This window comes from Vicugna pacos, chromosome 13, assembly GCF_048564905.1.
Source record: "Vicugna pacos chromosome 13, VicPac4, whole genome shotgun sequence".
Taxonomy (NCBI): domain Eukaryota; kingdom Metazoa; phylum Chordata; class Mammalia; order Artiodactyla; family Camelidae; genus Vicugna; species Vicugna pacos.
In genome coordinates, this window is record NC_132999.1 from 36862646 (window position 1) to 37126252 (window position 263607).

General features: G+C 40.7%; 6 protein-coding genes, 2 long non-coding RNA genes and 1 other non-coding gene across 18 annotated transcripts; 3 read left to right on the top strand and 6 right to left on the bottom strand.

Annotated features, from left to right (window-relative positions):
- Positions 1–11546: 11546 nt before the first annotated feature.
- YBX1 (Y-box binding protein 1) lies at positions 11547–32067 on the bottom strand. 2 transcript variants are annotated; one of them, XM_072974641.1, is made up of 8 exons: positions 31751–32067; positions 31009–31072; positions 20609–20642; positions 17812–17901; positions 17208–17510; positions 16840–16922; positions 12913–13178; positions 11547–11936 (listed from the first exon to the last, which is right to left on the bottom strand). In XM_072974641.1, exons 1-7 carry the CDS (start codon positions 31914–31916, stop codon positions 12944–12946), a joined length of 975 nt encoding a protein of 324 aa, XP_072830742.1. In that variant the 5' UTR covers positions 31917–32067; the 3' UTR covers positions 11547–11936; positions 12913–12943. The 2 variants fall into 2 exon arrangements, with proteins under 2 accessions (XP_072830742.1, XP_072830741.1); XM_072974640.1 differs by lacking the exon at positions 17812–17901 and having other exon boundaries at positions 11743–11936; positions 31751–32049.
- A 4453-nt stretch (positions 32068–36520) lies between these two features.
- On the bottom strand, positions 36521–53082 carry PPIH (peptidylprolyl isomerase H). Of its 3 annotated transcripts, none has more exons than XM_006215833.4 (10): positions 52945–53082; positions 52530–52594; positions 52201–52224; positions 51889–51933; positions 51605–51647; positions 48090–48182; positions 44722–44809; positions 44216–44256; positions 43363–43452; positions 36521–36723 (listed from the first exon to the last, which is right to left on the bottom strand). In XM_006215833.4, the coding sequence occupies exons 1-9, from the start codon at positions 53008–53010 to the stop codon at positions 43384–43386; spliced, it is 534 nt and encodes a 177-aa protein (XP_006215895.1). In that variant the 5' UTR covers positions 53011–53082; the 3' UTR covers positions 36521–36723; positions 43363–43383. The 3 variants fall into 3 exon arrangements, with proteins under 3 accessions (XP_006215895.1, XP_031539957.1, XP_072830743.1); XM_072974642.1 differs by lacking the exon at positions 36521–36723 and adding an exon at positions 39882–40120; XM_031684097.2 differs by lacking the exon at positions 48090–48182.
- Positions 53083–56952: 3870 nt separating this feature from the next.
- CCDC30 (coiled-coil domain containing 30) lies at positions 56953–161723 on the bottom strand. The gene is made up of 18 exons (XM_072974643.1): positions 160842–161723; positions 150102–150222; positions 146287–146480; positions 139638–139727; positions 138129–138282; positions 134562–134633; positions 129514–129629; positions 127255–127353; positions 96346–96516; positions 92588–92797; positions 89535–89689; positions 83054–83216; positions 77356–77468; positions 68655–68796; positions 64422–64558; positions 63282–63396; positions 57669–57736; positions 56953–57312 (listed from the first exon to the last, which is right to left on the bottom strand). The coding sequence occupies exons 1-18, from the start codon at positions 160971–160973 to the stop codon at positions 57135–57137; spliced, it is 2430 nt and encodes an 809-aa protein (XP_072830744.1). The 5' UTR covers positions 160974–161723; the 3' UTR covers positions 56953–57134.
- LOC140700690 (uncharacterized) lies at positions 74838–84324 on the top strand. Its single transcript, XR_012079219.1, has 2 exons — positions 74838–74925; positions 84052–84324. It is a non-coding gene; the product is annotated as an uncharacterized lncRNA (long non-coding RNA).
- Positions 161724–164041: 2318 nt separating the features above from the next.
- PPCS (phosphopantothenoylcysteine synthetase) lies at positions 164042–167575 on the bottom strand. 2 transcript variants are annotated; one of them, XM_031684096.2, is made up of 3 exons: positions 167527–167575; positions 166629–166732; positions 164042–164899 (listed from the first exon to the last, which is right to left on the bottom strand). In XM_031684096.2, the coding sequence occupies exons 2-3, from the start codon at positions 166719–166721 to the stop codon at positions 164576–164578; spliced, it is 417 nt and encodes a 138-aa protein (XP_031539956.1). In that variant the 5' UTR covers positions 166722–166732; positions 167527–167575; the 3' UTR covers positions 164042–164575. The 2 variants fall into 2 exon arrangements, with proteins under 2 accessions (XP_031539956.1, XP_006215896.2); XM_006215834.3 differs by lacking the exon at positions 167527–167575 and adding an exon at positions 166906–167501.
- Positions 167576–167781: 206 nt separating this feature from the next.
- On the top strand, positions 167782–193032 carry ZMYND12 (zinc finger MYND-type containing 12). Of its 6 annotated transcripts, none has more exons than XM_006215835.4 (8): positions 167782–168090; positions 176844–176985; positions 178232–178403; positions 184712–184881; positions 187920–188042; positions 189080–189191; positions 190491–190636; positions 192615–193032. In XM_006215835.4, exons 1-8 carry the CDS (start codon positions 167981–167983, stop codon positions 192738–192740), a joined length of 1101 nt encoding a protein of 366 aa, XP_006215897.1. In that variant the 5' UTR covers positions 167782–167980; the 3' UTR covers positions 192741–193032. The 6 variants fall into 6 exon arrangements, with proteins under 6 accessions (XP_006215897.1, XP_031539955.1, XP_072830747.1 ...); XM_031684095.2 differs by having other exon boundaries at positions 167795–168034; XM_072974646.1 differs by lacking the exon at positions 178232–178403 and adding an exon at positions 176482–176731 and having other exon boundaries at positions 167797–168034.
- Positions 193033–196903: 3871 nt separating this feature from the next.
- Positions 196904–197010, bottom strand: LOC116282990 (U6 spliceosomal RNA). Its single transcript, XR_004192537.2, has one exon. It is a non-coding gene; the product is annotated as a U6 spliceosomal RNA (small nuclear RNA).
- An 8939-nt stretch (positions 197011–205949) lies between these two features.
- Positions 205950–233425, bottom strand: RIMKLA (ribosomal modification protein rimK like family member A). Its single transcript, XM_072975808.1, has 5 exons — positions 233128–233425; positions 217918–218148; positions 214665–214751; positions 209205–209408; positions 205950–206648 (listed from the first exon to the last, which is right to left on the bottom strand). The coding sequence occupies exons 1-5, from the start codon at positions 233288–233290 to the stop codon at positions 206158–206160; spliced, it is 1176 nt and encodes a 391-aa protein (XP_072831909.1). The 5' UTR covers positions 233291–233425; the 3' UTR covers positions 205950–206157.
- Positions 233426–234368: 943 nt separating this feature from the next.
- On the top strand, positions 234369–250916 carry LOC140700692 (uncharacterized). The gene is made up of 3 exons (XR_012079225.1): positions 234369–234435; positions 236820–236944; positions 250524–250916. It is a non-coding gene; the product is annotated as an uncharacterized lncRNA (long non-coding RNA).
- The last annotated feature ends 12691 nt before the right edge of the window (positions 250917–263607 follow it).

Consider the following 263607-nt stretch of genomic DNA (forward strand, 5'->3'; position numbering starts at 1 on the left):
AGTAAGTACAAAATATTTAACTTTGCCATGATGAAACACAGTAGACGTATTTTGATCAAGTTGGTAAGAGTTAACACCACCAGAAGTGGGACAAGGCAAAATTGTGTCCCCTTGATACAACGCACTGAGAAGAAAACAGCATCATTTATATGGTATTCCTGCTAAAGGTGAATAAACTGAATCCACTTACGATATGACAGACAAATGCAAATCGAGTTATTCAACAAAATAACTGCCAGTACCCTTGAAAACCGTCAAAGTTATAAAAGACAGGAAAGACTGAGGAGCTGTTCCAGACTGAGGAGATTGGCGAGAGATTACCACTACCTGCAGTAAGTGAGGGCGGACTGGATCTGGACCCATAAAAGACACCTTGGGATAACCAATGACATTTGAATGGTGTCTGTAGTTGAGATGATGGTACTATATCAAAATTAGTTTCCCACAGACAGGTATTTTTGTAGGACAGTATCCTTGGATTTTAGGAAATTACACACTGAAGTACTAGAAGGATAATGAGGTGTCAGGAAAAATATGCATAAATACACCTGAAGAAAGAGTTACAAGGCAAAGAGTTGCAAGATAATATTAATTGGGCAATCTAAGTAAAGGGCATGCAGGAATTCTTTAAACTATTCTTGCAATTTCTCTCTAAAGTTTGAAATTATTTTGAGACAGAAAGTGGAAAAAAAAAAGTCTAAGGGAAAGTTAAAATACTGGGAAACTGCTCTTCTCAGAGGGCACTTAAAAATCCAGGCAAGTATAGACGCCTCCCATGATGGAGATGGAAAGGAAATCTTTGTGTTCACCTACAATGAAGACAACAATAAAAAATCTTTATTTCACCTTCATTTTCGAAAGATGTATTTGCTGTGTATGGAACTCTGGGTTGACCCCTCCCTCCTTTCAAGAATTTATAGTTTAGTGTTTTCTAGTTTACATAGCTTTGAAATGGAAAGTCTGCTGTAGTTCTTATTCTCGCTCCTTTTTCTCTCACAAGTGGCCAACTTGTCCGATTTCCCCCATTTTGGGTTTTCAGGAGTTTGACTCTGCAGTGCATGGATCTGTTTTCCCCTTTGTGTTCATTTTGCTTGGGGTTTTCTGAGCTTCTGGGATCTGTGGTTTGTGATCTTCCATTGATTTTGGAAAATTTTCAGCCATTAGTTTTTCAAATATTTCTTCTGCCTCATTTTTCATCTTCACCTGCTGTTTTAGTCACATGCTTGGTATTGTGCCACAGCTCTTCTGTTCTGTTTTATGTCTTCCATGTTTTTCTCTGTTTTGGTTTGGATCATTTCTACTGACGTATCACCAAATTCATGAATTTTTCTTCTGCTGTGTCATCATGTGATAAGCACATCTAAGCAATCCCTCATTTCTGATAACGGGCTGCTGATACCTTGTGATTAGTTTGAAATCTGGATTCCAGAGTTTTTCTCAGTGCTCCTGAGCCTCAGTATTCAACACTCCCTGCACACCTGCACCACAGAGACTCCCCCTCCTTGCTCTTGCCTCTTCCCCAGCAGCAGCCTCCCATTGATTGCTTTGTGACCCAAGGTTCATACTGGTGGCAGGGAGTTTTCTTAGCTCTGCTCCAGCCTCAGTTGGAGACAGGCCCTGTGCACCTGAGCCTCAGGGGTGGGGCTCTCTCCTCCCCACAGAGCATCTGAACTCTGCATCGTAATGGTAGTGGGTCCTGGGTAGGAGGGAGTTTCCTGCCCTCCCATCAGGCAGCAGACTTCTGTTTTATATCAGTTCAGGATCCTAGTAACGAGTTTCTTACTTTTCCCTAGGGTCAGGTAGCTTTTGCTTCTACCGCATCTCAGAGACAGGCAACCTTGGTTTGGGACTTCTTTCTTTGCTTTTCATTCCTTTTGTATCTCCTAATATTCCAAATGGGGTCATTATCTTCTACTTGTTAGTGCGGGTCTGCTGCTTGTGAGTGCTCTTCACTTTTATCTCAGAATGTCTTTTTTCACTTCATATTCTACTGTGTATAGAATCTGAAGCTGGCAATTATTTTCTTTCCTATCACTGAATATATTGCACTATTTTCTGGTCCATTGTTTCTGTTATGAAATCAAATATCAGCTTAAATGTCAATCCTCTGAAAGTAATCTTTTTTTTTTTAAGGTTTCTTGCAATATATCTTTTTGCCTTTTTTTTTTTTTTAAATTGTGGTACCATTATTGATGTGTTTAGATGTGGATTTCTTTCCATTTAACCTTTCTGGGATTCTCGATTCTTTCTTTTGGTGTTTCCCCTTCTCCCTACCTCAGTCTTTAGTCATTTCTGATTAAATCTCAGCCATTCTCTCTTCAATTTTCTCCTTTTTCCTTTCTTCTGTGGCTCTAACTATAGGCTGGTTGATTTTCTTACTATATTCTCTATCTCTTAGTTTTTGTCCTTTATTTTCTACATTTTCATTCTGTGTACTTCTTTACAAATGGTTTCCTTCAACTATCTCTCAGTTAGGGGGTAGGATATAGCTCAGTGGTAGAGCACATGCATAGCATATCATGCATGAGGTCCTGGGTTCAATCCCCAGTACCTCCATTAAAAATAAACCTAATTACCTACCCCTGAAAAAAAAAAAAAGAAAAAAGACAAAAAAGAAAAAGAAAAAGAAAAAAGAACAACAACAAAAAAACTGTCAGTTAACTCATTTTATTTTCAGCTGGGTTTAATCAGCTTCTAAACCTGTCCATTGATTTCTTTGGTGTATTGTATTTTTATGTTCTCAAATTTCCACATGGTTAATTTTTAAAACTCTGCTATGTTGATTTATATAGTTCCTGGTTCTCTTCTTTATTAGTTTGCTAGGGCTGCAATAACAAAGTATTATACACTGCGTGGCTTAAACAACAGAAATTTCCCCACGTTCCTGGAGGTTGAAAGTCCAAGATCTAGGTGTTGGCAGGGTTGGTTTCATTCTGACACCTCTCTCTTTAGGTTGTAGTTGTAGGTTGTGAGGGTTGGTGTAATTTATTACCATGATACAACCATTCAAAGTCCTCAGCTCCAAGTATGGGGTAGTACACAAGGCTTCCCACACTTGGTGGGCCTGGACTGTAACTTTTTCCCTCTAGCGCAGTACAACTGCTTCTTCCAGATCAGCAAACACATACACTTCCCGATCACCGCCCAGCCCCTCAGTTGTCTCTTCTAGATTTTCTTTTTTCGTTTTTTTTTTTTTTTTTTTTGCAGGGGGGTAGGTAATTAAGTTTATTTGTTTAGTTTTTTTTTTCGATAGAGGTACTGGGTATTGAACTCAGGACCTCATGCATGCTAAGCACACACTCTACCACTGAGCTATACCCTCCCGGCTCTCTTCTAGATTTTTCAAACGTATCCCGGGGAAAAGTAGCCCTGAGCATCGGACTTACTTTTCTACATTGCTATCCTTACCTGGACCTAGCCTGGGAATCTCTGTTATTTTGTTGCTTTTAGAAAAATTTTAAAGAATATTTTGCCTACTGTTCATAGCAGTCTTCAGAGGTTCAACATTACCAGAATTTGCAGTTTAGTTATCTTTTCAAAATGCCATATACAATTTTAAAATACATTTAAAACTTATTCCCCAAGTAGAACATTTATATTATTTCCTCTTCTGTGAAAGTGATTGTTCATGACAATCCAAATAAACAGAAGAATTTTTAAATATTAAAATACCAGAGTTGGTTTAAAATTATATCACCTATTTTTTAAATTTTAATTTTTAAATTTAAATATGAACTCCAAAAATTGTACAGTGAGCACATGAATCTCACTTTATGATATTTTTACAAAAATAGGAACGATGGTATACAAATGACAAAGCCATTAAAAATTGGTTGTTTCCACTAAAGACTCTCATCTTTAAGCAAGCACAGAGGCAGTGGCCATTGTTGCACCGACCCCCGTTGTTGCAAGCACTTCCCCTCCAACTGAAGTGACTTCCAGGCAGGTGCCCCCATCTCCTTTCCTTTATTTTAGTCTTTTTCCCCTTTTGAGGGCCAGACATTAAAGACTAGGACAATCAAAAGCAACCACGTAAGTGGGGGAAATTAGAAAGTCACCGCACATGCCCAGGGAAAGGTACGGACTCGGAAAAGATTTGGAAATACGACACATTTCCACCTCAGATGATCCATGGCTTTAACTTCTCTTTCTACAAAATCTGACAGTCACTACAAGATTCTAAAATCAGTTTTCTGTTTTAAGCCTTCTTTTCCCTATATCTTTTCTCAGCATCTTTACCATCATTTTTCAATTTTTTATTGCAGTACAGTACATATAACATAAAATATACCATCTTAACCATTTAAAAATGTACAGTCCGGTGCTATTAAGTACATTCCTATTGCCATGTAAACACCATTACCACCCATCTCCAGAATTCTTTCCACCTTGCAGAACTGAAACTCTGTACTCATTAACACAATAACTCCCTAATACCATCATTCTATTTTCTGTCTCTATGATTTTGCCTAACCTAAGTACCTCATATAAAGGGGATTGTATAGAATGTCTTTTTGTGATGTACTGGATATAGGACCCTTGGTTGACTTTTTTTCTTTCTTTTTTTTTTTAACTTTAAATATATCAGCCACTGCCTTCTGACCTCCAAAGTTTCTGATGAGAAATCTGCTGATAATCTTATTGAGAATCCTTGTATGTGATGAATTGCTTCTTTCTTACTGATTTCAAGATTCTTTGTCCTTGTCTTCTGACAGTTTAATTATGTCTTCATGTGTCTTTTTTAGTTAATGCCACCTGGAGTTTGTTGAGCTTCATGTATGGTTATATTCATATCTTTCATCAAATTTTAGACATTTTCAGCCATCATTTCTTCAAAATTTCTTTGCCCCTTTCTCTCGTCTTCTGGAACTCCCCAAATGTAAAGCCCCCTAGGCGCTTAACGTTTCTTCAAAAATTTTTTTCTGTTCCTCCGACTCAATAATTTCAATTTCCCTATCTTCAAGTTCACTGATTTTTTCTTCCATCTGCTCAGATCTGCCTTTGAATCCCCCTATTTTATTTTACATTTTAGCTATTGTAATTTTCAGCTGTAGAATTTTTTAAAATTTTTAAATTTTTTAGATTTTCTATTTTTTATTGATACTTCCATTTTGTTTATACATCGTTTTTTTTTTTTTGACATTCTCCATATCATCCCTTAGTTCTATGAGCATCTTCAAACACTTGTTCTAAAATCATTGTCTAGTAAATCTGCTTGCCAGGTCTTTCTCAGGGAGAGTTTCAGCTGGCTTATCTTCTTTCCTTTGATTGGGCCGTATTTTCCTTTTTCTTTGTATACCTTACATGTTGTTAAAAACTGGGTATTTGGATGTAATACTGTGGTAACCCTGGAGATCAGATTCTCTTTTCCAGGGTTTAGCTGTACTTTTTTTTTGTTCCTTTTGCTCTAGGCCCTCTCTGTGCCATGGATCACCTGAGGTGGATATTTGTTGTATTTCCAAATCTTTTCCAAGCCTGTACCTTTCCCTGGGCATGTGCGGTGACTTTCTAATTTCCCCCACTTACGTGGTTGCTTTTGATTGTCCTAGCCTTTAATGTCTGGCTCTCAAAAGGGGAAAAAGACTAAATTAAAGGAAAAGGGGTGGGGGCACCTGCCTGGAAGTCACTTCAGTTGGAGGGGAAGGGCTTGCAACAACGGGGGTAGGTGCAACAATGGTCATTGCCTCTGTGCTTGCACCTCCCTTATCGGGGTGGCAGACTGATTACAATTAGAACACAGAACCCCAATATTTGGGGGACAGGGTCACCCTGGATGCTGCAATCTACATGTACAGTGCTCCAGGAACACGTGCACAACTGCCTGTCATGGGGCTGGTGTGGGTGGGGGATGGGTAGCTGCTGCAGAACTAAGCTGAAATTTCCAAAATTAACCTCAATTTACCATCTAAGCCCTCCCTGGATGTTGCAAGCTTTCATGACCCCAGAATTCCAAAATAGTTACATCAGACTAATTCTACCAGTTTACTTGTCAAGGTTGGGGGACAGATTCCTGGTGTTTCACACTCAGCCATCTTCCCAGAATCCTTTCTCACTCCTTCCTTTTTATGAAGTTCATGATAGTCTGGGTCCTCCAAGCAGTAGTCCCCCAAATAGGATTAAACGTGCAAGGATTTTAACAGGGAAACACTTTTTAAAGAAAATGGGTAAGGAGCTGGGGGAGCCATCAGACAGTGCCTTACTGAAGGAGTACTGGGGAGAAGAATCAGACTGCCATGCGGTCTACTGGGTTTGGCAAGGCCATCAGGTGAGTCCTTGAGCCAAAGCTGGCTGGCAGAGGAGTTCCATGTCTTCCAAGAAGAGGACTGCTTTAGAATCTTTGCTGAGGTCACTCATTGGCTTGTAAGAACTTGAGAAGAACAGTCTCAAGGCAAACTTGGTAGTAGATTTCAGAACAAAGCATCTTGGGTCAATTTTGTTTCCTTTAGAGACTTGCAAGTCACACCCTCATAGGCCAACATATTTTCAGTTTACAATTATCAGAGCTATTACCTCAGTTAATCCTTACAATATTCCAGTAGTAATAACAGCCAACATTTACTAAGCACTAACAAAATGACCTAACAAGAAATTTAGGAAGTAGGTACTCTTTTTGTCTCTACATTAAAGATTTAAAATGCTGACTATGAGGCTCCTTCTTTGCTTTTGGATTAAGCAGTTTGATGTTGGGATCCAGGAATCTGTTGATTTTTCTTGTGCATGACCCACAGACCTTACTTTGAGAAATACTTCAATGTTCAGTACTGACTTTTATGTGGTAGCTCCACATTCAGGCTCTGGGAGGTGGTGAAGTTTCATTGGCAGGACTGGAACTCAAGTTTTCTGACTCGAAACCACTTTCTACCCTGGTGTCTCAAAATGATCTATGATAACTGAATTTTATGCACAGATTGAAATGAGGCATTTGGTTGCACCATAATCATAAAGCTGTTATTGGTTGGTTTCTCTTTAAAAAACCCTCCCCTCAAATTTACCTATCTCTGGAGTGACCACAATTCCCATGTTGCTCAGGGCAGTCCTTTCATCACAGTGTAATCAACAACCACCTCTTTCACCCTCAAGAGCATCCTATTTGGCTAAAACAAAAATTACATGGTCTAATGTAACTAGTTTATCTGCCCTTCCAGCAGCAACCCTCACTTCCTTCATCTCACTTCTTACCAACTTCAACATACTTAATAAGCTTTTATTCTGTACTCCTTGGCTGTAGGTCCTGGAAAATAGCAACAATAAACAGCCAAAAATCTCTGCCCTTAAGGAGATTGCCTTCTAGCAAAGACAGAATACACAATATTGATTAGCAGATGACACACTATGGAGAAAAGTCAAGCAGGGAAGGAGGATCAAGGGGATGGTCTTGAGATCTGGGCATGGGAGGGGCTGTAATTTTAAAGAGTGGTCAGGTCTTCTTAGTCCTTCCCTTCTGAAAGAACTGAGGGAGAAGCCATTTAGTTACCTGGGGAAGCATTCTTCCTGCAGAGGAAAAATAAAGGTCTTGAGGCGGGAATGTACTGGCACTGAAGGAAAAGGAGGCCTGTGAGGTTGAAGTGGAGTAAACCAGGGGGAGAGCAGCACAAAGTGAGAGTTGGACAGGTGGGCATCTTGCAAAGTCTCCCGTAGGATGCTGGCTTCTGTTCCTAAAGCAAGACTGGAAGCCTCTAGAGGGGTCTGAGCAGAGAAGTGACCCAAAGTCTGACAGCTTTTACGAGGACAGAGACCTTGTCTGCTATGTTGAGAACTGGAGAAGGGTAGAGTGTGAGAAAGAAGGTAGCAGAGAGCTCACCTAGCAGGTGAGATGGAGGCCTGGACCAATGCGGATGGAGGTGGTGAGAAGTGGTCACTCGATATATAAAAGGCAGAATCAATAGAATCTGCAGGATTTGGATGTGGACTGTTTTATTAAAAATTGAGAAGTTAGGAATGACTGGGGGCTTCAGCTGTGACCTATAAGGATGGACTGGCTATTGCTGAGATAGGAAAGGCAGTGGAGTACCAACCTATCACCCCTCAAGCTGCTGCAGTCTGGGACTCACACGTGCAAAGCACTGTTCCCACCCTTAGTCTCCTTGTTACTAAGCCCAATGGACACTTTCCAGTCTCCATCTTCTCTTTGACCTCTTGGCTGTGATGCCAACTGAACCATTATCCTTTGTTCTCCAGGATTGTGATGTCCCCCTTCCTGGATTTCCCACCTTTCTGGCCATCACTTTTATGTCCTTGGCCTTGTTCCAAAATTCTGGGCCTCCACAGATACTTCCTGAGTGATTTCCTCCATGACCACAGCTTTTGATAGCCACCTAATGATTGTCAAACATTCAACTTCGGCCTATACCTTACTCCTTAGCTCCAAATCTGCTTCCCACATACTCCTAATGGTGCCCCCGACACCTCTACTTATGTAAGGCCGAAGAGACCTCTCCTCTATTCCAGCAAGTGGCACCATCAGCACCACCACACTGCTATCACGCCAGATTCTCCCCTCTTCATTATCCCCACATGCACCTCGTCATCTACACCTGTCAACGTCTCAAGTTTGACCCTTTCCTACTACTGCCTATCATTGGTCTCATCTTACTGGGATTTCTACAATGTCCAAATTGACCACTTTGAGTAATCCAAAATGAAAATCATTTTAACACATTTTTCATTCTATTTAAAAACAATCCAGACTCCCTATCACCAGCTCCTCAGCCCAGACAGAAGGGCTGTACAGCTTACTGCCCCGAGTCAACAAGGTGCTAAAACATCACTTACATAGTTGTAAATATTCTGCAAGTTGACTCAATTCTTCTCATCCTTTACAGCCTTTATAAACAGGCAGCCAGACTGAAAGAATATAAACAGGCCCTCCAATAGCTGGGGTACCACTCAGAATAGAGAGAGGCAGAGTTCCTAATAAGGCTGCTCCTCCCCAGCCACAAGACAGCCTTATCAAAGTATCAGAGACTAACCCTTCCACTAGCAGAACCTCAGGACTAAGCCTGTCATGGGCTACACTTCCCTGTTCACCTAAGTCTCCACCAGATGCTCAAGCTTCCCCCATTCAGCTGCCACCACCTGAATTTCCACCAGCTCTCTCCGACTCCTAATCTCATCTAATACAGTCCCCTTCTCAAAGTCTCCCCTGTGAACTCTGGATTCAGTCACCAGCCTCTTCTCTGAACATTCTCACTCTTACTCTATTTCTAACCAGACTTGCACCTAGGACACTAATTCCTTGGAGCTCTTTCAGTGATGGGTTTTTCTTCTAAACTCTGAGTACCCTGGTGCCAGTGGTAGGCTAGGTTTCCACTTACACCACTGCCACTTCTAAATGCAAACTTCCTTTTGAGGTCCATGCCTTCACACTATATTCATTATCCATCAGCATTCCTTGACTTTAATTCCAGCATCTTCACACTCAGACAGGATCCTTTGAACATCATGGTCTATTTTTGACCTCTTCACTTCCAGCAATTTCTTCCTCCCATCTCCCACTCACTTGACCACAACCTGAACTATCACTACTACCAGTAGCTGCGTATCTCCAGGCTAAGCATGCTTGTCTAAGGCCACCATCTCACATTCTCTCAGCTCCCTTAAATCAGTACTCCTATACTCCCTCAGTCAACTTGAAACACTTGCCACCTCCCAGACCAATTCCAATCACCAGGGAACCCTATGTGCTCTTACTGTCTAATCAGGATTTGACTTGGATCTGGGAACCATAGTGTCAACCATACCTTGCATTCACTTTCGATGCCTTTGCTCTTTTTCTCCTGCTGGATTCAGCTGGCCAAGCTCTGGGTAAATCCAACCCTCATCTGCTGACAATTCTATTTCTTTGGTATTCATTCTCCAAGACCACAATCTTACATTTTTACCCCTCCCCAAACCTCCAACCTTTCTTCATTTTTCTGAGGCCCACCAAAAAATTCCTTTTGAAACTTTTACTGAACTGAATTTGAATAAAGAACTGATATTGTTCTCAACATTCATGAACATGAAAACTCCCACTCTACTTCCATGTCAATAGTTTTGCTTCTTCCCAGAGACTTAGATGTTACAGACCTCTCCTTGATGCCACCACAAAGTGTATCATTTCTATTATACAAAATAAATTTTAACCACAGGGAACAGATGACATGCCTGATTTGATACAGCACTCAAAGATTTCTTACCATTCTCTGTACTCACTCTGTCCCAGCCACACAGGTCTTATAAAGGAACATAAGGTATTCATTAACTGTTACAGCTAGAGAACCAGGCTCAAGGCTGAGTGTCAAGAACGAAGAGCCAGAAAGGAAATCACTGCCATTGCTGAAAAGCGTTCCTTCCACCCTCTCCTCCAGGAGACGGTACTGACTTACCCGAAGTCTCAGGCTGGTGCATCTGAATTGTGGACCAGGTTCTAAACCTGCAGACTAGCTGAAAGAATGCACTCTCCTGTTGCCTTAGCAACTCAGAGGCTATCTAATCCTTACATACAGTGAAGAGATTCATAAACTGCTGGGCAACACAAGACAAATACATATGAAAAAATGTAGTTTTGCTGGCAACATTGGCAACAGTAAAAAAAACTTTCCTCCTTGATATGGTTTTTAAAATCATTCTATTATTTGATATTTAAGCATTGTTGGCATCATTTCCACCACATATATCCTAATGTAGGCAACTATAAAAAACACTGCATTTGACATACCACCATCACTGTGCAAATGTCTGTTCCACTGCACTCTTGCCAACAGTATTTTCATAACCACCAGAGTTGGTCCTGAATTGAGAAAAGGAGCTTCTAAGTGTTGACTGATACTAACTAGCCTAGCATACTACCATATTTCCCCCACTTTATTCCCAGCCCCCTGAATTAAAATTATTAGTGCAATATAATAAATCTCAGTTGACTCGAGCCCACTCTAGAAAAAGGCACTACCACCTGGCCTTACAGAGCACTGCATGACTCCTGCATGGGCCACGTTAGCCTACTCTATATCCCCATCATCTTTCCCCTTGGACCTCAACAGGCTGGCCAGAATGACCCACAATTAGTCTCTGGATAGCAGTCACTGATTATTCCATAAAGGAAGCCAAAGGGCATCTAGATAACAAGACATGATAAAACAACAGCCAGAACACGCTTAGGTTACAAGGGTGTTTGAAAACAAAATTGACATCACTGACCTCTGTGTCCCTGAGCAGCCTTCTCACAAGCATCCATATCTCTAGTGCCCACTCCCACTGGGGGCTAAGTGAGTGGCTTCCCGGGGCTGGAGTCCCGTGAGTCTCTACTAGAGTGTGCCCTCTTCCCTCTACTACTGCCTTCCAGCAAAAATTAACTCATGGAAAGGTAAATGGCCAGATTATCACAGTAAGTACTTTCTAATGTTCAATATGAGCCCACAGGCATACCACTCAACAAAGGGTTGCACACACTAGGAAAACTTCTCTGACTAAACACCAGTAAGTACCACCTATCTGCAGCTAGGTCCTATTGCCAGCCAGCTCAGGACTTATAAACTAAAATGAAACAAGGCAGAAACATACACAAAGACAATTATTTAAGACCTTTATTAACAGGTGCTTGCAGTTTGTTGACTTTTTTTTTTTTGAAAAAATCAAGCTGTAAACTTTTATTACAAATTAAAAATGAGGTTCTTAAAAATCTCAACTTGACCAGATATGAAACAATTTAAAAACCTTTAAAGGTGTATTGAGAAAAACCAGGCTTTTTTTTTTTTTAAAAAACACGTTTGTCGTTACCAAAAAGAGACGTCTTTAGGTAAAAATAATAAAAACCCCATGCTGCATAGATAATGCAGATAGTTCTAGTTATCTGGTCAACAGGCAAAAAGCAAGCACTTAAGGTCTTCAGCTTCAATCTTTTGTTCATTTCTTATTGCTGGAATTTCATATTCATTTCTTCTTGTTGGATGACTAAACTGTAAAACAAACAAACAAATTATCTTGCACAACTCACCATAATTTTCTTTTAGTACACCAAACTGCTCCAGATCACATTAGCTAAGCAGAGAAGGCACTGACAAATCTCATAAATAAGTCTTAAGATAAATAGATGTATTGGGGTAGACATTGCTCTATGACAAGAATGGTTAATTGTAGGTTCTGGATGATCTTCTGCACCCAGAAAACAGTACAGAGGGGGAAAAAGTATAAATGGCTGAAAATGTAATTCTAGAGCCAGAGACAATTACATGCCTATCAAAATCAAGTAAAAAAGGAATTCCTTAATTTTTTGGACAGAAATGTTCTCTCTTTTTATTGTAATGATGGCAACACAAGTACATACATTTGCCAAAAATCCTAAAACCGCACATTTGAAATGAGAGCATTTTATCTTACGTAAATTGTACCTCGATAAAGTTGATTTTAAAAATTTCCTCTTGCCAAAAACATTTTCAGCTGTTTTCCCACACATGCTTGTCATTTTATCATGACTTTCCCCCCATTTTATTCTTTATCACTGTCTCATGTTTATTTACTTACTTTTTAAAAAGAAAACAGAGTATGACCAGTTTACACGTGCCAACTTCTGATGTACAGCATAGGAATCCCCTTAATTTTGGAATTGGTGATGTCAAAGTTGCCACTCTCCCCAGAGACCACAGTGGTCACCATCATCATCTAGGTTATCAATCCTAGCAGCTATCCCACTTCTTTTTGAAAATAAGTAATTATGCAATATAATTAACATTACTTCTTTTGGTAAGGTTAGAAAGACTTTTCTCAGCTTACTGATGGAATCACAGAATTCATTTTTTAAAAATTTGACAAATGGCTTCAATATTCAAGATATAATGTAAAGGTAAGCCTCCCAGGGTCAATCAGCCAAATATGGCTCTGATTCTTGCCATTACCAAAATGCAATATTTAGGAAGGCCATCTAGGCTTACTTACCCGGATGATGGTAGAGATGGTAAGCCGGCATTTACTCAGCCCCGCCCTGCTCAGCCTCGGGAGCGGACGAATTCTCAGCTGGTGGATCGGCTGCTTTTGTCTCTTTGCCATCTTGTGGTTTAGGGTTTTCTGGGCGTCTGCGTCGGTAATTGAAGTTGCGGCGGTACCGACGTTGAGGTGGCTGCTGACCCTGGGTCTCATCTCCTTGATTTTCCTTATCTTCTTCATTGCCATCCTCTCTGGGCTGTCTTTGGCGAGGAGGGCCCCTGGAATGAACGTTGTGCAAACTTACAATAAAATCTTTAATCCACCCACCAGTGTTAACATATCTGTCCTGTTTATTAAGTGGCCTGCAGGCAATTCAGCGAAGTCAAGAGAGCAAACTTGATTTTCATTTCACCAACTGAGTGCGACAGGATTTAGATGTGTAAACTGGGAGACGAACATTTAAAACTGGTTTTCATAGTCCAGCAAACTTTTACTCATAGCATAATTTATTCCAAAGTTTTACCCATAGCATAATTTATTCCAAAGTTAACCATGAAAGGACTAAAAGTGGCACAACACTTTGGTGTCATTTTAAAACATTTAAAAAATGGGCCTTACATTAGCCAAGTTTAGGAACAAGTGCTACTAACCTTTACAGGTGAACACCTGCTTTAAAAAGGCAGGAAATCAAAACCAAAGATACCCTCTTCATATAAATGAAAAGTACACAGCACCATCAGTCACTGGGAAAGGCAAGATAAAAAAAAAACCCCACAAGATACCACTTCATACCCACTAGGACAGTCATAATTAAAAGGTTGGAAAATAACTACAGCGGGGAAATGTGGAAAAACTGTAACCCTCAATACATTGCTGGTGGGAATATGAAATAGCGCAACAGCTTTAGAAAACAATTTGGCAACAAATGTTAAAGAGTTACTGTATGACCCGGCAGTTCTATTCCTGGGTCTTTTTCCAAAAGAATATCCATTATGTGCATTAACATTCACAACAAAAAAGTAAAAACAATCCAAATGCCCATCAATTAATGAAGAAAAAAATCTGATATCCATACAATGGAACCTGATTTGGCCACGAAAATAAATCAAGTACTGACACATGCTGCAACATGGATGACCTTAAAATACGCAAATTGAGAACCAGGCACAAAAAGCCATACTATGTTCCCATTGATATGAAATGCCTAAAACAGGCAAATTCAGAAACAGGGAAAACAGATTAGTGGTAGCCAGGGACGGGGTGGGTGGGGAATGGAGAAGTGACTGCTAATGAATACAGATTGTATGGGGGGGGGCGGGAATTCAAAATGTCTGGAATTAGACAGTGGTAATGGTTGCACAATTTTGTGAATATACTAAAAACTTAAGTGTTACATTCCAGCAGTATCTTCAATGGCTTGAAATTAAAGATATTGGAATCCAAAGTATCAGGACTTTCATTAAACTTTTGCTTGTGATTTATGTCAGAATCGTGAGGTTTCTCAGCTTCTCTATCTATAGTCACAGCATCCCAGAAATAGCTAAACTATTATCATGCCATTTACACCTACTGATCATCATAAAGTCTAATTTCCTTTTTAGATCTGTATATTCCATTTTTCACCTCTAACCTCTCCAATCTCCCATCTATCCCTCCCAACTCCCCTCCCCTTCCTCATAATCTGACTTTGGCAAAACTGCTCTAGCTCTTTCCCTACAACCTTCAACTGGTAGCTATCCCACCCCATCACTGTGGCTTCTCCCTGTTTCTTTCTAAAACCCCAAGCTTTAAAACCTTATGTTAGGTCATGTTCCACTTACAATCCTTTTCCTGTTGTTATTATGACAGTCCCAAATAACCTGGGCTTTTTAAGATTCTTTACACCTCCCATCTAGTTCTTGTTTGACGTGGGTTTTCTCAACTTCAAGCATGTCCCTCTCAAGCAAGTCTCTCTTCCTTGTCTTCCTGGTTTATTCCAGGAGTCCTGTTCTCCCATTCTTTATTTCCACTAGGACCCATAATCCAATGATCCTATCAACCTATTCTGTCCCTCACTCTTCCTTAATCCTTTTGTCCCCTCTTTCCCCAAGTTAAGTCTGCCATTAATCATTACAACCAATGACAACTCAAGTGTCTTCAGTTGGGTAGCCAAATGCTGAACAAATTCAGTTCTGCCTAATCTGAGCCTGCTTGCTCAAAATTGCTGGGAAAATATAAGCATGCTATGCTAGGCAGACCCATTTTAAAGTTGTGATCACTACTCTATTTGATTTGCCCTATTTCTCTTCTAGAAATTTCATTACCTTCATCCTAAACTCCCTGAATCTCTTACCCCTCTCCTTTGACCTCATTAACACATTGGTTCCTTTATATATTCCTCTGGCTTCTTACACATGAAATGCCCATGGTTTCTAGCAAAAGGTCAACTCACTACTTGTGGACCAAATCCTATCCTTATTGAAGACAGTTCTAGCAGTTACTTTCCTGACTGTCCTCTTTTACTGCATTTACCAGCCTACAAATATGCTCTTATTTCTCAAACAAAAATCCTTTCTTGATGACACTTTTCCCTTAACTGCCATCTCTCTCCTTTTCAACAAAACCCCTGCTATACTGCTCTGACATTTCTTGACAATTTGTTCTTGGGCCTACACCAATCGGAATTTCACCCCATGGATCATAGGTAGTATGTCCCATTTACTACTCATCTGAACAAAAAATTTCTAGCTAAATAGTTTGGAAAGCCCTACATTTGTTTACAGAATCATTATAATCTTTAAGGCAGACACATACATACATATGTATGCATATATGCTACCACAGCGATCATCAGGCACTCCTGAATTCATCTATTAATTCAAAAGAGAGCAGTAAGTCTTAGACCAAAAGGCAAATGGTAAAATGGAAGCATTAAACAACAAAAATTCATGTGCTGTTTTTAAGGACACCAGTGCAACTAGGCAGAAGTTTTAAGCAGCTCTACATCTAACAAAAAGTAAGCCAAGAATTCTGCCCTTAGAACTTAAATGGACAGACTGCCATGAGTCTATTTTAAAGCAACTCTAAAAACATTTATCACTGTTTAAAAACTGATATTGTGACAGTTTGCATTATTTCAACAAAGTATCTACGTCTAGGTTTAAAACAGTATACTATCCATTAGTTTTAGGGATCACATCTGGAGACTCAATGCTCTAAAGACCCTGCTACACCAGTCTGTCCTACCATCGTGGGACTGGGAACACTACCTGAGTCAGCATACTACATGTATGCACTAAACATGTCTGACTCATGGAGCTCTTCCCCAACTACTCTATACTGTAACAATTAAGTGTGTTCTGTTAAAAAGGATTCTCTAACCCAAGTAGGTAGGTCAGTTGTTTAATTTTAGTAATACCAGTCTGTAACTGCGTTTCTTTTCCCTAAAATGTAAATTCCTAGTGGAATGATTTCATTTTGCAAGTTTGAGGTGACACACAAAACACCTAAAATTAAGAAGCGATTAATGGAAAATTAGGCCATCTCAGAGGTAAACTGCTGATTCTTCATTTATGATATGGTACAGTTCAGACGCTTCTAATGCTTACCTTTACTCTTTATCCCACCCAACGAACCAGGTCTTAAAAGTTATAATATAATGCAGTTTAAACTATTTGCTTACCTGTTCAAGGACAGAAAATTTGAAATTCTATACCCTTATTAGAGAACAACAAAACTAGCTGTACAGAGTAGACCTCATCTATAAAGCTGTTTTTAACCAGTGCCAGAAAAGAAGATGCAAAGAATACATTCTCAAAGACAACTAACTTCACGTTTACCTCTTATGCATTTGATGAAACAAAGTGAAATGTTAACAGATAAATGACTCAGAAAGAAGCAGCATAATGCTGCTGCTAAGTCCTAACACATGCTTGAGAAATTTTTAAATACAAACCATACCTGCGGAATCGTGGTCTATAACCCCGATACATATTCTGCCTCACTGGTCTACCTTGTTCTCCCGCACCCTGGTTGTCAGCACCCTGGGAAAACAATGGAAATCAAGTCAACTTGATCAGTAAGATTAGAGTAAAAACCCAACTAGACAAAACACTAAATACAGTCGTTAAAAATAAATAAAACTACCCAGCAACTGTGATTATACTATGAATTATTAATCTTTTTGGTTCTTATTAGGAATCTGAAAGCATTTCCCAGTATGACTAACAGCTATTATAGGGGGAAATATCCAGAAAATGCTTCAAATGCAGTCCTATCAAAAATTATCCAACACTTCTACTGATCCTTTACCTTTTGGTAAAGCTTACCTCCATCACTTCTCCCTGCACAGGAGGGTTGGAATACTGTGGTCGACGCCCATAGGGCCTCCGCATGTAGTAAGGTGGGAACCTCCGCCTGCGGTAGGGCCGGCGCTGCTGGGCCTGGCCTTCGGGAGCGCTCTCCGATCCCTCATTCTTTTCCCCACTCTCACTATTCTGGTAGTTCTGCTGGTAATTGCGTGGAGGACCCCTGCGACGTGGATAGCGTCTATAATGGTTACGGTCTGCTGCGTATTTACTGCCTTGCACTGGAACTCCACCAGGGCCTGTAACATTTGCTGCCTCCGCACCCTACAAAAGCCATCATACATTTATAGTGACAACAAAATTAAGCACACAACAAAATTTACACAAAGCAAATAAAAAAGGGTCTACGTGGTCAGGGGTGCATAGAAATGATTAAACATTATTAGTTCCTAACTGTTCTGAAGAGATAGCCCTCTAACTGCAGCCAGCACGTTAGGCTTGATGCACCTGTGTTCATGTGGTCACCTGACCCAATCCATACACATTAGAGCCACCATCCTAATGGATGAGATCTCCAAAATATTTCCATACTAAAGTCAAACCTTTACACAAAAAGCATCCTCACCTTTTCTCCTTCAACAACATCAAACTCCACAGTCTCTCCATCTCCTACACTGCGAAGGTACTTCCTGGGGTTATTCTTCTTTATGGCAGTCTAGTAATATCACATTCCAAAAACAGATTAACAGGGGAGAATAATGTGCTTTTTTCATTTAAAATGTACCAGAGTCAACATTATTTTAGCTTGGATATACACTTAAAATTAGCTTTAAGACCAAACCGTCAATAACAGGGACCAATGCTACCCCCAACCTCAACCAAAATACTCCAATCTTACAAGGCCCCAGCATTTTACCACCATTTTCCAAACTAAAACAAGTAATTTAACACTCAAGATAGACACAACTATATATATATATATATTTTAAAATGCTCTTTGCAAAAGCATTATATGTAGCTTTGAACAAAATGAGGATATCCATCTATCCCCAAAGACTGCACTTAATAGTAGAAGCTAGCCCCACACAGGGCCAGTTTAGATGACAGGCGAGTTTAGTTTTGCATGCTTCAAAGCTGACCAAACCAACTTTGTCCCTGTATTACTATATCAAACTCAAATTACAAATGTCAACCAAAATCCCTTCCAACCTGTCTGTGGTTATATTTCAATGGAAATGCAATTCACATGTATTAACTATGCCACTTCTTATATTCTGACTGCCTGGGACAATTGGTTATTACCTCCCCAGAATACAGTGTATCTCACACATTGTTACTTGTTCTACAGACTGCTACAACAAATAAAAGGGGAAGAGTAACACCTCAGTGTTCATAATACTTCCACAGTATTTTCACACATTACCCATTCAATCTCATTATGACAGATGATGTGAAGTATTATTATTTCTCTTTTACAGATAATAAAACAGGCTTTAAAAAGTTAGTTGACTTGCCCAAGGTCACAGAGCTAATAAGTGGCAGTGTAGACTTTTCTAAATCCAGGTCTTGGGACTCCAAATCCCATGTTCATTCTACTACATCACAGCAGTATCTATTACAGGATCACTCATGCATTTCCATTCCAGAGGAGGCAGGACAACCAACAAATCTGAAGCCAATTAAGCTAAGTTGCCCAGAACTGCAGTCTCCTTGATAAACCACCAAGACCTGAGCAGCCAAAGTTCTAAGAAACAACTGAATGTTGAAACCACTTCCAAAATAAAGAGGAAAGCATATTGGTGACACTTTGTGGGTTGGAAAAAATGGGTGACAGGTATTCAGCCAAATAATTGATCTCATCTGTCATCTAAACTGTCACAAAGTTTTCATACCTTTCATATAACTCTCAATTACCTGCAGTCAAAAGGGATAGCAGAAGTATGGGTAATTAAAACCCCCAAACTCTCATTTTGGTCAGCATCTTCAGTGCCCTCCCCAATCTCCCCAAACCCTTTAGTGTTGCTGACAAGCAGCGAGTCTGGCAAGCCTTGTGGTCTCTTGTTCCTAAGTCTGCAAATTCCTTTGAACGTGCAGAAAGGAAGCAAGGAACAGGTTAAGCACTGGTATTCAATTTTACAAAACAAACACTCATTTTAATATAACATTTTGCCCAAGTAGTCCTGTATTTATGTTTAGAATTTAAGTGTTTCCATACTTATATCTGACCCTGTTGTCATTGCTGGACAGGGTTTTGGACATACTTAGAAACTGATTTGGCTTCCCCCTTGATTGCCATTGAATGCTGTATAGGACACTTCCAAGAGCTACAAAGCACCAAGCTAAGACATCCCTTCCTAGAAGTGCGCTGTCAGCCAAGCTCACACTTGCCTGAATAAAGATGTGAACACGGAAACTGCTTTTGTCTTTTGATGTCTACATTACAGTATTAAAAAGTGGCTGAAAAGTTCTTAGATTTTCAATACAAGCTGACAATATTTCAAGGCTTAGTGAAAAAACTGCAGAGCACTTAAGTACACATATATAAACATGTTTCCCATCCATTGCAAACCTGTGAGGAAAAATTAAGTCCAACAGAGCCTATGACATACTTAAGGTTGAGATATTAGCATTCATTTGGCAGCCGCTTACTTTAACAATAAATTCTTTAATGTTCAAACATTTTCCAAAATATTTTCCTTAAGTTGCACTTGACAAAGTTCAGCCATGTAGCACCTATCCTCGGTTAGTTTTTTCCTCTCAAAACACTGAAGCCAATCTAAAAATTATTTAATAAGTAATTACCAACTTCGACACATTGCCTTTTTCACTTAAACTTAAACTAGAGAGGATTTCTAAATTTCACAAGCTGGTCAGCTTTCTCCAAAGATAAAAACATATCTTACTCATTCAAGGTGCTTTAGAATAAACAAACAGAAGGGCCTGTATTATCTTTGTCAGTTTTCTAGCATTCATTTTCAAATCAATGTTTTGCAGCCTTGTCCTATTTCCTCATGATTATTATGATTTGTCCTTACCACAGAGGTAAACCTAATAGCATTTCAAAACATCTTGTCAAAGTTTCTGTGTATTTACAGCAACATTATTAGTTCAGGTTTAGATGGAGATTCTCAGTTCACTTGAAATTAGGTTTGAAAATCTAGTGTAATAAGTAGATTCAACATTTTATAAAGCTACACTATTAACAAAATACCAATCTGAAACACCGATTTTAATTAAGTGAACTGACAACACAATGTTTCAGTGTAGACATTTAAGCTGTGCTACCACTCTTCCTGTGAGAACTAAACTGTTGGTTGGTTGGACTTAATAACCTTTCTGCAAGGAACAACAGCTGAGAAGACATTCACCCTTTTCTTCTCAAGCCTTGAGCCAGAAGTGTAAACACCCACACAAGCACTCACCTGGTGTACAAATACATCTTCCTTGGTGTCATTCCTGCAAGACAGAACCAAGTTGAAGAAGTCAGGAAATGGAACATTTATTTCATGCTGCCAAAGATTAAGAATATGCTTCATCCTTTGTGCATTTCCCCCTCATTTTTGGAGACTTTCTGACTGCCAACCAGCCATGAGGAGGAAATTAAGAAATGAAAACAAAAACAAAACCAGTAAGCCACCATGATTTGTGCTTTGAAGACTAAGCAGTTGCTAACAACTGCCTCACCACGTACCTGCAGAAGGATAAAAAAAGTCTAAGAAATCAAAGCTTAATCTACTAAGCTATTAAAAGGATAGAAATGACTAGCAACATATATTCTGTCACTCCTCATCCTACTACTACACATACATAACAAGGTTTCAGCAAAACCCATTCGTAATTACCTCTAGAGCATGCTCACCAACTTAAGTAGAAACAACATATTACATTAACTACTAGTCTTCTTTCTTTGTCACTTCAACCTCAATCATTTCCTCTTCACCATTTCCAATCCCCAACTTTCCTTGAGGATCACAAGAAAGAGCACTAAAAACCCCTATAGTATGTACACCACCAGGAGTGAGCCCTAAATGTAAACTATGGACTTTGGAGTGATCATGATGTGTCACCGGAGATTTATCAATTGTAATAAATGTATCATTTTTGTGCAGTACAGTAAGTCATGGGTGCAATGTGCAGGCCAGCGGGTAAACTGAACATTTTCTACTCAATCTTAGGTTCATTTGCCATGAACCTAAAACTGCCCTTAAAAATTGATTATAAAAAAAAATTCCAACATACATAAATAGCTCATAAAACTCAACATCAAAACAACCCAAACAACCTGATTAAAAAATGGGCAGAAGTACTGAATAAACATTTTCCCAAACAGGAAATGCAGATGGCCAACAGGCATATGAGATGATACTTAAAAGAACAAAAAAAGTTACTCAACATTACTAATTACCAGGGAAATGCAAATCAAAACCACAATGAGCTATCACCACACACTTGTCACCAAAAGGAACACAAATAATAAATGTTGGAGATGATGTGGAGAAAAGGGAACCCTTGTACACTGTTAGTGGGAATATAAACTGGTACAGCCACTGTGGAAAGCAGTATGGAGGTTTCTCAAAAAGCTAAAAATAGAACTACCATATGACCCAGCAATTCCACTTGTGGGTGTACATCAGGGGAAAAAAAACACTGATTCAAAAAGATACATACACCCCAATATTCATAGCAGCATTATTTACAACCATCAAGATATGAAAGCAACCTAAGTGTCCATCAACAGATGAATGGATAAAGATGAGGAGTGTATATAGTACATATACATACAATGGAATGTTACCGAACCACAAAAAAGAATGAAATTTTGCCCTGTGAGGCAACATGGATGAACCTGGAGTGTGATATGCTAAGTGAATTAAGTCAGACAGAGAAAGACAAATACTGTATATCACTTATATGTATAATCCAAAAAGTACAACAACTTAGTGAATATAACCAAAAAGAAACAGACTCACAGATAAAGAGAACTAGCGGCTACCAGTGGGGGGAAGGGCAATATAGAGATGGGAGAGTGGGAGGTACCAACTACTGGGTGTAAGATAGGCTCAGGATGTATTGCACAGTATGGGGAATACAGCCAATATTGCATAATAACTATAAATGTAAAGTAACCTTTATAAATTGTATTAAAAAAAAGACAAGATCCAATTAAGTACAAATATGAACACCACCAATATCAACAACATCCACAGGGCAAGCATTAAGGAGGTGAAGACTGAAACTTTCTACTAGCACACAATCTCCTTTCATTTCATCTAAGATACCATTTCACGTCAATCATTAGTCTGTTGCTGAACAAACAGGGCTGAAATACTTGCTTCAGGATTTTAAAAGCAGTTGTTAAAGAAGGCATTTGCCCTAAGTCTTAAAGAAGTTTACTGAAAAATGGGAAAGATGTTCTAAGTAAGAGAGGTCATGGACACGGGTAAAATCAGCAACCAGCAAATTCAACGCAAGCCGAGTTCAGACTGGCTGGAGAATATAGCTGTGGCTGTGTGGGAGGATGAATATAGGTTAAACCATCATGTAGGCAGAGAAGTCAGCAAAGGCTTTTAAGTAGAGGGCATGTGACATGATAAATTATTATATGTTTAAAAGTGGCTGGTATTATGGAAAGTTTGAAGCCAAGAGGAGCCCAGTTAGTTATAAAAGCTTTCATGAACAGACCAGGACTGATGGAGGCCTGGACTAAGGGGCTGAGTATTAGAGAAGGTATCTGAGATATCTTTCTTGTGTTAATATGGAAAAAACTTTGTGGATAAATGGATGTTAGAAGTGAGGGGGCAGTGAAGAATGATTCGAGCTTTTAGCTTGGAGATTGGGGTTAAGGTGATGATACTATGAACAAAAAGAACCACTGGAGGACAGATTTCTAGACCTTTAGTGACTTAGCCCCACCCTATATTCATTCTGTCAGTAGGTCAGAGTTGAGAAAGGGCTCAGTAGTTCTAGTGTTTAATGACAATAAGAACAAAGGTTACAATGAACTAGACTGACTGGTTTACTGTCTCCTAGCAGATCCATGGAGCAATGTATGGACTAAAGAATCTATATAGCTTGGATTATCATAACATAAGGTCATCTAACTTATGGAAACAGGATAAAACACACACAAGCCCAGGAAAACCAAAAAAGGTCTCTAATGCATGTGAGTGAAACATGACCTTATTAAACTAGCTGAACATTAGGAACACCTAGGAATTCACAGTTGGTCACAATGTCCATCTGTCAAATATGTCCACATGCATCACAAACAGTTCCGTAGCCACCACTAATTAGTTTTCAACTCCAACGTGATTGAATTTCAAGCCCTAATGTTCTAAGGTTGTTCCAAAAACAGGGGGCACTGCTTCCATTAATGGGGGTAAGGCTTGCTGGGTGACTAGGTAAAGGATATTGGTATCTTACTGAACTTTCACGTAAGTAAATTTATTGAGTTTTAAATATAGTATTTACAGTTTTAATATGCATTAAATTTACTAACAATGCAACTTCCACGAGACGGATTTTTTCATTACTGATGATAATGGTGCCTGTGTATCCGGGTAGCCAATACACCACTCCTTCTAATGTAGTTGCAAATAGGTATTTACAGACTCAGAAACATTACACACAGCAATAAAAAGAAATAAAAGCAGTTATTCATGAATTTTACTTCAGGGCTGTAAAAGGAATATTAGGAAATTCACCAAAACTACTTCTCTAGCCAGGACTTAAAAATAGTGCAAGATGGACAATACACACAAGGTAATGTCACCTCCTGGGAAACAGCTTAGGGACATATTTTGTGGGTACATAGCTATGTGGAAACCAACATGTTCACTAAAGATGTCATGCCAGACAACATAATACTTTTATTCTGTTGACACTAAGCAAGCCTATAAGAGAATATATCATGGCCAAAGTGTATGCAGATTTGAGAGAAATTTGACAGATCAAAATACAGTTTTTGCCAAGATAGAAAAGTACATTATGGATGCATTAAATTGATCTGGTTCCAACAACTTGTTAAATGACTACTCAGAAGTTCAAGGCACTGCCAAGAGGAAACTCAATTTTTAGTCCTCATTCTACTATTAACAGCTGTGTAACCTTGGAAAGCTGCCCCCCCCATTGGATATTCTTCACCCACAATAAAAGGGAAAAACTTAACTAGACACACAGCAGCTTATACTGCTGAGGTCTTACATTCCAGATATTGTGCCAAGTGCTTTAACTATATCATACTGATCCTCACCATCCTGAGGTAGGTGCTATTATTATTAACCTCCATTCTACAAATGAGAACTATGTGGCAGTCAGCTGCTTACAGTGGTAGAATTTGACTCCACAGGCCCTAGTCTTTATCATGTTGAGAATTCAAAAGGACCAGTTTGGAAATCTTTACATTTCAGCTTTAGAAGTAGATTACAGCATATGGTTTCTTCAATTTCTGGAGAGGATAACCACAATGAACAAACATCCCTACACCCTCACCTGCAGTACACAAAGTTATTCCATGTAATTAGACCAGGGGTCTGCTACATGTCCTCCTCTACCACTTTAAAAAAATATGAAAACCATTCTTTGTTCACAACCAGATAAAAATGCATGCATGGCTGCTAGAGATCTTACTGAAGAGGGGAAAAGGAGCAATTAAAATAAGATGATCAAAATGACTCAAGAAGCACCTTTTAACCTTTAGCTATTTAGTAATGAGGAGAGAATGGAGACATCACCAGTCCTGCCCATTACTTTTTGTAGTATATCCTGAGAACGGAAGAGGGACATTTCTGCCTTTACCACTTTCCCAAGGGTGGAAGGTTCTAGACAAGGCAGACTAGTTTATGAGCTCCTATCCACTAGAGGCAAGTCATTGAGGACAGAGAAGGTCATTCTTTGTCTAGCACCCAACATGCTGTAGGAACAAGGTAGGTGCTCAACTTTTAAATATTTATTGAGTGCCTACTACTCACTTAATATTAGTCAGTTTTTCAAATTAAAATGTAATTACTGACATTTTTTACTTTTCCTAAATCTGTTCATTCATATTATTCCATCTTACTGGTTCTTCCTCTAATCTACAACCCACTGGGCTCATCATCCAAAGGCCTCATTTACTTGTGCTGGCTAGCTGGGCACTCTGCTAAGAACCAGAAATAAAAATAAGACATGGCTTATCCTCAAAGATTCCAGTGACCATCACCATTCAATCCAATGCAGTAGCTAAATTACCAAATACGGTTTTCTGCGTGTTATAATATGTATATCATACTAATCATCACTATATCATAGTGATCAGAGAGGGAGGAAGGGAGAGGGGGCAAGGCGGTATATAGAACACAATGGTTAAGAGCTCCTTACTAGAACCACTAGAGCCAAGGCTGGGATCCTGGCCACCGCATTACTAACTACATGATTCTAGGCAAGATGCCTTATTTGTAGAGCCATAACAAAAAGCAAAAACCAGTAAAAACTGATTTAATCATTTCAATATAAATGATTAACACAAAATATAAAGTAATTTTACATTCCTTTTTTCATACTAAGTCTTTATAATCTGACCTGCATTTTATACCTCGGAAAAAGCAGATTCATATACTAAAGCTGTTCAAAACAAGCACTAAACTGAGTATCAGTTTTAAAATGCAAATCAAAATTCAGTTTCTCAGATGCTCAATAGCCAAATTGTCTACTACTGTATTGGACAGCACAGATCTACAATATCCCAACAGTGTCATTCCACCTTATATTTAGCAAATGGCGCAGTAGTGATTTCAAAGGGAAAAAAAAAATCACACAGCTAGCAAGAGGCTGAAGAAAAAGGAGATACAGTTTTAAGAGAATGCCAAAGAAAAAGGAATCCTGCTGGAATTTAAAGAAAATGGAAGCCTCTTCAAAGTTCGTAATGTGGCATAATTAAACTAGCATGTAGCTTATATTACTGAATCTATCCAGATTCAAAAAGAGCTAAGATATCCTCAAATTTCTGCCAATCCATCGCACTGCCTTAAATGAGACCTACCATATATGCTTATCTATCCATAACTAAATGCTCTTAAGCTCTTATCTTAAGGTTACCACACCAAGGCATTAACGGTTTAACTTGCCCAACTGCATCAATTTATAATCCTATAGTTACAAAAACAAACTCCAAGATTTAGCATCTATATGCCCCATAACCCGAAGCATCCAGACATCAATTTTCGAGTCCCACGGATGGCTGGAAAGATCACAAACTCCACTTACTTTACTTGTTCTATTAAATGCTCCTCACACCCAGCAGACACTCCCATTTCACACTATTTTCTACCATTCTGCCTGTAGTGAGTTAGATCGTAGATGCTTCCAAAGGCTGAGACTGGAGAGTACGTAAATCAACAATTACAGCCCCAGTATCAGGGAAACAGAAGGTGAACAAACTAGTTCACTATACTAGATTCCAAGATGAAAAATTTTAATTGTCAGTGACTTGGTGAACAGGGATGACTTCTGGCCAACACAAGATCCATGGCTAACAACTAGCACATGAATTAATCCTAGTGTCCTGTATACAAGCCATTGCCTTAAGAATTCCAGTTCTGAAGAAACCAGACAAAATACAGTGCTCATTAAAAGACTGCCAATGACTTGTTAGACATGGGGACTGCTCAAGTATCTTTTTATGCCTCTCCCACCTACCCTCTTCCACCCCCCATCCTTAGCACACAACCAAATCTTCGAACCTTCCCTAAGTGCCACAGCATTTACTCATTTATGTTAAAGACTACCTATGATTTCTTGGCTCTTGGGCCAAGAGATAGATCTCTGTGATCAGGTTAAGATCAGTTTGACTTTAACAGCCCAAGAGACATGGCAATCTCTTTCCACAGGTCTACAAACTTTTAAAATTAAGAACCAGATAGTATTTTGGGTTTGCAGGGTCACACAGAGTTGTGTATTTTTTTTTAACACTTTAAAAAGGCAAAACCCATTCTTGGCTCACAGGCCATATAAAAATAGAAAAAAGAGTTTAAAGATAAAGGTCTAATATTCTCTCCTTAGTTCCCTAATTGCCTCCCAATATTCGATACAAAGCAAGTCCTTTAATTTTTAAAAACATGATAAACTAAAACTGTATTATAACAGTCCCTAACCACATAAAACAGGCAGTAAAAAGTAAAAAGCTTTTCAAATCTGCGGAACTGTAGTAGCATATGGGAGCTCTAGTGACATGCTAGAGATCACTTAAGAGTCTTTCAATGGCCAAGGACACCCCACCCCTCTTCCGCCATCTGTAAGCATGTGGACACAACCCAAGTGAAGAGTAGAGTCTGTTTTCAGAGACAGCACAACAGCAGTCAGTGCGCACAAACTCCAGAGTCTGAAAACTGAGCTCAAATCCTAGTTCTGCCACTTACTAGCTACACTTTCTGGGAAAGTTTACTCAACATCTCTGTGGCTGGCAATATTACCTATACCAAAGGTTTTGAGGATTAAACGAATTAGTTCATTTAAAGCATTTAACAGTGCTGGGCAAAAATACTTAACATTAGCTCTTTTATGACCACTATTATGAAGTAAGTCACCCTCTGCAGTTATATACACATGGAATCCCCAATAGGGAGGTTCCCCCTCCAAAGGGAGACCGAACCTGACAGCCATGACTAAGTATTTTTGTGAAGAGGGACAGCTAAGCCTTTCCCTGGCTTAGTTTATTATACTTCATCCTAGACTATGGGTAATAAGTAATAAACTCAAACGCACAGGCAGAGGCCAGGCAAAAACATAAGTCAACAACAGGAGAAAACTAAGCCTGACTGTGGTAAATAGAGAATGCATGCCCCATTTACAGGTGGTAATAACACTCATGGCCAGCTGATTTTTATTTACACAAGACAAAAGGCCCCAAAGCTAAAATGCAGCTTTTTAAAAAAAAGCTGATACTCTGAATAAGGCACGTCACCAGTTCGTAGTGGCTTCTCTACTTGATACTCTTTGCGCCAAATTCCTTGCCTACCCCCAATTTAGAGTGATTAATTTAGCATTGTAAGCACTCTGGATAATAGAAAACTATTTCTATTCTGGTCACTATAAAAGATGTATGCCCCATTGAAAAATAAATTGTTACTGATTCATGCCAATTTTCTTTGAGTTTGATGAGCATGGATTAATCCTCAACAGCTAGAAGAAACAGATAATTTGGGTTTCTAGATTCAAAAGCAGAGAAACCCTGAAACCACTGAACCCATGGCATCCTTCTAATGATACCTTCAATAGCTGAGTGAAGTTTTTCATCATAAAATGAAAAGTAATTTTGGGGGGGGTTAATAAACGCCACTAGTCACATAATCCAATTATCTTTTGTAGACAAAGCACACAAAAGAACAATGAATTCCTAGACTACACAGCCTAACACATGAAGACAAAATTTTAAAAGCTCTACACTTATTTAGCACCTTTTATACAATAAAACCATCAAGGAAAAAAAAACCCTTTAAAAATAATTCTAGTAGGGCTATAAGAATCATAGGCAATAATTTAGATTGAAATCTTTACAATGAAAATCCGTTTCTTTAAAGGAAAAGTTTGCATTTAAAATATTTTTTAATTACAAAAGCCTTAAGAACCTAGCATATATAATTCACAGAATTCCAAGGTTAAAATTAAGAGTCACACCAGTCACCCCCAACACTGGATCCTCTCCTTTACAGAGAAATAGCACATGTGTGTCATGTGACACACACTTTCCCCTCTCAGAGGAGAGCCAGATGCCTCCAGCCCTGAACTGCCAGCTTCCAGAACTATATAGTTCTTTAACACATACATTTTCCCTTAAGCAAGGCAAACCTCTCCTAGACTTAACTGCAGTTTGATTTTACAATGTCTTGTTCCAAAGTCTCAGAATCACTGAAATGACCAGTTCAGAGATATAAAACATATGAACCAGTTAATTTGATAAAAACTGAGGTTGAGACAGTCCAAAGGACCATCAAAAGCTAACTGACATTTAACTTGCCCTGTAGGATGACCAAGTGAGTTGATTGCTAATCAACATAGATACTTTAAAGGAATGGAATCTCACAGAATAAAAATTTAGAACATGTGAATAACTTTTATCTTGGGTATCAATTGTTCACTTCAAAAATATCACAATCTATGTCCATTTAACAAATACAGCAAAACAGAAGGCACATGTGACAATTTTTAAAGCACACACAAACTACAATCTAACCGTTTAAAGGACTAAATATTACAGTCCCTTCTAATGCGCACACCAGCAATACCCTTGGGTTATTACTTTGGGTCAAGAGTTAAAAAACAATGTTTTTTAAGATAAGGCCCACAAGCCATATCACCTGGAATTCTCTTTAAAAATGTACCTAAGATCCAATAAATCCAAGCTGGGAGGGAAGAACTCAGGAAAAGTGTTACTCTTCCAAGTAGAAACACTTCAATTCAAAAACCATTGGTTTAAATTAAGGGTTAGGCCAGTAATGACAATCAGAGTAAGATGGAAATACTAACCTAAAAAGTGATCCATCAAATAAAAGCATCAAAGAATTCCCTTCCTTCTTCACTAGTAACCCATTATCAAAAATACTGATGAAAAATGTGGCCTTGGCCTGTCACAAAGACAGTGTAAGAAAATTCCAAGGAAAATTCCAAGATTTTAGAAGAAACAAAATGTTTCCCCACAACTGCAAACATGGAAAACAGACCATCAAATGCTTACAACCTCTTTTGCTCTGAGCGTTTCCACAATACTTTATGGTTAACAAACGGTTTTTCACCACCCATTTATGTGTCTTTAAGCTTGCTCTTGCCCACCGGGTTTCCTCCAGTAGTGCCCATTTCAGACACATTTGGTATTACTTCTCACTCAAGTTCTTTTAAACATCTCGTTATTTAAAACGTTCTAAAGAAACGATGTAAGGAAGAGAACACCGAGATGACTGTTATCCTCCTGTAAGGCCAACACTGCTGTGGCGGGCACCGTGCTCTGCACCCTGTGGCTGCACCAGCCCTGGCAGCCATCTTGGAAATGATGCCCGCCGACAAGGGGGACCACGAGGAGCAAGTCCGGAGTAAACTGCCCGGGCCGGCACTGTTGCCGCGAACAGTGCTAAGGATTAATCCTAAGGATGCAGTTTGGAGCTAGGCCTTCAAATACGAAGAACCACCTTACTGTGGATTAAGGCCACTCTAATAAGCTACAACCAAAGCTTCAATAGGTACGACTTGAGGGCAGTAAGAAATAAAAATTGAACAAGGCAAAGGGCCACTTTCTTCCAGATGTTACAGCATGAGTACATAAAAACTGTCAAAACAGTCCTGATATGAAATTTATCAGAGGCATGAGACAGCATATAATGGAACAATAAACAAAGGCAACATAACTTCAGTCAAGATGACAAGACCTCATACAGTTGCATCGCCAAATCACGTTACCTCTAAAGGTTAAGTCGTAAATAATCTATATAATAATTAGTGGGTCACATTTTCAAACACGAATTTCAATAACGTATAAAAGGATAACAAGGATAAAAATGCGGTGGGCCTGAGCCTAAAAGAATTATGCCAGATCTTAGTTTTCTCATTTTGCCCTAACTGCTAAAGACGTCCCACTCACTCCGCTTGCCTCTTAAGTCGCTTTGTACCGTGAACATTTAGCTGCAAAACAAGGACAATCTCTAGATCCATTCAGTCACAAGGAAAACAAAACCCCACCAACAATACACCAGAGGTGGCAACTCACACACTCTCCAACAACTCCGAGCCCACAAAGCCTACAGACGGGGAAGAGCATGCAAGAGGTAGGACAAGGCTTCAGCGGCGGTCAGCTCACCTGTTGATGAAGCCATATCCGTTTCTTACATTGAACCATTTTACTGTTCCCAAAACCTTCGTTGCTGGAGAGGAAGGAAAAAAAAACAAAAAACCCCAAGATTACCAGACATCCTTTTTAAAACCCGCCACGCTTCAGCATCCGGTCGCTCACGCGCTCCCCAGCGGCGGCGGCGGCCACCTGACAGCCTTTCTCTCCGCGGCCCGCCGGCCGGCGGCGCGGTCCACGTGGGTGAGCCCGCGGCGGAGGCCCACGGGCAGGACCGGGGCGCGGGCCCGAGCCGGTGTGCGCGGGGACCGCGGGCCGGCGCGGCGGCGAGCACGTGAGGAGGGGGAAGCGGCCCGGCCCACTACGGCCTGCGTAGGCGGCGCGCCGCGCCCTCAGGGTACACGCGGAAGGGAGCGGGTGGGGGACGGAACAACGGCGGGCGGGAGCGGAGGGGAGGGACCCCGCTGCACACGCGGTCGGCGACGCGCGGCCGCCCAGGGGGAGGGGCGCGCGGCCGCGCGGGGTCCGCAGGGGGCGCGGGAGGCAGCGCGCGCGCGCGCGCCTCTACCGGGCACGCAGACCGGGCGGGCCGGCGTCCGCGAGGGCGCGAGTGGGGGTGCCTGGGGGAGGGGCGGCAGCGCGCCGCCGAGTCGGTACCACCCGGCCGCGCGCCCGCCGGCTCGCCCCGCTTCGGGTAACGGTTCCCCCGCCAGGGTTCCCTCCCGCCCCACCCCCAGGCCCGTCCGGCCCTCACCGATGACCTTCTTGTCCCCGCCGGCAGGCGCCGCCGATGTAAGGCCGCCCGGGCCGCCGCTCCCTGCGCCGCTGCCCGTCGTGCCGGGCTTGGTGTCGGCAGCGCTGAGGGCGGGGGCGGCGGGGGGGGCGGCGGGCGGCTGCTGGGTCTCGGCCTCGCTGCTCATGGTTGCGGTGATGGTGACTGGGGCCGGCTGCGGCAGCTGCGGCTCCTCCCGGGGTGTGATGGTAACTAGGCCGGCGGCGGCGGTGGGGCTGCTCAGGGCTCTCTGGGGTCCGCTCTCCGCTCCCGCTACCGATCGAACTAGCGAGAATGGCGGGACGGGCGGGATAAGCCTTGCGATAGACCCGCCCTCGACATTGTTCACTGGCCAGTAGTGCTGTCAATCTCGCCACCTGACCCCAATTCCTGGCTTCTGTTGGCTAAAAGACTATCACTCCTCCACTCTCATTGGCCCGTAGGCGGCTAATTCGGCCGACCTACAACCGTTCCTGCCTCCGCCGCCGCCATAGAGACCGGAACTAGAATTAGAGTAGAGTCACCACGAGAACCATAGAGTCCCCGAGAGGACGGGCAGAGGGAACGTGACTTTCACGAGGCGGCTGCCCTGGCGGGCGGGCCCAACGTCCGGAGCTGTGTCCTGGCCGAAGGAAAGGCACGATCGGACGGCTGAGCGAGGATTACCCGGCCTGACCCGGGGGCTTGGAACGGGGCCCGATGACACCTTAATTTCATGTGGAGAGAAGGCCTCCCTCCCTTCTCCAAATATGAGGTCCTTGTGACCTCAGACCATTACTGCGGATAGAGTCGTCTTTTCTACAATGGTTGTGTACTCGCGGCACAGCCGAGGGTTTCTGGAACAGACTTAAACGTATGCATTCAAAGAGCGTCCGTTTTCGCCAGAGCAGTCACCTTGGAGGGTCCACGCAAGCTCTCCGGCAGCCCCTGCTCGGCATATTGAGGGCGGAGGGCGGGGGTGTACTCCGTGGGGACCTGCCTTCCGATCTATCATACCAGGCATAGGGGGACTGCCTTTTTAAGTATTCACGTCTTTTTGTATTGGCCACAGATCAGATTTAATTTAAACTCACGTTTATTGAGGAGGCTAGGCATTTTTCTTGCATTTCTTACAATAGCCATGTGAAAAAGGGATTACTACCCATGTTTCACAAACGATTTATAATTAAGGCTGCCACATGGTGTAGCTGAAGTCCTCCACCTTCGTTCTTTATTAAGCGTCTCCTATCGGCTGGATGGACTAGTCAGTTGCTGCTTTCTTAAATTCAGTCTAGGTGGTGAAGGCAGGAATTTAAACATCCAATACTCCAAACACTCCGCCGCTTCAAATGCACAAAGCATTCTGGGAGTGGCAATGGGAATAAGGTGGAATGCAGACTCCAGGCACTCAACCTGCAAAGGCCTAGAGACAAGAAGCGATGGGGTCTGGAGGAAATGCAATAAGACTAGGCTGAAGACACTGGGTTGTAGAGGTAATCAAGGTCAAACTTGGAATATTTATTTGAAACTTGACCTAAGGGCAATAGTAAAAAGGGACTGTAAATAGGGAGTGGCATGAATTTTTTTTTAAATGGCTAGGGAGTACAGAATGGGTTGTAGAGTGACAAAAATGGAAGTAGGAAAACCATCTAAGAGGCTAGTGCAGTAGTCCTCACCCCATCAGTATCATCTAGGTCTGTCAATTCCACCTCCTTGAAACGTCCTAAAAAATCTCTAATTGCAATCCAGTGTGTCTTCATTCCTACTGCTGCTACTCTAGTGTAGTCCATCACCATCTATTGCTTAGGGCAGGAGTAGGCACATTTTGTCTATAAGGGCCAGACAGTAAATGTTTTACGTCTTGCAGGCCAGATGATTCTGTCTCAACTACTCAACTTTAGAGCCTGAAAGTAGCCATAGACAAACAAGTGAATCTTGTGTTCCAAAAAAACATAATTTATGGACACTGAAATTTGAATTTCATGTAATTTTTACATGTCACAAAATATTCTTTGATTTTCAACTATTTAAACACCACTCTTTTCCTTAGCTCATGAGACACTGAAAAACAGGGAGAGCTGGCCTGCCGGCCCCTGGCTTAGAGCACTGTTGTGGCCTCCTAGCCAGTGTCTCTACCTCTTTCTTACTCTAATACTCCCCACCATAATATCCACAGTGTTCTTTTGAAAACATCTGTTGGACCATGACACTGTCTTACTTAAAATCTTTCAGTGACTGACTACACCGCCCGTAGGTGTAGTTGGCAGATGCCTCTGTGTGGTTGGCAGAACTTGGCATGACTCCTGTAAGTTTACCTCCCACTCTTCTTTCACATTCCTGTCCTATGTTCCAGGTGATTTTTAGCGGTTGCTTCCTTTGGGTTATCCCATGCTATTCCCTCTATGTACAGCATCCTTCCTTTCTCCTTCTTCTTCCTTACCTGCTTAACTCTTCATCCTCTAGGTCTTGCCTCATATGATACTAGGTTAGGAGACCCTCCTCCCCTAACACACTGGATTGCACTCATTAAATCTTCCCCGCCAACTATGAGTTCCTGAGGCATCTAGCATAGTCCTTGACACACAGCATCTCAATAAATGTGTTTAATGAATCAGATATGGTATAGAAAATGGACTGGAAAAGAAGGTACTGGCCACAGCGCCAGTAATCCACGTGAAAAAGGCTTGCAGCAACAATGTGTGGAGAGAAGTAGATAAATCCTAGAGCTGCTATTCATCTTTGTCAGCTCCAGGTGACTTGACTGTTAAAAAGATGTTTCCTTAAAGGCAATTTGGCCAACACTCAGGACATTTAAAAGTGTGTCCTATAGGCTTGAGAGCTTTCTCCCAAAGTGGAGTTACAAAGACACACGGAATAAAGGCAGCAGCAATTCCAAATAAGCGAGCAACCTTCCCTATGTAACTGGTTTGAAGGGATGGCTTCTCAAGCAGAAATACAATTTCTGTAACATTTGTCTTTAAAAATGTTACTTAAAAGTATCATTACTTACTCATCCAATTACTTCACTAAGCTCTCTCTTCATGCTCAATGAGCATGAAGATGAGTGGTTTAAGAACCTAGTTTCCTTGTAGCCACCTCTCTTACCACTGCAGAGATGGTACCTAAGCACTGGAGGATCAACAGTTCATGTCAAAATTCATCTCCTGTTCCAAGGTGAGAGCTCTCCACTCCACAGTTCTGCGAGTCCCCCTGCCACCCAGAGAGCCCAATGTGCTCAAACTAATCCAGTGTCTACCTTTAAGTGATATGAAAGGCAAGGGCGTTCATTCCAAGAATCTTCTCTGCAAAACAACTCTCACCTCACCTCCATCGCTAAAAGACTCTGGCCCAAGAACATAGTTCCTTTTCCCTGGAAAGCCCTCCCCACCCTATCCCCTGGCTAATTCCAACCAATCTGTCAATACTTACCTCAAATGTTGCCCCTTGGTCTCACCCCCAGTCTCGCCACTCCGCTCGCATAGCATCTTACACATACCACTGTCACTCACACAACTGGGTACGAGATGCTTACCTCTTACAGATGCCGGAGATAGCAGTAAGAAAAACAAAAACAAAAACAAAGCCCCTCAAACTGAATTTCTTACCCTTATAAGGACTCACACTCTTAACACTCACCACACTGAATCCAAACGGTACCTATCCCCTGTGACAAGCATGGGCTACATCTTCCTTGTTTCTTCAGCTCTAGGGCCCAAGACAGCGGCATGGAATGCAGGTTGCCAAATGTAACTGAATTACACAGAATGGCCCATCACAAGGATGTCAGCTCAGGGTCCCAGCTGCTCATCCTCCTTCCTATCTCTTTATAATTCTATCCCATCTAGTTACTTTAAGAGTTCTCCACCACATCACCGTCCCTTCTTCTACGTGTCCCCTGAACCCTGTCTACTCCGCTATAGAGAGTTGCAAATATCTGTACTGTAGGGCCCTTGTAAATCTCCCTTGTCCCCCAATACACTGAAATAGCACTTTTAACCGAGTTCTACTGTGTCATAGAACTCAGCTCTCTGCCCCCTGCTGCTGCAGTAGCCTCCTGCTAGTAGTTATGAGTCATCCCTGTCCGTGAGCCAGGAGAAAGCAGGACTAGGATGACAGAAATTGCCTCATGAAAGGAGCACCAGGGAAAGGAACTCCCTTTGCCTCTTGAAGATTATTCTCAATGGGATCTTTTTATGTTGCGCTATTTCCTTTCAAAAACAAGCATTTTCCGATGGATGTTACTGACAACAAATTACCCTCATATCCATTCTCTTGTTGGACTCTTTCAGCAGTGCTATGTAGTAGACGGGTGTTATTATCCCCGCTTTACAAATGAGGAAACTGAGGCTCTGAAAGGGGAAGTGAGCTTCTCAGGACCTCAACTGTTTGAAAAATGACTTCAGATTCAAACCAAGATTTGTGACTAAATTATTCCGACCTCATCATGATCAACAAGACACATTCTGCCCAATGGTCTCCTGTCCAAAAATACCCCAAGTCAGTGACCCTTCTCCCACAGGCTCCAGAACCTACTGGGGACACCCCTGGAACAAGTAGCTCTCTATTTGCTCTAAGGCCCTAGGGCGTTGCCTTCTTTGCCAATCAGCTTGGAACTAAGAGGGGACTGCTACAACTGCTCAGAAATCTGAGGCATCAACTCTACATTCAAGCCTTGGCTCTGGTCCATGCTGGCATCTGGGGAGAGCCGGTCCTCCCAGCTGAAGCTAAGGCGTGAGGAGACAGACCTATCGTTAACAACCATTTAAAAATAACACACATACAAAAAAAAAAAACTTTATTTACAGTTGAAAACTTAAACACAAAATCTTGGGTTCTGAATCTGTGATACTTCCAAGGTTTCTTGATCAAATGGGGCAGCAGCAGGCAGGGAAGCAAACACAGGGACCAATCCAGATTAGCTTACTCAAGAGCATCACCCCGAGCAAGGGAAGGCCTACAACGGCCGAGGTGGAGGTCTGTGAGGGACGGAAGAGAGAGAAGCAGCTCAGAGGAACTGGGAGGGGACATGGCACAAGACGACACTCGCAGCCATCCTCTACACTCCTGCCCCTCCTTTCCCAAGAAAGCAGAACCAGTTTGATTCTCACCATAGGCCCGACCTTTGGGGCCCCAGAGCAAAGTTGAGAGGTATATTACACAAGAACCAAGAAGAAAGAAACTAACATTTATGGCCAACATACTATCTTATTTCTTATTTATCCTTCACAACTCTGTAGAGTATATATGATCTGTAATTAAGCATAGGGGAAACTAGGGTCCCAAGGGGTTTAATGGCATGACGGTGATGGGGCTTGCTGGTCTACTTGGCTCCAAAGTTGTGTGCTTTTTGCCAGACCTTGAGGGCTCTCTAGCTCTGAAACAAAGAGCAATCCCTTATCCTTGAAGGTTTTGGCCCCAGGGTCATAGAGAAAGGAAAGTCCACACCCTCTGTTTATGGCCTTGGAGTTAGCTATACTAAGAGAACAGGGTGAGTACACTCAGTTATTGCTGTCCCCTCCCCCCAGACGGCCACACCCCTCCTCCTGCAGAGGACAGAGCCGTGGTGTCACACCACAGGCTCAGACAGAAGTTTAACCCTGGGCTCTCAAGCAGAATGCACAGAACTGTATAAATGCACTTTATAAGTCGCATGGCACTCCGGGACCGCAGCTCTATCACAGACCAGGCACTGCGTTAGTCCCGGTGGTCTCTGCCTCAAGGAGGTCTCAGTCTAGAGAAAACCAGACCAACACATTGGTGACATACTATGTTAAATGCCGCAATAGAGAGATGAATCAAGTACTCAGGGAGCATGTGGGAGGGGACCAGGGAATGATTCACAGACTGATGTCAGCCACGTGCCCCGGGGAAGGGCTGGGAGGGACTAGGATTAGTTAAGCTACTTCTATACAGTATGTATTTCGATTATAAAATACATGCCCAATGTAGAAAATTCAAGCATATACAGGACAATATACACTGAAAAGAAATCTCTCTCTACTCTGCAGAAGTTAACCATTACTAACCGTCAGCTTTGTATCACTATAAGCAGTTTATGAAGTAGTCATTCAAAATAAATAGGATCATGTTCATGTAACGTACTACATCTTGACTTTGTTACTTAATTGACCTTAGAAATCTTGCCAACACATACAGATCTACCTCTTTCTTTTTAAGGTTATGTATATTCCACACACGCGAAGTATCTCAACGTGTGTGAGACCTGGTTACAGGGCTGGGATCTCTGCCTTTGTACTGGAGGGACTGGAATGGAGCCATTCTCCCCTCCCTGCCCTTTTCAGCTGGCAGGGCTTTTAGGGCAGGGAACAAATAGTGTCACACACCCAGCAGGCATGCAAATATTTGCTGCCAATTCTCTGGTGCTCCCTAGACCCGTATCTTCCTGTGGAACCTCCTTCCTCTGGCCTGGACTGCTGCAGTGGACACCTCACCGGCCTCTAGCCAATTCTCCACACTGCTGCCAGAAGCATCTTCTGAACAAGGACATTCCATTACAATGTTCTGCTCAAAATCCTTCAGTAGCTCCTACTGGCCTGGTTCTTTTTGGAGGCTCAGGCCCCCTTTTGGAATCTCAGGAGCACAAAGGACTGTTACCCTGGGGAAAAAGATGTACATACTGCCTGCAGTTTATCCCCACCCTCAGGCTAACACATGAACATCCCAGCCAGCCCTGGACTCACAACTGGCCCTGGCCTCCTCCGGCCTCACCTCTTACTGTTTGCTTTGGCGATATTGAATTATTTGCAGTTTCCCTTACACTTCCTGCTGTTTCCTGCTTTTGTGCTTTTAGGCAATTACCTCTGCCTGGAATACCCTCCCCAATTTTAGCTACCTGACAAGCTCCATTCTTTCACATACTCAGCTGCAACATCATCTCTTCTGAAGTCTTCCCAAACACTCCAGGCAGACATAGGCATCCACACTTTCTTCCTTTGTCCGAAAACCTCCAGTCCAGTGCTTTATTGTACTGTAACTGTCAGTTTCCCCAAGAGACTGTGAGTTCCTTGAAGGCAGGAACTGGGCTTTCCAAATCTGTAGCTTCATCTGCAGCGTGGGACCTATCGTAATTAATTAGTGCTGAGTTGGGAAATGAATGAAGGGCCAAGCCCACGTGCCACCATGTCTTTCATGATCTCCCTCTACAGGAATGTGTTACATCTACAGGAAATCCCAGACTGGGGGGACAGCATTTCCTAAACCTCAGTCATTCTAACAGCAGCTTCACTGCTGTTAGTATATCCACCATCCACAGGTACAATTAATTTTTAACCTACTGGCTATCTGAACTTGAAAAACACTGTTGTAAGCTATAATAGCTGTAAAATTATGTGTTGTGCTAATTACATTTTTCCTAAGAAGCAAATGTTAAAAAAATACTCATCCAGCACCATCTAAAGGCAGTGTTACCCACATTTCTCTGGTAAGAAGCATCTGAGATGCTTGTTACAAACATACCACCCTGGATCCTACCTCAAATTCACTCATTCAAATTCTTGAGAGCAGAGTGGGAGATAAGGGAACTAACAGGTTTAACAAATGCCCCTAAGCAATTCTTTTTGGGGGGGGGTGGGAGCAATTAGGTTTGTTTGTTTATTTATTTATTTTAATGGAGGTGCTGGGAATTGAACCCAGGACCTCGTGCATGCTAAGCTCTCTACCACTGAGCTATACCCTCCCCCTCCCCCAAAAGATTCTTATCTTCAGGGAAATTTGGGAAACAATGAACTAAAGAAAGATCTCTACTACATGATATTACCAGGTTTGAGCATCACAGGGAGGCCAGTAGCAATTCAGACTAGCAGGGCACAGCCACTCCCTTTTCCAAGAGACGCCTGGGCTTTCAAACAGAGGTTCCACCATCCTCCATGTGGTTGTAAGTAGCCAAGAACTCAATTCAGATAACAGTTGGAGAATCCTGAGGGCCAAGGTTCGTTTATGTATACTTAATCAGATTCATCATAAAAAAGCTTTCATGGGACCCACTGAGATAAAATCAAGATTTCTACATCTACAGTTGTCAGAAAACTTCAGTTTCACTATAACCAAAGTCAGGACCTAATGTAAAGCACGAAATAAGTTCTGGAAGGAAGTGCTCCATAGGGAGGTGCACCTGTCTTCTGTCTCCTTCCCACCTTCTTATACTTTCAGTGCCTAGGCACAAGGCCTCAGATGCATGACTGGGTGATATCTTGATTTGAAGGCAGTAGATCCCTGCTGGGTCAGTGCCACCAAGAGATGATGTCCTCCTGGGTCTTTTCTGATTGGAGTGTGGTGGGTGCTCAATGCAGAGACATATCGTTATTCCCCTGGAGCTTTATCACTCCAAGTCAGCATCAGCATCACCTGAGAGAGCTGGTTAGAAATGCAAAATCTCAGGTTCCATTCAGATCCACTGAAATCAGAACCAGCATCTTAAAAAGATCTCCTGGTGATTCATATGTGTATCAAAGTTTGAGAAATATTGCCCAGTGGGACTTAAAAACAGCATCTATGCTGACTGTGAACCATTATTCTGCCCCTCAAACAACCTCAGGATCTGAAATACTCCTTTAGGAATTAGAGCTGCTTGGGGGAAAGTATAGCTCAAGTGTTAAAGCGCATGCTTAGCATACATGAGGTTCTGGGTTCAATCCCCAGTACCTCCTCCAAATATAAATATGTAAACCTAAGTACCTTCCCCTCATAAAAAACAAGAAACAAACAACAAAAAAAGCGCAGAAATTAGAGATGCTTGTAACTTTACAGCTGGGAAGAAATATGATGGCATGATACTAATCACCTCTTTTCCTTACTCTCTCCCAAATCCATTACTAGAAACCCAAAGTGAGGAACCCATCTGTGGAATGCCTTAAGGTCAGACTGCCACCTGGATTCCCTAATACCTTTAAGTCTATGAGCTTTTAACTTGGTAAAGTTAAATGAGATAATTCAAGTAGAGTTCTTAGCTCAGAATTTGAGCACAGGAAGTATTCAAAAGTGATATAACTGCTTTTATTATATTGTCTCTAAATATAAACTATGAAAGATTCAATTCTGAGCAAGTCAAGGTTAGAAGACTAAATTGGAGGTACCACCTGTGGCTTTTAAATTTAATTAAAATTAAATACAATTTAAAATTCAGTCCTTCAGTCACACCAGCCACAAGTGCTCACCTTCCACATACTAGAAGCTACCAGAATGGACAGCAGAGATAAAGTACATTTCCACCATCACAGAAAGGAATGTCTACTGGACAGTTCGGGTCTAGAGGGCTTCTGGAACATCAAATGGCCCTGGTGGAATGTGCTCAGCTTGGTGTGGGACGCTGAAAAGAAGGGCTTTCATGGGGGCTGAAGTTTATGTGACCTTTGCTAATAGGTGAGGAGAGAAGGGTTGATGACTGCAACCCTCAGAAATCAAACCCCCAACATGGATTTCAAGTAACTTTCTGTAAGGGACTCAGAAAAATATGGAGAAGAGGCCCCAAATGTAAAAGAATTTCTAAACAAGGGGGGACAACCATCTGGCTGGGCAAGAGAGTCCACATGCAGCTCCCAGCACACACTTGTGCATTCCTGCCCTGGCATTTGCTCACACCAGTTCCCAGCCTAAAATGCCTGACATTCTCACTCTCTATTAACTGATGTAATAAATTTTTACTGAATGCCTATAAGTGCCAGATGCTGTGAACACAAAGTAAGTCACAGATTGAGGTATGTACAGTCATTAAGATGGTCTGGTATATCTGACTAGATCTCCATTTGGAAAAAAGGCAGAGTACAGAGAAAGAAATTCTAGATGATTCTGTAAGTATACAAATAAGACTGTAGAAATACTAGAAAAATTACAGAAGATATTATGATCTGAGGTAGTAAGGACCTTAAACAAGATAAAACACAACAGCCATAAGGGGAAAGATTAATAATTTTGATCTCACCAAAACTTAGAACTTCTGTTTAAGAAAGGATATCACCCAGGTTAAGATAAGCAACAACACATTGCCAATTTTTCTCAAAATATATTGTGGAGAAAATGGTCACAATATATAAAGTATTAAGACTCAGACTGTATAATTATTCAAATCATTAAGAGAAAGGTAAAATAAAATATATGCTACAAACACAGCATATAATATCAGGTTTGTTTTGTTTAAATACAAGGTAGTTTTATATGAATGAAAGAGGAAAGGTCTTCCAGACGTAATGTCAACTGGAAAGAAAATGAGGAACAGTATAGTATGATGCCGGTTAGGAAAAACAAGATGTCCCCAAATTAGATAGGCAAAGAAAAGGCCCTATGGACATGCATCAAACTGATAAAGAAGTTACCTCTGAGAGCAGTGGGACGGGGATCGGGGTAGGGGGGTGCTGTCAGGAGGGAGGGGTGTCTTTAACTGTTTTGTGTGAAATTTTTCACACCTCAGTTTACAAGATTATGTTACTTTTACAACGGAAAATAAACAACCAAATGAAACATGTGAAACTTGACTGGATTTCTCTTTTTAGAGCTATAACAGTTACTTTGTGGACAACTGGGGAAGTTTGAACATGTATACTGGACAATATTGTTATGGTTATGCAGGATGTTCTTATTTTTCGGAGTTGTTTGCTTAAATATTCAGGGGTAAAAGTGTCAAGAAGTCTTCAACTTCCAGATAGGAAAGAAATGAAGGAAAGGAAAGAAAGAGGAAGGATGGGGAGCAGGAGAGGAGGAGAGGGAAGAAGGGATAGAAACAAATGTCAAAGCAAAATGATAAAACAAGAATGGTAAACATTGGTGAATCTAGGTGAAAGGTATATGGATGTTCAGTGTACTATTCTTCCCACTTCTCTGCAGGTTTGAAAATTTTACAAAGAAAAGGAAGAAAGAAAGAAAAAGAAAGGCAAAATACTACCATCCTTTACCTAGCTCTTAAAACACTTAGCGACATCACTCATATTACTAGTGATCACCTCCGACAGTGCGTTTTATTCCCCATAAGCTCCTAAAAGGTGGAGGCATCTTTCAGTTCTTTACCCCCTCGCCAAGCTTAGCATGATGCCCAGCACAAAGTGGGCAGGGAGTGGCAAGTGTAGGTAGGAAGTGAGTCTATGGAGGCTGAGAAATGTGTCACATTTACCCATGAGGCTGGCACATACAAAGTCAGGGCCTGGAACTGCAGCATCAGTTCTGATGAGAGGGCATGACAGGTGTGTCTACTGGCTGCCCAGGTTGGTCCCAGCAGGGAGTCACCAGGGCTGGAGCCAGGTCTTTCTAGTGGGACTACTGAATGCAACTAGAATCTTAAGAGTGCTGTCAGAAAGAGTCTGATGGTTTTCAAGTTGACATTTTCTTTTCTTTTTTTAAAATTTTATTGACAGGTTGATACTTTCTAAGGCAATAGGAAAGTAAAGTGCCTCACCAACCCTTTCTCTTTTGATCCTTACATAACCCTAGGAGATAGGTATTACCCCCATTTGACAGATGAGAAAACAGGCTCAGAGAGGAAAGTGACTTCTCTCAGGTCACACAGAGAGGAAATCGGCTCAATCCTGTCTTTAAGTGTAAAGTTCTTTCCACTAGACCATGCTGCCTTCTCTGGAGTCCTGACTCCTTACCAGGAAAGAAGCACTTACCTGATTCAGTCTTAGTCTGGACTACATCTCCCCACACTGTGAGATCACCACAGGCAGCTTGGGCTTATTGTTGGGGCCGGTGGGAACATTCTAGGAGAGAAAGCAGTGGTAATTCCTCCACGCAGACACTCCCTCACTGCACATTTACTGCTGCCTGCCAGCCCCTGTGCTAAGGACGGAGGGTTCAGAGACTGATCTGACCACAGTCTACCTCCTAGCAGACAGGTGAAGAATATAAATCAAATAGAAAATGGATAACATTTAAAAAATATCAAACCTATGACATGTAACAGTGCAGTAAGTTGTAAGACAGTTGTGTGCAGGGTGAGTTGTAAACAGGGTTGTATAAACTGATGCTTACACAGGTCAGGGAAGGAGTCACAGAACTGGAGACATTTGAGCTGGGCCCAGAGGATGAATGGGATCCCATCAGGAGGAAAAGAAGGGAGTGCAAGAGGCAGAGACGTGCATGGCGTAGTACGGCGTATTCAGAGGAGAGCCAGTAGCCTGATGTGACTAGAACACAGAAGCCACAGTGGCAGAAGGGGTCGTGGAGAGGGAGGCAGGGACAGGGTCTTGAGGGGCCTTGAATACACTGCTGAGGAGGATTTTATCAAGTAGGTGAAGGAGCCGCCAGAGGCCAAACCTCAGTACGCACTAGAGAGGCTAGCTCAGGGCCCAGAACACTCGGGAGGTACATGGGCTGTCCCCCGTTTTCCAGAAGCAGTCCCTGAAACTGGAGGCAGGGAAGCCTGGGCCTCACAAGCTGGAGCCCACTCTCGGTTCTCAAATTCCTTAACCAGTCCTAGGCCAGAATGGCTGAGAAAGAGGCTGAGATCAAAACAGTACTCACCTCAATCTTTCTCATCACCAGAAGTCCATCGATGATTTTTCCTGTGGGAAGAGTATGCGCTGGACTTTACTATTCTCATCTGCACAGCTCTTTCCTGCTTCCAACGCCCATTCTCATCTGTCGTCTCATTTGATCCTCCGACTAACATCAGAAAGAAGTAAACTGTTCCCAGGGTCACAGGTAGCATGTAGCAGAGTTAGGGCTCAAACGCAGGACTGAGCATCGCAAAGCCCCACTGTACCGTGCAGCCTCTGTGTGGCACTTCTGAAGTGCTGACATATCCACTGCCCAGGTGGTTACTCACTACATCCGAGGGCCCCTTCGCCCTCCCCTCTAGCTCTCTAACCACACATCCTCTCCACCTCCACGGCCTCCACCTTCCCTACCACCACCCAGAGCCATTACACCTGTCGAGCACTCTTAGTACAAGAGTTGGGGGCCAGCTCCTTTGGAAGCTCCACTCCGGGGGAATGGGGCCTGGGCTATGGGACAGGACTAGGACTCACCAAACACCACGTGCTTCCCATCTAGCCAATCACACTTAGAGCAGGTGATGAAAAACTGGCAGCCGTTTGTACTGGGACCACTGTTTGCCTGATGGAAACCAAATACACTTGCAGTGAGTTTTCCTGGCCACACAAGCTGAAGGGCGAGACCCCCCAAAGAGCCTAAGCCCTGACTCCTCCCCGCTTTCTTTCAGCAAACCTGATTGAGTATCTACTACGAGCCCGGACAAGGGTACAGAGAAGAACAGAATACACAATCTCTGCCCTCAAGGGGCTAGATTTTTTAATAAATGTACATTTCTCCTACAGTGTAAATTTTTATAATGGGAACAATTGTTTATGGGGCCTGATGTGCTGTATTTAGTCCAGTACAGGTAATAACCAGATTACACTTACAAATTAGCTACTAGCTGAGAAGCCTGTCGCCTATGCTATAAGCTATTTTGTCTGAATGGCTTTGTACTATCCCTTAACAATGATCATAAAAACATTTAAGGAGCAAGAAGTTGCTATGCTAGAAAAAAAAGACTACATCTAATCAATGATGTTTGCTTTTTACAGCCACACCCCAAATCTTTTATTATAGAGTTTTACAGGAAAAAGTATTTTTTTGAATTGAGAATCTGAAACTGTCTGGTCATATCCCTTCCCTTTTCTTCCCTTGAAATGGTTTTCATATCACTGTATTTCACGATGCATTATAAAAGAACAGGCTATCATCACAACACGAAGCTATCAGCACACCCAAGCAATGTTTCAGCAGCACTGCCTTACAGTTACACAGTCCATCCACCTATGTGAATATTTCATTGCACACTTCCCTTACTTTGGGAAAAAAATGAGTAGAGTAGAGAGAAAACTGAAAATACTGGTACTATTAAAAGTACAGGTCTCAAAAAATTACTACTATGGAGGCAAAACTATAAATTATTAGGTAGGTCACTAGCCTTAACTGGTTGCTTTAATGGATTTAAATTAGTTGAATCTGTGTTAAACACTGAAGACAAAAATGTGTATGAAAATACATGAAAGACATTGTCTAGGGGTAAGCTCTAATTAGGGATTTCACATTATACTTTAGAAATTCCCCATTTGAGATGAGGCTATTTTTTGGTTTTTGTACAGGAACACAGGAACATTTCACATATGAAAATAAGAGGCTGCCTGCCTGAGCCAGTCGGAGCAGACCTACACTTTGAAACAAAGATAGACTCCCCAGTGGTCCCAATTCTCCCCACCCCTTCCCTTCCTCCTATCTGTCTGTCTGTCTGTCTGTCTATCTATCTATCTATCTATCTTGCTGCTCGATGTATAAACATTTATTAGCAAGCAGGCAGGAAAAGAGTCACAAAATACGTGTTTTTAGCACAGGGGACACTCTGCCCTTAGCAACTTTTATCCATTCTTCCAAGCAGGATAGCTTCGTGGTTCAGACAATCAGCTTGGAGCTCCGGAGCCAGATGACCTAGCTTACTTTATTCTTTTAGAGGAGGTACTAGAGATTGAACCCAGGACCTGGTGCATGCTAAGCGTGTATTCTACCACTTGAGCTATACCCTTCCCCTCAGATGACCTAGCTTACATCCCAGCTCCACCACTGTGATCTTAGTTTAGCCATATAACCTCTCTGTGCCTCAGTTTCTTCATCCATACCAATCTCAAAGAGATGTTGAGAGGATTAAAATGAATTAATGTAAATAAAGTGCTTGTTGAGTAAGCACTCAATGTTAGCCTTTATTCAGATTATCCTTCAGTCATTCATTAATGTCTGCTCAGCACCTTTCTTCATCAGGTAGTAAGGCTTGAAGATCAATGAGACTCAGTCCCTGCCCTTGAGGAACTCATGATTTAGTGGAGGATGAAAGCAAAAACAATCACACTACAAGATATGTGACAGCACAACTTAACCAGTATCAGCCCAAGGGGAGGAAAGACCAAGGCTTCCTTCCATTTTCCCGACTCCTCCACAGATGCTAACACAGTGGGGTGTACCGAGAGAGGTTCCAATCCTCATGGCGGAGATCCAAGCCCACCTAAGCCACTTCTGCACTCTTTCCCCACACTTGCCCAGCCTGACATTCCTAAAAGGAGGCTGTACGCTGTTTGCTATGCTGCGCTCACCCAGTTATTATGAAAGCCTCTTAATTGCCTTTTCTGCCCTGGTCTCTCCATTCCCACCTGCCACTCACACTGCAGCCAGGGTATTCCTTCTAAAACACAAAGCTGATCAACCCTGCTCAAAAAAAAAAAAGTGCACTGCTCTCCATAACCTATGAAGTAAAGTCCACCCTTATGTTGGCATTTAAAGCCCTCTAGGAGCCAGACCCACCCGCCTCTCCAGTAGTCTCTACCGGTCACTCCCTCCCCCACTCACACCCTGTGTTCTCACCATGTTCCTCACTTTCCGTCCCTCGCCCATGCCACCCTGCTCTTTCGTGGTTACACATGTGTTTACGCTGTTTGCTTGACTTGAAATGCCACCTGGTAGAGAACTTCTTTGGATCCTTGCAGCGATCAGTCTCATTCTTTGGTGTACTGACAGCACTTTTACATACACCGAGGTGCCCTCCCCTTGGTACACTGATGGCATGAATTATACTATACTGGACTCGTCATTTTGCATGTGTGATTCACCTACTAGATGTCAAGTGTCACAAAGGCAGGGATCAGGTCTGTATCCTCATGTCTGACCATGAGGCCTGAAATAGTGGCTGTCAACAAATCTTTACTTGATCAATGCCCGAGTTGAGGAGAGGAAGAGCAGGCAAGCAGGACAGAGAATGCACACATAAATATTGGGTCTGGGGCACTGAGAGGGAAATGGGTGATGACAGAACGGGATGGAGACAGTTGAGGAGTGAGAAGGAGTGAGGGGGAATAAGGGCAAGTGAAGAGGGAGTGAGCAGAGGTGCGGTGGATGAGGCGTGGAAGGAGGTGGGCAGGGGGAAGGTAAAAGGGGAGTGAGATGCGTAAGAGGGATTGGGTGGAGTGGGAGGGAGCCAGGAGGAAGGGTGGTGAGTGAGCCAGAGGGGGTCACCAGTCAGCAGGCAGTGAGAGTCACTGGCTCTTGAAAACACAACTGGCTGCATTTTAAGCAGCGAGGCTGAGTGCCCAGCCGCATGTCCTGGCTCAGACAAAGTAGGAAAACACAGCAGAGTTCAATTTTGGCTCCCCAGCCTGCTAGTGGGTCCAGCCCAATAAAATCAAACCAGATGAAGGAAGGAGGTGGGCGTGGCAGAGGTGAAAACCAGGTCAAGCAAGAGGAGAGCACTGGCTTCCATCCCAGGAGACAGCACTGGACCTCAACAGGGGCCCAGAACCCACCCGGCTATAAACCTAACCCAAAACCTTGACTGGTCCTCACTTACCATGGAAAGCAGGCCTGGAGCTGAGTGTCTAAGTTTAAAATTTTCATCTGCAAATGGCCCCCGGTAAATACTGGCAACTCCAGTACCATCTCCCTGAGCAGAGAGAAGGGAAGTGTTAGCAACTTGCAAGTGTTGGTCCCTGGAGCCCAGAGCAGGAACGCTGCTGCACCTGAAGCCTCGCTCCTTCAAAGTCGTCTTACTCCTGCGGGTTACTTTGGGAGTCACACCTCTTTGACCCTATCATGCTATCAAAGCAAGACCCATCCAAGGCACATGCAGCCCACAACCTGGCCATGGCATCTCACAGGCTTTAAAAAAAAAAATAACAGGTCACAGCTGGGCCCCTAGAAAGATAAGTTAACACACAACCAGGGGGTGGGGGGTATAGCTCAGTGGTAGAACATGTGCTTGGTGTACAGGAGGTCCTGGGTTCAAACTCTAGTGTGCCCATTAAGGGGAAAAACAAGACACAAGCAAAGTAGAGAACAGCAGTACAGCGATCACATCCATAATCATTGCCACTCCCAAAGACTCTCATGCCTGCAACTGTAACGTTAGAGGATCTATTTAACTAACGACTGCCCCACTCCCCCCAACTATGCAGGTGGATGGGCTCTTGGAAGTCTAGTCTGTACAACATGCTACCACCTTCCTGGCCAAAGTTGAGCTCAGGGAAGGTCCGGCGGAGAATGCCTAACTCATGCAGGGCCAACTAGAGTTCCGTCTCTGGGAATCATGAAGTAGAAGAGATGCTCTCTTTGGGGTTGAACTTGTATCATGTAAACCTGGAAGCTGGAGGTGACTATCTTCCGAAAGAAGGACTGGAGAAGAGAATGAAACACACGTGTAGTGAGCTCTTGAGAAACAGAGAGAAAGGACTGCTTGGCCTGTGGCTTTCCAGTTCCTAGTTCAATTTCTTCTTTGGGGTTCCATGAAACACCCTGTCATAAGTCTCCAACTTCTGTTTTAACTAGCTTTAGTTGCATTATCTCTTTGCTCTTCCAACAACTCTATGGAGTAAGCCTTATCATCTTCCTCATTTTCAGGTAAGCAAACTTAAGTCAGGGTAATAAAGCAACTTGATCAAGGCCATATTTGCAGTACCTTAGATAGGATCTTTGGGGCTTAAAGGTAATATGGAGAGAACGCCAAAAGGCCAATCTCTCCCAGCCAGCTGGTAAAGAAAAGAAAGCTGGGTACATGATAGAATGGAAAAATACTGACCTAATGCAGAATTGAGGGGCCCTTATTGGGGCAAAGATGATCAAAGGGGATTAACATAAGCCAGGGAAGAAAACTCTCAAATTCAAACCTTTATTTGATTAAAAATTTCAATAACACGAAGCTCTGTATAGTGGAAAGAGTAAATTTGAGTCCAGATCTATCATTTATGAACTGGGAAAGTCACCTCCTATCTCCAGTTCCCAGTTCCCTCAATTCTCAGGTGAAGATGAAATCACCTACTTTTTACAGCATGGCCTTGAAGATCCAATTAGACAGTGTTTGAGAGGAGTGCTCTGCAAGCCATATAGCACTATGTATATGTGAGCTATTATATCTTTAATGCCACATAAATATATACATACATACAGAAGGAAGAGAAAACAGTCATTTCCAATTTCCCAATAAACCGAGAACAAATCAGTTCCCACATCATTCTCTATAATCACACTATCTATTGTGCTTCAGAAGCTACAGAAGGGAAAATGTCAAAAATAATTTGCAGAGCAAAGAACAGAAAGCAACTTAAATCTTCAACAATAGTGGACTGGTCAAACAAATTCACTGTATATTCATAGTGGAATATTAGGTAGCTATTAAAAATGTTTTGCAAGAAGATTTAATGACGAAAGAAAATGCAGACAATTATCAAGCACAAAAAAATTAAAACATGTGTATGATCTTAAGTCTGTTAAAAATTATATCTGACAGACAAACATGCAATGATGAGACAGGCAGCTATAAACTAAAATGCCAAGGGTATATTCCTTGAGGGGTGAGATTCCTTGAGAGATGATTTATTTTCATTTTTGCACTCTTCCTTTGCAACCAGAAAAAAAAAAAAACCAAAGCAAATATTATTAAAACAAATAAATATTCTTGGTCCAACTTTAGAGGGTCTCAAATCTTGCTTCTTCTGCCTCTAGCTGATTCCATTTTTTCTGCCCTAAGGGTGGCTCTGAGCAATTGCTTCTTGCTGACACTCAGACTTCTGGCTGAACACTGTTGTCTAACCCTAGGGCTCTCAGCAAGTGAGGAGATGTGCCTGGCAATGACCTGTAAGAAGTTGGTCATGTCCTGCCAAGACAAGCTTGCAATACGGGAGCCTGTGGGAGGAAGGGAAAGAAGGCAGAGAATAGCTTCTCAGCCCTTCTAACCAGCTAACAGAAAAAGCATATGGTCACCCAAGCCCTACTACAATCAGATGCTTATGGGGGCAGATGACATAAATAAGGGAAGTAGGTGATGGGAACTGTGGAAGAGTAAGGACACATCCTGTCTAAAGGGAGCAGTGACCAGATTCCAACCAGTTGTTGCTGCAAGAGAAACACAGGCCCAGGGCACCTCTACTTCCCATTTGTTAGAGAGAAAAATAAAACTCCAGAATTTTCTGGTAAAATTTCCCAGTTTTACATCATACAGATGAAACAAAACATATCTGTTTTTGATTCAGCAAATCTGCCACTTGGTAAACTTATCCAAATGGGAAAGAGAGAGATCTTTAAAAACTCCTGAGTCAAACTAGATATACACATAGAGGAGAAAGAATGTCTCCCAGATCCAAGAAAACAGCAACATGACTAGCCACATGATATTAACAAGAAAGACCATGCACAGAATTGGGTGAGTGAGGACAAAAGTAGGTTTAAGAAAGTATAAATGTGGTTTATTTGCACCCTCAGAGGTCGAGGGGGCGGAGGAGGCTCGATATGGGGACACACACAGTGTAGCCACAAGAAAATCATGCTTAGCAGTGAAGGACTATTTCACTGGGCTCTCCCAGTGAAGAGAGGAACATCCTGCCAGAACTCTCATGCTCTGATTCCTTGCCCACTAACCAACTTCTGCTTAAAAAAAACAAAAACAAAAAACAAAAAAACCTCAGCTTTCCAGGATACCAGAAGTGGAAGGGAAAATGGGGCACAAGCATTTAGCTCACTGGAAAGGGACTTACCACTGTTTAGAAAAAACACATTGCATCTGATTTCTAGCAAATTCCATGTGATCAATTAATTGGGGTCTGTCATGGATCATCTACAGGTATGATGGAAAAGTTCAGTTTATGGCTCTAAAAAGCTGATTTGGAAGTTAGTGACTCAATCAAAGTGCTGGTATCTGTCATCAAGTGATGCAACGAGTAGTAGCCATCAACTTTCCCACCCCCACCCCCAACCCATTAAACTTGGCTGTGGTTCTCAAGCCTTAAGACCCCAACCCTGAACTAAAAATAGTAGGAGCAGCAATAACAACAAAAAACCCCCGTGAGCCCTCAACAGGAAAGGAATAATACTTACATTAACAAAATCTCCACCCTGAATCATGAAATCCTTTATGACCCTGAAACAGAGAACAAAGAATCCTGAGAGAATATACTGTAGTTTAGATTAACGTTGATTTCAAAATACACTGTTGATCGCTTTGGCTTTTAATAAACCTTCAACTCAATTGCTGAGTTCACAAAAACATCCCTTCTCAAGATCTAAGAATTATCCTACAATTTTGTTTTCCTCTAAAGAGCCTAATGCCCCCAAGGAAGTAATTCTAAAAGTCCCCCAGGATGACTCGCTGAAGGCCTTACCTGTGGAAGGTGCTCCCTTTGTATCCTATTGGAACCCCATCTTTTCTATAAACAAAAAGAAAGAGAATTAGAATGATGACAGGTAATCACAGGCCCTTCCAGTTAACCACACACTTGCGCCAAAGAGGCTCTCCTAAAGATGGTCGGGAGAAGAGAGATAAAAAAGGCAACTGAACTGAGGACAGACCCGTGGGGGATTACCTTCTATCACTGTCAATCATCCAAGGCCGGCTGGTGGTTCCCCAATACCCTCACTGCAGCCCCAAACCCCCTCAGGAGCAAGGAGAGAAGTCAACCACGTCTGAGACTGACCTGAATTCTCCCGTGCAGAATTGCCTGAAAGGGAAAAAAACGAAGGACTCAGTTACCATAGCATCGCAGCTGTGAGCGCCCCTAATCTCGGAGATGAGGGCACATACACTGGGGCCAGCAAGCCCACCAACGGGCTAACCAGATGTTCAGACACCTAGGCATACAGATTAACAACATAAATTGACACGGGATTAGTCAAAAAGGTGACTATTCAGAGCGATACCCAGAGGAATCAGATCTCAAGGACACTGAGTGGACGGACAGAGGCTGGCAGAAGATTCCGCAGACTGGGGTTTAGTTAATACAGCAAAGCTAGATCATCTTCTTACCTAAAATTCTCGGCCGTTTTAGGCACAACGTCTGCAAAGAGCTCGATCTTCATCCGGCCAACTTCCTGCAACCGGCGGGAGACGGTGAGAGGGCACAGTGCAAGCCCGTGAAGGCCTCACCGAGCAGGGAACCCTCCTTCCCCCATGCCGGTTGGTTTCTCCCACTTCCCGCCTCCAGTCAATCCCTCCGTTTCACCCAGTCCCTTCGCAAGTCTGGCGCTAGGATGGGCAAAACTCCTCCTCTTCCTCCCTTCTTCCCCCTCGCCCCTGCCCCCCGGCTCGCAGGTGGGTAGATTCTGGTCTAATTTCACGTTCAGGCTTCCCCAGTCCGCTACCCCTGGGTGGGTGAGATCAGCCTGCCAGATCCCGTGCACTTTCCCTTCGGCGCTGGGCTGCGCAGCTGTCTAGACCTCACCTGGCCGCCAATGCTGACATCAAAGAACACCACGGGATTGACAGGGCTTGAATTTGCCACCGCCATGGCTCCGACCCGGAAGTAGAAGTCGGGAACGCGGGGTTCCGGCGAACCCAGCCCCCACTATACGGGTTTCGTCTTCCGCGCAGGCGCAGAAATAGCCACACGAGGCCACGCCCCACCCCCGGAAGCTCTCCGCCTCCCGCGCCTAACTGAGCTCTGCGTGGGTGGCCAGGGCTTCCTTCCGTCCTGACCACGTGGATGTTTGCAAGCTGTTAGCTGAGTTGAGTTTCCCTAGGTGCAGCGCGGGGAGGAAAACCTAGGCGTTTTTTGCTAAGGTCCACGGGCAACTCACTCATTTGGCTACACCAACTGCAGTACAAACTACTCTCGCTCAGGCCAGGGGGCTTGGGCTAGGCAGTCTTCAGAGCCCTTTGCAGCTAAGAACTCTCTGAGCCATCATATGTGCGGTTTCTGACCCCTGCCCACTAGTCTGGCGCCCCACGAAGACAAGAACTCTGTTCATCCTCAGCGCTTAGAACAGCCTGGCATATCAGACTTGTTTAGTAACTACTCAGCACTTCCTTGAACTCAGGACACTAGAATTTTAATTCCAGTTCTACAAGCTTATGATTTTTTAATTGAAATATTGTTGATTAACAATGTGTTAATTTCTGATGTACAGCATAGTGATTGATTCATACATGCATATATTCCTTTTCATATGCTTTTTCATTATAGGCCATTATGAGGTATTGAATATAGTTCCCTGTGCTGTACAGTATGACCTTGTTCATCCATTTTATATATGGTAGGTAGTATCTACAAATCCCAAACCCCCATTTTATCCCTCCCCACCCCAAGGTTCTGCTTTTGTCACCTCAAAATTATTTCCTGCCAAGCAGCTAGAGCTTTTAAAATAAATCTGCTTATAAATCATTCCTGGTTTCCCATATTTAGAGTAAAATCCAATTCCTTACATACAGAGGCCTACGTTACATTATCTGGCTGCAACCTACCTGGCCTCGTCTTGGCATTACTCACCCTCTTTTCTGTTCCTTGAGGTAATGGAGATCCATACTCTCTTTAGGGCCTTGGTACTAGCTGTTAACTGTAATATTCTTCTAGATCTTCATGGGGGTGGAGAGTGCTTCTTGTAGTTCAGGTCTCAGCTCAGACGTCACTCAGATGGGAACATTGCACCAACCTAAAGAAGCCTTCCGTCACACTTTCAGATATATTACTGGTTTATATTCATCATGCCACTCACCATCCAAAATTATATGATGTTTCCCCACCTTACCATGCTGCCGCACACACATTTAACTCCATGAAAATGAGGCTGAGTCCCCCTGAAATGGAGTTCCTCTGCTGAGATTATGATTAACCTCTTTATCCAAAACTTTATTGCCTTTCTTGCCCACTTGTTCCCCTCAAGATTGAGGAGTATCAAAGAAGAATGAAGATTCAAACTGAGCAGGACCCTGTGGGACCCTTACAGATACAAAAGCCTTTCCATGCACTGTTTCTTGTTTGTAGACAAAGGTTTAGCCTCCTAGACATTCCCTAAGTTCCAAAGAGGAGATTCAAACGGTTACTAATTGGAGAAGTGAGGGAATGCAGAAACAAAGGAAAAGCAGTCAAAATATAATAGGTCAGTGATAAAACAAGAGTCCTAGTTCCTCGTTAAGGGATGTACATAACAGTCTGACACACATCTTTTGAGTTCTGCAGGAACTAGGGCCCTTACCCAGGTGGAGGATGGTAACTACCTTCTGAGACTCCAGATTGGTCAGAACTAGAAGGTTGATGATAGAGATTCTTGGAACCTCACCACCAACCAATCAAAAGAAAGTCATATATGCTACAGCTGTCACTACAAATACTGCCTTTAAAAACTCTTCCCTAGGGAGTGGGTATAGCTCAGGGGTAGACAGTATGCACAAGGTCCTGTATTCAATCCCCAGTAACAACATTAAAAACAAAACAAAACAAAACAAAAAAACTCTTCCCTGAAAGCCATTCAGGAGTTCAGGTCTTTTGAGCATAAGCCAGCTGTTCTCCTTGCTTGGTTGGCCCCAGACGTGGGTTCAACAACAAAAACTGAGACTATCCTTGTCTGTCTTCACAAATGTACATACAGTGACCACTACCAAATAGCACATAGTAAGGATTCAATAAACAGATTCAATGAATTGACCACATTGAGTGAATTAAGGTAAGGCTTGGAATAATATCACAGCTATTGTTTCCTTTATCTTTGACCATCCTTTCTAGTTCAGTGGTCTGAGGAAACAAGGGTTATAAAAACAAATTCAGTGTGTCTCAACTTGAGTTCTTTTAAAAATTCCTAGTTACTTTCCCACTTCCCTTGGTCTCCACCACCTTCAACTGAAGCTGAAGGAAGAGGAGGAAAATAAGGAGGGAAAGGGGGAGGAAGGGAAGGAGCAGTAGGAACCACCCTTCAGTATAGTTTTCTACCAACTATTTTAGAATAATTTTTAATTGATGTTGAAGCTATGGAAAAACTTATACACTTAAAACTGTAGTGAAAATAAATAATGATATCTAGCACTTATGAAGCTGCTACTAAGTGCTAAATACATGCTTCATTTCATTTGGTTCTCACCACTCTCTGGGATGGGAACTACTATCGCTCCTATTTTATGGATCAAGAAATTGATGCTCAAAGAGTTTGACTACAGAAACACTATGCTGACATACCATTTTTTTAAAGCAATGTGACAAGTCATGTACAAAAACTATGTAACATTTATATCAATTAACCCAATCATGTCAATCTTGTAAATGTGTTTTCTGGAGTAACTTAAGAGAAGAAAAGAGCTGTATTTACAAAGACTTTCACCACAGCATAACTTTAAATAGTAAAATAGAAACAGATGTCAAACAGGAGAATTTATAAAACATCAACATGATAGAATGCCATGTGGCTACTGAAACAGTAATTATGAAGACTTAAAATATGTAAACATGTTTTACGATATATTAAATTAAAAATCAGACTGTGAAGATGAATATACAATATAATAGCCATTTAAAATATACACATATGAATAAGAACCAGAACGGAATAAATGAAAATAGTTGTGTTAAGAATGAATTAATTTTTATTTTGTGGTTGGCTTTATTCCTTTAATAACTATGTAAGTTTAAAAAGCTAAAGCTCTAAACTAGAAACAATGAACAGTATATATATGTAAATTTAAAAGTGTATGTGCAGTGAAAAAAAATAAGCTATCAAGCCATAAAAGACATGGAAGAAACTTAAAAGACATATTACTAAATGAAGGAAGCCAGTCTGAAAAGGCGAGGAACTGTATGATTCCAACCAAATGACATTCTGGAAAAGGCACAGCTACAGAAACAATAAAAAGACTGTGGTTTCCTGGGGCTTGGGGAGAGGGAGGGAGGAACGGATGAATAGATGGAGCACAAGGGATTTTTAGAGCAATGAAATTATTCTGTATGATACTATAGTGGTGGCTACATGTCATTATGCATTTGTCAAAGCTCATAGAATGTACAACATCAAGAGTGAACCCTAATGTAAGCTATGGACTTTGGTTGATAATAATGTGCCCATGTTGGTTCATCGATTGTATCAAATATGCCACACTGATGAGGGATGTTTGGCGTAGGGGAGTATAAATGTGTGGGTGGGGAGGGCTATGTGGGAACTCTATATTTTCTGCTCAATTTTGCTGTAAAGCTGAAACTGATCTAAAAAAAATAGTCTATTAAGAATATGAAAAAAAAGAATGTGGTCTTTATAGCTTACTGTTTTCCTAAAATATACGCTTTAAGGTGATTACACTGTTTTTATGTTTAAAATATAAACAAGAAACTACCCTTGATAATAATAAGAGAGAGAATGCGGAATTAGTCGTATATACGCTCTGCTGAACAAAAACCTAATTAAACCGTTGGACTTAAGTCATGACATTGACCCATACAAGGCATTTGAAGATACGAAACAAACTTGAGAAATCCATTTTTAGAACACGTTTAATGAATTCATCAGCAATTCTGAAGACTCCTGGTTGCTGTCCAGTGAGGCTCTGTCATAACTTCTACAAGTCAGGCTCCACCTTCACGCCCCAGCTTTAAGTTAGCAGCTTCGGTCAGGTTAGTTTTAGACACCAGTGATTCTATAGTTCTGACTTCTGGTTTCATTCTTTGATGTGATGTGTCTTTTTCAGAGAAGCCACGTTTATGTAACCTGCTTCAGAAATCTGTGAACGCAAAAGGGATTCGAGGGACTTGGGGTTTGCCATTGCTTCTTCTGATTTATGTTCTTCAGCCTCCTGAAGACTTCCAGCCGACTCTACCAAATCTGTTCCTGAAAAACTAAGACAGGCCACATGTGAGGACTTTGTGGAGACAGGATCTCTTGGCAGTACTTTGAGGTTACAGCGTTGAGGTATCAATAGTATTTCAAGTTTTACAACAGTCAAACACAAAGAAAACCAAATAAAATTAACCTCAAAAGTATATTCATGGATTGTTTGTTTTCTACCTTAAGTCAGGATTCTATCAAGTGTGGGGTGAGGCAGAGCTGAGGGAAGAAGGAATTAGAAGAAGATTCAAAAACTAAACATAGAGAAAATTACCCCAAAATGCTATGCTTTCTCAAGCCAGCAACAAGAACTAGTTAGGCAGCCATGACTTTCAGGTATGCAGATAACTGTCTTCATTTTACTAACCTAGAGTTTGGTAAGGGCACGATTTTATTCAATGCTTCAGATCCAGGAATGTCACTAATTGTTGTTTCCTAAAAGAAAAGGAAAGGTGAATATTAAAAAAAGTACAGTGATAAACTGTTGATGATACGATCCTAGAACTTATGCTTTATGTAGATTTTTGGTTAAAACAGGTAATCCCCTCACCTCATACCTGTTCAAATAGCTATAATCAAAGAGACAAGAGATCATAAATACTGGAGAAGATGTGGAGAAAAGGGAACCCTTGTGCACTGTTGGTGGGAACGTAACTGGTGCAGTCATTATGGAAAACAGTGTTAACTCAAAAGAACTACTACTTGATCCAGCTATTCCCACCACTGGGTATTTACCTGAAGAAGATGAAAACAATAATTTGAAAAGATATATGCACCCTTATGGCATTATTTACAATAGCCAAAATACAGAAACAACCTAAGTGCCCATCAATGGATGAATGGGTAAAGATGATGTAAGATAGATAGATAGATAGATAGATATAAAAAGATGAAATTGTGACAACCTAGGTGGACCTTAAGGGTATTATGCCAAATGAAATAAGTCAGAGAAAGCTAAATACCACATGACTTAACTCATATGTGGAATAATAATAATAATAATAATAATAATAATAAAAGAACAAATCAAACCAAACAAGAACAAACACATAGACACAGAGAACAGAGTAGTGGTTACGAGAGGGGAAAGTGGGGGAGGGTGAAATGGGTAAAAGGGTTCTACTGTATGATGGATGGAAACTAAACTTTTGGTGGTAAGCACGCTGTGGTGTATACAGAAGTTGAGATATAACGTTATACACATGAAACTTACATAATGTTGTAAACCAGTGTTACTTCAACAAATGAAATTATTTAAAAAAATAAATGCCATATTTTTATATTAATGCTTTTCACTGCTAGCCTGCTTCTTATATCAAGTTTTCTATATGAATTACCTCGTATTAGCTGATATAATTATTCCATTCTATTTACTTCAGTAAGCTTTTACTTAATACTCTGGTAAACATTTTTTACCCTCTTAAATCACAAAAAAAAGTACCTGTTTTGAGCCCCAAGACTTTAAAAACCAAATATTCTTTCTCAGAAAAGTGTAAACCAACACAGACCAGGGGACTGATCATAAAGAATACAGAGAGCGTATCAGAAAATGTGGCTTTTATCTTGAAGGCTGTGGGAAGTCCTTGCACGGTTTTGAGTCATCTACTCAGACTAGATACACTTTCTAAAGACCCCTCTGGCTATAGACTCTGAGAACCATACAACTTCAAAAGACAAAAGCTGGGAAGATGGAAGAGGGGAGATGAGGTGTGTCTTTCCAAGCAAGGGAAATATATGATACAGAGGAGGAAACGTCCGAGATCTGGAGAAACAGAGAATAGACTAGTTTCATTCGATCATGTTTGTCAGAAAGGTATTTGGAATGTGGAAAGTTCTTCCGTGGCTTCAGTTCTTCTGCTTTAGACATCAGCAACTCTGGAAGCCTTCCCGAGCCACCATAGACGGGTTTCGACACCACTCCCCTGCTTTCCTCAGCATTCTGGGCCTGTGCTGTTGCAGAACTTGTCACAACACATGGCAGTTGCCAGTTAGAGGACTGTCACTGTCACTGGGCCTGACTTCTTCAGAGAGCAGATACTCTTGCTCATGATCATATATAAACCATATGGCACACTATGGTCCATAAATATTTGCTGAATGAAAAACTTCATCTTATAGGCAGAGGCAGTCTCTGAAACTCTTGATCTGAAGTACTATGCAATCAGTGTATGATGATGAGTCTAGTGGCCTCGGCAGGACAGATTAGAAGAGGAGGAAAGATTGAAAGGAGATGAGTTAAGGAGTTGTTGCCGTAACCTAAGTGCTAAGTATCTGGGGTATAGGGGGGTGACAAGATGGACAGAGTTCCTACTCTCTTGGAGTTTATAATCCAATTGAGAAGAAAGATGGAATTACAATACAGGTAGCAATATGGTCTATTACAAGGCTATGTCCCTGATCACTCTAGTGCCCCAGAAAGGGAAGAAGTAGGCATGGGTTATTATGAGATAGTGGCTAAGAGCAGGGACCAGAGAGAGCTGGATTCAGTCCTTATTTTTCTATTTATCAGCTATGTGACCTTGGGTAATGACGTCACTTCACCTCTCCAGATCTCAGTGTCTCCAATTGTGAAAATGGGAATGACAGACTTGTCACATAAGATTGTTTTGTGGATTGCATGTGATAATATACATAAAATGCTTAGCACGGTCCCAGGCACATAGTAAGCACCCAACAAGTATCAAGCTGTCACCATTTTGGCCCCAGGGAAGGAAGGGACCTAGGACATGTCTGATCTCAGGGATCTATATGCTGATATATTTGCACATGTGATAATCACTGAGGATCAAGAGATCTGGGAAATGTCAGCAGTAGCCATGTGCCCCCAGACATATCGTTTAACTTCTCTGGGTTTTATCTCCTTCCTGCGTAAAATGAGAGGACTGAATTGAAGGATCCTTAAGATTTCTAAGTTTAAGTGTTCTAATATTCTCATTATAGGGGTCCCAGAAAGAGAAGAGAGAGAGAAAGGACCTAAGAAAATTTTGGAGAGACAATAACCGAAAACTTCCCCAGCCTGGGAAAGGAAAACAGTCATCCAAGTCCTGGAAGCGTAGAGAGTTCCACACAGGATCAACCCAAACAGGAACACACCAAGGCACATAGTCATCAAACTGACAACAATTAAGCATAAGGAGAAAATATTAAAATTAGCAAGAGAAAAGCAACAAATGACATACAAGGGAACTCCCATAAGGTTATCAGCTGATTTTTCAGCAGAAACTCTACAGGCCAGAAGGGAGTGGCATGATATATTTACAGTGATGCAAGGGGGAAACTTACAACCAAGAATACTCTGTCCAGCAAGGCTTTCATTCAGACTCTATGGAGAAATCAAAAGTTTCACAGATAAACAAAAGCTAAAAGATTTCAGCACCACCAAACCAGCTTTACAACAAATTTTAAAGAACCTTCTCTAGTCATCAACCCATAAGAAAAGAGAACAAAAAGAAGAGGAAAAAAAAAGAGAGACCTACAAAAGATTGCTTTGGCTGTTCGGGGTCTTCTGTGGTTCCTTATAAATTTTGGAATTGTTTGTTCTAGTTCTGTGAGGAATGTCATGAGCATTCTGATGCAGGTTACGTTGGATCTGTGGATTGCTTTGGGAAGTGTGGCCATTTTGATAGTGTTGATTCTTCCAATCCAAGAGCACAAAAAAAATCTTTCAATTTCTTTGTGTCATTTCAGTTTGCAGAGTATAGGTAACCTCCTTGGTTAAGTTTATTTCAAGGTATTTTGTTGTTTTTGATGTAATGGAAATGTCTCTGCCAGTTATAAAACTCTGGTTTTTGAAGTGAAAAAAAAAGAAAGTGAATGAAGGGCCACAAATGGCAAAATAGCCTTCTTTTTTATGGGTGAGTGGTATTCCATTACATATATATATATACACACACTGCATCTTCATTATCTATTCAACTATTGTTGTGCACTTAGGATGCTTCCATATTTTGGCAATTGTAAATAATGTGCTGTTAATAGCAGGGTGTATGTATCTTTTTGAATTAATTCTTATTTTGTGGTTGGCTTTATTCCTTTGATAACTATGTAAGTTAAAAAAGCTAAAGTTCTAAACATTCTTAGAAACAATGAACAGTACACATATGTAAATTCAAAACTATATGTGTGGTTAAAAAAAATGATCTATCAAGCCATGAAAGACATGGAAGAAACTTAAAAGACATATTACTAAATGAAAGAAGCCAGTCTGAAAAGGCTACAAACTGTATAATTCCAACTAAATGACATTTTGGAAAAGGCACAGCTATAGAAACAATAAAAAGATCATGGTTTCCAGGGGTTTGGGGAGACGGAGGAAGGGAGAAATGAATAGATGGAGCACAAGGGGTTTTTACGGCAATGAAATTTTCTGTATGATACTATAGTGGTGGCTACATGTCATTACCCATTTGTCAAAACCCATAGAATGTACAGTATCAAGAGTGAACCCGAATGTAAACTATGGACTTTGGTTGATAATAATGTGCCCGTGTTGGTTCATCGATTGTACAAATATGCCACACTGATGAGGGATGTTTGGGGTAGGGGAGTATCTATGTGTGGGTGGGGAGGGCTATGTTGCAAACTCTGTATTTTCTGCTTAATTCTGTTATGAACCTGAAATTACTCTAAAAGAATAAAGTCTATTGAAAATTTAAAAAGAGATTCTAAGTTTAAAAACAAGTTTGGAGATGTTTATTCCAATAGGTGTCAAGATGTTACAACTCGGTACCTTTGTCACACATGAATACTGAGTTCTGACCCATGTGACACTTCTTATCTTGATTTGATGATAATATTGTGGATCTCAAAGCTACTGGTTCTAAATATATTCCATTAAGGCCAGTAACTCAGCACCTACAGTACTATACTATTTATTCAAGTACATGCCAGTCCTTCTTTACTGGACTGAAGGCCTCTGAAAACAGGAACTATCTTCCATATTCCTAGGACCCAGTACAGTTCTTGGAATTAATAGTTTGTTGAATGAATGATTAAGTAAAAGGGTAAACAAACAGACAATAAAAAACAGTTATAGCTCAAACAAAGACATTTCTAACTGTTGGAAATTAGGTCACATCATCTGGCAGTTCTACTTTTGATAAAATCCTCAAACAACTCAAAAATTTGCACCTGAGAGCAAACATGATACAGGTCTTATGCTCAGAGCAACAGTACCCCACGAGCAGGATCTGCTGTGATGGATCCTAGGAAGAAATGCCTTAGCAGGTGGTACAAGCCAGGGAGGAAGGCAAGCAGCCTCCACCCTGGATTCAGAATGCAGCTCTGCTTACTGAGGTCCGTCTGGCCAGCCAGACCCTGGACCGTGTCTGAACTTAGACTATCGGCCACATCTTTCTGGACTTGGCCACTTGTCTGCCTAGCTCTTTGTAACATAATTGCTTTTCTCAGACTCAGATGTTCTCCTTGGACTTGACTCCTTGCCAGCCCAGACTAGCTTCACTCTACCTTTGTGAGCCTCGGATGGGCTCATCTCTCAGATGCGGCTAGAACAATACGAGGCAAACACGGTAGTTGAGAACAAGGCATCCACATGGAGACATTTAACATTCATTCATCCTCAAATATTTATGGAGCTCCTGTCCATGGATACAGTGACATATGAGCTACAACCCTTGCCCTCCGGGATGTCACTGCTGAGCTGCTGAGACAGAGAAGTGAAAAGGCAATGACAATACAGTGTGTTAAGGAAGAAGTGAGAAAGCAGACACGAACTGCTCTGGGATCACATAGGAGGAGCGTGTTTAGCAAAAGCTGAACCAATGAAGAGCAAAGTTGGCAGAGAGCAGTCTCAAGCTCTGCTGCCCCAGAGTGAAGCCCGTGAGCCTCTCTGCCACAGTCCACCACGAGGCCAAGTGCAGGCCACAGCTGCACGCAGAACATGAGGGAAAAGAGAAGGCAGCGACCTTAGCAACCCAAGCTTCATACTGAGGACCTGGCAGGGAGCACACATGCCTCTTACCTCTCCTCTGCGGATGTGGATGCTCCTTATGATGCGCTCTAAGAGGCCGACCTGCTGCACAAGCTGGAGGCTGTTCTCCTGTAACTGCTTGTTTTCTTTATCCAGTAAAAGTACTCTAAGAATGGCATAAATCAGAGGCATAAGTAAAAATTTCTGTATCAGTCCTGAAAATTCTACCTTACTTCCCACTAGCGTTGGGTCTTAGCCCACAGCCAGATTTTGGAACCAAGTTTGCCGGAATAATTCCCACTGTGTTCCAAGACCAAGTGAAAATTAATGAACTTCTGGCTGGTATACAGTCATTAAATACATGCTGAGAATAGAGACACACAAGAGTGCAGGAACACAAAAGTCACAGGTCCAGCCCTGGGGAAACCTGAGGAGAGGTTCGATCCCGTTTAGGGGAGGGACTGGAGTGAGAGACTCTGTGTCCCTAACGCTGCAGCTGAGCAGCCTGCATCTGGTTCTGATTTCACACTGTCATCCCACGCTTCTGCTGCAGTAGTGGCGGTGGCGGTGGTAGTAGTAGCAGGAGGAGGAGGGATATAGTAGAAGTAAAAATAGTAGGAGCAGCAGCTACCATTCACCATGGTTACAAGCACTTACCAAGTACGTGGGCACTGCAACCTAGCCACACAGAAAGTACTTAACACTTCCCACGTATTAGGTACTTTAATCCTCACAACCACCCCATGAAATAGATACTGTTATGATGCCTATTCTGCAGATGAGGAAACTGAGGCTTGGAGTTGGGGAAGTAACTTGTGTAAAAAGATAAAACCAGAAAGTCATAGGGCCGGGCTGTCTGCTTGATTCTCTCTCAGTCTACCTGGATCCCATAGGTGTCAAGTGATAAAAATAAGTGTTGACACACACAAAGGGAGGGGCCGGAATGAGCAGAGCTGGGTTCTCAGGAGGCAATGCTGCTGTGAAGGCACCTGTGTGAACGGCCAGCCTACCTTCTCCATGACATTCTTCTCTCTAACTCTACAACTTCTGCCACTCATGTGAACTGCTAAAAACAGCAGATGGCAGAGAAAAAGTTATGAGATAGGCCACAACTCAAAGGACCATTTCTGAAACCATCCCTTTGTTGAGGGAGAAACATCCTCTTTGTGGAGATCATGGGCCTGCACCCACCTGCTCTGGACTGAAGATATGACCCCTTTGTTGCTGTGGATCAGTTCTTCTTGCTCGGTGAGTTGCTCCAGGAGTTTACTTTTTTCTAGGAGCAGGATATCATTCTGGGCAATGACCTGGTCCTGGAACACCTTCTCCTAGGAGTAATACAGCCCCGTAAGTACCACAGCAGGAGAAAGAATGACACGGTGAAGAGAATCATCCTGTTTCTAAGCAAATTTCCTTGTTAACTGTCTTCTCCCATCTTCTAATCTGCCTCCACCTGTTTGCTGACACTCTGCTAGATCATCCCTCTATTTATTTCAGTTATCTTATGTCATGCATTTTGTTTGGACAGTTACTTATTCTTCTGGGTTAACATTTTAAAATATTTGAGCACTCAACTTCCAATCAGGTCCCAGTGCTCCCAACTGTATGCTAATTCCGTAGGGATCAAATCATTCTTCTCTCTAACTCTACAACTTCCGCCACTCGTGTGAGCTATCTGAAGCTCCATATTGAAAAAAATTTCCATATAATACATTTCCATATGCTTTGGGGGTATAGTCTTTTTAAGGCAATGAGAGGGCGACGGGAATTTAGCCACCTCACTTGACAACCAGTGTCAGGGTCTCAGTTGCCTTGGCAAGTCAAGCAGGTAAGCCAGGTACTGAGAATATCCTTGCAGGGATGATGCTGAAATGACTTCTAGCTTGACACCATGTTCCACCTTCTACCAACCACTTTCCCTGAAAAGGACAGCTAGTGACATTATAGCTAAAATGAAAAAGGATTATATTTTGTGAATATATAACATTCTCATATTGAGTCAGTGGATATTAGTAAACATCACAGGTGGTGAGAACTTGAGAAGCTCACAGTGTAGAACTGCCCTTCTCACTTCACCAAGGACCTGTCAATGGTAACAGGCAAGTACCTTCACCCTTTGTGTCTGTTCCCACCTGCCAGTGGTGGGAGCAAGTGGGAGTGGGCGAAGAATAACCACCTCTGGCAGGTGGGTGAACCACAGGTTAGGAGGGAACTTTCTTTTAAATAAGGTACTAATATAGATCATTCAGAAAAGACTAGCCATTTACATTGTATCTTAAAAAACCTCAAAATAAAAAAATCAGACTCAAAGATACAGAGAACAGATTGATGGTTACCAGAGGTGGGGGTGTTGGCGAAATGAGTAAATGTGGTCAAAAGGTACAAGCTTCTGGGAGTGGGTGGGTAAAGCTTAGTGGCAGAGCGCATGCTTAGCATGCATGAGATCTTGGGTTCAATCCCCAGCACATCCTTAAAAAAAAGAAAAGAAAATAAAAAAAAACTTCCAGTTATTAGTAAGTCACGAGGATGCCATGTACAGCATGGTGACTATAGTTAGTAATACCTGTATTGCATATGAGAAAGTTGCTAAGAGAGTAAATGTTAAAAGTTCTCATCACAAGAAAAAAATTTGCAACTATGTGTGGTGATGGATGTTAACTAGACTTATTGTGGTCATCATTTAGCAATGTGTACAAATTGAATCATTATGTTGCACACCCGAAACTAATATAATAAGTCAATCATAATTCAGAATAGAAAGAGAAAAGAAAGAAAGAAAGAAAGAAAGAAAGAAAGAAAGAAAGAAAGAAAGAAAGAAAGAAAGAAAGAAAGAAAGAAAGGAAGGAAGGAAGGAAGAAAGAAAGAAAGAAAGAAAGAAAGAAAGAAAGAAAGAAAGGGAAAAAAAGACTGCCCCTCTATTATTATGGAATTATAAGGAAGGAGATCACAGTGTGTTCTGAAACAAACCCTTCCAGATTTTAAAGTCCTTCTTCCAGGACCCTTCAATGTCTAATGATAGTCTGACCTGCTATTATTTAAATACATTTATGGTAAGTTTTAACAGTGGAAGCAGGCACCCCACGGATAACACGCTAAGCAGTTATAACTGAATTAGGAAGAAAATTAGGTGAGGCAGGCCTGACCCCCTGTCCTTGGGAAATATCATATTTTTTGGAATCAAAAAATCAGGACACCTGCTCTAATAAAAGGATAAAATATTGAGGAAAATCTGGTTTGGATGGTCGCAATAGTCAGAGGACTCAACTGGCACACTGTATAAAGAGAAGACTGAAGGTACAAAGCCCCCAAAAGTGACATTATTTTCTGGAGACTTGGTGCTTAGAAAGTGAGTCCGGCTTTTATACCCACAAGGCTCTGGTTCACGGACCCTAAAATAACTAAGATCAGGAGCTCGGAGTTTGTACCACTGTGGCATTAAAAGATCTCACATCAGTCTTCTCTAGGCTAAGTATCTCCAATTCTACGAACAATTTCTCATCAACTAGGCATCTACCCATGAACATGCTTCTAAGAGATTTTACACTAAGAAGAAAATAGCATCTATGAAAATTCGTATGTGTCAGTACCACTTTAGGGATTTTGTATTTTAATCCTCACCAAAGCCTTGTGAGGTAGCAGTCACTTCCCCACTTTACAGAGGAAGATGACGCCCAGGGACTTGGGCGAGGTCACAGAGCTACTCAGTGGCAGGACTAGACTTTGCACCTGCGTCTAAGGTGGACACGTAGCACACCCTTCAAGGGCGGTGCACAGGAGGCCCAGCCACTCTCTCGTCTCCAGCATATTTTGTGGAGATGTGTGGTTCTTTGGGTAGATGTATTAGTTTCCCAGGGTGGCTGTAATAAACTACCCCAAACTAGGCAGCTTAAAACAACAGGAGTCTATTGTCTCACGGTTCTGGAGGGTAGAAGTCTAAAATCAAGGTGTCAGCAGGGGTAGTTCTTCTGGGGGCTCCGAGGGAGAACCAGTTCCCTGCCTCTCTCCTGGCTGGTAGCTGCCAGCAATCCTTGCTGTTCCCTGGCTTGGGGCTTCATCACTCCTCTGCCTCTGTCATCACACGGCCGTCTTTCCCTGCGTATGTCTTTGTGTGTGTCTTTCCCTCTTCTTATAAGGATACTAGCCATGTTGGCTTTAGGGCTCACTCTAACCTAGTATGACTTCATCTTGACTGTTTATACTTGCAAACACCTTACTTCCAAATTAGGTCACATTCTGAGTTTCTGGGTAGATGTGAATTCGGGGGGTACGCTATTCAGCACAGTACAGTCAGGACACGTGACTGCTGAAAGCAGGAGGCTGGCTATGCCATGGACGCCGAGATGTGGAAGGTGGGCATCCTAAGGCAGGACGGGTGATGCAGGACAGGCTGATGATATTTTTGGTGGGCCCATGGACCAGGGCTGCTACTTTTCTTCTATATATTTTCCACATGGTTTTCCTAGTTGTGGGTGTAACCTGGACCTCTTTAAAAGTTTGATGAATTAGTGCCAAAATAGGAGGGTATTGTAAAATCTATCTTTCCTTTTTCACTACTGTTAGTTTTTTAAATCAGAAACACAACATTGGTGACCTGTCTGTTATAATCCTCAAATGTTTTATTTGTATGTAGCCTGAGGATTCTTAATCTGGAGTCCTATAATAATACGGAGTAACTGAATTTACATCAATCGTTTTGGTATCCTTGGCGCATAGTGGTGGTACAATAAAAATCGGTTGGGCATCGAAATGAGTATTTTAGGACTGAGGACAACGTTTTCAAAACTCTGAAATGGGCTGGGGGGTGGGTGGGGGATGTCTCAAGAAGGGAAACATTCCAGGCCAACTCAGTTGCTCTCCATTTAGAACTGATGTAGTTTAATGTCCTCAGGACTATTCTGCATTTAATCTCATTCATCTGCCCCATTTCCTTCCTACCCACACACCAGGGAGTCACAGGGGCAACAAGACAAACATAAAGAAATCAGGCATGTTTAGAAAAAAAAGCTTGAAGGCGCTAGTCAAGGACCTATAAAGGAATAGGGGTCACCTGTCTTCCCTAACATTGAAAACCGACAGAAATGGGAGGCAAAATGAGGGCTGTAAAAGTAGAGCTGAGTGACTGAGGGTGGTCTGGAAGTCTCTGCTGAAGGGTGATCCAGGAAAGATATCCTCATTTGAAGGCAAGACGCTAGTCCTAAGTTGGCGGGGCAGAGTATTTTCAGTGTCCAATTTGCTCCAGCATCACTACGTGTCCTATATACTTTTTGGCAGGATTTAAACAATCACTCACATTAAAAGAGGTTGCAAAGGAAAGAAACGTAAACCTGGGCTCTGAAGCAGTCACAAATACACTAAAACATGAGCGGGCTTTCTCCAAATGACCGCCCCTAGCATTGCTGTGAGCTCTCCACTTTTCCCCCTCACCTTTTCCACTTGTTGCCACAGGGCTCTGGTCTCATTTTCAAGTTGTTTAATTCTGTCATCTCGTAGTTCTACTTCATGAACTAAACGATCCTTGATTCTGCGAAGCTTGGCTTTTTGGTGGTGATGTTTCTCGTGATAGTTTCTATAAAAGTAAATTTAAATATAGGCGTACCTGAACGCAGTGGAAATTTATTTTGCCTCCCCAATATGCACCTTTCTTGAGTGTCCTCTTCTTGCTTTGTCAGGGCCTGACACTAGAGGTGGATACTTGTCCCGTTATCTGCAGGACTTCTTGCCCTCAAGTAGGGGAGTGGACCAAGCATAATCTCTTAAATTACATCAGCTTTAGTCATATCCAAATCAGGAGACTCTTTGACTTCTTATCCCTGACTTCTAGATTCTGAATCCTGCTCCACTGATTCAGCCATTAATTTAAAATATTCTAGTTCTTGGTTATACCCTTGGACAGTGACATAACCCACTTCAATCTTGTCTATTTTCCAGATAACCGGGTCTGCTCTCAGTCCCCACCTTGAGTCTGGACTTCTACATGCCAATTACATACAGGTCTTGGGGGACGGTACAGCTCAAGTGGTAGAGCGCATGCTTAGCATGCACGAGGACCCAGGTTCAATCTCCAGTAACTCTTTTAAAAGTAAATAAACCTAATTACCTTTCCCCACCTCCCTAAAAAGATAAACAATTCTATATAGGTCTCTGCTCAAGACTCTTACTCTGATTCTGACATAAATTTGACTTACCACCAATAAACTCATGAAAAGATGTTCAACATCATTAGCTATTAAGAATATGCAAATCAAGAATACAATGAGAAAGGAGGGTATAGCTCACTGGTAGACTGCATGTCTACTGGGTTCAATTGCCAGTACCTCCACTAAAATAAGTAAGTAAATCTAATTACCTCCCCCCAAAACAAAAAACAAACAAAAACAAAAAATACAATGAGATATCACTTCACAACCACTAGGATGGTGAAAATAAAAAAGAAAGGTAATAACAAATACTGGCAGGGATGTAGAGAAATTGGAACACTCATACACTGCTGGCAGGAATGTCACACGGTGCAGCCTCTTTGGAAAAAGCCTGGCAGTTCCTCAAATGGTTAAACATAGAACCATATGACCCTGTGATTCCACTCCTAGGTATATACTCAAGAGAAATGAAAACATATGTTCACACAAAAACTTGTACACAAATGTCCGAAGAGCACTATTCACAATAGCCAAAAGGTGGAAACAACCTAATTCCCATCAACTGATGATTCAGTAAACAAGATATGGAACAGCTGTACAGCAGAACATTATTCAGCTATAAAAAGGAATGAAGTACTGATCCAAGCTACATGAATGAACCTTGAAAGCAGTGTGCTAAGTGAATGAAGCTAGTCACAAAGGGCCACATTTTACATGATTCCATTTACACGAAATGTCCAGAAGAGGCACATATAGAAAGTAGATTAGTGATTGCCTGGGGCTGGGGGTGGGGAGGGGAATTGGGGTTGGGGGGTGATATCAAAAGGGTTTCTTTGTGGGGTAATGAAATGTTCTAAAATTAATTATGGCAATGAAGGTACAACTAAAGGCCATTGAATTGGACACTTTGAATGGGTGAATTGTATGGTATGTGAATTATATTTCAGTAAACCTATTATAAAAAAAAAAGAATCAAAATCTAAGTTACCACAAGATCTTGTGGTAGCTCACAGCAAAAAAAGAAATGTGACAATGAATATTTGTATGCTCATGTATAACTGAAAAATTGTGCTCTACGCTGGAATTTGACACAACATTGTAAAATGACTATAACTCAATAAAAAAAAGTTTTAAAAAAATCTAAGTTACCATTGCAAGCTACTATAACAGCTAATCTGAGTAAACAAGAAAACAGATTAAAGCCTGCCTACTACCACTAGGCAAGTCTCTCTGAAGATGACTGCGCTTTCCAAGTAAGAATACTGCTCCTCAGAAAGTGCTTCTTCAGATTAAAAATTAAGACCTTTCACTTTGAATTTATTAGGTCTACTAACACAAAAATCACTCTGAACCAGGATTTCTCAGCCTCTGCACTGCTGACATTTCAGGCCTGATAATTCTTTTGTTGTTGTTGTCGTGTACTTTGAAGAATGCTTAGCGCCTTCCTCGGCCTCTACCCACCAGATGCCAGTAGCGCCTTGTACAGTGTGACAACCCAAAATGTCTCCAGACACTGCCAAAAGTCCCCTTGCCCTGGGAGGCAAACTATCCCCTACCGAAAACCACCGCCCCGGCTAACATTCCTGGATTAGGTTTTCCCTAAGCCCACAGCGTTGGTTCTCAAACTGTGTTCAGACCAGCAACATCAGCAGCACCTGGGAACTTGTTGGAAATGCAGAGTCTCAGGCCCCCTGAGAACTACAGAATTAGGAACTCTGGGGTGGATCTGCATTTTACCAAGTCCCCCAGGGGGTTCTGAGGCAGGCTAGTTTGGGAGAAAGCCCCGGGCATATTTGGGAGGGATCCCCTCACCACTTCTGTTTCGTTGTAAACAGACCCCTTGTGGCAGGCTGTAAGGTGCAGCTCTGGCCTTTCTTCCTTTCTGCTAACAGAACCTAATTTCATTTAGGTGTCTACAGAGATCCCTTGATCTCAAGGGAGGTGGGTGGGCCCCAGGGGTGTGTGTGTTGGGGGGTGGATTGCGCTCGTGAGACACGTAAGGCCTGTTGGGCACTTCTGGAAAAGCTGAGAACTTGAGAAAGTCTCTCTCCGCCTTGGCTGCCCTCCTGCTGAGGCTGGGCTACCTGCAGCTCCAGTCACTGCCTTGTCACCATGAGGTGAGAGCCCTAAGGACAAACCACCAGCCCGCCAGCCACGGCGGAGCAGGAGAAGGGACAAAGAGCCTGGTCCTAAACGACACTATGAGCAGCTGAATCAACCTCCACAATCATCTTCCTCCAGATTTTCTGTTATATTTTTTTAAAAAGTTTGTCTAAATATAGCAGTCAGATTTTGTGGTTGTTGTTGTTATTCATGGTCAATTACACCCTGATATCTTACAAATAAATAAATAAAAGAAGAAAAACCACTCTAAACAAAATAGTATTCTCACGGTCTCTATCACCTCTAAGTTCCCTGAATGCCTAGAAATTAGGATACAGCCTTTTTAACTGAAACAAAAAGTGTTCAGGGAATGAAGAATCTGCCGTCACCATAGGCATGTGAGGCCACAGCCATCCAGGCCTACGATGCTGTCTGGTCCTACTGGGGCTCTGACACTCACACTGGAGGAAGCCCTAACTAAGAAGGGAACTATGTGTGCTCCAGGCTTTTGAAGACACCTCACTTGATTTTAAAGCAAACTGGTGAACTTGATGTCCTCACTCCATGAGCCAGGACTGAAGGCTGTTGCAGTAGCATTAACTCAGCAGGACTGGGGTGTTCAAACCCTTCACATTCCTTGACTGGCTCCTGGGAGACAACTTCTAAGCCCTTGGAATGTCCTGCCTGATCATAATGTCTCTGTATACCTGATATGCCAAAAATATGATTTATGGAGAATGTGCTTTTGTTTACCTTGGCCATGCTGGATCAGTTTGACTTTTGGGGGTTTGGGGGAGTGGAGACTGAGTAGTTAAGGTCAGTCATTGGGGCACTCCATGTCTACCTGACTGACCCCCGATTAGATCCCTGAACGTCAAGGCTCAGGTGAGTTTCTCCGGCTGGGAACATTTCACTCATGTTGTCATACAACATCGCTGGGGAACTGAGCGCTGTCCGTACTACCCCACTGGGAGAGGACAACGGGAAGCTTGCTTGCATCTTGTCTCTCCTGAACTCTGAAGCTACGTGCCTTTTCCCTTTGCTGGTTTTAATCTGCATCCTTTCACTGTAATAAACCATAACCATGAATGTAACAGCTTTTCTGAGATTTCTAAGTTCTAATGAACCACCCAACCTGACGGTGGTCCTGGGACTCCTCACACAAAGGAAAGTTACTTCTACAGAGAAGCATCTGATTCCAGAGCCTGTACCCCAGTGCTATAATGCCAGCAAAGCGGAGCAACCCGGATACCACTGACTTATCCTGATGAAATACTTTGCTTTATATAAGAACTAGGAACCAGATGGGAGGGGGAGAGCAAAGCAGACTTATTTAGATGCTAATTCTAGTCAACTATGATGGAATAGCTACTCCGAGAGGTTCCTGTGTTCTTGGCAGTTATATCTTACCTCTAAATGTGTTTATGCAAGACTCTTCCATTTTCCAAAACAGTGCCCTCCTCTCTTCTACTTGCTGATTATAAATAAAAGAATCATTTTGAGTATTTTTCCCTTAGAAGATGAATTTAGCTGTTAGCCAGATACTAAGTGGAGAAGTTTGAGACACGCACACCAGGCTTTGTCACCAGCATGTCTCTGTGTGTGGTGGTGACTGACTGTGAAAGTTGTCCCCAATGCACTTTCTCCTTCTATCGTTATAGTCTCCCTGATTTTAGATTGGCATTTGGTTGCTCAATATATGAACTACGTTTTCTGGCTTTATCTGCAGCTAGATGAGGCCACATGAGTAAGTTGTGGACAACAGATGGAGCGGAGGTAGTGTGCCTTAAAAGAAAGTGTAACACCCTTGCCTACCCCTCTTGCTCCCTTCTTCTTGTTGTATCGAATGTGGATATGGAGTGAACTACCTTGAACTATGTGGATAAAGGTTAAATATGCTGGAGCAACAAGAAAAGAGTTAAGACTTCGGACATATTGAGCCACCAGACCCATCCGGGGCTACTTATGTCTGTGCTGTTAGGTAAGAGAGAAACCGCTCCCTTTAAAAAGGCTTTCTTATTCAGTGTCTCTGCTACAGAAACTCAATCTCCATCCTACCTAATAAAGTTGGTTTAGATACCTGGGTCCATAAAGCTGCCTTAGGCCTGTTCAGTTCTGTGGCCTTGGCAGCATTCATTACATAACATAAGGTCCATATTCTTGCAGATTGTGTTCACAATTACTGCTGTCGTGACTTAAGAGTCTTTACAGGGAGGTATTTCCATCTCATAAATGTTCTCATTTTCCCTTATACTAGGAAGAGCTTGGCAAAAGATATCACTGAGTTTCAGCATCCTTTGGTCCACAGCTTCAGAGGTGTAACACCATCGAGCATTGCACAAACAGCCTACCTGTTGTCCACTGAGTTTTCCAGCTGTTCACAGTTCCTCCGATGTTTTGACATCATTTGAAACAGAAAATGTATTTTTGGAATTTCTTTTGCTCATCCTCCCCTGAGATATTAAAACCCACGTCTCTAGCTTCCCATGTCAGACAGCTGCTGTCTCTCTTATTCTGCCACTTGGACTATAACAAAAATTAATTTATTTTTTAAAGTAAGATGATAAACAAGAGAAATTTGGGGGAAAAAACCCAACTCCCATATGATCAGTATAATAATATTGCTGTATTTCCTTTGTCTTTTTGTAAGTACCTTTTGTTTAAACACTGTTCATATTAAAATTATCTTCTGCTCTTTTCATTTATTATGTCACAAGCATTTTCCCACGTTGTCATCTAGTCTTCATAGTCACCATTGTTTACAGTTCTATTATGTTCCATCAAGTCAATTAGACTTGACCTAATAGATTAGCTCCTACTGCGTGATAGTGAGGCTTCTCCCTGTAGCGTTAGGTATGGTTGGAAGAGTGTGTGGATGCAGTACAGCTGGTGAGGGCTGAGAGCCTTTCCTTCCGTAGCTGGCTGGGTATCTGGCACACCTGTCAGTTTGGTCAGACGTTCTGTTGGCCGACTTGCCTGAAGAACATGTGAATTTTCTAAGTTTATTTTTGGCTCTGTTAACTACTAGCAGCAGAAGATGGCACAATACTCATGTTCTAAAATTTAGGGACAACTTTCACTTATGTTTAAGTAAAACCAGATGGTCTATCTTTGATTTCTATTTCAAAGAGGCAAGGAATTTGTTCCTCTGGAAGAGTAGCTGGGAAAACATGGAAGAAATAAGCATTGTTTGTGAAGGTCAGGAGTGGGATTGGAATGAAAGCAAAAATGAACCTAGAGTTTTGACATTTTCTTCCGTAAAGCTGTAGTTTTCAATCACATGGGAGTGCTTTTAGAAAAAAACTGATCCCTGCATTCTGTTGTCACAGACTCAGATTTAATTATGTTGGGGCCTACGTATGGGCAGGACCCACTGTCCTAAAGGCTGCAGACAAATAGCACGGAAGACTCCTCAGCTTCCCTAGCCATCAAAGAAATCCAAAATAAAATGACAAGTAAGTAACTCATGACTATAACTGAGCGTTAAAAATCACAGAATAAGTGGAGCGAAAGAAGTCGGACGCAAAAGATTACAGGCAGTATGATTTCATTTTGACGAAATTTTAGGAGAGACAGAAGTCAGAGGAGTGAATGCCCAGGAGGAGGTGGAGGAGCAGGAGACACTGACTGACTGCTTAAAGAGAGGGAAGAACTTTAAGGGATAACAGAAATGTTCTGTATCTTGATTGCGGTAGTGGTTAGGTGGGTGCACACATTCGTCAAAACACATCAAATTGTACATTTAAAATCTGTGTATATGTAAATTATACTTCAATGAAAACAAAGAGCATTGGGAAAGTTTTCATCAGAGCCCTTCCCCACAAAAGTAGCACCCATGCTAAGGTGGATGCAGTGAAATTCCTACTCTCGTATAATGATGGCAAAAAATTTTGGTAGGATGCTTCTGAATGTTTGTTAATACACTTTAAGATCCATAACACCAGCTTTTGGACTAGTACTTCTATATCTAGGAATTTACTCTATAAAAATAGTTTTTAAAATGAAAAATATATATACTAAAATGTTTTAAGTATTATTCTGAATAAAAATATCAGTCATAGGGCCAGTGGGTAATTCTTCACTAAATCAGGGCTACGTTGTGAGGGTTGATTCCAGCAGGACTAGAATGAACTTGAGCTGTTTCGCTGAAGTTCTTGCTTGGGGCTGACCACTGGTCAAGGAATGAAACATACTGATTCAAACAGCGTTGCTTTGTAACCACAGGTCTGAGAAGTTTCACAGCAGTTTGCACCAGCTTGTCAGCACTGTTTATTGATCACAGTGAGGTTGACCATCTACACCTGGTCTGAGTGAGATCCCAAGAAGGCAGTGCTCCTGAGGCTGGTTACATACCAGGAATATGCTTATGGGGCCAGTAGAATGTAAAAACTCTCCACTGAGACTCCATTTGGGATCCCTGGTTATGAGGTGGTCAGTGTACATGCTGGTGGTTTCTGATCTGAGAGAGGAGGTGCATCCAGCCACAGTCCATACAGAGGGCGGATCCTGGAGCTCCTGCCTGGTCCCTCTGGACCCACTGCCGTGAGAGCCATGGGCTCTGTACTCTTGATCTGGCACTTCGTTCTCTCTGCTCCCCCTACTAGCAAGATACAATGTGGAAAGAGCTCTGTGTAGGTTATCAGAAAACTGAGGTCTAGTCTTAACTTTGTCAGCAGCATGAGCTGAACCATGCATAAACCTTTCTGGGTTTCTATATTTCTCAGTGGTATGATCATCAGAGCAAGGTAATGAATATCAATGACTCAAGAATTCTCTGCTATACAGCAGAGAGTTGTCTTTAAATCATTATCATTACTACTATCAACATAGTAGGTGGGTGAGAACATAAGAGAATAAAAAACTTCCATCTCTAAAAGGAACAAAGCAGAAAGATGCAGAGCTAGGAGTAGAAAGGTGGTTAATGGAGGGAAAAAAAAAACTAAAAATAAGTAGATTTGGTAATAGTAACAGCTGTGTGCTAGACACTTCTAAGTAAATGCTTTACATATACTCATTCATTTAATTCTCACAACAACTTTATGAGATAGGAATGGTTACTTTGCCCATTTTAGAGATGAGGTACCTCAGGCACAGAGAGGCTACTCAACTTGCCCAAGGTCACACAGCTAGTTCCTAGTAAAACCAGGAATTGTACCCAGGCAGTATGACTCCAGAGTCCATACTCTGAACTACCACACTACACTTCAGAGAGGAGGAGAGCTGGAGGAATCTGGTGGGATGATGGGCAGGAAATGGAAGAAAGAGAAGGAAGTTTGGGAACATACACTTTTATTGAACACCTGCTATATACCAGGGACTGTGGATTAAAAGATGAGTGAGACCATGGCCCATGTCCTCTAAAAACCTAGTCAGGTGAGGAAGACAGGTGTGAATCATATTATATCAAAACAACATGGCAAGTTCTTAAATAATTACAGAGAGTCCCATACAGAGGGCTAGAGAGTCACAAAGAATGAGAACCTTGCCAGCCCGGGCTGGGTGTGTCAGGAAAGGCTTCTGAGAGGAGGTGACTCTCAGTGGAAGAATTAAGAGTTGGAATGGGGAGACTGACTGGTCCAGGCTGAGGAAAAGGATGAAGAGCCTCATGGCAAGTGAGGGGGTGTATTTGGGGAAGAGCAAGAAGTTAGACACCATGAGAGCTCAATAAATAGCACTCCCCTTCTCCCTGTCTCTCCTGGAAAGAAACTGGTCCCCACACTTCTCTTGGAAAAGCCCTGAGGACAGAACTTCTAAGAACGAAGGAAAAGGGTATTGGCGTCCTTGAAAGGCCGCTTCAGCGAGCATCCCCTACCTAGGCCTGGAGCTGACGCCCTAAGACGCAGCTACTCTACACAGTGGTCTTCCAGAGGAAACTTGCTGTTTACCTCACGTGGACATCCAGCTGGTTTAAAACTTTCCCGTACTCTTGATGTAGAGCTTCCTTCTCCTGTTGCAGCCTAGACAGCTTCTCTGACAATTCCTGGTTGCTCTTGAGATGCTGAAAAACATTTAAAAAAAAAATGAGAACACTGCTGAATAAAGGTATGATATTTAGGGACCGTAAACCAGCAAAGCCTTTCTGCTGAAAAAGGCTTACAAGAGGCTTCAGCTTCTGAAACCAAAGTAGCTTCCTGTGCTTGTCTGCACTTTCAGAATTCCGGAAGCCAGCTGCTCTTTTCCTTGACTTTTGCCCCCCTACCCCCCAGCTTTCCACTAGTTTTGTAAGCATTTAATTCTATTCGTAAAAAAAGTCTTCCAGCTTGAAGTATGTAGAGTGCAAGCTATTTTCCTGACCCAACCCTGACTAATGAAGTATTTGCTTTTAGAAGTGGCTCCAGGGAATCTGGGATTGGTATCTGAGCTGTTAAGATTTGAAGGCAGTATTAATCCTGCCACTAATTCATGACAAAAGATCTGATTAAAGATCTGCCTGTGCTTTGGCAGATCACATGACTGATACAAAGCATGTTATAGCAGGACAGAGATCTCCAAGGAGTGGTGGGTGGGCTCTCACGTCTGGCCATGTTAATGAGCTTACAAGGAGAAAATGTCCAACATGGGATTTAGTTATTGGAACAAGGCACAGAGACCCGGACACTTCTTTCATATCAGCAGCAGGTCAATATATCCAAAATCCAAATCCCAGATTTCATCAAGTAGGTTTCAAAACTGTAGCACAAGTTGATTTCATAGCCTTGCTAGATCTCTTATGAGAAAAACAGTGCTTTATTTGGAAAGACATGCACATTTGAGAACTGGGAATGAGAACATCTGACAGGATTCCAATAACTTTCACCACCCTGGACCTTGAAATTCTACTGAGCCTCTCTTAACAGCATAAGCAGTCAGTCTGCTGCCTCAGATTAACCACCCTTGCCTTGAGGACTCTTGACTCCACCTGAGGCAGTTACCTGTAAAAGGATACCTATTGTTCTTAAAACCCATCCCTGCATTATTGCCACTTCTCTTTGCTTCCAATCCTACAACTAGAGTCAGATCCCAGCACCTCCTGGGGAGTGGGCTTTGAGTATAGAGACTGACCTAGGAGGACTGCCATAGTGAAATAATGGAAAGATTTTGCCAAATTAAATTGGCAGAAACCTGAGGAATATATGCAGGAATGTATCCATAGGGTGTTATACTATGGAGAAAGGAGAATAATATTGAACAGGCTGACATGGATGCACTTACCAGAGATTCAGGATTTAATGTGTTAATTTTAACATCTAGCGTAACTTTAATAGTTTGCTTGGTAGATGGACTGAATCTTGGACTCAACAGTGACCTATGTTAAATGACATTAAGATGCCATACTTCCTTGGCATTAGTGAGAGGAAGGAATCCAAAGTCTTAAGTATATAGGAAACTTGGAGTAGATTTATCATGAGTGACCTGCTTACCCACATCATCACCATGACCCACACATCACTTATAAGACATTCCTTTCACCAAGGCTTTGCCAAATACACTGGTGGGCGGGGAGCTCAGATTCCTTGAAGTTCTCTATAATATTCTACTGAGGATAACAGTGGGAGGTGCCAACATTGAAACGTACCCCCGATTTTAGTGGGGATGATGGTACTGCAGAGTGTCAGAGGTCAAATGGCAATGTTTAACTCTCAGATGCAAGGTGGGCATTATTACAGTTATTAGATAATAGGGCCAGAGATACAGCCAAATGGTTTGATTTGTAGCAAACTTTGGTTGTAGTTAATTGATCATAGTAATTACAGGACTAACATAGATGAAGAACCTATTAAAGTTTTACTTGAGTTGTATTTTTAAATTAATACATAAATAAACCCACCTAGGTCTGGTGAACATAGGCCCAACTTAAATGACAACAATGGAGAGTAACAGCCTTCTACTCAATCCCCAGATCTGAGCCAGTTCAAAGACCCAAGGTCCTTTCACCAGGTCAACTTCAGGAAGAACCTTGTGTATAACACTGCCACAAGGATGTGCTTTTCTCCCAAGCCATCCCCAAAGAGACCTGTGGCCTTTTACCCAGGTGACTGGGCATTGGAGAAAGGGAATTATAGAGACTTCGGGGGAATTACATACAGTACAGTGGTTCTGGGTCAACACAAGTACCTTGGAACCCAAAATGGGACTGAGGTTCACAATTCAGAGTGGGGGCTTAACAAAGTAAGGTAGAAAGTGGAGTGTGATCTCACAGTGTGTCTTAGGACATCTTCAGTGATTCACTGGGTTCACAGTGGGCCTAGTGGGTTTGTGAATCTCCTCAATGCTTATTTCCAAATTCTTGAATGTACGTCAGACTGGACAACCTGGAAGAGCAGACTCTCCTTGTTGACTTTCCAACCTGAGGAGTGAGGGCTATTGATGGTAGAAAAGGCCAAGTGCTTGTAACGCCTCTTCAGATTCTAGAATCCACTGATAACCATTCTTGCTCCTTCAACCCATTTATCAAGCAACCTCCAAGCCTGTACGGTTTCAGCGGTACCTGTGCTGGGCTGGGCTGCAGGGCAAACTGCTATGCCATTTGGGCTTTATCACCCAGCAGATCCAAAACTGCTCCAAGGTTCGGTGGCAGATGAGAAAGCAATGTGGAGCCTCTGGAAAGCTTTAGTTTAATCTTAGGATTTGGGAGGAAAGCCATCTCTCCTCCCATAATTACCACTCGCCTTTTGAGAAAGGTCTTTGCTTGTCTCTGGGTCCTGGTGGAGACTGAATGGTTGGCCATGAGAAATCAGGTGATCGAGTAACCTGTGCTGCCCTTCTTGAAACAAGGTATTCAATTAATCACCGAGCCTGTGAATTGGGCATGCACAGTAGTATAGAACTCCATCCTCTAAAGGAACTGCTGTGTCAAATGCTGCGCCTGAGCAGGTCCTAAAGGTTCCAAGCTGCATGAGCAAGTGGTACTTACTTCTACTGCATGGCTCCCTCTCTCAACCCAAACCTGTGACCTCGTGGGGAGTTCTCTGTGACCAGCTAACCAAGAAAGGATAAATTTGGGCCTGATTTACATATGATCCAATATGTAAGTATGATTTACATATGATTCAGTACAATATGCTGCAACCACTTGAAACAGGTCTGGGAAAGGGGTCTAGACTAGAAATGCAGTCCAACAGAATTTTCTGGATTGGTGGGAATGTTCTACGTCTGCATCCTCCAATATGGTGGTCACTAGCCACATGTAGCTACTGAGCACGTGAAACGTGGCTAGTGTGCTGAGGAACTGAATTTTAATCTTTATTTAATTTTAATTAATTTAATTTAAATGTAGGTAGCCACATGTGGCTAGCTGACACAACATTGGACAGTGCAGGCCTAGTGTGACAATACATGTTTCCTGTGTTTTTTGTTCATCAGAGGGCTTCTACAAAAGAGCTGGCCCTCAATCACCAGAGAGAAAAAATAGTACATTCTTCACTGTAGAAGTGACATTCTATAGATATCACTTAGCCTCTTTTTCTATCACCTATTTGCTTGCTCAGTGAGCTCATGTACAAACTGCATGGTAGCGGGAATATATTTTCTAAGGGGTCACCAATGCTAATCCACTCAACTCGCCAAAAGCAAAGATCAATTTGAGCAACTGATATGGTACCATCCACCGGGGGGGGGGGGGGTGGGGGGGGTGGGGCTGGGCAGTCACCTGGTAGCAGGTTTATTATACTGGACCCCTTCCACCATGGAGAGAATGGAGAATGACAGTTTGTCCTCAATGAAACAGACACTCATTTTAGATTTGGATTTGCTTTCTCTGTCCACAGTGCTTTTGCCAGGACCACCATCTGTAGACTTACCAAATTCTTAATTTCTTGTCATGATACACTGCCACGCAGCATGGCTTCTGACCAAGGAAATCATTTTACAGTAAGAGAAGTGAAACAAAGGCTCATATATATGAGAGTCATTGGTCTTCTCATATATCCAGAAAAAAACTAACCTGCAGAACCAGTGGAAAGATCTATGAAAGATGTAGATATGATGCTGACTAGGTTACAACATCTTTTAGGGTTCAGTGATGTCCTACAAGATGATGTCTAAACTTTTAACCAGTGACTGATATATGATGCTGTTTCTCTCAGAGCCAGAATATGTGGAAAGAAACCAAGAGATGGTATGGGAGTAGCTTCCTGAACCTACACCGCACTGGCAAAATGTGTGTTACTGTATTATTGATAGTTAACTTTATAATTAAGTTTTAAAGTTAGCATATCCATGTGGATTGAGGCTGAAGAAGTAGCAATTAACATTACCCCCAAATGACCGCAGAAACTGATGGACTTTGAGAGGTTAAGCGTGTCTTCATTTATATGAGTGACACCGCATCATTATTAGGTGGAGGCATAACGTTCTTCTTATTGTTTATAAAGTTAAAACGGGGTAAGGAGGCTTGTATGGACGCTACCTACACAAAGTGGACCGGCATTGCTCACCAGGACCTCTACTTTTCAAAGCTGTCCCCTGTGCTGCAAGGTTCAAAGTCTGAAAATGACCTTTCCCAGGCTCCCTTGACAGCAGAGTTTCCATTTAGTTTCTGCAAATGAGAGGCAATTGTACATAGTTGAGAAAGCACTGGAAAAGCCACTGTTCTCCTCCACCACTTCTGTGAGCAGATAGGGTAAGGGGTCCCCAGAGAAAGAACCAGGCATGGCTTTTTTAACATAAGAGAAGTCATTTTTGGACTGAGCCATTTTGGGATCTAAGCCTGGCCACAGTAGTTGCCCTTGAACCAGTCTCTGTAATTCAGCACTTGTCCTTGAATAGGTCTCAGTAATTAATGATCTTAAGGGAAGTGAAGGAATGCAGGAACAAAGGAAAAGCAGTTAAGAAACAATAGCTCAGTGATGAAACAGTTCTGGTTCCTCTTCAAGGGATATACAGAACAATCTGATATGCACTTTTGAGTCCCAACAAGGTTGGGGACAGAATGGTGATGCTGACTTTCCTGACTTCAATCAACTGAAGCCTGGACTCTGTTGACCTTTGCCCCAATTCTATGCTGAATTCTCTGCTCAAGATCCCTCATGAATATGCATGTACCCTTAGCTTAAAACATCCTCAGTATTGCTGGTGGGGAGACACCTCTTTGGGAAAGCTCCCCGATGTTCTCCTTACTTGCTGCAAGTAATAAATCCTTCCTCCTCCCGCTCTTTGGCTTGGTTGTATCTTAGGGTTTGATACCCACCAAGAGTCGAACCCGGTTTTTGGGTAACATTACCAGGTAGGTTAAAGGGCAGACCGCAGATGACACAATTGTAAGGGCTTCAGGGAGTTTCTGTAAATCTCCCACTTTGGTGCTGCAGGACTTCCCTGAGCCTTATGAACGGCTGGATTTATTGAAAGCCAGCAACAGTTCTTTCTGACCTTCTGCTCACCCCTGCCTCTCCCTTCCAGCAGTTTTGTAAGCATGTTATTCCCCGTGTTAAATCCCTTCTTGCTCAGAACACCTAGAGTAGATTCTGCTCTCCCGACTGAAGCCTGACTAAACTTAATGGGTGAAAATGCTAATGCTAGGCGTTCAATCATCATTAGCTGCTACGAACTATTACTTAGTTCTGAGAGAACAGGGAAGCTGAGCGGCACTCCTGTTTGTTTTCTTACCTCATTAGATGTTCTTTTTGCATTTTCCAGTTGTTTAAGTTGGGCCTCTTGTTGCTGAATTGTGGATTGTTGCTGAGAACTGGTCATTTCCAGTTGATTCTCTTTATCCTGTAGGAGTTTCACTTGCTTTTGTAGCTCATTCATATTCTGATCAAGGAGTTTCCTGAGGGCAATAATGTTCATTAAATTCCACTGTGAATTGCAAAGCTTTGCAAAAGAAACTCTTTGACCTAAAATTGAGGCAAGGTATACATCCATAAGATAAATCAGGGATCAACACCAAAGGAAAATCCTTTGTGACAGAAGCTTTCCCTAGTTTTATCTCTTGCTCCTCAAATAATTTTCTTATTTCACAGAGGAAGCTGTGCTCAGGGTCACACAGCTCCGACAAGATGGAGGCGGGCTCTTAATTCTGAATTCTGTTCTTTTTATTTGTCCTCTTTGGTTTACGAGTTGAATCCCTTATCTTCTTGGTTGAATACAAGATTGTTAGTTACAAACACTACTGATACTAATGCTCACATGTTAACACTGCTGCAGCATTCCCCGTTACGCTTAAGATAAAAAGTCCAAATTCTTTAATATGGCTTGTGAACTAGCTTACCTTCCCAGCCTCATTTTCCTGCCTCTTCCTCTACCCCCAGACATTTAGTTCTAGGCAAAATGAACTTTTTTCACTTCCTGTAACAAGTTGTCCTCCACCCTTCCTCCTCCCCTACAGCGCCAGCCTTTTCCCCATCCTCCCCTGAGGCCTGCCTTTGCCTAGTACTCTCCACTTAGCTTCCTCCTACAAACCACTTCACTCCCAGCTTAAACAGTTTTCTTTGAGGAAGGCTTTCTTGAGCTTCTTAGACCAAATTAGATGTCCCTGCTATGTGTTTCTGGAACCAACTAGGACCCTATGAGACCTTCCAGGGACAGACTCCTGGCCCCCATATCCTCTGCTGTAGCTCCTCTCCAAGTACCCCGATAACAGTATCTCTTGCATATTTCCTGAGTTTTTCAGATGCTAAAAACAACCACCAAAAGGAAGAAATTAACTACTTGATGATCATGAGCAGTAGTCCCCAGACCTTCTGGCACCTAAGGACTGATCACCATCAACCAACCAAAGAACTGTGCACAAGATGGTCACACACCCTGGGATGCCCCTCCTTCATCTGGCCTTTAAAAATGCCTTGCTGAAACCCTTCAAGGAGTTTGGGGCTTTTGGGTGCATGAGCCACCCGTCCTCCTTGCTCAGCCTTGCAATAAACCTTTCTCTGCTCCAAGCTTGGATGTTTCAGTTTGGCCTCACTGTGCATCAGGCACATGAACTTGTGTTCAGTAACTTTACAAGAGCAACCTTAACCTCCCTTACTGTGTCACTTATCATACTTTGTTATAGTTGCAAAGTCTTATGTATCAAGATATTAATTATAAAATTATTTATAACAACACAAAGTCTAAAAAACATTTTACATAAATTATGATACAGCTATGTAACAGAATTGTATGCAACTGTTTAATATAAAACTACAAAAGCAGTAACAGAAAGGTGGAAAATCACAAAATATCTGGAGATTAAACAAACATACTTATATCTAAATAATAGGTGTCAAAGACAGAGAAAAAAATGTGACAATGAGAGTGTATATGTCCATGAATGTCTGAAAAATTGTGCTGAACACTGGAATTTGACACAGCATTGTAAAATGATTATAAATCAATAAAAAATGTTAAAAAAAAGACTCAGAACATTATCCTGTCACATAATAAATGTTTAATTAATGTTAATATTGAATGAATATATACATTTTCAAAATGGTTATTTTAGTGTATCTAAGATTTTGCACTTAATATCTCAAGATATCATTAAGTTATTTTGAAGAAAAAATTTCATTCTTTGGATAAAATACAGTATCTTTATTTCTCTATAACAGAACAATTAAGTTGTTTCCAACTTTTTAAATAATAAAGAGCACTATAATTAATGTATTTAAAAAAAATAGGTGTCAAAGAGAAATCTTAAAATTATTTTAAACTACACATATTTTATATGAAAATGAAAACAGAACTTACAAAATTTGTGGGATATGGTGAAAGCAGTGCTTAGAGAGAAACTTATAGCATTAAATGCAAATATAAAAGAAGAATGAAAATCAGTAAGCTTCCACCTTAGGAAACTAGAGAAAGAAGACTAATATAAGTCTAAATAAAGCAGAAGAAAACAAATAATAAAAACTTGAGCAGAAATAAATAAAATCAAAAATAGGAAAACAATAGAGAAAAACAATGAAACCAAAGCTGGTTCTTTGAAAAAAAATCAATAAAATTGGTAAACCTCTAGCCAGGCTAGAGAAGACACAAACTACTAATATTGGAAATGAAAGAAGGATCTTCATTTCACTACTGATTCTGTGGACATTAAAAGGACAATAAAAGGACAATGCCTACAGGTTGGATAACTTAAATGAAATGGACCAATTCTTTGAAAGACACAATCTGCTAAAACTTAGCACGAGGAGAAATAGATCATCTGAATAGGCCTATATCTATTAAAGAAATAGAATCAATACTTCATAACCTTCCAAAAAATAAAGCACTAGGCCCAGATGGTTTCAGTGGTGACTTCTACCAACCAAATGGAAAGAAATGATTCCAATTCTCTACAGTCTCTTTCAGAAAAACTGAAGAAGAGGGGACACTTCCTGACTAATTCTATGAGGTCAGCATACCCTAACCCCCAAACCAGATAAAGAAATTACAAGAAAGGAAAACTGTAGACCAATCTCTCTCACGAACAGGTCCAAATCCATGATGTGGCTGGTAGGCTCGACATGACCAGACCTAGCTTACCTTTCTAGCATTTTTTTGCCTCTTCTCTAATCCCCAAACATTATATTCTAGACAAAATGAACATTTTTCACTTCACTGAAGAGGATGATGAATCTGACAACAGTAACATCAAATATTAAAATAACAACAATAACATCTTGGTAGTAGTGGCTTTGTATGATACGTCAACTTGGCTAGGAATTCCTTCCACAAATTTTGGGTTAGAGCAGCCTACAAGAGATCTATTTGTGCCAGATCTGGAGGGTAGAAGTGAAGCATTTTGCTTTTACACTTGGCAGGTTGGAGCAGGTGCTTCTGTGGCTCATACCGATGCTGCTTCTCTGCTGTTCGCCTTGGCGTGAGCCACAGCTGGGCCTGTAACTGCTCTACCTTCCCTCCGATCCTCCTCCACCTTCTCCATCTCCTGGGCCATGTGTCTCTTTAGCTCCTTAATGAGGGGGACCAGCTTCTCCTTGACGAAGCAGGACACCTACTCTATTAAGGCTGGAGGCAATGAGACTGACATGGCTTCTACTCCAGCCTCCCAGGTTCAGCCTGTGCTCATGGGTTCAGCTCTCCCTCACTTCCTGACTTGACTATTTGCCCTGCAGACTTGGAGCTTCAGCATAAGAGGCAGACGACAGCCTTACAGATGTGTAACCCGCTCCCACAATTGCATAAGACCAAATCTCTGTAACAAATTCCTTATACACATTTTCCTCTTTCTGGTTATACTTCTCTGACTGAACCTGGACTGATACAAGTGCTTACTATGTGCTAGACACTGATATAAGCCAACTGCTAATAACTCATCCAATTCACATAATGATGCTATAAGAGAGATGTGGACAGGCCCTGAGAGGATAAGAAACTTGTCCAAGATGATGCAGCTACTAAGTGGCTAATAAGATGCCCATGTTAGATTGTTAGGTGAAAAATGCAAATTCCAAGCAATATAGCTAAAATGACTTAACTTTTCTTTAGCAAAACAAGAATAATAAAAAACATATGCAAATGCATAGAAAAAATTTCGAGAAATACGTAGCACCCACTTAAAGTGGTTATTGATGAAGGGTAAAATTCTGAAGAACTTATGCCTTTTATTTTATATAGTTCTTTAATATTTGAAATTTTACAATAAGCAGAGATAATTATAATTACACTTTGCTGGAATTTATCCCAAGGAAATAGAGGACATGCAAAAAAAATGGGTACAAGGATATATATTATGCTATTCTTTTTATAGGCAAGAAACTGGAAAAATGTAAATGTCCAACAATAAAGGATTGAGTAAATAAATTATGGCATATTATTAAAATAATATTCTAGAAGAAAGTTTAATGCAGGTAACAGATTATACGAGTTTAAGTGAAAAAAGTAGGTTATAATCTAAATATCTATATTGAGGTTGCTTTCTTCAGGTTATAAAACAACGTGTACTAGATAGTCCCTTTTTTGAGGAAAAGAATTTCCCTACGTATTTCATTTTCCTATACTTAGTTTAAATATTACTTCTACATTATTTCTTCTCAGCCAATCTTCACACCCACAAAAAGCAGTTTATCACTATTCTCACTTCAGACATAGGAAACCAGGTTACAGGAAAGTTAAATAGCCCTTCTCCCATTCAGTTCTTTGATTACATCTTTTGTTTCTTTATAAACTTTACACAGCTTTTATTTATTTATTTATTTTTGAGCAAAGGTAGATTTATTCAGAGAGATACACATTCTATGGACAGAGCAGGGGCCACCTCACTTAGAAGGGGAAGCGACCCACACAGTTGCTTTACAACCTGGTCTTTGTAATTCTAATTACCGACATTTTGGGGGGTTGTAAACCTGGTGTTTGTTTTTTCTGCTGACTCTCATTCATGGTAATCAGTTTCCTTGTGTTATTTGGTGCTTTTTGATTATAAGCATATATTTGATTAAATTTAATATATGGGAGTCCTTAATATCTCAATTGGGGTTGCTTTCTCCAGAGATAATTTAGATTTCTTTAATTAGGAAGCCAGGAGGCTCCTACTGCAGAACACCTTAGCTCTTTCAAGATACCCAGCTTAACACCAGAGTCTCTGGTCAGCTAGCCTACCCTGTGGCAGACGTCCTCGGCTTCTCCTGAACCTGGAGCTGATAGTTTTATCTGCCCCTTGACTTAGAAGTTGGAGTACCATTCATTATTTTTGTTTTGTCTCATTGTATGTTTGGCCATAGGGCTTTCTCTTGCTCTGTGAGCAACGCTTTAAAAGGTGTACTAATTGCAGTTCACGCAGGATCCAGCTGTACCAGCACAGGAGGCGAGCACCATCCCGGTAGATGTGGCTGTGCTATTACACCTAACTGTTCATTATCCATTCATACACCCATTCACTTACTCAAACATTCATTTATTCACTGTATCTTTACTGAGCACCTACTGAATGCTAGAGCCTTCAAGTAGAGATGAAAGTAAGTTTAGGAGCTTCATAGTTTATGTGAATGTCTGTATATCTCTTCAGTAGTTAGAACCATATTTTTAAAAGATACATGTGAATCATTTTTGTTTTGTTTGTGGGTGAGGCAATTAGGTTTATTTATTTATTCTTAGAGGAGGTACTGGGGATTGAACCCAGGACCCCATGCATGCACTCTACCGCTGAGCTATACTCTCCCCACCAAGATATATGTGAATCATTCGAGTGCTATAGAAATAAGAAGCATTGGTTACTGAAGTTTAGGGTCTACAACAAGGTCATCCAAGTAATGTGGGGCCAACTTCAAAGTCCAATGACCCCCATACCTGGGCTCTCAGACATCTGCCTGTGATCCCTCAACAGATATAGAACATTCTTTACGAATAGCCCTAGGTAATGTCTAATTTCACAATAGCTCAGGCTTGTTCATTTCAGACCATGTCTCCACTTTATCAGAGCCATATCCCACTGCCCTTCACTGACCCTAAACTTCTTACCTCACCTACAACCAATCAAAACTTCTGTGGTACCTGATGTAACCCTCCCTCACAAAACACCTCAACAGTCCACCCTCGGGGCTCACACAGGCGCCTCTAGTCTGTGTGGCCCACTGTTGTCTATGGCAGTGCAACCTAATAAACTCTCTTCCTATTCTCATCCTTGGCCTTTGGTAAATTCTTTCACCACCTGAGACCCCAGCCTGCCTTGTTCCACCACAAGTAAGAATCCTAGTAACAATCAAAATAATTTTAGAGACAACTATGACAGCTCCTATCTTGTACCTGCGTGTTAATGATTAAGAAGTCTGTAAAGTACTTGGATCTTCTTTGAGGAAAATCAGCTGACAAATAACAAAACACAGACCTCATTCTAGTCTTCATTTTGTGCCAATTGTGTAGAGTTAGAAAAGCAAATCCCAGAGTATCATATTTCATAGGCAACCCATTCATTCAAGAAGGTTTACTGGTGTACCAAGTGTGTCCCAGAACAGGAAATAATCTCTGCCCTTAAGAACTCCACACTCTAGGGTGAAAGGCAAACCAGAAAATAAAGAAGCTAGAACACAGTATAATGATAAGTGCTTTATATATGAAGTTTTGCAACTGAGCTTACTTCAGTGGGAACACAGGAAACACAGTGGTGACTGACACTGCAGGGAGACTCGGCCACAGCCAGCCCGAGGGGAAATGACATCTTTGTTCCTCTTACCTCTTCTGCTGTTCCTCCTCATACCGCTGCTTCATTTTAGCTTCATTTTCCATTGCTTCCTTTATCCTCTCCTCTAGCTGCTTCCTCCTCAAAATGCAAGTGTCTGTGAGACAGACTTTATGAGCATGTTCTAATTTCTGCTGCAGATCCAAAATCTTAAATGAAAAAAGTTTACAAATAAAGAGAATAGTGTGACCTATTTTCCAACTAGGGAAATAACCACATAAGTAGCAAACAGGAGAGCGAACATAAAATCTCATCTAAAGTAAAGAGTGTGACTAGATTTATTTTCATTTTAGAATTAAATTACTTAATTTTTGCAATGTGTGATACATGCATAGTTTAGCGTATGTGTGTGTAAACTAAGTGACAGTGAAGTCTCCTTCCCGTCCCTGTCCTGTCTTCCTCCCCATTTTCCTCCACCAAATAGGTAACCAGTGGTATTAGTTTCTTGTGTACCCCTCCAGAGATTTATTTATGTATCTATAAACAAATACTATATATAGTTCTCCCTCACACACACATTTTTTTACACAAATAACAGCATATTACATATACTTATGCACCTTGCTTTTTTAAAATAGCAATACATTTGATGATTTTTCCCTATCATACATAACATATAGACATTTCTTCTCTTTTCAGTTGCATACCATTCCACTGTAAGGATAGACAATTTTACTAAATTTTACGAAATCCCTACTGAGGAACATTTATCTTGATTCCAATCTTTTGCTATCATAAACAAAGTTTTTAGAATACTTTATGAGATGTGAATTTGCTAGCGCAAAGGTTATTATTATTTGTTAGTTTAGTGGATAATGCCAAACTGTTTCCATAGGTATTAGACCAATTTACACTTCTAACAGCGAAGTGTGAGAGCATTTAGTTTCTCCCCAGTGTGGCCAGATTTATGAATAAGATCTCAAAACAAAGCAGAAGTCTCTTGCAAACCTATTAGCAAGTTACCTAGCACCAGTAGTGCATTCTTTAATGCCCTGGTAGAACTAAAATAAAAATAAGGTTTATGAGTTTGAAAGAGAGACATATTTTATTTTAGAATTTACATGTTAGGTTAAAATTGTCATTAAAATTTTTTCTGTTAGATCTCCTCTCAATCTGTTTACATAAATTTTTTTTTATAAGCCCTTGTGTCTCCTAAAATTGTCACTAGAATGTAGTAGGTGCCCAATATGTTTGCTGGAGGAACAGGTCTCAGTGGAATAGCTGTTCTCCCTCTGTTGTATTCCTGATGCAACAACAAATCCTTTACAGTGGTCTAGTGCCACGTTCCCCGCAAACATTCAGTGGATGCCAAAGAATGACAGTCCTCTTCTAAGAGAAGGCTTTCTGCAGCAGTCCTAGGTCCCTGCACAGCCCGCTCACCACAGGAGAGGTGAAGATGTAGAACGATTCAAGGTTAACGCAGTGGGCAGCCAGTCATCTGAGGCCAGCTCAAGCTCCTTTGAGCGGCCCCATTTAGTTCTGCCTAGGGCAAATGCTTACTTAAAGATATTCAAGTCTTAATTCCTCTGGTGAAAGTATTACGCCATTGGCTTCTCTGTCAAGGACAAATGCCAAACTTTGGAACCTGCCACCCAGCTTAAGAAAGAAAACATTTCCAAAACATTTGAAGTCTACTTTGTGATCTTTGATCATTTCCCCTTCGTTCCCCACCTGAGAAAAACCAATATCTTGAATTTTGTGTTCACCATTTTCTGGCTTTTTCCTTTAATGATACGACATGGTTTTTATTTTCTACTATTTTGTACTGTTTTGACATGTGAATCAATGGAATCCTACTGTTTTCGGTGACTTGGTTTTTATTCAATATTGTATTGAACTACAGCATATACTTAGAGTTACATTCATTTTCAGTGTTGAACACTATTATGTAAACATGCAATTTACACCATCTCACGTCAGGGGACACTTGGGTTGTTTCCAGTTTTCTGCTGTTTGGAACAATGTGACTGTGAAAATGATTGTATTTCTGTTTCCAGATACATAAGTGCCGTAGAATAGTTTCTCTAGTGTTTGTGCCTGGTGGTGGAAGTGCTGGGTCCTATGGCATATACATCTTTAGCTGGACTAGATACGAATGCCAAATTGCTTTCTGAAGCGTGTAGACTAATTTACTCTTCCAACTGCAGTCAGAATATGAGTTCTTGTTGCACAAAATCCAAATCCAAAATTTACTGTTTAAATTTTTAAATTTTACCAGTCTATATATTTTATCAATAAACTTTTAAAATGCAGTAATAGCATGCATATGGTAAAGTGTACGTCTCTTACAACTACTCAATTTATATAACTACCTTTTCCGGACCGAGGTAAAGAATATTTCCAGCACCACGGGAGATTCCCTCATGTCTCCTTCCATTTCAGATCCCTCATATAGACACCTACTACCCTATCACCGTAGCTTAGATAAATGAAATTACACAGTATGAACTCTTTTGTGCCGGCTTCTTTAGCTCAACGCTAGGTTTTTGCATTTAATTCAGATCGCCGTCATCTCCTTTTTGATGTTTATTTTATATTTATGTGGTTTGATGAAATGACTTATTTTTAATGAAGATTTGACTCTCCGACAAACCCACGGATCAAAACGTGCAAGTGTTACGTACTACTGCCACCTGGTGTTAGGCAACCTAAAATGCAGGGGCAATATTTCAAAACAGTTCATTTCTCAACACACATCCCTCCAAAAATTACAGAAATTATACAAACAGCCAATCCAGCAGGAGAGGAGAATAAGTCTCTTAAAATTTGAAAGTAAAAAACAAAATTCATTTGGTCTCCATCAGCTCTTGAAGTTCATGTTATACATTTACTGAAACCTACCTTTTTGAGTTCACGCAGTTTTTATAAAATACACAATCTTTACTAGATTTGTAGAAGTAGGTGAAGTCAAAAGAGAAGAAAGCATGGGAGAGTACAGAAAAACCCTAGAGTTCTATCAAGTTGGCACCATATCTATTTCTTAAAATCCCTCTGGAAGCAGGATTTCAGTAGTAATAGCCAGTGCATGCTGTTATGAGGATAATTACCTTTTCCTCTCCATCAGCAACTTTAGATTTCTCCTGAGCCAGCTTTTCCTGCAGGTTGTTCTGTGATTTAATGCTCTGAGCCTGTTTAAGTACTTCCAGCTCCAGTTCCTTGATTTTCTGCTGACAGTGCTTCCACTCTGCCGTGAGTGAGGAGCATGTCTTTGTGCTGTCTAATAACTTCTCCTGAGCTTGCTTTAGTTCAATTTTCATCTAGAGGTGGGGAGTAAATACAAGTGACAAAAGTAAGTGTGGGAAGAATGTGAACGTGAGCCAGAATGAGCTGCTATCAAAGAAGTGTAGTCCCCAAGAGCTGACAAACACCAGTGTCACGTGCCTGGTTACCTCTCTGGAGCTCCTGCGTTTTAGTAAGGTTTGCCAAAGTGTGTCTAGCCAGATAGCAGCTGGACAAAGGAACTTTCCTAAGAGTTTCTATACATGCATGGTCTCAACAGTTTCCATCCTTTTCTCCCCCTGTCTATTCCAAGCTGGCTTTCATTCCCACTACTTCATGAAACTGCTTTTGCTAAGGGCACTACTGGCCTCCCTCCCCATTGCCATCGTAAGCCCAGTGGACACCTGGCCTGTGAGTAGCAGTCACTAACCCCATCTCAGAAAGCTCTCCTCTCTTGGAGTTGGTGACACCAAGCTCTCCTGGCTTTTCATTTCCCTCTCTGCTGTTGCTTCTTGGTTTCTTTGGTAGATTGCTCTAGTGTACCCAACTTCTAAGTACTATCAGACTATTCCAGGCCTTGAGAGTGAATCCTTCTCTCCCTAGGTTCATTCCCATGATTTCAAACACCACTTTCATGCCAATACATGCAAAGATTGTGCCCACATCTCCAAAATTATTCTCAGTCTTCCTGATTTCAGGAGATGATGTCACCATCCAAACTTTTGTTCAGGCCAGTGACCTGAGAGTCATGCTTGAGCTTCCTTGCCCATCATGAGCCAGTCCAGCATGTGCTGTCACTCTACCTCCACATGTCTTGCATCAGTCCACTTATGTCATTTGTGTCACCAACCTCATAGAGATTATCATCGCCTCTAGCCTGGGCCGTAGCAATAGCGCTAGTCATACCGCTTCCATTTTTACTCCTTTCTAATCTGTTCTCTCCACTGAAGCCATTCAAAAACATAAACTGAACTACTCGACCCTCCTCCTCCTTAAATCTTTCTGTGGCTTCCCAACACTCCGGGAACATATGGCCTTGTATGATTAAAATCATCTTGTCATCCCCCTTCTTCCACTGACTCCTGTCACGTTGGTTTCAATTTAGAGTTTACAATGAGTAGAAGAAGAAACAAAGACATCAAAGGAGAAACTGAATGTTGGAATATTTGGTGTATTGGATTTGTTCAGGATTATGAAACTTATTATAAACAGAAAGTGTTCATAGGCTTCATAATATATTGTCCACTTACTCCATAGGCCAAGAAGGCCACAGGCCTCTGAGACCTATGATCACCGATCCCAGAAACAATGCTTAGCATTTTGGCAATGCTGGTAGTGATGAAGTAAGACAACAACACTGGAGCAAACACTGCTGTGGTCAACAACATGTGCATCTAGGGTGGTTACATGGGTAATCACTTTGCAACAATTTTGTTAAACTACATTCATGCTTTATGTACTTTCTGAGTATTACACTTTACAGTAAAATGGTTTAAAAGCAACAAATTAGTACTCTGGATTCTTAACCGGTCTTATAAGTATGCCTAAAATTACCCATAGACACAAAGTTTGAACATCTCCGAGTGTATTTTAAAAAATAAGCTCTAAGTTTGCAAAGATGAGGTTCCAAAATGACCCCAAATTGAGGAAAGGGCTAATATGGAAAGATAACTCTACACAGGAAAGGCAGAAAATGACCTAGGTTTAAATTCTGACTCTACAACTTGTTAGCTTTGCCATCTTGAACAGTTTTCTCATCTATAAAATGCTAAGCCTTCAGAGTTGGGAGGTTAACATGAGATAAAGTGGACAAACTGTCACTATAAGGTCATTGGCTATTGCTTATGACTCTGCTTAGGTACCTGGCTTAAGGGACCAGCCAAAAGACTGATATCTCATTACTAAAGTGGCCAATATTTTACCCCACCATGAAAGAGATTAAAAACAGAACAAAAAATGTCTTCTCCTTTTATCAATCTATATTCATTCATTAATTTGACAACTATTTATAGGGTGCCAACCATATATAAAAGGTAATGACTGGTTGCTCTTCTGGTCATTGCACCTTGAAAAAGATGTAGCATTGTTTGAGTACACTCAGAGTGGACAGTTAAAATGATCTAAGAAATCTGTTTGAAGGGAAAAGTAGGAGGCTGTCCTACAGGGAAATGTGATTTGGAATTTAATTTAAAATTACAAAGGCTTGGGGGGAAGGTATAGCTCAGTGGTAGAGTGTGTGCTGAGCATGCATGAGGTCCTGGGTTCAATCCCCAGTACCTCCACTTAATCAGTCAATCAATCAAGTTACCTCCCCTCTACCTCCAGCAAAAAAAAAAAATTAATTAAAAAAAAACTACAAAGGCTTGAGGGAATGTGATCAACATTCAAAAAACCATAAAGGGTGAGGATAGGGAAGAAGTTTATCCACATAATCCTGGATGCTAGAACTTCTTAGAAGGGCTTCCCATGCAGTTTTGAGATAAATGACTATTTGTTTTCCTCTTTGTCTCTCCTACTAGACTGTGAGTTCTTAAAAAGTAGAGAACTTTTCTTAGTCCATTTTTATGTCACTTTTTGAATAAGGTCATTGATCCTGCTGCACCAGGGGTGGCAAACTTTTCATATAAAGGGCCAGGTAGTAAATATTTTAGCCTTTGTGGGCCGTATGGTCTCTGTTGGAACTACTTAAATCTGCTGTTGTAAAGCAGAAGCAGCCATCAATAATACGTAAATAAGCAGGGATGGCTGTGTGCCAATAAAACCTTATTTACAAAAACAGAAGGCAGGCAGGATTTGACCCATAAGCCAAAGTGTGCTGACCCCTGCACCATGAAATAAGAATTGTGTCTGTTTTGCCTATCATTGAACCCTCAGTATTGATAAGATTGCCTTCCTGGTGTAGGACTGATGCTCATAAATATTTGTTGAATGCTGAATTCCAGAACCCTGGATAGGGGCTTACAGAAACTAGGTACCTCACAGATTATAATTAAAAGAAAAGTTCTGTTTTGCATGGTGGTTCATTCTGAACATTTATGTGGTTCATAAAATTTAGATGAATCTATGGATGGCAGTTCTACATAGCTTATTTTAAAACAAGCACACCTGGGGGAATGTTCCCCTAACTTTTTGAGGCACTCATGTCAGGAAGAACAACTTTGCTCTCATGATTTGCACCTTGGTGCAGCTGATACTTGATTCAACCAACCAGTAATAACGAATGCATCTATTAGGGATAAGTATGTCTCGAGATAGAATTAGGGCAGTATCACCAGAGATTTGGTTTAGGTCACTGACATTTAGTAAGTACTGAAAGTTCTAGGAATGATTTAAGACCGCGTAACTGAAAAACCTCATATTTACAGGCTGACAGCACACACACCCCTTCAATAATAGAGAAACAACTGAGCTGCGTACCTACTTGGTAGGGAAAAATTAAAGGAAGGAGTTGCCAGATAGTTCACACAGTCCACTTCCCTGGGGACCCTATTAGGAACTATCAAGCTGAGGAATTTGATTCGCTTATCCCCAGGTTCAACTGAGCAATTGAGACCCTTCAATAAAGGATATACCCGTTGGGGGTTACCTTAATGTTTTCTTCCTGAAGTAAGCTATTGTGCTGCTTTAAGTCCAAGTTCTTTCCTCGCTCGTATCGAAGCTCTTTTTCAGCTGAGTTGTATAGAACCTGGAGCCGGTGCAAATTCTGGTGAAGTGTTTCTTGCTGCTGGTATTTCAGTTTTTCTCCAGGTGATGGATACTAAAGCAAACGTTTTGCAAGTGAAATATGGACAATTTGAAAGTATGTTGGTAAAACGTGGGTTTCGGCTGTCAGAACTAGAACTGTCAGAATGTGAATATTCACATGGAAATATTTTCAGAGTTGGCTCACCTACAACACGTTACTCTTTTACATTTACAGCTAGCTGTACATGTTCATACAATTTGACTCCTGTTATATTAGAGTCAAAATATGAAAGAAATTAGGTGAACAAAAGCAAGTAAGTGTAGGAAATTAACTTTCTTATTTTTCATATCAATGAAGGAGAACAGAAGCACAGACAGTTTTAGAGTAAAACATGCTTTAAAAGTGGAGTTCAAAGAGTCCATATGGGAAGAAGGAGAGTGGGTGTGTTTGTGTGTGTGTGTGAGTGGCATGGTGTGTGTTGGCAAAGGGGAAGAGAACATCTAGCAGGAGATGGTACATCCCTAGCCTTCCTCATCACTTTCCTTTCACTACCTGATGATTCTTCAGTTACTCCTCAACAACACACTCTCTTGTCAGGTCCCTCCTGCACAATAAAACTACCGTGACCAAAAAGGAGTCACTTAGATTTTCTAAAGGGTAGGCACACGCAGGCGTGCTGAGTAGACAAAAAATTCGACCGTATCCAGTTGAATAGATGAGATACGCTTAGACTTTCCTGACTCCTGGTCCAGTGTGCTTCCTGTCCAAGACCTTCTGAAAAATCCATGTCATTATTCTCGCTTATCTTGCTCACAACAGAACTGCCACACAGAATTCCCCACGTCCTGCTAGCCCTTCAATTCCTATCTCGGTTTAGTCAGAAAGGCAGTCTAAATCTAATCTGCTTGTCTTAGAGCTGCAAGTGTCTAAGATCCCTAGAGAAAGTTCCTTAATGTAATTACATGTATTAATGTAATTTAATGTAATTATACGGTAATGCTTAAGAACCTTAGCTTTGGAATTAGATACTTTGGGTTTCAACACTCACTTACTTAGTTGGGTGATCTTGGAGAGGTTACTTAATCTTTCTGCATTTCATTTTCCTCATCGTACAATGTGGATACAGTGATAACTACTGGATGGAGCTAAAGGGTAAGTAAGGTAGCACATGTAAGCGCTGAGCACGGTGCCTACTACGCAATAAGCACTTAGTTACATTACCCAGCATGGCTGAGGCTACCTAACTTTACACTGTGCTCTTCCATCTGAAAACAAGAGCTTTCCTGATGCCTGGAAAGCCTCAATCCTCCCTCCTTCTTATTTAACCATTATACAGAAGGTTTTAACAATTAGTAATCACCAGCCTATACAGCCATTTAACATACCGAAACAGGGAAAACAAGAGAAGCTCCCATTTATACCAATGGGACAAAGGTACAGAAGTTTTAGCCTGCTTTGAAGATGAGGAAAGCCAGAACGGCAGTTCTTCCTGCTTATATTTTCCAGTCCAATCACTTTGCCAGAGTAGACATACAAATTACTTTCCAAGAAAGGCAACTGCTAAAGAAGCTCCCAGTTAGCCAGTCAAGCGGTCAACATAAAGATTTCTGTTTTTTTCCACCCATTGATTACTTCCCCCCGGGAAGTTATTACAGAGGCATGAAGACTCATACGGGCTACTGGGAATCAAGTAAGAGCACAAAGTACATAGGGGTCTTTTGGGAATCAATGAACAGGTTTACTATGTCAGTGATCCTCTCTGAGTCTCAGTTTACTCATCTGCAAATTACACGCATGAGAGCAGATGGTGCCTAATATCTCTTCCATCTGAAAGATTCCTTAAGAATTAAAATAAAACAAGTTATTATCTTAATTTTATAGGCTTAAAATCTAGCTTTTAATATGAAAAAGATTATTTAAATAAAATAAAAGTTTAACATGAACCAAGTTCATATACAGGTTTCAATGACAAGATCATTCCTATTGTGGGAAGTTAAAGACGACTGGCTTTAGATACTCTCATCCAGTCCATGTGGGTGGAAGAGGCTATCAAAATCTGTGAATATGTGAGTCATCAAACTAAGTCTGCTTGTTCCGGCCCCTACTCATCAAACGTCATTCGGATTTTGACTTATCTTTCTTAGCTCCCTATGAGCAAACGCACCGTTCGTCTAACCATGCTCAAATGATATTTATCAACTATTACAGAAGAATAACTAATTGACATTTGGATTTTACCAACAGTCTTGAATGTTCGGTTTAATGTAAGTTTATCCCTAAGATTCAGATCTGTTCTAGGAGGGCTATTACATCAAAGTTTTGGAGACTGCAAGCCTAGGGGCTAAATCCCAAATAAATTCACCAAATCTGTGACAGACACCCTAGGAGGGCCTTCAGGAGCCAGCTTGCCAGCTTTCCTTAGGAAATTAGCTTGACGTGAGAACTATATGCTTTCTTTGAATCTCCCAGCAAGTGGAAGCAGATGACATGGTTGTTAAAAGGTCAGGCTGTAAGGCAGACAGACCCAGGTTCCACCACAAAGTGTCATTCGAGGCAAATTATTTAACCTATCTAAAGCCTCAGTTTCCTCATCTATCAAGTAGGAGCAATCATGATCCTGAGTCATCATATTGCTTAACATACACAGGGTATCTAGTACTGCACCTAGAGCATAATAAATATTCAATAATGTTATGAAAAAACAAGAAATACATTTTAAACCTACAAAGTTAAGATAGTTAATGGTAGTTAAACTTGTTTCAAAAACAGTGGGAAAGTAATATCTAGAATTCAGGTATTGGAACCTCACCTGGGTTACTGTTGAAAAGCAAAAATTAAGCCCCCCAAAGCAATCAGCAGCCACAATTGATGTCACAAAATACGTATGAGCAATTTAGCTCACATACTTACTCAAAATAGAGGTTCTCAGAGTTTTTTCCTATATATTTGCCATTTATGAGAATTCTTTAAAGTTTGGTATCTGGTCTCAGCCTACAGCTGGTTCAATTTTCACATGATGAGACTAAAACGACACAGCACACATGGATAGCAGCAAAGTACTAGCACTATAATCTGCAACAGGGGCGAAGACTAAAAACTACACACAAGAACTAAAAAGTAGAACAATCGATAGCCATCAGTAGATCGAAGAACCTATACACAGAAAGGGGTTCTGAAATGATTACTGCACAGCATATTGCAGGAAAGAGCTGCCTAAAGTGCATTTTTTTTCCTTGCTTGCTTAAAGAAGTAAACAAAATTGTGTGTGAGTGTTTCTGGAAATGTTCATTTCTAAATACAAATATGTCATTTTTTTTCCCATGAGGCCCACATCTATCTCGTTTACTGCTGTATGTACCTTAACACAGGGCCTGGCACATCAAAGATACTCGATTAATACTGGCTGAATGAATGAATAAGAATAACATACTTTTTTCAATAATTCAAAGTCATTATTATGGAAAAAAATTACCAAACTATGCAAGAATTCAGGAAACCTTAAGAGGCTAAGTGGTATATAAATTTGTCCTTTCACAAAGTGGCTATTCCCCCAGATTTCCCATAGGATTTTTATATATCATAGTTTTTCACCTCCCCTTCCCTGAGTATTGAGAAATAATTCTTCAAAAATGGGAAAGGGTAAATTAGAGAAAATTAATAAATTAACCACGGTGTGAATTCTCATACTCTAAATTTCATTATTCTAAAAGTACCTGATCATTTTAAGCTCATAGACAAAGATTTTCTCATCTTTCTGACCATGGTGTTTAGCCTCTGTCCAAGCCTCCTACACTGAATCACTGTCCAATAAAGGGATTGTCTGGGAGGTGTCAAATTAACCTCTTTTTGAATATCCAATATCATACTTCCTTTTGGTCTTCTGAACAAATCCAGGGACGCCCTTTCTCATTCAAATGTATCTGAATCTCCTTTCAGGTATACATTTTCCGTTTACTATGACTTTTGCCTAGTTTTTGCTCTATATCCAAACCTCTTTTCAAATATATTTTTGACTTCTTTTACTCAGAGTCTTCTTGTTTTCGAAATGTATACTTGAATCACTTCTCAGATATATTAATATCAGTCTTTTGAAGTTGGTTTACTTGTGGGTACAAAGCCTCCCTCTGTGGATCTCAGAATAATTCCTAGAAAGGTGTGTGTAGGGAAACCTTAATTTGTACAGAGGGAACCTGTAAAATTGAGGTATAAGGATGGAGGTGTGGCTGGTAGTCACTTCTTTCAGTTCTCCTAGCAATAGCCATATTTAAAGTAATTCCAAGTCTGTGGTCTTTCCCCCACCTAAACAAAGTATTTGGTATATCTAGGCTAGGTACCAGGAAGAGAAAATGTGGCATAAATCCTGCCATTCCCTATCCCACCTGCCCGGGCCAGACACTGACAATCACTCAGCACACTTTCCTGCTGAGCCTAGATGGAGCCCAAGAACCCTTTACAATAAAGCACAAGTGATGGGCTTATTGGAGATTTTGGTGTATATATATATATGTCTTTTATTTTGGCTGCTATTGTACTAACATTCAGGCCATGGTTATGATATTGGCCAACAGATAAATGTTAATAATGATATAAAAATTAAGCTGACATCCTCAGCTGATCAGAGGAAATGGACCCAGTCGGAGCACGTGTTTATGGCACCTACCTGGGCGCTACTGTCATCTGAGCTGTCCCCAGAGCTCTGAGACCGAGGGAGGCTCGGATTCATATGGCTCAGCTCCTCACTAAGCCTCACAGCCTCCTCGGGCTTCAGGGTCCGCTGCTGTTCTTCACCCTTCGTGTCTCGTTTCTGCTGTGAGTCCTCCTCCTTCTGTCCCTCTCTCGGAGAAGTGCCCTCCTTTACTGCCTCCTCTGGGGTTTCCTTCTGCTTACTTTCCCCTAATTTGGGACTTAGCACAAATATAATAATAAAAAACTATTAAAATGTTCATGATAGTAGCAGAATGTGGAGGGGAAAAAATCTACCAGTAAAGAAAGTACTGCAAGCAAGGTTTTCAGCTTGAATTCTACAGCAGAGCAGCTATCTTCTCCTTGGAAATAAACTTTAAAAAGAAGTCATGTCTTTTTTTTATTCATGTTCAAGGAAATGACCTATTATAGATTTTGGTCTACAGGGGTAGACAAACAACCTGTTTAAGTGAGTTTTTCACTTTTTCAACTTTTAGTATGGCCCTGGGCAGACACAGCTTATAAAGGTTTTTTTAAAAAATCATTCAATAGGCACCGGGCACTTTGGCAGGCACTAGGGCTGCAATGGGACATAATCCCTGCCCCTGAGGAGCTTACAATTTAGTGAGAATAGAGGATAAGTTAACAAGTGATTACATTACACTAACAGTAAGTCATATGCGGCTGGATGGATGAATAGGTACAAGGTAGGCAAACGTAAAGGTAGGGGTGTGTGCATGCTTGCCTGTGTGTGTGTATGTTGCGGGGAGGGTGTCGGATGACTTAATAAGTAAGAAAGGTAAAACTCTGGAGGCAAAAGAGAGAATGTGCTTTAGAAGAATCATTTGGACACAGTGTGGCAGGGAAACTAGTAGAGACTGTTGTGATGACCCACGTACTAAACAACAGTGACTATAATAAGGCAGTGGGGATGGAAAGGAGGAATGGATTCTAGAGATATTGAGAAGACAATACTGATAAGATTTGCCATTTATTGGATGTGGCAGGTGAGGGAGAGAAAGGAAAAATGAGTGACACCTGGATTTCTGGTTGGGGCAAATGGGCAAGTGGATGGTAGCCCTAGAAGAGGGAATATGGATACAGATTGGAGACATGCCTGCAGTGAAGACAGATACAGAAGGCTGTGGGCAGGAACCTGGGGTCTGGATACGACGAGCCAGGGAGAAGGCGGAGAGGAAGAGGAAGAGTTTGTGCAGAAGCCTAAAAACTTGCGAGGAACCAGCAGAGGCCTGGGAGACTTAAGAGGAGGCTGAGAAGCCAGAGAGCGAGGAGGAAAATCAAGAGGCTGAGAGCCATAGAAGCCAAGGTGAGGGGATGTACTTTCCACGGTTAGAGAGAGCACGTGAAAAGGAGAGTGAACACAAATGTGCCCTTCAGAGTTGGTGCTCAAACTCTTCAAGAAGGCAGTTTGGTGATACAGATCAAGAGCCATAAAAATGTTCGGACCCTTTGACTGAAAATTAATACCAATGAATTTAGTGCAATAAAATAACTAATAAGAAGAAAAAAGGCAAATGTATAATAATACACATAACCATGCTATTTAAAATAGTGATTAAATGGAGACAGAAATGGCCAAGAGAATTAAAGATAAGCCAACTTGAAAGTGATATAAAGATTATTTGTCAACATGAAATACTTATTAAAGTAAAATGGTGGCACAATAAACATATATATATGTATCTTCACGTGTATAAACATAATACACACTATGGGAAATGTAGATACAGAAAAAACTGGAAAGGAGAATTGTGTCTATGGAGTTTTTCTTTCCTTTTAAAATTCCTCTAACCCTGTACAAAAAAATTACATATTTTGAACTCAGTAGTTTTTTAAAGATAACATAGTCAAGTGATTAAAAACAACATGAGATAAAGAGTAAAATGCTTTAAAAATAAATTTCTGATAAAATAACAATTCTTTCCATTCTCTAAAACTCTTACCTTTTCCTACTCCCAAAGGAAGCTAGATACACTTGAAGACTGGGGAAATGCAAACACAGACCTCGTATTTCTTAAAAATGGAAAAACTGACTTCTGCTTTCAAGAAGATAAAGCTGACATATGTTTCCCTATTTCTGTCATCAAGTACAACTAAAAGCCTTGGGCATTATATACAAAACAAACGTAAGAAGACTCTGAAAGGTAGAGAGAAGTGAGATCAGCTAGGGAACTTGGGAGCTGAAGAAGGACACGGCTGTGAGTTTCCTGGGTTTTCTTGTAGCCTCATACATCCTAGACTTGGAGCTGAAGACGCTGGCAACCCAGACAACACCAAGAAGCATAGACAAAAGCTTTTTTCCTCTACACAGAGGACCAGGAAATGGACAACCAAGCAAGAAAGAAAATTTTTGGACATTGCCCACTTTACTCCAGCCAAACACCACAGAAAAAACAGTGGCTCCACCCTGACTCATGTCAGCAAGGTCAAGTTGGGAGCTGATATTTCCACCTTCACCAGGTACTTTGGAGTACTTGGTGGGTACCTCACCTGCTGAGTGTGGTGTCAGAGGCCAGTGGGGAGCAGGGACTTTCATTCCTGCCAAGCAGTACCAGACCTGGGAGTCTGGATTTCTACCTCAACCTGGCAGTAAAGATGTACCCTTCTCTCTACCAGGGTAGTTTCAGAGGAGGCCTAGTAGAGAGTCAGGACTTTCACCAATGCCCAGCTATCATGGAGGCCAAGTGGAGAGCAGTAATAAGGCATTCATCTCCACCACAGTCAAAGCAGTACAGAAAAGAGGACTAGTGGGGAGTAGGAACTGCCACCCTGATCGGCAGTAATGAAGAACCCCTCTTTCCTTGGGTGTCCATGGAGGCTGAATGGGGAATGTGGATTCTACCCCAACCTGGGGTAGTAATGAGACAACACCCACTCCATGTCCTCTGCCAGAGTAGCAACAGAAGAAGCCAGCTAAATAGAAGGTTAAAACAAGACCTAGAGTTTTATAATGTAATACCCAAAATATTCAAATTTCAATCTAAAATTACTCATCATACCAAGAACCAGGAAAATCTCAACTTGAATGAGAAAAGGCAACAAATGATAACAAAACCAAAATGCCAAAATTATTTAACAAAGATTTAAAATCTGACACCATAAAAATAATTCAATGAGCAATTATGAACACATCTGAAGTAACCAAAAAAATAGAAAGTCTCAGCAAAGAAATAGAAGATATAAGAAAGAACCAAACGGAAATTTTAGAATTGAAAAACACAATAACCCAAATTTTAAAAACTCAGTGGATAGAATCTACAGCAGGATGGAGGGGACAGAGCAAAGTATCAGTGAGCCTGAAGGCAGAACAATAGAAATTACCAACCTGAACAACAAAGAGAAAATAGACTAGGGAAAAAGGAAAAAAAGGAAAACAAAAGACAGTACCTTTGGGAACTGTGGGACTGTAACAAAAGATCTAATGCTTGTGTTATTTGACCTTGGAAGGAGAGATGAATAAGGCAGGGCTGGAAAAGCACTGAAGAAATAACGGCTACAACTTTCCCCAAAGACACAAACATACAAACTCAAGAAGGTGAGTGAGCTCCAACTAGGATAAACCTAAAGAAATCTATAGCGAAAACAGTCTATAGTGAAATTCCTGAAAACCAAAGACAAAGAAACATCTTGAAAGCAGCAAAGGAGAAACACTACCTTACTTATAGACAAAAACAATTCAAATAACAGCAGACTTCTCATTAGAGACTACAGATATCAGGAAGGGGCATAACATTTCTCAAATGTTGAAAGAAAAGAACTGTCAACCCAGAATCCTATACCCAGTGAAAATATTCTTCAAGAATGAAGAGGATAATCAGGACGTTCTCAGATGAAGAAAAATCAAGAGAGTTTGCCACTAGCAAAATAACTCTAAAAGAATGGCTAAAAGAAATTCTCTATACACAAAGGAAATGATAGAAGAAGGCATATTGGAACATCAGGAGGAAATAAAGTAGAGAGAGAGTAAAAATCTGGATATATACGTTTTCCTTCTCCTTTTGACTTTCCTAAATTCTGTGTGATGGTTGTAGCAAAAAATTACAGCCCTGTCTGATGTGGTTCAGTGAGTCTTCTCGACTTGGAGGGAATGACGAGCAGAGCTCTCCAGGGGACAATCCCGGACTGATGCCATTTTACATCTTTATTAATGGTTTGGATAAATGAACTGCAGTCATATGAATTAGTTAATTAATGATAATTAATAATACCTTAGAATAAGGGAAGTCAATTTAAAGTGATCTTAATATGTTAGAACAAAGATCCATTAAAATAAATGCTCTATCCTTCCAAAAGGTATAAGAGAAAATGTGACTTAGAAACCAAAGCCAAGCTGAACGAACTTTTTACTAGTATGCATTATTTTATTATCAATTTTATATAATAATAATAATAATGTAAAAGTTGCATGGGCAAAAGTAGACTATCAGTCAAAAATGACAGAACTGAGAATATGTCCTGCAGTCAGTACACCTGCACCTTAGAGACTAGAAAACCCACCATGATTCTCAAATTTCTCCTCCTCTCTAACATAGCTCTTAATCTTTATTTGAAAGGAGTCATTACCGAGTTCTGTTATTTTTCTATCATTCTGTAATTTTGTAATTGTCACCAGTCTTCAGTTAGCAGGAGTTGCCGAGGCAGCACCCTTATCCTGTTCCTTTTCTAGTAGCCCAGGTACGTAGCAGTCTTGAATGTGTACAGAGATTCAAGAAAGAGACCCTGACTTCGGTTGCATATTCTCTTCTTCCCTTCACAACTGATTTTTTTTTGGAAAGTGTAGTCTATATTCGTCCCATTCTCACGTCATCATCTCACATGCCCTCCTCAGTTCACTCCTGTTCACCACCCCATGGGATGGGGTCTAGGAAGCCATCGGTTTTCTGCTCTTCATTGGAAATGCTCTTATGAAAGTCTCCAACCATCTTATTGCTAAATTCAGCAGTCACTTTTTATTCCTTATTTGTTTGACTCATTGGCAGCATATGACACCCTTGACTATTTCTTTATTCTTCAAATACTCTTTAACCTGGCTTCTGTAACACACTCTCCTGACTTTTCTTCCACTTCTCTGGCTGTTCTGTCTCAGTTACTTGCTGGGAGTACTTTTGTCTCCTTAGTTTCCTGCCTTTCAGTGTTTTTATCAAGCAAGATATGGGACGATCTTATCCATCACATGACCTGTGCTACCACCTGCTTGTTGATGATTCTCAAATTTGTCTCCAGCCCAGGCCTCTCTCCAGGCCTCCAAACCCACAAATTTAATTGTTTGTTGAGCATCCCCATGTGGCTGTTCCAAAGACGCTCCAAAGTCAACGTCTCAAAAGCTGAACTCCTGTCTCTCCCCCCTCAAAATTATATTCCCTAACTCAGTGAATGACATCATCAAACCAGAAAATCAAAAGTCTTCCTTAACCTGTTCCCATACTCAAAACCTAGAGTTCCTTCTTCCTCACTTCCTACACACTAATCCCCAGGTCCTGCTGATTCCATCTCCTCTTAATTCCATCCATTTTTCTCCATCCTCACAAACACCATTACAGTAACAGCCTCCTACTCGTCTAGTTACCTTCCTTCTGGTACCAGCCATCCATTTTCCACACAGCAGGCAGAGTGATTTTACTACAGCATAGTCTGTGTCTCTCCTGGTTACTAAACCCTGCAGTGGCTTCCTGTTTGTCCACTCTCCTCAGAGCAGGTGTTCATGCTCCTTCTTGATCAGGCCCCCGACAGCCTCTGCATTCTCATCGTCTCCTTCCCCATTTCCTCTCCCACAATCTATGCCATAGCAGCACGGAGGTCACTTTTAGTTCCTCAAACAAATCGTCCCTTTTCTGGCACGTCACATCTCCCCTGAAAATTATTCTCCTGTCTTTTTGTGTGGCTTTCCATACTTCATACTTTAGGACTCAATTTGTCACTTCCTTGAAGAATATTTTCTGGTTCGTGGGCCTGGGACAGAGCCCCTCCTTTGTGCTCCCATAGTATCCAATGCTCCTCTGTTTAACTGTTTACCTTCCCCATCAGGCACAATGGACCATAAGGATAGGATCTGTCTTATTTTGTAGCCTCAGTATCTACCTACAGTACCTGACATGGCAGACATGTAATTTACTATTGACTGTGATTGTGTGATGGATCTGAGATAACTGGGGGCTGTGAAGGGGGGCACCAAGGATAAGCAAGCAGGGAAACACTATAAGAAGAGGAGAGAGGAAACATATGGCAGATACGTAGACTTCTCATAGTCCCAGTGATGGGAAGCAGTTTGGACCAAGTCATAAAAACAAGTGGCAGCTAGAGGCTCTTTACAGAGAAGTCCAGCATCTTTTTCATAGCAAGTTTCCCCACTTCCGAATGGATTAAGGCCACAGCCTTGCTCCTTGTGGCAAGCATCCCTGTCAATTATCCCAGATCAGCTGGGTGGATTTTTATCAGCTTTGATTACTAATGTCAACTCCTTCTCTAAAAAGCATTCAGCGTTCAGATTGGCCATTTCATCTCCACTGCCACTTAATCTAGACAACTATCTGTGGCTAATATTCAGATCAACTGGTCTTTCCTCTCCAGTTCACCTAATATAGAGTTACTAGAACTATCTCCTTCAAAACTCCTGTGATACACTATTCTAGTGCTCCAAACTAGACTTTCTTTTTTTCCCCTACAACAGACCTAAATGTTGTGACCTAGCTTCTTGGCTCTTTGCTCCTGTGACCACGACTACACCTGTTGTCCACCATCTCCCCAGTGTGGTCTTCCCACATCTGCAACTAGGTTCCAGGATTGTGAATCTTGGACTCAGAGCTCACTCTAAACTTAAAAGCAGTTTTTAAGAGGGCATAAAATTCAGGGGCCGAAAACTAGCAAAAAGATCTCTTCTATTTTAGAACATTTACAAAGATAAAAATTTGGCTACACCTAGGCCATAGTTTCTCAGTTCACTGAAGATGTATCCTTCAGTACGGTATAGAAGTAAAAACTGACATCTATTGTTGCCTTTTGATGATCTAGTTCTCAGCTTTTGCCCAAAATTTGATTGCATCTATTAGTATTTGTGCCCAGAGTAATGCATTTGTCTAAGTCTTAAAAGTTTCTCTGAAAGATACTTTTGGTGGAGAAGTAAAAATAAAAGAGTTAGAAGGAAAGATTAACAACAACAGAAAAAAAATTCTCAAAACAATGATCAGATACAATGCTAAACAAAAACAGCAAAAAACAAACCTCTCTGCAGAGTATAGTCTTAATGTAAAAAACACATACATATGTATGTGCACAGAAAAAAGACAGGAAAGAAAAATTAGGACATTAACGTCTCTCCTTGGTGGGAATTATGGATTATTATAATCTCCTTATACTTTCCTATGCTTTCCAAATTTTCTATAAAAAGCATGTATTTATTTTAAAAGCAGAACAAAAGTTCAAAAATACAATAACATATCAAAAAACAAACACTTTGGGGAATGCTTAGAATCAACCTTTCCATGCACATAATTTGGAAATTAATGTCAAATTCTTATACTAATGAAGCCAAATAAAATGTATCCCCCAAATAATTAACATGATATGGAATTTTCTCAATTTACCAGAGTTCCTTCCTCTCTTCCTTTGGGCTTTGAACGTCTACTTCCAAATTTGGTAATTTAGACACAAGATCTTTACAGATATTTTCACTTGTAATTAAATTAGCAGCTGCAGTCTTTCTCCCTACAGTAAAATGATTTAATTGTTCAAATTCTTGTGAAAGCTTCAAGACCTGTAAAGTTAAGTGAAAAGACAAATATTTTATTTTGCATACTCATGCGTGACTGTGAAAAAGTGTGTTGATTCCATTAAATGCTTAAATAATTATTGGCTTAAATAATTTAAATTGACACCCAAACTGAAATCTTACTCCAATTTAATTTAACCATTTGCAGTTGTTACATAATCTACTTCATTTTTACGGTAGGCACAAGAGTGTGAAGTCTATGGTTTTAAAAAAAAGGGGGTATTTTTGATCTCTGGGGTTGGTGTCTCAGAGTGGTTTAAGGTTTTCTTCTGTCGTTTAACAAGCAAAAAGATGTGATACACTACTACAGTTTTTACACTATTATCACATATTTTTGTTCTCAAGTTTTGAGTGTGCTTCATTGATTCATAAAAGCAAAAATATATTCCTGCAACAAAACATTAGAAAGAATATTAAAATACACTACAGAGAACATATTTTTTCCAGTCTGATCCTATTTGTTTGGGAACACTTGAACCTGTAAGGGCTCCCAGACTACTGTAGTGATTCTCAAACTTTAGAGGATAAGAGCATTACCTGAGAGGCTTAAAAATGCAGTCTCACGTCACCATCCCATTCCTGAGATTCACAGCAGTGGCCTGGGCTGGGAAATGGGGATATGCATTTTACGTAAGTCTCCCAGGTAGTTCTGATGCAAGTGGATGTCTTGGGAGTCACTGCTCTGCTGTATGGTTTGGCAAAACATTTGTTCAGGTTTTGTTTGTTTGTTTATTTTGTTCTGTTCATTGACAAACAGATTTCTCCCCTCCAAGACTGCTCTTTCTCTCTTCACACATAAAATGAAAGAGCACCTCCAGAAGGCAACAGAAAGTGTGGGTGGGGACAGTTCCAAGAACGGAAGATGAATCCCCATCAAAGTCTTGCACTGAGATGGACAGCAACCTGCCTGACTCCCACTCTGAGCCTCTCTGGCAAGATTGAGGGGAGGGATCAGATTATGAAGGGACCTGAACGACAAGAACTTTCCTAACGAGTTTGCATTAATTTGTAAGCAGGAAAACAGATTCAAAAATGCTACTCATTGATTTTTATAGTCACTGTAAAAAAATTAAACATTATGGATGGTAAACATCAGTTTCTTTAGAAGTTAAGTCAAACGGAATTTAGACTCAACAGTACAGCAAACTGAGAGCTGCTGCAGGTCTCTGAAGTAGAAGGTGACATTACCTCTAAGTGCTTTCCAGGTGTTCTGAATTCCCACATGCAAAGTCGGTGCATGTCTTACGTGGGCAGCTTTGCTCTTTCTCATGAGGGAAGTTAAATCTATAGGTCCCTTCATGGCCCTGACGTTGTGGAACAGGACTAACTCTGTTCCACAGGCTCCTCCCTGCCAAAATTTTATCCTCATGACATAGCTCAATCTCAGTCAGCCCTGTTTAAGTACCGCATTCAGCTGATCGTTCCACTCTCCGCTCCAGGACCTAGAGTAGGAGGACAGAGCTTAGGCAGAGAATCACCAGGTAACTTGGCAGTTGTTTGATATCCCTGACTCCGGTGTTCCTATCTGTAAATTGAGGAATCAGGCCTACATGAGCACACCACTTTCAGCTCTAAAATTCTGTGGCCCAAATAAAATGACAGCCTATAAAACAGGGGCTTTAGTGAATACATAAGACACAATTTTTTAAGGCTACTCTTAGCAAGACTGCTTTTAGGTCTAAAGCACTCTGTGTTCTAAAGAGAAACAGGAACTTTTAATGAGTAAAAGTTTGACAGGAAACAGAATACAAATAGTCTCAAAGTAACAGCCTACAAGACATTTATTAATTGCAAAGGGAACAGTAATGACTTTACAGCAGAGAAATCTGGCTGATAGTACCTTACCCAAAGTAAATAGAACAAAAGATATCCTGTGGCTTCTGATACGATGCACTGAGAGGAATACATCATTTCTGTAGTATTCCTGCCAAAATTATGTAACCTGACTTATATTGTGAAGAAACATGAAAAAAAATCCAAATTGAGGAACATTCTTCAAAATAAATGATCTGTACTCTTTAAAAATAGCAAAGTCATGAACAACAAAGACAATGAGGAACTGCTGCAGATCCAAGCAGCTACAGAAATGTGACAATTAAATGCAATATATAGTCCTGGATTGGAACTTGACCTAGAAAAAAAAATTGTCCTTCTTTTGCTATAGAGGGGGACAATTGGTGAAATCTGAATACGAGTGGTAGATTAGGTAGTAGTGCTATATTAATGTTAATTTCTGGATTTTGAGACTTGTACTGTGATAAACAGATATCACTGTTTTTCTCAAACATACATGGAAATATTTAGAGCTAAAGCAGTATTACGTCTCCAACTTACTCTCCCAGGATTTAAGGAAAAAGTGTGTGTGTGTGTGAGAAGCAAGAGAGAGAGAATGATAAAGTAAATGTGGTACCATGTTACATTTGGAGGGATAAACGTTTATGGGAAGTCTTTATACTATTTTGTAATTTTTCTCTAAATCTGAAATCATTTCAAAATAAAAAGGTTTTTAAAAGATAAAGAGGGAAGGTGAGATTACCAGGACAGTGATCTGGGTCCTTGGTTTTATGTTACATTCTTCTCACTTCATTTCATTCTCTATGTTAAGTTTTCTGATGATATTTCCAAAGACAAGATCCTTCAGTTGAACATTGTGATGAAAACTCATCTTAGCAACAAGGTCCCACAAACAAAGCTTCGATGTAGGTTGTGTCCTACTTATCTACCCTCCCGGGCAGTAAACCCTGTTTGCTGGACCTTTCCCTCCCGAGGTTACAAACTACTTGATCTATGTCCCAGTCCCTCAGCAACTTACGCCCTGATTTCAGGTAACAACTTCATACAGGATAAATTATGCCTTGATTTAGTCCTCCACTTCACATGTGGTACTAAAATATAACTCAACACATTGTTAACTATTGTGTTCAAGCCTTTACTCCTTCCTACCATATTAATCAGCAACAAGAGAGTGACTGAGGAAGGGAATTTTCAACTGGGAGTTGGTAATAATCTAATAAGTAGGACTGTAGAAATGCACTACTGGCAACCTCTCCATTTAGTGTTGGACTAACCCTGGTCTGGGAGCACCATTTTTATACTTGGGGAATGAACTGGGGTCAAGACATTCTAAGTATGAACCTAATTTTCAGTATAACTGAGAAAGATGCTGTGATTGAAAGTTTTAAAGGTAAAGATATTTAAATAAACCTGTTCATTTGTTTTTACATTTTTATTGTGGTAAAATACACAAAACATAAAATTTACCATCTTAATCATTTTTAAGTATACAGATCAGTGGAATTAAACATATCTATATTGTTATGCAACCATCACCATCATCCATCCCCACAATTCTCTTCATCTTGTAAAACAAACTCTACACCTATTAAACAACAACTCTCCGTTCTTTCCTGCCCCCAGCCCCTGGCACCCACCATTCTATTTTCTCTCTTTATGATTTTGACTATTCTAAGTATCTCATATAAGTGGAATTAAACAGTATTTTTCTTTTTGTGAGTGGTTTATTTCACTTAGCATAATGTTCTTAAGGCTCATCCATGTTGTAGTGTATTACAGAATTTCCCTCATTTTTAAAGGCTGAATAATATTCCATTGTATATATACACCACATTTTGCTTAATTGTTCATTCACTGATGGATTCTTGGGCTGCTTCCACATTTTGGCTACTGTGAATAATGCTGTTATGAACATGTGTGTAAAAATACTGGCTTAAGTCCCTGCTTTCAGTTCTTTCACAGATATACCCAGAAGTGGAATTATTAGAGTATATGTTAATTCTATTTTTAAGTTCACCTTTTACATTCTAATGTATGCTCTAAAAACTAAGCCATTGGGAAGCTTATTTAAAGTCAAAAGAATCATAGATTAATCCTTAGAGTGAAACACTGGCTGAAGTCTAAAAATTTATCCTGAAATACAGCTTGACTTATAATAAACACTACATAGCAATTTATCCTATAATAATAAAAGAAACTCCAATTTCCAACTCATCTCTTACTGAAATTAGTTTCCTTTCATCTTTCCTCATAAAAGATATGTCACACATTGAACATTTAAATACTTAATAATCCAGTCTCACCTTTGTTTCTAATTCAGAATTCTCTCTTTGTAGCAGGTCATATGCTATTAAAAAATGGTCTCTGTCTTTTGTTGCCCCTGGAAGACCTCGAATTTCGTTATAAAGGCATATAAGTTCTGACTTTGATTTCTGCAATTCCTGATTAAAAAATGACAATGTTTAGTAGAATAAAAGAAGACTTTCCACAGAAAAGGTGTATTTCTAAAAAGAATCTTTCAAATGATTCTGACAAATTTTTTGCTTTAAATATTTCAACCTGGCAGACAGAATTAGTAGTTAAAGCAAAGATTTTTTTGAATCAATTAATTAAACTAAGCATTCTCAGTTTCTATCATTTATAGGTTCAAAGACTGGGTTTCTAGTCATAACTTAGTTTATGCAAAGCTTGTATGGAGGTAAATTCTTCAGCAATTCCTGCATTAGTTATATTACCTGTTTAAAAATGTATCTTTTTAAAGTTACCTTTTATAGGACATGAGCTATGTGGTTTACCTTTAATCTTGTGACAATTCCATGAGGTAGGGTTTTTGAAACTGAGGCTCAGAGAACTTAAGTGACCTGCCTAAATGCACAAAGCCAGGAAGTGGTAAAGCTGAGATTCAAACTGTCTGACTGACCTTAAACACTGTGTTCTTCACTACAAATCATGCTGTTTTACTTAATAATGTATATTCAATGACTTAATCAAATAGGGTTTCCTCTAATCGTCTGATTTTTTTTTCTATATCCGTGGACGAAAACCCTTTAGTGAGATGTAGGGTTTTTTTTTGTTTTGTTTTGTTTTGTTTTGTTTTGTTTTATCAAGTTTCTGCATTGAAGACATGGAATATGCAGTGTTTGACTGGTGGGTGTCTGGGGCCTGAGAGTCAGGCTACGTTGAAGGGAACAGGTGATATAAAGTTTACTTTAGGAGAGGAGCTACTTGTATATTCCCAAAGGCTTGACCTCAGAGAAGGAGGAGAATTTTGACGAGGGAGGCATTGCGCAAAAAGGAGAGAAGGCAGAGAGTGGCCACCCAGAACCAGAGCAAGAGGGCAGGTGGTATCAATTTCCTAACCTCATTACATAGAAAATTCCATTGGCCATTGGGATGGGACTTAGGGTATTGCATTGGCTTTTACCCACCTTGCAAACTGATTGTCTCTGTATTAGTGATCTAGACTTCCATGAACTTACTTCTAGGTCTCTTGTCCAAATATAGGCTGGTATGTCTCCTGACAGACCTTTCCAAGATGGTAGGGACGGCAGTCAAAAAGAGAAACAAGTCCAGGACTCTATGACCACCACAATAATCAAATCTCTGTTCCTTAAAGGACTGTTTCTGGCTAGTTTTGGAACTCAGCTTGGGGAAACAACAGTCACCCCATTAATACTAATAGAAATACATATTCTGTAGCTACAATTTATTTTAAAATCAAAACAAATGATAACATGAAGTCCCTAAATTATAAATGCAAAAAAGAGGAAAACAGCATACTAAATGGCAAAATACCTCACTTTCAACTTTCAAAGCCTTCTGTACATTATTAAGATCAGATGTCAATTGCTTTCTTTTTTCTCTCTCTTCTGACAACTCACTTTCAAATATTTCAATTTTTTCTTGGCTCATTTTCAATATCTGCAAAAAGTATTTTACATAATTAATTCTATATACAATAATCATGTTTCCTATAAATTCTGGTACTACTTTTATGCCTAACTCAATTATAAAGGGGAGAGACAAACCTGGGGAAACTACTTCATAGTACCATAGCTCATAAGATAGGTTTTTCCCCCGAGGCGGTTTTCTCAAGTGTAAATGGAGCTAATACTTGCCCTGCATACATTATAGCCATCAGAGTAGGAGTCAAACGTGATTTTGAAAGTATTTTGTAAATTTTAAGCTCCTACTAAATATAAGGTATTATTATCTTCCCCAATTAATTGATGATAATAATAATCCTTGCAAAAATAATGAGAGCAGCTACTATTTATTTGGTGATTACCATATGTCAGACATTATAGTAAATGCTTTGCATACATTAATCTCATTCTGTTTTCCCAGAATCCCTACGAGATTAGAACTATTATTATATTCTTTTTACAGAGAACATAGGTGAGGCTCAGACAGATCAGATAATTTGCCTAAGGTCACACAGTCAGCACTAGGTTTCAAAATAAACCTAACTTAGAAGACCTTGCTTTCATTTTTATTTTATTTTTAAAAATTGAGGTGTAATTGACATAGCAGATTATATTAGTTTCAGAGGTACAACATGATTCAATATTTGCATATTGCAAACTGATCACAACAGTCTAGTTAACATCCGTCATCACACATAGTTACATTTTTTCTCCATGTGATGAGAACCTTCAAGATCCACTCTCCTAGCTACTTCCAATAAAGTATTATTATGACATCATGCTATACATTACATCCCCATGACACATACATTTTATAACTGGAAATCTGTACCTTTTGACTTCCTTCACCCATTTTGCCCACTGCCTAACTCCCTTCTTCAGGCAACCACCAATCTGTTCTCTATCTCCATGAGCTCAGTTTTTTGTTATTATTATTTTTTTAGATTTCACATGCAAGTGAGATCATACGGTATGTATTTCCTTCTGTCTGACTTATTTTACTTAGCATAATGCCCTCAAAGTTCATCCACGTTGTTGCAAATGACAAGATTTCATTATTTTTATGGCTGAATAATACTCCATTGTGTATATATACCACATTTTCTTTATCCATTCATCCATTAATGGACACTTACAATGTTTTCATAAACTACCTATTGTAAATAACACTGCAATAAACATGGGGGAGGTGCATATATCTTTTCGAATTAGTGTTCTCATTTTCTTCAGATAAATACTCAGAAGTGGAATTGCTGGCTTATATGGTGATTCTATTTTTAATTTGCTGAAGAATCTCCATACTGTTTCCCATAGTGGCTGCACTAATTTACATCTCCACCAACAGTGCACATGAGTTTCCTTTTGTCTACATCTTTGCCAGCAGCTGTTATTTCTTGTCTTTTTGATGATAGCCATTCTGACAGATGTGAGGTGATATCTCATTGTGGTTTTGATTTGCATTTCCTTGATTAGTGATGTTGAGCATCTTTTCATGTGCCTGTTAGCCAACAGTATGTCTTCTTTGGAAAATGTCTATTTAGATTCTTGGCCCATTTTTTAATCAAATTGTTTTTCTGCTACTGAGTTGTATGAGCTCTTCATATATTTTGGATATTAACCCCTTATCAAATTATGATTTGCAAATATTTTCTCCCATTTGATAGACTGCCTTTTCATTTTGTTGACGGTTTCGTTTGCTGTCCAGAGCTTCTCAGTTTGATGCAGTCCCACTTGTTTATTTTTGGTGTCAGATCCGAAAAATCATCACCAGGACTGATGTCAAAGAGCTTACCACCTGTTTTCTTCTGGAGTTTTATTGCTTCAGAACTTACATTCAAGTCTTTAATCCATTTTGAGTTGATTTTTTGGTAAGGTGTAAGATAGGGGTCCAGTTTCATTTTTTGCATGTAGCTATCCAGTTTTCCCAACACTGTTTATTGAAGAGACTGTCCTTTCCCCACTGTATATTCTTGGCTCCTTCGTTGTAAATTAATTGACCATTTTTGTGTGGATTTGTTTTTGGGCTCTATATTCTGTTCTGTTGATCTATGCGTCTGTTTTTATGCCATACCATACTTGCACCTCCCCCATGTTTATTGCAGTGTTATTTACAATAGGTAGTATATAAAAACATGTTTTGATTACTATGTTTTTTAATATAGCTTGAAATCAAAGAGTGTACCAGCTTTGTTGTTCTTTCTCAAGATTGCTTTGGCTATTAGGGGTCTTTTGTGGTTCCATACAAATTTTAGGATTGTCTGTTCTGTGAAAAATTTCATTGGAATTATGATAGAGATTATACTAAACTGTAGATTGCTTTGGGTAGTATAGACATTTTAATAATATTAATTCTTCTAATCCATGAGCATGGAGTATCTTATCATTTGTGTCTTCTTCAATTTCTTTCTTTCATCAAACTCTTTCATTACAGTTTTCAGTGTACAGGTCTTACAGCTCCTTGGTTAGATTTATTCCTAAGTACTTTATTCTTTTAGATGCAACTGTAAATGGGATTATTTTTGTAATTTCTCTTTCTGATAGTTTATTATGCAACAAATTTTTGTGTATTGATTTTGTATGCATTATTTATTTACTAGTTCTAATAGTTTTTTTGGTGTAGTCTTTAGGGTTTTCTATATATAATATCATGTCATTTGCAAATAGTGAGTTTTACGTCTTCCTTTCTAATCTGGATGCCTTTCATTTCTTTTTCTTGCCTAACTGCTCTGGCTAGGACTTCCAATACTATGCCGAATAGAAATGGCAAGAGTGGGCATCCTTGTCTTGTGCCTGATCTTAGAGGAAAAGCTTTCAGCTTTTCACTGCTGAGTATGATGTTAGCTGTAGGCTTGTCACATATGGCCTTTACTATGTTGAGGTACATTCCCTCTGTACTCACCTTGTTGAGGGTTTTCGTTTAATCATAAATGGATGTTGAATTCTGTCCAAAGCTTTTTCTGCATCTATTGATACATCATAATTTTTATCTTTCATTTTGTTAATATAATGTGTCACATTGATTTATAGATGTTGAACCACCCTTGCATAACTGGAATAAATCCTACTTGATCATGGTATATGATCCTTATAATGTACTGTTGAATTCAGTTTGTTAATATTTTGTTGAGGATTTTTGTATCTACATTCATCAGGGAAATTGGCCTGTAATTTTTTTTTCTTGTGGTACCTTGTCTGGTTCTGGTAACAGAGAAATGCTGTCCTAATAAAATGAATTTGAAGGTGTTCCTTCCTCTTCCATTTTTTGGAAGAATTTGAGAAATATTGGTATTAATTCTTCATGGAATGTTTGGTAGAATTCGCCAATGAAACTGTCTATCCCTTACTTTTAACATCTACTTTATTCAGACTTGCCAAAGCGTATTTTCTCTTGTGTACAAAAACCTATTAGGAAATTAATTTGAGGTCAAAATGCAGCCTTGTGAACAAAGAGTGAGAATCAAATCAATTTCCTTAATACTGCCATAAAGCTGCAGATCTTTCCTCCATTGGCAGAGCAAACCTGTCAAGTGAACTAAATGCATATATGTATCTGCCATTCAGGGAGCAGCATGAACTTGATGTGTCCATGCTCTCTAACTTGAGACCCACAGAATGAAATGTTGGAAGAGTTCTACCAGCCCTGTCCTACTATGTACGAACAGTGGGACCCTGAGCCAGTTACCTAACATTTCTTAGCCTCAGTTTCCTTATCTGAAAAATAGGGATAGTGATGCCTAGACATATATGGGCACCTTGATTATAGAAAGTATCTGTAAAGGGCAGTTTATATGATTATTGGATTGTTCTGAATTTTGACATTTGTTCTTTAGTTGGACAATACCTTTAAATCACCCTTAAAATTTCAACATACTGGCTTATTCTAAATACATTTTTAATGGGCTCCTTCTTGAATGACTAATCCTGGAACACTTTCTGTAACCACTGATCACAGGATGTAGACTTACCATTCCTGGGAGTGTGTTTTCTCCTTTTGCCCATTTTCAGTAATCCTTAAGCATTCTTATGGAGTCTGCCTCCTTCGAATTAGAAAATGTAACTGAAAGTGATCCTTTTATTTCTTACCTCATTCAAATCTTGGACTTTCACTGTCTCTTGACCTTTCATACTGGTTTCTCTTCTGTCTTCCTATATTACTGATAATTCACGCTCTAAGAGGGAAATCTTAATCCAAATAAATTATCAGTTAAAATACATATATATATATATGTGTGTGTGTGTGTGTTATTATTATTTTTTTAAATACTGAAAAGAAAAGCTACATTTCTTAGATGTCTTTCCCAGAGGCTATACCCCTGAAACCTCCCCTACCAGTAAGTTTCACCTTTTATCTGGTCTTGGATCCTTTGGAGAGTTGTTTTATTACATATATTTGAGCCTCTGCTCTGTTTGGCAACTGTACCAAAGGGAACAAGTACTATTAGAAAAACATACTACAGAATCTTTATAGCCCTGAATTAATCAAGCTGATAATTTTCCTTATTATTATTTTTTTAAATTTTCAAAAGTAACTTTTTATTGTTGATTGGCCCAGTAACAAAATTAAATGCAAAGAAGGTTTATGAGTATTTAGATGTAATTTGGAAACAGAAGATGCCAACATTGATATTACTTATTATTTTTATTCAGAATTAGGTTTCAACAGAAAATTCAATTAAGTTTTTAGTTTAATTCAGTTTAATTTAGTTTAAATTATTCATTTACTTAGGCTAGAAAAAGGAAAGGCTGATTCATCAAAGATTTCTAGCTAATTAAATTTGGGGGAAAGTATTCTGAAGCTTTGCTTATATTTCTAGGTTCATAACTTACTGCCAGGTGTATTAATTTAACCTACAGATTTAAAAAATCAATTCATTAGTTTAGAAAAATTAGTTATCAATAATTTACCTTTCTCATGTTTAATTCCAATAAAACAGAAATAGCACTCCTAAAATGATCAGAAAGAATGGGAAATGGTACTGGAAAAACAGATACTAAAACCCAAGTGTAACTTTTATACATCCTCTTGTCCAGTGAAATGGATAAAAGACCTGCTTAAGAATCATGTCAACTTCTTAGCAGCAGTACGCAAGGATACAGGGAAGGATTTCTTTTTCCCCAGAGCAGCTTCTCCCTCTTCATCAGCTGCCACTGCCTTGTGAACATTTCTGCACATCCACACACAGGCTGATGCATTCAACGCTCAAGGCAAGAGTCTACTTAGCCTCACCCTTACACCCCCTGAGATGCCCAACTGCCAAGGGCAGGAAATGTTTCAACTTTAAAAAATGAAAACTCCCTTCATTTCCTTTGTATTTTCTCAGTACAAGAATGTTATGTATTTTAATGCTATAACCTTTACGAGGTAGCTTTTCAAAAGAATATATATTTGAAATTTCCCATAGAGGTTTGTGGGATACTAAATATAGTCATGCATTTAGGCGATTTATGTACTTCATGAGACAGATGATCAAAGTTTAAAGCAGAAAAACACAGGAAAGGGGCCACAATGATGCGAGAAATGAGCAACGGGACATAGAGACCTCTGGGTAGCTAAAGGGAGCCCACCTCACCTGTCAGCTAGCGGTAAGCAAAGAGGAGGACTAATGGACTTCTAGGGAATCACCTCAGGTACGGGGCGGCCACCAACAACCCTGGAGAACAGTGTAACAGCTCAGAATTTTCCACTCTCAATATTCTACTATCTGAAAGGTGGGGGCCATCTAATACTCTGAGCCAAGTTGTGGCTCTCAGGCACCACATGACAAGTGTTACTGCCATTCCCCTATGTGCTTGTCCCGCCCTCTCTCCCAGGCACAGTCAAGTAAGTCAGTTAATGCAGGAACTGGGGGACAAAAAGTTATAAGCCACACAGAAACAAATGGCAAAAGGACAGAAGTAAGTTTTACTTCAATATAAAAGGATTAATCTCTCCAGAAAGACAGAGATTGGCAGAATGAATAAAAATAAAACATGATTCAATTACATACTGTCTGCAAGAGATTCGCTTTAGATCCAAAGACACAAAGAGGTTGAAATAAGTAAAAGGATGAAAAACCTTTTCATGTAAATAGTAACCAAAAGAGAGCAGGGGTGGCTAAACTAATATCAGGAGAAACAGACGTTAAATCAAAAAAGTTTACAAGTGACAAAGAAGGACATTATATATTAATAAATGGTTCAACACAGCAACAAGATATAAAAATAATAAACATTTATGTACCTAATAACCAACCAAAATGCAAACACTGGGAGAATTAAAAAGAAGAAATACACTTCTACAATAAGAGTTGGAGACTTCCATACCCTGCTCTCAATAATGGATAGAACAACCAGATATAAGATAAGTAAGGAAACAGAGGAGTTAAATAACACAATAGTCCAATAAGATCTAACAGACATATATAGGTCTACTCAACAATAGAATACTCATTCTTCTTAAGTGCACACAGGACTTTCTCCAGGATAGACCATATCTTAGGCCAAGAACTAAGTCTTAATGTATTTTTTAAAAGGAAAGGTGTCATACAAGTGTCTTCTTCAACTGCAATAAGGTGGAGTTAGAAATTAATAACAGAAGAAAAACTGAAAAATTCACATATTGTGGAAATTTAAACAACATGCTCTTAATAAACCAATGGATCAAAACAGAAATCATAAAAGAAATTAGGAAATACTTAGAGATGAATGAAAATGAAAGCACAACATACCAAAATTTATGGAATGCAAAGAAAGCAGTACTAAGGGGGAATTTTTTAGCTATAGATGTTTACATTAAAGAATAAAAAAAATCTCGTATCAACAACCTAACTTTACAATTTAAAAAAATGGAAAAAGAACAACAAACTAAATCCAAAGGTAGAAAATAGAAATAATAAAGGTTAGAGCAGAGATAAACAAAATAGAGAATTGAAAAACCTAGAAAATCAGTGAAACCAAAAGTAGATTCTTCTAAAAAATCAACACAATTGAAAAACCATTAGCTAGAATAACTAAGAAAAAAGAGAGAAGATTCAAATCACTAAATAAGAGTTGAAAGTGGGGATAGTACTAATAATTTTATATAAATAAAAAAGGATTATAATAGAGTACTCTGAACGATTATACACCAACAACCTATAACCTACATGCCATGGACAAATTCCTAGTAACACAAAACCAACAAGGACTGAATCATGAAGAGATAGAAAATCTGAATAGACCTATAACTAGCAAGGAGATTGAATACGTAATCAAAAATCTCCTGTACAAAGAAAATCCCTGGATCTGATGGCTTCACTGGTGAATTCTATTAATTATTTAAAGAAGAATGAACACCACTTCTTCTCAAAGTTTCCCCAAAACTTGAAAGGGAAAAATACACTTCATAACTCATAGTGTGAGGGCAGTATTATCCTGATCCAAGGCAGACAAAGACACTACAAGAAAAACAAAAAACAAAAAACTACAGACCAATATCCTTTATGAAAGCTGATGCAAAAATCCTCAACAAAATACTAGCAAAACAAACTCAACACCACATTAGAAGAACTATACAACATGACCAAGTTAGATTTTATTCCTGGAAATGCAAAGATGGTTCAACATAGGAAGATTAATTGATGTAATACAACACATTAAGAGAATAAAGAAAAATAATGATCATTTCAATTGATGCTGCAAAAGCATTTGACAAAAGTCAACACTCTTTCATGATTACAAAACACCCAAGAAACTAGGAATAGAAGGAAAGTACTTCAACATAATAAAAGATACATGAAAAGCCATTAATGAATGTCATACTCAATGGTCAAAGACTCAAGTCTTTTCCTCTAAGATCAGGAACAATGCAAGGATGTCTACTTTCACCATTTCTATTCAACACAGTAGTGGAACTAGCCAGAACAATTAAGCAAGAAATGAAAAAAAGGCATCCAAATCAGAAAGAAAAGAGTAAAATTATCTGTTTACAGATGATACAAAGTCAACACAGAAAAATCAGTGACACTTCTAACAATGTGGCACTAACAATGAATGATCGGAAAAGGAAATTACAAAAACAGTTCCATTTACAGTAGCATCAAAAAGAATAAAATACTTAGGAATTAACTTACAAAAGAGGCCAAAGACTTATACAATGAAAACTACAAAACACTGTTGAAAGAAATTAAAGAAGACACACAAATAAAAATATATCCCACGTTCATGGATGTACTTAATATTGTTAAGATGTCACTACCCAAAGTGACGACTTAATATTGTTAAGATGTCAATACTACCCAAAGTGATGCTCTACAGATTCAATGTGATCTCTATTAAAATCCCAATGACTTTTTTTGCATAAATAAAAAAAACTCTATCCTACAATTCATATGTAATCTCAAGGGATGCCAAATAGCCAAAACTATATTGAAAAAGAAGAACAAAGCTGATGGAGTCCCATCTTCTGATTTTAAAATCTACTACAAAGCTACAGCAGTCAAAAGAGTGTGTTATTGGCATAAAGACAGACATATAGACCAAAGGAATAGAATACAGAAGCCAGAAATAAACCTTTGTTATATGATCAAATGATTTTTGTTAAGTGTGCCAAGGCCATTCAATAAGAAAAGGGCTGTTTTTTCAACAATGATGCTGGGATAACATTCATATGCAAAAGAATGAAGTTGAACCCTTATCTAACAGCATATGTAAAAATTAACTCAAAATGGATCAACAACTTAAATGTAAGACCAAAAACTATAAAACTAATAGAGGAAAACATAGGGGAAAGGCTTCATAACATTGGATTTGATAGTGATTTCTTAGATATGACATCAAAGGCACAGGCAATGAAAGAAAAAAACAGACAAACTAGGCTTCATGAAAACTAAATTTTTTGTGCATCAAAGGAAAGCATTAACAGAGTGAAAGACAAATTACAGAATGGGAAAAATACTTACAAGTTATATATCTGATAAGGGATTAATATAAGTAGAACATAGAGAGAATTCTTAAAACTCATCAATGTAAAAACACAATCTAATTTTAAAATGGGCAAAGGACATGAATACATATTTCTCCAAAGAAGATACATGAGTGCTCAACGAGCGCATGAAAAGATGCTCAACATCACTAATTATTAGGGCAGTACAGACCAAGACCACAATGAGATACCACCTCACACCCATTAGGATAGCTACCGTCAAATAAAAGACAGTAAAAAGTGTTGATGATAACGTGGAGAAACTGGAACATTTGTGCCCTGTTGGTGGGGGTGTAAGATGGTAGAGTCATTGTGGAAAATGGTGTGGTGATTCTTTACAAAATTAAACAGAATTATCATATGACCCAGCAATTCCATATCTAGGTATATACCCAAAAGAACTGAAAGCAGGGACCTGAACAGATATTTGTATACTCATGTTCATAGTAGCATTGTTCACAATAGCTGAAATGTGAAAGCAACCCAAGTGTCCAATGGTAAATGAATAGATAAATAAAATGTGACATATACATACAATGGAATATTATCCTGTCCTAAAGAGGAAGGAATTTCTGATATATGCTACAATATAGATGTAATCTGAAGACATTATGCTAACTGAAATAAGCAAACCCCCAAAAGACAAATAGTGTACAATTCCACTTACATGAGGAACCTAGAGTAGTCAAAATCATAGAGCTAGAAAGGTGGTTGCCAGGGCTGGGAGGGAAGGGCAGAATGAGGACTTATTGTTTAGCTGGTATAGAGTTTCAGTTTTGCAAGATGCAGAGAGTTCTAGAGGTGGATGGTGGTAATGGTTGCACAACAATATGAATGAGCTTATTATCACATACACTTAAAAATAGTTAACATGGTAAATTTTCTGTTGTGTATATCATACCACAGTAAAGAAAAACAAATTCGAAAAAAAATTAAGTAAAACACTTTTGCAGACAAACAAAACCAGAGAGTTTATCAGTAGTAGATCTGCACTAGATGAAATGTTAATCAGGTTCTTCAGGCTGAAGAAGTACGGGACCAGATGGAAACATGGATCTGTGCAAGTAATGACAAGCTCTAGAAATGCCCAGTAAGCATATGAAAAGATGCTCAATATCATTACTTATTCGGGAAACGCAATGCAAAACTATACCGAGATACTACTCCATACCCACAAGGATGGCTATATTAAAAAACACAAAATATAACAAATATTGGTAAAGATGTGGAGAAATTGGAACTCTCATACATTGCTGATGGGAATTTTAAATGGTGCAGCTGCTTTGGAAAATAGTCTGGTAGTAGGGGGAGGGTATAGCTCAAGTGGTAGAGTACATGCTTAGCATGCATGAGGTCGTGGGTTCAATCCCCAGTACCCCCACCGAAAAACCAAATAAGTAAATATATCTAATTACTTCCCCCTGAAAAAAAAAAAAAGAAGAAAATAGTCTTGTGGTTCTACAAAACGTTAAACACAGAATTAACATATGACCTAGCAATTCCACTCCTATGTACATAGCCAAGAAAACTGAAAACATGTTCATACAAAAATTTCTACATGAATGTTCATAGCAGCATTATTCATAACATCTACAAAGTAGAAAACAGTCTGGCAGTTTCTCATAAAATTAAATGTGCACCCACTTGACAACTCAGTAATTCCAATGCTAGGTATTTATCCAAGAGAAAAAAAAAAAAAAACAAAGAAAAAAAAAACCCAAAGACTGGTACGTGAATACTAGTAGCAGCTGTATTCATAATAGTCAAAACCTGTAAACAACCTGATTGTCTACTAACTAGTCAGTTAATAAATAATTTGTGGTATATCCATATACACAGGAATGTTACTCAGCAATATAAAAATGAGCTACTGATACAGGCAACAACATGGATAAATCTCAAAAGCGTTATAAGTGAAACAAGCCAAACACAAAAGAGTATATACTAAATGACCCTATTTATTTGAAATTCTAGAAATAGTGTGGCAATAGAAAGTGATGGAGTGGGAGGACTGATAGCAAAAAGGAAGGGAAATGTTCAGGTTAATAAATATGTTTTCTTTCTTGATTGCAGTGGTTGTGGTTATACAGATGTAAACATTTGTCAAAGCTCAGTGAACTCAACTCTTAAAATATGTATGTTTATATTGTATTAAATATTTCAGCAAAGCTAATTTTATAAAAGAAATACAAGTAACTTTTAAACAACTGAAAAATGTTCAATCTCACTACAAACAGATGATTGAAAACTAAAACTACACTGAGATACTCATTTCTGTATTAGGAAACTAGCTTTCTCATACATTGCTGATGGAAAAGGAAAATGATAGAATTTCCACAGAGTAGTATCCAGCAACATCTACCAAAATTGCAGATGCATCTACCCTCTAAACTCACAACCCCATTTCTGTGACTCTATCCTACAGGAACACTTGCATCAATATGCAAAAGACTGGAAACAACCCAAGTGTCCATCAACAGGAAACTGGTTAAATAAATTATAGTACATACACACAACAGAATGCTCGCTGCTCTAAAGAATGAGGAAGATCTCTTTGCATGATACGTAAGGATCTCCAAGAGCCATTTTAGTGAAAAAAAAAAAAAGAAAAAAGAAAAGAAAAAGAGAGAAGAAAGAAAAGAAATGAATAAAGGAGGAAATCTGAATAAATATTCAAAATGCTTCTATTTGAATAAAGAAATAGTGGAAGGATAAATAAGAAACTAATAAAAATGGCTACTAATAAGTTAACTTCTTTAAATTAGAGCTCCATTGGGTTCTTTGGGAATAATTTTGGGTAAAGTTACTCAAGTCTTGCCTGGAAATTCTTTCTTTCCTCCCTCTTCTTTTTCTTTCCTCCCTCCCACTCCTTTGCCTTCCTCCCTTCTTTCCTTCCTGTCTTCTCTCCTTCCCACTTTCCCTTCCTTCCTTCCTTCTACAAAATGTATTATTTACCTGTAAGAGGGTTTTGGAAGACAGGAAGGATACCGGCTCTTTGGGTGGGGAGCCAAGAAAGCTGGTGGCTACAGTTTCTTTGGTATCTAAGAGGTCTGGGGTATAGGGCCACGGAGTTACAATAAGGACAAGCTCTGATGAACGAGCTCCCTCAGCAGCGAGGAGTGGCACTCATCTTAGGTAAGTGAGAGGAAAGGCAAAGCAGTCTAGCTCCTTGGGCGGAATGTCCAAAATTGCCTTGTCTACAGCACGCTGGCTCTTGCTTCAATCTGCCTTGTGTTTGATCACTTCAGAGGCTGATCATGCTGAAAAGACTAGACGCTGCATACACTGGAGCCTAAACCTTGTTAGTTCTCTATGGTATTTCATTATACTCAGTGTGGTTCCAACTACCTACCCACCCCCCCATTACTGGTTGATTCTTTAAATCACCTTCATTTTGATGATAAAAAAATGCCTAAATTGGTTGTATCTTTGTAAGATTCTTTTTTCTTCAAAGAAACAACCCATTATATTTTTTATATTAATTGTTTCCTGTGGGGAAGAAGTGAACAGAAACATATCCTCTGTACCCCAATTTCTTCCTCCACACTCATTAGCAAAGCAGTAGAAAAAGGCAGGCAATAAGAAGAAAGTAGCAAGTGATCAGCACCAAATGCTCTGATGTACTCTTTGAATGCAACTCACTAAAAAATTAGAAATCAGAAAGATCAGAACTCTAATACCTCTACTTTCTGTTCAGCACCCACAGTTTTTCCAGGAGAGTGGTTTCCCAGTTGCTTGTTCTCTTGATATTCACAAATTTCTCCTTTAAGCCTTTCAACCTTAAATACAAAGGTATTTTAAATATAAAAGTGAGGGGTGGTTGCTTTGCTTTAAATATATAAAAGTAGTATATCCTGTGCGCAAAAAATTTAAACAACATACAAGTACATAGAGTTAAAAAATGATATCTTCCTTCATATAACCTTACCCCACAATACTATTTTCCTCTCTAGAAGTAATGTTTGGGATATACCCTTCCTGAACTTTATTTCACGTGTGTGTGTGTGCGCGCGCGCACGTGTGTGTGTGTTTAATATATATTAAGCATACTTTATCAATATTAAATACATAAATTTACAGAGATTTAGATAACTTGAAGGGTGTTTGCTCATTCTTTCTTACGATTGCATCTTTATATCAGGATAAAATATACATAAGGCAAAATTTATCATTTTAACCATTTTTAAGTATACAGTTCAGTAGCACTAAGCACATGCACACTCTGGTGTAACTGTCACCACCATTCATCTCCAGAACTCTTTTCGTCTTGCAAAACTGAAACTCTATACCCATTAAACAATAACTCCTCATTCTGCCCTTCCCCTAGCCCCTAGAAACCACCATTCTACTTTCTGTCTCTGTGATTTCTGACCACTCTAGGTATTCATATAAATGGAATTATATACTATCTGTCTTCTTGTGACTTATTTCAATTAACATGATGTCTTCAAGTTTCTCCCATGTTGTAGCTAGCATATGTTGGACTTCCTTTGTTTTTAAGGCTGAATAATATTCCATTGTATGTATATACCACATTTTGTTTATCTATTCATCTATCAATGGATACTTGGGTTGCTTCCACCTTTTGGCCATTGTAAATACCATTGCTAGGAATATGAGTGACCAAATATCTGTTAGAGTCCCTGCTTTCATTTCTTTTGAGTATATACCCAGAAGCAGAATTGCTTATGGTAACTCTATGTTTACTTTTTTTAGGAAGTACTATATTGTTTTCCACAGTGGCTGCTCCATTTTAAATTCTTTTTTTCAGATTCACTTCACTTTTATTATGAACAAACACAACCTCAGATCAGTACAACTAGCTTCAGAGTTGATATTAATAGAAATTATTCCAAAATTATTCTTAGGTCACAAATAACTACTATCCCACACAAAAAGGGAAAAATCCCACCCAATCAAGGAAAAGGTAGATCCTGTGTATGTTTCCATGGTAATGAGTTTTTGCATTCTCAAATTTTATCTGGCTAGTTATCCACCACTTATCTAATGGGCTTATACTCTTTCACTCAGAGAGAACCATATGGACACATGGTTCATGGCAGACATGGTTCATGGTGGATACTGCTACTATAAAAATACTCAGGACATAAGAGAATTCCTCTGCTGAAGGATCCCAAAGTGCTTTATGAAAAGCATTAGTCACGCCTCAAAACTGCCCTTTGAGGTAGGTCAGTATTATTATTCCATTTTAATAGATGGAAAACTGAGGCATATTATAGTTAAATGACTTGCCCAGGGTCACACAGCAAGTCAGTGGCACAGTCATTTTACATTCTTAACAACAATGCACAAAGGGTTCCAACTTCTCCACATCCTCATCAAAATTTGTTATTTTTTATTCTTTGGATAATAGCCATCTTAATAAATGTTTATTCATTCTTGCAACAAAATTTCTTGAGCCCTCAGTTATTGTATTAGACACTAGAGATATGATTGTGAAATAAATCTAACTAAAATTGAAGTGAAATAGAGTATTTCTAGAACTTAGAAATACATATTAAAATAATAATAATAAATTTCTAAGAATTCCAATAAATTCCTAAGAAGATACAGTTCGAAAACAACACAGTTAAGGGTTTAGTATTAATAATCTTAAAGTTATCCAATATAATAGACTAATAATTTCTATTTGGTAAATGGGTTAAGCATAAACTATTCCTTACATCCTTATTAAGAAGAAAAGATCCCAAGTTGGTACAATAGCAATAACATTATTGTTTAGCATAAGTAATTAAAACATATAAAACAGAAATACTGACAGAAAGCATCCTGGTCTTCTGCCTTGGATGTTAGAGCCACCAGTGTCAGTCCTCACTAATGACCAACAGATGATGTCCATCTAGGTTGCTCTCGCTGCTGACTGTTACTCTATACACATTTAAATAAATTCTAAGAACAAACTAAATTAAACAGCTTACCTCTTCTCCAAGCACTTTTTTTTCTGAGTCAAGTGATCTAACCCGATTTCTTAAAGCCAGTATTTCCTCATCCAGCCTCTGATTATGTTCCTTTACTCTCTGTAGGTCAAGTGAATCTAAGACAGAAAGAACACAGTTGACTCACTGGATGGAAGTTTTAAGTTGGGGGCACTAACTCTAAAAACTTAGGACGTGCTGTTTCCTGTCCTTCTTGTCAGTCCTACCATATCTCTGCATGTGATTCTCTGTAAAAGAAAGCTGTCAGACTCTCAAGTCCAGCCCTAGAATGCTCTACCAACTAATGAAACAGAACAGAATGCTTTTTATTCCTCATACCAAACACTGGGTTGGACTTGCTGAGTATAGTGTTTCTAGCAATTCTAGGGTCTGGAATTTAAAAACAGCTGTCCCTGTCTTATAAAAGTTAAATGACTAAGAAAATTATCTTCCTAGCCTCCTCGTAGTCCTGTCTCTTTAATACACCTCGTATGTTCTAGATTTTCTCTTCCACTCATTAACAGCAGGGCATCCACAGACGACTGAAGTGGTGAGCGAGGAGCAGTGACTGTCCAAGTGAAATCAAGTTAGCTCATCAACACGATCTTTCTGGCTGCAGCACCTCTGCCTGTAGTCCGCTCTCAGCTCAGCTCCTCATGTGAAGACCTGCTCTTTCTAGCACTCATCAAAGTTTCAACAGTACATACTTGCTGCCTGTAACTTCACCGAATTTGTAGCTGTTTCTTTTTTCACTTATGTTTCTCTTCTCTTTTGCCGCTATAAAGTCCCTTTGTTTTCCTTCTTCACTGTTCATTTTGTTTTTTGGTTTTTTTTTTAACATTTTTTATTGATGTATAATCATTTTGCAATGTTGTGTCAAATTCCAGTGTTCAGCACAATTTTTCAGTCATTCATGGACATATACACACTCATTGTCACATTTTTTTCTCTGTGATTTATCATAACTTTTTGTGTATATTTCCCTGTGCTATACAGTGTAATCTTTTTTTTTTACATTTTTTATTGATTCATAATCATTTTACAGTGTTGTGTCAAATTCCAGTGTTCAGCACAATTTTTCACTCATTCATGGACATATACACACTCATTGTCACATTTTTTTCTCTGTGATTTATCATAACATTTTGTGTATATTTCCCTGTGCTATACAGTGTAATCTTGTTTATCTATTCTATAATTTTGAAATCCCAGTCTATCCCTTCCCACCCTCTACCCGCCTGGTAACCACAAGACTGTATTCTCTGTCCATGAGTCTTTAGATTCCACATATGAGCGATCTCATATGGTATTTTTCTTTCTCTTTCTGGCTTACTTCACTTAGAATGACATTCTCTAGGAGCATCCATGTTGCTGCATTTTGCTTTTAACTTGTGTTAATTTTGTTTTCTTTTTGTTTCCCTTGCTGCCCTTTTTTCCCCAGTATTTAAATTTTTTAAATTGAAAAATGCTAAAAATACACCAAGAAGAAAAAAAATCATTCAAATCCACGTATATATGTGTACACACACATATATGTATATATATAGAGAGGGCAAGATTTATTGTACCTTTTGTATATGCAATTAAAAAAAATTTAAACAGTGCTAAATAATCCTGTCTGCAACTAGAACACCTGTGAATATATCATGGATGTCTTTATAGGACAATCCTTATAAAGTCATTTTCCATTTCTTATTTGGAACTATTTTTTAATTGAGGTATAATTTATATACAATATAATGTACATATCATTAGCGTTCAGTTCAATGAATTCTGACGATTTTATATACCTGTGAACTTGCCGTCAAAAAAGATACAGAACACTTCCATCCACCATAATGTTCCCTCACCTCCTTTTCAGTCAGTTCTCCACTGCCGCCCACCCCTACAACCACTTTCTGACTTCTCCCATGTAGACTAGTTTTGCTCAGTCTTGGTTTTCACATAAAGAAAATCCTACAATACACTTACTTTTGCATCAGGTTTCTTTTACTTAGTATATACAGTATGTGGGGGATTCATCTGTATTTTATCAATAATTTGTTCCTCTCTACTCTTTAGTCCATTTTACTAATATATCACAATTTGTTTATACATTATCTCATTTTGATCTGCACGGTATGGCACTGCCAAAATTGCCATAATTTGTGTCACTTTTCCCCTACTGATGATTTAGGTTTGTTGTCAATGTTCACTCTTGTAAACAATTCTAAAGGCATTATCCTTGTTCAGTAATGAACTAGGTATTCTCTAGGTACTTATGGTATTATTTCCAAAAAATAAATTCCCAGGAAGAAATGGGATAGCTGGTCATTGGGAGTAATGTAATGTCTTTGGTTTTGTTGCCAAGATAATGCTGACCACTTAAGAGCTAGGAAGTACGTATTCTGGCTTCTTCAATTTTCTGGAAGAGTTTATGTAAAATCAGTATTCTTTATACCTTAAATTTTGTTAGAATTCACTAGTGAATCTATCTGGACCTGGAGTTTTCTTCATGAGATTTTTAACCATAAATTCAATTTCTTTGATAGATTTAGGGCTATCCATTTCTCCTCTTTCAAGGAATGTGTCCATCTCATCCAAGCCAGCGAATTTATTACCATAAAGTTATTCAAAATATTCCCTTATTATCTTTTTGATCTGTAGAAGTTTCTGTCATTTCTTAGATTGCTAATTTGCAACTTTTCTCATTTATTCATGAACAGTCTAGACAGTAGTTTACCAGTATTACTGATCCTTCCAGATCAGCTCTTAGTTCCACTAATATGCTCTATTTTGGTTCTGTTTTTAATCTTATTGCCGTCAACTCTTATTTTTGATATTTACTTCTTTTTGCTTGCTTTGGATTTAATTTGTTCTCGTTCTGGGTTTTTAAAGAAGAAGCTTAGATTCCTTTGCGTCCTTTCTTGATTTTTTTCTAAGCATTAAATGACATAAATTTCCCTCCTAAGCACTGGCTTAGATGTATCCCACAAATACTGATACACTCAGTGTTTTCTTTTTCATTCAAATTAATTCATAGAAAATATTTGTAATATCCCTTGTAATATTTTCTCTGAAGGCATGGCAATTTAGAAGTGTCTTATTTAACTTCCAAATTTTTGGTGATTTTTCTGAACATGTTTTTGTTATTGCTCTTTAGTTTAATTCTATTATGGTCAGAGATTCATATGATTTCGGTTGTTCTGCAGAAATTTGTTTTATGGCAATGGTCTCTTTTTCTAAAAATGTTGTTATTTTTTGGGGGGTAATTAGTTTGATTTATTTATTATTATTGTTATTTTTTATTTAAAGGATGTACTGGGGATCGAACCCACAACCTTGTGCAAGCTAGGCATGCACTCTAATCGCTGAGTATACCCTCCCCCCAGTGGTCTCTTTTTTTTTTTAATGTTCCATGTGTACTTGAAAAGAATATAATACTTCTGGCGGAGTTTTCTGTAATTATCAATTATGTCAAGTTGGTTAGTAGTGTTATTAGGTCCTCTATATGCTTACTGCTTTTGTTTACTAGCTCTATCAATTACTAAGAAAACAGTGATCATTTTATAATTGTATTCATGTATATTTTTTTAATAGTCTTGATCATCAAGTACAATGTATGGGGTTTTTCCCCCACACATCCAAGCAATTCTTCAACACTAGCTGGGTGTCCTACAATTCAACTCAACTCTGACGCTATCTACCTGGAGATAGCATCAGATTCCACAGGTTAAGGGCTTGGTCACACAAGGCTGCCCTCCACTTCAGATGCTAATCACGAGTCCAGGTTTTGACAGACTGGTTATAAGTCAAAGGTTCCTACGAACTTCTCCTGGGGTTTCATTAATTTGTTAAAGCAGCTCACAGAATTCAGAGAAACATTTTACTTACTAGATTACCGGTTAATTATACAAGGACATAACTCAGGAATAGCTAGACGGAAGAGATGCCTAACAGCAAGGGAAAGAGGTGCAGACCTTCCAAGCCCTTCCTGAGCCCGCCACGCTCCTCCAATTTCCGTGTGTTCACCAAACCCAGAAGCTCTCTGAACTCTCTCCTTTTGAGTTTTTATGAAAACTTCATTACATAGGCACAACTGATTAAATCACTGGCCACTGGTGATTGAACTTAACCCCCAGTCCCTTTCATCTCCCAGGAGGCGGAGGTGGGGACCCGGTGGGTGGGGGTAGGGACAAGGAAGGGGTGGAGGGTGGGACTGAAAATTCCAATCCTCTAATCAGGTGGTTGGCTCCCCTAGCAACCAATTCCTATCCTTTTGTTACCTAAGGGCTTTCCAAAAATCCTTATTATCATAACAAAAGATGCTTTTATTGCTCTCAGCCCTTGGGATTGGGAAATTCCAAGGGCTTGTGGGCTTTAGAGCCAGAAACAAGGATGAAGATCAAATACGTTTCTTACTATAAATCACAATATCACAGGGCAAATAAACCTAGTTTTATAATTATTTAAAACCAGTAAGCATATTTTAAATTACCTTTATAGTTGCTACCACTATAACACTCAAATTTCATTATATTATTTATAGCTGGTATCATTTTTACATAGTCAAGTTAGGATCAGATTAATTCACCACTGATTCCAAGCCTGTTGGCTTCCCAGTCAACAAATATGCACGAGGTGTTAGATGCATTATAAGATGTCTTGATCTCAGTGGTCCCAGGAAAATATTTATTGTTTGTGTTAACCAAAGGTTTTAGAGTCAGATATACATGGGTTCAAATATCAACTCTAATACTTAAGGTAGCTATTAGATAATTCATTTAACCTTGTCATGACTCAGTTTCTTTGAAATGGGAATAATAATACTCACAACTTGTAATTGCTGTGAGGATTAGAGATTATGCATGTAAAATGCCTGGCAAAGTACCTATTAGTAAGCAACAAGTGGTAGTAATAGTTAATAGCAGTAGAAATAGCAATAACAGTAGAAGTAATATTACTATTATAACTATTAAATAATAATATTCTTTAACGATTATTTAATATAAATTATATTAATGTTTAATGTTATATTATTAAATACTACTATGTCTGCTAAAAGGACTCACCATTTTCTTTCAGCTTCATCAAATTTTCTTTCAATTTCTCGATTTCTAGTTGAGACTTCTCAAGTGCAGAATCTAAAAGAAAAAAGGAACAAAATATTTGTATAAGGAGCAAATGGTCAGTGTAATAATTGAATTCGAATGACTTTCCTTCTCTTTGGAACACTTTCTTTCTGATAGCTGTCATAAATGTCACCTCCTCCAGGAAGCTTTTCCAGATTTCCCTCTACCTTTGCCTACTATACCTTATTTTTACCCCTATCCTTGATATCATCTGATCCTGTAATCCTTCCCTGTTTCCCTAACCAGATTCTATTGCTAAAGAGTTTGGACCACTATGAACAACAGGAGCAGCTGAAAGTATTTTAAGCATGGTTCTACCAGTTTAGTAAAAGGAAATTACACCCAGAAATACTTAAAATTAATTCTGCAATTAATAATACTTAAAACTTTGCTAGTAGTTGCTAGAAATATCAAAATAGCAATATTTCAGGAAGTAGCTTTTGGTACCATTCAAGAATTGTATGAGGATAGCAGAACGGCATAGGGAAAGAATATGGGGCACTGGAATCTATTGGACTTGGGTTCTCTAATCCAGGTTTTATCACTTTGCCTTCTGTGGTCTACTCATCACCAGAGATATGGCTGGTAGGCCTCCTATAATGGAAGAATGAGGAATCTCCCAGAAGCAAGAAACTAACACGAATCTTATAACTTTTTTAATGGACACACTAGGGATTGAATCCAGGACTTCGTGCATGCTAAGCATGCACTGAGACTAACATGAATCTTCTAAGAGATCATTTCTAATCACATAGAAAAGGTGCGTGAGGCAAAGCCCAGGGGAAATAAAGCATGAGCTTCCAGGAGTCAGTTTGTTGAAAGAAGTAGGCTAATACTTGGTAAACACTACTGCGTAACAACACATACACCTAGAAATAAATTCTGGCCATAAATTGATGATTTGGGAAGTAACACAAAAGGCACACACTGATACTACATATGTTATTTTAAAAGGACTTGCTAACTCAGCTTCCCAGTGGTCCTCCAGGATACTCACTGTGCAGTTTTCAGTTAATAGTTTAGGAGCCACCAGACCAACCAAATGCTGATGGAACAGGGTGCTATTTGACTGTTCCGTTGTAGCCAAATGTAACTACAAGTAATGGGTGTCCCGCTTTTTCCTGTCTCTTTCTGTATTGCAGGTAGTATTCTGCTTCTCTTCATACCCACAAGGCCAAATTTCCTTTTTTTCCCCTAATTGGGTTTATTGAGATATAACTGGCATGCAGTAAAATTCATCCTTTTAAGTGTATAATTTGATGACTTTTGACAAATACATACAATTGTGTACCCATTAACCCAATTTTCCATCATTCTGAAAAGTTTATTTGTGTTCAGCTTAAAAATGCATTCTTAACAAAATCTCAATCATCTCTATATCCTTTGTTTTTAATTCCACAATTTGGCAGAATCATTAGTTTTACATATTTAATATTTTTAGATATAATCCTAAAGTACCATGCATACTGCATTTTTTAAAAATCAGTCTAATTTCCTTAATCATTGCAAATTACAAAAATAGAAAGGGGCTAATTTTAAAAATTTAAACTTAGGAGGAGGGTATAGCTCAGTGGTAGAGCACATGCTTAGCATGCATGAGGTCCTGGGTTCAATTTCAAGTACCTCCATTAAAAATTAATTAATTAAAAAAATTTAACTTGCCAACTAAAAATTGGCACTTGCCATCTGCCTTTACAAGGATTGAATCACATTGACACCATCTACCTCTGCTTGGATTAAATCACAAGTCGCTGCCGCCACTGACCTCCATCCCTCCCTGAAAGGAGTTCAGGGTGGCAATCAGGAAGAAGGCACTCTGTGCTCTGGGAAAACTGGCAGAACAGGCCTTCAGATAGTTAGATATTTTCAGAAGATTTTATGAGGTCTAATTCTTGCATCTCCTCATATCTAGAAAAGCACTAAAATCATTAATGGGGACATCTGCTCCCCATGACTAGCAGCAAGTCTCTGCCCAAGTGTGTGTTTGACTGCATGTAACCCGCCTTCACTGAAATCATATATAATACTCAGTTCCCCTCTACCTCTTTGGAGCAGTTACTCAGAGCTATCTGAAATACCGTCTCCTGGGCTATAGTCCTCACTTTGCCCGAAATAAAACTTAACTCACAGCTTTCATGTTGCGTGATTTTATTTCAGTTAACAAACTTTACACTAAAATAAATTATAGATAAAGCAAAGATTGAAAACACAAATAATAAAGCCATAAAAGCACTAAAAGAAACAAAAAATACCAGAGGAAAACATTTTCAATAACCTTGTAGTGATACAGAAAAGGCTTTACATAGGAAAACCCAGAAGCCATAAAGAAAAACTGTTAAACCTTATTTGATAAATATTAGCATTTATATATGGCAAAACCCAACATAACATTTATAACCAACAAAAGGCTCACCCAGAATATATATATAAAAAAAAAAAACTCCTACAAATTAATAAAACATTAAGACACAATCCACAATGAGACTCGGGCAGAAACTTTGAAAATGGTATATCTCAATTAGCAACAACAAACAAATGAGAGGATTTTCAACATCATTAGCCATCAGGGAAATGCAAATTAAAGCCACAGTTAAGGGGGGAGGGTACAGCTCAGTGGCAGAGCACATGCTTAGCATGCACGAGGCCCTGGGTTCAATCCCCAGTACCTCCTCTAAAAAATAAATTAGTAAGCCTAATTACCTACCCCTATCCCCCCAAAAAAGTCACAGTTAAACACTCCTACATACTCAACAGAAAAGGTAAAGTTAATAAGACTGATGATACCAAGTACTGACAAAGAATGTGGTGCAACCAAAATCTCATATACAACTGAGGAGAGCTGAAATTAACACAACTATTTGGAAGACAGTATAGCAGTAATCTACCGAAGTAGAACAAACCCATAATCCTTTGATCTAGTAACTCTACTCTTAGGTATATCATGATCAGAAATGTACAGAAAAGGACAAGAATGTTCACAGCTGCACTATTCATAATAGACACAACTGGAAACAACATAAATGTCTATCCACGGAAGAATGGATAAACAGATAAATTGAGTATGTTTATTCCATGCAATATGACGGTACAAACAGCAAGAGTGAACTACTGCTACATGTAACAACATGAGTGAATCTCACGACCATAAAACTGAATGAAACAAACTTAAATAATGCATACTGCCTGTAGTTAAAACTCAGAAATAGCCTTAAAAGTTAGGATAGTCATTACTTTTGGGGAGGAGACAGAGGGAGAGGAAATGGGGCTTCCAGGGTGTTGGAAATTTCTTGTACTGGGTGGTGTACCCTTAGGAGCTGCGCACTTTTTGGTAAGTATGTTATGCTGTGCTTCAGTAAAAATTTCTGGACACTGTAGAAAGTGAGGCTGTATATCAGAATTTTATGTATTTATCTTAAAAGATTTTTTTCTCAGTGTATTCATGTTCCACCCTGAGTAGGATCATTATATTTAAAACATGGTCAGAAATGTTCTGTAACCACAGCTTACCTAATTTACTCTGTTCTTTCTCCTTCTCTTGTAGTTCATCAGTGAGCCTTTGGACCTCTTCTTGGGCCATCCCTAATCTCTCTGACATTTGTTCCATATCTCTCTCTAGGCAGTTTTGTGATATTTTATCTTTTTCCAGGTCTTCATTATGGGACTGAAATAAAACTATTGTTAGTAGTACAACAAAAAGTAATTACATTCTTATGACATTGCATTACTTCCTTATAAATGTTTGAAAGCCAATAAAGAAGAGTAGCAAACAGAATATTTCATTTATGTGCATTTCTTTTATTAGGTTGAACCATATAAAACTGGTGATATTTGACTATTTTTAACCTATAAACATGCAATTTCACGAGGTTCAAACCTAAGATATCTACAAGATATGGTTATATGATTATTTAAAAAAATAGAAATTTTATCATAAAAATTATCATATGGCAAAAAAAGAGAGAAAATAATCCTCATTTATATGGTAATTAAATAGTTTATAATAACCTTTTACATAAAGTATTTCATTTCATTTCAAGGTATGCAGACAATAAAGGCTCAAATCATGTTTAGAGCTCTTTTTCTACAATTATTTTCAAAGCATTTTAAAGCTAAATAACAAATTCAATCTCAGCTATATTTTGCTTTTGACCCCCAAAATATGTATTAATTTTGTATGAATATAAGTATTACATAAAATTTTATTTAAAAAAACAAATACTATCTACATAACAAAACCACTCTTAGAATATTGGTATAATTTCCTTGCAGTAGTTTTTATTTACATACATTTCTTACAGAGTCATAATCCCAACCTACAAGTTTCTGTCTGGCTTTTTCATTTACTATTATATAGGGAATATTTTTCCACACCATTGTACAGATATTGAAATGATAATTTTTAAAGGCTATATAATGTTCCAGGGGGTGCAGCATAATTTATATAATCATTTCAACATTTTGGTAGTTTCCAATTTTTGCTATTGAAAATAATACTATAATTGATACACAGTTTCATCCATATATATTATCTTGGGTTACTTCTCATTGTTGAATTTTCTGTATGTACTTTATTCACTGGATTCAGTTATCAATAACACTTCCCCAGATCAAAAAATAAATTCCACAAAGAGAATTAATTATATGTAAATAATATGTTATATGTTTTGAAGGACTCCCCAAAAAAGAAGCTCTAAACATATTTGGGAACAAGTATGTACTGTCCCGAAGTGATTCTTCAAAGGACATAACACACAATGATTGTTTAAATTTTGATACATTCAGTAAAAATCAGCTATTGTGCTAAATGAGTGAAATCAGCTGTTCTGTTAAATGGGTGATTGATTTTTCTTCTTCCCAAATGTTTGTGATGTGTTTACAACACTTTTATGCATAATTGATATTTTTTACATCATGAATTTATACATTTTAATATGTTCAAACAAAATACTTCCAAGGTAAAAGCTAACTTGTAATTAGCTGCTATTATTGAGTAAAAGACTGTAAGTTTTTCCTTACCTCACTCTGGTTTTTTTTAGAATGAGGCTTAGTTTCTTGATGTTTCTGATCTCCTCTTTGCAGAGGCTGGTGGATCTGTTCAGATTTCTCCTAAGTAAACATTAAGAGACAAATGAAAATTATACCAATCAGCTCCATGAATAAAAATGTCATTTAAATTAAAAAAAATAACCAAGTAGATGAAGAGGGAGCCCAGGCCAATCCATTTTATGAGGCTAGACCCTGTGTTCTCAGTGAGACAATGTTGCCCCCAAGGAGTGAAAACTGGTCTCTAGGAGGGAAACATCTTACACTTTTCAGTACAAAGTGCAGGTGTCTACAGTACATGAAGACAAGTAGTTTATATCAGTACCATTAAAATTTCATGAGAGAGCAATAGGAAAAATTATCTAAAATGTCTCATTATAGAGGTAATAGTGAAAAAAATGGTGGCTAAGCCTGGCTAGACAGACTTTGATAGTAAAACCTGACAAAGATAATACAAGAAAGAAAAATCACAGGGCAACCTCAGTCATAAACACAGATGGAAAAATTTAAACAAAATTTTATCAAACTGAATATAGTAATATTTGGAGAGGATAATACATCATGATGAAGTTGGATTTATTCCAGGAATGCAAGATAGGTTTAACAGAAAAATGAATCAACAGATTCCCACATTAACAGATAAAAGTTCTAAATTATTTCATCATCTCAATGGCTATAGAGAAAACATTGTATAAATTTAACATTGAATCCTACCAAAAGCTGTTAACAAACTAGTAATAAAAGAGAACCTTCTTACCCTGATAAAGGGTATCATTAAAAAAAAAAAGACCTTCAGCAAACATCATACTTAATAGTGAATTGCTGAATACTTTCTGATACCATTAATAAGACAAGTATGTCTGCTATTCAAGATAATACTAGAGAATCTAGCCAGTAGAGTAAGGTAAGTAAAAGAATTAAAAGGAATAAAAGACTGGAAAGGAAGAAACAAAAAATATCATTATTCTGACATATGACTATACAGGCAGAAATAATTTTAAATCTTCAAATAAATTACTAAAATCAATGAGAAATTTCAGCAACATTGCTCGTATAGTCAATATACAAAAATAATTACACTCTTAACACTGGCAATAGATAATTAGAAAATTAAATTCTTAAAAAAAATAGCATTTTTTTTCAAGATTCTAGTTTTGCAGTGCTAGTTACTATATATGAAATACATAGACAACAAATTTTTTCCATATAGCACAGGGAACTATATTTACTATCTTGTGGTAACCTATAATGAAAAAGAATATGAAAACAAATATATGTATGTATACATATGACTGAAATACTATGCTGTACACCAGAAATTGACATAACACTGTAAAATGACTATACTACAATTAAAAAAATAACATTTACTATTAATAGCATCTAAAAATATGAAGTACCTAACAATAAACATAAAAAAATGTGCAAGAGTTTGTGGGGAAATTATAAATCTTTACTTATATACATTAAAAAATAAATGGAGAGATATCCCACAGATAACATGAATATTTTAAGATAGTTAATTCTTCTTAAACTGATTTACAGAATTCAATGCAACCAAAAATCAAAATCCCAGAAGGCAAAGATTTCTTAAATAAGACAGAAAAACACTAACTAAAAGCAAATAATTGACACAGTGAACTATATTAAAGAACTTCCATTTATTAGACGACAAAATTAAGAATATTAAAGGCAAACCACAGGGCGGGGAAAAAAGTACTTGTGACACACATAATCAACAGAAGACTTGGAACCAGAACATACAGAGAATTCCTATAAATCAGTAAGAAAAAGACAATTCAATTTTTAAATGGACAGAAGACCTGAAGAAACACTAATAAAATAGGAAATCCAAATGACCAATAATCATACTAAATTCATTAGTAATCAGGGAAATGCTAATTAAAACCAACATGAGATATCATTATGCACCCAGTAGTTTGGCAAAAATGTAAAGGTCTGACAACTTCAAGTGCTGATGGGGAGCAAAGGCACCCTCATACACTACTGGCGCCAGGGTAAACTGGTACAACTACTTAAAAAGATAGTTTGATGTTATCTGATAAAGCTGAAGATCTATCTACTCTCTAATTCCCTAAATCCACCCCTATGTATATACTCTACACAAATGCATGCACACATATAAGAATTTTTCATAGCAGCATAATAGCATGATAGATTATAGTATGTTCATAACAGATATAAACTGGAAACATCAAATGGATAGTCTCAACCATATATTCACACAATGGAATGATATATAGCAATGACAAGCTGATTAAAAATAAGAAATACAAACATAATGTTTTACAAAAAAGCAATTCCCAAAGTTGATTCCTTGTATGTAATGTTCAAAAATAGACAAAACTAAACTAGTATGTATACTATTTAGAGATGCACACCTTTGTAGGGAGGAAGGGGGCTGTGATCAGAAAAGAAAGCTTCTAGGGAGTTGGCAATGTTGTATTCCTAATAGGACCAGTGGTTGGGGCTAGATGAGTGTTTGCTCTATAACTATTTGTCAAACTGTATTTTTTAAGTTTTATCACTTTTCTGCATATATATTGTTATATTCCACAATAAAATGTGTTTTTAGAAATCCTGATTATTCCTGGCATTAAATTTCATCCCTTTCTTCTCTGCCCCATCTGACACTAAAGTGGTTAAATAAATTTTGATATACCTGTTCAAAAGAATACATGTTGTCAAAAAGACTAAGGGAAATCTATATATATATTAATACAGGAAGTGAAAACAATATGCACAATGAAATATAATTTGTATTTTAAGTGGACAGAAATTTTCTGGAAGGATAAATAAAAAATTGTTGGCAGTGGTAGCTTAGGAGTATGGAACTGAGTATCTGAGGTGAGACGATAACTCATTTTTTGTTCAGTTTTACACTGCTTGAATCCTTTACCACGTGCCTCTATTAAGTTAGAAAACCAACAAAAAACAAATGTTAAGTAAAATGTAATTAGTATATAGATCAGATCTTGCAAAATTCCTTGGACTTCCAAGTGATCATATGTGGCCTCATTTAGTGGCCCCTCTCTCATTTACTTTATGCACAGGTTAATTCAACATTAGCGTATGTAAAATATAACTATGGAGGCAATGGAATTTTTACAAGTTTCGTTTCATAGTAACAAGATCATCTTTGGAAAACCTTTTTTAAAAAGCTTTTTAAAGGTATAATTAGTATACAATAAACTGCACATATTTACAGTGTACAATTTTTTGTTATATGTGTCCATCCATGAAACCAACACCATAATCAAGATAATGAAAATACGCACCACCTCCCCAAATTTCCTATACTTCCTTTTAATTCATTCCTCACCCGGAATTGTTCCTAGGCAATCACTAATGTTTCTGTTACTATATATTGGTTTCCATTTTCTACTGCTTTATATAAATAGAATCACAGACAATGTACTCTTTTTGGTCTGGCTTATTTCACTCTGATAATTATTTTGAGACTATTTTATCCATTTTGTTATATATTTATTCTTTTTTATTACCAATTAATATTCTATCCTATGGATCTATACATTTACCTGTTGATTAACATTTGAGTGGATTCTAGTTTAGAGCTGGTCCAGTTAAAGTTGCTATAACATGTGTAAGTCTTCATGTGGGCACATGCTTTTATTTCTCTTGGGTACATACCTAGGAGTGGAATGGCAGGGTTATGTTAGGTATGTGTCTAATCTTTAAGGCAATGCTAAACTAGTTTTCAAAGTGGTTGTACATTTTATATTCCCATCAGCAGGACAGAATTCTAGTTGCTTCACACTGTCACCAACACTTGATAGGGTTTTAGTCTCTAATTTTAGCCGTTCCAGTACACTTACAGTGGTATCTCACTGCGACTTTTGTACTTTCCATGAGAAACATCTTCTCATGAGTTTATTAACCATTTGCATATCTTCTTCGGTGCAGTCTCTATCCTTTTGTCCATTTTTAAATTGGTTTGTATGTGTTATTACTATTGAGTTGTAAGAGGTATCTATATATATAGATAAAAAGATTTTGTTGGATATATTTAAAAAAAATATTATCTCCCAGTCTGTGGCCTGCGCTTTTATTTTTGTTAACACTGTCTTCTGAAGAGCAAATGTTCTGAATTTTTATGAAGTCCAATTTTTTTCTTTTATATTTTGTGCTTTACCTGTCTTATAAAAAATCTTGCCAAATCCAAGGTCACTAAAATTTTCTTCTGTAAATTTTATTTCCTATATCATCTATTAACCATTTTGAGTTAATTTTCTGTGTGGTGTAGGATCAGTGTAAGGCCAAAATTACATGTGCTACCTTGACGTCTTCGTACCTCACAGAGCACCAAAAGCCTAACCATGAATCTCCCTGCTCCTGCCAGGCATGCTCCCATCCCACAGGAAAGATTCCCCACCCAGCTAGTTCCTCTATCAGCCAGACCCAGTTCTCAGTCTAATGGATTTCATTGCCCTGCCAAACCAAGGAATTTTTAAAATGAGCCAATTATATCCTCTCATGAGAACCAGGGGGCATCTCATCCTATCATTACTGCAAAGTCTTTCTCTCAGGGCTCCTGTGCGTTCACTCCTTCCTGAGTACAATCCCTTGTGGCTCTGCATGGCAGGCAGTGTCCTCCCTTGGGCTGTGAGCGTGTCTGACGGATAAACTATCTATCACATCTCTGTCTGTCCAACGTTGGGTGTCATGTGTTTGGCTATCTTACTGTATTTAGGGTAGCGAATCCCTCCTTTACCAATGGGGACAGGAACCTCAATAGAGTTGGGGGTTTCGTTTTTGTTTTTTTGGTTTTTGGTTTTTGCATATGTCTCTCCAATTGTCCCAGCATCATTTGTTGAAAAGCTTGTCTTTTCCCCATTAAATTACTGAGGCGCTTTTGCTGAAAATCAGTTGAACATCTATGTGCGGGCCTATTTCTAGACTCTTTATTCGGTTCCACTGATCTATATATCTACCTTTATACCAACACTGCACTTTCTTGACTCCTGCAGCTTTATGGTAAGTCTTGAAAGCAGGAAGTGTGTGTCTCAGCTTTGTTGTTCTTCAAAGTTGTTTTGGCTATTCTAGTTCCTTTGCATTTCCCTATCAATTTTAGAATCAGCTTGTCAATTTCCACCCCAAAAAATGACTCTGCTGATAACTTTATGCTCAGGTAAATTATAACATTAGCTTAAACAAAATATAACCAGGAATGCGACAGAAATTTTATGAGTTACATTTTACAATAACAACAACAACAAAAAACCCTTTGTAGTATCTGTTTTTAATTCTTTCTGTCCATTAGTGGTAAAACTATGGCTTAACAGTGACTGGGTAGACAGCCTTCGGGTCATCCAAGACTTCACCCCCAAAATGTCCGGTTTGTTTTACAGATTCCATCTCCTTCATAACTCTTTAGTTCATCTTCCCTTCTCTTTACACTCTGAGCCTTGTTTTCGGTTCTCATTCTTTAATTAATTATTATTTAATATTCCTTGAAATCCCTGCTTCCAATCTGGCCCCTATCCAACCCATCCCTCCACTGTGGCCAGAGTGATTTTTCTAAAACACAAATCGGGTCATGTTAGTCTCCTCTTAAAATCATTTAGTGACTGCCTAGACCTTTTATAACAAAGTTAGTTGTCTGTACACTTGAAATATTTTTACACCTTTAATATGGTCCAGGAACATTGCTAGGTGCTGAGTCCAAACTCTTTAGCTTAGCATATGAGCCTCACCATGATGTGGTTTCTGAAAATATCTCCAGGCACATTTCTCAGCATTTACTCACATGAACCAGTATGTGTTATACACTGTTTCCTCTGCCAGAAATGCCTTTCCCAGCTTCTTCATCCAGCTAACACCTACTCAGCTTTCAAAATGCTACTCAACATCGTCTCCTCTGGAAGCCTTTCCTACCCATCCTGGCTCAGCCCCTCCCCTGCATTTTCCTAGCCTTCTGTGCCTTCCTTTATCAGACAACTTTCCACACTGAATTACAACCACTAGTTCACTTCTTTCCTTCATCAGCTTGTAAGTTCCTTGCAAGTCCAGATCATGTGTAATTTCACTTTGTTTCTGCATCCATTAGCACAAAGCCTGGCACATGCTAAGCTCTCAATAAATAATAACAGTAACGCTAATTAACATGTGAGGCACTATTCTAGAGCTTTATGTGCATTAAGTTATTTCATTTAAAAAATATTTTTTAAATTTACTTCTTACTGTATTACTTATTTTATTTTGGTGGGGTGCGGGAGGTAATTAGGTTTATTTTTAGACATGGAACTGGGGATTGAACCCAGGACCTTGTGTATGCTAAGCATGTGCTCTACCACTTGAGCTATACCCTCTCTCCAGTTATTTCATTTTCATGATCATCTTGTAGATGAGCTGCTCCCAGATTTTACAGATGAGGAAGTTGAGGCTTGTGAAAGTTACCTAACTTGTTCAAGGACATACTGCTAACAAGTGGCAGAGGAGGTCTATTCAAACCCAAAGCCCATATTCTTAAGTGCTATCAGAACTGGCTTCCTGGTATTTTAGTGTATGAATGATTTAATGAACAAATGCATTTTACAGCTGGCCTGTCTCTTATTCAATTACCCAGCTAATTTTGGAATACCTGGGAAAATTCTTTCTGTAGGTTACTGCTTGTACGTCTTTGTGACTCGGGCTTGGGGTCCCCAAGTTCCAGTTTCCTCAAGACTGTACTTCTTTCCATGAGTGAGTGTGCAATCTGTTCATGGGGGCTGCTCAGAGCTACTTCAGACAAGCCTTCTTGATACAACATTTCTTCAACCTCCTTTATTTGCACTTCTGGTTGGAAGAAATAACAGAAACAAAACTGTTAAAAGAAATGGAGGCAAATAACTAAAAAGTAGTGGGAAAAAGTTCTCAAAGGTGGTAGATACTACTTACATAAGTTTCAAATGTGTTCATGAATAACTTAAAAATTTGTTACTGTTCTACTGAGTGCTTACTATGTGGTAGGTATTGTACTAAGCACCTAAGATAAATTTATCTTATTTAATCATTAAAACACTCCAGTGAGGTGGGAACCATGATTATCCCTTTTAAGAGATGAGAGCTCAGGCATCTAGAAGCCAAAACACTTGTCCACAGTCACTCAGTTAATCCTGCCAAGATTCTTGATGATTTCAACATTCAGGCAGGTGATTATTTTAGTGCCCTGGCTTTTCAGTTCCTTCAGCAGCTAACTTCCAAAGATCTAGTCCTCTACCATCACGGCCACCCACTCCATAGTAATTCCCTAGGCCTTGTCATTGGCCTCTGTAGTCTCTGTAGCCTCTCCCTAGTCTCAGTTCCAAACATCCTAGTCTCCAATCATCCCTTCTCATGGACTTCTAGTAGCTCCATTTCAGCAATTTTTGACCATTCTGGAAACTATAATCCATTGACTTTAAGCCCTTAGCAACATTCCTTACCCGACTCCTGTTCTCATTGACTTTCTTACCCAGCTTAGATTCTAGGGTCCACCATCATAGTCACTCCTTTGAGAACATTCACAACTCTCTTGCCCCTCTTTCCTTCCATTCTACTTGGTGACAAAACTCCAATCCGTTTAAACCCAACTCTTCACCGCCGTATCCCAGAAGCCGAATGTGGCTAGAGAAAACTGCACAGGCAGTGCTGATCCATTTCATTTCACATCCACGACTACTAACCTCAGGTGAGCCCTCCCTGCTGCCCACAACCCTCCTACATTCCCCTGGTTGTCCTTCTCTCTCATTCGCTAGAGACCTAGACCGCTATTTCACTCCTTTCTCTCCTCAAATCTCCAACACCTCCTTCCCCATCCTCACTCTCAGCTGAGTGCCCTGCTTCTTATTCCACAGAGAAAAGAGAGGCATTCCAAAGAGACGAGAGCTCCCGCAAGCTCCCCTTTCCAAATCTGCCAGCTCCCCCACACTCCTCCCTCTTGTGAGATGTAAGGGACTCTCCTTGATCCTAAGGCCAGCCGCACCCTCGTGCACTGGCTCCCATTGCCTCTTCTCTCAAACACAGAGCTCTTGCAGTTGACTCTTATCTCTACTGCCTCGTGGAGCATTCTTCCCAATTAAGCATTATAATCATCCCATTAAAAACATGTGATGAAAACAACAAAGAACTTTCCTTCAGCCTCATGTCCCCCCCACCACCCCGCCCCAGGTCCTCCACCATTACTTCATTTCCCTCTGCAGCATAACTCCAGGAAAGGATCAGCCACAGCCATGTCCCCTCCTCCTCTCCTACCACTCTTCCCTGAAGTCACTCCAATCAGGCGTTCATTTCCACCACTCCATAGAAACAGCTCTCCTCAAGGTCAGTAAGATCCTCCATGAGATCCAACCCAATGGTCAATTACTGGTCCTCTTTCCACATAGCCTATCAATGGTATCTGACCCAATGGTGCCCTTCCTTTTCTTAAAACACTTTCATCATTTCTCTTCTGGGACACCACACCATGCTAGGCTTCCTCCTACCTTGCATGCCTTTTGCTTCTCAGGCTCTTTTGCTGATTTCTGGTCTTTCCAACCTCTATTCACTGGAATGCCTCAGGGCCCGGCTCTGAATCTTCTTCTTTTCATTCCCTAGGTTATCTCCTATAGTCTCAAGGCTCTGAGTATTAGCTATATGCTGAGGACTCTCAAATTTACATCCCTAGTTCACACTGCAGTCCAAACACAGACACAGTTGCCTCCTGGACATTTCCACTTGTATGTCTAATATACACATCAAAATGCAGATGTCCAAAAGCAAACTCTATTATCTTTCCCAAATGGGACCTCCCACAGTCCCCTCAATCTGAGTAGTGAGGAACACAAATATTCCAACTGCTCAAACCAAAAAGCTTTGGGTCACTAGTGACTTCTTTCCTTTTTCTCCCACCCAACATTAAATCCATTATCAAATCACATTAGCACCACTTTCAAGAGACATCCTTTAATTATATAAGCAATTCTGATGTGATCAACATATGTGTTCCGAAAACAAACAAGCAAACTTGTATTTTGCAAAATTGCTCACTAAACATAATAGAGCTTATGGAAAAAAGGTTGGTATAGAGCACTCAAAACCTTTGCAATTGTATAATTATAGTGCTATAAAAACACTGACAATCCTAATAATTACACTGGTACATTTAAAGAGATATGTCAAATTCCTAAAAAAAAATAAAGGAATAGTATAGTAAATATAGAATTCTATCTTCTTTTAAAAACCCAGGTTCACTGCAAAGGTGAGCTAAAAAAGGAGCTGAGTCTGCAGAGTTGGAAACAAAGGCAAAATGCACAAAGATTAGGAATATCTTTGCAATAAGCACTTCCGAGGCAAAACTTGTGGCCAAACAGCCGAGAAGAACGTGGAGTGAATGGGCTTTATCTACAAACTCCAAGGCTTGCTGGTAAGCCCAACTCACTAACATGCTGGGGAAATTATACATGAACTTCACATTATAATGACCTCACTCCCCTTATTTTCCAATCCTTCATGAGCTAATTTACATTGGCAGCAGGACATAGAGCAGCCTCTGTTTCTTACAATATAGCAGATTGGAGCCCTGAACAACCCTCCTGCAGAGAATAACTAAAAATGCCAGAAAAAAAAATTTTAACTCTTAAAATGCAACCACCATATGAACAAAACTAGAATGAAAACTTTTAAACCAGCAGAAGAAAACCTGATATAACCAATGGAAAACAAAAAAGGGGGAAAAAAATGAAACCAGAGTGCAATACACATGAAATATGGCCTGTGATTTGATCGATTTTCTCTGCACCTGGAGTCCAAACAAGGGGAAAATGTTCATCAACAGATCCTTGTGAAAGGAAGTTCGACAATGAAGAAAGGAAAATGATCCCATATGGAATATCTGAGATGCAAGTAACAATGCTGAGCAAAAGAAAATAAATAAGTGTGATAAATACAAATAACCATTGACCATATCCATCATAATATCTAATTTACGGAGTTAAACAAAATACAATATTCTAAAGGGGTCCTATCTGTAACTTCCCTTGTAGCTTTGGAGCACCTGATAAACACTTCCTGAGTCCTTAATATGCTAGGAACTTTACAAGGCAGGTGCCGTGGAGAACACAGCAACCGCTAAGACTAGGACATGATCTCTGCCCCTGAAGAGCTGTCACAGGTAATTATGACACAGTGTGGGAGTGCTGTAATTGGCATTAAGGAAGATAACCATCCTGCACTCTCTCATACACATTTCAGAATAGTTCAGAATATATACCTTAAAAAGACAGGTGGAAAATACATCTAAAACATTACAAGTTTTTTCTTTTGAAGTAGAGGACAGGTAGTACATTTTTTCCTTTCTTCTACTTTTACACATTCCCCAGATTTTCTGTAATTGTCACATGCTAATTTTTTGAATTAGGGAAAAATTTAAATGCACATTTTTACAAAAGGAAGAATTACCCTGCTTGAGTTGGAGTTCTTTAAACTGACATCTAAGCTGTCTGTTTTCCTTTCCATAACCATGAGAAAACGCTTCTCTTTCCTCTGGTAAGTTACAGACATGGTTTACATAGTTTTCCACCTAGAAAGAAAATAATACATTTTCTTACAAGTCTAATTAAGCGAAAGAGACATTAAGAGATTATCATATTTTAGGGGGTTGGGGGCATAGCTCAGGGGTAGAGCTATGGGTTCAATCCCCAGTGCTTCTGTTAATGGGGGGAAAAAAGAGATCACCATACTAACAATGCTTATAATTAAGAAGTGAACAGAAAACTCAGCTTTGTTTAAGTGTGAGTCTCTCTCCCTAAGCTTCCTTCCAGCTGTCTTATGTTATCAGACGCTGTTACCCACAGACAGCAGGACACATCACCACAAATTTCTGGTCACAGTCTCTGTGACGGTCACAATCTCTAATATTTTTTTCCATGAACAAATCAGGTTTCAAATCAAGTCTCCTTATCTATGGTTTAGGAAATATGGTCATGATACTCACAAATAGAGAAATATCTACATAATAACTATTTATACTCTTGGGCAAAAACTCATGATTAAGATGTCTGAAATGTTAGTAGGAGATTGTATTAAAAGAAATTGTTGAGCATTCTTTAAAAATAGTTTCTGGTTAATATGACAGCTTCATGAAAGGTAATTTTAGGTACCTAATAAAATTGAAAGCTAACTAGATGCTCCAGGCACAATGTTAAGGATATCAAATATTTAGTTTTCACTACAACCCAATGACAGTTATCCTCCCACTTCACAGGGAGGAAGCAGGCTGAAAGACTGAGGGACATGCGTTGTGAAGCAAGGCAGAAAAGGGGGAGCTAGACTTCACACTCGGGCAGAGCCAGAGACTGAGCTCCTACTGTATCAAATTGCTTAGAAGTAGTCCACCAAATACACACACACACACACACACACACACACACACACAGGAATATTACTCAGCTATGAAAAAGAATAAAATAATGCCATTTGCAGCAACATGGATGGACCTGGAGACTGTCATACTAAACGAAGTATATAAATAAGAAAGAGAAATAAAAATAAATGATACCACTTATACATGGATTCTAAAAAAGTGATACAAATGACAAAACAGAAATAGACTCACAGACGTGGAAAACAAACTTACGGTTACCAAAGGGGAAAAAGAGCCAAGAAGGATAAATTAGGAGTTTGGGATTAGCAGATAGACATTGCTATATATAAAGTAGATAAACAATAAGGTCCTAATGTATAGCACAGGGAACAATACTCACTATCTTGTAATAACCTATAATGAAAAAGAACCTGAAAAAGAATATATTTATATCTATATAAGTATATACATATATAATATATACATATATATATATATAAAACCAATCACTCTGCTATACACCTGAAACTAACACAACATTGTAAATCAACTATACTTCAATTAAAAAGAGAAGTAGACTACCAGAATAACTGAGCTGCATTTTGCTGAATCGTGCTGAAGCCTTTTTTGGACAGCTCCTCAGAATATGGACAGAAAGCTGACTGGCACAGTAGAAGGAACACAAAACTGCAGACCAACTTTGTAGCTTCCTGGTATGCTTCAGTTTCCGCCTCTTTAAAATAACAGGAACAACAATACCTCTTTCTAATAACAGCTAAGATTTATTGAATACTTGCTAGGTTCCAAGTACATATGTGAAATGTTTTATACACTAATGTGTGTAAACCTCACAAATCCTCTTAAAGAGACTACTGTCATCTCCGTCTTACAGATGAGGAATTTCAAGCTCAAAGAAGTTAAGGAACTTGCTCAAGGTTACACAGGGAGTCAGCACCAAAGGCAACTTTTCACCTTAATTTACCTAATATTAAAGTTCATGCTTTTGTTCTAAAGGAGCTGCATTCGTCTTTAAGAGTTTGGAAATCAGATTGCCCTCTGAGAGTTAAATTTAAAAATCAACATGTTACCTGAGCTGTCAAAACACAGCAGAGCGATTTGCAAGCAACCTGAGTGTATTTATTAACTCATTTAAAGAAAGTAGCTCATATGTCAGCAAGTAGGTTGATCAGTACTGGAAATATCAAAGTGCTAAGAGAGTCAAAAGATGCTATTATCCACTCATCTAAGGGCGAGGTGCCCTGGTTCTAGGCTATAACAGGTCCAGAAATAAGGGCAGGTATAGATAGCTCTATTGTGGAACTCTGGGTATCTTAGCTGGTGCTATAAAAAATTAGAATCATTTGTTCATCAAGTAAACATTTAATAAAAATTTGGCTTCCTATAAAGTGTACCTGTAGGGAATGAGTGCAACAGCCACAGGATATGTGTGTCCAGTTCCTCTGGCAATTATATTTTTTATTATCAACTAAAAAGCTGGTGTCTATTTTTCTACCAACTTCTCTGTGAGTTTTGTCAATACAAGGCCACCTTTGAGAAATGGATCCACCCACAGTTCACTGACTAATCAGGTTTCTAAGCCCACTAGCAGGAGAGTCAGCTAGAGGGCTGGTTACTGAGACAAAGATGAGTTTACCAAGATAATGAAAGCCATCTTGAGCAGACCTATTTGGATACTCAAGCAGCCATCTCTGGGCAACATCTTGTACGTGTACTCCGTTGGAAACTGAGATTGTTCGATACAGATTGTTGATCTATTTCATGAAAAAAAAGTGTACATGTGAGTGCTCTGCAAACTACAGAGTGATGTTCAAATAATGGTTTTTAACGTGTTAATTTAATGAAGGACGATGAGCAAAACCACAGATATCTTAAAACTTTACGATATTAGCTCTTACTTCTTTAACGTCTTCCATGTGCTTCACTGAAAGCTTGTCTAGATTTCTGGTAGCAGTCCTCAGCCTGTGTTTGCTGCAAAAAGCACCAGATAAAACAGAGTTGTTCTTCGGTAAAGGCAAGATATTCAAGCTCTTCTTTCTCAAGATGGTGAAGTAAGTCTTCTAATTGAACTTTTCCCTTGATAAAAGAGAAATGCATATGTGTACACATACACACACATATACACCAGAGTGTGCAAGAAATCTGACATGTGTGTATGTTTAGAGTTAGATTCTCTACAAGGTATAGTTCAGTTGTGTTATTAATTAATGGTTATGTTATCCAGTTATAATGAGCACTTACATGAATCAGCTAACAATACAAAAATATTAAAGCTTTGAACAGTTGTATAACATTGTCTAAAATAAGAAATGACATAATATACATAAGGCAAATGTATGGTAGAATGTTTAAAAAAATACAAGCTTTCTGTCTGCCCAGTTCAGAAGTGTGCAATTTAATAATCTGCAAATCTCCCAAAGGTCCCTTACAATGTTACAAACTCCAAAGAAGCTTTTGTCCGCTCTTTGGAATATTTAGAAATAAAAGGACTTCTCTGGAAGCTAGAGATCCCATTACTTCCACACTATCAAGGAATTATTTTACTCACAGAACACATCTTATAATTTTTGTCAACTTCTAAGTCATTCAGCTCTCTTCTAAAACTTCGGATTCAAGCCTGCCATCAATATTGTCTTTAATTTTTTAAAGCTAAAAGTAGTCTTGCTACATAACGGCACTGCATGACATGGTGGGGGAGAAATAAATGTCTGCTGATTGATGAAATGGTATTTGTGTTACTAGCACCACTGACAGCGAATAAGACTTGCTGTTACAATCAAACACAACTTTTAACCAAGTTAATCTGTCCCAGGTTGTAGTGATAAGCGTAATTATTATTGTACTGCAGCTAGTCGACATAACTATATTCAGTTTTGCTTTTTTAACAGTAAAACTATATTTTGATTATTTTTCTCCTTTCTTGCTAAGTTTCCCAGAGTCTCATCCTTTTCACATTAACAGTTTTTGTGGACGACATATAGAATGTTAATTATCATCTGATACACTAAAAGAAAAAAGGACCCCAATCTGAGTCTTTGTATCCCCGTGTGTCCTCCCCATGACTTTTAGCTAAAAATCTTCTTGTGCCCCTCCCCATTCCTACTTCCATCATCTGGTCCCCACTCATAGCCTCCTCCCTACAATGTCTCTGAGCACTATTCAGTTCCTTATGATTTTAGTCCTGGGTATCAGAGAGCCCAGGACACAACACAGGCAACCTATGAGGCCTGTGTGGCAATATAGAAAAAGCTTATGTTATAATAAGAGAAAAAGCAGAATGTAAAAGTATTATTACAACTAGGTAAGAACCAGACACACAAGGAAGAGAATGGTAGCAAATACATGAAAACGTTAAAACACAGTAGTGATAAATGAGATTGTGAATAATCAGAAAATAAATGTTTGAATTATGACATGTCCTATACTGTGGGTTTCTGGCCCCCAGAGAGTTGCAGGGGTGGAGCAGGAGAGTCTTAGGCTGGAGGAAGTTGAAAGGAGAAGGGGGTGGGAGATACTGAGAATAACTTTGGATCCTTGACTTCCGGGAGACTGGGGTATGGGAGGGTAAGTGGGGATACACGAAGAGGGGGCTTGCTGGTCAGGAGGACAGTACAGGCTGCAGGTCAATATCCAAGTACATGACTCATGCAAGCTCCTAGACTGACCAGCCTTCCAGAGCCAGAGATCTTTACTTTGCATTGTACTTAGTTATCCATCCCCGTGGTTACAACTGTGCCCTTGTCATGACCTTAACTACTGTTGAAATCTTGCAATCCTAAACTCTAAATGTCCCACTCTACCACCATCTTCTGTACTTCCTGCTTTTTTGTGTGTGGTAAATATATGAAACTTAAAATTTACCATTTTAATCATTCTTCTAAAAAAATTTTTTTTCTTGGCCAGGGGGGGCAATTCTTTCTTATTTTTAGTGGAGGTACTGGGGATTGAACCCAGGACCTTGTGCACACTAAGCATGTGCTCTACTGCTTGAGCTATACCTTCCCCCCTTAACCATTCTGAAGTGTAGAATTCAGTGGTATTAAGTATATTCACAATACTGTGCAACCATCACCACTATCCATTTTCAGAACTTTTTCATTATCCTAAGCATAAACTCTGTGCCCATTAAGCAATAACTCGCCATCTTCCCCATCCCCTGGTAACCTCCATTCTACTTTCTGTCTCTATAAATCTGCCTACTCTAGGTACCTCATACAGGTGGAATCAAACATTTGTCCTTTTGTTTCTGGCTCATTTCACTTAGCATGATGTCTCCAAGTTTCATTCATTTTATAGCAAGAATCAGAATATCCTTCCTTTTTAAGGCTGAATAACATTCCATTGTATTATTTTTGATTATCCATTCATGTGTTGATGGACATTTGGGCTGTTTCCACCTTTTGACTATTGTGAGTTAAGGATGCTGTGAACACTGGTATATAGGTATCTGAGTCCCTGCTTCTGACTGTTTTGGGTACAATGGAATTACTGGATATATAATTCTATGTTTTCTGAGGAACTGCCATAAAGATATAAGTAATAGCCATAGTGATGGGTGTGAAGTTGCTGCGCTCGTAAACTACATGTACTCTACAGTTGAGACCTCCAGTCCCTCAACCGCTACATCCTCTCTCAAACTACCAGGTATTCTTTGGCTTCACTTATTTCCCCCTGAAGCCTGGACCCAACTGTTGATCATTTCAGTCACTCTCTCGCCAATGGCCTCAGTTATCTTGCTCCTTGTCCCATCTTCCTTGGAAACCCAGCCCAGGAAAAGTTCAACCATTTGACTTTTCTCTACCTACTGCAGTCTGCTGAGTGCTGGTGGAGAAAACCAAGACAAGGAGCCACTGCAGGTTCGTGGTCTGCAGCCTGAGCCAAGCGTCTCAACTTGCATAGGTCATTCTACGCTCTTGGCCAGCTTCTGCTACCATTTCACTCAGCAAATATTCAGAATTTCCACCTCCCCATCAAACTCCAAATTTCACCTCTCCCCTTTGTTCGCAGATGACCATCTCCCGCAGCATGAGTAAAACCAAAGCCATTATAAAACTCTTGTCAGCTTTGTCTGCTACCACCAATATACCACCCTTCATCTTTAGAGATCCTGTCCTCACTCCTTTCCCAGTGGAAGAGCTTTCTATCTTCCTGGCCAAAGCTCATCCCTTTACCTGTGTTCTAGATCCTGTCTCCTATTGCTTCCTCAAGGAAGCTTTTTCTTTGCTGTATGCTCATTATCTCTCCCTCTCCCTCTCTCTCTTAATGTCTTGGCCTTAGGTCAAGATGTCTCTGGTCTTAAAAAAGACATAAAAACAACTCTTTAATCTCACCACATCCCCCTCAAGTTATTGTCCTCTTTCTAATTTGTCTTCTGCATTCTTCAGATCACTGCGTTTTGGCTCCTCTTCTTACTACTGTACTCAAACTCCATCATCAATGACCCTCCAAATGCCAAATCCAACTGGACAAGCTTGTTTTGTTTTCTCTAGATATGATCTCTGTGCAGCACCTGTTCACTCCTTCTCTCTTCTTTGATGTCACTTCCTCCAGTTTTTACTCTTACCTCCCTGGCCTTTCCTTCCCTGTGTTCTTCCTGGGCTCCTCTTCAACAGACCCATCAAGCGCCACCCATCCTAAGAACCCTGCCTTTGGCTCTCTGCCCTTCTCACTATCACGGTGACTAACAGCTCAGGCAGAGGAGTCTGACATCCCTTGGTTCAAACCCTGGTCCCACCACTTTCTACCTAGGTGACTTAGACAAGTCATTGAATTTGTTTAAACTTTGATTTCCCCCAAATAAAATGGATATAATAGCAATGCCTACTTCAGTGGGTTGTTAGGAGGATTAAATAATAATCCATATCCACTAAGCTCCAGATTTCTTTAGAAAAAGTGGCAGGAAACAGAAGTATACTGAAGTTAAAACAAATACAAGTGCCTGTGGCAGAAACTGCCAGTTGTTCAATATGTGTTCTTTCCTTTTTCTGCAGAAATAAGACATCTAATTTTTGCCTGATCACAGGGATGCCTGCCTTCTGTTAGATACAGTCATGTGACTATGTTCTGACCAATGGGATGTAAACAGAGTTGGGTACCACCCAACCTAGGAAGTGTCCTTACAGGAACAGGATGCCCTCCTTCACACTCCTTCCTTTTTACAGGCTGGAATGCAGAGAAGATAGCTTGAAGCTTGGGCAGCCATCCTGGACACCATGAGGTGGAAGCCGCATGCTGTGGATGATATGCTCTCGTAAGAGAAGAAATCTTAGTCGCTGGCAATTTCCAAATGCTGCCCTATCAGTTCTGGGCTGCTTTCTTCTTGATTTTTGTGTGAGAGAGAGAAATTTCTTTTTCAAACTGTTACTATTTTGAGCTTTCTGACCTTCACAGCCAGCCAATCCCACTACCACGGGAAGATTACTAACAGAATAAGATCCAAAGGCATACACTGCAAACTAAATCTAGCCACATATGGATACGTGGAACTGGCCGGCCATTACTAAGCTATCCGGACCCATGAGGTCTTTTGTCTATGGGTGACCCTGTGAATCTGCCCCCCTTACTTGCTTCTCTGTATAGATGGACTTCTCTGCTTGCTCATCAGCAAAGCTGAAAACAGCCATTCAAGTCCTAAGTCTCTGTAATTTTTCACACTAAGTAATTTCTATTGTTTATCTCTGGGTTCAAATTTATGGAAGAGAGGCAATTAATGATTCATTGCTCACCTAACGAATTATGCGCCTCTCTCCAAAGTTAGTTGTATAGTATTCCTTGTTCAGTCAGTTGTGGTGGGAATAGGTTGGAAGCAGGGGGACAAATATGGCCACCAAAGCCTACTCTTTAAGCAAGGACTGGCAGAGAGGTACAGGTGCCAGGGAAGAGGATATAGGCTAGGAGGGGAGTATAAAATGAGTCTACCATTTAAGACCAAGGCATATCCACTGTCTAGCGAACAACTCAGTCTGAACAATCCACTCATCTTCCTCCTACACTTGCTCCTCCTTCTGTATTCCACAGTGAATAAAATCACCATCAACGTAGTTTCCTAAGCCATAAACCTGAAGGTCAGCCTTGGCCCCACCTTATTCATCCCACTCACATGTACAACCAGTCCGTGAATGTGTAGGTTCTTCCTCTTTACTCATTTTTTAAAAATTTTTATTCTTCCCTCTTAATGGGGGCAGTTGGGATTGAACCCAGGACCTTGTGCACACCAAACATGTGCTCCACCACTGAGCAATACCCTCCACCTGCTCTTTGCTCACTTTCTAATTCATCCTCTCCATGTCTGAGGTTGCTATCTTAGTTTAGCCTCTTCTCATTATTTGCCCAATTTAGTGTAATAGCATCTTTAACTGATTTCCCTGCTGCTGGGCTGTCCCCTGCACTCCACAAAGCTCTCAGACTGACCTTTGTGAATGAAAGTCACTTGCTGCTTAATAGTCCCATTGCTTTCAGGTGGACTTCAAACCCTTAGCATGGCACCAGAGCGTCTTCACAACCTGGCTCTTGCCTGTCTCTCTAGCCTCACCTCCTGCCACACTTTGACGTTAGCCCTTCATGCCAGTATGCTGACTCATCCCCATCATGCTGCTTATTCCATGACTGAATATTTGGGTTCCTATGCCTGGAATCCAGGGTCCTTCTGCCAGTTCCACTCTGACATCCCAGAACTAACATTTTTCCAGTGGATTTTTTGAGACCCAATAGCTGAGTCATTTGAATATTCTAAAAAAGCAGATCTTGAGGTAACAAAAATTCATTCTTTGAATTATAAATGCTCTGACATCTAAACTGTGCCTAAAATTGCCCATATAACAAAGTATATAACCATACTATTCTTTAAAAGGAGATACTGAATAAATGCTCATTAAGTATCCTACAAAGCCACTGTCTGGAAAGAAGCACAGGCATCCAGAAACTTATGGATGTCAAGAATGAGGTGGTAAAGCTGTCAAAGCAATGTGTAACAGAGACAAAGAATCTTAAATGGGAGGAGGGCAAGGAGAATGGGTGCAGTCACTTCGACTTCTTACTTCTTCTAGTAGGTGTCCTCCAATTACAGTGCAGGGGCCAGGACCACATGCTCCAGCACATCTCCTGGCTCTGAGCAAAGGATGAGCTTTGAGTCCCATGGTCTTTGAGTGACATAGGGAACAAAGTAAACAGCATGGCCATGAAAACTGAAATATCCAGTCAGGTTATTCACCCTAACCCTTCTTACCTCTTCTCATACAAAGATAATTGAAAACTTACAAATGTCTAGTGGGTAGGGCATAGCTCAGTGGTAGAGCGCATGCTTAGCATGCACAAGATTCTGGGTTCAATCCCCAGTACCTCTGTCAAAATAAACAAACAAACAAACAAACAAATAAACCTAATTACTTCTCCTCCAAAACAAAAAACAAAAAAATTTTTTAAATCCTCATGCTTAATAAAAAAAAAACTTACAGATGTCCTAAGTAAAGTACACATTCTAGTTTCTTTTCAATTCCCAAATGAGAAAAATAACCTTTTTAAAAGTTGAAAACAATGTAGCAATGTTTAAACAGGTAAAATATAAAATCAAGTGAAAAAAACACAAAATGTACACTATAACTATGTAAAAAATATACACACGTAGGCAAGGATTGACACAGAACAGAAAAATGAACTGTTGATATGATAGGAATGGGTTTGTTAACCTCAGCACTGCTGACATGCGAGGCTGGCTGATTCTTTCCTATGGGGGGGATGTTCTGTGCATAGAATGTATGGCAGCATCCCTGGCTTCTACGAACTAGATGCCAGCTCTGTACCCCGAGTTGTGACAACTAAAAATGTCTCCGTCTGTTGCTAAATGTCTCCTGGGAAGCAGTGTCATCCCCCAGGTTTAGAACCACTGGGCTAGTGTGAGAGGACAATTTTTTAAATTTTATGTTAACATTGCTATCATGATGTTTGTTCAAGAAATACATATTGGAAGAGGAAACGAAAAACTCCTTACCATATAGCATCTCACAGCCCCTTTTCTCAAGGGCTAGAATTAATAAATAAAAGTTTCCATTTAATGTGAAAAATTGAAAAAGCCACAGAGCTTGCTTTTCTTTTCCAATCAACTACAGAAGAGAAAGCTGAATTTCTCAGTATTTGGAAAACTGACTTGGTTCTAAGTATGACACATCACAAATAACTTCTGTAATTGGCCTGATAAATAAAAATACCTAAACCATTCTGTCCCCTAAAATGCCTGTTAAAAATGTGCACTTTGCGTATCTCCAAAATAAGTTTACACTTAAGAAGAAATAGTATGACTCAAGGAGGAACACATACTTTAAGGCAATTTAAAGTTTTCCAAGCTAAAATACAATTGCACTGGATCTAAATAAATCTTACGCTATTTTTAAGGCTCTCTGTTTCAGTCTTTTTAGGACCATTAAGCCTGCCCCTTTGCCAAAAATATTTATTTTCAATCATTCCTCCTGTTTTTGTTTGTTTTTTGACTCACATCACAAAGAATGTTTTCTAATTAAGAAACTGACATGAAGAGGAAGCACAAGAACTGTTTTAAGCATCTCTTTTCAAGAAAATTCTATCGTATCACGGTGTTGCGTTCGTGTGGACTTAAAAGTTTAAATCATGTTACACCATCATTCTGAATGATCTTTTCACATACACGAACACATCACTAAAATGTATGCCTAACACAGTATTCATTTAAGCAAGGAACAATCTTCTTTCTTTATATAAGACTGAGATAAGCCCAAAGATGTATTTCGATTTTCCCCCCTCCATTTTCAAAACACACTAGCGTGTAGAAATTTACTGTTTGTATTTACCAATGCACGCTTCTCCATTCTCGTCTCTAGTATCCCCAAGACAGAAAGCTTGCCATAGTGCAGAGGAACAGAGAAAATCTTCCAAATGAGTCCAGGGCTGGAGAAGATGAAATATTTAGCTACCCAAAGCATTGTAGCAGGAAAGAAGAAGGAGGTGGTCTAGAGATGACAGAGGTGGTGGAGACGAATGGACATTCAGGAATGTGCAGTGTGGACAAGACAGCATGAGATGGCTGTGGAATGAGCAGGGTGAGAAAACTGGCGCTCAGGGTGGTGAGAGAGGTGGATGAGGTTGTAGGCTGAAAGGCAGAAGGTCACTGACTTGATGACGCCTGCTGTTGAGGATACAAAAGGCCTCCAGAGCTTCTTTGGGAAATAAAGTTCTGCAAAAAGGAGAAAACAGCAGTTCTTTGTTCACGGGCGGACAACCAGGGGAAGACGTGGCTCGGTGTACTTTGTCATGGCCTGCACCTTCAGGCGCAGTCTCTGTGCAGGCGTGAGTCTTCGCCTGGAAAGTGAGAAAAGGAACGCCTGCCTAAAAGACGAGGGTGTTCTAAGTAAGCCCTCTTTAAATAAGAGCGGCAGGCGAACTTTAAATGCCTGAGGCGGGTGGGTCCCGGGAAGTCGCGAATCCATCCTCACGCAGAATCCTTCTTTCAGCCCGCGGTCGAGTCAGGAGAGGCTCTTCTCCTGCCGTTTCGGGCCATACTGGGCAGAGAAGCGGGAAAGACCTGGAATGCTGAAAAAGAGCGGAGAATAGGTGCTTTCCACCGTGGGGGGCGGCGGCGGCGGCGGCGGGACCCTCAGCAACCAGGCCGGAAACTGTCCTTTGCTGAGTGCGACGAAGGTCCCGCGGCCCGCGAGCGGCAGGTGCTGCCCGGGTCCCGGGCGTCATAGCAACCGCGCTCGCCGCCAAGGCGTCCTTCCGGCGGGAACCATAGAAACGACGCGCGCCATTGGCTCAGGGGCTGTGCTTCCTGCGGAGACTGTTGTTAGGGTGCACACCATTGGCCTCTGGCTAACCCCGGCGGAACGAAGGTACGACTCAGTCCATTGGCTCCGCAGTAATCACGGCGACGTCAGAGCGCGGATTTGCAACTAAGTTTTCTCACAGGGCATTTATAGTTCTCAAATACCTTCCCGCCAAGTCTTACCTAGAGCCCAGGTCTAATAAACTTGGATTTATTTTTCTAGAAGTAACTTCACTCTTAAAAGGGAGAGGGTGCGAGGTCAGTAGTTCTGAATTTTGGATCAGGACCTGTCACTAATTACCAGGGGCACCCAAGACAAATCACAACACTTTTGGACCTGGATTATTATTTTAAAAATGAAGAAACCGGACATGACTAGAATTAACCCTTAAGCTGAAGCCCTTTAGAAGTCCTAAGCACTGAAAATTAGGTTTCGGCGAACCGTATCCTCCACCCATGTAATGCAAAATAAAAATACCTAAATGACACAAAATTTAACATAGGCTCGGTTTATATCATCTTCATTTAAGTGCTCTTATTGCAAGATTCTAGTTAGTTCATCAAAACTCGATTTTACTCAAGTTTTGGGGCCCCTGCTTTGCTGGTATCCCACACACATACCTGACATTTCTTAGTCTGATTCTAGGTTCATACAGGATTCTTTCCCAAGCTTTGCCGGTTCTACATGCATTATCTGGGTAGGCCTTATCCTTTACTGTCTAAAAGTGCTTGAACCTCTTCCTCTGGCACCAGAGCTCTTGCAAGTTTTTTTCCCTCTGATCTAAATTGCTCAACACCATCACCTCCAGCCCACTTAATTTCTACTTAGCAGTTCAAGCATCATTTCCTCCAAATTACGTTCCTCGGTCCTCTGATCTAGATCAAGTTCCTTATTTGCTCTCATTGACTTATTTATGTTCCTTTTCATTCTGTTTCTTTACACACTTACACTCGCTGATTAAACAAACAAAAACCACCTCTTGGAATTTTTATATGTGTAAGTACCGTTTACATACTCTGAATGTAAAGGAAACTGAACTGGAAAACACTTCAAATAATTCCATTTAAGGTAGTCGTGGTTGTTTTTAAGCATTAAGAAATAGGGTAGGAAAAGGTTCCCAAGGGAAGTAATAATTATGGTAAAAAAAAAAAAACCCTCAATTTATCCTCATTGTACATTCAAAAATAGTAAGTCATCATGCACATGAAGCTATACATGTAGGGAAGACAGTCAATCTTTTATTTCCTGCCCCTTCAGTACTGCAGCCACTGCTGACAGAGCCTGCTGCTTTTTAGGTTTTGCCAATTGGCCAAGAATTTAAAGTTTCTGTTCACTGGGATTGCTGCTTCCAGAGCAGTCCTGACTGCTGCACTTACTTTCCCTCAGCTTCCTGATTTAATGAAGTACTTAGGTGTATCTCAGCACTTCAGTTCAAATCTTTTCAAGTCTATCGTACTTCTATTATCAGACATGTTGGGCTATCCTTCCCAATTCAATTCATAAACTGCATTTTAACTCAAATATTTGTTAGGTAGACTACTTGCTTCACCTAGTTTTTAATGACAATTTTTAACCACTGCACTCTGTGTATCAACCTATGGATCATTTAGGGTATTTCTCTGAACTACACTTCTGTTGCACTCCAGACCCAAAGTCCAAGACAGTCAGAGGTTTGAAAACTTTCCAAGGATTCAGGAATCAAGCAGGGCACCCACATAACACTGCCTCGCTAAATGAGAAAAACAGCAATTGCAACCATTTATTGAGTGTAAATTATGTGCCAGGTGCCAGACTAATGCTTTATCTCCACTGCTTTAATCCTTGTAACAAATGGCATTATTTTTCAGAGACTTATTATCACCATTTTATAGCTGAGGAAATTGTAATTAAGTCAGGTGTCTGAGTTTACAAAGCTAACACTTGGCTAGTAAGATGGCTCCAAAACCCATGCTCTACCCATGCTCTCTAATGCCTCTCTCAGGGCAGTGGTCACCAACTGGCCCCTGCCTGGCCCGAGGTGAAAGTGGGGGTTAACTTACCCTCAAGAGCAGTTCTACAAGATTTGAAAGGTAAATTCTTAACTCAAATATGGAGTGAATCTAGGACAAAAAGCAAAAAGTAAATGTAGTGGGCAGTTCATCATTCTACAGGCGGTCTGTCTTTGGGGGAGGTGTCCTCTCCTACTTCCATCTTTAATAAATTTCCCCAAAAAAACCATCTTTTCCATCTTGTTGGCTTTAGAGCACATACTTTATTGCACTTAATTTTTTATATATCCATTTCCCAAACTAGGTATGTTTATTCATCTTTTTAATTCTCAGAATCCTCAGGGCCTACCACATAGTAGGCATCAACAAATATCTGATCCTCAAAGCATGGCCATTCATGCATCCATCCTTCTTACAGTGTGAAGATTGATATTCAGGCCCCAAACGTGTGTCTTGAGGAATATAATTCCCAATAAGCTCTTTTTTTTTAAAAGGTGAGAAACAGCTCAAGTTCACTTTCAAAACCAAGATAACATTCAGGTGAGTGTGTTGGGTGGTTTGGTCATAATTACTTTGCCTTTGTTTTCATTTTTTATGAGTATGAAATGATCTTTAAAAGGCAAATACTAAGCCATTTGCCTGTATACCATTCACTGCTTTCCCCCTTCATTTTCTTGGTCTTTATGAAAGCAAAGGATTTATTCTAGTTCTCATCATCTGTAAGAGCTCTGGTCCACTGAATAATTTTTGATCCTATAAATAAGGCTTTTTACTTCAGTTTTTGTCATGTATAAAAGCTGTATGTCGAGACTGAAGATCATCCACTATCTTCTCTTCTATCTCTATGCCTTTTTCTACCTCTTCCTCCGATAGCAATAACTTGGTTTCTGAGTCTTTGGTTATAATAACCACAAAGGACCGTCGTGACTCAAGGATGTTAGCCACCACCACTTGATGTCGATAAATTTCCAAAGCATTCCGTGCACGGTCAATTACGATGGAGGGATCAGTCTCCAACTTAAAGGAAATTATAAATGCTTTGGGAGCCCAGTCTTTAACCAAAGGAGAAAGCATTTTTGGCACCATCTTCATCGTTATCTGTATTGGAAAAAGAAAAGCTTAATAAGCAAACAAGGTCATTACCTATCAGATCAATCTCATGGGAAACTAAGGAAGCAGGGACTTCAATTTTTGGCTGTATCAATTTAAGTGGGATTTCTCACTGTCAGATTTTTTCAAAGCATATTAAATGCTTACTTAAAATCCTTGCCTCTGTAGGGTTCATAAAGACGCCTGATTTCAAGGCTTCATACATATTCTGGAGCAAACCATGCTTTATGAATTAGCCCTGCTCTGCCACCCTCATCACCATTAACAGAACTCTATAAAGAACAGCAATACACTCACAAACATTCATTTTTATTTTTTAAACCAAACTCTCAAATGAACAAATGCAAATAATCTATTTATGCCAATGTTACTTTGGCAGAAGGTGGAGTTGCTAAACCTCTCAGCCTAAAATATTTCCTCTATTGGTAGAATGGCTATTTGACTCCCTTTAAAAATTGTCTCATATGATATCTCAGCATTGAGGAAACAGAACTGGTTTTATTTTCATCCATCAAAACGACTGTATCATTCTCAATCCCTTCTAAGGGGAATGTTGAGTTGTTTTGTGTACTTTCAAGACAGAACTAAAAATTACAGGATAAACTAAAGCTCCTAGAATTTTAAAAGCATGAAATCACTAAGCTAACTGTTAGGATTTCCCCTCTAAGAGTTAGCAAATGTGACAGGGATCAGACACCCATTCCCCACATTATCTTTCTCCTTAGCATTTATCATTACCTAACATAGTATGCACTTGACTTATTTACAGTCTCCTCTGCAGAGTCTAAGCAAAACAAGGGCACAATATGTTTCTATTCACTGCTGTATCTCCAGGTTCTAGAATAGTGCCTGGCATATAGTAGGTACTCAAAAAATATTTGTTGAAGAAGTGAACAAATGAACTTTCCTACAAAGGGAGCAAGTGCCCCACAGGTAGTTTCTCCTACTTCAAATCTACTTGTATCACCCAATAAATGATGAAGAATTCCCCCAGGTTCCAAGAAACCAGAGCATCTCAACATCTCAACCGCACCACCACCCTCCCCATACCTATTCCTTAAGCTGCAATAATAACCACCATCTAATCTACCCCTACCACTCTTTGTCTCTAATTCACCTTTCATACTGATGCCAGAATGTCTCAGACAAAAAGTTTATCTCATTCTCTTACTTGGGTTTCCCTTGGCTCCACAGGATACAGTCCAAATTCCTTAAGAAGGAATACAAAGTCTTCCACGAAGTAAGCTGTCTCTTCTGTCTGCCCTCCACCCCCACCACTCTCCCGGCTCTGTAGCCTTACCAAACAACTTCTGTTCACAGCATACTGTCCGTTTACAAACTCCAATTGTGTACTCTGTCTGGAATGACCTTCCCTACTTTTTCTGGTATTCCCTCTGCTCATCTTTTAAAATTCAGTTCAAGTCATCTCCTCCAGAAAGCCTTCCTTGCCTTTCCCCAAGATTCACTCACCCCATGCTCTGACTTCACTTTGTACGTACCTCTACTAGAGCATTTATCACTCTGCACTGTAATTATGTCTGTGTCCAGCAACCTCACTAGATTGTGAGTTCCTTGAGGGAGGGCGGTGTCTTATTCATCTCTGTATCCCTAGTGCCTAGCACGTACGGAAAGCAGAAAGGCCATCTCCAGATCAAAAGGAAATTAACCCAAGATCGGTTATAGGAAATCAGATCTCTGGAAGAGACGCGCCCATCACCTGCAGTGGGCCCCCAGATGACTGGATCTTGTGTTCAGGCATTTCAGAGACAGGAACATAGAAATCTGACACGGCCGCAGCCAGGTAAAACATCGCAGAAGAGCCTGCAAAGAGAAGCACAAGGTGTAATAAATCGGAGAGGGGTATAGGGTCAGCTCCTTTTCAACGCAGGTTCCCCGGTTGTGAGAGCTGCCGGTGACGAGGAGGGTAAGGGGACCTGTGTTTGAGGGGAAAGACTCTGCCCCCGAGCATCTGATGGACTCCTAAGGGCACGCACCTAGAGGACTGAGCGCCTGGGCTGCAGCCTGCAGCAGATGCAAATAGTCTGCCAAAGTGGCGAACTCTACAGCCAGGAAGGTGCCGGCAGCCTCAGCTTCCTGGTAGCTCCGCAGAGCTGCAGCGAAGCCCGGGAGTGCCTTCTCTTCCGCCTCCAGACTCAGCAAGCCCAAGGAGGCTCGGCCCGACGGCCGCAGCGCCGACAGCCAGGTCTGAGGCGGGAAGCGGTGGGCAAAGGGGAAGGCGGAGCGAGCGCGGTACAGGAACAGGACCCCGTAGCCCGCGGCCAGGAAGGCCTCCGCCGAGGCAGCGCCGCGCCGCCCGCTGCTGAAGTTGTCCAGGAAGCGCACTGGCCGGGCTTCCAAGGGGACCTTGGTTCCGCCGGACGTGACCAGCACCACCCGTCGGCCCTGCGCGGCCAGCCCGGCAGCAAAGCGAGCCATAACTTCTGCCCAGCGCGCAGCCCCGGCAGGCTGGGGGAACTCAGCGACCAGATCCACGGCCGCCATCGATCTCGGAGCGCCCCCCACTCCTGCGAAAGCTCCAGGGCCCTCGGCGCCACGCCCCACGCCCCCGCACCTGGCCGGCGCGCAGGCGCAATAGTGACGGGGCGGTTCACTACCTTGCGCAGGACGCCAGCGCAGAGGTTCTGCAAGTCTGGAAAGCCGTGCTGGTTCCGCCCCCGCCTGCGAAATTGAGCGGGCGGGGTTCTCATGTGGGCGGGCCTCTGGAGGCGGTTACACCCACTCGTATTAGTGTCCTAGCTTGGGTGAGGAGCTGGCTGCGTTTGACCCTTACCGGCCACCGTACAGGCCCTCCTGGACTTAGACCCCACTGAAGTTAGACTGCCCGGCTGATTAACCTCTGAGACTCGTTAGCGGCGGGTTTTTTTTTTTTTTTCGTGAGTTGTTTTTTATTTAAAATTAAACCCGCAAACGCATTGCCACTGTCAGTCGAGCCACGCCCCTCTCCCCTGCCCTTGAAGTGCCTGCGCCGTGTTGGTCACGTGGCACCGGCGTCCTGTATGTCCTTGCCGGGCAACCGTCCCAGAGTCCGACAACACCGCCTGCAGAAGCATGAACGTGATCTACCCGCTGGCGGTGCCCAAGGGGCGCCGGCTCTGCTGTGAGGTGTGCGAAGCCCCGGCCGAGCGGGTGTGCAGGGCCTGCACAGTCACTTACTACTGGTAGGCCCTGAAACGTGGTACCTGGGAGCCTCAGCCCCGTCCCTCACTCCCAGTCACCGCTGTGGGCCTGGGTGCCTTGCGCAAGCCGTAGTACCCGGCTCTGCCAGGGAACCCTCGAGGCGGCTTCAAGACGGGCCCCTAAGATTTATGTGCCCGCATCTGTCTTCGCTCCTTAGATGTTTTGTTGAGCTCCCACTGAGCTGTGCATTGTTCTAGATGTTGAAATTACTGGGGGAATCTCAGGACACCACCTCTCTCAAAAATCTAATCTTATATTGAGGAAGATAGATAAGTAGACCAACAAACAGAAAAATTTCCGGGAGTGATGAATGCTATAAAGACGAAGGAAATGTGATGGGAGGTTCGACAGAGAGCCTCTCTGAGGGTAGACTGTTGATCTGAAGATAAAGTGGGAACAGCCCTCCATGGAAATGCAGGGGAGAGAGTGGGACAGTAAGGCTTCAAGGGAGGGAAGACTTTGGTATATCTGAGAAAAAGCAAGCAAGCTAGTTTATCGGTGCACAGGCAAGATGGTGAGGGTGTGGGGAGGGTGGTACGAGACAAGATCAGTTTTCATTTATTCAGCATAACACTCCCTGACCTTTTGCTTCATATTGGACCTTACGTGGAGCCTGAGATGAAACATCCAGAAACCTAGTCCAGAGCAGACTAACTTGTTTAAAAAAGAAAGCCATTATAATATACCCAACATGACAACTACTATCACTCAGGGAGTACCATGCCCTGGGACCTCTAAGGATGGAAGCATGGTGACTGGGGCAGTATCTGGAAAGGTTTCTCTGAAGAAGTAACATTTGAACTGAGCCTTGAAAGGCCAGAAGGAAACTGCTAGGTGAATGAACAAGGAAGGTAGGGCACTCCTGGTGCCCAGGACTGCTTGGGTAAAGGGTGAAAGAACAGACCTCGTTTAGAGGTGTGTAGAGAAGGTGGTCGTGGAGGGAGCAATTACTGATTTTCAGATTGCAGCCCAGGGCCCATTAGCAGATCATGAATCAATCACAACCAGCTTTTTAAGGTGGAAAAATGGAATAGAAAGTATCAAAGTAATCCTCCTTGAACTGTTTCTTGAAACTTTTGTTTTAGTGTTTTATGTTGAAATACGCATTTGTACTGGTGAAACGTATTTCGTACTCTAGGTTGATTAAAAAAGACCTTTAAAAATCATTGTGACAGAGAGTAGTAGGAATTTAAATCAAGAAGATACAGGTTAGGGCCAAACAGTGACATGAGGTCAAGGAGTTTAGAATTTATCCTCTGGGAGGGCATGGATGGGTTTCACATGCTGTCACTTGTATTAAGGACAGATGACAGGTAGCTGGGTAAAGCTGGATTGGATGGTAGACACTGAAGTCTGTGTAACTTCTTAGCTGCAGTGGTCCCAGTGGAGAGTGACGATACCTCTCAGACTGAATTAGGTGTCCCTCAGTGCTGTCACAGCACTCTCTGTGTCTCCTATCCTGACATTTCTGCCACGGATTGAAATCAGTTGTTTAATGGTCTGTGCTCATCACTAGGCTGGATGCCCCCTGAAGGCAGGGACAGCATCTGTGTTTTCATTGCTGTTTCTTCACTGCATGCAGAATACAATTCAGAATTTATAGAAGACACTACCTTCATTTCCCACCACACTCACCCCCTCTTTTCCTTGATGTCATTCCAGAGGCTTCCTTTCCGTTCTCATTTGCTAAATCCTTTCCTCCCTCAGTTTCTCTGTCTAGGCTGTTTCCCTCTCCTGGGAACGTCCCCTACAATCCTGAATCTTCCTAGTTTCCTTTCATCTTTCTGTTCTCAGAATGTTACTTCTTCAAAGAGGTCTCTCTGGAAAATCCAACCTAAACACTCCTATCTCATTTTTCTCTCTCACATTTTCCTTCACTTTTCCTGTACTTTTATACTTGTACGTTTACTTGTTTAATTATCTGTGTCTTACCTGGATCTAGTGCCTGCACATACCACTCAGTGATCATTTGTTGAATAAATGAAGTTCTGAATGGGTGATAAATCTATTAACCAGGACAAGGAACACAGAGGGAGGAGGTGGTGGGTGACAGATTGGGTTGGGAACACAGAATTTGAGGGCCTTTGAGTCACTTGGGAGAGATGAACAGTAAACATCTTTAAGTACAGGCCTGGCACTCAGGGGAGAGGTTAAGACCCCTTGGCTTGTTATGAGCATCTACCTCTTCCCCTGCCGTCTCCATCCCTCCACCCCTTCCCCCTACCTTGTCCCCTTCATCCTTCCACCCTTCCCCTGCCCTCTTCATCCCCTTCAGCCAGAAGTTATTTCTTCCTCTCAACTCACTTTACAGTTATTCTCTGCCTCTCAGATGACTTTTTTTTTTCAGATGACTCTTATTTCCCTTCCTTGCTTTAGTTGTTGTCGAGCATGTGATCTCGATTTTATTATGCTCCATTAAGGCAGGATATTATGTTGAATATGTGTAGAAGGACTGTTATGTGTATGTTACCTTTTGATCTGTGTCAGACCCATCTGTGTATACCCTACGGTCCCAAGCAAAGTATCTCGAAATAGTTGAAACTAAATATTTGATGAATGCATGAATAAATAATTATTTTCTGTGCCCTTCTCCTCCATTATTTTCTCTTCTTTCACTGCCTTTAATTATTTTTAAGGTAGTTTCATCTCCCCTCATCTTTCTCCAGATTTCTATAGCCATGTGTCCTAGAGTTTTCACTATTTTTCCATAAAATTAAACTGAGGTAATTGTTTTATATCTCAGAAATGAGGGCCTTTAATACCTTTCCCTCATAGGGTTTTTACAGTTGAAAGTAAAGCATTTGGCACTGTGCCTATGACCAAGCTGGCACTCAGTAAATACTCTTTTTCCTCATCTCAAATTTCAAGAGTGGGAAGGACAATCAACTTAAATTTGTGAACATTTATTTGTTTGCAAAAGGGTTTTTCTAACTATAAATGTAATTCATGCTCACTGCAGAAAACTTTTGAAAATACAAAAAACTAAGAAAAATCTGTAATCTCACAACCCCAAAATTAATAACCTGACAGTTTGATGAATTTTTTATGTTATTTTGCCATTAATACATTTATTTTATACACTATAATCTTGTGCATATCATTCTATATTGAATTGTGAATGTTCCCAGGGACTAGAACTTTTTTTTTAAAAAGGCAATTTTGTTAAAGTACACATTGAAACATCACAGGTAAAAGAGGCTTCAGTACTGTAGGTTAGCAAGTCAAATCGTATAGATAAGAGTAATTTGCAATAATTCTTCCTTTTGTTTAACGTATGGGGCACCAATTAAAAGGCCTTCACTGGCCAGGAAGAGAAACCGGTGAAGTGGTATTCAACAGTAGGAAACACTAGGATCTGTGGTGAGCTGGAGAATGAATGGTCCCCTGTCCAACAACATTCAAATTCATGGTAATGGCCAAAGAAAACATGTATGGCTCACAAGCTATTTGATTGTGAACCGTGATTTGAAAACATACTCATTCTTTATGCACTGCCCTGTGATGGCTGTTAGGGGTGATACAAATGAATAAGGAGAGAACTCATGAATATATAAATTATGCTCACTTTCTTTAGAAAGGCAGGATATGCAAATGCTCTCAGTGGAACAGAAGTTCAGGCAGTTAACAAAGTTAACATTTCCATTGCTCATGCAATTACTCACCAAGCCCCTATTTAATAAATACCCTGTGGAACTCACCTATTTCTACGTGTTCTAGCTGTTAAGTGCTTTCATTTGTTTGTTTACAATAATTCTCTATCAAAAAGAAAAACCCTTCAAAATGCTTTTTGTCATTTCTATGATAGCAGTTGCAGTTTATGAAGAAAATGCTTTATGGCATTTCTGTTGTCCCAGAAGAAAGGAAGGAGAGAGACAGTTTGAACGCACTGTGTATTTCCTGTGACCGCTTTGGCGCTACAGCAGAGCTGAGTAGTTGCAGCAGGGACCACAAAGCTCTCAAAGCCTAAAACTTCCTATCTGGTTCCTTACAGAAGAACTTTGATGATTCCTGTCCTAGGTTATTGTTACCTGTTTTGGAACATATATAAATGAAATCAAGCAGCTAAGTTTCTCACACTTAGGTAAAAATACATAATAGACAACAGAAGTGAAAAAAACCCATGATTGTATGCATCCAATAGCAGTCTCAAAATACATGAAGCAATAACGATCAAAATTGAAGGGAGAAATAAGTAATTCAATAATAACAATTGGACATTTCAATACTCCCTTTCAATAATGGATAAAACGACTATAGACGGAAGATCAGCAAGGAAATTTAAGACTTGAACAACACTTTAAGTCATCTAGACAAACATTTATAGAATATAGAATATACATTCTTCTGAAGTGCATATGGCATATTCTCCAAAATAGACCAGATGTTAGACCATAAAACAAATCTCAGTAAACTTATAAGGATTGAAAATATACAAATTATGTTCTCTAATCATATTGGAATGAAATTAGTAATCAATAACAGAAGGAAATTTGGGGAATTTATGAATGTGTGGAAATAACATACTCAAACAACCACTGAGTCAAAAAAAAAATCACAAGAGAAATTAGAAAATTCTTTAAGATGAAATGAGAACAAAACCTCAACATACTAAAACTTACAAAATGCAGTGAAAGCAGTACCCAGAGGGAAATGTAGAGCTATAAACATATACACTAAAAAAGAATGAAGATCTTAAATCAATAACCTGGTCTTCCACTTTAAGAAATAGAGAAAGAAGTGCAAATTCAACTTAAAGCAAGCAGAAGAGGGGACATAGTAAAGATTATAGCAGAGATAAACTAAATAGACTGAGTGAACAATGGAGAGAATCAAACCGAAAGTAGGCTCTTTAAAAAGATCAAAGTTGACAAACTTTTAGCTAGACTGATCAAGAAAAGAAGATTCAAATGATTAAAATCAGAAATGAAAGTGGGGGCATTGCTACTAACTTTGCAGAAATAAAAGGATTACAAGAGAATAAGTATAATTGTATGCCAACAAAATAGGAAACCTACATGAAGTATATTCCTAATAAGACAAAACTACCAAAACTGACTCAAGAAGAAATAGAATATCCAAGTAGATTTAGCTAAGTAATCAAAAAACTCTTCACAAAGAAAGGCCCAGGACCAGATGATTTAACTGGTGAATTCTATCAAATATTTAAAGAAGACTTAACAATTCTTCACAAACTCTTCCCCCAAAATAGAAGAGGAGGGGATAGTTCCCAACTCATTTTATGAGGCCAATGTTATCCTGATACCAAAACCAGAGAAAAACATCACAAGGAAAGACCAACACCCCTTATGAATATAGATGCAAAAATTCTTAACATAATACTATCAGACCAAATCCAGCAGCATGTGAAAAAAATTATACATCATGACTAAGTGTGATTTCTCCCAGGAATTCAAGGTTGATTCAACATACAAATATTAATCAATATAAGGCATCATCTTACTAGAATAAAGGACAAAAAAATCACATAATCATCTTAATAGATACAGAAAAACATTTGGTAAAATCCAACACCTGTTATGATAAAAAAAAACCCAAACATTTAACGAAGTAGGAATAGAAAGGAACTTCTGTAACTTGTTAAAAAGTATCTATGAAAGAGCCATAGAGAAATATAGCATTAACATCCTTCTTAATGGTCAAAGACTAAAGGCTTTCCCCTCAACCAGAAATGAGGGAAAAAAGGTCACTTTCACCACTTCTATTCAACTTTATAGTAGAGGTTCTGGGTGGGGCAACTCGGCAAGAAAATGAAATAAAAACTTGGAAAAGAGGGAGTAAAAGTACCTCTATTTGCAGATAACATGATCTTATATGTAAGGATCTTAAAGAATCCACCAAAAATTATTACAACTAATGAATTCAGCAAGGTTATAGGATACTACATCAATATGCAAAAATCAGTTGTATTTCTGAATGCTAGCAATGAGCAATCTGAAAATGAAATTAAGAAAGCTATTCCATTTATAATAGCACTTTAAATAAAGGAATAAATTTAAAGATGTACAAGACTTATACACTGGAAACATACAAAATATTGTTGAAAGAATTTACAGAAGAACTAAATAAATGGAAAGATATTTCAAATAACTTAACATGAAGATAGTTTGATCTGCAGATTCAATCCAATCCCTATAAAAATTCCAACTGTTATTTTTGCATAAACGGATACAGTGATCCTAACATTATTATGAAAATGTAAGAGACAGAATAGCTAAGGCAGTCTCAAAAAAGAGCAAAGTTGGAGGACTCACACTTCTCAATTTCAAGATCTACTGTAAAACTATAGTAATAAAGACAGTGTGGTACTGGCATAGGATAGACTAAGGATAGATTATCCTTGTAGATTGACGGAATAGGTTTGAGAGTCCAGAAATAAGCACATACATCTGTGGTCAATTGATTTTTTTTCAACATTTTTTTAATTGAGTAAGAGTCATTTTACAATGTTGTGTCAAATTCCAGTGTAGAGCACAATTTTCCAGTTATACATAAACATACATATATTCATTGTCACATTTTTTTTTCACTGTGAGCTACCACAAGATCTTGTATATATTTCCCTGTGGTATACAGTATAATCTTGTTTATCTGTTCTACATTTTGAAATCCCAGTCTGTCCCCTCCCACCCCCTGCCCCCTTGGCAACCACAGGTTTGTATTCTATGTCCTATATTTATGTTTTGTTTCTGTTTTGTATTTATGTTTTGTTTTTAGATTCCACATATGAGTGATCTCATATGGTATTTTTCTTTCTCTTTCTGGCTTACTTCACTTAGAATGACATTCTCCAGGAGCATCCATGTTGCTGCAAATGGCATTATGTTGTCGGTTTTTATGGCTAAATAGTATTCCATTGTATAAATATACCACTTCTTCTTTATCCAGACATCTGTTGATGGACATTTAGGCTGTTTCCATGTCTTGGCTATTGCAAATAGTGCTGTTATGAACATTGGGGTGCAGGTGTCATTTTGAAGTAGGGTTCCTTCCAGATATATGCCCAGGAGCAGTATTCCTGGGTCATATGGTAAGTCTATTCCTAATCTTTTGAGGAATCTCCATACTGTTTTCCACAGAGGCTGTACCAAACTGCATTCCCACCAACAGTGTAGGAGGGTTCCCTTTTCTCCACAGCCTCTCCAGCATTTGTCATTTGTGGACTTTTGAATGACGGCCATTCTGACTGGTGTGAGGTGATACCTCATTGTAGTTTTGATTTGCATTTCTCTGATAATTAGCGATATGGAGCATTTTTTCACGTGCCTATTGATCATTTGTATTTCTTCCTTGGAGAAATGCTTGTTTAGGTCTTCTGCCCATTTTTTGATTGGGTTGTTTGTTTTTTCTTATTAAGTCATATGAGCTGCTTAAATATTCTGGAGATCAAGCCTTTGTCAGTTTCACTTGCAAAAATTTTCTCCCATTCTGTAGGTTGTTATTTTGTTTTACTTAAGATGGTCAATTGATTTTTTTTGCAGTTTTTTAAATTGAAAAATAGTTGATGTACAATATTATGTAAGTTAGAAGTTTACAATATAGTGATTAACAGTTTTTAGAGGTTATATTCCATTTATAGTTATTATAAAATATTGGCTATATTCCCTGTGTTGTACAATATATCCCTGTATCTTATTTTATACATAATAGTTTGTACCTTTTAATATCCTGCTCGCTTTCCTCTCCCCACTGGTAACCACTAGTTTGTTCTCTGTATCTGTGAGTCTGCCTCTTTTTTGTTATATTCACTAGTTTGTTGGAAATCCATACAGAGTGGATTCTCTGTAGAAGTGATGTCCAACAGAATTTTTCTGCAATGTTGCAAATGTTCTGTGCTTATACTGTCCAGTTAAGTGTTTACAGATACTGAATATGCATATGAAACAGTCAGAAAAGCGGTATACCAAACTGCCACAGTGCTTCCCTCTGGAGAGCCGGCAAATGACTGGCTTTAGAGTACAGGCTTAGAGGAACCACTTACTCGTGACACCTGTGCTTCCTTGTGACACCTGTGCTTCCTGACCCTCAAAATAGTAGTAGATTTTGTTTTGTTTTGTTTTCAAAAAGTTAACCTGTTACTTGCAAGACCACCTGCTGCCCCACTTGGACTGGAGGGCGTTTGCAGTGTGTTCTGTGTGAACGGCCCCCCGGAACACAGAAGATGGTGCAGGTGGTTCTCTCCCAAGCCGTGCAACATAAATATAGTATGTTGTGTAATATAACACATATATAACATATATGATACACATACATACTTATCTATAAACATACATATTTACATATATGTATATGCTGATTATAGGAAAGTGTCTCCTAGAGGCTCATCCAATGTAAATTTGTTTCCTTTCCCCAAGGAAAAGACCCTCAGATCTGTCGGCTTCCGTGTTCAGATATTTTGAAAAGGAGCCAAGAACAATGCAGCATTAAAGTTGTCTTTGTTGTTATTAAGGAGGAGGAAAAGCAGAGTAGCCACAGTGTAACCATAGAACTGTCTGCAGAAACATCCTCCCATCACTCCTCGCACACCCCTAGTTTTTATGCCATCAAACAACCACGTGAAGGAGAAGCGATTTGTGTTGGAAGCGGCGTTGGACTCCTTGCCTGGTTTGTGTTGGGCTTACTTGTCTAGTTTCTCGGGCCAGGACAGCCGTAGGGCCAGTAGAACCTGAGGTCAAGCCACAGGTAAAGAGAATGAGGTCCGTGCTTTTCTTGTCAGCGGCGTGATTCATCAAAGAGCTGACTGGGGCAGCATCCATGAGAAGATATGCCAGCTCCTGATTCCCCTGCGCACCTCCATGCCCTTCTACAATTCGGAGGAGGAACGGCAGCACGGCCTACAGCAGCTGCAGCAGCGCCAGGTAGGGCCTCTGGGACTTGGCAGGTTAACTGACAGGTGCAGAGAGACGGCCCAGGGAAAAGGGTGAAATGTGCGAGATCACTAAACCATCACCTCTTTGAGGGCAGAGGCGTGGTTCCGTGTCTTTATGTCCTCAACACCATTCAATCAGTTGTTCTCCACACATTCACCGAATACCTGCAGTGTTCGTTTCCTGGAGCTGCCAGTAAAGGACCACAGCCTGGGGTGGTCCTTTACTGGCAGAACAGAAATGTATTTTCTCACAATTTGGGGAGCTGCAAGTCTGAGATGGGGGGTCAGCAGGGTTGGTTTCTCTGAGGCCTCTCCCCTTGGCGTGCAGACAGCTGCCTTCTTGCTGCATCTTCACACAGTCTTTTCTCTGTGTGCACACATCCTACTGTCTCTTTGTATGTCCAAATTTCCTCCTCTTATAAGGACACCCATCAGATGGGATTTAGGAGCCACCCTAATGGCCTCATTGTAGCTTAATCTCCTCGTTAAAGGCCCTATCTCCAAATGCAGTCGCATTCTGAGGCACTAGGGGTTAGGGCTTCAACATACGAATTTTAGGGGGGGACAGAATGCAGCCATAACACTTATATATGTCACGTACTGGCAGAAGAGCCTAGGCACATAATAGGAGGTCAAAACATGATGTACGAATATACTAGGAATAAATAAGATCAGGAAAACTATTATTATGGCATTAATAGCATATCTATTATTCTTTAAAAAAAAAAAGTTCTTTATAAGCCATAGATCTCCAAACAAAAGGTTCATCAATTTTTGTGTTGTGACACTTTGAGAGTGGCCTTAGAACAGTACAGAGTTAAAGTCGTTTCTGATGTTGGTGAAGCAGGATAGCTCCAGAAGGAAAAAATATGTTTCTTTCGAAATTCACTCAAGGAGAAAGGCAGAAAGTTTCAGATTGTCCTGAGACATGACAGCTCTGCTAAACTGAAGTTGTATTAGAAGTATAAGAATAATGTTCATTTCATAATTTTATCTTGAGCCTTCATTTATGCCAAACACTGACTGACAATGAAAAGATCCTTATTCCTGGACCTTCAGAAACTCACAGTCCAGTTTGCCTTTTTAATCATCTACTCTGGGGCTTGTGTCCACCTCAGTACAGGCAGGCTCCCTATGGCTCTCAACCAGGTCACTGAGTGTTGGCCTTATCTCTCAGGGTACCCTTTACCTTCATCTTGAGACTGTCTCAGACGGTCTAGTGTTTTCTTCTGCAGAAGCATTTGATCGAGTTCTGCTACACCGTAGCCCAGAAATACCTCTTTGAAGGAAAACACGAAGATGCTGTCCCAGCCGCTTTGCACTCTCTTCGCTTCCGCATGAATGTGCACGGCCTGAGTTCAGTCGAGCTGGTGCCTGCTTACCTGCTGTTGGCTGAGGCCAGCCTTGGTAAGTGAAACTGACCTGACAGCCTCCGGAGCCCTTAAGAAGTGCTAAGAAGGGTCATGTCAGTGGCCAAAGCGGCCAGCCTTGGCAGTGGCACCAAGACATCTTTTGTGGAAGAGCAGGGTTGCTGGAAACTTTGGCACAAGGTCGGGGAGGGAATGTCATGGACTTTTGGTAACCGACCCAAATCCACTCTAGCTGGCCTAAGCAAAAGGAGGAAATGTATTGGGATGCTGGAGCATCCTAAGGGAACTGAGGCTTTGTGAGATACCAGAACTAGAGTGCTGTAACAAACCAAGGCTGGTGCTCTCTCTCCCAAAATGTCAGATGTAACTGAATTTACTCATCCTCCAGGTTCAAGGTCAGTGATGGAAACTAATTAGCATCTGATTTCCAATGTTAAATTCCTGGAAGAAAGAATTGCGTTGACTCAACCTGAGTGTGGTATCTACCTGTATCTGCCTTTGATTCAGGGTCACATGGTTCAGACAGAAATGTGGAAACCTGTCCCTACTGATGGGAGAGGAAGTTCTGAGAGTGGGGATCACAGACTTAGCAGACACCCCACATGGTAGTTGCTGCAAGGGGAGAAGTAGCATTTTGAGGGGAACTAGCAATTTGGGGGTCATCTCCAGTGTTTTAGGTACTGTACTACCACTTTACACATCTTAATAGCCACTATTTTAAAATTTCAGTTATTGTAGTCTTCACCTCTGTTTGGTGGTTTTTTATATTTTCTAACTCTTTGTTAAAAACTCCTAACTTCTTGCTCTGTGCATCTATTCTCTTCCCGAGTTCTCTGATCATCTTTAAGATCATTACTCTGAACTCTTTCTCAAGTAGATTGCCTATCTTCACTTCACTTAGTTCTTCTGGGATTTTACCTTCTTTGTCTGGAGTGTATTCCTCTGCTGCCTCATTTTGTTTAAATTGCTGTTTGTATTTTTATGTATGTGGTAGGTTAGTTACGTTTCTTGACCTTGGAGAAGTGGCCTCTGTAGGAGGTGTTCTGTGCACCCCAGCAGTGCACTCCCCTCTTGTCACCCAAGCTATATGCTCTAGGGGTTCCCCCTAAGAGGGCTGGGGGTCCTTCTGTTGTGGTGAGCAGGCTATGCGGGTGGTCTGGTGGGCTTTGTTGGCCCCTAGCCTGGTTGGTTGCAAATGGCGTTATGTTATCGGTTTTTATGACTGAATAGTATTCCATTGTATAAATATACCACTTCTTCTTTATCCAGTCATCTGTTGATGGACATTTAAGCTGTTTCCATGTCTTGGCTATTGTAAATAGTGCTGCTATGAACATTGGGGTGCAGGTGTCTTTTTGAAGTAGGGTTCCTTCAGGATATATGCCCAGGAGCGGGATTCCTGGGTTATATGGTTAAGTCTATTCCTAATCTTTTGAGGAATCTCCATACTGTTTTCCACATTGGCTGCACCAAACTGCATTCCTACCAGCAATGTAGGAGGGTTCCCTTTTCTCCACAGCCTCTCCAGCATTTGTCATTTGTGGACTTTTGAATGACGGCCATTCTGACTGGTGTGAGGTGATACCTCATTGTAGTTTTGATTTGCATTTCTCTGATAATTAGTGATATTGAGCATTTTTTAATGTGCCTATTGTCCATTTGTATGTCTTCATTGGAGAAATGCTTGTTTAGGTCTTCTGCTTGTTTTTGGATTGGGTTATGTGTTTCTTTGTTATTGAGTTGTATGTGCTGTTTATATATTCTGGAAAATAGCCCATTTACAAATATTTTCTCCCATTCCATAGGTTGTCTTTTGGTTTTATTTATAGTTTCCTTTGCTGTGCAAAAGCTTCTAAGTTTAATTAGGTCCCATTTGTTTATTTTTGCTTTTATTTCTATTGCCTGGGTAGATTGCCCAAGGAGAACATTGCTAAGATTTATGTCAGAAAATGTTTTGCCTATGTATTCTTCTAGGAGGTTTATAGTGTCTTATCTTATGTGGAAGTCTTTAAGCCATTTTTAGTTTATTTTTGTGTATGGTGTGAGGGAGTGTTCTAACTTCATTGATTTACATGCAGCTGTCCAGCTTTCCCAACACCAGTTGTCGAAGAGACTGTCTTTTCTCCATTGTGTATTCTTGCCTCTTGTGTCAAAGATTAATTGACCATGGGTGTGTGGGTTTATTTCTGGGCTTTCTGTTCTGTTCCGTTGATCCATATATCTGTTTTTAATGTCAATACCACACTGTTTTGATTACTGTAGCTATGTAGTATTGTCTGAAGTCTGAGAGGGTTATTCCTCCTGCTTCATCCTTTTTCTTCAGTATTTGGCAATTCTGGGTCTTTTGTGATTCCATATAAATTTTAGGATTATTTGTTCTAGTTCTATGAAAAATGTCCTGGGTAATTTGATAGGAATCACATTAAATCTGTAGATTGCCTTGGGTAGTATGGCCATTTTAACAACATTGATTCTTCCAATAAAAGAGCATGGGATATCTTTCCATTTCTTGAAGTCATCTTTAATTTCCTTAATTAATGTTTTATTGTTCTCCACTTGTAAGTCTTTTATCTCCTTGGTCAGGTTTATTTCTAAATATTTTTTTTGGATACAATTTCAAAAGGGATTTTTTGTTTTTACTTTCCTTTTCTGTTATTTCATTGTTATACACACATTATTTCTATCTCTATATCTGTATCTATATATTATCATGGATCCATAGGAGTACATCTAAATCCAGTCCACCACCACCACATTTTCTCCAGCTCCTTATTTGTAGCTCCCTTCTCTGACAGTGAGAATGCTGGCTTCCATTGTCATTACTATATTTATACATTTAATAGGTTACCCTGTATGAGCCTATCTCCCATCTCCAGTCCTGCCTTTTCCCCTTGCAGATGCCCCCCTCCCCCTGCATGGGCTTTGACTCCTCATCCCAGGATGCCTCTTCTGCATGGATGCCCCCCTCACTGATAAGGGCTCTGACTCCCCAGACCAAGTGGCTTAGATGCAAGGATGCCCTCTTCATCCCACTCAGGTCTGGCCCCCATTCCAGACTGTCCCTTTTCCAAAACTAGTGGAAGAGCACTGGACAAGGAAATACAGCCCAGGTTCTGTTTATCTCTTGACACCGACTAGCCGTGGGGTTTTGGAAAAGTCACCCTGGACTAAATCCCACCATCTTTCATCTGGACCACTGCCTGCCAACTGGTCTCTGCACCTCTTACCTGGCTTCCCTCCAATCCTGTCCCCGAACAAAATGTGATCAAGTCCCCCCAATAAGTAAAGACCAGATTCTTAAAGTAACAATGTCTCTCAGATCTGCCACTAACCCAGTGTGAGTCCGTTGTCTTACCTTCAGACAAGCACCACTGCTGCGTAATTGTCCATCCTTTCTCTTTACTACAAGTACCATGAAAATCACCCTTCAAGATAATCTGACTTCCTTTGGCAACTTTACATCTGTGCTACCTCCACTCCATCCCCACATCTCTCCGGGCAAGCGCAGTATGTAAGAGGGCGTGCCTGAACATACCCACTCACCCGTCACAGTCCTCACTCTGACCTGCTCAGAACAGCCTGTTTCACCTCATTACATCCTGCCCTCTGAATTTGCAGCCTTGTGGCTTTTTCTCTCAAATCTGCTTTTTCCTTTGGGACTGATGCTTGTTTAGATGCTGATTCAGTTTGGTCTCGTGGGGGTCTTTCTTGTTTGGCATCCCCTCTTTCAGTGAGAACTGGACAATCACAATTTTAAATTTCTAATATATGTCAATGCCCCTACCGATTTTTTTCCCCTCTTAGCTGAGAGGCATTTGCTTCTTTAAACTTGAGAGAGCCTCAGGCTAAAGCATTTGTTCTTTGACAAAACCCAGGTGGACGATGTGACCTGCTGTTTCAATTAACATGAGCCAGGGCCACGTGGGCCACAGCCTCTTGATTCTGATCTAATATTTTCCTGTTTTAGTCTGAGCATCAGTTAAGCAAAGTTACTTGCTCCCTCTTGTTGACTTCTTCTTCTACCCCCTTGTCCTGTACTTCAGTGACATATGATTACAACTAGAATAAAGCAGTGCTTACATATGAAGCACAAAGAACAGAAGGCTGACTTATGAGGGGTTCATGTTCTCATCTCCTGATCCTTTATTGATGCCATTCTGCTGCAGCATCTGATACACAGAGCGGAGTACTGCACACATAGAGCATGCCTCTTGCTCTGTGGAAGGCTGTCAGAGTAGTTTTCTGTTCAGTTCTGACAACCTCCCTAGGAGGCAAGCAGGTAGGCAGGAAACTGTTATGTATCTTTACAGCTAAACAAAAAGGTTTAAGCATCAAAAGTACCTGAATGCTAGAAATAAAGGTGACCTTCACTTAGTAACCACGTGCTGTCCGTTCTAGCTCCAAAGTCTCTTCTGTCTGCTCCACTTCATTCGCTGCCTTAGTTCGGGCTCTTAGTGCCCATCTGAACTATCGCAGAAGTCTTCTGGTGGGTGTCTTACTTTTCTTCCTCCCCTCTGCTCTCTCCTCCGCATTGGTTCCAGAGGATCCTTCTAAATCTAAATCCAGTGAATTCTCTCTCCATTTCTGACAGTTCTCTAATTTTTATCCACATGCATCAAGGTCCTTGGTGCAAATTGCTAAGCCCTCCATGGTCTGTGCCCTGACTACCTCTTTAGCCTCATTTCCTGCCACTCGGTCTCTCACACCCTGTGCTCCAGCATCACAGACCAGTGTATAGTTCTCTAAACACAGCCTTCTCTTTCACTTCTCTATGGCTTTGCATATGTGTTCATTCTGCCTGCTATGCCCTCTTTCCCTTATCTATCTGGAAAACTTTCATTCATCCTCAAAACCTAGCTCAGACTTTTCTATCTTAGCATGGCTGCTATAACAAATACCATAGACTGGGTGACTTAAACAACAAACATTCATTTTTCACAGTTCTGGAGGTTAGAAGTTCAAGATTAAGGTGCCAATAGAGCTGGTGTCTGGTGAGAACCAACTTCCTAACTTGTGGGCAGTCTCCTTCTCTTGCTGTATCCTCACATGGTCAAAGTGGAGCATCTCTCTCAGGTCTCTTCTTATAGGGCACCAATCCCATCCTGAGGGCTCCACCCTCATGACCTAATTACTTCCCAAAAGACCCATCTCCAAATACCATCTCACTGGGGATTAGGGCTTCAGCATATGGATTTTGAGTAGATACAACATTCAGTCTACAGCACTAACCATGCCTCTCCCCACTCCATTGTCCGTCTCCACCCAATCCACAGAAGTAAACAATTCTGACTCTTTGCCACTTCCAAACCCTATAATGTGGCTATTACAACTATTATAACTATTATAATATATAACACATTATATATTATAATATTAATTAACTGTTAAGATATTTATTATTATATAGAATTATATTATGTATAATATATAAATATAACTATTACAAATATACTTGTTTTTGTGTCCCATATTCATTTCCTCACCCAAACTGTAAATTTTTCAAGGGTAATGGCTTTGATTCATCTTTGAATCCCTACTCAGCACAAGGCCTGGCTCATAAAAAGTACTGAGTATACATATACACATATTTTTAAATTGAGATATAATTCACGTACCAAAAAATTTACCCTTTAAAAGTACAATTTAGTGGTTTTAGTATATTCATTAGCATGCAACCATCAGCACAGTTAGTTTGAGAATATTTTTGTCACCCCCAAAAGAAACCCAGTACCATTAGCAGTCACACCTCAGGCCCATGCCTACAGTCCCTAGCCACTGACCAATCCAAGTTTCTATGGATTTGCCTAATTTGGAAATTTTATACAGATGGAATCACGCAATATGTGGCCTTTTGTGTCTGCCTTTTTTCACTCAGCACAATGTTTGCAAGGCTCACCCACGTTGTAATCTGTATCAGTACTTCATTCCTTGTGTGACTGAATTATATGCCACTCATAAATATGGTTAGACCACATTTTGTACATTTACTGATAAATTGATGGACATTTAAGTTGTTTTTATGTTTTTGTTATTTGTGTGTGTGTCTTTTTTGGGGGGGTTGGTAATTAGGTTTATTTATTTATTTATTAATTTTTTATTTAATGGAGTTACTGGGGCTTGAACCCAGGACCTCAAGCATGCTAGGCATGCACTCTACCCCTGAGCTATACCCTCCCCTCTATTTTGGCTGTTATGCATAGGGTGCTGTGAACATTTGTGTACAAGTTTTTGTGTGTCAGTAAAGATTTAAGTCAAAGAATAAATGAGTGACTGGGTGATGACTCATATTTCATCGTGTGTTGTCTGGCCAGGGTATGAATTATAATCTTTATTTCTTTTGGGCAGGTCTGGGCCGGATCGTCCAAGCTGAAGAATATCTATCCCAAGCCAAGTGGACAGTCCTCAAATCGACTGAATGTAGTTATGCCACCCACTCTTTGCTGCATCGGAACCTGGGACTTCTCTACATGGCTAAGGAGAACTATGAGGAAGCCCGCTATCATCTGGCCAATGATGTAAACAAGCTGTTTTATTACACCTGAATGTTTCTGAGATCAGCTCTGTTTAGTTTTGGGTTTTTTTTCCCCCTGAGTGTTTCTCTAAAACTTCTGGTTTACAACTGAACTTTTGGTGGGGGTATTAACAAGAACACAGTTCTAATGACCTGAGTTCCAGCCTTTCCACTTTCTGCCTGTGCCTCCTTGTCTAGGTCACTTCCCTGGACACTTCCCAAGCTTCAGATGCTCTGAGGATGATAAAAGGAGGCAGAGGAGCATCCAGCTTAAGAGAAGGGCTTTCCTTTGGATCCCAGCTCTGCCATTTCACTGGCTACATAGTCTTGGATAAATTACTTAACGTCACCTGTAAGACAGAAATCATGAAATAGTCTCTGCCTCATTGGCTCATTGCAGGGATGAACAGGAGAGCAGTACACGTGCAGTACTTTGGCCATTATTTGTATAAGTAACATCAATATCTCTACTTCAGAGGGTGGTCATTAAGTTTAAGTGAGCTGGATGTATACAAAAGTGCTTCATAAACCATGAAATGCTGTACAGATGTTCGATAGGATGGTGAGGGTGATGACTGAGCTGTTCTTCCAACATTCATGAAGTTTCTATTAGGATTTCAGTGTTGGACAATATTACGAGAAGGAAGAGTTCCTGGGCCTGAAATCTGAATGAGGTTAGGGTCGGGCCGCAGTCTCCATGGAGGCTGGTTCTCTCTTCATCCTCTCGGCTGGGCCACCCTCCCTCTGGTTGCTTGCCACCGCACAATGCCCCTAAGTTTGCTGGAAACCTTGTTGTGCTGGTTAGTCTCCATGTCCCCTTAGCACAAACCAATTCTCTGCCTTACTCTGCCCTGGGAGGCTGGCCTCTGTAGACTGCACAACCCGGACTCCATTGCTCCCTGGCCTTGGTTGGGTTTGGAGAGTGAGAGGCGTGGAAAGGCGTGGAGGTTGGGAGGAGAGAGAGGTTGGGGTATTTACTCTTTCTGCTGTCCTCTGCAACCGCCCAGTTCTGTCAGGGACAGTGTTCTCCCTTGGCCACAGCTGCTGTCAGGTAGCCTTCTTTTGTAGCTCGTGCTCTTGCTGGGCCCTGGGAACCCTGCTTGTCTCCTTGTTTTTTCAGGAGTTGGGGTTGTAATAGTGTCTTGCTCTTGACAGTCTCTAGTGCTTCACCAGCTCTTACTGGTTCCTTACCCCTTCCACGTCTCTGTAAATCATCCTTTGATTAAACTGTCTTCAGGAAGTACTTTTGAGGGTGCCCTCTCTTTCCACCCAGAAGCCTGACTAATACACTTCTCTGTATTTCCTCTCTATACTTTGCCTCCAACTAATTAAGCAGAAGTATATTCTTTCTTGAGCTGGGTCACCCAGCTCAAGGTTGGTTTTTTTTTTTTTTTTTTTTGAGTTCAAGAGGTCTTTATCCTATTAGATCCACAGAAGAATTCTAGATGATATACAATGTTGGCTTAATAATAATGAAATATATGGATAGAATCTTATATTTACAATTTTTGTAATATAAGTCCACAATAGATAATTACATATTCTGCAAGAGATGAGGATTTCAGGAGAGGCGTATAAAATCATACGCTTGAGCTCCAAACAACTAAGTTGGAAGCGTTAGCAAACTGCAGGAAGGGACAGTTCTGATGCTGTAATGGGCTCAGTGCTGCTATGGCATGTAATGAAACATTTTCTCTGCTTTCTGGATGCATTTCACCAAACGATTTCCACAGCCAATCAGAGAGAGATTTGCAAAGAAAGTGAAAATCATTTCCCAGGAATAAAACAGCTGATCCCTAAGGAACAGCTGCCTTAACTTTTCTGGGTAAGTCTTGAGCTGACCTGCCTAGATGGGCTGCCGCTGCTATTCTCAACCTCTTCCTAACCCTGCCAGGCCCTTATACTTCATGTGTACTGGACACTATTGTTGAGAGGGACTCACTGTACTAACTGTGTTAAAAATTAGATCAAGCTCAGATTCCTCAACCTAACTTTAAGCGTTACTGATACACACCATAAAATACAATGGTATGTACAGGTGTTTTGTTTTGTTTTGTTTTGTTTTGTTTTAGTTTTTGTTGGGGGGAAGTAATTAGGTTTATTTATTTAATTTTTTTAAAAAATAGAGGTACTGGGAGTTGAACCCAGGACCTTGTGCATGCTAAGCATGTGCGCTACCACTTGAGCTATATACCTCCCACCCCAGTATGTACAGTTAAGTGTACAATTCAATGATTTTTAGTAAACTTACAGAGTTGTGCGACTATCAACATAGTCCAGTTTTCACCCCAAAGAGAGCCCTCATATCCATTTGCAGTCATTTGTCATTCCCACTTTCTGTCCCGCTAGAGTTTCCTTTTCTGGATGTTTAGTACAAACAGAATGAGATGTGGTCTTCTGAATCTGCCTTCTTTCACTTCGCATAATTCTTTTGAGATTCATCCATGTTGTTGTGTTTAGCGATACGTCATCCCTTTTATCGCTGTCATCTGGATGTACCACAGTTGGTTTACCATTTATCAGTTGATGGACATTTGGGTTGTTTCCACTGTTCAACTATCATGAATAATGCTGCTATGAATATTTGTGTACAAGTCTATGTGTGAAGACATTCATCGTTTCTCTTGGGTGGATGCCTAAGAATGGGATTGCTGGGTCCTGTGTTTAATTTTTTGAGGACTGCCAAACTCTTTTCCACAGAGGCTGCATGATTTTATACCCCCACCAGCAACATATGAGGGTTCCATTTTCTTCACATCCTTGCTGATACATGTTTTTTTCTGCCTTTTTGATTAGAGCTGTTCTAGTGTGTGTGAAGATGTATCTCATTGTGGTTTTACTTTGCATTTCCTTTATGACCAATAATGTTGAACATCATTTCATATGTTTATTTGTGTGTCTTTTTGGTGATCTGTCTGTTCTGATCCTTTGCCCATTTTTCAATTGGGCTGTTGTAAAATTTCTTTCTATATTCCAGATACAAGCCCTTTATCAGATAGATGATTTACAAAGAAAACTCAAACACTCTTCTTCCTTCTATAGATTTATTTTGCCAGTTGTGCGTTTGGAACAGAGCACATCAGGACCTCAGGAGGCTACTTCCACCTGGCTAATATCTTCTATGGCCTTAAAAAGTTGGACCTGGCAGACACATTGTACACCAAGGTGAGGTGGGGACTATGGGAGCTGAGCCTCAATACTTAGGCCATGTACCTTGCAACTGGTGTCAGACAATTCATGAGAAGTTTGAGGCCCAGGGAGATGAAGTGACTCGCCCAAGGTCACATAGCTTAATGCTTGATAGATTACACTTTTCTTTCTCCCTGTTTCCCCACTACCAATATAGTCTAGTCCTCAGCATCCATGGAGCAATCAACAGATAGTAAATTATGAGTCAATAAGAACCAAACCCCTCCAAATAGTCTGCCATATTCTCTGTCATACCCACAAAAGCAAGCTGACGTGGGCAGATTGAGGGGTGGGATAGAGGAGGAGACGAGGTTTTTAAGGGAAATTCATTGTTGAAAGGACCTGTGAAGGGATCAAAGAACATAAAAGTACTTTAAAATCTCCATCTTTACCTGTAAAAGATTTTAAACTGTTTCCAATATATTAAAATGTTGGCTATGTTCATACAAAAACCTGACTTAGCAGACATTTCTGTGTGTGACACAGGCTCTCAGGCTGGGACTGTTTATTGGTATTTTAGACCCACTTCTGAGGAAGAGACATAGTGGTGTGGACGAAAAAAAATGAACTCTGGAATTAAGCAGACTTGAATTTAAATCCTGGCTGTGCCACACAGCAGCTCTTACCAAAAGTCAGGTGTGATCTTTACTTTTCTGAGCCTCGGTGTGTTTATTTATAAAATGGGAATAATAAGAGCATGACCTCCACTGGGATGTAGGGAGGATGAAAAGGTTTAGTTGTATGTGCTCAATTAATGGTAGCCGTTGTCATTAGACCCCATCAGGGCTGTCCCCAGATCAGCCTGCCACATGCCCTTTGCAGCCCAACACTTGTCACACTTACCCTGGCCAAGCAGGTTTGGGCTCCTAAGGCTCCCCCTGCCTCCAGGCACAATGGGAGAGGGAGTCTACGGACAGTCAGGAAACCTGGTCGGAGGCACTGCCCTCTCAGCTGGCTGGTCCAAGGGCTCAGGTCTGGCCTGCTTGTCTGATTACCATCTCCTTTCTCAACAGGTCTCTGAGATCTGGAATAATTATTTAAATGATCACTACCAAGTGCTCTCCCAGGCTCACATCCAACAAATCGATCTACTGGGCAAACGATTTGAGACTGACACAGGCTTGGGTAAGTGGCAGTTGTCTCTTGGAGGCAGAGCAGTGACTTCATTCCCTCCTGGTCCGCAATGGGGCACAGCTGCCATATTGCCCATTTCACTGATGGGGAAACAGACAGGGATCAAAGAGATTTTACCAGAGTTGGGAAGAATTCAGACACCTCGCATCACACACAGCCTTGCGAAGGGGTTAATAAGGGACAGATTTGGAGGAAAACAAGACCCTGCTAGAACCCCCTGAGATTTCTGCTGAGCATCCATTACTTGTATATTACCCCTACAGGACACATAAGCAAAGGTTGAGTCCACCCAGAAGGGCCGTTGCTCACTTTTCTGGTGCCTCATCCTTTACTGGACAGTGAGCTTCTCAGTGGCAGGGCTGAGTCTGATTCATATCTCTGCCCCCAGCTCAGCAAAGGGCTGAAGGCTGTGGAATGCATCATTCCCTCTGAGAGTATAAAAAAAGACAGAGGGTCTAGTCTTTGCTCAAAAGAGACATACAGTGTAGTGGGTGGACAGAAGGTAAAATACAAGAAAACTTCTACAAGGACAAATTATATTGAAGATGAGTCCCAGAATAAAGAGGTGAGGACAGTTGGATGGTGTTGAATAGGGAGACTTCTAAGTTTTGAGCTAAGGTTTTAAAAAGTGAATCACTGTATTGAATTTTCTCTCATTATGAAAGTGGTTCATGTTAAAGCAGAAAACTTGAAAATCGTAGCTAGCCAAAGACAGCCCGCATTATTGTGTATGTCCTTTCCATCTTTTTCTCTAAGCTTCTACTTAAAAAGTGCTTTTAACTACTTGGCCCATAGTAACTCATAATAAGTCAATAGATGATGCCTAGGGCCAAAAGTTGGTGGAGGAAATAGTCAACAGCCTCACACCAGGGAGGCAGAAAGTCATAGCACGGATGCTATCGCTTAAGCATCCTGGGATTTGGGGAAGAACAGTTAAGGTGCAGCAGCCGCCAGAAGCCCCAGCTCCCTTCTCTTGCTTTGGAATGAAAGCTATGTTGGATCCAAGGAATCCCACCATGTCAGAGTCCCTGTATTGGGGACTAAGAGATCCAGTTTAGGAGTCTGAAGGGTGAAACCTTAGCAACTCTGGGACCTGTGGAATGAACATCTTTTTAGGAACTCTGGGCCAGCCTGGTGAGCTGCCTGACACTGTCCAGACTCCTGTTGGCATGTGGCGGCCGTCTTTCGGGTGACAAACTCGCTGTGGCTCTAACAGCCCAGTGCTCATCCAGGGAATGGGTGCAGCTGCCCGGGGGCCTGTTTCTTCTCCTCCCTTTCTTCCCGCTGCAGATGAAGCCCAGGAAGCAGAAGCCATTCAGATCCTGACTTCAATCTTGAACATTCGAGAATCTACACCTGACAAAGCCCCGCAAAAAACAGTCTTTGTTCTAAAAATCCTGGTCATGCTTTACCACCAGATGATGAATTCTTCCAAGGCAAGTTTCCCTAGAAGAGCAGCGTGTCTGAAATGGAGGAAGCAATCCCTCCGGTGGAATTCAGCTATGTTTTGCCCAGCCACACTAGCTTTCGTCCCCAGCGCCAGCCCTCACTCCAAAAAAGTTCAGATGCTTTTAACATTTCTCGTGTGTGGAGTCCAGTCCACAAAATGGAACCAAGATTGTCTTCTTCCCTCAACGGGGCCACCCTAGGGTTGCGTAGGTTAACTGAGGCTGGGGCCATGCTGGGAAGCAGGGCAGGAGGGCTCTGGGGAGTCCTTGGAGGAATGGAGTCATTAGTCTAACTACATTCAGGTCGTGAGTTCCCTGTTGCTGGGGGGATCCAGGCAGAAACGGGTTGCCATGAAATAACTGAGAGGGTGATTGTTTTTGAGTGCTTATGGCATCCCAGTCACTAAGTACTTTTCGTGAACTAGCATATTTAATTCTCATACCAACCTTATGAAGTAGGTATTTTATTATTCCTACCTTACAGATAGGGAAACTGAGGCACAGGGAGGGTCCATTATTTGCCCAATTTCTTATAGACAGTAAGTGGCAAATCTCAGGTTTCTTGATTTCTTGGTTGACTGATCCTCTCATTCACTCCAATATTTATTGAGCTTCTACCATTTGCAAGGCACTGTCCTAGGGACTGGGGGTGCAGTGGTGACCCACCGGCCAAGTTCTCTGTTTCCATGGAACTTACATTTTTCTGGAGGAGGGAAGGTCACAATAAACAAGTAAACATATAAATGTATAATATAATTTCAGATAGTGGAAAGCACAACAAAGGAATATAAGGCAGTCAAGGGGAGAGAAGAGGGTGGCGGGCTGGTTGGAGGGGGCCTTTCTGTGTGGGTGACATGGGAAAATTTAGGATGTCCTTCCCCTCCTCCCTTACCCCCCTTCCTTTCTTCAGCAAAGTTTTACTAAGCACCCACTGTATACCAAGGCTTGGAGGAGCTCCCAGTCAGTGGGTTACAATGGCATATCACAGCAAAACCCAGGGCACTGTAGGAGCACAGAGGAGGGACAGTGACCCCACAGAGGATGGGGCTCAGAGGGCTTTGGGAACAGGGAAACATGTCCACTGAATTTCTGAATTTACAGTGGACAAAGCCTCTTTGCTACATTTCAGAGCCCCATTTTCTACTCAAGGAAGTCATTCCCCCAGGGTGTGTTAAGGATGTTAGATCTATAGGAAGTTCTTAGAGAAAAGGGACACATCTGTCTACTCAAGCATGGTCTGGACTCAGCTGTCTGCTTTTCAGTAAGGCTTTCCCTGCCCTCCATCTGAGACTGCAAACCCCCACTGCCACCACTGAGGCTTCCTGTCCCCCTCCCTGCTTAATTTTTTTCCTTAGCATGTATCACTGTTTAAGATACCATCATATTTTCCTTATTTGCCTTGCTTATTGCCTCTGCCCCACTATAATGTAAATTCCATGAGGGCAGGAATTCCTGCTCGTAGTCACAGGACCTGGAATATAGTAACCATTCAATAAATATTTATTGAAAGAAAGGAAGGAAGGAAAGAGGGAAGGAAGAGGGCGGGAGGAAGGAAGTGAGGGCCAGCCAGAGTCTGTCCCAAGGTGTCCTGCAAAGCCTCTGTCCAAGTCAAAACTCTGGGCCACATGGCCCTCAGGATGACAATTTACTGGTGGCCCATCTCACCTCTGTGCCTCCCAGTGTTGGTTCAAAGGCCCTGAACTATAGAAAAGAGGCTTTGTCTGCTGTAAACTCAAATGTGCAATGGCCATGTTTCCCTTTTCCCGAACCCCCCTCACCCCCATCCCACACGTGTGACTAGCTGTGAAGACCCAGTGTGTGTTCACAAATTTCCACAAAGAGCTCCGAGGCTTGTGTGGGAAGCTGAAGGATGCTTTCCCGTGTTTCTGGGGTGGAGCAGAGCTGGGACTTCCAATGTAACGCTTTTCTGTGACAACTTCCTTTTGTCACCGCAATTCTATCTCAGGCCCAGGAATATGCCACGAGAGCCTTCAATCTAGCCAAAGAACAGCAGCTCAGTGTCCAGGAACAAAACGCCGTTCAAGACTTACTGAACCTCATCTCAGCCGAGGAAGCTCATCCCGTTACTTAGTGGTCCATGCGCTCTGCATCAGGGGCTATTCTAGGGACAACTGAACATCTAATACGTTCCAGCCTGGCACAGCTGCTTAGAGGGGCTATAAATTGAGATGCCCCACTTCCCCTGGGACTGCACGCATCACTGTGTTTTCATTGCTCCACAGTGTCTGTTGGAGGATGTAGAGCTTGAGGCATAGCCATCAGTAAAACTCTTGTTTATTATGACTTCATACAACTTTTGAGTAATGTGCTGTCAGTTCACTAACAAGATATTTGTAATTAAACTGCAAATAGTTTATCCTGTTTCTCAGAGGTCTCTGGTGATGTGTGCTTCATAGATCTTTGCCAAAGAAAGAGGGAGGGAATAGAGCTGTATCAGAGCAAAGTTCCTCTATTTTACTGTAATTAAGTTAGCATTAATCTGAGATATATTGTGCTTAAAATGCCCATTATAATTCCTAGAGCGATCACTAAAAAAATTACTCTAAAAAACAGTTAAAATCAACCAAGACATTAAAATGTTGCACTAGAAAAAAATCCACTTAATGGAAAAGGCAATAAAAGAGAAACAGAGGGACAAAAAAAGGACATGAGACATAGAGAAAATAAATAGCAAAACGCAGACATAAATTGTGGATCTTGGCCAGAAAAGGCCCCTGGGCCTTTCAAGGAGCTTCAGTATGGATTGGCAGAGGCACCGTTCCAGGTTGGTGTCTTTCTTTTCTCAGATAATTATTCAAAGCAGATGTGAGCCATCTCTCCCGTCTGGGGGAGAAATACTCTAAAGGTCCCCTGTGATGTACAGGACAGAGTGCAGGCACTAGAGCAGACATGCCCAGGTTCAAATCCCAGCTTTGGGACCTTGATTCACCACCGGCCCCCACCTCCCCACCAAACACAAACTCAACCCAACCTCATTGTAATGTTCTAAAATGGCCCAGATGTGGCTGTGGACGTCTCAGCTTGTCCCGTCGATGACTCTGGTCATTTAGCACATCCTTTTCTCCTCCAGACTTGCCAGGCAGCCTGCCCGTTAGCGCTTCGCTTCCTGGGTAGATCTGCACCAGGGAGAGGATATGCAAATCAGAACCAGTCAGAGAGTTTTACGTTCCTGTCTTAAATTAACTCACTCACACATATAATAAAAGTAAGTCAGCTGGCCACCCTGCCAGCTCTTTCAAATAGATGTTTAACGAAGATTGGAGGAGGGAGGAGAAGGATCAACAGCTCTTCAGCAGATAATTTAAAAAAATTAGAACATCTCTATTCTAAAAAAGTCCTTCCAGGTCCATTTCATTAAATTCTAGTTCCCTCCTTTACCATAGTCAATGGCCCCTTTCTCTTTTTTCCCCCCTCCCTTATCTGTTTTCTGTTCTTGCCACCTGTGAATTCTTGTTTATGAATCCTTGCCCACTGAGTATATTTATGAAATTATTGCTTAATTAAATTGTTTAAATTTATTTTCCTATTGACTGATTTTCCTCTGGATTATGGCCCATAATTTTCTGCTTTTTCACATGTCTAGTCATTTAATTTTCAGTCTTTCTGATTTTCTAATACTTACATTTAAGGCTATAAATTTTCCTCTAGATACTACTTTCATTGATCCCACATATTGTGAAATGCAGTATTTTTATTATCATTCGTTCTAAATATTTCTTACATTTTTATGACTCATAAGTCGTTTAAAAGTATGATTCTTAATTTCTCAAAGATGGTGACTTTCATTACTTCTTTGTTATTTTCCAGCTTAATTTTATTAAGATTATAAAATAAGCTGTGTACAATTTAGACTTTTAGAAATTGGTTGGGATTTGCTTTGTGACCGAGAATATGGTTAATACATATTTGTAAATGTTCTGTGTGTGCTAAAAAGAATGGAGTTATTGGGCACAGTGCCCTGTATATGTCTATTAAGTCAAATTTTTTTCATATTTTCAAACTCTTCCTGTCCTTGCTGAATTTTAAATTTATTTCTGAGAGAGGTAGATAAAATCCATCTAATATGATTGTGGCTGTATGTATTTCACCTTGTAGTTCTGTCAAGTTTTGCTTCATATATTTTGAAGCTTGGTTATTAAGCAAGTACAAATTCAAATGTTGTATTTTCCTGGTGAATTGAATCTTATATTTTTTGTATTATGAAGTGATTCTCTTTATCTCCAGTAATACTTCTGACCTTAGAGTCTGATACTTTAGTCTGATATTGACATAGCTACACCTATTTCCTTTGGGGCTAGATTGCTTGTTGTCAGCTGCATGTCGTCACTTACCTCTGAAGCTTGGGACTAGTTCCCAGTATCTTTTTCCTTTTATGATTCTGGATTAAATTCAGCCAAAGAGGGGCAACTGCACAGTGTTTGGAAGCCAGATGAGAGGGAGCAGCCATTAAGCTTCCTGAGAATCACCCACTCTTGCTTTCCTGAAAGCAGGTTTCCCGTGAAAGCAGCTTGCTGACCTTTGTCCTCTAATCACGCAACCATTTCAGGTTGTGTAAGACTGTGATTCCCGGCATTAAGTAAGTCTCTTTTCTCAAAATGCTCAGAGAGGCTTCTGTGTTCCTGACTAAACCCTGACTAAATACTTGGGATTTCTTCTTGCAACCTTTTGCTTTCAATCTGTATCCTTATGTTTTGGAAGTATCTCTTATCCAAAGAGTATAATTAGATATTTTTATATCTGTCATTCTTAAAGAAGCATTTAGTCAATTTACATTTTACTGATATGCTAAATTAGGTTTAAATGTGTGATCTTATTTTGTGCCTTCTGTTTATCCTGCGTGTTCTATTTCCCCAGTCTTTCTTTTAGGTTGATTATATTTTTTTCTCATTCCATTTTCTACCCCTTGTAGGTTTGTAGGTTAGATTCTGTGTTTCTATTCTTTTAGTAATTACACCAGAAATTCAACTTATCAATGTCTAAAGTTATCCAGGATATTTACCCTCATCCTGGACAATACAAATCTTTTAACTTCATTTACTTCCCCCTAACTTATATGTTATCACTGTTATTTATTTCCAGTGTGTCTTAAACCCACACATCACAATTATTATATATTTTTTAAGTCATCATATTCCTTCTTGCTTTTCACACCTTCTGTCTGGCCTCACATTACTGACACATCCTTCAGTATTTCCTACAGGGAGGGTTTGCTGGTGGCAAATTCTCTGATATGCTTTCTTTCACTAATCCAAAATGTTTTATTTTGCCCTCTTTTTCTGACTCTTTGATGAAAATATATTTCCCTTTCCTACATGATACAGTGATGCAGGACATAAGCTCAATTCTGAAGATCTCTGTGAAATGTGATTTAGTTGATCCAAAAGGTATACGCAGGTACAAGAAAACCACGAGTTCTGGGGAGACAAGAGTGTCTCTTATCTTTCTACCAGGTAACCTTTCCTAGGCATCTTCAGCAGGATTTGCAGTTGTGGAGCTGAGGGGTCATCTCTGAAAGGCCTGGCTAAATTTTTCCTACAGCAAGCACCTGTGCACTGTTACAAACTGTATCATGTTGTCTATGAACCTTTATTCAACAAAAATTCACTTTGAGTAGTTGCTCTGGATTCCGCTATACTGTGGAAATGGAGGCGATTGCCTAGGGATCAGGAAGAGGAGAGAGCCTCAGGAAATGCCCTGAAACAAAACATTTACTGGAGAAGAGGTGACCCCGGCAGATGAGGCTGATGTAATTTCAGATTTATTTAGACTATTCACACAAAGGATTCCCATACGCCTTTCATCCAGGCTCCCCCCAATGTTAACATTGTACCACATTTGCCTTATCATTTTCTCTCTATAGAGACCCATTATCTTCTGAATCATTGAAAAGTAAGTTGCAGACATGATGCCTATCCCTCAATATTGAATATGGCTCTTCTAAAAACAAGGACCCTCTCTTACATATTCTCATCAGCACAATCATCAAAATCAGGAAATTGGTCATTGATAGGATACTATCAAACAATAAAATACAGACTTTAGTTCAAATATCGCCAATTGTCTTAATAATATTCTTTATTTTATTATTTTTAATTGAATATTTACAATGTGTTAATTTCTGGTATACAGCATAGTGTTTCATTTATACATATATATTCCTTTTCATATTCTTTTTCATTTAGGCCATTACAAGGTAGTGAATATTGTTCCCTGTGCTCTACAGTGGGACCTTGTAAAACTATGGAATGCTTCACAAATTTGCATGTCATCCTTGTACAGGGGCCACACCAATCTTCTCTGAATCATTCCAATTTTAGTATGTGTGCTGCCAAAGCAAGCACTAATGATATTCTTTAGAGCAGAAGAAGATCCCAGTGCATCCAGTTGCCGTCTCTTTAGGCAGAGGAGCACCTGCAGATGAGACACAGTGTGCTGCCACTCAAATCTCTGACTTATCTCATGAGAAATTCAGCCCAAATTTTCTAACAAACGAAGAAGCCAAGGCCTCCTGGGAGCCCTCAAGAGTGTGATTCACTGACGGTACAGTAGATCTGAGGCCGTTGGAGGAGCGGTAATCCTTGGGAGAAGCCTCTTCTCTGATTTAGGAAATTCCTGCTGTGAAAGATGCAGCTGCAGGAAAAGCAGTGAAATGGGAACCAGCATGACGGCCAGGTGGGTGTCAGCAGCAGGAATCTGGGAAAGTCTCAGGGGATGACCGTGGGACATGGGAGAATAGAAGGCTCATTGGCTTATCCTTGGGGAGAGGAAATCCAAAGATCCAACAGCTGGGGAAGATCTTTGTAGCCGGTCTACAGCTCTCCCTACTGGACCCCCTTCAGCGTGATTTGTGCCAGAGCCATAGTCAGGATGGTGGGGGAGCAGTCATCACCCTTTCCAGAGGACCTCCCACTCCACCAAAAACATCGGTCTGTGATGCAGTAAATGCAGTTCTTTTGAGACAGCTGGAGGAAGTTTATATGGACTGGGAACTAGATGGTGACAAGGAATTACTGTTAATTTTGTTGTTTGTGGTAAAGGCATAAGGCATCTCTTTTTCCTTTTCCTTTTTTTTTTTTTTTTTTTTGATGGAGATACTGGGGCTAGAACCCAGGGCCTTGTATATATTAAGACTATGCTCTACCACTGAGCTATTACCATCCCCTCCAAAGAAAATCTCTTTTAAAAATGAGATGGCTGCTGAAATATGCAGAGAAGAAACGATATGGTGTGTGAGGTTTGTTTTTAAATGCTTAAGGAAAAGAAATAGGTAGAGACAAGAAAAAAATTTTTTGATCACTTAAAATTTGAGTTTACTAAACCATCCTCTTTGCTTCTGTGTCATTTGAAGAATTTCATAGAAAATAAAGAAATACAGGTCACATTCCTCAGGATTTGGGTTGAATGACAGTATGAGTGGGCGATGGAGCAGCATCCCCAGCTGCGACAATGAAGCATTATCCGGGGGCTCTCTCACTCAAGGTGGGCTCCTGGACCCTCGCAGGTTGAAGAACAGCCTCAGTTCAAGGGTCTCAGGCCTGGTACTGACTGGAGTTAGTTCCTAAAGCTCTTACCACTGTTTCTTCCAGGAAGCCTTTTGAAATGTCATGAAAACGAGTTCCAGTGGCTCTTCCGGTGGGTACACAGATTCCTTCAGTCCCCTGGGCCCTCACTGCACCACTCAGCCATTCTTAATGGCTTTCAGCTCTTACTTGCCATTCGAATCTCAGTTCTAAAGTCAGTCGGGGAGAGCGCACTGAGCAGGCCCACGACAAGCTCATACCATCTGCATGAGTATTTTCCTTCATCATCTTGACAGTTGAGAGTTGGCAGTATTATAATTCAGACAGCACTCTGCGTTTGAAAGGCAAATTATGGTTTTTCCGAATGCAGCTGGTGTGCAAGTGAATAGGATGAAGTTTCTATGAAGTCTTTCCCTCATTTTATGATATGAAAATAATAAAATGTAGATTCAGCATGTGATTCTTACTTGAAAAGAACCACCAATAGGGACAGAGTTTGGGGGACAAAGGCAGACAAAGCTTTCTGTTTCACAGTAATAATTTTAATAAAAAGCAAAACCAGCTAAACAATCATTTATAAATGATTTCTTCTCTGTTGGAGAAGCTAACACTTTTATTGCTGTTCAAATCACTTGGGAATGAGCTCTTTTGATGCCTAGTTCAGACATATTCTTGCCAGCACATTTTCAGTTTGCCAATTAGGCAGGAAAAACTGCAATCTGCTTTCCTAGGGGTAGTTTAGCTGCAGTGCAGCCCACAGGGAAGACAGAGCCTCAAAAATCACCAAATTTAGGAGGAAAGCAAACAGGTTTCTCACTTGTGACAAACAGAGGAAGACAGAACAAGCAGAGAAGCAGCGTTTTCAGTTTTTCTTCAAATCAGCTCTGCACATGGTAACAGGACCCACTGCTTCCTTGGAACTAAGATGTTTCAAAGCTTATGTGTATCAATTTCTTTCTTGGTCACCCAGTGGCAGTGGGGTGCTAATAAATGTTTAACAGGCCACTCTCCAGGGGGAAAACTTGATAGTGTTTGCCCATCTCTGTGGAGTAGATATTCCCACCATGGCTGATCTCAAATGACCAACGTGATGTCACTGAATGGAGGAGTTGGGAAGAGCTGCCCAGTTGCACACCGCTATGTGGCATGTCCATTGTACAAATGCAACAGGTGTCAGTAACCTCAGGAGCACAGACAATAGTACAACGCAGTAAAATCATTAGAAAGTGATGAGTTTTCAGTATTTATTACCTATGTTATTAATTTACTTTATGTAATTGTAGGTTAATAGAATTCCTTTTTTTTTTTAATTTTGGAGGGGAGGTAATTGGGTATGTATGTATGTATGTACGTATGTATTTATTTTAATGGAAGTACTGGGGATTGAACCCAGGACCTCGTGCATGCTAAGCGCATGCTCTACCACTGAGCTACACCCACCCCCTTGAATTTAATTTTTAATGATGACTGTGTTTAACAACCAGCTCACAAAATTCCTGAAAATTTAACAATCCACTCTCATGGGCCGGTATGAGCCAGCTCCAGCACACTGCTGGTACTCTGAGGACCTCCCGGAGGCACTAAACAAACCAGCCACCTGCCTGGTCCTGCCTTCACGAAGACCTTTATTCTCTCTGCAGTTACTAAGAGCCCTAGCTCCCCCCTTATAGGAGATCAGTGTTCCTTCTATATCAGAGATTCTGGGAGTCCTGCTCGGGACAGGCCTGGGACAGCAGAGTTCTAGCTGCTTTACTGGCTGGTTCCACCTGCTCTCAGGGCTGTCATCCTTGCCAAGTCCAGATGGTGCTGTCGGGCTATCAGGGTTCCCTACACAGCCTCCCTGGCCTTCTGCACTCCCCTCACCCTCTGTTTGACAGGTTTAATTCAAATCCTGGCACCTCCTCCTTCCATTTGACGCAAAGCCAGCAAACCTCATACAGGAAGAGCCAAAGAAACCAGGTGCTAAATCATCCAAGGTCACTCTGCTCCTCTGCTTCCCAGCCTCGCAGTTGCCTGAGGCAGGCTTTCCTCCAGGGTATTTCCAAGCTGGGTACACCCCCTATCTCTTACACCATAGCATCACAGAATCTCAGGGGTGGACAGGACCTTCTAATCAGTAAGCCTAAACCACAGCATGCCTGAGCAGCCACCAACCCTAACCCCTCCCTCCCCCACATCTCTTTTCCCAGCTGTAAAGCTGCTGTCTGCCAGCTTTTATCCCTTGGCACTGGGCCATGATCACGGGAGGGAGCTGTTTGTGATTGCTGACAGCGGAGGAAGCAAGAAGAGAGAAACCTGCTGAAAGCCAGACCTGTGGTTAAGAGCCTCACATTTAAGATGTTGTTTGTTTATCGCATTTAGAGGTGATGATGCAAAGGTTTAGCAAGATTAAGTGACTTTCCCGAGGTCACACAAGCCATAAGTTACCAAGCCAGGATTTGAACCGGGACTGACTCAAACCGCCACCATTCACATTAGTCCCAGTGGACCTCCGTAAAGCATGACGACCCTGGCAGCTAGTGGTGACGATGGTGCTTGTTATGCCTGGCTAGCGTAGTGGGAATGAAAAATGTATCACTCCTCCTGAGGAGGGAGTGGTCTTTTGTTTAGGGAAATGCCTTTAATAAGCCATCCATGGTAGAAGGTGAAATCTTGAAGGGAGGGAGGGGTGTTGGCAGGAATCCAATTAAGAAAAGGAATGGCTATGCCCTGTTCGTGAGACCGTAAATGAATTTGGTTTGTCCAGAGAAGGGAGACAGGTACCACATGGCGTTGGGGAGGAGTGGATTCCTCTGGAAGGGATCAGAAGAATATTTTGTGAATGGGGGCTCTCTGTCTGCATGGCTGCAGCATCTCCGTCTCCCATTTCCTCCCACATCACTGAAACACACACAGAGACATGCGCCCACACTGACTCATTTGAATTTTGGTGTGTGTGGAAGTGGGGGTGGGGGAGCTGAACATGCCTCAGCTGATGCAGTGCAGGGATGAGACTCCATTGGTGCTTACAATGAGGTAGCAGCAGTCTGGAGCTGGCAGTGACTGCCAAAATGTAAGTGCATTAGAAATCAAAGAGATCCAAAGGATATCAAGGGGCAAGGAGTCTTCAACTGACATACGGGCTACAACAGGGCAGAGTCTGTGCCTAGTGGCCGACTGCAAGAGGGATGCACTTGGAATGGCATGTGGGAGGAAACATTTGACTTTGTGACTGATTGCAACTAACATATATCAGTCAGCATCCCCCCCGCAGGCACGCCTGTTGGAAGTTTGGGACCTTCAAGCCCTTGACTTCCACAGAGATCCACAAAGACCTCTGCAAATCCAAGACATTCTACAGTGAGAGAACATGAGCCAAACGGGCCTTCCCCTGAACATCCCATCACTGATGGGGTGAGGTGGGGCCACAAGGTCTTGGTTGGTCTACAGAAGGCACAGGCTGTAAGCCAGCTTGCACCATGGAAATCTCATATCTGCCCTTGGGGCTCTTACCTAAACGGCATCCAAGAGCTGAATTCTTCACAGTGGGCACATGAACGCCATGTTGATCCAGAGCAGAGGCTCAGCAGATGGGGGATGAGCACAGGGTAGGTCCAGGGTGGCAGCAAGTCCTGGACGTCGTGGAATAACAGAGCCACCACTGGCAGGATGCTAATGTGGTGGGGAATCAGTCTGCCTGGGTCCCAGCCTTGCTGCTGACCAGCTAAGTGACCTTGGCCTCTGGGACTGAACTGGTTCCAACTCACTGCTATTCCTGTGGCCTCCAAACTGGCTAGATAGGTGACCTTCTGAATGTGACCTCAGAGACCCAGTGAATATGAAATGGCACAGTGAGACTGCCAGATGGGGTTGGGATGTCAGCACAGGGCCTAGGATGTGGGATCCGCACCTGGAGGAGGAAACAGAAGGGCCCACAGGGTCCAAGTTTTCGTACTCAGCTTGTGTGAGTTTTAGAAAGGAGGGCGGCCGAGTCTAGACAGAGACCAGGAATGGAAGCATACGACAGTTTTAACAAAGGATTAAAAGAACATATTCCTAAGCTGGGTGGTCTTCAAGGTGACCAACATTTTGAGCCACGATCTGATCTGGAGTCTCAGAGGCAGCCACAAATAGCACCAGGTTTTCCATGAGGCTCTGGCAGCAGATCTAGGAACACTAGCTCCAAGGACAGTGACAAGAGGGCTGCTGTCAGGGCTCTCCCCAAAGCACTGGCATAGACTGACAGCAGAGGGAAGCCTCACCTCCAGGTGCACAGAAAAGTATTGGGCTGAAGTGTCCCGTTTCACTGCCTTTGGCTCACCTTCTGACAGGGCTCTACCATTGCTTTCATGTGGCATTCTGGTCATGAACTTCTGGCAGGGTCACCTGTTAACTGGGTGATCGTGGGACCCCAACTAGCTGCTTCAATCTTCCTCCAATTTACATTCAGAGCATTCTTAAGACCAGCCTTCATCAGGACTTACGGAAGGGTTGAAGCACGTCTCTCCTTCCACTAAGGTGCATGGAAATCCATACAGCTCATTTTCCTTATACAGAATAGTTTCAAAGACCCCAATACATAGTCATGATTCTTTCATTCAAACAACCCCCACACAAGAGCCATTTCTTCTTCCTTCCCACTAGAATTCCAGATAATCGCAATTTATTTCTTCCACTGAAATGTCCCCAAACTATCCCAGACCCTTCTCCTTCCCTTTCCTTCTCACCCCATCCCCAGTGGCCACGGAATCCCCTCTGAGCTGGGAGTGCCACGCCTGCAGTTGTGACACTAATGGCTTATGATCCACTTATACTGATCCTCAAGACCTAAAGCCCCAAATCCACCTTCTGGGAACCCCACACCCCTCAGCAATCAGACAAACAGCATGAAGACTTTTTTTTTTCCCAAGTGCAGAATCATATATATTCTGAGTAGTGAGCTATTTGCATTCAAGTTTGGACCAGTTTCAAGATGCTACTACCAGATAATGGAAGGCCGTATACAGACACTGCAGTTCATGTTACAGAAGGAAGACTATTAGTTGATATACGTGAGTCAAGAGTTTCAGGTTATATATGAAACATCCAGAAGGCTGAATACACTAAGAGCCTTACTCCTTTCAGGTCATAAGGCCTCTGAGAAGCTGCATCCTTTTTCAGGCCCCCCACCACTGTTTAGTGTGCTAATGCCCAGAATTTATGGTGTCTTTAACTCCCCCAGAGGAGAGGTGATAGGAAACTGTTAAAAACCAGCTGTGGGAGGCATCCTCCTACCACCTCCCATATAATGCACTGCCTCATTAATTAACTCACTTCAACCTCAAAGCACCCGCCAAGAGGTAAATAGAATAGGCATCTCCCCTATCAGAAGAATGGAAAAATCGAGGCACAGTCAACTTTTGTGTAAGGTTAATCAGTTGTTCAAGGGGAGAACCAGAACCAAGATCTGGCTTTGTGCCCCATGTTCCTTCCAGCAGGTCTTGTGGGCAGCTGTGACAAGCATGGCCCGGCCACCTGGCTGAGGCTCCAAGGGCTCACAGCCCGCAGGGCAAATCCTGGAGTAGGGGTGGGGTGGGGTGATGATCCAGCTGGGACCCAGCTGTCTCTGCTTGTAGATGGGACTAGGTTCCAAGCAATGATGCTAATGATGCCACATGTCATGGGCACCTGGAGAATTGGGATGGGCCCCCCTTCACAAATCTGGAAGCACCCTCTAGCTGCTCTGCTCAGGACGGGGCCCGCTAGAATCCATTTAGATCAAGTGAAGAGACTGGGCTTACACTAAACAGAGGGAATGAGTGAATGCAGCTTCCAGGAGGTCATCACTTGGTTTGGCTGTTTATGTAGAAAGCATCTGGCCAATTTCAAGGAGTACAGACCTAGAAACATCCTTGTAAACCCACCCTGAGTGATAAAGATAAGGTCTATGTCTTAACCTATATAAAGGTGAAGGATTATCATTTTTCAACTGTACAGACACAACTGGAGTTACAGTTTAGTGGCATGCACCCTACGTTGATTGCATTTAAACTACGACGGTGTAGTGCAACATCTCCAATACATGGTGCCAAACATTTTTCAATGGTACAACTGTTACTTGGTGAGATCTGATTTTAGCCACAGTATTTTAAAAGCCAATTTCTATTTAAATGTGTAGTGAAAAAAAATGGAGTTTGACTTTATACACATTTTACATTTACAGCAGGATAAGTACAGGAATTTATATACCTCAGTGGGTGCTGTTGCCTTTAAACTAGTCACCTTGCGAAGACGGATGTTTAGTCCAGTGAAGCTGACCTTACTCAGAACATTTCTAGAACCCTCCTTGGGAACTGTCCACTTGTAAGCTTCCTTAACATTGGTAAGTCTTTGTCCTTTAAGGGCAGATTAATGTTTTTGTGGAATAATTTTTTTTAAAGGCCAAAGAGTATTAGAAGATAAGTCTGATAAATAAAGTGGGTGATGGAGCTTGGGACAACCTCTGGGGAGGGGTGGTGTGAAAAAACAAGATCTGAGTACAAGGTTGTGAGTCCCCTTTTCTTGCATGGCTTCAAGGGTAACTTCAAAGAGGAATTTTACATGTTCTTAACACATGCAACATCACAGCTCAAGAGTCTGGTCTCCCAAGGAAAAATGATCACCGTGACCCTTGAGTGCATATGTTTTAGTGTATTTGGTTAAAAAGGTAGCCTTGCTCACTTTTGTTATATTTCATATAAGCAGAAATGGAAAACTCCATCTCTGTGATTTCTCCCAAGGGAAGAATCATCATCTACTGCTGGAAAGGTTAAAATGAAAAGCACTTGGTGTCATATCTACACTATCCACTCACCCCACCAAATGTGCAATGAGTAATTCCTGATACCTGAGTCTCCCCAGTTTGCAAAAGTGGGTAAGGACAGGTCTCTGGAACCTGGGTGAGACTAGAATGTCAAGGGGACTGCAGTGTGTTTCCAATGGCTCCATCTACCCAACAGGCTCACAGCACCAACTCATACAAGAAAATCTCCTACAGCTAAGTACACAAAGCTTCAGTGCAGGGGGGAGGGGTGGGTGGGTGGGAAATGATTATCTTCCAGTAGCTTCCGAGGATTAAAAACCCAATGGCTTCTGATGACAAGTGAACAGAGCCCATTGAAAAGAAGTCCATAGTGTTCAAATCTAGTGCACGCTTAAGAAAGAAAGTGTGTGGCCACTAGCTCATTGAAGTGCATTTCCAGCTGAGGCCAAAGGCAGCAAGGTGCAAGAGGCTGCTGGGTTTGGCATTGGTTGAAGCAGGGTCTGTAAATTCGGATGGAAAAGCAATTTGTAGAAAGGCCCGGTTACAGAGCAGGATGTTTGCCAACCAGTGAAGTCAAAGGATGCTCAACTTCACTTTCTACAAAGTGCTTCATTGAAAATGCTAAGGGGGAAACTCCCTAAAACGCCATATCCTGAGTGTCAGAGAAATATGGTCAAGATGGTGACTGATGGGGAGCAGAGACTGATCCTCTAATAGTGCTTGGATTGTGTATTCTCCGAGCATCACACACGCGTGCACGCACATACACATGCACGCACACACACACAATGAAGAGCACACAGCTGCAGTCATATTCCACCTCTTCCGCACGAGCCTCTGTCCAGTGGTTGCTCTTTTGTACAGTATTTTCAAGAGCCGTTTCAAGTTAATGGGCTCTTCTGCTAAAAGCCAGAAGCACAGCACAGTCAGCGCCCAAAAGTCATCCCTAACATCCAAGTGCTCGCAGCAGACGCTGGTCTCAAATTGATCAGTCGGGATGTTGTTCTTGGTAAGGGTTTTTATCCGAGTGTTTATAAAAACCCCAAAGCTAGGCCATTTGCTTAAATCGTTGTTAGAAAGAATGCTGGGTGCCCAGATGGGATTTCTAGTTTCTGTGCAAATGAAATCACATTTGTCCAGATTTTATTCGCTCAAAACTACTAGGGAAGCAGTAGGATTTGGTTTAAACGCTGCCAAAGAGCAGGAATTCACTTTAGTCTTAACTCGGAAGCAATCCTGTTGTTAATGTTGTAGCTGGGGTCGGGCAGCATGGGGGCCGGGGCCCCCGTCGTGCTCGCTGAGGAATCCCGGAGCTCTCCCAGTTCAGGCTCACTCTCGCTGGAGGTAGACCCACTGTTGATGGCGTAGACGCTCTCTGCTACTCCCTGAGCTGAAGCACAGCCATCTGGCTCCTTCTTCTCTCTGGGACTAGACAGTCCTGGGAGGACGGCCATCTTCCCAGTCTGCCTGGTGGGCAGCAAGGACATGGTGTAGTCTGCAATGATCCCACCCACGTCTAAGTTGCACGCCTGGTCGAAGGCTAGGAAACCGACGTTGGCGTTTGCCTCGCACACCACAAAGGAGCCATCGTCCATGATGAGGAGATCGATGCCACAGAAGTCCATGCCCAGGATGTTGGACACCTGGATAGCCAACTGCTTGCCTTGTTCTGTCAGCGGGCACATGACACCCACGCCACCTGCAGGGAAAGCACAGTGACAGAGTGGTGACATCAGACATTGACTGACCAGTCAAATGACCCTTCAAGGAAGAGACAGGGGAATGCTGGGGAGGGGCAGCAGCAAGACAGGCATTTTCATTACTCACAAAAGGTCTGGATGGAAATCAGGACACCTTTTGGGAAAATAATGTGGCTGTTTCTTATCTAGAGTTTAAAAAATGTTTATATCCCCTGACCGAGCCATCTCACTGCTAAAGAAATAACCTTATATAATGGGGGAAGAAAAGGTTTATGCACAAAGATGTTGATGGCAGAGTTATTTATAATATTGGAAATTCAATATACTGGCATATAGTAGGTACTCGATATTTGTTGACGAATAAATGAAAAATTATAATCTAAATAGCTCACAATAGAGGAAAGCAGCATATTTTACAACCATTACAAACAAAGATGACAGAGTTTGTGATCCCATGGGGAGATACTTAAAAGGATTAAAGGCGCAGCAGTATGACCACAACTATGCCAAAAAGTATCATCACAAATGACGACCCCAAAATGTTAGCATTGGCTGTTTCCAGAGGGGGAGATTAATGATAAATACCTTTTTTCACTTGACTTTGCTGTATTTCCTAAATTTTCTACATTGAGAATGACCTCCTTTAATAAATTACAACATACAAAATTAGCTTCTTATTTTCTAAGAAGAAAGAGGCTTGTGAGACAAAAACCCCATATCCAGGGCAGAGTGAGCCTGACTGCCCTCACTTGTGAGAAAGCTGACACCTCAGACTGGTCTCCCTACAAAGACTTAACAGTTGTATTCTCGGCCCAGTAACTAATGTCATTACCTTAACACTCCCCACCCCATTACACTGTCTAAGGAAAAGGCTATTAAACAGTTTTAAAACAGTTCACCGAAAGAAGCAATAGGCCCTGTTTGGGGAAAGCATCTTAGGAGCTTGTTATGAAAATCAGGGATTTCTGAAGAAAGCACTAAGCATTCTGTCTCCAGGCTGCGGTTCTAACCTACGGATCCTGGACTTGGGCTGCAGCATTTCCTGCCTCCAGCCAACTCCGCTGGCTTCAGGCCCCCACAATCCGAACTGGCAAGAGACAACTCCTTGATATCTACCCCGTTGCTACTGTTTGCCTTGAATTCAGTGGGTTTTGTACACTGACAGACTCCTTGGTTTGTCTCAAGTCTGAAGTCAAGGGGAGATTCTGTCAGCAACCAAGGACCTCTCTGTCCTGAATGGGCTTTTCCTCCAATTGCAGGGCTTGTCCCCCACATTGTTTACTAAATGCAAAAAGGTATGGTTATACCACCCCCTAGATTTTTTCTAATTGTTGCATATATTGTGCAGTGTCTAATGCATTGAACCTGTAAAGCTGTCCATCTATCTTTATTTTACAAAATCTGAACTCAGGGCCAGCATATACTGAGCTCAGTGTTTGGTGAAATTTAAACGAGAATAAAATAGTTTACCCATTAACAAAGAAGAAGAAGAAAAGCAATATGGATAAATTACAAAACCACGTAGTTGCTAGGTAAAGAATGGACTCTGCAAGGTGACTGAAAAAGACAAAATGCTAATACATAAGGTTCAATACTGGGGCACGACAGGTGACTGTCATGAACATTCAATGAGATAATATATTAGGTCCTCAGCACTGTCCAGCGATCTCTTTATGTGTCTTCTCCTTTACCGGATTACAGGCTGCCCGAGGGCAAGGACTCTCATTAACCGCTACACTCTCAACATCTACCAGGGAGTCTGCTTAGGGAAACCGCTCAACCATACTCAAGAGGGTGGACCAGACTGGTGTTCCAGCCTCTCCGTTAGTCACTGGACTTGGTACACTCATCTGGCGATTTAGGAAATAACAACTGTGGGTATTTTTTCACATTACCAACATACAAATTCCACTCATGAGGTCGACAATAGGTTTCTGGAATGAAGACAAGAATTTACCTACCCCCTGGACAGAAAACAAGCTTTATTAATAGGTTAATGAATGGGGTTATGCATTTGACCCAAGCATAACTGACTGCAGCTTTCTAATAACATCGAACATATAAGAAAAAGACAACTTTCAATTACAGTGTAAAAGCAGAATACACTGACTCATGCCAATGCCTTCACTGAGACTTGATAACTTCTTGCCTGAGCTATGGCAACAGTGTCTAAACTCAACTCCTTGCCTCCCTCTTACAACCTCCAATCCATCCTCTGTCCAGATCTCAGTTTTTCTCAAACACTGATGCTCATGCCACTCCCATGTTTAAACCTGACTGCCAAGTCCTAACACCTCCAGGATAGGGTACAAACCTCAGCATCCTGACACCCCCAGCATGACTTCTTATACCCACCTCTCCCCCTCCTGGACAGCTTCCTGCTAAAGGAAAGGGCTTGTTTCTAATTCCTCTCTGTGGTCCTGCTGTCCCGCAGAGGGTCTGGCCAGACGGGAGGGATGGAGACATATGGACTGAATGGGTGCAAACATTCTAAGGAAAACCCTGGTGGCCTTTCAGACCCACACCCGACGTGGAGCTTCTGAGCTGAGCCTTACCGAGAGAGCAATTGCTCTGCATCCGTCCGTCTGTGGAGCAGCGAAGCATGGAGCCTATCACCCGGCCCCCAACAACCACCACCCGGATATCCTTTCCATGGGACTCCTTCACATACTTCTGAAACAGGTAGGGCACATCGTGGCGGATCAGATGGCAGATGTCTGAGAGGTGGTGTTTATCTCTTGCGAGAAAAACAGCTTTTCCTTTAAGAAGAAAGACAAAGAGCAAGAGAAGTGGTTAAGGACACCTCTGAACGCTGTCCTCACCGCCCCACCTCCCCGGTCCAGAGTCATGCGTTCTTTCTGGACTTGCCTCACTGTAGGCCCTTCAATTTCTCTGACTAGATTCTTACTTCTTACCAAATGGCCATTGAACCTTACTCCCTCTTGATTTTACTTGGCTCCCTCTCCCTTCACAACGTTCTCAAAATTAAATAAAAATGTCTTCCAGAAACACACAGAACAGGCCAACAAAAGATCCCAAGGATATTGTCAATTTGGTTCCAAAACCAGCTTAGTGTCTCCTAGCATCCCCAGGATGCTGATCTGGCAAGTCCATGACTCACTCATCTTTTTTTTAATCCCCCAAACCTCATATTGGGCTTGATACACAAAGCCAGTCTCATCAGTGTTTACCGAACATAATTAACTGAACATATTTTTGAGGAATCCCCAGTCTAGATAGAGAGAGACCCACAATAGATAATGACACGGCATGATATGGCACTAGGAGAGGTCTATGTAAAATGCTATAGGAGTTCAAAGAGGGAGCCATTGCTTCAATGTCCTTCCTCCTTTTAAGAAACTTACTATCTGGCTATACTCATTTAATTCTAAAAGGAACGATCTATACTTCTGTTAATCTCTGGGGAAAGCACTCCTTCTCAACTCCAAATTCTTTATTTTCTGCTTGAATCCCTTATATTTTTGTAATTATTTGACATCAGCTTTTCCATTGGCACATCATCCTACAGATTTGAGCAGGGATCCCTGATAGGTTTGCTCTGCAAATCTTACATACATACCCTGAGCATTCCTGTTAGCAAATATGGAACAAAGAGATGGTTACCCTAAGATTTGGGTTACCACCTTGAGAAGAGTGGGACCTTTCTGAAGTCTTAATAAAAAGAGGGATGGGTATCAGCCCCTAGTGGCATAGAAGACTGAAAAATAACCTCTAAAACACATCTCAATAATGGGACATTTGGCACCAGGAGATCTGGCATCTGGCAGCAGATAGCTGGGATCCAATTCTAGGCACAGGGGATTCTCTGGATCTTAGGTAGGATTTTTAGCGGTGACGGGGGCTAAAAATAGGGACTTGGTTCTTTGGTTCCTGGCATAGAGGTTCTAATGTGGGGCTTAGTCTGCACTTAATAAAGGACTCACAGGTTTAAAGCAAGGAGGAAAATAAGTGGGGGGTAGGGGAGAACCCTACGATTAGTTAATCATCTACTGTGTGCCAAACACTTCTAAAATAAAATTATTTCTTTTACACTTCATACTAGCCCTGTGAAGCCATTAGGACAAGGATAGTTATTTTTGTTTTACAAAAGAGGAAACTAAGGCTCCACAAATTAGTAACTTTGTCAAGGGTATAGTCTGCATGAGTCCACTGCTTCTTCGGATCCATTTCCATTTCCTAGACCCTAACGACTGCTGTAGCTGTGCTTGCTCCCTGTCCGTTGCCCTAAGATGCCACGCACTACACCAGCAATGACCAACCTGAAAATGAAATTAAGAACACTATTCCCTTTACAATAGTATCCAAAGGAATAACAAATTTAAGAATAAATTTCACCAAAGAAGTGCAAGACTGATACACTAGAAACTACAAAACATTTCTGTTAGAAATTAAAGATTGAAATAAATGGAAAGACATTCCATGGTCAGAAACTGGAAGATTTAATATTGTTACGATGGCAAAACTCCTCAAATTGATCTACAGATTCAATACAATCCCCATGGAAATTCCAGCTTCCTTTTTTGCAGAAATTGATAAGCTGATCCTAAAATTCATATGGAAATGTAAGGGACCCCAACAGCCAACACCATCTTGAAAAAGAAGGACAAAGTTGGAGGACTGGTACTTCCCAATTTCAAAACTTACTACAAAGTTACAGTAAAAGGACAGTGTAGCCTGGCATAAAGACAGACATATAGATCAATGGAATAGAACTGAGAGCCCAGATAAACCCTCATCCAGATGGTCAGTTGATTTTTGACAAGAGTTCCAAGGGCACTCAATGGGGAAGGAACAGTCTCCTCAACAAATAATAGCGGGGAAAACTGGATAGCCACAGACAAGAGCATGAACTTGGACTCCTTCAACACACCATACACAAAAATTAACTCAAAATGGATCAAAGCCCCAAATGTAAGGGCTAAATCTGTAAAACTCTTAGAAGGAAACATAGATGTAAATCTGTATAACTTTGAAATAGGCAAGCACAAAATAATATCAGAAGCTCAAGTAAGCACAGGAAAAAACAGGTAAACTGAACTTCATCAAAATCAAAACCTTTTGTGCATCAAAGAATACTATTGAGAGAGTGAAAAGATGCTCTAGAGAGTGGGGAAAAAATCATGCTCAAATTATGTATCTGATAAGGGTGTAGTAACCACAATATAGAAAGAACTCTTAAAAATTCAACAATAAAAAGACTAATAATCCAACTGAAAAATAGGCAAAGGATTTGAATAGTCATTTCTCCAAAGAGGATATACAAATGGCCAATACATGAAAAGGTGTTCAACATCATTAGTCATTAGGAAAATGCAAATCAAAACCATAAAAATATCCGACATTATATGCACTAGGAAGGCTATAAGAAAAACAAATCACATATTTAAAAGTTGCTGAGAGTAAATCTTAAAAGTTCTCATAGTAAGAAAAAGAATTTGGTAATTATGTATGGTGACAGATGTTTACTAGATTTATCGTGATCATTTTGCAATATATACAAATACCACATCACTACATTGTACAACTAAAACTAATAGAATGTTGCACATCAATTATACCTCAATTAAAGAAAATATTTTAAAAATTTAAAAATAAATATATAAAGTGGGTCATTACATTGCTAATGCTTGGAAAACATGCATTTTGGCTTGTGGTTTATTTTGATGGTGGAGGTATGGTGACTATTTGCATAATTTGTCGAGACAAATTAATACACCCAATATAAAAGTTCTATTTAGTATGTGGAGAAACTAGAACTATCGCACATTGCTGGTGGGAATGTAAAATGGCATGACTGTTATGGAACACAGTTCGGCAGTTTCTCTAAAGTTAAACATAAAGTGACCATATGACCCTGCAATTCCCCTCTTAGGTAAATGCCCAGGAGAAATGAAGACACGTGTTCACACATAAACTTGTACGTGAATGTTCACAGCAGCATGATTCACGAAGCAGGGCAACCCAAATGTCCATCAGCGGATGAACAGATAAACAAAATGTGGTATCCCCATACAATGGAGTATTACTGAATCATAAAAAGGGATAAAATACTGAACCATGCTACAACATGGATGACCATGCAAACACTATGCTAAGTCAGAGAAGCCAGACCCAAAAGGCCACATATTGTATGACTCCATTGATATGAAATGTCAAAAAGAGGCAAATCCATAGAAATAGAAAGTAGAGTAGTAGTTGCCAGGGACTGGGGGAAGGGTCATTGGGAATGACCTTTAAAAAGTACAGGATTTATTTTGGGGTGGTAGAAATGTTGTGGCATTAGATAAGTGGTAATGGTTGTACAGAAGAGTGAATATCCTCTGAATTGTATAATTTAAAATGGTACATTTTGTGTTCTGTGAATTGTATCTCAATTTTAAAAACATCTAAAAATATTATATATTCTATTTAATTTCTGTTTATTGTCTGTCTTACCTTTTTACAATGTGAGCTCCTTGAGGGTAGGGATTTTTGTTCTGTCCCTTTCTGTATCCCCAGAGCCTGAAATAGTGCCTGGTGCTTTGTAGGCACTCAATAAGTATTAGTTGAATTTTATTTTATGTATATTTTACCACAATAAAAACACAGTTGAGAGACGTTGCATTTTTGCACAGTAGCGTATCTGACTAATATTCAGAGCCCCACCTTGCCACCCAAACTCATTTCTCTTACTCCTCAACAGGACGCCTCTCTCTTCCCAGGTCACTTTGTTCACACCTGCTTCTGCATGTTTGCTCACCCACTTCCTCCAGCTCAAATTCGACACTCCAACTCAAGTCTCCTTTCCTTCCACTGAAGCCTTCTTGGCCTCAAGGCAGAGTGGGCCCCTCCCTCTGTCAGGCTCGAGCAGGCCCTTGGAGGTGCCTGCCATAGTGGGCATCATCCTGCAATGCAAGGTCTCTACTCTGCACACTGGAGGTCGAGAGCAGTGAGTGTGTCAAGTTCATTTCTACTACACAGTCCTATCACAGGAACTGCTCATTCCATGTCCATTTAGGGCCCCTCCTCCCACTCTAGATGCCCTGAGCATTGCAGGATGCCATCTGGGTACCATCATAAGGTACCCGCTCACATATCACAGGGCGTGGGCACTGCTTTCTGCTCATACATCCTCTTCCACCACTATGCCCTGAGGTCTATAGTAGGTCTTGGAGACAGAGATGGGCAGGACCTGGTTCCCACCCCTGATCAGCTCACAGTCAAAAAGGGGAAAAGGCACATAAATCTCTGTTATAAGGTGTAGAACTATGCCAGAGGCATGGACAAAATGCTATGGAAACACAAAGAGGAGAGCAATTGAATTTGTCTGGAAGAGAGGGAAGGAGACCTGGGACATGGAGGAGGAAGACATGACTTGTGCAGCTGGTCTCGAAGGATAAGAAGTTCACTAGAGGGTAGAGGAAGACAGCATTCCCACAATGGGAAGCAAGCAGAGGTTTAAAGAGAGCAAAATACAACTAAATCACTACGCTGTACACCAGAAATTAACACAGCACTATAAACTGACTATACTTCAATTAAAAAAAGAAAGACAAGAAAAAGCAAAATATATGGTCTAGTCCAGAATGGATTACGTAGGGGTCACGTGGCCAGATAAGGCTGCAAAGGAGAGTGAGGGCTGTTTGTCCAGAGCCTTCAGTACCAGGGTAAGGAATATGAACTTTGTCTAACAGGCAACACAAATTCTTGGAGGGTTTTTCAGCGAGTGACAAGAAGAGCTCTAGGTTTCAGAGAAATGACTTTCCCGACAGAAGAGAGGATGCACTGGCCATGGAGTCAGGGAAACCAGTTAGGACCAAGTCAGGAGGCTGCTGCCAGAGTCCAGGGAAGGGTGGAGAAGGGTCTGGACAAAGCAAGGCCCGTGGGGCAGCGAGGAGGGGGCAAGAGGTAAGGACGACACCGCAAGCTCCGCAAGGGGGAGCTCCGTCTCTCCCAGCGGCGCTCCTGCCGCCCGGGGCGGGGCTCGGGGCTCGGCGGGGCGGAGCGGCACTGACCCCGGTGTCCTCGCGTGCTCTTCACCACCACAGGGTAGCCCAGCGGCTCGGCTTCATCGATCATTTTGGAAAAGTCTTCATGCCCACCTGCCGAGAAAAGCGAAAGTCAGTGAAGGCATGGCTGATGGTCGGGGGCTCTGTGGGAATTCTTTGGGGGCCTCGCGTCTCTCCAACTTAGGCAATTTGAACCCATTCCCTCCGTCAGATAGTCTTAGCGCGCCTGCCGTATAAAAGGTGGGAGCAGAGAGATGAGGACAGCAACATTTACCACGTGCTTCGATGTGGCAGAGGCTTCACCAGCCCTAGTTCGTGTAATTGTCTCGACAACCCCACAGGGAGGGCAGGGATTTTTCCCTTTACAGTAGCTGGGGTAGGCGGAATTCTAAGAAGGCCCCCAAAATTTCTACCCGCTGGTTTACATGCTCCGTATAACCTCCTCTCCCGAGTGTGGGAGGGACTGGTGATTATACTGGGATAGCATTCCAGCGATTAGGTTCATAATCAGTGGACTTTGAGTTAATCAAAAGGAGAGGATTCTTGCTGGGCCTGACCTAAGCAGGTGAACCCTACAAGAAAATGAAGTGTCAGAGAACCTTACCTCCCGACCTTGGAGGAGCAAACTGCCACAGTGGAGAGGCCATGTGGCGGAGGCAGTGGGCAGCCTCTAGGCGCTGAGAATGGCCCTCAGTTAACAGCCAGCAGGGAAGTGGGGGCCTCAGTTCTACAACTGCAAGGACTGGATGCCAACCAGTAAGCCTGGAAGACCCCAGACCAAAGATGAGGTCACAGCCCAGCTGCCCCTTGATTTCAACCTGGCCATACCTGAGCCAAGAACCCAGCTATGCTGTGGGACTTTGGACCTACAGAAATGGTGAGATGAAAAATGGGTGTGAGTTTAACCTGCTAAATTTGCAGTAGATTGTTGTACAGCAGTAGAAAACCAACCCACAGAAACCAAGCCTGGGATTTGTCTCCCCCAAAGTTAAGGTGTGACTCGAAAGCCTGAATTGGCTCCACTACACTCCTTTAACTCTTCATTTAAAAATGTGAATAATAATGTATATTAAAATCTTTCTAAGTTGTTTTATAAGCTTCCTTGGTTTCCTATACCTTTGCATCTTGAGGGGACTGTTATTCTGCCTACCACGGGGAGTCATAAATTTTTGCAAAGCAAAATACTCTGGAATGCTACTAAGACCTATCACAGAAGTGCTAATGATTAAAAAAAATTAAGCAGCATGCAGGGGCAGAGTAGTTAATCAGGGGCATCTTCATAAAGAGGACATTTTATAAGAAGAGAAGTGCCAGCTTCCTGACACCCACTGATAAACTTAACTCCTCTCTACTAGCCATCCTTTTGTCCTTCCCTTGTAATACAGTGCAAGAGGGGTCCTTCTCATCTAAGACCACCCCTGCACCTGTGCTTTGGACCCTCTCCCTCTCCCCTTCTCAGGAATCTTGCACCATTAAGTATCCCCTCTCTGCTGTATCTTCCACCCCCGAGTTCCTAATGCCATCAGCATTTTAAACATGCTCAGTTCTTTCCCTTCTTAAACAAATAAAACCCCTGTTCCTTGACCCTGCATCATCCTTTAACTACAGCCTTGCATCCCTACGATCAAGTACTCAAAGGGTTTCCATTTCCTCACTTCCCATTCACTTCCTCATCCTTAACAAGTGGGCTTTTACCCCATCACTAAGCTGAAGCTGTATTCATTGAACTCCCTGTTGGTGAATCCACAACATGTGTCTCTGTGCTTACGTCACGTGTCCTTTCAGACTCAAACACCACTTTTAAGTATGCCATCCTTCTTGGAATGCTCTTCCCATTGGCTTCTGTCATCTCTCTTCTTTCTCTTCTCACCTCTCCAGTTGCTCTTACTTAGTCTCTTGCATTGGTTCTTCTTCCTTTACCCACTCCCTAAAGGATTCCCTCTTGAACCCTCTTCCATTAAATTTTATTATTTTCTTGTGGTAAAATACACATAATGTAAAATCGACCTTTTAAACCATTTTAGGTGTACAGTTCACTCCCTCTTCATTCTATATATTCTCCCTGAGTAATTTCTTCCATTCTTGTGACTTCATTTAACATAATGGAGGTTTCCAATCCACTTCCCTAGCTACCCTTCACTCAGTGGCTCCAGATCCACTTATCTGCTACCTACTGAATATTTTTACTTGCATATACTAGTGACTTCAAACAGAATGTGCCCCAAACTGAAATAATCTCTCCTGACACTCTCCTGCCCGCCGTCTGCTTCTTCTCTTCCATGTTTCTAGTCTTAGTGAGTGTTGGCTTTCACATTTGGTTGCCCAAACCAGAAACCAGAGCCACTCCTGAGTCCTCTCCACACCCCTCATATCCAATCAGGTATCATGTCCTAACAGTTCTATCTGAATCTGTTCACTTATCTCCTTAGTTTAGACCGTCATTACTCACTTGCATTGTTTACAAAGCCTAACACTACATATCCTGTCTCTGTTTTGTCCCGGTCTAATTCCTTCTGCACAGTGTAGCCAAACTGATATTCTGAACTCTGCTCAGACCATTTCCTTGCTTAAAGCCCTCCAGTAACTTCCTGTGAGTCTCTGATCTCCTTCATATACTGTACATGGCTACTTCTTCTCTTTCTAGCCTTATATTTCAAGTCTATCACCCTTATGTTCTACAGACCCCTCCAAATACCACTGATGGGTCATGTGCTCTTTTGCCTCTAGGTCTTTCTATATCCTGCTTTCTGCTTAGACTGCTCCCCTGACCCCCTGCTTTGGCTGGATAACTTCAGCTTAGTTATCCATCTCTTTTGGGAAGCCTCCCTCAATATCTTCTGCTGAAATTAGGCACTCCCCTATGTATTCCCAGATCACCTCGCACTAACTCTTACCATGGCACTTACTACACTGCCCTGAAATTGCCTGTTTACTTGCTGTCCTCTGCCTCTGATGAACGGAGAATGCCTTGAGAGCAGGACTCTCTTACTTATTGCCAGAGCCCAGTGCAGAGTGTGGTAGTTGGCACACAGTGTGTTCCAGATACTTACTAAATGAATGAATTCCAGAGAGAAAGAAGCAAAGACATTTCAGACAGAGGGAATGAGCATAGTAAAGACTCAAGATGTTGAATTGCTTAAGAAGAACAGATTCACCTTGAAAACCAACAAGAGATACCAGGGGGCTTCCGGGGAGAGAAAACATAAAGATGCAGGTGATTTGGGAAGACAAGTCCCGACCCTATTTTAAGGACACTCACCGTAGGAGAAGGTGTCTGGCATGGGGACCCCATGTCCAGCCAGCTCCTGGAACGTCCAGAATTTGTTGATGCAGTTTAAAATGCTCTGCGGGCGATTGACTAAGCGGCAGCCCAACTTCTCCAGGTGTCTCAGGACAGTGATGTCACTATCTGATTGCACGGAGGGTGTGGGCACCCTGACAAGCACCACGTCTGGGAAAGTGGTGAGCGCTTTCTGGTTCAGCTGCAAGCCTGCAATCAAAGGAAAAAGTGAGCTCTGTGCTGGCCGTCCTCTACTCCCGCAGGAAGAACTGGTTCCAACAGACTCCTCAAGACTGAACCTAGCAGGAAGACAGCCTTCAGAACGGCACCTGGATACCCCATTGTGATGAGACGCTACTGTCCACCCTACACTCCAGATGGGCAGCGCGTGATACTGAGGAGACCCGAAAGAATGCACAGGCAAGTAAAAAGGGCAGTATAGCAAGAATAATCCAAGTTAGGAGATTATCAGTCCACAGGAGATGATATAGTCCAGCGCCTTCCTTCCATATAAGACTAGTATTACTCAAGGTATAGTGGCTTAGGAGGCTGGAGGCTTCCTGACAAGGAGCGCCGTGCAGGTCCCTTAAGGTATCTTTACTACCCTTACTTAGTGTCTTACTAAGTAAAGTATCTTACTACTCAGTCTTTAAAAGTTAGCTGGAATATTATGAATCGAATGAATGCAAAAATGTCAATGTTAAGTGAGAAAAACAGGATACAAAATTATCGATGCAAGTTAGAAAAGGCTAGAGGAAATATACCAACATTTTATCAGTGGGTAATGGAATTATAGGTGATTTCCTATTTTATACTCTTTGGTATTTTCCAAAATGTCTCCAAATTTTACTTTTATAACAAAAAAAAACCCTAAGAAATCAATCTACTAAAATAAATTCAACATTGAACAGAACTAAAATGCATCCAAAAACGATTGGGTTATATATCTACACAGTGAAAGGACTTAAACTTAGATGACACTGGATGAACTGGGAGTATTATTTTGTAGCGAAGACTCAGAGGAACAGGAGTGCAGTCTTCAAGTATCTGCAGGGCTCCCTGCAGAAGAATTATTTGGCTCATCTTCTATGACCTCAAGAGACAGAGCAAACCATAAAAGCATTATTTTGTCTAACTGTTCACTGTTGCATCCCCAGCCTCTAGGACAGTATCTGGTGTGTGATAGGCACTCAATGTTTGTTGAACTGTACAGAAGCTACAGGGAGATAGCTTTGGGCTCACAAAAGCAATACTTTTCCACTGCCTTTGGATGGAATGGGCTGAGGTTCACTGGTCATCTGAGGATGGCACAGAAGGAATGCAAAGGTTAGATAAGCTCACAGCAACTTGCTTGGTCTCTTTCAACCCTGATGTCCTATGGTTTGTATTACCCACCGTAGTCACCTAGGCATCTCAGTAGGCAGGGATGCAATGATGGAGATAGAAATGGGATAGACAGGGCAATAAGAGGTTAGTTCAGGAATTGCTTGGTCTGCCTTAGTGACCCTTAAAGGAGTCTCTAAAATGCTCTAAAGAAAACCTTTTAAACACAGTTTGAGAACCATCTTACAGGCTTTAACCTAAAGCACCTTCAATTTCATAAGTGACAGAGGTGCACAACCAAATAATTCCAAGAAAACAAAGGTACTAATGAAGTTACTACTTCTCTATCCGAGGATGAATAATATCAATACAAAAACTCTAAGCAAAACAAAAGCAAGCAAACAAACAAAAAAACCCCTCAAAACCACAAAACTACTGCATGGATCTAACTTATACAGTTTCTCTCCTTCTAGGTATCTCACCAATTTTAAAAAAGAGTGCAGGTGCAGTCATCAAGTTAGATTGTTTCTAGTACTTCTGCGGATGGTGTGAACCCAGGGAACTGGAACATAATTCTCAGGGATGATTTGAAAAGAGCACTCAGGTTATCTTCACTTTGCCATCAGAAAACAGCATCATTTATATGTGCTTTTTCCTTTGCCACTTACAGCCCCTGGGGAAAATAATATGAAAGGGGGAAAAAAGCAAACCCTGAATGATGTCCTCAGAGTAGGTAGGAGAAGAAAGAAAAGGATTCAGGTTGGTGAAAATGGTGAGTAAATACAGAACACTCAGGGGAAAAGCAAAAGCCCAGGACAACATTACATAATGAGAAAATACAAGCAAAAATGCTTTGAAGACTACAAAACGCTATACAGACGTTAAGGCACTGGCATTAGTATTGCATAGACATTCTACTGAGCAAGGTAGGACACTTTATGGAGATTTTTACCACCTGATGACAAAAAAAATGGCTTTGCAACAGAAAAGTGACCTAGAGAGATGAGAAGCAGCAGAAACGTCTGGCTTTTAAATCTCAACATGAGACCACAGACAAACAGTTAAGTTTCTAAATGGGAAGAAAAGAAGTCGACCATTTCTGGAACTACCAACCACAGGTGGACAGAGACAGCTCAGCCTCAACGAGCAGGTTCACATACACCTAGGAAGTCTTACCAGGACTTCATTTCTCTTCTCCAAAGGTAAATCTTTGGGCCTGGCTCATTCCAACTGGAGCCTTTAATAAATGAAGAATGGAGTGGGTTAATATGGAGCTGAAAATGCTCTCCCAAGCAGTTAGACGGGTCTGGTCTCTGACTGTGCTAGGAAGACAACCAGTTACTTCTTTGTCCATTGACCCAGCTCCAGCATCCTTGCTACGGGCAACGTCACTTGCCCCCTGTTTGTTCCCATTCTCTTTGCTGTCTACACCTAGTCTAAATCACCATTTCAGGAAGTAGTAGACAAGAGCATGCTGCTCGCCGCAGCGTCCATCAGCAGGAACCGCAGTTCCACACAGCCGTGGCCAAGAAGAGCTTGGGTTTTAGGCTGGCGCTTGGCAAACCTGTCGGTGAATTCTGAAACCTTTAACCACTTTTTAATCTCTCTCCATCTCCCCATTAATGTCTCCTCTCCGGGAAGGATGGAGCTTAATGTGTCACCTTCCCTAGGATCCTGAATGTTCCCACTGCAATCTACAGGCCTTAAGCCAAGGGAATGAAGAGCTGACGCAGGACCTCCGGGAGGGCAGGGCTCTGCTTGGCTGCCAGTGGATGGAAGGAAAGCCCTGAACAATGAGGGGCCCTTGCCCTCAATAAGAAGGGATCTCATGTGATTAAGTGCCCTAGTGCTCTAGGACATCACCTTGACCTGGGAAGCAGGGTAGGGGGAGGGAGCTGAGTTGCTTCTGCAATATTTAGGGTCTCCCAGACTCCTAGGCTGGGCTTGAGATTTACTGTTTAGAACTCAAACCACTTAAAAAAAAAAAAACTGAAATAATCACTCTGTCTCCAAACAGGTCAATGAGATAGTGAAAAAGATCAGACTCCAAAATAGTTAATATAAAGACCAATAGCCAACCCTGTCTAAATCAACTTTTTGAAACTACAGCAATATTTTCTCCATATTCCTTTTAAAAAGAATTATATATAAAAAAATAAAAAAAGAATTATATACTTTCATAGGTAATTATGTTCTGATTTCCTTTGGACTGTATTATTTATATTTGGAAATATTCTTATATATTAAAAGCAAGATCCAAAAATGATTAACTTTTCCAAAGAATTGAGCCTTTTTCCCCCCAAACCTATATAGTAGATTAAATTAATTCTACACAACTAGGCTTTCACATTTATATGTACAACCACAAAGAAACACACTTAATAATACAGAGAAATAGCTTTAGAAATAAGCAAATCATTATGGGGATGTAGCGCTCTAAAAATGGAAACCCACTCTCAATCATTCATACCAATAGAGGGATAAAGCATGAATAATAGAAGATGCAGTCATCCAGAGCTGAGTTTGGCTAACGTTTTTACTGATCAGCTGTTGTTTTGGAGGTACTTTGCATGTATCATCCCATTTAAATTAAAGTTGTCTTGTATATGGGTCCCCACACCAGATCTGACTGTCAAAGTCTTTTCATTTACACAGAACTGATGCACAGTGGGTCCCACCCTCCAGACCTGTGAGCACACAGCACTCCTTTGTGTACACACGTATACGTCCCTGGCTTCACAACTGAAAAGCAAGCTTCAAAACTCAACTGGCTTCTTGTATGCTAGGAAAAAAAAAAACAAAACTCTTCATGTACAAAGCAAGTGGCAGAAATAAGAAAACAGTAGGACACTATAGCATGAGAGCAAGCAAAGACCTGAGTTATGGCAGCTTTTAGAACCATTCTTCTTGGATCAGTTAACCGTGGCTGGTAGTGAAGCTCTCAAAGTTGTCAGAAAGGAATCCACAATATATATAAAGTAAGTGGATAATAAGCCATAAGTGCTGCATGGGGTACCGTGTTATGTCAGGAGGAAGATGTGTCATCCCAAACATGACCTGGCTCATCAGTCACTCTCCAGGTTTTCCCCAGTCTCTTTCTACCCCACCGCCCCAACCCCACCTGCCCCCATATTTTCTCATAAGGAAGTTTTTTTTTTCCACTTTTTTTTGGGGGGGGCATAATTAGGTTTATTTATTATTTATTTTAATGGAAGTACTGGGGATTGAACCCAGGATCTCGTGCATGCTAAGCACTGCGCTCTACCACTGAGCTCTTACCTGATAGTTACTTTTATTCTTGAGTAGATTCTATTGCCATTCCTCTTCCCCCCTCTTTTTTAAAATTGAAGTACAGTCAGTTACAATGTGTCAGTTTCTGGTGTACAGCAGAATGTCCCAGGCATGCATATACATACATATATTCATCTTCATATTCTTTTTCATTAAAGGTTATTAAAATGTGGGAGTTTGAGATTTGCAAATGTTAGCCACTATATATAAAAATAGATTAAAGAAAAACAAGTTCCTTCTGTATAGCAAAGGGAACTATATTCAATATCTTGTAATATCCCTTTTAAAGTTCTTTGTTACAATGCCCAAAGAAATCTCACTCCCACCTCATTAAAACCCGCAGTCATTATGTGGCCACCTTCTCTTTCCATCAACTGCTAGTGGAGGTCATTTAATTCAATTCAGCCATTACTGAACTGTTGAGATGAGTCAGACACACAAAGGAGCAGGAATACAGAGATGAACCAGGTGGTCTCTGCCTACCAGGACCTTATAGTCTCCTTACAGAGAAAGATATTGACATTAACGATTTTAATTCATTCAGTCCCTCAACGCACGTTTCGTGCATTCATTCAGTGAAGATTTATTTAGCACCTACTTTACTTTGGGCCAAACCTAGTGTTAGTCTGGGTTTCCATAGAAGGACACCCAGAGACAAAGACTGAAGTGCAAGAGATTTATTATTAGGATGGTAACTGCAGGAAACACTGGGAGGGGATTAGAAAAGACAATGCTGCACATAAAGGGTGTGTTTTTAAGTGAGAGATCACCTTAGCCCCGGGGGCTGAATCCTGCCGAGCAACAGTAAGAAATGGTTGAGTGCACACACCTCAGTTACTCAACCCAAGGGGCAAGGGAGCTAGAGATTTGTAATTTTTATATACCAACCCAGCCTGATTCAGAACTGGTCCACGGCTGTGGTATCAATTTCCTGGCCCTTCTGGCTGGCCATGCACTTGTGGGCAGAGTGAGCTCCTGTGATCAGAGTAAGCCATCAGAGATTCGGATGCTGACAGTTAGAAGGATGGCACTTGGGCAGTGCCATCAAGTGGTAAAGGCAAAAGGGGCACGAGGGGGCCTCTGACAGCTAAGGAACAGGCACTCTTAAGAGCCGGGCACAGGGGTTGAGGTGTGTGAGTGAAACAAACAATGTCCCTGGAATTTAAGAAGAAAGAAAACACACAAGTGTAACTAATGTCACTGATGCTCGGTGCAGAGCACTGCAGTTATCAGTCTGGTTTGGGCAGGGGCTGGGGAGGTTCCAACACAACGTGAGAAGTGCTCTCGCAGGCACGTATGTCAGGGAACAGTGATGGCAAAGGAGGAGGGCACAGTTAGGTGATGATCTCTAAGAGAGAAGCAAGGAAAGTTTTAGAAACAAGATGCTGACTTGTAGTGCTTCTGGGCTCAGAAGAAAGGTGTAAAACGAATAAAGCCATAAAATCCACTCTCAGAAACAAGTCGATGGTACAGGCAGAGCAACTATGAGCACTGAGTGCAGGGACATCCTGGGGCTAATGCACTTGCAAAGGCATTTCAAGAAGTTGAGGCCATGTGAGATGAAAGGCAACTAAGGCAAAGCGGATAAAGTACCGGCCAGCAGGTCAGAGGCTTGATTTAATTCTTTGCTGTCATTTAACTGCTTGCCAAGATAGAATTTCCTTGGGTCTCAGTTTCCCCTTCTGTAAAATGGGAGGGTCCCAGAACTTGAAAACCTTCCTCCCTCCCCCACTTCACAGTCTTTCCTGCAACCACGAAGACAAATCTCATCAAGGCCATTTCCCCTTCCATTTCAAGACTCCAGTCTCCAAGGTCATGTTATTTCCTTGGACTCTCACCCCAACTTGGCTCCAACATTGCCTTTTGGACTCCCACCTTCCATTCCTGCCCATCTCCCCTGTGCCCTCGGGGACTCAGTCAGTGGGACTTGATGGGCAGCAAATGCCCTATCCTTGACCTTTGTAGTGAGTGTTCCCTTCCTCTTCTTTTTCTGAGTCCAACTGAGCCCCATCTCTGCCCAATGACACTGCTTCCCCACCAGCCCTCCCAAGCTGTGGCTGTTTTTTCTTCCTCGCACCAGGGTTACTGCACCCAGAGGTAGGAGAAGATGTGCTCCTTGCTCCTCATAGACCATTCTCCTCTCCCAACAAAACACCCAGTTTGGCTCCCATCAGACTACACCACACATCTTTCCACTCGTGCAGGTCACTCCCCTATGCTTGAAGCTCTGCCTCCTGACTCACCAAGTCTCCCACACTGTCATAGATGTTGGTGATTTCAGCATCCCTATGAAGAATTCCTCCAATGCCCAGGCCTCTTGGTTTCTTGACTTCCTTTCCTCCCAGGATCTTGTCCACCGCCCCTCCCCAATTACCACTCCTGGTTACATTCTAGACTTCACGCAATCATCATAACTCCAATCTCCAGCCACTGTCTCCTATCTTTCCAGCTTACTCTCTAGTGCCCCAACTCTAGCCACACTTGGACACCACTAAGAACTACCATGCATAGATTCCCCTATCTTCTCGCTATCCCTCACCCTCTTCACACTCTCACTTCCCCTCTTACCCTATTTAAATTCCATGGTCAAACAGCACAGCATATACCCTCAAATCCTTGCACCTGTTTCTTGCTTGGCTAAACCACGACTCTGGTTAGACAGGTTCAACTCTCTGCCTGCTCCATGTGTCCTCCTGTGCGAGGGCGCACGTCTTGAGAAAAATCCACAAACCTGCTGACCGGTCTCAAGAGCATGCTTATTGCTGCCTGGTAAGCATTCCATTTCCCTAGACCTTACGTACCCTCAACCCTAGACACGATTTCACGCTTTCTCTTCTTGCCTCAAACCTTCACTTTTTCCTCCCTCCTTCTCATTCTCACACTTCCTCTTTCAATGAGAAAAACTGAAGCAATCAGAAAAGAACGTCTCTCTAAGCTCCCACCGGCACAAAGGTTACCTTTTCTATCATGATGGCTGAAGTGTCCTTGTTCCCAGCTTAGGCCAAGCCATCTCAGTCACTTAAAGCACTGCTCCAGCAATTCACCTCTCTCTCCTACCTCACCAATTTCTCTCTCTCTACTGCATCATTCATATCAGCATACAATGTGCTGTTATTTCTCCCTTCTGTAAGAAAAGCCTTAGGGAAGGGTGTAGCTCAGTGGAAGAGTGCATGCCTAGCATGCACATGGTCCTGGGTTCAGTCCCCAGTACTCCCTCTAAAAATAAATAAATAAACCTAATTACCTCCTCCCCAACAAATGGGATGGGGGGGGGAGCTATGGAGACGTCATCCTCATGCTTTGTGAAGCTGCAAGAGGAGCAAGAAATGGGTAACATTTAGAGTTTAAGTATTACAAATCTTACTTATGATAAAATGATCAAGAAAAGAGCAAAGAACTTCAAAAAAAAAAAAAAAGAAGAAGAAGAAGAAATGCCTCTCGGATCCACCTTTGAGCAATGTCTTAGCTCAGGCTGCTGTTACAAAATACCACAGGCTGAGTGGCTTAAACAGCAGACATTTATTTCTCACAGTCTCATCAGACTGGGGTATGATATTGGGGTGTCAGCAGTTTTGAGTTCCAGTGAAGGCCCTGTTCCCAGTTCGCAGACAACTGCCTTCCTGCTACAGCCTCCCACGGCGAGAAACCAGCAGGAGACTCAGGGAGAAAGAGGGAGACAACCTATCATGCGGATCCCACTCTCACACCTTCATCTAAAGCAAATCACCTCCAAATATCATCATATTGGGCGTTTAGGCTTCAACATCAGGATTTTGGGAGAACACAATTCAGTCGATAGCAAGTTATCAACCGATTTTTTTTAACCTTCCCTTTATAACAAAACTTCTAAGAGTGTGCATATATGCTGTTTTCCACTACTTCATTGAAACTGCTTTTACCAGAGTCACAGTAAACAAATCTCATCAAGGGCTAAGTCCACGTCGCTAAATCCAATGATCAATTCTCAGTCTTTGTCTTAACTCGATCTACCAGCATCATCTGGCACAGGCTGACCACATCTTCCTTCTTTAAATACTTTCCCCCCTTGGCTTCTAGGACACCACACTCTCCTAGGTTTCTTCATTTCTTTTACTGGGGATTCTTTGCTGGTTCCTCCCCCTCTGCCCAACCACTTAACAGTGGAGTAGTCCAGAGCTCAGTCCTTGGACCTCTTCTCTTTTCTATCTGTAGTCACTCGCTTGATAGGTGTGTGGAGATGCTCCTACTTTTGATATCTTCAGGCCAGGGCTTTCCCCTGAATCCCTACTGATATGACAAACTGCCTACCTGCCATTTCCATTTGGAAGTTTAATGGCATCTTAGACTGAGTCCTGGTCCTCACCACCTGCCCAAACCTACTCTCTCACATTCTTTCCACATAAGTAAATGGCAAACTTTACCCTTGGAGCTGCTCAGGACAAACTTTAGAGTCCTTCTCGACTAGCCTTTCCTGACCATCCAACGTCTGATCCAGTAGGCAAATCCTGAAAACCTTGTCTTCAAAATACATCCAAAATCCAGTCGCCTTTCACTCCCTCCCCTGAAATCATTCTAGTCCAATAATCATCATCCCCCATCTCTCACCTGAACTGCAGCAGTAACCTCTCCTAAGTGACCTCCCTGCTTCTATCTTTGCAGTCATCAGTCTGTCCTCAACACGTGGCTGGCATGACCCTGTGAACACAGGGCAGCTCATATCACCCCTCTGCTCAAAACTCCTCAGGGGATTCTCAGCTCATTCCAGAGTCAAATGACCCACAAAGCCCTCTTGTGGTTCCCCTCCCGCCTCCACCTCTCATCTCCTGACCTCATCTCCTGACACTTACGCCTTGGTTCGCTCTGCTCTGGCCACACTGGCTTCCTTGCTGTGCCCTCTTGCCTGAACTACTCTCCTTCCAGATATCGAAATGGCTTGTGCCCTCACCTCCTTCAGGTCTTCACCTGAACATTATGTTCTGGGTGAGGACCACTCCAGCCACGTTGTCTAAAAATCACAGTCCCCTCCGCCACGCCCAGAACTGAGCTATCCCCATTTCCTACTTTTTTTCTCCTTGGTTCTTTTCACCAATATGCTATCTATTTTACTTATCTGGTTTGTATTCTGTCTCTCCATCTAGAGGCAGGGATTTCTGCCTGTTTTGTTCTGGTGCCTAGAATAACTTACATGTAGTAGGTAGTCAACAGGTATTTGTTGAGTGAATGAATGAATGAATAAAATCATAATAAGGAGGGTGAAGACTGTGTTCTTACTCTTCATTCTATCTCCAGCACCTAGCACAGTGCCTGGGTGGGCACCCAACTGATAACTGTGGAATGAAATAAAGGAGTGAATAGACTGTTGTGAAGATTCACTGACACGTACAAGGTATTCAAGTATTAATAACAGAGTTATAGGAATGAAGAATCATTATTCCTGTTAGTTCTTCAATACAAAGTAACTTAAATTTATCACTTCCTCATAGTCAAGTTCTTTTTCAGTAGTGAAGGGTTAAGTAGAAATAGATTGAGAATTTCAGGTTTTGCTATAGGTTTATGTTAAAATAATATAAAGCCCTAATCAGGTGAAGCCTCTCCCAGAAGTGGATAAGGTGGCTCACTTACCCACTGGGAGGAGGGGGACGAGTGAAGTGAGGCTGGTACTGATGGACCTGGATGTCAGGGGACTCTCTGCTAGTAAGGGGAATGACAAGGAGGTATAGATGGATGGAGATGACATGGACCTCATGGATGATGGTTGGACTCCTCCCACCAGGCAAGCCTAACAAACTAGGTGGAGGTGTGTGACGGTAGCAACAGGTGGTTCAGAAATCTACAGGGAGGGCTTTGCGATCCACTAAGGATCCCAATCTATTGGTTCTAGAACGTTTCCCAACACAGTTCATGAGGTGTCCCCCAAAACAACTGTCAGAAACATCAACACAAACCACAGTTCAACCCATCCTCTGTACTTGAGGTCAGCCCACAGTCATAAATGTGGACTCAGGGGTAAGGTGTCTCCACTCAGCATTCACGTCAGTTTGGAAACATTATATGGTCAGTGCTTCCACCCACCGTCTGACCTTTCCACTAGTGCTGGATGGTGCTGTATTCAGATTACAGGGTGTCAGACACAGGCCTTTAGCAGGGACTGAGGTTAAAGATGAACCTTTATGCACCAAGGTTAGCGTGGTACCCCTTCCTGCTAGTGTCCTCCTGCACAGTAACAGAAGTCCATCCTTTCTCCCTGAAGCCTCTGTGGTCTTTTGGAAGCCTACGATAAGACCATTTCCTCATTCAAATTTACTTAGCATTTCCCTTCACCCAAACCTTTTAAATCTTACTCACCTGATTACTGCAGAGAACCCAGTGAAAGTATCCCACAACACCTTAATGTAAAGAACCTGACCTAGAAACTGCCATATTGCCACCAAGGTTTCAGCTCCGAGAGCAAGGGAAGAATGCTGAATCATCCTGCTCCTGAGAGACAAACTGGAACGCACGCTCATTTCCAGGTCAGACTCACTTCTTCTGTCTTGGTATCTGGCCCTGAGTTAGGGACAATGCTCATTTCTTGAGACAGTTAACTGTAAAGAACAGTGGGTGGTCAGAGCACTTAATCTGCACCAGTGACTCTGTCCTCAAATAAATAAATGTCCTCATCACCAAAACAATTACGCATCCAATCATGATCTCTTAAACACAGCAGCTAATTACAGCAAAAGTCTCACATGCCTTAATTAGCCTTTAAGGCACTTTACTCAGTCATTCAACAGACATTAACTGAAGGCCTACTATGCACCTGTTCTGTTGCACACATTTGAGGAGTCCCCAGTCATTTAGGGAGTGAGAGAAGATAAACTTTGCAAATAGATAAATCATAATAAAATATGATGAATGCTATCTTAAAAGGTCTGCACGATGTTATTTGGCAGCAGATGGAAGAGACTGCTTGGGGACAGGGGAAAGAGTTGAAGAAAGACTTTATAGAGAAGAGGGACTTGAGCTGGATAAGAAGGATGAATAAAAGTTCCCCACGTGGGAGGGAGCTGGACCAGAGAAGCATCTCAGGCAGAGGCAATTTCAGGGCAAGGGGCATGGTGAAGTGGGTGTAGGCTGATGTAGGGGTGGAGTGGAAGAGAGGAAACAGAAAATGCTGAGGCCAGATTTACTGAGTTCTGGTCCCAACAGCCAGCCAGCACTCTGTGCCCAGATATCCTTACTGATGTTTATAAGATTAATGTGTGAAAAGAACCTAGACCTATGCCTGGCACACACTAGGCGCTGCATATATTTTGCCTTGACTATAGCAATGTGCATTGTGGTGCCACATTCACCACCACCTTATTCCCGGGATTGAGACTACCAAGTATGTACCGAATGAATGAATGAATGAATGCAGAACTTGTGGTTTCTAAAGAGGAACTAGAGATGGATAGGATTCTCATAATGCCACAGCCAGCAGGGAGGTGAAGGGCTAGTGTTTTCTACAGGATTGCTTCCATAACCTGAAGGTCATTACTCTTCCCAGTAGCCTCCCTACCCAAACCTGTGCTGGGTTGGAGAGATCACTGAGTTAAAAAGAATAAACATAAAATCTTGCATTCGCACAGCTGTTCCAGCTTATTTGCACTATACTGTTTAAAATAACTGCAACTTTCATTTATTTATTTATCTTCTAATGGAGGTGCTGGGGATTGAACCCAGGACCTTGTGCATGTTAATCACGCGCTCTGCCACTTAGCTATTTTCCTCTCCCAATTTTTTTTTCCCCTCCCACCAACTTTAAATCCAAAACTTTTCATCTCTTGTCCGAATCCTATTTCAGGTATAATCCGAAATTCTCAACTATGGGTTTGGGTTCCCACTAGCCTCCACAGAGGAAAGACTGGGAATGAATTTACGCAACGGGTAGAATCATGGCCCATATCTGTCCCAAACTGACTCCTTCATCCACTCCTACACGAGTCTCAGGAAGGAATGGAAAGGAGTGAAGGTATGAAGCCCGAGTAAAGATGGTACCTTAACTTACTAAACTATAACATTCCTTTGCAACATCACTGTTGAGCCTCAATTGAATGTAATTCAGTTCAATTCCACACCTACTGAGAAAGGAACTATGGGCTGCAGACGTCCTAAGGCATACTTATTCCATATCACTGGCTGGGAGTTAGGAGATCGGGTTTTAATCACTGGTTTGCTGTTAACCAGCTGGGTGGCACTGAGCTAGTCACTTCATCTCTTTGAGCATCAGGTTCTTCGTTTGTAAAATGAAGGGGTCAGAATGGATGATCTCAAACTCCTTTCCAGTTCTCACAATAATTCTCAAAGTGGGAAATCGCATCAATGTCACTGTAGCTCTTTCTGTACTTCAAACCCAGTAAGTTCTGGAGTTCATTTCAGAGGAATGCTTTGGCTCAGCAAATTACCAAGGGTTTTTTATAGTTGAGTCTAGAAGAAACTGGGAAAGACTGCATAGCTTTATGCACTGAAAAATATTTACTGAGTGCTTATTATGTACTGAGTGCCTGTTGTGTGTGAGGCACTATTTAGACACTGCTACAGCACTGAACAAAGCCAACGTGCTCACCCTTCTCATGGAACTCACTTCCTTGTGCCTTAATTAATCCATCCACACACACCAAGTAAATCTTTTTACTGCTTTGGATGGCAGAAACAGTGATCTAATAGGTTTGTTCTATGTGTTGTGATTTGTGTGGGGCAATCTCTGAATTAGCAGAAACTGAAAACTGCTTCAAAAATACCTGTCTTCAGTCTCTCTATCAGCTAGACAAATAACTAAGTAGATATTCTTGTAGTTTAAAAAGAAGTAACTCCTGGTTTCTGAATAGACTGAGATGCATTCACACATGAATTCCAGCAAAAGTTTAGAACACTGAACAAAAGGGTTGAACTGTTTCCTGCAGCACTAGAGTTTAATTTTCTCTTTTCCTATGACTGATTCTTTAAAATGGGGTTTTAGATCCAAAACAGAGAGCGTTTCTCTACTCTTTCACAGAATGTGTGGTAGGCCTACAACAGGAACATGGTGTGGAATGATGTTACTGTACCTCAAAAAAGGCATCTTTACAGGCTGTAAAATAAAGAGCAAACAGAACCACTCCTGGGGTGGAAAGATATATGTACTTGATCTAGATTGGTAGAAAAAGAACAGAGTATTCCATTTAAGTATGATACTGACAGAATTTTAAAGCTAGAGGAAACTTAACCTTTAGTTTTATAAATGAGAAACTGGAAATTCAAAGACATAAAGTGACTTGGCCAAGGCAAAGTCAAGATACGTGTTAGCGTAAAGCTGTAATAAGAATCCAAGTCTGCTGATTGGCTGCCTGCGCAGGAATCTAGTTCCACATTAACTAACTGTGAGAGTTTTAGCAAAGCAAGACTGCAGAGATAGTGCCCTTTATGGTTGACAGCCACTGTTTTAGACTAAATGTATGATACCTGATGTTTGTAGTGTATTTCTCCAGCAGGCTATACAACCCAATATTACTTACAAAGGGTTTAGATAAATTTATGGATGAAACATCTAGAATAGATATGTTCACTCAGAAACAGGTCATATTCAAAATTTCATTTGTAAGTAGCCTGCTCAGAATTTGCAATCCCTTTCCCCTGCCAAAGAAAAGTAACGAAGTATTAGTTTATTTAACCAGGTATGGTTAAAATAATGTGAATGGTATTCCAAGAAGCACCCTGACTGGCCCCAGTACCCACTGAGTCCTGGCCCCTCCTGAAGTGAACACATACCTCCAGAATGGAGGCTGGACAGATTCAAAACTGCAAGCCAGGGGGAGGTTCCTAAACCAGGATTCCTATGTTGGAGACTGTATAAGGATAATCAAGAATATCTAAAAACATACTTAACCTTTTGAGGTCAGGGTCACATGATGTCCATATCTACCCAAAAAACGTCTACCGTGGACACAGTAGTGGAGAAATCAGTGAGGCCAGAATGGTCTGTACCGGAAATCTTGGCTTTTCTGGAGTCAGAATTCAACTCCTTCTGGGAGGAGGACGAGTTAAAGAAAACCCATCAAAGGTCTCTTCTCCCACTTTACACTCAAGAGGTGACTCCAGTCTTTCTCAGGCTTCGCCCCACATGCCGGTTCCTCGTTTGGCAATAATACTCTGTGTAGTGTATTACTGATGCTTGCACACTCTCGGAAACTTTTTAAAACATTCATCTTAATGGCAATTTTATAAATTTAATTGGTTTCTATAAATCTAAGCTGACAGGATTTCGTTGCAAACAGAATTTTCTAACTTAAGGTTAGTAGCTTGATTTTTCTCGGACCTCCAGGCGGCTTCAGGTGAATTCGAGTTCCTTCCAAACTCAGTCCCCTAAGTGAATTAAACCCCATTCTCAAATCTTGGCTTCAGGACAGATGCTGGTGGTCAAAGAAGCTCTCAAGGTTAGGGGCTTTCTCTAATCCAAAGAGGTCTCTCAGGGGAGAGAGGGTGGTTTGGGGGGCCCGAAGGAAGCTTGGCTGGGGGAGGGCCGGGTGCGCGCGCCCACCCGCCGGCTCTCGGGGACCCCGGAGCACCTCCCCGCCCTCGCGGGCCCGCCTGGCTCACCGAGGTTGCCGCCGACGATGGTGACGGCGATCTGGTCCATGAGCACCGCCCGGAAGCTCACGTCCTGCTCGGAGCAGCGCTGCCGGAGGGCGCGCAGGATCTGCACCTGCGGGTAGTCCTCGCGGATGCGCCGGTCCGTCAGGAACCAGAGCTGGGAGCACATGGCGGCCAAGGCGGCGGCGCCCGGCGAGGCGCGAGCCCCCTCAGCGCCCCGGGCCGCTCGCTAGGCTGGCGGGCCGGCGGCCGGCCGGCGGGCGTCCCGGCGAGCGCGCGCCGCGGCTCCGCTCCCGCCGGTGCGCCAGGCGCCTCTGCAGCCCTGACCCAGCGAATCTGCCCGGCCACTCAGCGCCGCCGCCGGCCGCGGCCAGCCAATCAGCGCGCGGCGGCGGACGCGGGCCGGCCGCGGGGCCAGCTGCAGAGGCGGCCGCGGCGGGCGGCGCCCGGGAGGGGCGGCGGGGCCGGGGGCCTGCGGTGGCCGGGGGAGGGGAGCCGCGCGGGGCTGGCGGCCCCGGGGAGCCCCCAGCGCAGGCGGGCGGCGGCGAGGCTGAGTGAGGACATCCCTGCCCCGCGCTGGACCCCGGGGGCGTGGTGCTGCCGGTCCCAGTGGGGCGGTCGGAGCGGGAGGGGCCGGGGCGGCGGCCCAGTGGGACGGAGAGGGTGTCCGGGCGGACGGACTAATGGTGCGCAGCGGGCAGCGGGATGATTCCCAAAGGCGGTCCGAGCTAGGAGCTGGAGGCCCCATACAGAGCCCGGGGCAGGGCCTTGGGGACGTCCCAAGGGGGACTCCAGAGCCTGGCGAAGGTCACCCAGCTAGGCCCCCAGCTGGACTCTACCCCAATCCTGACCTGGAGCTGGAGGTGGGAGTTGAAGGTTCTGATAATTTTAAGGTGCATTTCCTAGGGTATCAGATTTTCTTTCACTGGACACCCTCTCCCAGGATGGATGCAGCGGTTGTGGGCCTGTAGAACCTCAATGCGAAGGAAACGGATCTAAGACTCCATTTAGTTAGAGGGGGCCACCAGCTTGTCTTTCCCCATCCCCCCAGGCCATACAACTGAGTCATCTTTAAACACTGTCCTTAGTCCTAGCCAACTGCAAATTCTGCCGGCAAACGATAATTTTTGAAGCCCACCTTTCCTTTCTAAATAACTGCAAGACTGAAGTTAGCCATCTTTAGAGATTGCATTTGCTCTTCCGGCTCATTAAAATATTTGTCTTTTTTTTTTTTTTTTTTTGGCTTAGGGAGGCAAGAGGAATTTCAAAGCAGGCCAAGAAATGACAATTTAGAAATGGGGTAAGATATCTCAGGTAAGATATAGGCTTCAGTGCATATATTATGCAGGTGTATGCATTTACCCACTAGATGTGCTGTGGGAAAAGTTCTGTCTAAATGGAATTTCAAAAGTTAATTCTTTTTCTAGCAATGTTAAGGAAATCCTTTTGTGTTGCAAAATCTTCACACAACCCTACATGAATATGTTTTCTTAAAGTAACGGTAACCTAGTGCCTTAAGAATAAATAGCTTTCAAAACTATCTTTTAACTATAGATCGTCTTGGGCACTAGAGACTCAATCTTCTACGGGGACCATTTCCTTGATGTCCTGTGGTATATATTTTGTTGATCCTGATGCTTTCTACTGGGCTTCTGCAGTATCATACATAGGATGTATATAAGATGATCAGAACCATAATTGCCTGGAATGATAACTTGTATATGAGTCAGTAAATTTAGAAGTTGCTTACAATCCATTTTCATAGTCATCTTCGTTAAGTCTAGAATGTTTAATTCATAGGCAAGTGGCCAGCAAGATCCCCAAAACCCAAGCTTGAGGGGAACAGATCTGAGGATCCAGATGTTATCATCTCTTCTTCACTATGTTTGCTCACCTTCCCTAGAAGGTTGCTACCACCTCTGTGATCTCCCTTTTCTAGGATGGGTGATGAGTATCTGGGACAGTGGCATATCCAGTTAAGAGACAGCTAAACTTGTGTTGATATGTTTTGTTCTATTATCAAAATTCTCGAGCACAGAGGTAACAGCCCCAGGTTTGGGTTATTTTTCTAAGATATATTATTTTATGTAATATTTCTCCATGGGTGACTCCCAAATACAGATTTAACCCTGATGTTTCGTGAGCTTCAGCAATATAAAATGATGCTGTCCTGCCTTGAGTTAGACTCATTCTTTCCCCCTTCATTCCAGATTCAACTGTCTTAAATAAAGAAAATGTATTATCTCATGTTACAGGAAATCTAGGGGTAGGTCAGTTCTAAGGTTAGTTCATTTAACAGCTCAATAAACTTATCAGGGTCCTAAATTCTCTCCATCTCTTCACTCTGTCTACCTTAGGCCAGTACTCCTTACAGTTACAAAATTACTGCCATAATTCCAGCTGACAAATGCCTGCATACACTGTCCAGTGGATATAGGAGATTGTTTCTTCCCATGTGTCTGTTTTTGTTAGTGAGGAAAACCTGTCTCAAGATCTCAAGCAGACTTCTCACACTCTCTCACTTCTAAACCACTCACCAGCAGGGAGTAAGAAATCATCGTGAGTGGCTTAAATTAATCATGATTTACCCTCGGTGGCTGGGAGTTGGAATCCCACCACCCTCACCAAGCACGTGTAGAGTTAGGTGAATATATGGGCAAAACTGGGGTTCTCTTAGGAGAAATGAAGGGGGAAGAGATGTTGGGAGGACAACAATGGTTTTGATATAGGTGGTAATAAGGTAAATGTATCAGGAGAAGCTGGGTTAGGCTGTGGCTCCAAAGTGGCTTACAGCAAAGTTTTATTTCTTGAAATACGATACCCGCCCATAACCGGTCAGCTCAGTGTATTTTAGGTTATCTTCTTGCCAGGACCCAGGCTGATAAGAGTTCCTTTATCTGCAACAACGTTAGTCTTGTGGAAGGGGAAAACTGACCACAGTGAAACACACAATGTTTCTTAATGCTTCTGCTTGCAACTTTTACACGTAAGAGCTCACATTTTCTTGGTCAGAACAAGTTCATCTGGCCAAGTCTGACATTGGTAGGGTAGGGAAGTATGACCCTTTCCTGGTGAAGGCAACAAAAATTTGTGAAAAACTGTGACCACCCATATAGTCTGCCACACTCAAGGATGAGAAATAGTCAAATCCTACTCTGCTAGTCTCTCTCCACTCTTTAGGGTTCCCAAAGGAATTATACACCAGAAAGAAACTGGAATAGAAACCGAAGGATTGTTTTATTCATAGCTGAGCTAGCACCCGGTAACCCCTAGAATAGAACTCTGCCAGAAGACTGAATCACGTGGCTTGAGTTTAAGGCTGAAGTGAAGCTTCCTAATTCCCTCCGCTGCTTCCACCTTCTAAGTTTTGGGACTATCATGTGTAGAACTGCCTGCAGAAAGACAGGAGAAGATGATCAGATCTGCAGGCAGACCAGCTTTGCTCATCCAAATGTGGGCCAGATGGCTGCTGGGCTGGTCCCGCCTGGGGCAAGAGCAGCACTCCTGATGATGTGACCTTCCAACACAAAGTGACCCCAGCCATTGGTAAATATGGACTTGTTAGTGTTCTGGGCTCTGACCAGTCAGATTGATAACTCCTTCCTCTGAAGGTAGCTAGTAAGAGGACATGGCGGAGGAAAAGGAAATTCCTTCCTGTGTTCTCACATTCTCATTTCTGTTCTCTCTTCGTCCATTAGGAAGAGGGGTAGCAAAGTCCCCGGCCAAGCAAATGTGTATGCATTGTCTGTTTGCCTCCTCGTCTAGACTGTAAGCCTCTCAAGAACAAGGCCCAATGCATCGTGCATCACTGTTTCCACGTGTGGTAGGTACTCAAGTATCTGTTGATAAAGTTAGGAATGTCATTTGAGAGACATCACTGCATTCAGTTAATAAATCCGGTGAGTTACAGATATACTAGGTTTTGGTAACCTGGGATTCGGGGACCCTATTTCTTGTCTTAATTCTAAACTTCAGTATATATTGGCACAAAATGGTACTGAAATATGGGTCTGGACAGTGGAGAGAAAGTGAAAATCTTCATGTGACCCCAAGCAGATTGATATGCCAAGTTAGAAGGTCAAAATTCAATTGACCTCAATAAATTAGAGAAATGGTCATCAATAGCAGGTTAGAATGCACTAGAATAAATGGAAAGTAGTACGTTTAAAGAGCAGAAGAAGCAGCATACACACATGACTCAAGAGAGGGAAACTGAAACAAGATTATACTGTATAGCACAGGGAAATATACACAAAATCTTATGGTAGCTCACAGAGAAAAACAATGTGACAATGAGTGTGTATATGTCCATGTATGACTGAAAAATTGTACTGAACACTGGAATTTGACACAACATTGTAAAATGATTATACATCAATAAAAAATGTTTAAAAAAAAAGAGAGAGGAAAACTGGCCATGTAGAAATGTGACCAAGAAAGACCTGACAGATGTGGCAAACCAGTAACAGAATGAATAGAAAAATGGCAGGATCTATCAACAGAAGTCTATGAGGCCAAATTTACCTTCATGTCCCTGGGATCTAGTGTGGTGCCTGGCACACAGTGACTACTGATAAATAATTATTGGAAAAAATGTGTGGCTTTGGTCAGATTATCCATGCTGTTCCATTCCTCTGAAAAGCCTTTATGTGACCAATTCCACTCTTTAACACCCAGCTTGGGTGCAGCTTCTTCCATGTTGTCATTCCTAAAATTCAGCCTGCCTTTACCTAGAAGAAATCTCTCCATTTCTGAATCCTCATAAGCAATTATTAACTGCTAGCTTACGTTAATTATAATTACTATGTATTCATTTATAATTATGAAGTATAATTAATTTTATTCTAGTAAAGAGCTCTCAGTAATTATTGGGTGAATGGTAACTCTTAGACTATGACAATCCAATATACGTAATTTCCAAATTATAGAATTAATGGCTAGAGGAAGGTGCCTGAAATTCTAGAATTTTCATCACTGGCACTGACTCTTACTTTGGTGCTCTTACTCCCCTTCCCAGAGCCCTATGCAGATTTCTCCACCTTTCCTTATTGGGAGGAATGCATTTTATCCCAGCTTCTACTTCCAAACTTGCACCCCTGGCAAGTTACTGTGTTTAGTAAAACAGGTCTTTTAATTAGAGGACCCATCCTCTTTAGGAAATAGAGAAGGAGCATACGTAATTTTTTCCTGTTGCAAATATAATTAATACAAAATGACTAAGTGGAGTTATTCAGTGAAGTCTTCATTGGAAGCTTGTTTGCGTCAACTTTTGAAGATGACAATGGACACAGCTTTGCACGGCAGAATGTGAGGAAGAGATGCACGTAGTTGCTGGCTGCTGTCCTGCTGTGGATGAATTAGGCTCCCAGAACCAGGTAGAAGTTTATAGCCTTCAAGGGGCTTTTCCTGTCTCTCCTGAGACAAGGCTACATAATTGCTTATCTTGCTCTCTGCCAGCAATTTGTTTAGACTTTCTTTGGACGAAGATACATATATATATCTCAAAATATATATTTAAAGATTCCTTTAAAATATGAATATTTGAGTATGCAAAACCAGCATATTTAGAGGGATACTCATTTGGCAAATATTCTTTATTTCACAACAGGATTAACCAGTTAGATCTTTTGGTATAACTTCAAAATTTTTCAGTGGGGCAGAATTCCTAGTTCAGGTGGATGATTTGATCAGCTACATTATCTGTCTTTTTGTATATCAAAGTGATGGGTCAGAAGCAGAGAGATAATTGTAGAAAGTAATGAATTTAGTCAAATTATCCAAAGACCTTGGCTATATCCTGGAAACTAAGAGGCAGGTAAGTCTATTTTTTAAAGTGTAATTGATGTATAGCACTATGTTAATTCCAGGTGCGCAACACAGTGATGCAATATTTCTATACTTTATAAAATCTTTACAAAATTATTACAGTGTTATTAACTATATTCCCCATGCTGTACATTTCATCCCAAATGACTTATTTCTTTTGTAACTGGAAGTTTGTACCTCTTAATCTCCTTCACCTATTTCACTCATCCCCCAACTCCTATCCCGTCTGACAGTCACTTGTCTATTCTCCTTATCTGTGAGACTGTTTCTGTTTTGTTATGTTTGTTCATTTATTTTAGATTCCGCATGTAAGTGAAGTCATATGGTATTCTTTTTTCTCACCTGCCTTATTTCTTTCAGCACAACACCCTCTAGGTCCATCCGTGTTGTCACAAATGGCAATATTTCATTCTTTTTATGACTGAGTAATACTCCATTGTGTGTGTATGTACGTATGTGTATGTGTATATATCTATATCTCTATCTCTCTATATATCTCACATCTTTATCCATTCATCTATTGATATACACTTAGTTTGCTTCCATGTCTTGGCTATTGTGAATAATGCTACAGTGAACATAAGGGTGCATATATCTTTTTGAATTACTGTTTTTGTTTTCTTCAGAAAAATACCCAGAAGTGGAATTGCTGGTTCATATAATTGTTCTATTTTTAATTTTTTGAAGACCCTCCATAATGTTTTCTGTAGTGGCTATACTTATTTACATTCCCACCAACAGTGCACGAGACTTCCTTTGTCTCCATCTTTGCCAACGCTTGATATTTCTTGTCTTTTTGATAATAGCCATTCTGACAAGGGTGAGGTAATCTCATTGTGGTTTTGATTTGTATTTGCCTGATGATTAGCAATGTTGAGCATCTTTTCACCTGTCTGTTGGCTATCTGTATGTCTTCTTTGGAAGAGTGTCTATTCAGGTCCTCCTCGCTGCCTGTTTGTTTTTTAATATTAAGTTGTATGAGTTCTTTTAATATTTTAGATATTAACCCTTTGTTGAATATATTGTTTGCAAATATCTTCTCCCGTTCGATAGGCAGCCTTTTTGTTTTGTTGACAGTTTCCTTAACTGTGCAAAAGCTTTTTAGTTTGACATAATCCCATTTGATTATTTTTGCTTTTGTTTCCCTTGCTTGAGGAGATATATCCAAAAAATATTACTAAGGGCAATGTGAAAGAGAGCACTGTCTATGTTTTCTTCTAGAAGTTTATGGTTTCAAGTCTTACATTTAAGTGTTTAATACAGTTTGAGTTTATTTGTACTATGTTGTGCAGAAGTAGTCCAGTTGGATTCTTTTACATGTAGCTGTCCAGTTTTCCCAGCACCATTTATTGAAGACACTGTTTCTTCCCCATGATATATTCTTGCCTCCTTTGTCATAAATTCTTTGACCATGTAAGCGTGGGCTTATTTCTGTCCCATTGATTTCTGTGTTTGTTTTTTGTGCCAGTACCATACTGTTTTGATTACTGTAGCTTTGTAGTATCATTTGAAATCAGGGAGCATGATACTTCCAGGTTTGTTCTTCTGTCTCACAATTAATTTGGCAATTTGGAGAATTTTATATTTCTATACAAATCTTAGAACTATTTGTTCTAGTTCTGTTAGAAATTCCCTTGGTATTTTGATAATGATTGCATTGAGTCTGTAGATTGCCTGGGGGAGTGTGGTCATTTTAACAATATTAATTCTTCTAATCCATGAGCACAGTATATCTTTGCATTTGCTTGTATCACCTTCAAGTTCCTTCATCAGTTTTGTCTTTTACCTTCTTGGTTAGATTTATTCCTAGCTATTTTATTCTTTAACATGCAATTGTAAATGGGATTGTTTTCTTAATTTTTCTTTCTAATAATTTGTTGTTAGTGGATTAGAAGCACAACAGATCTGTACCTACTTTGTTGAGAGTTTTTATCATAAATGGATATTGAATTGTGTTAAAAAGCTTTTTCTGCATCTATTAAGATGGTACTATGATTTTTATTCTTTAGTTTGTTAATATGGCATATCATATTGATTGATTTGCGTATATTGACCCATCCTTGTATCCCTGGGATAAATTCCTCCTGATCATGGTAAATGATGCTTTTAGTGTATTAGTTGGATTCAGTTTGCTAGTATTTTGTTGAGGATTTTTGCATTTATATTCATCACTGATATTGGCCTGTAATTTTCTTTTTTTGTGCTATCTTTTCCTGGTTTTGTTAGGGTGATACTGACTTCATAGAATGAGTTTGGAAGCATGCCTTCCGTTTCATTTTTTTTTTTTTTAATTTGAGAAGGATGGGTGTTAACTCCTCTTCAAATGATTGGTAGAATTCACCAGTGAAGTTGTCTGGTTCTGGACTTTTGTTTGTTGGGAGGTTTCTTTGTTGTTGTTACTGTATTGTTGTTGTATTTTTTTTTTTTTACTGATTCATTTTCATTACTTGTAATTGGTCTGTTCACATTTTCTGTTTCTTCTTGATTCAATCTTGAAAGATTGTATGTTTCTAGGAATTTGTCCATTTCTTCTAGGTTTTCCATTTTATTGGTGTATAATTGTTTCTAGTAATCTCTTATGATCATTTGTATTTTTGTGGTGTCAGCCGTAACTTCTCCTTTTTCATTTCTGATTTTAGTGATTTGGGCCCTCTCTTTTTTTCTTGATGAGTCTGGATAAAGGTTTATTAATTTTATCTTTTCAAAGAAGAAGCTCTTAGTTTCACTGCTCTTCTTTAGCATTTTTTGTCTCTATTTCATTTATTTATGCTCTAATCTTTATGATTTCTTTCTACTAACTTTGAGTTTTGTTCATTTTTCTTTTTCTAGTTCCTTTAGGTGTAAGGTTTTTTATTTGAAGTTTTTCTTGTTTCCTGAAGTAGGCTGCAAAATTCTCTCTTAGAACTACTTTTGCTGCACCCCATAGGTTTCAAATCATTTTGCTTCCATCTTCATTTATCTCTGGGTATTTATTTCCTCTTTGATTTTTTCAGTGACTCATTGGTTGTTTAGTAGCATCCTGTTTAGCCTCTGTGAGTTTGTATTCTTTTGCAGTTTTTTCTTGCAGTTGTTTTCTAGTCTAATACCCTTGTGGTCAGAAAAGATACTTGATAAGATTTCAGTATTCTTAAATGTATTGATACTTGTTTTGTGGCTTAGTATGTGATCTATCCTGGAGAATATTCCATGTGCACTTGAAAAGAATGTGTATTCTGCTGCTTTTGGATGGAAAGTTCTGCAGATATCTAAATCCATCTGTTCTAATGTGTCTTTTAAGATCAATGTTTCCTTAGTAATTTCTCTGTCTGGATGCTCTGTCCATTGATGTAAGTAGCATATTAAAATCCCCTACTATTGCTGTATGTATTTAGGTACTCTTTTTTTTTAATGATTTTTTCTCTTTTTTATTTATGGGGGAAGATAATTGGTTTATTTATTGATATTTGGAGGAGGTACTGGAGATTGAACCCAGGACCTTGTGCATGCTAAGCAAGCGCTCTACCACTTGAGCTATACCCTCCCCCTGTATTTAGGTACTCTTATGTTGAGTGCATATATATTTACAATTGTTGAATCTTCTTTTTGGATTGATTCCTTTACCACTGTACAATGTCCTTTTAGTCCCTTGTTACACTCTTTGTTTTAAAGTCTATTTTGTCTGATATGTATATTGCTATCCCAGATCTCTTTTTGCTTCCATTTGCATGGAATACATTCTTCCAACCCCTCACCTTCAGGTTTTATGTCTTTAGATCTGAAGTGAGTCTCCTGTAGGCAGCATATAATTGGTCTTGTTTTTTCTCGATTAAGCCACTCCATGTCTTTCAAATGGAGCATGTAGTCCATTTACATGTAAAGTAATATTAATAGGTTGTACCTACTGCCTTTTTGTTAATTGTTTTCTGTTTGTTTGTGTAGTTCCCTTTTGTTCCTTTCTTCTTGTTTTGCTCTTTTCCCCTGTGATTTGGTGACTGTCTTTAGTGTTATGTTTGGATTCCTTTCTCCTTTTTTATATGTAGCAATTATAGATTTTTGGTTTGTGGTTACTATGAGGTTTATCTATAACAACTCATATATATGTGATTATTTTAAGTTGATAATCTCTTAAATTTGATTGCATTCTAGTTAGCCTGCATTTTTACTCATTGCCCTGTGTTTAATGTTTTTGACTTCATCTTTTACATCTTTTTGTTTTGTGTATCCCTTAATTACTTATTATTGATATAGATTATTTTATTACTTTTGTCTTTTAACCTTCCTACTAGCTCTATAATTGATTGATATACTATCTTTACTGTAAATTTGCCTTCACAAATGAGATTTTTCCTTTCATAGTATTCATATTTCTGGTTTTGTTCTTTCCTCTTTTGCTTAAGGAAGTCCTTTTAACATTTCTTGTGAAACTGGTTTAGTGGTGCTGAACTCTTTTAGCTTTTGCTTGTCTGTAAAACTCTTTATCTCTCCTTCAAATCTGAATGATAGCCTTGCCAAGTAGAGTATTCTTGAATGCATTTTTTTTTCTTTTCATTATTTTGAATATATCATGCCACTCCCTTACATCCTGTAAAGTTTCTGCTTAAAAGTCAGCTGATAGTCTTGGGTGTTGCCTTGTAAATAATTAGTTGCCTTTCCCTTGCTGCTTTTGAGATTCCCTCTTTATTTTATTTTTTGCTATGTTAATTACAATGTGTCTAGGTGTGGATTCTTTTTACTTGGAACTCTCTGTGATTCCTGGACCTGGTTGTCTGTTTCCTTTCCCAGTTTAGGGAACTTTTCATATAAATTATCTGCCCCTTTCTCTGTCTCTTCTCCTTCTGGGAACCTTATAATGCAAATGTTAGTATGCTTGATGTTTTCTCAGAGGTCTCTTAAACTATCCTCATTTTTAAAATTCTTTTTTCTGTTTAACTTGGGTGGTTTCCACTGCTCTGTCTTCCATTTCAATGATCTGTTCCTCTGTATCATTTAATCTACTATTAATTCCTTTGAGTGTATTTTTTATTTCATTTATTTTATTCTTCATTTCTGTTTGGTTCTTCTCTATATTTTATAACTCTTTGTTAACCTTTTCACCGTGTTCATCCATTCTTCTTCTGAGTTCATTGAGCATCTTTATGATCATTACCTTGAACTGTTTTTTGGGTAGATTGCTTATCTCCACTTCACTTAGTTCTTCTTCTGGGGTATTATCTTGTTCCTTTGTTTGGGATATTTCTTCTGTTGCCTCATTTTCCCTAATTCCGTTTTCATTTCTTTGTATTAGGTAGGTCAGTTTTGTTTCAGAATCTTGGAAATGTGGCTTTATGTAGGAGACATCCTGTGGGGCCCAGCAGCTCTGGTCACCAGAGCTATATGCACTAGGGGTGCCCCCTATTTGGGCTGCATGGGCCCTTCTGTTGTTGCAGGGCCAACTTCTGTGGGTTCACTGGTAAGCAGGGCTGACCCCTGGCCCAGTTGGCTGCCAGGCCTTGCCTCATGTGGAGGCTGCCAGCACTGGTGGGCAGGGCTGGGTCTTGAGGCAGCTGACTGTGCAGCCCATGGGATCCCAGGATGGTGCCAACTGGCTGGTGGGTAGGTTAGCCTCTGGTGCTAATAGGCTAGAAAGAGGACTCCAAAGTGGTGCTTGACAACACTAGTGTCCTCATGGTAGAATGATCTCCCAAAAATGGCTGTTGCCAGCTTCTGTGTTCCCAGAAGGAGGAACACAGGAGGAGTTCCCAGTTTCTTCCTGCCTCTCCTTGAGGCTCTCCAAGATCTGCCAGTCAGTCTGACCCAGGTTCCTTTCACATTCCTGCCTCTATGCTGAGTCTTAATAGTGAAAGAGATTTTGTGTGAGCTCTTTAAAAGCAGAGCCTCTATTTCCCACAACCCTCAGGCTCTCCCATGTGCAAGCCCCCTTTAAAGCCAGACATTCTGGGGGCTCATATTCCTGGAGCATGACCCCTGGGCTAGGGGGCCCAATATGGGGCTTGGACCCCTTGCTCCTTTGGGAAAGCCTCTGCAGTTGTGATTATCCTCCTATTTGTGGGTTGCCTACCTTAGCGTGTGGGTCTTGACTATGCTGCACTTCCTTCCTTCCTACTTGTTTCATTGTGGTTCCTTCCTTATATCTTTAGTTGTGGGAAATCATTTCTACCAGTCTTCAGATCATTCACATCAATGGCTGCTCTATACATCATTGTAATTTTGGTATGCCTATGGGAGGAATTGAGTTCAGAGTCTTCCTACTCTGCCATCTCGGCTACACCCCCTCTCTGGTTTTCTTAATGAGGTGAAGATGTATTGACAATTTGTAATACATTGAAGGTTCTGGGCTCTAGAAATTCCCTTAGGAGTTAGAAAAGGGTCCCACCTGCATGGCTCAGGTGGCCAGAACCTTTCCAAGTTTCCCTGCCTATATTAGTTAGAACTTATGCATTTTCAAGGGACAGAAACCCAATTTAAACTAGTATAAGCAGAAAGGGAATGCACTGGCTTCCAGTCCTTGGAAGGCTAGGAGTGGACTTCAGTCACAACTAGATCTAGGGATTAAAATTTCCAAATTGGTCTTTCTCTCTCTTTCAGTCTGTCTCCCCTACCCTTCTTTTCTGTTCTTTCCCTCCCTCCTTCCTTCTCCCTCTCCCTTTCTGTCTCTCTGTCTCTCTCTTGCTCTCACTCTTCTTCTTTCTGGGTGTTGATCCCATTCTCTTCCACATGGCAGGGAAATTAGACCCCTTCCCATTCTTAATACTCTATCTGGAAGGCCAGGTGCCTTTTTTCTACCTGTAAATAAAAAGACTCCCCAGAAGAATTTTGATTGGCCTACCCTGGGCCAATCATTCTGGCCAAGACTGTGGGTTCCTTGGTTGGCTGGGCCCTATGGCTGTGAAGCAGGATGGTATGATTAGCAACTTCACTATGCTTGCACAGTTCATGTGGGTCAGGGCAGACAAAACAAGACATATTCACCATACTCTCCTGTCTAATACCTGAGAGTTCCCAGTAAATATCTCCAGTGTTCCCACCAAGCAGCCCAGGCTTCACTTCATAACTTTTGTTTCTACTCTTACTGTTCCACACTGACTGCTGCAGGCCTCCTGAGTGGATCCCTGCTCCGTGGTTCCCTTGGACTCCACTTAACAGTGGAAGGTGGATGACTTAGCTGGACCACTGTTGCCCACTCTGCTGCTCAGGCCAATGCTTGGGCTGCATTTTTTCCCTGAACCTCCTCTCAGTGGTTAATTTGGAGATGTGTCCATGAGCTTCTCAGAAGCTCTGACAGCGACCAGTACATCCAGTTGTGCAATTACGCATAATTATGTAGGTTGTTCAGGATACAAGGGCACATGTGGAGACTAAAATCTAGCATAAAGTGCAGTTCTCTAAGCTTAAGCTATACACCCTCCCACATGGGTTCTCCAGGAGGAAGACACACTTTTTCCATGTACAAAGGTACCAATCCATGCTCCCAGGAGCCGTGACTCCCCCCAGATGGCTTTTTCTAATTCAGATGAAGCTTCCGTAAGGGCTAACTACAGCACAGCTCTTGCTGTTTCCTCTGAAAAGGATAAAAACATCTCCCTCTCCTATTTGCCATTGTGTCAGAGGGATGCCACTACCACAAACATAATGCTGGGAGAAGAGCAGGGATCACAGTTCCCCCACCCCACCGCCTAACATCCTCATGTGCCCTCCCAATATGCCAGAGCAAAACATAATGAAACACTGTCACAAATGTGACAGAGCTGTCAAAAGCACACAGAAATCAGCTATGTGAGTTGCAAAGCCTGTTAGGTTCTATGTTTTCTGAAATTGGCAAATTATTCATCAAGATAGAAAATAAACAAGATAGGTAAATAACAAGGTCCTAATGTGTAGCACAGGAAACTATATTCAGTAGCTTATAATAAGCTATAATGAAAAAGAAAATAAAAAAGAATATATATATGTATAACTGAATCACTAAGCTGTATACCAGAAACTAACACAACATTATAAATCAACTATACATCAGTAAAAAATAAATATAAAAAGGATAGAAAATAAAAGCTAAGAAAAACTGAGAGAACCATCTCACAGAGATACTAATCATTACCATGCCCAAGTAACCCAAGTTCACATTTAATCACGCAGTTGGATTGTGACAGCTCTCAAAGGCAGGTCTTTTAGTGTTACCTGCAGCCTAAACCTGCCCCTCTGCCTCCTCTCCAGAACTTATGCAAGACACCAGTGGGCAGCAGCTGGGTCTGGACACGTTTAGGTAATAGACAACATGTTGGTTCTAGAAACTGCCATACTGACCAGTCCTCCAGCCCTGATGCTGGGTGTGCCCTGTCACACCACACTATTTCCTTTGTGATGAATGCTTTCCTAGGAGTCTGGAGTCCTGCCTGCAATTTGCCTCTGTCAGCCCTCCCCCTGCCTGTTTTCCCCAGCTCCCCAGACAGACCTATATATGAATCATATATATGATTTGAGTTCTTTTCCTAGAAGTCTTCTCAACAGGCAAAACAGAGAGTACAATAGAAAACTGGAAGAAGTGTCATCTCACTGTCCTCCAGCAATATCCAGATCCCAGTTTCATCCCAGGGGCACTCCCTTCAATAGCAACAGAGGAGAATGTGGCCACGTGGTGTGTCCTCTGGACTGGTGACTCAGTGAGAGCAAAGGTGGTCAAGCACACATGCCCATTTCTCTATCTGTGTCTCTCCTACTGCTGCCCTGTGACTATGTTTCTGCAGAAGAGCATGAAACTGAAGAAGCAGAAGTGCTTCCTAATCTGCTACCCAGAGACATTCTTTTGTCCTCCTTTTGTGTTATCCTCAGTAAACCAGATCAGATGGGGTGCTAGCCAAGAACAGGACAAGGAAAAGAGGAAGGTGCGGAAGGGGTGTGTCCTGAGGAGTTACAGACTACATCAAAGAGGATTAGAAGGACCTAAGGTAGAGAGAGTGAGAACAGTGAAGTAGGTGACCCAACCATGGGAGTTTAGCTCTGACTGCTCAGATTAAGGGACATAGAAAGTCATAAAGAGAAACTAATTTCAGCAATGTAAGTGAAACAGCTTGGGATAACTGACTTTCAAATGGATCTGCCAACTGAGTCAGCCCTGTACCTACTGATCTAATCCTTGGTGAAAAGCAAAAGTTAGGTGACTCACACCCATACTTGGAAAAATTAATAGTGATTGGCTCTGTCCCTCCTTGCTGGGGAAGCTGACAACATACTGTCAGCATTTGATATTTATTTTGTCATGTCTTGTGGAAGTCTTCAGATTTTATTTTTTTCTAATCCTGAAGCCAGCTGCAGGTTCCGAGGAATGGTTGTTATTTGACAGCATCAGATAAATTAGTCATGTTCAGTGGAAGAGAATGTACTGTATGCAGTGGAGATCAGGTGGAGTATATAGGAGGCAGCAGGAAGTGGGAAAAAACCCCAAAGTAGGAGTCCCAAGTTCTTGTTCTGCCTGGCTAGCATTGCTAACTAGCCAGCAATGTGAGATGAGGAAAGTCACTTCAACCTCACCAGCCTTATCTGCAAAATGAAAGATTTAAAATTAGATCGCCTGTTATTTAAATTAAATAACTTCTAGGCCATGCTCTAAAATGCTAACTCCATAGTCACCAGGTGTTTAAGAAATGTATAGACAAACACCAGGAGCCAAGAGTGAATTAGCTGAACTGAGCCAGCTACCAAGAGGAAACAAACCCAAGCTGGTGCAGATCAGAGGCACAGCTGCAAAGTCCACACTTGTTTTCTAGGAAGGTGTGTGATGGTTGGACCCAGGGACAGTGATAGACAATGTTGAGAAATAATCTAGTCATGGGCTTATTAAATGTTCCTTTCAATCTAGATATGAGATTTGAGATACATCTAAATGTTCCCCATGATTTGCCTATTGTCTAACCCTAACCCTACCCTAACCCTAACCCTAACCCTAAACCACACAGGACATTCTAAATCTAAACATTTTGACAGCCTCAGACAATCATTTCTCCTTTTCCCCAAAATAGATAATAATAGTATTATTATTTAATAAATCCTAAACAACTTATGTCACTTTTTGGTATTTTGCCCCAGAAAGGAGCACGGTTTTTCTCATTAATTCTAGTGATTTTTTTTCCCCAGTAGCAATTTATAAAACATGGGTTTCTACAGTTTGTGTAGTTGATTTCCAACTTTAACCAAATGATCTTTAAATGAGAAAGGCTGAAGCCTTTATCCAGGCTCATAGGGTCATGATGGCTCTCAAAGCCTATTCTTATCTTCTACATCTTTTCCACTCTGAAAGTATAAGCCCCATCAGTCGATCACATAGATCAGAGACTCTCCAACTATGTGTTTCATAAGATGGACCCAACATATTAGACTTACAGTAAAATAATTATGGATTTTTGCCAAGTGGAAAAAAAGTTACAGTGAAGAATAGAATGTTATACATTTCAAAAATGTTCCCCATTAATTTTCCTTAAAACTGATTTCTCCTATTGCTTATGCTAGCTGACAAGAAAAGAAATAAATGAGAAGTCAATTAATACTAATAGAAAGGTTCAGAGATAAGAAATAACAATTCTTGTCTAGCTTTATAGCTTATGGTGCTTTTCTGTAATTTCATGTCACATCCACCTAATAGAGAAATGTTTTGCTAGCAAAAATGCTTTATCAGATACAGAACTCTAGATGTAAAGGATATGTAGAGGATACATATTCTTCCCTAAATACAGTAGAGCCAGCTACTATTTCTCCATTGTATTGGAGAGTTTCTACAAAAGGAAACCATTTGTGTCTTTTAAAAGACGAATTTAATCCTGGAGGGGCAAGAATATGGGCTTTGGAACTAGGTAAACCTGAATATGAACATCTTACTAGCTCTATGATTTCAAATACATTGCTTAACTGAATAATTTGCATTAGACAGAATTACATTTGGTTATTTGTAGAAGGTCATAATTAAAGCAAGTTAAATATGAAAGTGGCTTTTTCCATCTGCAAATAAGTGCCGAGTTAGGCAGCTCAGGACTGGTGTGGTGGCTCCTTGATCATTAAGCTTCTAGCTTCTTCCTTCCTGTGTGCCCTACTCCCTTTAGCGCACAGCTCCCATAGTCTAGGTCACTCATAGGCTGATAAGGCTTTTGGTGCTTTAGCCACCCCATCTGCTTTCCAAGCAGCAGGAAGGATGAAGAGCAACCAAAACTTGTCCGGAGACCGCACGCAGTGGCTTCTGCTTCTATCTATCTGGCTGTTCCTCTCTGTAGGGGCAATGGGAAACATCGTTTTTCATCTGGATACACTGTTCAGAATTTGGAAGGAGAGAACTGCATTGTATTCTGTGGCAGAGACGCCTAAACAATCCCCAACATCCACGATTTCCTTCTTCTTTCAGTAATCAAGTCACCATCGTACCTATTCACCACTAGTTTCACCTTGGCAAGTGGCCACTGAGTAGAGGCTACAGTTTGCAGCCTCTCTTGCCATTAGTTGTGGCCATGTGACTCTGATCTTTCTGGACAATGGGATGTGAGCTGAAGTGTCCATGTGCAATTTCCTGAAAAAAGGAACTGCCTGTCCTTCATCCTCTCTCTTCCTCTTCCCCACAGGCTGGAACATGCATGGGTAGTGGTGAGCCAGCTTTTACCCTGTAGATGAGGGTAACACCCTTGAAGATGTCGGAGTCATCAGAAGAAGGTCCTGGGTGCCTGGATAACTGTGTGAGGCAGAGCCACCTGCCATCCTGGACTTTCTGTCTGACTCCGTTGTGTTTTGTGAGAGAACACTAAACTTCCACCTTGTTCAAGCCACTGTATTTTGGTTTCTCTTTGCTATGGCAACTTAGCCTGTATCCTAACTAATACAGCTACCTTTCTGTGCCTCAATTTCTTTTTCTGTTAAGTGTCAATGGAATTATGTACTCCACTGCGTTATTGCAAGGATTAGAAAGAACTTAAGACACCTGGGCAGAAGCTATTATATGTAATAGTTATTAGCATAGGTTTTACGAGAGGATTCTGAGAAGCTGATTAAAGTACTTGGAGGAAATAGTGTCCATGTAATGGAGAACCATTATGTGTGATTGGATCCTTGATTTAGCAACAAGAGCATATAAACAATAAATGTCTTGGATTTAAATGTAAGTAAGCTAGTTTAAGTGTTTAAAAGATACCACCTGATGCATCTTCCTTCCTTAATAATTTGGATTATTTTCCTGCCTGAGGTTGGCATGAGGGAAGTACAGGATGTAGGTTGATGAATCAGTAGTAGAAATCAGAATGATACTCCAAACCATAAAGTGGGACCAGCCTTCCCTCAGCGGGCTTCAGCAGTGGAATCAGGGAAGGCCACAGGACAGGCTGGGGTTCCTCTCCTGCTCTTATGAGGGGGAAAAGCAGCCAGCAGGGAGCGTGAATTCTGAATTGACTAAATTCAATTTAAACTGATAAAGACATAAACAATGTTTTCTCTGCTACTCATAGGAGTAGAGGCTGGAGCCTACGATAGAATTAGCTGTGGAAAATAATGAGCACTGTATTCTTTTGCACATCTGAGTCATGGCATGCAAAGTTCTATCCTGTTAGATGACACTTACAAGGTCAGAACAAAAAAGCACAAGCATAGGTTAATTTCATTTGCAAAAAGAAATGCCATACTGTTAAATAAAACACTGGCAAATTGAACCCATTAGCATAGTAAAAGAATAATACATCACAACCAAGTTGTGTTTAGCCAACAAATGCAAGTGTAATAGGATTTTAAATTGAAAGTTTGAGCCAGAAGCTCTAAGGCAGTAGATATTAGATGACAAGGTTGTCAGTAGACTATCTTGAGTAGAGAGTCAAAAACTAGGTTCACAGCTCTCAGCCCCCTCACTCTCAGGAATGTAAAGCTTGTTGGTGTGGGACTTTTTAAAAAGGACTTTTCTGGAGAGAGCTATGCTTTGAGGGTCTCTCCTCCCCTCTTTCAATGAACAGGGGTAGGGGATGTGTTCCCGTTCTCCTCAAGTCCTGAGGGAGCCTCTTCAGTGGGACCATCTGGATACCCTGATATGTAACTCCTCCAGGTAGTGGACCAGTGTCTGACTCATGCCTGGAACATGAGAAAGGCAGAGATGGGCTGGCTAGCTGCTCCCACCACAGGGCTGAAGGGGAAATGACTACATCCAGCAGCCTGCATTCCCAGAGTTAGTCAGGGTGGAAGATTTCTTTGGAAGGAGAGCTGGCTTCAACTCTTCTAAACCCTGCCCAAGAGAACTGCCTAGAAGAGCCATGGGACTCCAACTGAGAGACCCAGTAGAGAATGGACCCCCAAGAACAAAAGCCAAGATGGGGCCAGCCAGTGGTAGCGAAATAGTATCACCTGCATGGTGGCAGGAACAATAGAATGTCCCTACTGGGGGCCTCTGCAGAACCCACTAATGTAACTCAGGAGAGAAACAGTCAGCTTTGAATATTTGCCAGTCCCAGAGAGCTTGAAACTATTTAACGAGAATGTTTCTCTCCCAAACCTGAGAGAGCCAGCTGGGAGGAGGAGGTGGATACCCTGAGTGGAAAAAGAGAATATAACCATGGCCCTACCTCCCTCCATTCCCACTGTAAGTGTTCATGCAGGTCTCAATTAGGGAAGGGGAGGAGTTTTCATTTAAATAAAGTTTGACATTTTGATTATTATATAGAATTGGGCATTCTAATGCCTGAACAGGGACTGTCATTTATTGTGACCTTGGGACCTTTTATTATCTAAGAATCACATGAATGCTCAAGATTCAACTGGAGCAGAGGGGAAGGTTTCCCCAATGAATAAAATTTAAAGGCACGTTGTGAATAAGATCCAAAAAGCATCAAATTTTTAAAAAATGGTATATTAGATTTCATGAAAATTTTAAAACTTGAGGATGTATCTACACAATGGAATGCTATTCAGCCATAAAAACCTGTGAACTACAGATATATACAATAATATGGGTGAATCGTAAAAACAACATGCTCAGTGGGAAAAAAAGCCAGATATAGGCAAATATATACTATATGATTTCATTTATATGACAAAGCATTTAAAATTATTTTAATCTTTTTTTTTTTTAATGGAGGTACTGGAGATTGAACCCAGGACCTCATGCTTGCTAAGCAAATGCTCTACCACAGAGCTATTCCTCCCTCCCCTCATTTATATGAAATTCTAGAAAAGGGAATACTAACCTACAGTGACAGGAACCAGATCAGTGATTGCCTGAGGCCACAAAGTTCATCACAGCGTTATTCAAAATAGCCAAAAAATAGGAACAACCTAAATGTCCATCAGCTGGTGCATGGATAACTAAAATATGGTATATCCATATACAGTGGCATATTATTTGGCAATAAAAAGGAGTGAAATACAGATACATGCTACAACATGGATGATCATTGAAATATTATGTTAAGTGAATGGAGCCAGTCAGAAAGGACCACATGTATGATCCCACTTACCTGAAATGTTCAGAACAGGCAATTCTATACAGACAGAAAGTAGGTTAATGGTTGTACAGGGCTGTGGGAAGAGTTGGGGTAAAAAGGATATGAGGTTTCTTTCTGGGGTGATGAAAATGTTCCAAAATTTACTGTAGTGATGATTGTACTACTCTGTGCATATACTAAAAAAAATACCACTGAATTGCACATTCCAAATATGTGGATGGTGTGTCATGTGAACTCTCTCTCAATAAAGCTGCTACCCCTCCCCCAAATGGTGTTGGAGACCATTGGAAATCCTTTTGGGGAAAAGTGTCAAGTTGGAGTCTTAACCAATACCACTAAAATTATACATTTCTGATAAATTAAAAACCTAAATATAAAAAAAATGCTATGACGTTATTAGGAGAAAAAACTGTAGAAAAATGTTTATGGTGTTAGGAGTAAGGAAAATCTTGTTGAAGAAGGTTTAAATAGAAAAAAGTTTAAAAGAAAAGTGATAGACTATATCAGTATTAAAAACTTCCATGACACTCACAATATGCATTTTTAGGATTTCCAATTTGGGTTTCTTTCAAGTGGAGCAAGAACTTAAACAGACCTGAGAAAGAAATTTTTGTGTAAGACTTTAAATTACTTAGAAGTATTTACCCAACTTTTTACAATTGTTTTTCCCACACTTATTTCAATGGTAGTTTTTATTTTTGTTTTTTGTTTTTTTAGTAACTCATTCTTTGAGTCCTTTCAAAGCATTCAATTAAATTTAAAAACAATTTAATGGAATGTTGCAAACATACCAGGAGAAAAATGGAAAGGACACCTGTTCCCAGGCTCAGCTGTATGAATGCTACCATTTTGCCATACTTGCTTCAGATTTTTCAAAAAAAAGGGTAAACATTACAGATAGAGTTGAAACCTCCTGCACACTCCACGCTGATTTCATTTCTAGCCCACTGTCTCCATCCTTAACAACTACCCTGAATTCAGTGTTCAGTTTTCCCTATGTGTTTTTATACTTAGTACATATGTGTGCCTCTCTCTCTCTTCCCCTACATATACATATATATATATATAGCTTTGTTTTACATGTTTTGAATCTATGTGTAAACAGTATCATACTATATGTATTATTCTGCAACTTGTTTTTTTTTTCTCTCATCATTATGGGTTTGAGGTTCAATCTTGGTGATATATGTAGCTCTACTTAAGTCATTTGAACTGGTGCATTGTATTCTATTTTGCAAATATTCTAAAGCTGATTCATTTTATTTTTCCTTTGGTCAAATATTTGGGTTACTTCCATTTTGTTTCCATTACAAACAACATTAGAATGATCATTCCTTAACATATCTCCGTGTGTCTGTGTGTGTGTTTCTCTAGCCTAGCAAATATAACAAGAAATGGAATTTGGGAGTCAGAAAAAATACACACCTTCACAAGTATATTGCCACATTATTTTCGAATATGGTTGTAACAATTTTAGCAGTGAGCCTGATAGTGATGGAAGAGCCATATCCTCTGTGAGCCTGGTAGGGTGGGGCCTGAGCACTAGAGCCAGTGTGTCAGAAGCAATGGAGGCCACACCAAAGCCAGGCTTCCACTCTCCTCTAAGACTGAGATGACTGGGTGTGTTAAGAGATGGAGAAATGTCAGTAGCAACCGGGGCTCCCAGTGGGCAGGTGGGTCCAGGTATATCACTTACAGCCTTAACAATCAATTTTCTCGTTTATGGGATAGTTTTTTATAATGCTACCTTTGAAAATATTATGTCTGTATATATTCATGAACCCCCTTCTGGTGTCTCTTTCCTGTTCCATTCTCTAATTTGTCTATCTCTATGCCAATATCAGACCATCTCAAATCCTGTATCTTTGAAATAAGTTGATATCTGGTGGGACAGTCTGTTTTCTTCTACATCTTCAAAATTGCCTTGTCCTTTTCCTCTTCTAAGTGAATTTTAAGATCAGATTGCTTAGTTCCACCAGTAGTCATATTTGGATTTTATTTAGAACTATATTGATCTTACAAACTAATTTGGGGAGAATTTACAACTTTATGATATTGAATCGTCCAGTTCATGAACCTGATAGGTCTCTTCATTTTGTCAGGTTTGTGTGTGTGTGTGTTCTTCAGTTTTTGTAATTTTCCTCACAATGGTCTTACACACCTTTTGTCAGATTGATTCCCAGGAATCTTGTTATTTTTGTCACTATTGTAAATGGGATCTTCATTTTTACTACAATTTCAGATTGTTTATTGATGCTGAAGGTTACTGATTTCTTCATGTTGATCTTGAATATGGCAAATTTGCTAAACTTCCTTATTAACTTTAATCAACTCTGTTCTGTGGATTATTTTGGGATTACTGTATGTAATCAATCATATTGTCTGTAAATGAGGACAGTTGTCTTCTAATCCCAGTTTCAAAGATTTGTAAATACAGGACAGAAATAGACTCATGGACAGAGAATACAGACTTGTGGTTACTGGGGGGGGGGGTAGAGGGTGGGAAGGGATAGACTGGGATTTCAAAATTGTGGAATAGATAAACAAGATTACACTGTATAGCACAGGGAAATATACACAAAATGTTATGATAAATCACAGAGAAAAAATGTGACAATGAGTGTGTATATGTCCATGAATGACTGAAAAATTGTGCTGAACACTGGAATTTGACACAACACTGTAAAATGATTATGAATTAATAAAAAATGTAAAAAAAAAACAAAGATTTGTAAAACCCATGAATGAGTATTAAATATTGTTGATGCCTTTTTGACATTTATTGGAATGATCAGTTTTTATCTAATCTGTTCAAATGATCGGTAGATTTTAGGGTGCTGCACTTCCTTGTATTTACAGGATAATCAACTTAGTCTGTAGAAATGATTCTCATTCTTTTGACATTCACATCACATTGCTTTACATAATTTTAATTTAAGTTACATAAGTATAATATCAAGTGTACTTGGCATCAATAGGTTATGAAATAAGATAACAGTCGACCCTGGATAAGCATTCTGTTAAGTGGAAGTTAATTAACAAAGTGTTCACTGTTTAAGGACATCAGTGGCTGTGGTGACAGAGAACATGCTCTGTAAGTCAACATGAGTTGTCTCCACTCAACTACATTCAAGAAATAGCTATTGAGAAATTACTATACGTTAAGTACCATGTTAAGCACCATGGTTAAACACAAAGGTGAAGAAAACAGTTCCTGTTCACAAAATAGTTTCCAGTTTAGTAGAGTTGTTAAGACCAAGGGCTTACATACATCATGATGAGACAAAAAGAGTAACACAGATGTCCAAGGAAGTACAAAATCTCTCATGGAGGGAAAATGTAACTGGGGGAAAAGAGTTATCAGGAAAGGAGTCTAAGAGGAGGTACATCTTGCAGTGAACTATGAAAGGGATTAGACTATTGATATCCACACCAGCTGGCCCCTTTAACGACTCCCTATCTGTCAGCAATTGCCCTGAAATCAATGAGAGCTATCCTCTGATCTGCTCTGGTGACCATTTTTCTCTTGCTGGCCTTACCACAGGTTCTCCCTCTCTGCACAGCCCTTTCAGATGAGATGTCCACTCCATAATCCCTGGAAACTGTGACTATGTTTGTTACATGGCAAGGCAGAATTAAGATTGAAGATGAAAAAAATTGCTCATCAGCTGACCTTAAGATGGGAAGAGGAGCCTGGATTATCCTGATGGGCCCAGTGTAATCATAAGGGTCCTTAGAAGTAAAAGAGGAAGCAGGAGAGTCAGTGCCAGAGGAATGCAGCATGACTAGTCATCGCTGGCTTTTGAGAGGGAAGGGGATCATGAGCCAATGAATGCTGGCAGCCTCCAGAAATGAAAAGGAAGGGAAGTGCATTCTCTCTTAGAGCCTCCAGAGGGATGCATCCCTGAGACACTTGGATTTTAGCCAGTGCAACTCATTTCAGACTTCTGACCTGCAGAACTGTGAGACAGTCAATTTGTTTTAAGCCACCAAGTCTGTTGTAATTTGTTATAACAGCAAAAAGAAAGTAATGCAAAAGGTTAATGAAGCTGATCCGGAGAAAGAATAGGTTTTGAAGGAAAGTTCATGGCTCTACTGGAGCTGAGCAAAGGAGCTGGTGGTTATCTGTGAAAGGGCCAGAAGGCCACTGGAAATGTGGGTTTGGATCTCAGAAAAGAGGCTGAGATTTGGGATTCTAGAATCATTTCATAGAGGAGATACTTGACATCTAGAGCATGGGTAAGTTGGCTTTAGGGAGAAAGTTTACAGCAGTGCCATCTAATTGAAGTACAACACAAGCCATGAATGTTAGCCAGATTTGCAATGAAAAATTTTCAGTACCCACATTAAAAACATAAGAAAAAAACAAATGAAATTAAAATTTCATCATCTATTTCATTGTACTCAAGATATCCAAATTATCACCATGTAATCACAATAAAAATTATTAATGAGATATTTTACATTCTTTTCCCTGGTATGAAGCTGGTGTGCATTTTACGCCTATAGCACATCTCAGTGCAACACATCTATAATTAATTTCAAGGGCTCTAACCATCATGTGGCTAGTGGCTACTGTACTAGACAGTGCAGTTGAGAGAAAGTGCACGAAGGGTGGAGCCTTAAGAGATCTCTGCATATAGGAGACAGGAGGAGGAAAAGGAGCCAGCGAAGGAAGAGCAGGGGTAGGAGGAGAACCAGGATAGTGCAATGTTTCAAACTCCAAAGGAATTTTATGTAGGAAAATGGAGTAGTGGGGAAAGCATCACACACTTTCTTTCTTCAATTCTCTGGCTCATTCAACTCTTACATTTTAGAGGCATTTCCTCTTGTCTGTAGTGAAGCTCTATACTATATTTTCCTTTGCTCTGCCTTTAATAGTCTCATATATACATCTAGCCATAAATTTAAGGGCTCAGATATAGGTGGCTGGGGAGAACAGGGTGACAAGGGGAAAGAAGAAAGGAGGACTAAGGTGGTATGAGCTTGTCGAAGGATGTGATGATTTGGAACAGGTGCCTGGTGGGAGTAAGATTGAGATCATGTTACCATGACAACTGATTATTTCATTGGTCCAATGACCAGTTGCCATGGTGACAAAATCTTTGTGTCAGTGTGACATGGATCCCAAGGGAGAGAATGCTTGTGCAAAGGACCCTTTGCTCATTGGTAAAGCTTTTATATTTGCAATAATTTCTGCATTGCTTGATGAAACCTCCCCCAGGAACTTCAATCAACATCAATGTCCTCCCTCCTCCTTCCTGTTCATTTATAGCAATCATTGCTTGCAAAATGCACATGTTTTCATTGTTCATAGTCTATGTAGTGTTTTCTTATCTGATACTCTTTCATTGTTTTATTAATTTAATGCTTCCTCCTACACAGATATAATCCTATTGAAGGCAGGGATCACTCTTATAATTCAGTTGTGTTTTCAAAAGACTGGGAGTTGGTTGTAAAAACCAGACCTTTGGGAGCCAGACATATCTGCATTTACATACCACCTCTGCTCCTGCCATTTGCCGATTATGTGGCCCTTAGGAAATTCATCTTATCTTCTTGAGATTTCGTTTTCTTCTATAAAATGAGAATAATGAAATTTGCACTGTGAGGTTGTTGTGGTGATTACAGATAAGCTACGTAAAGTAGCTGGCCTACACTAGGGACTCAATAAACGGTCCCCATTATTATAACATAGTGACTTATAACATGGTCCAGTCCTGGATGTTAGGGTTAGCACTTAGTAATATTTGATGAGTAATAAGATAATGATGACAGATGATAGGATAACAGTAGGACTAGATTTAATCTTTGGGATCCTTAAAGATCAGTTGTCCTATGGGGACCCCACTATACATCAGCAGCAATTATTAACTAGCAATCCAAGTTGTGCTGATTGTAACATCTTGGGAGAAAAAAATTTAAAGGATTTAATTAGGAAAAATGAGAGAGGACATAACCAGACATTTTGTGCCTCCTTGATGGAAGAACACACCACCCATGAACTAGTTATGCCCCAAACAAAACAAAAAATCACACATAAATCTAATTCAACCTCTAGACCCAATTACTGATTTATAGGAAACACACAAAGGGCAGAGCACATGTTAAAAACCATGATAGGAAGCAATTAGCAAGATCCATATTGTGGGAAATACTATAGGAAAAATAGTGTAGTTTCTCCAATACACACATTGCAAGAAAAAAAGAGCAGAGGGGTACTTCTAAATTAAAAAAGATTTAAGGGCATATCATTAATTTCCATGTGTTACTTGAACTGTGATTCAAAGAAATAAATATTTTAAAAATTCATAAGGTGATTAGAAATTTGAATACTGACGGAACAGATCAAAAATATATCTTAATACCAGTGACTTCAGAAATTCTCATTAATTTTTAGATAAGAAAATGATATGTTTTGGTAAAATAAGAGTTTTTAATCTTTTGAAGATACAGTTTGAAAATATGTGTGTATCGATATCTGGAATTTGCTTCAATATAATAAATTGGGACAATGTGAGTGTGAGGGTGGGAATCTAGATGAACAAAGATTGGCTTCTACTTAGTAAATGTATGATGGATGATGGATATGGGGGTTCATTGTGCTATTTGTCTGTTTGCACATCTGTTTGAAGTTTTTCACAGGAAATAAAGAAGTTTGGGCCAGATTGGGGAATCATTTTTAAAACATTAATTGCATTTATCCAAGATTGTATTCACAATAAAGATGTAAAGAAACACAGAATAATTCTTTGGTACAGTGGTGGGCAAAAGCATTGTGATGGTTTAATAAATAAATTAATGTATATTTCCCCTAGCTAGTCCTCCAAAGTGAGTTTTCTATTTTGGACATATCCATGATATTTTCTGTTTCAAATTACAATCAGTATTACTCCTAGTGTTATAGGTTAGATTCCCAGAAAAACATTCCCTGAGAGGGAATGTGTGGACAAGATGTTTGTTGGAGGGAGGTTAGAGAGGTGTGCTTTTGTGATCAGTCTTGGTTGAGGAGTGAAAGAAAAAGGAATGGGCAGAGGAAGGAGTTGAACAGTGATACAGTTGCCAATAGATTTCATCTAAGGCAGCCCCCTAACCCCTTGGGGATCGGAGATGGAAGGGCCCTTCAAATATGTCCTGCCTTGAGCAATGGGACCAGGCCTTTATACTTGGAATCACCGTCCTGCCTACCTTGCCCCAGCAGACCCGAACTCATCCTTCAAGGCTGAGTGTAAATGTTTCTGTGTCTGCGAACTCTTTCTTAAAACATCCATCCCCACTCAGATCCAGTTCTTTCCTTTCTCTGTGAATCATACAGGGGAATAGTAGGAGCTCATGTTTGTAACGTTTACCATGTGCTAGGTATGGTGTTAACCCTCTACACGTGTATTTGCAGTATGTAATATTCTTATCCCCATTTACATATGAGGAAGTTGAGCCTCAAAGAAATTAGCAATTTTACCCAACTAAAGTCATTGAGGTAGTGAGTGGCAGGGCTAGTTAGTGCAATTTGGCCCCAGGTAAGGGAGCCCATACTCACTCACTTATCACTATTACTTATCACTAAAACATACTCAAGCACTGTTATGTGGGTCCGCCCCCTAGCTACAACTTTTATCTATGTACCCCAAGCCCAGAGCACACTACCCAGCCTAGAGTTAGCAATTGATGAATGTTTACTGAATGAATGGATCACCATCTAATCGGCATTTCGAGCACATTTCATGTTAGAAACAGATCAAATCCAGATGCCGTTGATAGGCACAAGGATGACATATTTCAAGGAAGGTAACAAGGAATGAGAAACCCCACCAGAAAGAATAAGCTTGGTGTACTCAGCATGGCAGAAAAAGAGACTAGATGGGGAGTGGGCACTGCAGGCCATAAATTAACCGCTAACTGGTTAAAAAGGGAAACCTGTAATTAGGTGCTTAAACATAAGCTTTGTGTTTGTGTTTGTGTGTGTGAGCATGCAGGCCTTTTGTCACCTCCTGTTTTGAAGATCATTGCAAAAAGAGACATTCCACATTCCCTCTCCTAGCTGAATAGTGGGAGCAAGCCTTAGGTGGAGTATGAATTCAGATGAAGTGCAGTTAAAACGACTTCCTGAGTCAGGAAGTATTCAAAATATTTGCTCAAAAGAGGAGGTGAGACCCTATAAGGAAAAGGGGACAATGCAGGAATTAGAAATGTCTCCATTATATAGAAAAACCACTCTTTAATTTTCATTAAAATATTAGTATCTGAGAAAATATATTTGGACAATCAGTGTAGGATATTAGCAAAAGGAAGGATTTGGAAGTCTTTGGATTGAGGCTCAAGCCTTCGCATGGCTATTCACTAGCAATGTGACCTCAGTTTTCTCTGCCTGTAAAATGGGTACAATGATCTCCAACTTTAATCATCATTGTGGGGACTGAGTGACGTAAAGTATTACTTCCTTTTTCGACTTCCTGCTCTTGACAGAAGCCATTGTTCCCTCTTCTGAACTTCCATACACATCAACGTTTTGCCTGTCTTGTTTCACAAATCTCCTACACTTCTTTTTTTCTGGAGTATTTCAAAGCAAATCTCAGACATCATGTTAATTCATCTTAAATGTTTCAGTTGCAAGGATTTCTGTTATTTTTTACTGAAAGTAAACCCCAATGTAATCTCCTGGCAAAAAAAAAAAATCATCTTGCACACATTGTTCAGTTTGGTTAACCTATTAATGTTAACTCAAACAGATTCAGTGGATCACTCTTCATTTCTGTTTTGCATTAGCCCTTTGAATATACTAATTATGCCCCACGCTGTTATACTTTGAAATTAGATACATATCACATTTGCAGTATCTTAACTTTTTAAATTAGTAGCAGCAGGTTAAATATCTTCCTGGTTTTGAAGGATTGATTTATAGATGTGGGCAGTCCTAATTCATTTGCAGGTTTCTCTTCAATGCTTGCTTCAAGAATGCTTCATGGACACTCCTATACTATTGTTGGGAATGCAGTTTGGTGCAGCCATTATGGAATGGAGATTCCTTAAAAAACTAAAAATAGGCTTACCCTGCAATCCAGCAATCCTACTTCTGGGTATACATCCAGAGGAAACTCTAATTCGAAAAGATACATGGACTCCAATGTTCATAGCAGCATTATTTTCAATAGCCACGATATGGAAGCAACCTAAATGTCCATCAACAGATGATTGGATAAAGAAGTTGTAGTATACTTATACAATGGAATACTACTCAGCCATAAAAGAATAAAATAATGCCATTTGCAGCAACACGGATGGATCTGGAGATCATCATACTAAGTGAAGTAAGCCAGAAAAAGAAAGAAAAATACCACCATATAATATCACTTATATGTGGAACCCAAAAAAAAAAGGACACAAGTGAACTTATTTATGAAACAGAGACTCAGACAGAGAAAACAAACTTATGGTTACCAGGGGGGAAAGGAAGTGGGGAGGGATAAATTGGGAGTTTGGGATTTGTAGATACTAACTACTATATATAAAATAGATCAACAACAAGGTCTTTCTGTATAGCACAGGGAACTATATTCAATACCTCGTAATGGCCTATAATGAAAAAGAAAATGAAAAGGAATATATATACATATATAAATGAAATACCAGAAATTAACACATTGTGAATTGAGTATACTTCAACTAAAAAAAAAAAACCTTAAAAAAAAATGTTCCATGGAAGGTTTTCCAGTTTCTGCCTTGTGCCCTTTGGAGATGCCTTGGGGCCCTGCACCTTTGTTCGCCTAAATTTTAACCGTCACCTGCATACTCTCTTGATCTGGCCCATTAAAGAGCTGGACCCATGGTGCACTTCAAGATAGATTTCTCCTTGCCAAGTCCCCTGGGCTCTTCTTCAAGGTTTCTACTCTTTGTAATTTGCTTGGGGAGGTTTGTGTGGCTTTATTGAATGTCTACTATGCTCCAGCCCTGTATTTCATGATGTTCTAGCTATTTTTCATTTACGTGGCATTTCAAATAAATAAGGTGCATATAAATTGTAAAGTATTATATAAAAATTGGCTAACAATATTACCACAGACTTCCCCTCCAAGATCCCTTGACCCAAGTCGGTAATACACCACAATGTAGGAAGAGCCTTTGTGGGGAGTTAGGAGACTGGAGTTATGTTCCAGATCATTCCATAGCATTAGTTTAACAAAAATTTATAAAAATTGATTGAGTGCCTATTGGGTGCCTGGTACCTAGTTGGGGGCTA

Excerpts from the sequence above, each read along its gene's own strand:
- ZMYND12 (XM_006215835.4), top strand. The coding sequence starts at position 167,981 with ATGAACGTGATCTACCCGCTGGCGGTGCCCAAGGGGCGCCGGCTCTGC. Across the intron at positions 168,091-176,843 it reads TGCACAGTCACTTACTACTG|CGGCGTGATTCATCAAAGAG; the intron begins GTAGGCCCTGAA and ends TTTTCTTGTCAG. Across the intron at positions 178,404-184,711 it reads GTTGGCTGAGGCCAGCCTTG|GTCTGGGCCGGATCGTCCAA; the intron begins GTAAGTGAAACT and ends TCTTTTGGGCAG.
- PPIH (XM_006215833.4), bottom strand. The coding sequence starts at position 53,010 with ATGGCGGTGGCAAATTCAAGCCCTGTCAATCCCGTGGTGTTCTTTGAT. Across the intron at positions 51,648-51,888 it reads AAAGGGAGCACCTTCCACAG|GGTCATAAAGGATTTCATGA; the intron begins GTAAGGCCTTCA and ends TCTCTGTTTCAG. Across the intron at positions 44,810-48,089 it reads CTCCAGGCCTGCTTTCCATG|GCAAACAGTGGTCCCAGTAC; the intron begins GTAAGTGAGGAC and ends GGTTTCCATCAG.
- CCDC30 (XM_072974643.1), bottom strand. The coding sequence starts at position 160,973 with ATGCTTTGGGTAGCTAAATATTTCATCTTCTCCAGCCCTGGACTCATT. Across the intron at positions 96,517-127,254 it reads GTGCTGAACAGAAAGTAGAG|TATCCATCACCTGGAGAAAA; the intron begins GTATTAGAGTTC and ends CGTTTGCTTTAG. Across the intron at positions 89,690-92,587 it reads TTGCTGATGGAGAGGAAAAG|ATTTTGGATCTGCAGCAGAA; the intron begins GTAATTATCCTC and ends TTTTCATTTAAG.
- PPCS (XM_006215834.3), bottom strand. The coding sequence starts at position 167,413 with ATGGCGGCCGTGGATCTGGTCGCTGAGTTCCCCCAGCCTGCCGGGGCT. Across the intron at positions 166,733-166,905 it reads CCAGGCGCTCAGTCCTCTAG|GCTCTTCTGCGATGTTTTAC; the intron begins GTGCGTGCCCTT and ends TTCTCTTTGCAG. Across the intron at positions 164,900-166,628 it reads CATCTGGGGGCCCACTGCAG|ATAACGATGAAGATGGTGCC; the intron begins GTGATGGGCGCG and ends TTTCCAATACAG.
- YBX1 (XM_072974641.1), bottom strand. The coding sequence starts at position 31,916 with ATGAGCAGCGAGGCCGAGACCCAGCAGCCGCCCGCCGCCCCCCCCGCC. Across the intron at positions 20,643-31,008 it reads GGATATGGCTTCATCAACAG|GAATGACACCAAGGAAGATG; the intron begins GTGAGCTGACCG and ends TCTGTCTTGCAG. Across the intron at positions 17,511-17,811 it reads ATGTTGTTGAAGGAGAAAAG|GGTGCGGAGGCAGCAAATGT; the intron begins GTGAGGATGCTT and ends TGGCTTTTGTAG.
- RIMKLA (XM_072975808.1), bottom strand. The coding sequence starts at position 233,290 with ATGTGCTCCCAGCTCTGGTTCCTGACGGACCGGCGCATCCGCGAGGAC. Across the intron at positions 209,409-214,664 it reads GAGCACGCGAGGACACCGGG|GAAAAGCTGTTTTTCTCGCA; the intron begins GTCAGTGCCGCT and ends TTCTTCTTAAAG. Across the intron at positions 206,649-209,204 it reads GCAGAGCAATTGCTCTCTCG|GTGGCGTGGGTGTCATGTGC; the intron begins GTAAGGCTCAGC and ends CTTTCCCTGCAG.